This window comes from Hemiscyllium ocellatum, chromosome 10 (assembly GCF_020745735.1).
Source record: "Hemiscyllium ocellatum isolate sHemOce1 chromosome 10, sHemOce1.pat.X.cur, whole genome shotgun sequence".
NCBI lineage: Eukaryota > Metazoa > Chordata > Chondrichthyes > Orectolobiformes > Hemiscylliidae > Hemiscyllium > Hemiscyllium ocellatum.
In genome coordinates this window covers 97,817,757-98,080,518 of record NC_083410.1, presented here as the reverse complement: position 1 = coordinate 98,080,518, position 262,762 = coordinate 97,817,757, and the positions used below count along the sequence as shown (strand labels likewise).

Below are 262,762 nucleotides of genomic sequence, written 5' to 3'. Positions count from 1 at the left end.
GCACTGGTCAGGACAGACACAAGAATAATAAATTTCAGAAGGAAATATAATTGATACCTTTTGAGAAACAGGGTGCTGACTATTTGACAAATTCACTTTGATTAATCAAGATATGGAGATGCTGATGTTGGACTGGGGTGTACAAAGTTAAAAATTACACAACACCAGGTTATAGTCCAACAGGTTTAATTGGAAGCACACTAGCTTTCGGAGCGACACTCCTTCATCACCTGGTGTTGTGTGATTTTTAACTTTGATTAATCAAGGTATGGTGGCTTAGTGGTTAGCACTGCTGCCTCACAGCACTAGGGACCTAGGTTTGATTCCAGCCTCAGGCAGCTGTCTGTGTGGAGTTTGCATATCCTTTCCACATCTGTGTGGGCTTCCCCTCCCCCCCCCACCCAAACCCCCGCCCAAAGATGTACACCTGGATGAATTGGCTAAACTGCCCATAGTGTTCAAGGATGTCTAGGTTAGGTTAGGTGCATTAGTCAGGGGAAATGTAGGGTTAGGAAATAGGTCTTCGAGTAAAAAGTGAGGTCTGCAGATGCTGGAGATCAGAGCTGAAAATGTGTTGCTGGTTAAAGTGCAGGAGGTCAGGCAGCATCCAAGGAACAGGAAATTCGACGTTTCGGGCATAAGCCCTTCATCAGGATTCCTGATGAAGGGCTTATGCCCGAAACGTCGAATTTCCTGTTCCTTGGATGCTGCCTGACCTGCTGCGCTTTAACCAGCAACACATTTTCAGCTAGGAAATAGGTCTGTGTGGGTTACTTCTTGGAAGGTCAGTGTGGACCCGTTGGGCCAAATGACCTGTTTCCATACTGTAGGGATTCTATGAAGGCACATATTCTCTGTAGCAACATGTTAATTAGCATCCATTTTCCATATTGCATAAATTGTTGTTTCTTTTGAAATTGTTTTTTGTTGTGTCATCAGTGTAAGACAAGAAGGTTTTCAGTGGTTATATTGTTCCATTTACTGTTATTCAATAAATAAATGTTTGTGTTGCAAGTTGGAGTAATATTTATTTGGATTAATATCCCTTGGGGAAAACCTTTCAATTTAAGAGTATGCTGAATAGTAATCCTTGCAATGAAAATGAATTATTTCTTCTGATCACACTGAAGTCCATGGTTTATGCTAACTCCCAAGGGAGACTTTGCAATCACAGAGTATGCAGGTGATTAAGGGAGTGACAACATTATTGTCCTCATTTAGTGGCCTATGATCCCTGCTCAATAATGAGGGTTGATGGTTGAGAAATGGTGTTCAGGGAGGGCGGAGGTGTGAGTGGAGCAGAAGCACTGAATCAACCTTTAATACAGTTCAGAAGCCGAGGATAAAATTGCTATATGTACATAGTGCTGTGTTCCCCAAACAGTGAGCAATTCTACGCAGAGTTTAAATGAACCATCTAGTAACCTTGACAGACTTCCTTCCAAACGATTGGCAATTTGAATCTTTTTTCCAGGGCTCCAGCCAATTCCATGTGGGACTCCAGAAGACAAGAACTTAATCTGCAGAAAGTCACCATAATTCCTCAGACAGCACTCTTCCAAACCCATAATCACTCATTTGTAGAAGGACAAGGGCAGCAGATACATGGGAATACATCCCCCATCATCACCATCCTGATTTGAAAATGTATTGCTATTCCTTCACTGTCACCAGATAAAAAAACATCCTGGAGCATCAAACCTTCCTATGGTGGGTGTATCTACAAAAATGAGCTGCAGAGGTTCAGGACTGCATCTCTCTGCCACCCTCTCAGGGGCAATTAGGGATGAGTATAAAATGCTGGCAGATCCAGCAACGCCCATATCCCATGAATAAATTTTAAAATTACAGCCAGGCCAGTCAGCAGTAAAATCAGAAAGCATTTGTTTCACAAATTATATGGACTTCTGAAGTTCCTTTCTTAGATGTCCTAGCTCAACTGGATGTTTCAAGACCGTTTTTCTTTGTTAAGGGATCGAGGGATAGCGATCAAAGGCAGGCAAGTAGAGTTGAGGTACAAATCAGTTATGATCTAATTAAATAGTGAAACAGAGTCAAGAGGCTGAAACAGAGGCAGAAACAAATTTTCTCTTAGAAAGAGAGAAAGAACCACCCAGAAGGTCAGTGAGTGTACAGTACAGGTTTCTTTCAGAGACATACACACAGATATTTCAGAGAAAAAAAAAGACTGGTAAGAACAGTAGTACAATTGTCATCCTCCAAAGCATTTGGGACAGGAAAAAAAGGTCCTGAGTAGCTTAGGAGGTTGAAAGAGAAAGCTCTAGAAACACAACATTTTAAGATGTCAGAGAGGAAGGTATTGTCACAAGGCTGTTGAATTGATAAGTTTAAGGAATTAACTAAAGGAGCTGTGTTGGTAACTTGCTAAAGGGCTCATGAAAAGACACGTAACAAAGATGTTATTACAAATGTAGGTGTTTGCCAGCAGGAAATCTACTGTACTCATTCCCATTGAACAAGGAACTTTAAAATGAAAAAAAGTGACTCTTTACTGATGCTTGAGCATCTTTTACTTTGCTGATGATAAAGGACGGAATGTTTATTTCTGATGTTGATAATAAGATTGTTTCAAATAGTTCTTATGTAGTATAAGACCTTTTTTCCATCTTGTTTGTAATAAATGATGTTCTTTTGTAATAAGCACATTGGCAGCCTCTAATTATTATATTCAGTAACTGACCATCATGGTAAACAAATAATAAAAATAAACTGATTTGTAAAAACCATATCTTTTTATTTTTCAGCATTTTTGTTTGTGGACTGAAAGGGGAAAATAACATTTTTGAAAATCAAAAGATTTTGAAGGATTGCTGTATTTTTTTAAAAAATAAGAAGCCCTTCATCAGGCTCTGGCCTGAAATGTTGATTCTCCTGCTCTTTGGATGCCTGACCTGCTGAGCTTTTCCAGCAACACACTCTCCAATCACCAGCATCTGCAGACCTCACTTTCTCCATGGAGGTATTATAGTTGGACTGAATCCAGAGACCCAGCTAATAATCCAGCCATGGCAAGTGATGGAATTTAGATGTGGAAAGTTGAATGATGAAAATGAAACCATCATTGCTTGTCAGAAAACTCCATCTGGTTCATAAATGCCCTTTAGGAGAAGATACGAGGCCTACATGTGACTCCAGACCCATAGCAAGATCTGGTTGACTCTTAATTACCTTCTAAGCAATTACTGTTGAGCAATAAATAGCTGGACTAGCCAACAATGACCACATCCTATGAATACATTTTTTTGAAAATCTCATTATACGTGCTGTACACCCAAGCAACGGAGATGGGGAGGGTTTGCAGATGAACTGAAACTAAGGGATGTATATGAATTGAGCTTTGTCCACCAACAAGCAACTGATTGGTCTTTGGACTAGTCACCAGTGAAAACATCTGGAATAGGAGAATCAAGAAACAGCACATCCTGATGAGCCCAAAGGACCTTTGCAGTAAACTCCAAAGACAGAGACCATTGATTGCCTTCCCAGTCTTTTCCTCCAGCCACCACAGCTGTTTTTTGTCCTGCGTGTGTGTACAGGAGGCTAGTTATAAAGGGGTTAGAGTTGACAGTTCATAACTGGTCAGCTGTAGCTAGAATCCACATTTTTGTAATAAATAGGAATGCTTGTTAAGTACAAAAACCTTGTTTGTACTTTCTGTCAACCTAAGTCTAAAAGACAGGTAAATTGAAGAGGTTTACATGACTTTGAAAATCATTAAGTTTTGGTGTGACACTAAAATTCCTGGGGCTTGATTTCCAGCACATAACCATGGTGAGGTGTAATAATATCAAGCCAGGTTTCACATTACCATCAGCTGAGATCATAACAAATTGAATGGGACAAACTTCCTTTTATCTATTTCCTGCACTCCACACTTGTCTTTGTGGTAATGCATATCAGAGGTATTGGCCTTGCCAAAATATAAGAAAAAGACAACTTCCATTTAGTTACAGCTCCATCTCTCTGTCAATTTATATAGACAGATTACTTAAGAGGCTTATCCTAAAAGGGAGTGTCCTCACCATTGCGTTAATCCAGAATGTTATCAAGCAGGTTTAAAGATAAACTGTAGTTGCTGTGATCAAATGCTCAAAAGTCAGCACCTGCATTGAGATCTCCAAACCTATTCAACCAATTTTCATTGGTCCTATTCAAAGGTGACTATGGACCGGGGATCTTCTGCTCAGAGGGCATCAGCATCCAAAGGAAAACATTCCTAGAGCTCCTGGAAAATCAATCCACCTCAGGGCTCAGTTCTGACATTGACACATTTTATCCACTTCACAAATGAACTTCCTCACATTACGTTTGCAGCCAATATCCATCTGTCCAAGGGATCAGGACATTAGACACCTAGAGGAAGTTCTGAACACTGATGAGAGAGGTGTCCACTATTGAAGAAGATGGAAGCATCTAAACCAAGGGCCAGGAATAAAGCTCTTGAACACTATGTACTATGATTACATTAGGATCAAGTGTTGACTTTCTCAATGTCAGGAACAATGAGTCACATTTGTTGAGATGAGATTCTCTCTAGTAAGTGGCGAGAGGCCTTTTAATAGAGATTATTAACCTCACGACTAATCTCGCCACATTCATATGCCCTGTACTATTCTTCCATCTGCCGAGTAGAAATCAGATCCCAAGACTTCTGATATGAAAGCCAGAGAGACTCCAGCTCACCCCTTACTCTTCCAGATACCTGGAACAAACGTGTACTGAAGAAGGGAATCCAGAGTGAAAAGGGGGCACGAGATGGCCTTGGCTGAGAAGATTAGGGTGAATTTAGAGAGGTTCTTTAAATATATTAAAGTAAAAAGAATAACTAGAGAGAGATTAGGGCCCCTCAAGGTTCAAAGTTGACATGTGCGTGTAAAACTGCAGGAAACGAAAGAGGTCCTCAATGAATAATTCTCCTCTGTTTGCTGTGGAGAAAGACATGAAGACTTGGGAACTTGGGAAAGTTAGCGATGATATCTTGGGTCCATATCACTGTAGAGGAGGGTGTTGGATGTATTAGAATGTATGAAGGTGGATAAATCTCCTGATGCTGACCAGCTATATCCAAGAACACTGCAAGAGCAGAAATTGCAGGAGACCTAGCTGATATGTTTGCATCATTGTTAGCCACAGGTGTGGTCCTAGAAGACTGGAGGGTAGTGAATATTGTACCCTTATTGAAGAAGGACTGCAAAGAAAAACCTGGGAACTATAGAGCAGTAAGCCTAACATCTGTGTTAGGTAGGTTATTTGAGAAGATTCTGAGTGATAGGATACACATGCATTTGGAAAGACAGGGTTTATTGGGAATAGTCAGCTTGGCTTTGTGCAAGGGAGATCATGCCTCACAAACTTGTTAGAGGTTCTTTAATGAAGTGACCAGGAAGGTTGACAAGGGCAGGGCTGTAGATGTAGTCTACATTGGATTTCAGTAAGGCCTTTGATAAGGTCTCACATGGTAGGCAGCTCTGGAAGGCTGGATCACATGGAATCCAGGGAGAGCTGGCAAATTGGATACAGATTGGAATAGGAAGCAGATGGTAATAATGGAAGGATGTTTGTTCGACTGGAGGTCTGTGACTAGTGGAGTGCCTCAGGGGTCAGTGCTGGGCCGATTGCTGTTTGTTACCTATATCAATAATTTGGATGAGAATGTCAAAGGCATGATTAGTAAGTTTGCAGATGGCACTAAAATATGTGGTATCATGGACAGTGAGGAAGGTTATCAGAAATTGCAACAGGAACTTAATCAGCTGAGGAAGTGGGCTGAAGAATGGCAAATGGAGTATAATATAGATATGTGTGAGGTCTTGCATTTTGGAAAGTCAAATGAAGGCAGGAGTTCCATGGTGAATGATAAGGCCTTAAGGAGTATAGTGGAACAGAGGGATCTTGGAGTTCGGGTGCATGGTTCTCTGAAAGTGGAGTCACAGGTAGATAAGGCAGTCAAGACAGCTTTTGGCACATTGACTTTAGTCAGGGCCCTGAGTATAGAAGTTGGGAGGTTATGTTGCAGTTGTACAAGAGTTGATGAGGCCACACTTGGAGTATTGTGTTCAGTTTTGGTCACTTTGTTATAGGAAAGCTGTTATTAAACTAGAAAGAGTGCAGAAGAAATTTACAAGGATGTTGCCAGGACTCAATGGTCTGAGTTATAGGAAGAGGTTGGACAAATTATGACTTTTTTCTTCAGACTGTAGGAGACTTGGGGGGACCTTATAGAGGGGTATAAGTCCATGACAGGTATGTATAAGGTGAATGTACTCAGTATTTTTCCCACGGTTGGAGAATCAAGGACTAGAGGGCATCAGTTTAAGGTTAGAGGGAAAATAATAAAAGGGAAACTGAGGGGTAACTTTTTTACATAGATGGTGGTACACATATAGAATGAGCTGCCAGCAGAAGTGGTTGAGGCAGGTACATTAACAGCATTTAAAAGGCATTTGGACAAATACATGCATAGGAAATGTTCAGAAGGATATTGGCAAAGTGCTGGGAAATGGGGTTAGTGTTGATGGACACTTTGGTCGGCATGGACCAGTTTGGACATAGGTCCTGTCTCCGTGCTGTAGGGCTCTATGACACTATAGTTCTCTAATGTCTCAGAGCAAACTCTATAGGTAACAGCTGCACACATCCCACTTCCACAAACAGTGGCATCTGACACATGTCAGCCTCTCTGTATCACTATGTCAAGTCTCTGATCCACTTAAAGCTCATTAGTGCTGCACTTTACCAACTGTCAATGGAGTGCTCCTACAAAGACACTTTGAGCAGTGGGACAGGCAGTCAGCTCACAGACTGTCTCAGGCAATCTCTCAGGGGCTGCACTTTTGCTCTCTTAGCATTCATCAACTCAGTACCTACCTGGATGCTCACAATATGTCTGCCTTGCCACTTATCTCTTTGCCCCACAATCAGAGATATCAGGCTGCTAGTACTTCTTGCCTTTTAGTGTGGATACAAAGCCAGGTATCTGGTCACAGTTGTCAGTAGTCATCAGTCAAGTGTGTGAATATGTTGCTGGATGGCACCAGGTTATATCAATCTCATACCTATACCATGTGCCCGCAATGTAGGTGGCAAATGCATTGCATGAGCTTCAAGCAAATGGCCATTGCCAAAGCCTAAGGTGAGTAGTCCTCAGTCAGGTCAAGGGAGATGTTCTTAGTCAAGGGTTTGGGTGCAGAAATCAAAGACAGCCTGCAATACCCATGCAGGTATCTGGGGGCACAGCCCCTCTTTAAAGATTTAAAGATCTTCTGGAGTATCCATGCCCCTCATGATTTTATAAATCTTTATAAGATCACCCCTCAGCCTCCGTCACTCCAGGAAAACAGCCCCAGCCTGTTCAGCCTCTCCCTAAAGCTCAAATCCTCCAACCCTGGCAACATCCCTGTAAATCTTTTCTAAAAGCTTTCAAGTTTCACAACATTGTTCCTATAGGAAGGAGACCAGAATTGCTCGCAATATTCCAAAAGTGGCCTAGCCAACGTCCTGTCCAGCCGCATATGACCTCCCAATTCCTATAATCAATGCTCTGTCCAATGAAGGAAAGCATGCCAAAAGCCTTCTTCACTATCCTATCTACCTGTGACTCTACTGTCAAGGAACTATGAACCTGTCCTCCAAGGTCTCTTTGTTCAGAAACACTCCCCAGGACCATACTATTAAGTGTATAAATCCTGCTCTGATTGACCATTATGTTCTTATGTTTTACTTGTTGAGTCATTAAGAATATTCAAGGCTGAGAAAGACAGATTTTTAAGCAGTAAGGAGAGCAAGGGTTATGGAAAAAATGCAGGAATGATGAGATGAGGATTATCAGATCAGCCATGATCACATTCAATGACAAAGCAGATGTAATGGGCTGAATGGCCTACTTCTGCTCCTATGTCTGTTGGTCTTTTCATAAAGCCCTACTCCACTAGGCTTCTGTATATAGTTTATGTTTCAGCAATGTTTAAAGTACTATGAAATGCTCAGTGGAAATACTTACTTGCAGTAATAACTAAATTGCCAATTCCAGGACATGGAAGACATTGCCTCTTACTCCTCAATGTCTGAAATAAAATTACTTATGAAACAATTTAACTATGCTGGAAACCTAAAGCATGGAAATACCAGTTGTCCAGATTTTTTTTGAGCAGTCCTACTGTCTGGACATTCCTGTAGGAAATTTGGAAGTTATCAGCTCCAATAATATGCAGACAGTGTAGCCCGGGGAAAATACTATGTCAGGTTACAAATGATTATCATTTCTTTCTCTATAATCTTTATCTCCCCACCTGAGAGTCTATTTCTCTGTCCCTCCCACCCCCTCTGCTAGTGTGGTATTTACTTCAATGGCCACTGAAGGCACCATAACCTTCCACCTTTGCCAGTATGTGGCATTACATAAGGGTCGTTTGAGGTAGTTAGCTGCCACTAATTATCGTTTGTCTCTGGAGCCAGTTCATAACCATTGGTAGAGAATACACCAGTGTCCTGATTTTTTACAGAGGAGGCACTTGTCTAAGTTAACAAGCTGCATGATAACTGAAAGGACAAAATGCATTTCTAATCTGACAAAGCAACTAAGGACTCTGAGGAGCTGCACAGAACCCAATTGCTGCCTATGAAGTCGAGTGTAGAAGTCCCATCTCCACCCAAACACTGTGTGACATCATCAGATTAGGTAGAGCTCAGTAATGTGAGGTCACCATAGTCCTAGTCTCTCATTAAAAACATAACTTGCAGAGTCACCACGCTTTGGGTAAAGGAAAAGGTTGAGAAGGAGAATCCTTTATGGTAATCTCAGCTGGTGCAGGAATTGAACTCATGCTGTTGGCATCACTCTGGATTGCTAAACAACCATTGAGACAACTGAGCTAAGCTTAGTACAGCACAATGTTAACCCTTTCAGAACCATTATCTTATTCAACAGTTCCCCACAACCTTGTACCTCCATATTTAATAATTGTACATTTGTACATAAAACTACATTTATATTTTTCACAATCCTAAGCATAGTGGATTAGAGCCATTATGATGTGTTGATAGTATTCAATCAGTAATTAAATTGTAACACAACCGCTCAAATTATCTTTAAATTGAGCCATATTGGTGATGCCACATATTTGTTGTGAAACCAATAATTGTTTGTGCAATTGAATGTTTGTTGGACTAATTAATGGGCCTGAAGAAACAACCATGATATGTCAATTAGAGTTGCATTGTAAGATTTGTTTCCCCTAAAGGATGGATTGAAATTTTGCAAAAACCTGTCAGATTGCATTCTGGTGCCCATGTGCCAATTACCTGATTTGTTACATTCAGTTTCATAATTTACCAAAATAGGATTTGAACTCACTAGGATTGTTAAACCGGGATTTGAACTATTTTAGTACAAAACAATTTCTGAATAAGACTTGGAATGTTAACTCTGCTTTCTTCCCACAGATGCTGCCAGACCTGCTGAGTTTTGCCAGAAATTCCTGTTATCCCAGAAAAATCATACATTCCTTATTCCCCAACAAAGAAATAATGGCTCCTGGATTGCCTGAATATACAACTCTGACCTTCAAGCGTCCAGGAAGCCATTTATGTGATTTATACAGTGAAACAAAACATTTAGACTTGACAGATCTGTGGTCTTTGAATAGGATCCATTCTCTGACAGAATTGTCAAGATGCATGTTTTAATGTGATGAGTCATTTACACACTAAAACCACATCTTCCTGTGTGTTTAAAAGTCAACAAAAAAAAATTCCAAAAATGGACCATTTTCAAATGGATCACTTCCAAAGTCTCAATTGTACAAGCAGTGAAGATCAAAAGTGAAATCTTTTTAAAAACAAAATCAATGGCATTTCAAAGCATGACTATTAAAATATTCCTGACTTCAAAATTTGTTGTTGTTAAGAAAGAAGGTGTTTCGAACCAATGGACAGAAAGCACAATATGGAAACAAGAGACTTGTCTCAGTCTGCCTGTCTCTGTATCTTTTCACCACATCAGTGTTTTCCATCAGCTTTTCTTTTCCTAACCTTAAGCAACTAACTTTTTGTGGGCACTGCTTCAACGATAAATTAAAGCAATATAATTTCATATGGAAAAAAAGATTTTATAAAGGTATCTTTTTTCCCTGCATTCACCTTAAATTTTTACCTCCTCCTCTCAGCTGAATTGGTGATGGGAAACGTTGGAATCAATAGAATCCCTACAGTGTGGATGCAGGCCATTCAGCCCATCGAGTGTACACTGGCCTTCCAAACAGCATCCAATTCAGACCCACACCACTACCCTATCCCTGTAACCCTGCATTTACCATGGCTAACCCACCTAATCTGCACATCCCTGGACACTCCGCCAATTTAGCGTGGCCAATCCACATAACCTGCACATCTTTGGACTTTGGGAATAAACCGGAGCACCCGGAGGAAACTCACGCGGACACGGGGAGAATATGCAAACTCCAGAGCCTAAAACGTGCAACCTTCTATCCAAATCTCATTACATAAAGCCAAAGTGACAGGCAGACATCCCCTGGTCCAGCAAGTTGTACAGAGATTTAAAATCAATTATGTGTTATTATCCACCAAAACATGAAGAGACAAAGAGAAAAAAAACTAAAATGAAGAATGTGAAATAAACACTGAAAAAGGGTTCAAGTGTAATAGGTCTATCATAAAATAGCATATCATAGTGGTAATGTTGCTGCACTGATTTCGTTTTCCAGGCATTTGAACTATGATCCAAAAACATGAGTTCAAACCCCATGACAGCAGCCAAGGAATGTAAATTCAGTTCATTGAATAAATTAGGAATAAAAAGCTACTATCAGATTGTTGCATAAGTTCATCTGGCTCACTGGCACGCCATCGTCAACATCAGTGCGTGCTACCCAAGACCAGGTCCGTGGCTCTTAATAGTCTTTCTATGTTGCTTTTCTCTGTGGCAGTCATTCCATTTGCCAAAAGCTTTCCTCAATTTTTAAGGAATTCTCCTCCTTCCTCTTATTCTTTGAAATCTTCTCCCAATAAGATTTCTTTATGAGTTCTGTTTCCTCTTACACTGTGCCTTTCCCAGTCTCTGTGCCCTTTCTGAATTACGTTCAGCAAGCTACTTTGTTTATTCACTCTCATTTGCCCTGCGTGATTTGTTACTTTTTCTGTCCAGCAGATTCTTTCCGTTCTCCTCCACGCCCATCTTGTAAAGCTATTTAACAGGTTGGATTCCTCCTTAGAGCCATGCAGCCATACAGCACAGAAGCAGCCCCTTCGGTTCATCTCGTCCATGTCAAACAGGTTTCCCAAACTAAACTAACCCCATTTGGCCCATATGCCTCTAAATCTTACCCATCGTACACTTGTCTGAATATCTTTTAAATGTTGTAGCTGTACCTACATCTATCACCTCCTTTGGCAGTTCATTCCATTCTTGCACTTCCTAGTGTATGAAAAAGTTGCTCCTCAGGTCTCTTTTAATTCTTTCCCCTCTCACTTTAAACTATGTCTGCTAGTTTTGAACTGTCCTATATTCAGAATAGATCTTTGCTATTCACCTTACCTATGCCCTTCATGATTATTTTAAATATCTATAAGGTCAGTCCTCAACCTCCGATACTCTAGGTAAAACAAATCCCAGCCTAGTCAGCCTCTCCTTATAACTCAACCCCTCCAATCGCAGCAACATCCTTGAAAATCTTTTCTGCACCCTCCTAATTTAATAATATCTTTCCTATAGCAGGGTGACCAGAACGATATGCAATATTGCAAAAGTGGCTTCATCAATGTCCTGTACTGTTGCAACATGACCTCCCAACTCCTATACTCAATGCTCCATGAAGGCAAGCATTCCAAATGCCTTCATCACTACTCTGTCTACTTGTGGTGTCACTTTCAAGGAACTGTGTACCTAAACACTGTTCAACAACCTCCCCGGGGGCCTACCGTTAACTGTGTAAATCCTGCCCTGGTTTGTCGTACCAAAATGCAACACCTCATATTTATCCAATTTAAACTTCATCTGCCACTTCTTGGCCCACTGGCTCAGCTGATCAAGATCTCATTGAACATTAGATAACTTTGTTCATTGTCCACTATACTTCAATACTGGTGTCAACTGCAAACATAATAACCATGCTTCCGGTATTCTCTTCTAAATCCTTAATGTAAATGTCAAACAACAGTGAACCCAGTACTGATCCCTGCAGAACACCACTGATCACAGGCCTCCTGTCTGAAAAACAACCCTCTACCACAATCCTCTGTCACCTACCGTCAAACCAATTTTGGATCCAATTGGTTAGTTCATCCTGGAGCCCATACAATCTAACTTTACTAAGCATATGGAGCCTTGTTGAGGGCCTTGCTAAAGTCTATGTAGACAATATCAACTGCTCTGCCCTCATCCACCTTCTTGGTCACATCCTCCAAAAAGCTCAATCAAGTTTGTGAGACATGATTTCCCATGACAAAGCCAGGCTGACTATTCCCAAGCAGTCCTTGCCTCTCTGAATGCATGCAAATTCAGTCTATCAATCCTCTCCAACAACTTACACACCACTGACATTAGACTCACCAGTCTTTGATTACCTAGCTCTTCCTTGCAATCTTTCTTAAATTAAGGCACAATATTAGACACCTTCCAGTCTTCTGACACCTCGCCCATGGCTGTGGATGATATAAATACTTTTGTTTTCCTAATTTCATTTCCTAACTTCACCCCTGTATATTTCATACTTCTTTAGGTTTTTACTGTATTAAGGTTTTTGTGACTGTCATAAGGTTTCTTCTGCCTTATCTTACCCTGTATACTTCTGGGTAAGCAGGGGGTTTTCGATTTCGTAGTGCCACCCTTCATCTTTGTGGAGGTATGAAACTCATTTGTAATGCCTCTCACTGAAGTGTCATTGATTTTCTTCAAGTTGCTGTTTCGAGTTCATGATCACCAAAGCACTTCTGAACTTCATAAACATAATCTTCCCTGAATTTAGAACTCCCTAAATTCAGGTCTCATCTTCCTCAGAATCTGTGCTTCACAAATCTGATGCCCAACTCACACCGAGACAAAATATCACTCCAAATGAAGATTTTTACTTTTTGAACTGTGCATTAAATTTTCCATATAGCACCCATAATTTGGGTCTTTCCCATTAATATTCTTGTTCATATGTCTTTGCTACACTTTCCAGTTACAGATATTATGGCCGAAATCCTCTCATTTGCCTTGCCAGGATTTACTGGGACTGACTTCTAATGCAGCATGTATCCCAGCAGATGCAGTCCTGCAAACCTCACCACCAACACTGGAGTGAATCTTCGCAGAATCCATGCTGCCCCTTTTAAAGGTATTCACTGTTGTACTGCAATGAGTGAACACAATTTAAAGGCTCCATAGCCTCTTTGATAGCTTCTGAGAGAAGGTTTGTGTGTAAAGTGAGTGGGTGAGGGTGTAAGGTGGTAGGTGGTAAGTGAGTAAGATGGCAGGTGCAAGAGGGGGTAAGGCTATAGGATGATAGGTAGATAAGGGTCAGGTGAGTGGCTGAGAGAGGAGAGTGGATCAGGTATTGCAGGGTGCTGTCGAGGGGGATGTCTGTTTTTTTAAATTCACTTGTGGGATGTGGGCATCGCTGGCTGGCCAACATTATATTGCTTCTCTTTAGTTACCCTTGAGAAGATGGTGAGCTGTCTTCTTGAACAGCTGCAGTGCAGGTGCAGGTGGTGGTGTCCCCATGTCTCTGCTACTATTGTCCATCTAGATGGAAGTGGTCATGAGTTTGGAAGGTGCTGTCTAAGAATCTTCAGTGAATTATGCCAGTGCATCTTTTAGATGGCATACACTGTTGCTACTGAGCATCAGTGCTGGTGTAAGTGAATGTCTATGGATGTGGTGCCAATCAAGTAGGCTGTTTTGTCCTGAGATGGTGTCAAGCTGCTTGGGTGTTTTTGGAACTGTGCTCATCCAGGCAAGTGGGAGTCGTCCATCACACTCCTGGCTTGTGGCTTGTAGATGATGGGCAGGCTTTGGCAATTCAGGAAATGAGTTACTTGCTACAGTATTCCTAGGGTCTGACCTGCTCTTGTCATCACTGTGATTATGTGGTGAGTCCAACTGAGTTCCTGGTCAATGGTAACTTCAAAGATGTTGATAGTGGGGGATTCAGTGATGGCAACACCATTTAATGTCATGGGATGGTCGTTAGATTGTCTCTTATCGGAGATGTTATTGCCTGGCACTTGTCACTTGTTGGCCCAGGCCTGGATATTGTCCAGATATCAATGATTTGAACATGGACAACTTATGTTTCTGAAGAATCGTGAATGGTGCTGAAAATTGTGCAATCATTGGGAAACATCCCCACTTCTGACCTTATGATGGAAGGAAGGCAGCTGTATATGTTTGAGCCTAGGACTCTACCCTGAGGAACCCCTGCAGAGATGTCCTGGAGTTGAAATGACCGACGCCCAACAATCACAACCATCTTCCTATGTGCCAGATATGACTCCAACCAGTGGTGAGTTTGCCCCCAATACCATTGATTCCAGTTTTGCTCAAGGCCCTTGATGCCACACCCAGGTGATTGTGGCCTTGATGTCAAGGGCTGCCACTTTCCCCTCACCATCATCCTTCCCTCAGCAACCCAGTGTAATGAATGTTGACACCAGGCTTGAGCATCCCATTTTCCACAGAAATGAAGGGACTGCTTCACTTGTGAAACCCTGAACATAGACCCTCTTCACAACTGACCCAATGTGATTTTCAAACATGTCCATTTGATTGAAGTATGCACAGTGTGTCTGCTGCACGAGTTGCTGGCCCATGCTGTAGGTGTGCCGTTGACATTGGACAGTGCAGTATAGCAGCATGTCCATCTCCTTGAATATGCAGTGCTATATATTGCTCCATCTACACTGAGCAGAAATGCAAGCCAGAGAAATTGACAGCCCTTCGGTATGGCTAACAAGCCCATGTACTGAAAAGCAACGAGAGCCACAAGAGGCTAGCATCCTCGCAGTCCATGCAAATTGAGTGAAGACTGAAAAAGCAAGCTAAGAGGCGCCTTGTGAAGATACCCGAGATGTCTGTCTGTCTGCCCCTCCGGCCAAAGTGAACTGGCAGAGGCATGCAAGGTGTATGTGACTATAAGCTCCAAAGTGAATTCCTGAACGACTGCTATAGTGTGTGGGTCAAAGCAGTCTTGACGATGTGGTAAGGCTGGTATTTGGCAATGCCCACTTGCATGGATGAAGGGTAGAAGAGAATGTATCCATGGTGCAGGTAGGGAAATGGTGATGACCAGGTAGTAGGTGAAACCCAAAGAAGAAAACAGTGATCTGTGGTGGCAGAAACCACTTTGACCTCCATATTGGGAATTGGCATCATCTAGCTTCTGAATAAAGGGGTGGAGAATTGGGAGCTGTGTAGAAATGAGGTGAGATGAGCTAATAATGAGATCCAACTGCATGGATATAAGACTGTCTCTGCACCTGAGCAAGATTCAGAACCCGCTGCTAAACCCTTAAAGGAAAACTCAGAAATCTTTTTCTCAACATTGGGAATGTAAATTTTTCTTCCTAGTCGTATTTTTCCACTATCTCATTATTGCCCAGTCCTGGGAAAATCTCACTGTATGAATTTAATGCTTTCCCAAATGGATGTTTTTTTCCAATTTGTGATCATATGATGTGGATATCTGCCCTCTTCAGTTATGCTTTCTAACATTCCCTAAAGCATTGTCATGGAGAGACACCTTTGTGTGATTGATACCTCGAATCTAAGCTCCATCAACTTAAAACGGCATCCCAACTTCACCTGCTATAAGGGTCAGATTTGACGACTCCAAAATGGGGTCGGAATATTGCAGAGACAATCTTCTGTACTTGGCCTGTATTTTTCACCTAGATACACCCTAAAACAAGGGAATTAACTTTACCTGTGAACGGTACCAAATACCTCTCTTTCTCACAGAGGTTTCTCAGCAGGAATTCCCCTCACGGATTAAAGACATGGGCCATTCTTCAGAGAAATGTGCAGTCCATAGGCTTCAACATCCTCCTTCTAACACAAAATTGGTTTGGATATCCTTACTTGAGAACGTTGTTTCTGAGTTTAAAATGAATGCAGTCCCCTTGAGCACAAAGATCTATGATCGCATTTGCTACTGAATAGTGCAGATGGGTCATGGGACCTGACATCACACCAATGTAAGCAGAAAGGAAAGAAATCAACACGGATGCTGAATTGAAAACGACAAAGAAAATTAGGAATGCTGGCCCTTAAAGACTGTACAACTTTAAATTGAAATCATGCAAAGCAAAGTGACTTAAAGTGAGGCCTTACTGCTTTTGGATCTGAGCAGTGTGAGACATAGCCACTCCTACAATTATACAATTATATTGCAGGGTTGGCATGACAACAGGAGATTTGCCCACTGGTCTGGCAGTCTGACCTGGTTAACTTCAGTGGGATCTTACTTTAAATATGAAGATTTAGCCCAATGATTCTACCAGATCCCAACTGGACCCAACTGTAACCAACTGCCACATGCAGGGGCTCTCATGATTTTCCAGCCTGGAAAAATCTGTTGCAAGTTGATCTGGAACCAGAAGGTTATCTTTTCAAAGGCTTGTTTTTACCATTTCATCATGGTCAGGAAAAGCGAGAATCCTCATTGGGAGTCAGACAAAGAAACGTTGGATGAATCCGCCCCAAGCTCCCACGCTGCTCCTCAGAACTGTGAAGGCTTATCCAATTCCCTGACTTCTTGGTGTGTCATCAGGGGCCATTCCCTCAATTCCTGGTGAGGAGAATGAAGGCCTCCTGCCACCCTCTAGTCCCCTACTCCTGTTCTCAGCTGACAATGAGTGTGATTCCTGTTTCAGTCAAGTGACCTTTGATCACAGGAAGACCTGAGGGCAGCATGGTGGCTTAGTGGTTAGTGCTGCTGCCTCACAGCGCCAGGGACCAGATTCCAGAGTTGGGCAACTGTCTGTCTGGAGTTTGCACATTCTCCCCGTGTCTGCGTGGGTTTCCTCCGGGTGCTCTGGTTTCCTCCCATGGTCCAAAGATGCGCAGGTTGGGGTGGATTGGCCACAGTAAGTTGCCTATAGTGTTCAGGGGTGTGTAGGTTAGGTGCATTAGTCAGGGGTAAATGCAGACTAACAGGGTAGGGGAATGGGTCTGAGTGTGATACTCTTCGGAGGGTTGGTGTGGACATGTTGGGTCGAAGGGCCTGTTTCCACAATGTGAGGATTATATGACCCTCATGTTGGTTCGCTCCATATACGCACTGCCCCTGACTCCCATTCTCCAACTGCATAGAGTGGTTTTAACTAATCTCCAGACACCTAAGAAAGACCCAGTGGACCTAAGGAATCTTGTGCCCGACTGAACATGGGATTCATTTTGTGGGTGGAGTCATTGCATCATCATCAGATTCCCATCACATGGAGGCAAGGGAAAGTGGTTACGTTCCCTCTCGCTCCCAATAAAGGATGGGACGGTCCTTGTCTCCCTTTGACTGTCAGGTTTCTTGCAGTCTCGGGAAAACCAGCCTGAGATCTTTTAGATTTAAGGATGAAGTCAAATTGGAGGCAGGCACAGATCAACCTGCCAATCTCAATCCACCTCCTCGAAAAAGCAGAAGAGCTGGGTCACCCCACCCCTGCCACTCCTCTGGCCCATTGCCATAAGATACTCAAGAAAAGTATGATTTGATAATTACATACGCTTAATATAGAGAGCATCAGCTGAGCAATCCCCACACAGGTCCTTGACTAGCGATTATGATAGAGGCCGTAAGAGAAAATATATTTTCAGGTTTACGAAGGGGAAGCAGCTGCAGAAAATGGGGTGGTCCTGATGCACTGTTCCCACTCTTTCAAACCTTTCAAAGAATTGTGTTTCCACAGCATTGCACCCGTGAGTTAGGACTGAAATCCAATAAATCCGCTTGATTGCCCTGAGGCCAGGATTATCTTCCTGTTTACACAAATGAAGAATTCCACCCAGGCTGCAATTGATTTCTCCATCTCCAACAGCCTTCCTACCCCTAAACCATCACCATTAGCCAACACTAATAGAGAGCTGGGCTCCGAGAGCAAAGTCACTTAACCTAATGACAGCAAGCAGTTTTGTTTCTACAGAATGGGGAAAGATTAAATAGTAGACATTCCAAATAATTGAAGCTGAACCCTGTTGTTTGTGGACATATTTTAAAGTTAAAATACTGCGGTTAAGCGTACAAACACACTAAGCCTGCACTCAGTGATGGTGCCTAAAACTGTGACTCATGCAGCAGAACAGCTGTAATTTGAGTCAGCAATGTGTTGATTAAACTCCTGGGGTCCAAAGACTGGCTGTTCTGTATTAACGCACAGGGTTTCTGCACAACAGCACAATGGACTTAAATGTGTTCCCCTATTATGAGCCTAATACCAGTCTATTTTGCCTCTTGCACATCTAACTTGTTTGTCATATGGTAAAACAAAACCCGCAAACAAACCACACTTAACTGGCCTGAAAATAACAACATTCCTGCATTTCTCCAAAATGAAGGAAGAACTTTTCCGGTTCTGTGAAGCATTTGTTTTTAATTAAAGACATTTGAGTTAGCCAGGCTAATCCCAAAACACATGTGGTTTTGTCTCCCTCTTCCTTGTCCCTGGGTTTCAGTGACTGATTTGACAAGCGTACTACTTTGTAAACAATCACTAAAGTGTATCATACTCGGTCTTTGTCAGTTGATGCACTTTCCAGCTTCAAACCTGTAATAATGCTGGGAGATGCAATGGCTACTGAGGTCCTTGTAGCCCTTAACATTTCTGTCATAGGAACCCACATTGCCTTGTAGGTTTCTCATTACCAACCCAATGCCCTTTGGTAGACTCAAACTTGGCTTTGCAACATCCAGCTGTTTGCAGTCACATACAGTGAGGCCATCGCACTGTAAAAGAGCAACAAGCAAGAAATTGAAGCATAAGTGAGTGACTCATGTCAAAAAATGTACATAAGCGATAGAAAGAGCCTCCAATAATTAGCACCTACAGACATAACATTGAAAGCGCTGAGGCAACATCCTGGAATTCCATCCATAATGGCATTGTGGGTCTACCCACTGCACATGGACTGCAGCGGTTCAAGAAGGCAGCTCACCACCACCTTCTCAAGGGCAACTAGGGATGGGCAATAAATGCTGGCCAGCCAACAATGACCACATCCCACAAATGAATGATTAAAAAAGTAGAAACCACAGTTTAAGTAGATTAGATAATCAACTAAAGGGCATGGAGTGCTGACATGATTGAACTAAAAGTCAAATTCAGCATGGTCATAGTGGCAGCTAATAAAATTGAGTTCAAACAGATAGGTGAGTCAAAACAAAGGGAGAGGAAAGTGATTTGATACTTGGAGAGAATTTGGAATTTGTTCTAAGATGTTGGGTTAGGGTTTACCATCTCTGTTGCAAAGTTAAGTTTGTACAGAAAACAATACTTGCAGTTGGTATTTAGAAGCTTAAGGCAAGATTAATAGCTAGGGGGTTCGATCAGATAGTGGGTAATACAGAGTTAGAGTGGACTCTCCCACTGCTAGAAAAGTGATCTTCAATATGTTTTGGCCTACATATTCAGGGGAGTGTAGGCCAATAAGTATGAAGGGGTCTTTATCTGGAAATGAATCATTTAAAGAGGGAAATGTTACTGAAACCACGTACAGAGACAGCAGAAGGAGAAGGAAAGCTGTAGAGATTAAACAGATGTGCCTTGGCCTGAATCCAGGGTGTGGTAATGTTTGGGAAGATCTACTTTACTGAAAATAGTGTCATGCACAACATGGAGAGATGCATTTAATTATTTTATTGCTCTCCTCGTCTGTCTGTAAGCAGAGGTTGTTTTACATTCTCCTTATTTTTATTTATTTTCCTTTGCGAAATAGGCCAAGGTTCACAACCCTCTGGGCTGAATCTCATGTTATTTTTGGCTAATTTCAAGTTGTGTCAAGTTTCTTGGAGGCTGTTTTGCCACGAGACCGAATGACTCTCTCATCATTTCTTACCAAACCAGTCACATTAATCCTCTGCATCTGTCAAGTCCCATCTTACCATGTGTTGCTCCTGGAACAATTTGGCGCTCAACAGAAAGCCGCCGAAAGACCAGCATTCCTTGCAGCTGTGCCATTGTCAAAAGGCCACTGTGCATCTGGACGAGCACCAGAATTTTGAATCTACCTGGCTCACTCATGGGCATTTCCGGAACATGTCGGAAAATGTGAAAATGGTGCCAGTTTTCTGACAGTCTGGAACCTGGTTGGAAAATGCAACTAGTTGTTCTGAACGATGAGAAATGCCTCATGTGATTCTTCCAGATTCCTCACCATAGCCCGCAATGTTCAGGGCTCTATAAAATTCCATCCTGTGTGATTAATGCGATTAGAGTAGAATTTTAAATTGGGAGTGAGTCTTGTGGGGTTTTAACTCCATTGGTTTAGAGATCAAGAGACATTGATTTAGTATAACTTCAAATTAACAGCCCCATTTAGAAGCTACTATCCCCATCTTGGATAATTGTATAGGTCATCACAGAAACATGATGCTCTATTTAAAGAAACATATTACCAAGCTTAATTAGTAAGCCTTGCAAATGCAAGCTAGACTAGATGTTAGTTTGGTTTGCTGAAGTTAAGTATTTTGATAAAACACTCCAAGCTAGAGAATGGTTGAAAGAAAAATAAAACAGAAAATCTACAGCTAAATAATGAACAGTTTGGGTCACTGAAGGACATGAACCTAAGAACATGAAGCTTTAGTGATGCTTCACATGTTAACCTTCCTCTTTGGTGTACGATTCTAGCTGGTCTCACAATATTTCTTACATGTGAAACTGGGGAAATGTTGCCCTTTAGCTTGGGTAATAAAGTCGACTCATACAGCATGGAAACAGATCATTCGGTCCAATCAATCCGTGCCGACCATAATCCCAAATTAAACTTGCCCCACTTGCCTGCACTTGGCCCATATCCCTCCAAACACTTCTTATTCATGAACTTCGCCAAATATCTTTTCAATATTGTAACTGTACCGGCCTCCATCACTTCCTCTGGATGTTCATTCCACACGCGAAACACTCTCTGTGTAAAGAAATTGCCCCTCATGTCTTTTTTACATCTCCTCTCACCTTAAAACTATGCCCCCTAGTCTTGAAATTTCCCACCTGAGGGAAATGACACATGCCATTCACCTTATCTATATCCCTCATGATTTCGCAAATCTCTATAAGGTCACTCCTCAACCTCTCACATCCCTGTGAAAAGAGTCCCAATCTATCCAGCCTCCCCTTATACTTCAGATCTTTCATTCCCAGCAACATCCTGATAAATCTTTTCTGAGCTCTCTCCAGTTTAATAATTTCCTTCCTATAACAGAGAAATCAGAACTGGATACAATACTCCAGGAGTGGCCTTACCAACATCCTGTACAACCTTAACATAATGTCCCAACGCCTACCCTCAAAAATCTATAGACAAAAATGAGTTGTTCAATGTACTTTAGCTGCTGAAAAAGGGCACTTGTGGTGGAAATGGATCTGGAGATTGTATTTGGGAAACAGCTGAAGTTATATCCTGTACAATGTGAGCACTGAAAATATTGAATGTTATTCAGATAGTCATTCTGTAATATCTACATTATTCCACAATGAAAGTGTGAAAGGGAAAAGGTAGTGCTTCGATCTTGTCAGGTTGAACTAAATGTTGGGACAAAAGGAAATCTCAAAAATTAAATGGATTGAATCAAGGAAGAAATTTCCAGATTGTTTGACTAAATGAAATACAGTTAGGAAAGTTTGTTAGGGTCATGGGAGGAGGGCCACCTCTTTGTCCAGAATGTTGGGTTACCAAGTTTTGTAAAAATGTGATACAAATGAAGTTTACGTTTTAGTAGCAAGACAAGGACATCTGTTGATTGCATAGATATCTTTAATAAATCTGTTCAGAAATGTAATAAAATACCTCTGGAACAAGTGGGAATCAAACCTAAACCATGATTATATATCAATTGTGTGTTAATTGAATTCAGGTTTTGGTTGGGGACTCATCTGTACTCAATATACGTAGATGGTAGTGTCCTTACCTCCAAACCAGGAAGCCTAGGTTCAGTCCCACCAGCTTCAGAGGTATTAACATCTCTGAATCGGGCGATCTTAAAAATATCTCAATCAGCAGGCAGTAAAAGGAGTCCTTGTTGGAGGTACCCAACACACAACCTGTAAATGAAGGTTTTTGCAGACAAAATTACATTCCTGACTCCTATCCTTCAATACTATCTGAGTTCTAACAGATACGTGATAAAGAGAGAGCAAGGCATTGGCTATCTGAGGGTCAGTTAAACACTTATTATGTTGCTTTTCAACATTATATCACTAGGATAAATTAGGGACTGGTGCATTTTAGGGACTCTGAGGGAGAGTCAATGAAAGGCAATTCCTGTTGGGCTTTGTGACATTCTCCAAACAACTTCTGAAAATGTACATTGTTAGCTTCTTCTAAGCAGTAATTCTGACTGCTGCACCTCCTCTCTCATTAATCTTCCTAATCAGCACACCAACCGTGGTTCATCTTGATGTCCCACTCCACCTGCCAATCACAGAGACCATCTTTTTCCAACTCTTGATCCGACTCTTGTCTTTTTGTTGCTTAAACACTTTGTCACCTTCCAAATGTGACCATTCCAATGATTTCCTGGTCAAATTTCATTCTCCTCTCTTAAAACCCAAAACATTGTGGCCCATACCCTTAATCAGCAGCAAGGTGAACAGATTTCTACTTCCAAGGTTGATGCATAGAGACAGGAAACATCTCACCTCAGCCTTGGGAGAAATAGCTTCTCACAGCCTCCTCACCATCCAAGGCCCCGAACACTATTTTCAACAGAAAAATATGATTTACATGTACTTCTTTCGATTTATCATCCTGTATTTGCTGCTGACAATGTGGTCATCTCTACACCGGGAAGGCAAAATGCAGATTGGCTGATGCTTTGTGGAATCCCTTCATTATGTTTACAGCTTATGCTTCCAATGGCCTAATATTTTAATTCTCCAATTGGGCTTACCATACACTTTGAGTGCACCTTACCTTTCAAGCTAATGCTTTACAGCATTCTAGACTTGATATTGAGGTCAACAATTTCAGACCATCAACTCCATCACGTATTTTGTTTGCTTCTCTCTGCGTGTTTCAATTTTTTAATTTTTCAGTTAGCAGCTCACTTGTTCAGACACAACTGTTTCTTTTCTTGCTCTATCCCCTCTCTTTTTGGTTCTGTATGATGAACATTTGTGTCATTTCACTGTCTCCAGGCTCTGACCCTACAGTGGACCTTTTCTTCATCCTTGCCTCACACACATCTTGCTCAAAACCTATCGCATCTCAAAAAGTTTCTTACCATTCTGGTGAAAGGCCACAGATATAAAACATTTTAACTGCTTCTCTCTCGGCTAACCTGCTGAGTTTGTTTTGTGATTTTTCCAGTTTTATGTAAGGACACTTAAAGCGTTTGAGTCACTTTTTATGCATATTCGCGTCTCTTAACAATTGAAAATCTCACACAGCAAGCAGCAGAACTTGATCCAGCCAAAAAGAGGACCTTATTTGAAGTGAGCACTCAAATAGCCCTGCTGCATTGGGGTTTCCCATGTGTGTGAATCCTATCCCGAACTCCTAGTGAAATTAAGATCTGTTTGAAGGATCCTGGTGCCACATAGCTAAGGCTCAAAGTTTTTACGGCTTCTTGAAAATCGGAAGTCCCAAGTCCCTCATTCATCATCCAGTCCTTATTGAGACTTTAATTCAAAACTCTGATCCTTATAAACCACCTCCTGGCCTACCCTCTACCTAGCTCAGTAATCTCCCATCGGAACATAGAAGTTAGGAGTAGGCCATTTGAACATTCAAGCAGGTTCCATCATGCAGTGCGATCATGCTGATGCTGTTGTGGTCTCAGCTCAGCTTTCTCTTGCACCCCCTAAGCCCTGGATCCCCTGTCAATCTAAACACCTATCTAACTTGACCTTGAATAATTTCAAAGACTGAGCCTCTACCAACTTCTGGGAAAGGGAATTCCATACTCAAACAACTGTTTGAAAGATAATAAAAATTCTCATCTCTGTTTTATTCTTAAAATACGTCCCCTCATTTTGGACTTCACTTTAAAGAAGAAACATCATCTGGGCATCGGCACTGCCTTATCTCCTCACAATTTTATCTACTTCATTATAAATACCGCTCGTTCTCTTTTTCTAAAAAAAAGCTCCTGTTCAGAGATGTTATTACACGCCTCTGGAGCAGGTGGGACTTGAACCTGGGCCTTCCAATCCAAGGTAGGGACACTACCACTGCAACCCCTCATTCTTCCAAATTCCAATAAATTATGGGTTTCAGCTGTTAAAACTTTTCTGCTTAAAATAAGCCTGACCTCATAAAAGGTATTGAAAAATGTTGAGAGTTAGGTTGCAAAAGCACAGTCATTGTTCTCTGGTTAGAGTACTGCTTTGGATGGTCCTTCATTTATTCATTCATGGGATAAGGGAGTCACTGACTTGGCCAGCATTTATTGCCCATCCAGAAGGCAGTTAAAAGTCAACTACATTGCTGTCTCGAGTCACTTGCAGGTCAGACCAGGTAAGGATGGCAGTTTCCTTCCCTAAAGGGCATCAATGAATCAGATTGGTTTTTCCAAGTGCTTCTTAATTCCAGATTTTTTATTGAATTCAAAGTTCCACTATTTGCCGTGGCAGGATTCCAGCCTGGGTCCTCAGAACATTCCCATGTTCTCTGCATTGGCAGTCCAGCGATAATACCGTTTGGCTGTCACGTTCCCTATCAATACAGTCAAACACATTTGCAGTGTTCGGGTCTGAAGCATGAAACCTTGGGCTATCCTGAAAAATCTCTATGAGCTTTCTAGCTTCAGCTAAGAGCAAAGGCAGAATGGGCAGGCTTCAGGGTTACAGGATTCCTCAGTTAAACAAGAGACTGCGTTTACAACTGCTTCCTTCTTAGTACCATAGAGCAGATGCGATTGTGCCTGCTTTCTTCATTTCCCACCTTTGCATTAGTTTCCATGGTCCACTCTGCTGGAATTTCCACCTCTCATGACTTTGCGTTCTGTGTGGCCCAAATGCCGCTCTGCATGGTCAGCACAGTCATATGACAAGTTTACACAAGTTCAGCTAATCCAGAATCACCAACACAGAACTTCAATTTATTCCAGCCATTGTACAACAGGATTTGTTCTACAGGTCTGAGAATGACTGACAGCTTCCATACAACAGGAGATCAAAGTCATTGAATTTGACACAACACTGTTTCACTGTATTTTGAGCACCCCTTTAAAAGCTCTTTCTTTGATTAAGCTTTATCTGAAAAACTCGTTTGCACTTGGCAATTGTAGCTTTCTTAATAGCACCTCTCTGACATGACTGGCCCATTCTTTAGCTGCATTAAAAAGGTGTCATATAAATGCAAGTTGTTTTTGTATGAATGAATGGGGTGTCTGATTGGCATGGATGAATTGGACCTAAGGGTCTGTTTCTGAGTTGTATGACTCTAAAATAACAATACTCACATTACTGGCACAGTGAAGGGAGCCAATCAGAATGCAAATATTTTTGAGAATGGGAACAATATTATTCAATGATCCTTTGATGTGACACATGAACTGCAAATCTTTGATGCTGATACCAAGAACTGCTGTCACATATTCTCTTCAGTAACTGACAATTATTATCAAGATAGACAGTTAGAAATAACTTGCAAATGGACTTTAACAGTAGGTAAAACAATATCACTGGTTTAATACATTATCTTTAATAAATGTCAGAAAAGGGAACATATATAACTGGGATCAATTTTCAACATGACTTCTTAATATAGGCTGACTCAAACCAAAGAAATGAAGGGAGCAGACACATCTGCTTCAAAGAACCTGGGTGGCATTTCTTAATGAGTCATTAAAAAGCACTTGCTATGAGCTCAACAGGAAGCTATCATTAAGCAAGGATTTTGGGTAAGCCGTTTACACAGAGTCATCGGGAAGGCTGAATTGTACATTCTTTTGGCTAAGTCCAACTTGTGTCAGGTTTCTACGGAGGGCTTCTCATCGTGAGACTGAGTGCATTTTCTCACTGCATTTTAATCCAACCCACCTCATTAATTAGCCACCATGCTGCTGTGGAGATGCTCACATTGATTTCCAATCCTGCCTTACCACAGGCCACTCTGACGCAAACTCCCCAGTCAGTGGGTTGCCACTGATACACTAACATCCCTGCGCCATCTTTAAATGGCTGCCATGTCCCTGGATGAGCACTGGTATTCCAAGACTGTTCTACTCGGTCAAGGATGGACATGTTAGAGAAGGGGGAAGATGGCGCCACAATTCTCTGACAGGGACCTGGAGGACAGGGTAGTCCAGAGGAGTAGAGTTCCCTTTCTTGGAGGGTAGGAGGCTAGCAGACTGGTCTGAGGTTGCCAACCAGGTCAGTGCTGACCCCAGGGGGGCAGAGAAACGGTCACCAGTGCATAAAGAAGGTCAACAACCTTCACCACTTGGTCAGGGCAAGTTCCACGCTCTTCTGTTTGCAGCTTCACTCTTGCTCCGTGCCTGCTAATGTACTCATCTCCCACAAAGACTTATGCTCCACTGTACATCTCACCACCTGTCCCCCACTGTCACCAGCACTGACCGCTGTTCCCACCTGCGGTCACCTCACTCATTCGCTTCCTTTTTCTCACAGCAGGAACAGGCAGCTCCGAACAGGCAAACTGAGCCTGTGCAGCAGGTGGGAGTGGGGGGGAGGTACCTGACACTTCTACAGGAATGCACAGACATGCACATTGCTCGAAATGAGGGTTCCTACAGCCGCTCTCCCATTAACCCCCTCTGCTGGCACTCCTCATCATTGCACACCATGCCTAACCACTGGTTTCCTTTAGCTTTTGTCTTTTGTACATGGTGAAGGAGACAACTCTGCTGTCAGGTGTATTATGGCATGCTATAAAAGCTCAGATGCTGAATCTGTTTCTCCATTTATAGTCATAAAGTCACAGCACTGAAACGGATCCTTCGGTCTAACTAATCTAGTCTAATTTGCCAGCACTAGGCCCATATCCTTCTAAACCCTTTCTATTCATATACCCATCCAGATGTCTTTTAAATGCTGCAATTGTACCAGCCTCCACCACTTCCTCTGGCAGCTCATTCCATACACGTACCATCCTCTGCGTGAAAAAGTTGCCACTCATGTCCCTTTTATATCTTTCCCCTCTCACCCTAAACCTAAGTCCTCTAGTTCTGTACCCCCCCTCCTCCCCCAAAGGAAAATACTTTGTCTATTTATCCTATCTATGCCTCGTGATTTTATAAACCCCTATAATGTCACCCCTCAGCATCAACGCTCCAGGGAAAACAGCCCCACCCTATTCAGCCTCTCTCTGTAGCTCAAATCCTCCAACACTGGCAACATCCTTATAAAGCTTTTCTGAACCCTTTCAAGTTTCACAACATCCTTCCTTCTTGAGCTTCTTGTATCACTTGCCTCAGAAAATTACTTCCGCCTTGGGATTCCCTCAGGGTTTCAGGCCCACTGTCAAGGAAAGGCCACCAGCATTCTCAAAGATCCATCCCACCCTGGCAATGCTTTTCTCCAACTTCTACCACTGGGGAGAAGGTACAGAAGCCTGAACACACCAGCTGGTTTCAAAACAGTTTCTACCCTGCTGTTGTTAGAATACTGAATAGACTCACAAACTCTTACATTCACCTGTACCTGTGTTTCTGTTTTTGCCACTGTTTACCTATTGTTTACTTAATAATAGGTAAACAGTGATCTGCCTGTATTGCTCGCAAGACAAAGCTTTACACTGTGCCTCGGTACACATGACAATAAATTCAATTCAATAATTTAAGTAGACACTTCAGTACAGCACCAAGAGTTTAGTATTTCATTCTACATATAACATTTTACAGATGAGAAAATGCACCGTCGTTGTTTTGATATTTCCTTGGTATTCTAGTCAATCTTGATCCCTCAACTAACATTGTCAAGACAGATTAAATAATCACTTATCTTCTTCCTGTTTAAGGGACAATACTGCAAACAAATTGGCTCCAGTATTTGCCATGGTTAACTATCTTTCAAAATAATTAATTGACTTCAATATTTGGGATGTCAACAGGTTTAAAGGAATTAAGGGATACGGGGAGAGTGCAGGTAAGTGGCGTTGAAAGGCCCATTACCCGTGATTGAGTGGCAGATTGGACAAGATGGGCCGAATGGCCTTACTTCCACTCCTGTGTCTTATGGTCTTATAGGTTGTGAAAAGTGGTGTTCTTTCCTACACAGCCAAAACAGGAGCCTTTTTGATCTTCTGAGCACTTTTTGAACGTATGCAAAGTTGCTTGAAATTTTCAGAGAGTGTACACAACATACAATCACTAAATGGTTTTTGTTTTTATTGCTGGAAGAGTTGCTTTGTTAACATATGTAAATGTGTGGAGCATAATTGATGGCGAATTTTTCCCAGAGTGGAAGTATCACTCTGGATGTCTTATCACCCCCTATCACTAGGGGGTGTGGGTTTAAAGTGAGAAAGGGTATTTTTAAAGGAGACATGTGAGGCAGTGTTTTATTTACATTGTATGTGCCTGGAACACACTGCCAGGGGAGGTTTTAGAAGCAGATACAATAGCAACATTTCAGAGGCATTTAGGCAGACACATGAACAAGCAGAGAATAGAGGCACATGGACCATGTGCAGGCATTTGCAATTAATTTCGAATGGCATCATTGTTGGCACAGACATGGTGGACTGAAAGGTCTGTTCCTGTTCTATACTCTAATAAAATTATGACTTCTTCACAACACGCAGTCGGACTTCAGTAAGCCAGTTGTGTGCATGTGGCTGAATTACTTTCCAGAGAAATACTAGCTAATAATTTCTCAAAATGGCACCAAGAATGAACAGGAAATCAATGCAGCCACATTACCAGATCCACTGAAGGATTTACCAAAGTTTTAGCATCATGTTGCCCATGGCTGAACAAACAAAGGCATCCACTTCCCAGAACGACCGGCTGTTTCTTTAAACATATCCTCCATGGACTTTTATTTTTGTTTAACTGTTTTAGTGTAATACTTGCCTGGAAACTTTCTACTGATTAAGTTATGAAGAAATTTGTTGTGCTAAATGACTCCACGGCCCCAGTCGTCATATCTGGATAAGGGTGCACACAGAGGTGTGAGAAATACCAGTTCCACAAACTCAGCCTTTATAAACAGCCACCGGTGTTTCCTAGTTTCAGTCTAGGGTAATTGGGGGCCGTGGGGGGTGGGGCAGGATTACTGTGGCTGAACCGCCCACAGAACAAAGAGGAGCCTGCAGGTTCCGAAGGTCAGCTGGAAAGTGTGACTCAGGACTCAGCTTTATGTTCAAAGTTTAAAAACAATAAAAATTAAATGATAAGACACTCCTCCTGCTCTCACCCTTTCAATCTCCATGCCAGCCTATCACCCTGTACTGATCTCCCATGGCCCCATATAATCCACACATCAACCTATGCCTCACTATCCATTTTCTGAAGCCCCTAATGTCCCTTTGCCAAGTGGAAGTTCCCACTTCCACTCACCACGCTTTCCCCCATCACCCACCATGCCAACTTGTTGAGAACCTACACGGCAGAAAAAAGTACAGTTCTATTCCTAATGAATTCTGGGGCACAAATCTTCAATGCTGTGGTCTCTTCAGGAGCACTGTGTGGGGATCTGGTTGCCCTGTTATAGGAAGGATATTATTAAACTGGAGAGCGATCAAAAAAACATTACTGGAATGTTGTTGAGAATGGAGGGTTTGAGATATAAAAATAGACTGTTCAGGCTGGGATCTTTTTTTCACGGGAGCATAGGAGGTTGAGGGGTGTCATTGAGGTTTTTAAAGTCATGAGAACCTTAGATAAGGCGTATTTTCCTGAGAATCCCTACAGTGTGGAAACAGGCCATTTGGCCCAACTAGTCCGCACTGATCGAAACAGCATCCCACCCAACCCATCTCCCTACCTTATCCCTGCATTTCCCATGACTAACCTACATATCCCTGAACACTATCCGTAATTTAGCATGGTCAATCCACCTGACCTGCACATCTTTGGACTGTGGGAGGAAACCAGAGCGCCTGGAGGAAACCTGCACGGACATGGGGAGAACGTGCAAACTCTCACACAGAATGTTGCCTGAAAGTGGAGTTGAACCCAGGTTCCTGGCGCTGTGAGGCAGCAGTGCTAACCACTGAGTCACCATCCCATTCTCTAGAGTGGGGGATTTCAAGACTAGGGTTCATAATTTTAAGCTGAGAGGAGTAAGATTTTAAAAGGACAAGAGGGGCAACTATTTTACACTAAGTGATTTTGTGGAATGAACTGCTAGAGAAGAGGTTTAAAAAATCATGAGGGATGTGGATAGGGGAAATAGACAAGGTCTTTTCCCAGGAGTAGTGGAGTTCAGAACTAGAGGGCACAGGTTGACTGTGAGAGGGAAAGATTTAAAAGGGATCTAAGGATCAACTTTTTCACATAGAGGGTGGTGCGTGTATGGAATGACCTGCCAGAGGAAGTGGAGGAGACTGGGACAATTACAATATTTAAAAGGCATCTGGATGGGTATATGAATAGGAAGTGTTTAGAGGGATATGTGTCAAATGCTGACAAATGGGACTAGGTTAGTTTAAGCTATCTGGTCGGCATCGATGAGTTGGACCGAAGGTTTTGTTTCCGTGCCATACATCCCTATAACTCTATAAGTGATGGATTTGAGTACAGTTACAATGTTTAAAAGACATTTGGATAAATTCATGAATAGGAAAGATTTGGAGGGATATGAGCCAAGCGCAGACAGGTGAGACAATGGTCTGCATGGACTGGTCAGACTGAAGTGTCTTTTTCTGTGCTGTATGGCTCTATGACTTAAAAAGAAATCAGCTGTCACTCTATTGAGAAAAGAACTTCCATTCTCTCCAAGATGGTGACAAGGGGGATGGCAGTGTTCAGATCCTAAGCATGGGGCTTGGCTACTCATGGATGGGTCCAGCCACAGCCACACGGCTTCATCATTGCCTTGTCAGTTCAGTAGCTCGGTTAGTTTTTATTTGATTTTGGTTGCCCTGGAGCATCTTCCTGATGTCTTCCTGTGGGAGGCCGCGGCCCTCCGTATCTCCATCCCTGTTCCATCTCCGGTTTTCACACCAGAAGACGAGCCAGGACACCTTCGATCAACTCGGAGCCAGGAGCCGCCAGTCAATGTCCAACATTGGAGAAGGCTGCAGGACCCACGCAGCTCGCAGGCAACGGTTGTGGAAGCAATTGGCACTAGTGGCGGCAGAAAAAGGGCACATTACCAGGACTCTGGGGTTGTCGGATGATGGTGACCATCCGAGAGGGTGAAGTCTACAGAGAGAGAAAGACGAACCTTTGAAGCTGTTTCGGTGTTAGTGATCAATTTAAAATAAATGTATTCAGCGTTTTACCATTCATTCAGTAATCCAAGATGGTGGAAGAACTTGGTGACATTATCCACTTTTCACTGTACCCTGGGTACAAGTCATAATATTAAATAAATCTGATTTAATGTTTTTCAACAAGCTTTTTTTATTCTTGTGTTTGCTGCATATTCCTAACCGTCCTTGAACTGAATATCTCTCCAGGCCATTTCAAACAGTAATTAGAGTCAAAGGGAAACAGACAATAGAGGAACTATGAGAGACTGAAAGGGGGAAATCAAACAGTGTAATCACAAAGTACGTACCAACAGCTTGAGATGTAAACATACAATGATGTGATTGGTTACTACATGCAGTAGCTTGAATATGATTGGGTTATACTCCCCTGTGTCAGTTTGAATATGATTTGATGATACAGTCATGCACTCACAGATTAGGGTGCAGATGGGGTGAATAAACCTTTCGATTATAGGAAATTATTACCTGTCAGAATAGTCCATTGGAAGCTTGTTCTCTGTAAAAATAATATGAAATCTTTATGATTGCAACGACATTTGAACTGCAAGTCTTTTTGGGATATCTCTCCTGCGTACATGCATGAATACATATTTAACACTCATCATCCACTATTGGTTCAGATTTTTGGCCCTGGTCAGTCAGGCACTCAGTGTGACCAGGATCTGGGGAATAGTCCACAGCCAGTCCCACAGCTGGAAAATAGGATTAGAATAGTTAGTTTTGACTGGCATAGACTTGAAGACTTAGGGAACCATTCTCTATGCTTAGTCCTCCAAGACTTTACAACTGCAATTAGTCCTGGCTGTCCCCACCAAGAGGAGTGGGGATGAGCTCTCCAGTCAGTACTGGGGCACTTGAGCAGTAAACGTCCAAGGGGCTCATCAGAAGCAAAAAAGAAATAGCAAGTCTGGCAGCATCTTGGAGAGAAAGTAGAGTTAATGTTTCAAGTCCAATGGCCCTTCTTCAGAACAGTTGCTCAGGAGGCTGTTCGTGCAGTCTAGTAGAAAGTCTGGGGACGGGATTTTGCTATCCTATCAATATTATTGGTGCAAATAATATCCCATTACTACCAATAAGCAGCCACATCACTGTCTGTCTTGCCCCTTTCAGCCCAGGTAAGGGGCACTATCTTCTATAATAAGACAAAAGGAGAATGACATGGAAGTGCAAGAAAGAACTGTTTGTGGTGATATGGAAGCATTAGTGGTGATGAGGTGTCCCAGTTGAGCTAGTAGGGAGCACAGGTAGGGTTAGTGATATAGGAGAATGAGATGGGTGAGAACCATTGAGTTGAGATGCTACATGTCATGATGAGAGCAGTAGACCATGAGCCTTGGTGATGCTACTGCGCAGTGGCAGGGTTAGATTGAGTGTGAGAAAAGAGATGGTGCAACTTACCCTTGTAATAATTTTCTTCCTGCACTCTTGTGCATTTCACTGACCTGGGCTGCTCCAAGGGTCCGGGCTGGCTGTGTCTGGTGCTGTGCAGGAAAAAGGATGGCCCTTCCCTCCATCAGGAGCCTGCTGGACACACTTTCCTCATTCCTGAAGAAGGGCTCATGCCTGAAACGTCGATTCTCCTTCTCCTTGGATGCTGCCTGACCTGCTGCGCTTTTCCAGCAACACATTTTCAGCTCTGATCTCCATCAGCCAGTCCTCAGCACCTCTACATCCTTTTCTCTGAAGTGAGGTGCCACCTTTCTGTAACATTGTTCACAAATTGGCAGAGTAGTAGATTACGGAGGGCAGTTCCTGACCTGCGGCCTTTGAAATTTTGTGTAAATATGGCACCCATGATGTGAAGCCCAGGAGTCAGAGTACATAATTTGAGGGAAATTGTGAGAGAAAATATGCCGTGGACTTTGGCTAGAAATCCTCCACAAAACTCCCTGAAAATGATACTTTAGGTAAGAAATAGAAATATTCACCCCATGGAACTGTACTGACGAAACTGCTCCATACATCAGCGCAAAGAGATGATATATAAAATTTACGACAAGTTTTGAGTTGAATAATTCACAAATATATTACTGAAAAGTTGATTTTTATTACGTGCGACATACAATGTTTCAATTGTACAGAGTACAGGCAGTAAGCTAATAAAGTATAGTGGTATCTTGGAGTGGACCCAAAATATTACTGCCATACCAGTATACAAATTCTTAATACTGTTCTAAACTACATACAAAAATCACAAATGCCATATCATTAAAAAGGCAATCTACTCACATGTAAATTGTATGTAAGCAATTCCCAGGGTACAATTTGTTCCCATTATACGCAGTAGTATAACCTGTTGTTAAGACTGGTAACTGGCAATTTTTTACTCTGCACAAGTTAATGCAGAGAATGTGGTTCACCTGCATCACTACAACAGAGAATTTGGTTTACCAGTGGTCGTGAATATGCTATTGCATCATGTAATACCAGAGGCGTTTTCGAACAAGTACTGGAGCATGAAACCAGGACGTGATTTATGGCTTGGAATTGTGGAATGATACAGTGAAACTCAAAAGGACATCATTTGGAACCTTGACCCCTGCCAAAGGTATTTTGCCACTCCTCAACAGTCAGTTTCTAAAGGAACCCGGAACAATATCAAATGCAGCTCATATGAGAAGAGCACCTAGACTACGGTTTTGTCAACATCACAGCCACCAGCAACATCAGGACGGTCCTCACACTGAGGAATGCAGCATCTTACTGGTCCAGACAGCTGCATCTTCTAAGAGGGATGACTATGTCAACCAAATCAGCAACATCATTTTGAGTAAGCTATTTTCTGGAATTAAGAAAGACCAGGGGATTTAAATTCAAAAATTGAAATCAAGACACCAATGCAGTGGTTCTCAAGAGGCCGGAGAGACAGGAAAAACAAAACCCGAAAGATGTAATTCAGGGCTGGGATTGTTTACGCTGGCACATGCGGTCTCTGTGAAAAGTCTCATAGGTCCCAAGACTTCCCTCAGTTTAGAGTCTGGACTTAAACCATGTTGCATTTGGAGGTTTATCTTTGGTGCAATGACAAATCTACAGTTTAATAGATTAAAAAAAACTAAACACAGATTGCATTGACACTGTTCTTGGGCTGGATGTGGACTGGCCACTTCATGTCAATATAAATGCAATACAACACAGCACAGGAACAGACCCTCTGGTCCACCAAGCTTGCTAAACGTTATTTAGACCCACTAGGTATTGCCCTCTGTTTGCTTCTCGTTCATGTATTTATCAAGTTACGAAGTAAACATTGCTAACTTGCCTGCTTCCACCACCTCCACTGGCAGTGCATTCCAGGCACCCACCACCCTCTGGTGAAACATTTTCCTTGTATTTGTCCCCTCAACTTTCCCCCTCTCACCCTGAATCTGCGCCCTCCTGTAGTTGACTTTCCACCCTGGGGAAAAACTCTAACTGTCTACCTTATTTCTGCCTCCCATAATTTTGTAGACCTCTATCAGTTCGCCCTTCACAGTCTCTGCTTTTCCAGGGAAAATAATCTAAGTTTATCCAACGTCTCCTCATAACTAAAACCCTCCAGATGAGACAACATCCTGGTAAACCTTCTCTGCACCCTCTCCAAGGCATCCACATCCTTCTGGTAGTTGCTGACCAGAATTGCATGCAATATTTGAAATGTGGCCTAACTGAAGTTTTGTACTAAAGCTGAAACATAACTTGCCAACTTTTATATTTGATACCCCAGCTGATGAAGGCAAGTGTGCTCTCTTGACTGCCTTATCCACCTCAAGATATCTCCAGAGAAGATCAGTTTCCACCCCCACCCCATCCCACGTTGTTCAGTGGCTTTCTATTTCCCCTCAGCTTCAATTTGCTTCATTGTCTTTTCTTCAGATCTCCCCATCATTATTATAAATCCAAGATATAGAGACGAGAAACTGGCCAATGGGTGTTCCCTGCATTGTTTATAGCCATTCAGAAGGTTTTAATGCCAGAAATGCTTTCAAAGGGCACTCAGTTCAGGTAGCGTACAAACCTCTCCTAGCACAATAGGCTCCATTTTCTAACCCATGTGCCTGGGGACTGACTATTCTGTGGTCAGGTGAAAAGAACAGTTGGCAAGCTACAAGCCTTTTTATGCTGCCCAGTGACTTTCTGAAGGGGCATAGTCTGCTGGCATGCACAGAAGGGATAAGTCATCCTGACCCACAATTACTGGGTTTGGTGGGGGCACGGCTGACCCGCTGTCTCTCCAAGCAGAGGCTGTGCTTGCTGTGTGTGCCAACGTGCAGGGGCAATCGATCAGAAACGGGTGGCACTGAGGGATGATGGTCCTCAAAAGCACAGTGGCAAAGGATCCTTTGGACTGCAAAGATCTCCAGTGTGGGCCACTTTATTTTAAAGTACGTGTTTCGCTCACTTCCTCCCTGCACATAACCCTGCACTCAAAGGATCTAAACTTCAGGCAAGTCCTCCTACTCATTATTTGATAAAGTCCTGGCATCTCAGTTGTTACAGACTTGCACCCGCTCCTAATTTTCCTGCTGCCACCACTGGTACTAGAATTTACCCCTGGGCTGGTCAGGAACAGGTGCCGCTCAGGCTGGACAATTTACTGAAGAGACTCAGCTGCTGTTGAATGCCCCAGCAGAGAGGGCTTTGAAAAACTGCCCTGCGTTCTGATTCAAAGTGCCAGAACAGTGCCAGTGTCGCGCCAGTGTGAAGACTTCCAATTCCCATTCACCATCCTCAATGCTACTCCAGTGAGACCGTCAGCGTAATTCCAATCTGTTCGCAGTTTCGTGCGATTGAGCCACTGCCTAAAAAAATCATGTGATTGTTGGAGCCGGAGTGTCCAGTGAGGGAGAGCAACCCAATCCTGGACTGGATTCCAACACAAATCTCAGCGGGTTACAAAGCACTGCTCCGACAACAAGGACTTGAAAAACTGAAGTACTTCCGTGGCCTTTCACAAAATATTCCTGCAAAACCATCAAAGGACAGCTTGCCAAAGTGGGCCCTCAAAATTACAGATGCAAAATGCAAGGAGTGACAGAGATGCGATGCTCCACAGGGCATCAAGTGGATTAGTTACAAGGTAATCTCACTGTCATAAAAGCTAGCATGGAATGTTTAAGTGACAATTGAGTGCAGTGAAGATACAGTAATGTAAACACAACACTGTAGCAACTAAACACAAACACAGTTTAAAAAAAAATCAATATTTCTTTCCAAGCCTGCTCACCATCTGACAGCTCAGTTGAGAATGGGTGGTTGGATTTAATTGGTGATGAAATGGTGACTAAACCAAGAATTATACGGTCAGGTTTACCTTCAATATGACCAGGCCACTCCACATTCGCCCTTGCTATAATCCAATGTCTCTTCATTTCCCTTTTCTACTGCTTGCTGTCTCTCCCTCTCTTTCAACTTTCCATTGCCCACTTTTAACTATAACACTACAGCTCTTTCCTGCACTGGGAGGCCAGAACAATAACTTTTATTTAGTCCTCAATAAGGGGAGGGACGGATAATTCTCAGAAGTGCAACACTCACTATGTCGAGTATTCAGCTTCAATGAATAAGCTCTCCCCACTCAGACACCGTGCACGCTGGATACAGAGCACAATTCTAGTTCAACAGCATTCCTTAACCCCCACTACTTCACCATTTCCTACACCACCTGGATCTCTTCAAATTATTTCACAAAATTGTAGAATTACACAGGAGGGATGAGGTCATTCAGCCTGCACTAGCCCTTTGAAAGAGCTACCCAATTGGTCCCATTCCTCTCCTATTTGTCCTGTAAAATCTTTCCAGTTTCCTTGTCATCCAGTTTCTGCTGGATCTCTTTGCTTGACTCGATTAAACAGTCGATTCCAGATCAGAACAACTTGCTGAGTAATTTGTTGTGCCTTCATCTTGCCTCGGTGTCCTCTCACCAAGTTTAACTGTGGGGCCTGTTTACCAAACCGCTCTGCCTCTCGAACGTACTCTCTTCTCGTCAGCCCTTTGCATTCTCGAGCACCTCCCATCAATTTCCCCCTTTAACCTTTCCTACTCAAAAAAGAATGATTGCAGTGTCTCCAGCCCCTTCACAAAGTCAAACTCCCACATCCCTCGTAACCTTCCAGCAAATGTCTTCCACGCTCTCTTGGAGGCCTGGCCATCTTTATTAATGGGTGGTGCCTAGAACTGGCCGCATTATTTGCATTTGAAAAGATTGTGTGGGTTTGGACACTGATGAATATGCCTATGCAGTCCACATCACTGAATATTTGACTCGGAGGTGTTGCATCTCATTTGGAGCTGACTAAAAGGGCACAGATGGTGCTGCTGACCAGGAAACATTGCAGCAGTATATTACACAACAGTACAACAGCGGTGTTGTAAATGATTCGGACAAACAATTTCATTTATCAAGCAAATACCTGATGCTCAAAATAAAAAATAATTGATCAACATAGTGTGTGAATAATTAAAAAAAAACCTAAAAAAAAACCAACACTTGTTTCAATTACATGCCCAGATGTTTACAAGAATAATCATTTCTGGCTTAAAAAAATAACTTTAAAAAAAAATTTCAGTTAACCAGCAACTGCTACCAAATTAATGTCTCTGGGATCCACAGAAACACAGTCTTCCTATAAACATAAAACCATTTACGCAGCCTGTGCCCAAACTGATTTTATTCCCACTGTTTTAGTCTTTTAAGAGTAGGATGCAAATCATCCAGCTACTGTGACAGTTCTCACTGATGCATTGCATCTGACTGGACTTTGTCACGCACAGAGTGAATATCTGTTGCAATACAATGCAAAACCCCAATAACCAGCTGTGCCTTGGGCAAGGTGTTTTACACACACACACACACATACATACCCAGCTCCAAGAACATCAGCAATGGTTTACCTATGAAGGTTTACTGGGTTGTAAGAATACACATCCCTGGCATGCTACAAAAGTTAATTAAAATAAAGCTGAAACAACGTCCGAGATAGCAAAGGAGGGAATAGGCCTCATCATTTAAGATGTGACGCTGCATTCTTCCGAAGCCGCGTTGCTGTGCTCAAGGGCATTGCTGGGAAGGTCATTGTGAAGGCGCTTGTAGACAAAGTAAAACATCTGGGACTGAGGCCTACTATGCAACTCTGCCTTGATTTTCTGCGGGAAGGTATCAGGAGCCAACTGCTGCCAGGTGTCATTAATAAGGAGGAAGAGGCTGTAGTTCTCAGTGTCCTGAACTTGGAATTTGGCAGCACAGAGGTCACACAGCTCCTCTGTTGTCGTAAATGGTCTTACCAGTAAGGTCTTGGCTGTGCAGCCACTTGTCGTGTTGTTGAAGGCCACGCGCAGGTAGTTCTGTACAGATTGGGATAAAGGAGAAAAGAAAGGGAGTCGTTATTGAATGGCACTTTGTAGGTATAAGGCTGCAGCTTATCGAAAACTACATTTGATTACTTATAAACCACTTTGGATTTGATTGTAGCTACAAACTTCACAAGTGAAACACTATTAGCAAATGCCTTGAAGCATGAAAAGGCTGCTGTACAGGTTACCTGGTAGTCATCCGTATTGAGAATTGTCCCACTTCCACATCCAAATCCTTTGTGTCCAGTTAAACTATTTGATAACAAGTAGGTGGACTGTAGTAATCCAAGTTCCATTGGATCATTGAATCCACAAGGACTGTTCCATAAGGTCTATGTTTTCAGCTTCTTTAAATAGTATAGCTAGGAGATCTATTAACATGCTCAATCTATACCATAGCATTCCATTTAACATTTATGAATTCACTAAATGTTAAAGGCTGCTCTTCCCAAATATCAATACATGGAGTTGGGTGTGCAGTGTTGGAAAAGACTGGAGAACATCAATGTGTGATAAAACAATGTAAACTGGAATAAATCACATGAGACATACACTTGGTAAGTCATATCAGTAAAATGACAGGGTGTTATGGAGTACTTGGAGAAAGTGAGGGCTGCAGATGCTGGATCAGAGTTGAGTGTGTGGTACCGGAAAAGCACAGCCGGTCAGGCAGCATCCGAGGAGCAGGAAAACCGACATTTTAGGCATAAGCCCTTGCTCAGGAAGGGTTTCCAGATAAAGGGTTTATGCCTAAAATGTCGATTCTCCTGCTCCTCAGATGCTGCCTGACCAGCTGTGCTTTTCCAGCGCCACTCTCTGTTCTGGAATACTTTCAAAACTAAAAGAACTTTGTGCTATGGATTTAATTTGTAAAATGCACTACATTCAATATCCACCATGCATTTTGCCCAAAGTGACGTACTTGGAAGTCTTCAACTGAAGGGGCTGTTCTGCTGTCTGCAGTCCTTCTCTTGTGCCACTGGTTTAGAGTATTCCTGGTTTGTGAGCTCAATAGCTTGGCCGCCTGGTCCTCTTGGAAATTCTTTATTAGTGAGAGGGCTCCATAGACACTGGTCAGATAATAGCCACCTAGACAGAGCAAAGCAACAGGAGGGTTTATAGGAACAGGATCTAGGCGATGGCCAGGGTTTAGGTATGGCAAGCAGCCAATATACAACCAACCACAACTTGCATCACAATACCCCAAAGAGCACTGTCAAACAAAGCTGGTCATTGAGTCAATTAATGCAATACTATGACAGACGACCGAGTTTGGTCAAAGCTTTTAGATGCTAAGCATAGATATAAATTTCATATCTTGTTGAATTTCCTTTTGAGTATAACGGCACATTTGGCATACAGGAATCTCTGCTTAAAAATGACCAGCTATCATCATTTTCACCTCAGCCATGCTAAAGGTTTTGGGGATGGGCTGGGTGGGTCTGAGTAGGGATGAGGGGCAGTGGAGTGCACTGGAACAAAGGTTCGAAAGCAGCTTTCCTTCTTCAGTAACTGTCACCTTACAGCTGCAGATGATTTTTTTTATTCCTGGGATGTAGGCACCACTGGCAAAGTGGCTATTCCTTGCCCTTGGGATGTTGGTGGAGAATTATCTTCTTGAACCAACACATTGCATGTGGTTGAGAGAGACTGGACAGTGCTGTTGGGATTTGGGTTTGACCCTGCAGTGTATAAGCACTGGTATAGTTCCAAGTCAGGATGCTACGTGAGTTGAAGGAGGACATACTGGCTGTGGGCAGTCAACCATCTGTTATCCCTGTTTTTCTAAGCAATGAAAATCATGGGTGTGGAAAGTGCTTTTGAAAAATCCTGGCAAGCTGCTGCAGTGCATCATGTATGTCACGGTGCAACCACTGTGGCATTGTACAGTAGCAGTGGAAGGAGTAGATGCTTAAGGTCATAAGATAGGGTTTCAAAAAAAGTACGTTGCTTTTCCTTAGTTAGTGACAAACTGCTTGAGTGTTGACAGAGTTGCACAGAACCTGGTAAGTGGGGAGTACTCTGTCAAACTCCTACATTGTGTCCTGTAGATGGTGTGGTCTCCTCTACATCGGGGAGACAGGACATTGCTTGCAGATCGTTTCAGAGAACATCGCTGGGACACCCACACCCACCAACCCCACCGGCCTGTGGCTGAACACTTCAACTCCCCCTCCAGCTCCATCAAGGCTATGCAGGACCTGGGCCTCCTTCACCGCCAAACTGTTACCACCTGACGCCTGGAGGAGGAACGCCTCATATTCTGCCGTGGGACCCTGCAACCACGTGGGATAAATGTGGATTTCAACCGCTTCCTCATTTCCCCTCCCCCACCTTATCCCAGCCCAAGCCTCCAACTTGGCCCCGCCCTCCAGACCCATCCATCACTGCCTCCACTGACCTATCACCTTCTCCCTCACCTTCATCCACCTATCGCTTTCCCAGCTACCTCCCCCCAACCCTATCCATTTACCTCTCAGCACCCCCTTGGCCCACAAGCCTCATTCCTGATGAAGGGTTTATGGCCGAAACGTTGATTCTCCTGCTCCTCGGATGCTGCCTGATTTGATGGGTTTTTCCAGCCCCACAATCTCGACCCTTGTAGGTGGTGGACAGATTGTGGGGAATCGAGAAGCAAACTACTTCCTACGGGATTCCCGACCTCCGAGCTGTCCTTGTCGCCTCAGTATTTAGCTGGCTAGTCCAGTTAAGCTTCAGGTCCATGGTGACTCCACAGGATATTGGTGGTGAGGGACTCAATGAGAGTAATGCTGGCAAATGTCAAGGGAAAGTTGTTAGATTATTTGACGCTGGGGTTTGTTAAGAAATGGTTCTTGGATTGATCAATTAAAACAAACTAACTAAAAACAGGCAAAGCTAGCAACTGACAACAAAATAGTCAGCATCCAAAAAGAGAAAAGCCAGGTTGTTTTGGGAAGAAACCAGTCAGAACCGGAGACTCCTGATGTGACTTGTTAACTTGCATCCTCCCTCTTTTCAAAGGCTGCTACATTTTCTTGAATTTCTAGGGATCTGATTGGTCGTTCTGCAATTTGGCTGCTTGACACTTCTATTAATGTCAATGATCTAATAATCAATATTCAAACTGTTTCAAAGTGCAATGCATCGTTTCAACTACAATTTAGTCCGTTATATACAGAGTTATTTCTCTGACCTACTTCATCCACTGATTGGACGTGCTGGAAATACCTTGACAGAGTTTAATGGTTCAGATCATTTCCCAGGTTTCATACACGGGGCTGGATTTAGACCTTACTTCTTTTTTTGGATAACCCATCAGATTTTCAAGTGGAATCCATTTACCGACAAGTTAGAACCAAAGCTTGTAATCTGACAAACAGGCTTAGGCTTCTGTAGAGCTAGGTAGCATTTTATAGTCAGGCTAACACCATCAAATCCATGATTTGGAGATGCCAGTGTTGGACTGGGGTGTACAAAGTTAAAAATCACACAACACCAGGTTATAGTCCAACAGGTTTAATTGGAAGCACACTAGCTTTCGGAGCGACGCTCCTTCATCACGTGACAATCACCTGATGAAGGGGCGTCGATCCGAAAGCTAGTGTGCTTCCAATTAAACCTGTTGGACTATAACCTGGTGTTGTGTGATTTTTAACACCATCAGATCCAAATCATCTCACTTCTCAAGTCAGGAAGAGTCACGATTTTATACCTGCAAACTGCATGTACATGAACTTGTCCACAAATTATTTCAAAATTAATTACTTTGTTTGGAACTTGGCACTAATTTTCATTTACATGAATTTAACTGGGAAGTAAGATAACTGACAACGTACTGGCGTACAGACAAGAAAGGGAAGGAAGGAGAACTCCCTGTATCTAAACAATAAAAATTCCAGTAACCAGACGTATTAAACATAGTGTTCCAGTACAAAATCATTCCTAGCAAAATACCAGTTAAGAGCCAAGGATGTATACCAAATATTTCATTGTATTAATTTACACATTTTGATGTTAATTGTGTTAGTTAATTCATACGCAAAATAAAATTAGTTTTTCATTTCAACATTTATTCTCGTCAAACCTATTATTATTTTCAAGTAAATAATAAAACAAGTTTAATGAGATATAAACTGATTTAGCTTGTTTTGGTTTATACAGGACAATGTATTCCTGACTCCACTAAAATATGTCTACAATAATAATTTCTTCCTACTTTTGTAATTGTGTGCAATTCTGGTCTCCTTCCGATCGGCAGCATATTGCGAAACTTGAAAGGGTTCAGAAAACATTGACAAGGATGTTGCCAGGGTTGGAGGGTTTGAGCTTTGAGGAGAGGCTGAATAGGCTGGGGCTGTTTTCCCTGGAACATCAAAGGCTGAGGGGTGACCTTATAGAGATTTATAAAATCATGAGGAGCATGATGTTGTTTTTGTAGACTTGTTTTTTTTGCCCTTGGGTGGGGGAGTCCAGAACGTGAAGGCACAGGTTTAGGATGAGAGGAGAAAAGTTTTACAAAGAACCTAAGGGCAACTTTTTCACGCAGAGGGTGGTGAATGCATGGAATAAACTGCCAGAGGAAGCGGTGGAGGCTGGTACAATTACAACATTTAAAAGACATCTTTATGAGTACATGAATAGGAAGAGTTTAGAAGGAAAATGGGCCAAGTGCTGGCAAATAGAACTAGATTTGTTTAGGATATCTGGTCGGCATGCACAAGTTGGACCGAAGGGTTTGTTTCCGTGCTGTACATCTCTAAGACTCTAATAAACTTCCTTCTCTGAACTTTCCATTCCTGATGACCCCCCCTGTCATGGCCACCCCTGCTCTGCACAGTTTAAAAGTGACGACAGGAGGAAACCTGTAACGATGGCATCCACTTCTAGTAAATAATTAAACAAAAAAGCTGATCTGCTTCCATTTTCCCCCACCCCCTCGAGAAAGCAGAACAGCTCATTCCAACAGCACCAGAATGTGTCATTCAGGTAACTGCGGAAGCAAACTCTGTCCTACTCCTGGCACAGCGTAGTTGTGCCAATCCACTGTGAGACCCGGGGAGTGGAATAATTCAACCAGTCACCATCAAAATAAACCTTTGTACAGGATTTGCTGCCACTTCATTGAAAGAGGTAAAGTCAAATGAATGAGTCATTGTGAACCATTCAGTTAGCAGTGTTCCAAAAACATGAATAATAACGCTGCTTTGTACCTTCTCCATGCAGTAGTGATGGGTCCAACAATTCCATCATGTATTCAATCTCAATCTCCAACTCTGGCATGTCACACTGGGCTACTATATAGGTCAGCATAGGCAGGAAGTCATCAGCCCCATATAACCTTCCTGTGGGTACAATTCAATAGATTCATTAGAGCCAAGATTTTCATCTGCTTCTTGTGATAGCATGCACTGTACTTTCAGGATGAAATCGCGATTCCTGCTTGTTATGGGAATTTGTTTCTGTTTGTCACCTCAGTCATATCGGGGGTGCTTAAAGGTGTGTCAGTGGCACACCAGAGTATTGCTTCAAACTGGGCAACGCTTCTTCACAAAAAGGGACAGCTAGTTCAGATGGTCAAGCCTTAGTAACAGTTCCTTGTTTGATGTAAAAATGAATTCTCTCCTTTTATGAGCAACATCCAACAGTGATTAAAAACAAAATGCTAGAGAAACTCAGCAGGTTTGGCAGCATCTGTGGAGAGAGAAACAGAGTTACTGTGAAGTCTAATAAGACTTCTTCTTCCTCTTCATCGATGGGTTCCGAAGATGAATCACTGGACTCGATGTTAACACTGTTTCTCCCTCCACAAATTCTCTCCACTGCTTGGTCTTTATTTCAGATCTCCAGCATCTGCAGTATTTTGATTTTACCTGACTGTAATTGACTCCTGTGCAAATATCAGCAAATGGCCCCACTTCAGACCTTGTGAAGGAACTCAAGGTCATGGTGAGATAGCCGAAGAAGCAGTTAGGCTTGGGAAACAATGCTGAGGAATTCCTGCAGCAATGCTCTGGGGCTGAGATGTCTGACCTCCAACACCACAGTCTTGTGCTAGGTAGGACTTGATCCAGTGGAGATTTCCCCCCTCCCCCAATTCCCACTGACTTCAGTTTTGATCGTGCAAATGGAATAGCCAACCATAATAGTTTACATTTGGTGCTAACAGCCTTTACTCAAATCTCCATGTCCTCCATGCCAGGAAAACCCAGGGACAGAATTTTACATGAAACTATACAATTTGATTGCTAGAACTTAATTATATAAACACCAGTAATTTATTGATATAGGAGGTGGTTTCTTACTGAGAGAACTATTCCATCCCATGGTATATATTACAGGTATTTATCCACTTGCTTGATAGAACCATTTATGAAACCTTCCTCTACCAGCTTCTCAAACCTTAACAACCTGCCATGCAGAAAATAAATGCTCCCTGACTTTTCTTTTCATACTTTGGATTAGAATCTATCATGGGATTGTGTTATATTTAACCATTATATTTAGTTTAGACTCTGGGGGCTTGTCCTCAAGGATGAACAAGGGACCTGATTGAAACTGACAGAATACTGAGAGGCTTGGATAGAATGGTCATGGAACAGATGGTTTCACTAGTAGGAGAGACTAGGACATGAGGGCATAGTGAAAGGATGACCCTTTTGAGAAACATCAGCCATGATTGAATGGCAGAGCAGACTCGATGGGCTGAATGGCCTAATTCTGCACTTTTGTCTTATGACCATAAACTTGAGCAGATTTGCAATGAAATTGACAGATAGCAATCGAATGAGGATTTGACAAAAAAGATGTGCTAGAAACACTCAACAGGTCAGGGAGCACTGTATAGAGAAAGAGCGTTAGCAGGTGGAATTTAATGTCTCCACCACTTTTTCAATGGAAGGGACTTCCTGCCATTGTTCTGATTAAGTCCACGGTGGGGAACATGAATGGCCTTGCTGCCCGGTCTACTAGTGGAAGCCTTTAAGCGTCCACTGCATCCAGGAGGTGGGCCCCTTGGCCCAAGGCCCTCAGGAAGAAGATGCACACTGAGATCCAAACCCTGTCCTTACATAAACCCCTGATCTGAGGGAAGGCATGCTGCTGCCCAGTTAGGTGCCTGGTTAGCTCCTGTCACCTCCTGTACAGGTGACCCAGTGTTTCAGGTCATGGTGGCCTCTGATGAAAGGCCATTCCAACGTGAAACCTGAAACTTTGATTCAGTTTCCCTCTGCACAACTGCTGCCAGGGCTGCTCAGCATTTCCAGCGTGTTTTTTCATGATCACTTCATATTTCCATCATTCATGATAGTCTGCTTTTGTTTCATTGCCACTGGAAACATAGGAAAGTCTGACTGCTGCTATAATAATGATCAATGCTCTAATCCCAGGCCCATCAGCCAGCGTACAGTTTGCTAATTCTCCTTCAAGTTTTCCCTGAGGAAAGCAAGAACTACTAATAAACGCTTGCTTTGCTTTGTGTCATTCAGCTCACTTACAGTTTGGGAAATAAAAACAATTCTCCATTCACCCCACCAAAGAAAACATTGGAGCTGTGCACGCGAGGGAAATTGAGAGAAGCGCGATGTCCCATTATTAGGGCACATCCCTAATCAGACCCAATAAGATGGACTAGTAATGCTCTCACCCCCCGGAAATACAAAGCTGACCCTGAATTTGTAAGAACTTCATTGTACTGTCCTTCTCATATTTGTCTACCTCAACTTGAAGGTCTCTTTACTCTTTGATTTACTTAGCATTTGGCCAACATGCCCCCTTCTCATTCTCTCTTCCCAAATGGTATTATATCATTGCTGTTCCTGTCAACTTCTATCTGGCATCAAAATGTCCAGAATTGACTGCAGCTCTTTGAATAGGAAGTGACATTCGCTATTTTTGTGCGACCTGATGTTGCACTCCTATAACAATGTCCTGTGCCTCCCTTGCAACAATTTACTTGGACACCACTCTTGGAAAGTCAACATGCAATATAATTTCCTTCAGAACTCTAGAGAAGTCCTGATAAAGCATCATACTGGGACTCGAAACGTTAATGCTGTTTCTCTCTCCGCAGATGCTGACAGACCTGCTGAGTTTCTAGAGCATTCTCTGAGTTTTCATCATGCTTCCCAGCGTCCCTTGCAGTATCTTAAGTAAAAGCCGAAAGAACTGTGGATGCTGGAAACCGCAAACAGGTCTGGCAGCAACTGTGGAGAGGAATCAGAATTAACATATTGGGTTCAATGACCCTTCCTCAGAATCTGCAATATTTTCCCTTTATTGCAGAGTCAAGCTTATTCATTTGGTTAGGCATTACCTGTCTTTCACAATTCAGTGCCACTTGTCCTTAATTGATCCAGGCCTAGCATGTTAAAGGCACACATTAACTGATGTTTTAATGCACAGTTTAGTAAAATAATACTGTACCTGAGTTGTTTTCCATAACACTATAGATAACTTTGCAGACCCTTAGCAATAGGCACACCTTCTTCTCAGGAGAGTACGCCTTGTGCATGTTATGAAACTTGTGCCTTATTTTATCCAAGGTGATAGTATCGGGGACAGAGGCATCCACTCCTAGTTCCTGAGGCACTTTTTGTTTAACAGAGAGCAGATTCTCTTTCAGCTGCTTCCAGGAGCCGTCGGAGATATGGAATTGTTTCAAAGTTGCGTAAATGTAAGACTTCAGGGGCTTCAGAATGCATTTGTGCATTGCTTTCTCCAAAACAACATCTGGAAAAGATAATGAAAGGAAAGATTTTTTAAAAAAGTTTCAAAATCAAATGAAGTTCAAGTTTGGGTTGAGAAAGAATAGACCACAAAATGCTTCACAGCAAAGGGATCACGTTAACGCATGTCACACATCTGTCCACGTTTAAAAACAAAAACAATATTATAAAGAGAAAAAGCAACTGCTATTCATTGTAAACTTTCTACCCTGCAAAATTTTAGGAAAACTTTTCTCCTGTGATAACATGATGTGAGGACACGAATACTTGCCTTTCATTAACAACCAGGACGTGGGTGCAGAATATTGTCAGAGTTTGAAATTTTATAACATGAACATGTAAACATTATTAAAGCCTTAGCTATTGGGTATGAAGTGATTCTAAATGGGGACCTCAGTTCAGTATCACAGTCAACTTGGTGGCTCTGAGTCACAAGGTCAGGTCAAGTCCAATATCCAGACTGACGTTCAGTAAGTACTGAAGGAGCTCTGAACTATCAGAGATGGTGACTTTAAGATCAGGAGTTAAATGACCTGCTTCCTCAGTTACCTGTAAAAGATCCAATGCTACTGCTTAACTCCTGGTTTCACGGAATCATGGAATCACTACAGTGTGGAAGCAGGTCATTCGGCCCAGAGTCCACACAGCCCCTCTGAACAGCATCCAATCCAATCCATTCTATCCTTGTAACCCTGCATTTCCCATGGCTAACCCACCTAGCCTGCACAATCCTTGACACTAGGGGATGATGTAGCATGGGGTCAATCCACCTAACCTGCATGCCTTTGGACTGTAGTAGGAAGCCCATGCAGACATAGGGAGAATGTGTAAACTCCACACAGACAGTTGCCCAAGGGTGGAAGCAAACCCTGGCCCTTGGTGCTGTGAGGCAGCAGTGTTAATCACTGAGCCACCAGGCCAATGCTTATCCCTCAAACAGTACTTAAATTAGACGATCTGGTCATTTTCCTACTGCTGTTTGGGTTTCCCAGTGTTTAGATTGCTTGATATTTACAGCAGTGATTACTACCATGAAGGATTCTTAGCTGAGGCATGGCAACACTCAATTTATACTATCACCAGTCCTCTCTCTCTAATGATAGTCCTCAGAGTCTTGTAGGATTATAGTGATTTTACCTTTCTTTTCCCTCTAGGCCACAAAGACTTCATTTGTTGCAGAGGAAGACAGCAGGCTGAGAAGATGTGGCATCACTTTTATTCATGCAAGAGATGTGGACATCACTGGCGAGGTCAATATTTATTGCGAGACCCTGGCCTCTGTTTTCTCTGAACCCCATTTGTTGAGAGGTGGGGTGGTGGTCAGGGCTGGTGGTGGGTAGTTCGGCAGCATATTCGAGTGTGTGTTGATGGAAAAGCACAGCAGATCAGCCAGTATCCAAGGAGCAAGAGAATTGACGTTTCATCCTGATGTAGGGCTCCAGCCCAAAACGTCGATTCTCCTGCTCCTCGGATGCTGCCTGACCTGAGGTGCTTTTCCAGCAACAACTCTCGACTCAGATCTCCAGCATCTGCAGTCCTCACTTTCTCCTAGTTGGACAGCACAGCTCACTTCAGTCTCACCCCCATCCCCACCCTGCCACATCCCAGGACAGCTCAGGAGATGAGCCATTGAACCATGAGGGTCGAGCATTGGATGTGGTGTATATGGACTTCAGCAAGGCATTTGATAAGGTTCCCCATGGTAGGCTCATTCAAAAGGTCAGGAGGAATGGGATACAGGGAAATTTAGCTGTCTGGATACAGAATTGGCTGGTTGACAGAAGAGAGCGAGTGATAATGGAAGGAAAGTATTCTGCCTGGAAGTTAGTGCTGAGTGATGTTCCACAGGGTTCTGTTCTTGGGCCTCTACTCTTTGTAATTTTTGTTAATGACTTGGATGAGGAGATTGAAGGATGGGTTAGCAAGGTGGAGGTGTCGTTGACAATATAGAGGACTGTTGTAGGCTGCGTGACATTGACAGGATGCAGAGATGGGCTGAGAGGTGGCAGATGGAGTTCAACCTGGATAAATGCGAAGTGATGCATTTTGGAAGGTCAAACTTGAAAGTTGAGTACAGATTAAAGAAAGGATTCTTGGCAGTGTGGAGGAACAGCAGGATCTTGGTGTGCAGATACATAGATCCCTTAAAACTGCCATCCAAGTGGATAGGGTTGTTAAGAAAGCGTATGGTGCTTTGGCTTTCATTAACAGGGGGATTGAGTTTAAGAGCCGTAAGATCTTGTTGCAGCTCTATAAAACTTTGGTTAGACCGCACTTGGAATACTGTACCCAGTTCTGGTCGCCCTACTATAGGAAAGATGTGGATGCTTTGGAGAGGGTTCGGAGGAGGTTTACCAGGATGCTGCCTGCAATGGAGGACTTATCTTACGAAGAGAGGTTGACTGAGCTCGGACATTTTTCACTGGAAAAAAGAAGGAAGAGAGGGGACCTAATTGAGGTGTACAAGATAATGAGAGGCATAGGTAGTGTTGATAGCCAGAGACTTTTTCCCAGGGCAGAAATTGTTAACACGAGGGATCATAGTTTTAAGCTGTTTGGCGGAAAGTATAGAGGGGATGTTAGAGGCGGGTTCTTTACGCAGAGTTGAGAGCGCATGGAATGTGTTGCTAGCAGCAGTTGTGGAAGCGAGTCATTGGGGATATTTAAGAGACTGCTGGAAATGCATAAGGTCACAGAAATTTGAGGGTTTGTACATTAGGTTTACCATACGTGAGGATCAATGGTTGGCACAACATCGTGGGCTGAAGGGCTGTACTGTTCTATATTCTATACCCACCTCCTGTCCGCACAGAGTGGTCACTGAGACAAGAAACAAATCCAGGGCAAATGCATGCGGAAAGGCACAGTTACAGGACGGCCTTGGAGAATCTGAGTTGGTCAGTCCCTGAGCTAAACGACAGCTACCAAACGGAGAGTCTGAAAGATTTAACAGGGGGCTGAGGGGTATCCTTTCCACGCAGAGAGTAGCTCATGAATGGATGAATGGAACAAGCTGCAAGAAGAAGTGGTAGAGGCAAATACAATTACGACATTTCAAGGGCATTTGAACAGGAAAGGTTTAGAGGGATATGGGCCAAGCAGAGGCAAGTGGAACTAATTCAGTTCAGGAAATCTGGTCAGCACGGATGAGTTGGGCCGAAGGGTCTGTTTCTGTGCTGGATTACTCTACTGAGCCTGCATCCTTACAGCACTGAGAGACAGCAGTGAGACCTAGATGCCATACCAGCTGCCCAAAGGAAAAGACTGAACAGTTTCCACCTTTGCTATCCTCAGACACCTTGCTATCCGTGACAGCTCAGCTTACTAACTCAAAGCAACCCTGAACAGCGCCAATCTTGTTGCCATACAGAGAGCTGACATTTCAGCTTTACTGAAATGATGTTGCAGAGTCGTGACCGGAATGCCATGTGTGTGGACCATGATAGAGACTATTAATAAATGTCAGCAGTTTAAACTAAACAATTGTGATTGTTTTATCAAATTATTGATATACGATGTAACTTAGACTGAAAATAAATAGCTTGAAATTCATCACATGCTCTTCACAACACAGACACAAATGTATTTAACTCAACTAAATCAATCTATAAAAACTTCAATTCAGAAGTTTTCCTACTTTGCGGTGACAAATAACTTTTAAAAAAGAGCCGGTGCTGTTTGGAACTGAGTGCCATGCATGCAACAACAACTTGCACTTTTATAGCACTTGTAATGTAAAGTAACTGCAACCAAAGTGCTTCAGGGAAGAGTCAGACTAAAATCGACAGAGGCCAGAAGGGAGAAGTCAGCACCCGTGGGTTTTAAAGAGCTGTCCTAAAGGAGAAGAGTAAGTGAAAAAGTTTAAGAGGGAATCTGGAGCTTGGGGCCTAGACTGCTAAAGGTGCAGTCACAACATGGAGAGGAGACGGATGAGAGGGATGGGCAACAAGTCAGTACTGAAAAAACACAGACTACCACAGGACTGTTGAAATAACTTCACAGAGGCCAGCATCCCTTCACCAAGTAACCCTTTGTTTTAATGTGTGTAGTACATGACACTGACCCAGCTAGCTCAGAGCCGGCTCTTAGAGTGAGGACCTCTGATGCTCCTGTTTATATCTGTCAGGCGGGGCCCCCAGATTGGACTAGCTAACAGCCCCAATCAAGGAATTCAATCTATGAGGTCTATCTGTCTGACCTCATTACAACCACTACAATTGTACAGCAAGAAGCAGTCACAGTGATAAAGAGGATGAGGCCATAAGTAGGATTTAAATACAGGAATAGGAATTTTAAAATGAAAGTATTTAGGAACCATAGCAGGCTAAGTACAGTACTTGTGGGAGAATGACACTTGGTGAGATTTAGGATACAGGCAACAGAGATTAGGATAAGTTACAATTTTTACAATGTAAATCATATCACTGCAGTGAATGTTTATAAACATTTGATTTGCCACTGATTTTCTTCAACTACAAAGCTGCCTGAAAAACAATTTCTATGGTAGGAAACGTAACATATACAGGTACAGACACACACATCACAGAATTGGGTACAGTAAAAAACAATTTAGTGCCACATCCCAGGACAGCTCAGAAGATGAGCCATCAAACCATCATACCCACCTCCTGGGCACAGGGAAGGGCCACTGAGACAATAAATAAATCCAGGGCGAATGCTTTGTAATAGCAAGGTAAAATTAAAAACTAGATTAAATTTGAAAGCTGTGTTATGGATCAGCATCAATCAGAGCATCAATATTGTCAGCTGCCCCTCAAAAAAATTCTACAAAAAGATATTTCAAGCAAACCGCTTCTTCCAGAGACCGAGTTAACAGCAGTTTTGGAAACATGCAGCTTGGATAACTGTTCAGGCCCACAGTGCCATGGACTCAGAGACTGACTGACCGGAAGGTGAGGAAATGTTCTTACATTCATCTGAGTCTCATGTTGGCAGTGACCAAGATTCATCTTTCTCCCTAGTAACTAAAACAGTTCTAAAACTAAGGCAAATGAAACTTTGCATGAAGACCCTTCTATCAATCTTCAGTGGACGACAAACTAATCTACCCTGACTAGCTGATGTCAGAATTACAGCTCCCTAACCCGAGGTTTAGCAGAGCAGTAAAGTTGCCCAGCAGCTTAAAGGTTAACTAGCTTTATTTACTAGGCAAAAGTGAGGATTGCAGATGCTGGAGATTAGAGTCGAGAGCGTGGTGCTGTGCTTTTCCAGCACCACACTCTCGACTCTAGCTTTATTTACTTGCTAGTTCTGGCAGTTCTCGAAGATTATTGAGTAATTCAGTTTTTTAAGTTTCTGCAAAACATCAGAGGAGCCAAAACCAAATGACATCATCACTTGGCTGAAGATCATCTTTCCCTGGTTATTTTTAGAAAGTGAAAACTGCAGTTTGGAATTCATTTCCACTTTTGCTGACTCTTTTTGTTTAACTTTATCCATATTCTCTCTCGATTCTGCAATGATAACAGAAGGTGCTGAAAGTGCACGGCCAGTCCAAACATCATTATGCTAAGGACGTTAATTAACAATAAATTTTAAAAGGCTAGAAAAGTTAAGAGCAAATGTTTTAGGCGTGGACCTTTCATCAGAACTAGTTCAGCCAGCTTTAGCTCAGTTGTGTTTAAGAGTTACTCCTTGAAACATTAAACTGGTTCAACTCATGGGTCAGCTTTTCTTGTTTTCTTTTCAGACTCCTGATTCTTTTCTTCCCCCATGGAACTCTGGGATCTTTCAAAGTTACCTTAGCATCTTAAACGGCGCCATCCTGCAACTTGACACCCAAATGCGAAATAAATTACCGTTCTGATCGGACTGCTTAGTTTCCTGTTCGAAAGATGGCTAAATCTGTCCAGCATATGACAAACCTGCTCAGTCAGCCATTTAGTTTCGTCCAAATCCTTGTGGCTGATTCAAAGTTATTAAAGCAGAGTGGAGTCAAGAGCCAAGAGTGGGCGGATAAAACAAAGCCTTAAAATGGGAGATTTTAGCAGCTGAATAAAATAAAACAAACTACAGTCAACGTCTGCCTTTCTCCAAACATAAAGAATGCAGATTAGTGCTCGATAAACAATATGAGCCGAGCCATAGATGTTGACAATTTTCCTTCCGCTAGGCCTTTAAGCTTTAATTTCTACCTTTGACTGAGGCATTCATTAAGGCTATGATGATTTGTCATAAGGAGCAACATAAATGCATAATTCTTGCAAACAATTCTTCTTTCATTCTTTCCTCCCTCCATGCAGGTAGAGAGAGGTGCCTTTGGCACTTGCCTGCAATATATTTGAAACAACTCACGAGCTGAGATCTGAATTTATGCCCAGTAACTGCAGACCACTCTGTGTAGACCATCCATCACACTGTTCCATTAACATTATCAGTGTGTCTGCACTGGAAGGACTTGGCTCAGTTTGGCAATTTATCGAAACAAAGTGTTATTTACACTTTTGACTGAATAATTTCCTGTTCAGAGAGCTCACTGCATAAGATGTTGGTACTTCAAGGGTTGACTGACCATCTATTCATGGCTGATTTTTGTTTTTTAAAAATGAAATCCTATAAAAACATTTATTTCACTTGAACTAATCCTGACTGATGACAAATTATATGAATATTGACTATTTTCCCCACAATGGTGACTGATCTTTGGTTTAAACACAAAAGCCCCCTTTCATTCACATCCTAAGGACTAAAAAAAACACTGCATAACCGCACTCAAAGAAAAATGTTGTAATTGTACCAGCATCCACCACTTCCTCTGATAGGTCATTCCATACACGCACCATCCTCTGGGCGAAAAAGTTGTCCCTTAGATCCCTTTTATATCTTTCCCCTCACCCTAAATCTATGCCTTCTTGTTCTGGACTCCCCAACCCCAGGGGGTGGCATGGTGGCTCAGTAGTTAGCACTGCTGCCTCACAGCACCAGGGAGCTGGGTTAAATTCTGAACGTTCCTTTATAGTTCTAGAGGCTATTTACACAAAGCTTTCAAATGAGAACGAAATGAACATGAAATGAGAATACAGGTATGATACTAAAAAATCCCTTTAACTGTGAAACTTGAAAGGGTTCAGAAAAGATTTACAAGGATGTTGCCAGGGTTAGAAGGTTTGAGCTGTAGGGAGAGGCTGAACAGGCTGGGGCTGTTTTCCCTGGAGTATCAGAAGCAGAGGGTTGACTTTATAGAGGTTTATAAAATCATGAGGGGCATGGATAGGGTAAATAGAGATGGTTTTAGATTAGATTAGATTTGCTACATTGCAGAAACAGGCCCTTCGGCCCAACAAGTCCACACTGACCTTCCGAAGAGTAACCCACCCAGACCCATTCCCCTACTCCCTACTAATATACCTAACACAATGGGCAGTTTAGCATGGCCAATTCACCTGAACTGCACATCTTTGGACTGTGGGAGGAAACCGGAGCACCTAGAGGAAACCCGCGTAGACATAGGGAGAATGTGCAAACTCCACACAGACAGTCATCCAAGGCTGGAATCGAACCTGGGTCCCTGGTGCTGTGAGGCAGCAGTGCTAACCACTGAGCCACCATGCCACCCCCTGGGGTTGGGGAGTCCAGAACTAGAGGGCATAGGTTTACGGTGAGAGGAGAAAGGTATAAAAGAGACCTAAGGGACAACTTTTACACCCAGAGGGTGGTGCGTGTATGGAATGACCTATCAGAGGAAGTGGTGGATGCTGGTACAATTACAACATTTAAAAGGCATTTGGATGGGTATATGAAAAGGAAGGGTTTAGCGTGATATGGGCCAAGTTCTGGCAAATGGGACTAGATGAGGATACAATATCTGGTCGGCATGGACAAGCTGAACTGAAGGGTCTGTTTCTGAGCTGTACATCTCTATGACTTTATAAACATAACTCAGAACATAAATATTGCAGAAACAACAGTAGACTAACTAATTCTACACGTCTGCCTAATAAGTCTTCCGTTCAAGAATAAATATTTGAGAAATTTTGTTCACAAAGAGGGAAAGACCAGCAATAATTGCATGCCATATTCGCAGCATTAGGAACACAGGAAATTGAAGTAGGCCATTCAGCCCACCAAGTCCTCTCCACTATTTATTGCAACCAAGGCTGTTTGAACATTTCAATGCTACTTGCTCACCACAACCCTCTCCACCATCAGAAATCCAGCAGCCTCTATCTTAAATATAGAAAACTGAGCTCCCACAGCCCTGTGGGTGAAAGATTCACCATCCTCTGACTAAAAATATTTAATCTCCCTAGTGTCACACATAAGTGGTTTATGTGAAAATGTTTTACGACACCGTACTTGTGAATTCACCATGCCATTGAGCTTGGCTTTCTGAAGCTGAGAGAACTGACTTCCCACTGAGCTGTGACAGACTAAAGTTATGCAGTGCCATATTTTCCCCCCTCAGCAAATGCCTCTTAAAAACCGCCTGCAGCACCTCAAACTCTCCACACACCAACCAGTATTAATACAGAACACACATATCAATACCTTTCCCCATCTCCTTAAAAGCCAGACTCTGAGACATTCGCAAGTGGCACAAAACTGGCGTTGCCCCTTCACCAACTAAAACCTCAGTTTAAAAAGAAAATCACACAACATCAGGTCAATTCGTGAAACGAAACTCCCAAATGACTCCTCTAGTCGAAGCAACGCAGGCACGGAGGGTGGGGGGAGGAAGAGGGCAATTTTTCGAGATGATAAGGGAGGGCAGCTCACCTATTTCGTCTTCTGGGATGAGGGATTCTATTGGCGGGTCCAGCTCCGAGCTCTGGAGCAAGTAGCTTTTGACCTGGGTCATGAACTGGCGGACGGTGAGGAGCATGTCGGTGCTGGAGACGTGGCAGTCTTTGTTCTCCTTGAAGAAGCTGATGTAGTCCTGGATCAGGCAGCCGAAGTAGGTGCGCTTGTCCCGGGACATCTCGGCGATCCTCTTGACCATCCTCTTCTCGGGGGTCATGAACGAGCTGAAGACGCCGCTCACCTTCTGGATGTGGGTCTTGACGATCCTGGGGAAGACGAAGGAAGGGTGCCTCTTCTTCCTGGGGGTGCAGGGGGGCGGCAGCACCTCCTGGTCGCTGTCCGCCTCGGAGTCCTCCTCCTCCTCCAGGCTGCTGTTGGTGTCCCCCTCCAGGCTGGAAGGGCAGTCCCGTTTCACCTCCATGCTGCTGGAGTCGGACTCGGTGGAGGTGGTGGACATGCTGAGGTCGCTGAGCCGCTGCCTGCCCTGGCCCGCAGCCTCCTGGGCTGCACCCTTGTCCACTGCCTCCCCGCCAGCGCCGCCGCCGCCGGCTTGTTTCTTGACGCGGGGCGGCGGGATGGGAGCCGCTCTGGCCCCGGGCTGTTGGCAAGGAGCCGGGCTCTGGTCCATGCTCGCGGGCGGCCGAGGAGGGGGAGGCCGGGCCGGGGCGGAGTAGGGTCGGCCCGTCTCTCCGGCTTTGAGAGGCTGCCCTTGCAGGCTGCCGTTAAGGTCTTTGCTGTGCACCTCCAGGAACAGCGGGTTTATAAAGCACAGAGCACCATTGGTCTGGCTGCACTCCAGCTCTGAAGGCGTCCGTGTTTGAATGGAATGCACTCCATTTAAATGCTTCGTTTCTGTGCTCGGGCTGCCCGCGTTGAGAGGGCTCGTAGGAGGTGCAGAACGCTTGTCTGCTCTCTTGTACACAGGAGAACTCCAGAACTCTGAAACAAAAGAATGCCATAAAGTTGAAAACAGATGGACTTTAGTTTCCATCTCGCGTGCATCATAACAGAGCAGAAGTTAACCCTATAAAGGGCAGGCAGATGACTACTTCATTTAAAAGACTGGGTTTTAGGAACTAAATTCCAGGGACAAATTGGATCAGAGTTGTGATGTGGAGGTGCTGGTGTGGGGTGATTTTTGACTTGGATCAAAGACCTTATACAAATCACCAGCAGCAAATGCAAGCCAAGCCGATTTGATTCAGAGTAGGAAACAGGCAAAGTCCAAAAAGTGTGACAAAAGACAGTTTGATCACTAATGGGCGAGTGCTTTAGATGAAAACATGGTCCTGTGCTTCAAGGTGAATCCAGTAGACCTGAAGTGTACTCACCTAGACCCAGGAATGCAATTGCTTCCAGCTCAGTCTCAGTTTTGGCAGCTGTGATTCCATGAGGCAACTTTAAAGGGAAAGGCAGCACATCCCTTTTGAGAGAGGGGGAAAGAAAGATAGAATTTAATGAAACAATATTGAATCTATGAGTAAGCCAGTCAAGGAGAAGGGAATATTTTGGGTGCAGAAAACTTGGAAAGTCCCCAAGAAAGATTTGTGATGTAATGATTAGGTAGAGCGACAAAAGAAATTCTCTCATAATAATACTTCTGCATTCCTTTATACTCCAGCATAGAGTTACGAGGCAGAGTCCACCTCAACAAAGTCTAAAATATTGACTTGCCAACTTGAATTAAACTGGTGAGTGAATGGGGGTTGAAAGAATTATTGCAATTGGCCATTCATACCACATACCACTGAATTAATAATGTTGCCATCCTGGATTTACCTAATGACCAGGCTGTTAGGAAGGGTAAGTCCCAAATGCCTGTGGCAGACTGGCCAATGTGCCAACACGCGACTCAACAGCAAAATGAAGTTATTGACAAGTCACACTACACGTTGTAAACTGTGCAGGGAATGGAGACAGAGAATGTAAGAAATAGGAGGACATGCAAGCCATGCAGCTTCTCAAGTCTGCCTTACTCATTCAACAAGACCATGGCTCATTAACTCCTCATGTGTGCCAGCTCAGCATTGCTGTCAAATCCCCGATATTTCCAACCTACTCTAAGTACTTTCAGTGATCTAGCTTCCAGAACTCCCTGGGACAAAAATTGAAGTGTTGATGTCACGCCATCAGTGGTGCTTTTGATTGGCAGACCCAGTTCTCAGCAAGACCAGACTCTCATAGATCTAGTAAAATTCATATTTATTCACTTCACCTGACAGTACGTGACCTGGGTAATGGCATCCCACAGCTGACAAACAGTATGTCAACAGATACATATCTGTGTCAATATTTTCAAAACCCCTTTCTGCTGTGAAGATGTTGTAAGTGAAGTCACCAATTACCAATAAGCTAGATAGTAATACAGTTCCTTCCCTTGCATGCTATGTGGCTTTATTCTTTTGTAGACAGATATGTGGATGACCAGCCAAGTCCGAGCTGAAAGACAGTCCTTCATCTGGCTGAACAGTAGCATGTTTCAGTAAGTGAATGGTTCAGTTGCCTTCTGTTCCTACAGTTTCATTGCAATACAAGGGCCTCAGTATTAATACCCTGATGACACATGGGAAGGGGTTAAAACACAAAACAGAGCAGGAAGCTATCTCAATCCTCCTGCGTGTGCCTGCTGCAGTTTTTATAGTGGTATGTTTCCAAGGGTCAAGAAGATTGCCCTGCAATGAAGGAGAGAGTCTCTTCATCAGCAGTTCCACGGTGGGCCCGCAATTGCAATTGGAAATACTGATTGCATTTCCCAGGGATTGGGAAACCTGACCGCGAAAGGGTGGTGTGGGCTGTCAAGTCTTCAAGGCCTTTAGTACCTCTCCACTGAGGGGCAGGACTCCTCACCACCACCAGTCCAAAGTTTTGACTGGCAATCCTCCCTCCTCACCTTGACTGCCAGGATGGACTCCAAATGCTCCTCACTACAGCCTCCCACTGCTGGTTTCCAACAGTTGACCCAGATGTTCACTTAGCCAGTTGCAAGGCAGGAAATAAGAGAGAGAGAAAAAAGAAGTTCTGCCATTAAATTCAGCAGAACCTCGGTGTCTCTGATCTCACTGGGTACCTTGGCAAAACAAAAAAAATTGATAAACCTAGGAGTTCAGAACTTAAGTTTGCTGTTGAGAAAATCAATTGCAATTTTGACTTCAGTACAAGATATATTTCTGCCTATCTCCCTCCTCAAAGACATTGGATTGAAAGTCTGCCCTTTCTGCATACCTTAGAGTAATGAGTACTGTCTTTAATAAGTACCGTCTCCCAGATTGATGCTTGACTGTAGCAAAACAGGATTTGCAACAACGAAAGTCTAACCTCTACTGGGCAATTGTCACCTGAAGTACAGGCCCAGCATTTCAGCACTGGCTAACCTGCTGTGGATTGAGGTTTTTTTTTATTTTCATGTTTTGGATCAATAGCAGCCTTGCTGAATAACAAGCAGCTTTTTGTGAAGCAGCAGCAAGGACGTTGTTTCAAGTTGAGTCACGACCAGAATCATTAGCATAGCTGCAGGATCTAATTATACACCAGGTGTTCAGTGAAAAAGAAACAGCGTGCTTTATGAGAATTAGTATTCCCGACACCGTCCGCTCCTCCCTCCACAAACTCGAACTCACGCTGGGGAATGTGATTGAAAAATATTCTCTATGCAGAATCACCCAACTAGTAAATCAAGTGTTTCCTGTATTGACTCAACAGGAAATGGTCTAGGATAACAGAAAAAAGGTGCATGGGTGTGAGTCCTCAAGTGGATGTGGGAGCAAACACACTAAAAGAAACCTCTAACAATAGGGCATGCCTGCAGATTGGCATTCAGATTTGTTCACTCCTCTCACCTGCTGATACAGTAGAAAGCGATGAGCCTGAACAAATCTGCGAAACTCAAGCAGGATCCTTCAAGTGAGAAAGCTGCGCAAGAAACAGAAAATTAGTAAGCAGGTAACTTATTACAAAGGAGAAACAGCATTATGAGAAAAGCTATCAAATAGTATATGGGATTCTGTTAAAGCTGTGCAGTAAATTAACCAAAGTATCATGACAGTCTCCCTATTAATAAAATAAATGCAATATGTCTGTTCCGAGACAGCATACAGCAGACATGATTCCTCTCTCTAAACTGAAACAGCTGTGCTGATCTGCAAAGCATGCCAAAATGAACTCGGCCTACACTTGCTGCAACCAAGAGGGTTGTGAATCTATGGAATTCCCTGCCCAGGGAAGTAGTTGATGCTACTTCAGTAAACATTTTTAAAGCTAAGATAGATTTTTTTTGAACAATAAAGGAATTAAGGGATATGGTGAGAGGGCAGGTAAGTGGAGCTGAGGCCGTGGAAAGATCAGCCATGATCTTACTGAATGGCGGAGCAGGCTTACTCCTAGTTCTTATGTTCTTGCCAGAGTTTGTGAGAATGTCTACCTTTCTGAATAGCACTGAACCAAGAAAACAAGTTATTTAAGGCAGCATTTACAGGCTTTATAGGAACACAAGCCATTTTTATTACAGTTCCTGGGTTTAATTGCTCAGCCATCTTGAAAATCTAACATGATTTCCTTCATCATGAGCAATTGAGCCACCCACTTGGTAAATATAAGGTTAGTCTTTTAGCAAACCACACACATGTTGCCAATATTGACATTTTTTTTTGGTGAGTGTCATTACTTGAAAGTTACACAAAGCTGTGTTCCAACATCAGCAAACAAACTGGGAACAGCCATCCATGCAGTGAAATTTAAGGTTTGTAGCCACCTCGTTTTGGAAAAGACTTTAGGGGAAACGAGAATTTTCCTGATCACTGTTGCGAACAATTCAGACAGACAATTCTTGTTTGCATTGTTCCTGCAAATACAACATTCCTGCTGATGCGGTGGCAACCAAGCCCTGCTGGCTCTCCTCTTTATCAGGATGTGCTGCTTCATTGTCACGTACTAACGTTGTAGCTTCAGGGGCCAACAAAAATTGCCTGGAAATTCTTGGGTCCTCAGAGAGCAAGTCAGGAAAAGAAAGAGAAAAATACAAACTGATGGCGGCAGGGATGAAGGGAAGGCAATCCAAACTGAGGGAGGGAGAGAATCTCAAACTGGAGAGGGAACGTCAGTGATAAACAGAAAATTACAAAATTGGGGGAATGACAGAATTAAAAAAAAACAGACTGGAACAAAGAAAGGGTGAGCAAGCAAACTGCAAGGATGGAAGGAAACAAATTGCAGGGAGGGGTAGTTCCTGTAAGCCTGAGAAAGACCTGGAGATTAATTTCAGTACTTAATTCTTTGAGAATAAGCTCTCACCTCCATGAAGCTGACATGAGATGGTGTGACCTACTGGATATGCCACTATCAGACTGTGATAGTTCTGGTAGCTCCCATAGCAAGGGCAAGATGTGGGTCATGTAAGACTGAACAGTTCAATGAGCTTTAGATGCAGCACCCAATATTTCCATATACGCATTATAATTTTGGACTTGTATAGGATCAAGCTAAGCAAGATAGGATGAGCATAAGTCCCTCAGTATGTCTTGCTGCAAGAGAATGAAGCTCAAAAGGTGGAGACTGAGAGTTATACAAACCCTTGAGTCACGTGTCACGTAGCCATGATGACATCATGAGCATGTCTCTTAATGGTATATCACACTTCTGCTATGAGATATAACGCAACAATCTCCTTTTTCCAAGGAGTATGGACTATCGACTGGTGAGTCTGACATCAATGGCAGGCAAGTTATTGGAGGGGATCCTGAGAGACAAGATTTTTGTGCATTTGAAGCAGCAAGGACTGATTAGGGATACATTGTTTTGAGGATGTAACCAAAAGAAATTGATGAAGGCAGAGCAGTAGACATTGTTGACATGGGCATTAGTAAAGTTTTTGATAAGGTTCTGCATGGTAGACTGATCAGTAAGGTTAGATCACATGGAATTCCAAGAGCTTGCTAATTAGATTCAAAATTGGCTTCATGGTAGGAGACAGAGAGTGATGACGGAGGGTTGTTTTTTGGACCAGAGGCCTGTGACCGGTGGTGTTCCGCAAGGATCGGTGCTGGGTCCATTGTTGTTGGTCTTTAAATAAATTATTTGGATGAGAATTTAGAAGGCATGTTACTAAGTTTGTGGATGACACAAAAATTGATGGTATAGTGGACAGAGAAGATTACCTAAGATTACAAAGAGCTCTTGACCAATTGGGCCAATGGGCTGATGAGTGGCAATGGAGTTTAAACTGGGTAAATGCAAGGTATTGCATTTTAGTAAAATGAACAAGGGTGGGATTTATACATTCAACGTAGGGCTCTGGGTAGTCTTGTGGAACAGACACACCTAGGAGTTCAGGTATATAGTTCTTTGAAATTTGCTTCACAGATAGACAATGTGCTTAAGAGGTGTTTAACACGCTTGGCGTCATTTCTTAGACCATTGAGTATAGGAGTTGAGACTTCATGTTGAAGCTGTATAGGACATTGGTGAGGCCACTTTTGGAGTACTGTGTACAGGTCTCCTTGCTATAGAAAGAATATTATTAGGTTGGAGAAGATTCAGAAAAGATTTACCAGATGTTCCTGTAACTGGGATTTATAAGGAGAAACTGTGACATTTTTCACTGGAGCATAGGACGTTGAGAGGTGATCTTACAGAGGTTTATAAAATCATGAGGGGCATGGATAAGGTGAATACAGAAGGTCTTTTCTGTCGAGTGGGGGAGTTCAAAACTTGGGCCATATTTTTAATGTGAAAGGAAAAAGATTTAAAATGGACCTGAGGGGCAACTTCTTCCACACAGAGGGTGGTTTGTACATGGAATAAACTACGAAAGGAAGGGTGCAGGTAGTGTTCAAGCATTTAAAAGCCATTTGATCTTGAAAGGTTTAGGGGGATATGGGGCAAATGCGGGCAAGTTGGACTAGCTGAGACTGGGGAAATTGGTCAGGGATGAGTCAGACTGAAGGGTCTTTTTCCGTGCTGTGACTCAATGACCCTATGTGAAATCCCAAAGAGCTATACATCACAGTGCATAGGCAATAAGTGGCAATTTCATCATTCTTCGGACATATAAAAACATAAGATTAATTCATTCAAATTTCAATATTACATTTTGGAGGTTCGATGCCATGTCTCAATCTAGTGAATATATGCCCAGATGGAGAAATGTGTATGTAGTTCTCAGTTATTCTTCCTGAAAATGTCTGGCTGTCACTCATAAAATCATCATTGTTGGGTTCTTAAAGAGGTTTTATTAAGTGCAAGACTGTTTCTTTAAAGGAAGTAATGGCAGATTATGGCCACTAGGGGTATGTTTTCACCAAATAAGGGGTACTGGCATCACACTACCTCTGGCACTGAATTAAAGGACCCAAAATGGTAGAGCCAACCGACCACTGCCCAAAGGTAAGGAGCTCTAGGTTGGAAAATCAATTTTTAGTTTGAACAGGAAGGCACTGTAGTTAAGCCAACAGTCACTGTCAATGTTAGTTTTAAGACTGTAAGAAGCTGTATAGCCAACAATTTTACTCCCAAACCCACAAAAAGCCTTTTGACTGCAGCATCTTATCTTTTATGTTGGAGCAGGCTGAAACATTGTTTCTTTATGTGAAAGCAATACGGGTTTTACAGATTGGAAGCTCTTGAACTTGAAGTTGACAGAGAGCAGGTCTGCCTTTTGCTCATTTGGGTGATGTTCCATAATCATGTAGATTTATTGTGGGGTAGGCATCTTATGATCCAGGGATGTCTAACCTTCAAATGAGACTCTCTTCTAAGCATTTACTGGTGTTTTATATCGTGCTGTAGCCACGATGTGAGGTGGCATGAAATACTGATTGCGCAGCCACTGTCACACTGGTCAGTAGCTCCTGTAACTTAAGGATGAGATGTGGGTCACATAGTACTGAACGGTTCAATTAGCTTTTGTTAGAGTGCCTGGTATCTACACATGTACATTACAATCACAGGCATCTGTGTGTCTGGGCTCAAGTCAAGCAACTTGTGTGTTCTGGAGCACAATTCCTTTAGTAAGTCATGCAAGATGGGGGCTGTAAGCCTAAAATCATTAGGTCACCTTCCATGAAATTAACCATGATATGGTTAAGATGCTTAAAGGCACATATCGGCTGTGAGTCTTAAAGTCTCCTCCTTTTTCTGAAGAAATGAAATCCTAAACAGGTATACATCATTGTACATAGGCACACAATGTCAATTGAACTGTTATTCAGACGTGTAAAACACTAAAGCAGCTGAGCATCAGTACTGGGATGTGGGAACCAATGTATTAAATTAGGTATGATTTAGAATATTTTTATTACACATGAGCTGAATTGTCATCATAAAATGGTGCAAAGAGATGTACAGCATGGAAACAGACCCTTTGGTTAAATTTGTCCATGCCGACCAGATATCCCAACCCAATCTTGTCCCGCCTGCTAGCACCCGGTCCATATCCCTCTAAGTTCTTGCTATTCTTATATCCATCCAGATGCCTTTTAAATGTTGCAATTGTACCAGCCTCCACGACATTCTCCGGCGGCTTATTCCATACATATAGCATCCTCTGCATGAAAAAGTTGCCCCTTAGGTCTCTTTCATATCTTTCCCCTCTCCCCTAGCCTATGCCCTCTAGATCTGGACTCTCCTCTCCTCCTACACCCCACCCCGACCCCAGTGAAGAGACTTTAGCTATTTATCATATCCTTGCTCCTCATGATTTTATAATCCTCTATAAAGGTCAGCCCTCAGCCTCTGATGCTCCAGGGAAAACAGCCCCAGCCTGTTCAGCCTCTCCCTACAGCTCAAATCCTCCAACCTGGCAACAGCCTTTTAAATTTTTTCTGAATCCTTTCAAGTTTCACAACATCCTTCTGATAGGAAGGAGATCAGAATTGCACACAGTATTCCAAACGTGGTCTAATCAATGTCCTGTACAGCCGCAACATGACCTCCCAACTCCTGTACTCAATACTCTGGCCAATAAAGGAAAGCATGCCATCACTATCCCATTTACCAGCGACTCCACTTTCAAGGAGCTATGAAGCTGCACTCCAAGGTCTCTTTGTTCAGCAACACTCCCTAGGACCTTACCATTAAGTGTATAAGTCCTGCTAAGATTTGCTTTCCCAAAATGCAGCACCTCACATTTATCTAAATTAAACTCCACCTGCCATGTCTTAGCCCATTGGCCCATCTGGTCAAGATCCCATTGTAATCTGAGGTAACCTTCTTCACTATCCACAACACCTCCAATTTTGGTGTCATCTGCAAACTTATTAACTTACTAACTATACTTCTTTTACTCACATCCAAATCACTTACAGAGGAACCTCGATTATCCGAAAATCGGATTATCGAAGGAGATCTAGAGGTCTCGATCGAAACATTAAATCAAAGAAGTGTGTCCAACACTGATCGCATCTTTTGTTTACAGTGATTAGAAGTGCTGCTGAAAACAGTCCTGGAGTGATGGGACAGCAGGCACCATCTATAAATGACTGACTACCCACACTCTCTCCCTCGCTTTCCAAACTTTCTCTGGAGTTCTATACAGGTGTGTGTCCTAAACCCCCTCCTTCCCCAGATAATCTCTCCAATGTTGTCCTGTACAGGGTAAAGGTGGAACCTGTCAAAAAGTTGCGTGTGCGCGCTATTTGGAGACTCACCCCCCAAAAGGCAGTAGCAGCAGCAACAGTCTTGTTGTTGGTGTCCAGTCTGGCTGCCCCGGAGAGGGGGCGGGTCACACTGGGGGCCACATTGGGGGGGGCGGGGGTTGGTGGGGTGGATGAGATGCGGGGGCTTGCGCGCTGTGATGCTGCCTTATCTCCTGAATAGGGAGCAGACATTACAGAAAACTCCGAGCCCCAGAGGAAAGGCACTGAATCAATTAACGGAATATTCAATAATCTGAACGAAATAGTGCCCACCCATCTCGCTCAGATAATCGAGGCTCCTCTGTATATAAATGACGAAAAGTAATGGACCCTGCACTGATCCTTGTGGCACTCCACTGGTCACAGGCCTCCAGTCTGAAAAACAGCCCTCCACCACCACCCTCTGTCTTCTACCTTTCAGCCAGTTCTGTATCCACACGGTTACTTCTCCCTGTATTCCATGAGATCTAACCTTGCTAATCAGTCTCCCATAGGGAACCTTGTCAAACGCCTTACTGAAGTCCATATAGATCACATCTACTGCTCTGCCCTCATCAATCCTCTTTGTTACTTCTTCAAAGAACTCAATCAAGTTTGTGAGACATCATTTCCCACGCACAAAGCCATATTGACTATCCCTGATCAGTCCTTGCCTTTCCTGTACATCCTGCCCCTCAGGATTCCCTCCAACAACTTGCCAACCACCGACGTCAGGCTCACTGGTCTATAGTTCCCTGGCTTGTTCTTACCACCCTTCTTAAACAGTGGCACATCAGCCAACCTCCAGTCTTTCGGCACCTCACCTGTGACTATCGATGATACAAATCTCTCAACAAGGGGCGCAGAAACCACTTCCCTAGCTTCCCACAGAGTTCTCAGGTACACCTGATCATTATCCACTTTTTTTGTGTTTCAAGACATTCAGCACTTCCTCCTCTGTAATTTGGACATTTTTCTAGGTATCACTATTTCCCTACATTCTATATCTTCCGTGTCCTTTTCCACAGTAAATACTGATGCAAAATACTCATTTAGAATCTCCCATCTGCTGAGGCTCCACACAAAGGCCACCTTGCTGATCTTTGAGGGGCCCCATTCTCTTTCTCGTTATCCTTTTGTCCTTAATGTATTTGTAAAAACCCTTTGGATTCTCCTTTGCTCTATTTTCCAAAGCTATCTCATGTCTCTTTTTTGCCCTCCTGATTTCCCTCTTAAATATACTCCTACTGCCTTTATACTCTTCTAAGGATTCATATGATCTATCTTGTCTATACCTGACATGTGCTTCCTTCTTTTTCTTAACCAAACCCTCAATTTCTTTAGTCATCCAGCATTCCCTATACCTACCAGCCTTTCCTTTCACCCTGACAGAAATATACTTTCTCTGGATTCTTGTTATCTCATTTCTGAAGATTTCCCATTTTCCAGCCGTCCCTTTACCTGCGAACATCTGCCACCAATCAGCTTTCGAAAGTTCTTGCATAATACCGTCAAAGTTAGCCTTCCTCCAATTTAGAACTTCAACTTTTAGATCTGGTCTATCCTTTTCCATCATGATTTTAAAACTAATAGAATTATGGTCGCTGGTCCCAAAATACTCCCCCACTGATACTTCAGTCACTGACCCTGCCTTATTTCCCAAGAGTAGGTCAAGTTTTGCACCTTCTCTAATAGGTACATCCACATACTGAATCAGAAAATTTTCCTGTACACACACACAACAAATTCCTTTCCACCTAAGCCCTGAACACTATGGCAGTCTATGTTTGGAAAGTTAAAATCCCCTACCATGACCACTCTATTATTCTTAAGGATAACTGAGATCTCCTTACAAATTTGTTCCTCAATTTCCATCTGACTATTATGGAGTCTATAATACAATCCCAATAAGGTGATCATTCCTTTCTTAGTTCTCAGTTCAAGCCAAGTAATTTCCCTGGACGTATTTCTGGGAATATCCTCCCACAATACAGCTATAATGCTAATCCTTATCAAAAACACAAGACTCCCCTCCTCTCTTGCCTCCTTTTCTGCCCTTCCTGGAACATTAAGCTGCCAATTCTGTCCATCCCTGAACCATGTTTCTGTAATTGCCATGAGATCCCAGTCCCATGTTCCTAACCATGTCCTGAGTTCATCTGCCTTCCCGGTTAGGCCTCTTGCATTGAAATAAATGCAGTTTAATTCATCAATCTTACCTTGTTCTCTGCTTTGTCCCTGCCAGCCTGACTGTTTGATTCGCTTCTTTTCTCAACTGTCTCAGATTGGTCTCTTTCCTCACCATCTCCCTGGATCCCACCCACCCACCTTAATAGTTTAAATCCCCCCAAGCAGTTCTAGCAAATCTCCCTGCCTGTATATTAGTCCCCTTCCAATTCAGGTGCAATCCGTCCTTCTTGTACAGGTCACTTCTACCTCAAAAGAGATTCCAATGATCCAAAAATGTGAATTCTTCTCCCATACACCAGCTCCTCAGCCATGCATTCATCTACTCTATCCTCCTATTCTTTCCCTCACTAGCTCATAGCACTGGGAGTAATCCAGATATGACTACTCTTGAGGATCTCTCTTTTTAATTCCTGCCTAACTCTATATTCTCCCTTCAGAATGACATCCTTTTCCCTTCCTATGTCATTGGTTCCAATGTGGACAATGACCTCCTGCTGGGCCCTCTCCCCCTTGAGAACATTCTGCACCCTCTCTAAGACATCCCTGATCCTGGCATCAGGGAGGCAACACACTATTCTGATTTTTCATTGTTGGCCACAGAAATGTCTGTCTGTCCTTGGATTAGACAGTCTCCTAACACAGTTGATGTTTTGGAACCCGACATACCCCTCATTGCATTAGACCCAGTCTCAATACCAGAAACTTGGCTGTTTGTGCTATGTCCCGCTGAGAATCCATCACCCCTTACATTTTCCAGAACAGCATACTTGTTGAAATGGGGATAGCCACAGAAGACTCCTGCCAATACTCTTACCTTTCCTGGAGCTAACCCATCTACGTGACTGTATCTGCAACTTTTTTCCCTTCCTATAACTGCCATCCATCACATCCCCTTGCTCTTGTAAATTCCTCATTGCCTCTAACTGTCTCTCCAACCAATCCATTCAATCTGATAGGATTTGCAACCAATGGCATTTATTGCAGATATAATCCTCAGTAACCCGTAATCTTTCCCTAAACTCCCACATCCAACAAGAGCATATCACTCTACTAAAGGCCATTTTTGCTTCTTTCAATCTACAGACCCAGCAAAACACTGCTCCAGGCTAACTTAATACTTATGGCTTATATAAGTAATTTTAATCAAGAGACATATCTCAATAAAACATATAATCAAGAAAGAATCCACTCTACTCATTAGTGCAGGCTGACTGTAAGGCCACACTTAAAAATATTCACTTATCTGTTTCTGTGCTGTGACAGTTGTAAGTTACTGAAATTAATAATGTGTTTGTTTAATTGCTGGAGATTCATTGCGATTGATAATGGGAGAAGCATCACAGATGTATTTTTTATTTACATTGCTTGTCCATACAGCTGTCTGTTCTACTAATTGCGTCTATTCATCATACTATTGAACAGACAAATGGTTTGTTCAGGGTTTGTGATTTGGAAACACCCACATCTGGTAAGTGTAATAACATTTGCAAACAGTGGACAAATAAAATGCAAGCAATTGTCTGATAAACTTGAGCAGTGATAGATGATTGGATGCCACATGACTAAGTTTCCTGGACATTGGCAATAAACACAAATTGCTTGATAAAATTCACTCTCGAGATGATGTGTAGCTTTACTGATAAAGGCAGCATTATGGTTGCCCTGAGTGGTGATTGTAGTGAGCTTTCTTCAGGAGTTGCTGCAATCCCTGTGTGGAAAACACCCTTATAATCCTATTGGAAAGGGACTTCTTGAATTCTGACCCAGCAATCAAGAAGGAACTGTGGTATATTTCTATGTCAGCAGGGTATGTTACTTGGAAGACCACAAACTGAAAGATCATCTTCATATGTCACATGGCATTATCCTTTTGAACGATAGGAGGAGATATCATAAAAAAAAACTTTGGTATATGGCCAAGTGCCTTTCCAGCTTGTGTTACACTTCACTGGGATAGTCTGTTGGAAATAAGGCCCCACTGTTCTCAGAGTCAACCCAAAAGCTAAAGATTTTAAAAAGTACACAAAATTCCTCAATTTACATATATTTCAGACCCAGAAAGCATAGATCATGTTTCTGAGCTGAACAAGAATTACAATTAGCAAGAATTACTGTCTATTACAAGGAAACAATTATGACCCATCAGCATTTAACTCTAATAACTAAAACTCTAATGCCTTTCTGCACTTCATGTTAGATAAAATTCAGGCATGAAATAAAAAGGGTGTTAAGGGTGGAATAAAAGCAGGGACAGCAGTTCTTTTGTCTCTGACTAAGTTCAGCTGAGAAGGATCCTGTGCTGATCGTGTTCTTCCTTCTCCAGGGTCTGATTTTCAAGATGCATCGAGAGGCTGGTTCGCTTATAAAAAGGTCTCTGACTCAAAGTGAAAGTCACAGCTTACAGCATTTACTGGAGGAAAGATAAACTGGTTTTCTTCAGGCTTAGAGATAATTTTACTGCAGAGAACAGAGAGATAGAGAGAGAGCTCCTGAACTGGGTGGTAGTCAATCTTGTACAAAGCCACAAGCTGTTAACTGAGAACCAGATTGTTGTTGGTGAACAGAAGATCCTGAGATGCTGCCTAACCTGCTGTGCTTTAACCAGCAACACATTTTCAGCTGTGATCTCCAGCATCTGCAGACCTCATTTTTTACTCGGTGAACAGAAGACCATTGCCACCAATAATTGTTCACTAGTCCATAGACCAATCTGCTAATTGTACCAACCAAAGCTCCATCTGTACACAACACTTCAGACCAACTACACTTTAACCAGCTTTCGAACAAGAAGCTGTGTAAATCCTGTTTACAATGAGTGTCAGGTTACTTTCTTTCAAAAGATGCTGCAATCCCCCAGCCACTCCTTAGTCATTAAAACAGCACTTTTCTCCTTCCAGTCCCCTGATAAAAGTATGGAAGAATGAAAAGGCACTGGGAACATGTAGGAGCTTAGCCTGATTGAGCAAGCCACCAACCCATCCACAGACAGGAAACTAAAATGGCATTTTCCAGATATACTGATCTTTCTTCACCTGTTGCTCTTAATTCTGTACTGCAGTATTAGACAGATAGATTGTGAAGCATCTGGTTGCCTGGGGCAATGTGGAGCCACTTCAGGGATGAGATAGTATGGGATAGATAAGCCTCCGTTTAGGAAACTGATAACAAAATGATGAGTTTACACCAAACAGGAGAGGACATATCGGATGATTTCTTGAAGGGAGAAGGCTGAGCAATAATCTAATGGAAATCTTAAAAATTATGAAAGAATTTGATAAAACAGACACAGAGTTCATCTGTGAGAAACAGCTGCATCGGAAGCCATAAACAGAATAGTCACCAAGAAAGCCAAAAGGGAATTGGACTCTTCAGTTCTATGTGACCCATGTTACAGGAGCAGATCCATCAGTATGTCATGCCACTTCACAGCATCATATAAAGCACCAGTAAATGTTGCTGAAAATGTGTTGCTGGTTAAAGCACAGCAGGTTAGGCAGCATCCAAGGAACAGGAAATTCGACGTTTCGTTCCTGTTCCTTAGATGCTGCCTAACCTGCTGTGCTTTAACCAGCAACACATTTTCAGCTCTGATCTCCAGCATCTGCAGACCTCACTTTTTACCAGTAAATGTTGTCCCTGCTTTCCTTCCATTCTTAACACCCCTTTTTTGCCCCAATGCCTGTGTTTTGTGTAAAGAGAAGTGTATAAGGGGACTGGGTTTTAATTAGTACAGTCATATGCTGATGGCTCATGATTGTAGCAATTTACCTGTAATAGCTAGCAATTCTTGATAATAAGACCATGGTGATAGTGTGGAATTCACTATATCAAGGACTAACTCAGAAAAATAGTAAAGATACATTTAAGTGGGATTTAGATTAAACATATCAGGGACGCTGATTATGCTGATGGAATTAGATGAGGAAAGACTAAAAGAGGTTGGAGTGGAGCATTATAAGCCGATATCAATTGGTTGGAGTAATGTCCTGTTTCTGTGTTGCACATTCTTGATAGAAAATCAAATATTTTTAACAATGAAAGATGATTACATTTCCAAAAAGCCCCAATGTAGACAAAGAACATTTTCACAGTACTTCACGTGCATCTTTTGATGACAATGTCTTACATTTTGACCATACTTTCAAAGATATTAGAATAAATTGGAGTGTACTTACTATACTGGCTCTCCTTTATTGGAAAATCTTGAACAAAATGAGACCCTGACTCAGGCAAACGCATCGATATAATTTTCTTCTGTGTCCTGCATGATCTCCGGACGAGGAAGATCTGTTATTATAAAAAGGCACTGTGTGAGGTTGAACATAATACAATGTGAGAAATAGGATTAGGAATAGACCATTCAGCCCTTCATACCTGCTCCTTCATTTACTTCTAGCTACCCCGACAAGAGAAAACACTTTGTTGACCTTATCAAGCCCTTTCAAAGTTATTTATGTTTCAATGTTTCACCCTCATTCTTCAAAATTCCAGATAATGTTGGCCCAATTAACAGTCTCTCATCAGTACGTCAGCCTGGGAATCAATATGACAAACCATTATTCTACCTCCTTCAATGCAATTAAATAATGAGAACAAACTGCATTCAGTACTCCAGGGGTGTAATCTCACCAACACTCTGTAAAATTGTAGCAAGGTTCTTTTATTCTTGTTCTTCTTTCCTTTGCAACAAAGGTTAGTATCCCTGTACTTTTATTATTGTCTGTTACACCAGAGTGCTATTTTCATGTTGCTTGATAAGTACAGTGAGGTACCGCTGCACATCAACAATTACACATTCACACCTCAAAAATAATCTCCTTCACAAAAATAACAGAAGTGACTTAAAATTGTAAGTCCTGACCCAAAACACAGCTATTTCCTGGGGGTGGGGGTGAAGTCAGACTGTGGTTTATGCATGTGCCTTTTAAAGAGGCAGCTATCCATTCAAATACAGGTATCCCCCGCTTTTCAAAAGTTCACTTTAGGCCACAACTTTTATGAGAGACCTACATTGGTACCTGTTTTCGCTAACCGAAAGAAATCCGAAGAGGATGTTCGCTTTTACGAGAAAAGGTGAAATTTTTCCCATATAAATTAATGCTTCTTCACTTTATGCCATTTCGGCTTGTGAAAGGTTTCATCAGAACGCTCTACTTTCGGATGGGGGTTGGGGAGGGTGATACCTGTAGTTAGCTTCCTCCAATGAAGTGTGATATACATTCTGGTACAGCGGAATCTACAGTGTGTACATTAGATGTGTTAAGAGCAGGTCTGAACTTTGTGGATTCATTTGGATCGACAAGGTAACCCTTTGAAAGAGGTAAGATACCCCTGTGAGTGTGATCCTGGGAGACCACGTTTTGGGGACGCAGAGGTGGGGGGTGTCAGGTGTCCCTGGTGTGGGGTGGGGAAGGTACCACTTTGAAAAAGTGGTCAGATACCCTTGATAGGCATGGGAGAGGGGTATTTGTATGGGTGAGGAATTAGGAGGGAGACTGCATGGATGGGGAGGACGGGGGAGATGTCAGGTTTCAGGCATCTTTTGGATTTGTGACTTGTGGAGAAGACTGTGCACAAAACCTTTGGAACCGTAAAGATGTCAGAGTCAAGATCACAAGAAGTGTCAAACTTGTCAAGGAGTGTCAAACCATGTTTTATTTTAATGAATGAAAGTGCTTTTCTCCATGGAGAGAGAGTGTTGTTTCTAATACAGACCCTTATTTCCTTTGTGCTTAGGTACTAAGTGAGTTGGCATAATAGGCAAAGGAAGGGTAGGAAGGGTAAAGCTATGGATTTTTAATAGATGGGTTAAGAGAGGGTTTGTGGGGTAAGGGATAAGAACTGAGGAATGTTTTATATTTTATTCTTTTATGCCAGATTTTGGACACAGCACTAGGGACTGATGGTAGACTTCTCAGCGCACCTTGGCATTTGGTAGCTTGCTCCAATTGGTATTCCTGGGTGGCCTATCCCATCTCCAATCCATCCCACAACACCTGGAGTGAAAATGAGCAAAGCAGCTGGCCACTTTTAAAGGTCAAGTTCACAGAGCTGGGAATCCTCCTGCCTCTGCATGCACCAAAACTGGGAACAAAAGTCAGGACCTTTAGTATTTCTTACTCCAAAAGTGAATTAGTTCATAGCTCCCTATTATACTACATTTATCATCATGTAGCCCAAGCAATTAACTTGTCCGTACAAACACGTTGCATTCTCCGCATTCCAAAGCTAGCTTTGCATCGTCAGCAAACATAGATTCAATATTGTCTATCACTGTGTTCAAGTCATGAGTATAGATTCCAAGTATCCAATATGCAAGCACTGATCATTCCAGTAATGCATTAGTCATGGAAAATGTCCCGTGTATTCCTACTGTTTTCTTCCTGTTAAATATCCAATCACTATGAATATCAGTGCATTACCCTGAACTCAATGAGCACCCATTGTACATATTAACCTTTTGTGTGGCACCTTATCAAATGTCTTTCAGAAATAACAGTATATCTTTTATCCTTTTATCTACTCAACAGTTGCATCCTCAAAAGCCCTAACAAGATTTGTCAAACATGATCTCTCGTTCATAGAACCACACTTTGTTCAGATTATGATTGTCTAAGTCTATTGCTTTTCTTTTATAATAGATTCCAATATTTTCCCCAAAACTGTTGTCAGACTAACTGGCCTGTAATTGCTAGCTTCCTCACAATTCCTCTTCAGATTAGCACGATGACATTTCAGTCATATTCTAGTCTGCTGTGACCATTCTAGAACTGAGGACACTTGGGGAAATCATAGCCAGGACAACCACTCTCTCTATAGCCATCTCTTTTTGAACGGTAGGATGTTGGCCATCGAGTCCTGGTGATTTGTCAGAGTTCAGTTCCTTATGTATTTGCAAAATTTTTTCTCTACAAATATCAATTACCTTGATTTCTTTACTATGATTAGCCCCTAGAGTTATCCTTTATTTCTGGTATGTAGAACTGCTTTCATAGGTTCAAAAACAACTAAACAACTCACTTTAGATCTGTCAGCCTAACATTGGTAATAGCTAGGCTTCTGACAGCTGTAAAACACGACATAATTTAACCACCTACAAAAGCAAAGTTTAATTTTGGACAACCAGCAAAACTTTATAAAAGGCCAAAACTTGTACAATCTTAACAGTCCTCTGAGGGGATAATAAACTTTCTTCGTGTCACGTGTTTGGATTTTTAAAAAGCACCAGGCAGGTTGGAGAACAAGGAGCTCATAACATTAAGGTGCATGATTTTGACAGGTATGTGAGAGTGTGGATAGAAAACAGATGAGCAGGCAATGGATGCTTGACAGCGCTATAAACAAGGCTAGCCTCAGGGGTCAATGTTCACATTACCTCTCTTCTCAATATATAGGCATAAAAGTGACCTACATTCTGATATACAAGACACAGCATCATTACTGTTAATATATAACAGGCAGTGAGATCATTCATTGAAGGGTTGGGCAAATAGTTATTGGATGAAATTTAATGCAGCTAGTTATAAGACAAACTAACAACAACAAATAGGAGAAAGTGAGATCTGCAGATGCTGGAGATCAGAGCTGAAAAATGTGTTGCTGGAAAAGCGCAGCAGGTCAGGCAGCATCCAAGGAACAGGAGAATCGATGTTTCGGGCATAAGCCCTTCTTCAGGAAGAAGGGCTTATGCCCGAAACGTCGATTCTCCTTGGATGCTGCCCGACCTGCTGTGCTTTTCCAGCAACACATTTTTCAGCTAAAAATAACAAATGCTGGTGATCACAGTGGGTTAGACAGCATGCTAACGTTTGAAGTCTAGATGACTCTTCCTCAGAGATCCTACTGTGTACAAGATGGCGGGGGGAGGGAAATCACCAAATTGCTAAAGTTTCAAAAGATCAGGCAGACTTGAGGATTCATATATCGATATATCCATTTGTCTTCTTATTTCTAAAAAGAGGCTGGATTAAAACCTGTTTTTTTTTGGCAGGGATCTGAGAAACTGAGACTCTTCACTAGAACAGAGAGGTCATTTGCTCGAAACTACGAGTAGCTTTTATAAGATAAACATTAAGGAAAAAAACTTACAGTGGTTGGTGATGTAGTACTTGGAAGGCAAAAATTAAGATCAGCATCAAATGAACAAATATAAATAGTTTTAAGTTGACCATACTCGAGATATTTAAAGGCCTGCTAGAAACAATAATCACTTTTAAAAATGAAGTTTGAGGAAGGATTAGATAAGGCTGACTGGACAGCTTGTGAAGGAAAGGCAGAGTGGATTCAAGGGAACAAATGCACCACTTAGTGAGCTAAATTGGGTTCATTAATACTTTAAAATTTCATGATTCCATAAATCAAAAGATGTAACAATATTTATATTGCTATCCAAGTTCTGGCTCTTAGAGTCTTCTCACCTTTTACTTGACTCCTGGAATAATGATCCCATGTTATATGCACTCCAAGTTAACTGAGCAATAATGACTGATGACCCTTTGTTGCCATGCATTGTATGGGGTGTTTGGATCCAGATGATGTTTACCAACAAACATGGGCAGAAAAACATGAGTAACAAGATGATGGCAGTCCATCATGGTCTTGGGACAGTTGACATATTCAGTTTGGTGGAAAGCTCCAGGTTAACTATTAATAGTGTTAAGTGTTGAAATTGGATCCATTTAATAAAGAATTTAGAAATGACAAGACTATGAAGTATAATGATTCCAATTAAAAAATTGTGTGTGCTGCCCGTACGTTTTCCAAAACAAAGTGCCTCTCATTCATGTCCGCAGCAAGCTATATTGACCCATGGTCTTCCATCCCCCTGCCACTGAAAATTCTTATTCTCTTCTTTAAATTTCTTAATGGTTTTGCCCTTCCTTATTTCTCTAACTTCTACCAGTTCTGAAATTCTTCTTGAACTCAAAGTTCCTCTGTCCTCCATTTCCAAGGCCACAAACACACCTTCCGGGTGAAGCATCAATTTTCTTGTACTCCCTTAAATTTAGTCTAGTATACCTAGTGCTCACAATGTGGTCTCTTCTTCAGTGGCAAGATAGAATGTAGGGTGGGTGATCACTCAGTGGTACAATGTCAAAAATCACACAACACTGGGTTATAGTCCAACAAGTTTATTTGAAAGCACAAACTTATGGAGCCCCTGCTATTTCCTCAGGCACCCCCCTGCCTGTAAGAATGACCCTGATCTTACAGTCGCTTTCCATCCCAATACACCATCTTGCTCTCGTGCTAACATTTCTGATCAAGGTTTGCTGAATGGCTCCAGTGAAACCCAATGAAAGCAGGAGGAAAAGCATACAATTTTCTGCTTAGGTACTTTATAGCCTTCATGACTCAACATTGCATTCAAACAACTTCAGACCATAAACAAAGTCCTCGATTTTGGTTACCCCCAACTCAAGTGTCATGTTTTTTCTCATCAGGGACCTATTTTCTGCTACTAACATCTATTCTGCATCTAGATTTCTCCTCAACTACTATCAGTACTCCTTTTCCCTTTTCCTCTGGCACCCCTTGCTAGCTGTTCCATTTGCTCTTCCTCCCCCTTTGTCAACATCATTAAAAAACACCTTTCATAGCCCCCCCTTCAATTTTGAAGAAGTGACGTTTTGAAATGAAATGTTGACTTTGTTTCTCATTTCACTGACACCGCCAGATGACTCGGTTTCTAAAGCACTTTCTTTTTATTTCAGGTCTCCAGCATCTCCAGAACTGTGTGTTTTTTCCCAAGTTCTAAACTTCCTTGATTTGTGAACTTGGTACTCACATTCTTTTTTAGATTAGATTACTTACAGTGTGGAAACAGGCCCTTCGGCCCAACAAGTCCACACCGACCTGCCGAAGCGCAACCAACCCAGACCCATTCCCCTACATTTATCCCTTCACCTAACACTACGGGCACTGTGAGGCAGCAGTGCTAACCACTGTGCCACCGTGCCACCCGTGTCTTTCACTGAATGGTTAATATAAACAGGTTGCACACTCTGCTTTATCTGTTTAGCATGGGTGGCATGGTGGCACAGTGGTTAGCACTGATGCCTCACAGCGCCAGAGATGCGGGTTCAATTCCCGCCTCAGCTGACACTCTGTGTGGAGTTTGCACATTCTCCCTGTGTCTGCGTGGGTTTCTTCAGGGTGCTCCGGTTTCCTCCCACAGTCCAAAAATGTGCAGGTTAGGTGAATTGGCCATGCTAAATTGCCCGTAGTGTTAGGCGAAGGGGTAAATGTCGGGAAATGGGTATGGGTGGGTTGCGCTTCGGCGGGGCGGTGTGGACTTGTTGGGCCGAAGGGCCTGTTTCCACACTGTAAGTAATCTAATCTAATCTAATCTAAAGAATAGACCAGATTTATCACTCTCCAGTCATATTTCTTGAAGAAAACAATTAGATTGGACGACTTCCAATTGTATTGATTTTTGCCACCTTTCAGAGGGAAGAATATCCTACATTTATTTTCCTCAATTTCTTTCCAGATTATCATCATCTATTTATCTGTTGTCATCCTTTATGACATTGTACTATCTTTAGTCATTGACTTGAACTCCTGTGGTTATCATCTGAGGTTATCATAATTTTATTGATGCTCTTCTTTATGGTTATATCACTGTCCCCTCTTTGTTTTGTTGACACCAAATTTCAAGCAGTTAAAGTGAATACATTTTAAATAAACAAAAGAAAGTTTGGAAAAAACCTTACTTCTTAAAAAAGTAACTTCATAAAGAAGTCCAGGAACAAGTGACTTGCAAATATTACACCATAGTTAAATACCAATTTGCCACAATGAAAAAGCAGACACAACTCTTTCTTTCTTTTAATTGCAGGTGTGAAATTTCAGATTAACCACAAGAACTTGATGACACATTTCTGCAACATTTGAACAAAGAGATTTGACATTCCACGGCCAGATTTTGCAAGGAAATACCAAAGGTAATTTCTATGAGCTAAACATGTAACAGCACTCTCGAGTATTTATCTGAAAAGTGATTCAGCAATTTCTAAAAAATAATTTTACGAAGCGAGGTGGCTCATCTCCTGATCCTCATTCCCCAGCTATGCTCGCACCTCATCTCAAAACTGCAACAAAGTCAACTAACATATTTAACATGGTTTCAAAAAAACACAAGGCACTATACAAATGTAAAAGTGTACAGTGACCTCAGTAGAAATAGGTTAAAAGCTATGGTTATGAGAGGTACTCTTCAGATGTTTTCCAAAGCAGAGAGGAGGAGAGGGGCTTCAGGAAGACAACAGAAGACAGCAACTGCAGGTGCACCAGGGAATACAGACGGTCAAAATTTAAGAAGAAATGTGAACATGCAGGATTTGTCAATAAGGACAAAGAATACAATGGAATTATTTGAAGGATGGAGAGTTCATAAAAGCTGCCAAGGACAGAGTGAATGATGACTAATCTTCACTTGTATTTTACAGTGAATAATACAGTAAAACACAATGGAAAACTTCACCTGTCGCCACAATCCAGTCCCATTTTGAATAGTTTAAAGGATGAAAAGATAGAACTGAAAGAGAGTCTATCTTCATTTCACCACCTCTGCCATGAGCCTATGGCCTGAGCCAGCTCACAACAACAATAGAATGTAGATGCACTAAAGTCAGAAAGACAGGACACTATCAGGGATACAGTACTGCAATTATATTTGCCAAAGGGATGTCCATAACAGTTCTGACCAGGAATGTATTAGCACAGTAGCATAGGCAGAAACCAGTGACCAGAGCGGTAAACACAACGTTGTACAGCAATGGGAATATGAGGGGAAACGGAGATTACATGGTGGAGATTGTGGGAGCCAATGGAGTTTACAGTTGGGCACCCCTGGGAAAGAACAGTAATATTTTTATTGGCTTCTAGGGAGATGGTGGCCAATTTCGAATAGATGAATTTAACATGAGCAAAAGTTGGCCACTGGGAATGCCAACCTGCATTAGACTAAAGAGAATAGTTATGTGGATGTATAAGAGGTTGGGTCTTGTTGAATGTTGATGTTTTTTTGACTTGAAATGAATTTCTATTCACTACCACAGCTACAAGACAGAAGTTAAGCTTACAGAGATTAAGCAAACAAATCAATTCTCAGCATCTTATTTTAACACTATGTTCCCAACTAAACTCAAAGATGAAGGTCAGTCACACTTCCGAAATAACTCCACAGAGGCCAGTATCCCATCACCTACTTTCCCTTTATTTACACATGGAGTGTTCTCGACACTGATCCAGCTCCCTCTGAGCCAGCTCTCAGAGTGAACAGGATATCTGACACTCCTATTCTTAATCTGTCAGCCAGGGCTCCCTGATTGGACCCGATTAACAGCCCCAATCGGGGAACTCATATTCTTCGAGATCTCAGAGTTGACCACATTACAATTATTACAACTTCAAAGATCCTTTTTTTTTTAAATATACTGGTGACATATATTTTCAATTGGAAGTTGGATATTTGAGCAGCAGTACTTTCTCCCCCCCGAGGAAATCTTTGAACTAAACAAACATTCAGGTGTATTAGGAACAAATTACTGCAGATACTGGAATCTGTACTGAAGACAACAAATGCTGGACGAGCTCGTAGCAGGTCAGACAGCATCCATGGAGAGTGGGGAAGCTAACGTTTCGAGCCTAGATGACTTTTCATCAGAGCTGAAGTAAAGTGTGGAGGGGACAGCATTTATACTATAGTGTTGGGCGCAGTGGGTGTAGGGTTCCGGTGGAGAAAGGATATTGATAGTTCAGTTTAAGTGATCAGAATGAGAGAATGGCAGAACAATCGTGTGTCTCCTGCCAGACTTCAAAGGATTGTAAGTGGGATGGGGGTGTGGGGAGGACATAATAACAAGCTGAAAGTAAGGGAAGAAGTGTTCATAATCTCAGCACAAACTGGAGGAACAACATCTCATCTTCAGACTAGGCACTTTACAGCCTCCTGGATATAATATGTGGTTCAACACCTTTAAACTGCGAACATGTTGCCCTTTCTTTCAGCTTGTTATCATTTCCTTTCTCCCCTCCCCCCACCCCCCCCCAACCCACTGACTGTCCTTTCAGAACTGGCAGGAGACACCTCATTGTTCTGCCATTCTCACATACCGATCACTATCAACATCTTTTCTCCACCAGCACCCGACACCCAGCGCCTTCCCCCCCCAAACGATAGCATAAATGCTGTCCCCCACCCCTTACACTTTACTTTAGCTCTGATGAAGAGTCACCCATACTGGAAAAGCTGGCCTGCCTCCTCTCCATGGATCTTACCCTCTGTGATCTCCAGCATTTGTCATCTTCATTCAGGTGTAGGATAATGCATGTCATTTCACAATTGTAATAGATATTGTTGAAAAAAAAGAGTCAGGTTAACGACTTACCCCAGCATCCTCAGGCTGCAGAATACGCAGAGCATCCTCATCACTCAGACTGAGATGTAGCCAGACTGGATGGGTGTGTAGAAGCCGATCGAAGATGCTGAGGTTACATAAGAAGCTTTCATAGCCAGAATCCCTCATCCAGCACCTAGCAGCTTCTTCTTTCTGATAGTCATAATCCATATCCCCATGTGCTCTGCTCAACAAGATGCAAATAATGAGTAACCTTTAGGCAAGTAGAGCACTTTATCTTCACCATCATTTTATAAATATCTTCCATCAGCAGACCACCTTCAGAGGATGCAGCCACACAACCTGATTGTACATGGTGGAGGATGAGACAACCTGAAACAGAAGAAGAGTTGTTTCTCCATAACCTTACAAATTGGCATAAAAGCCAATATCCCCAGTGAACTTCATAAATATTTATGTTCAAAATAACCCTCATACATTGTACTTGGTAGTAGCGAAACCTATACCTGATTTAACACAATGCATTTTTAGATCCAGTGAAACCAAGGCTAAACTCTAGGACATGGTGGGAGTTAACGGTGAATAATTTTTAAATACCGTAATTATTAATAATCTATTCATAAATGTTCAGCATATTTTTAGACTGTGGGAAAATGAGGGAGGAGATTAGTGTATTAAATCTTGACCCACAGGATTGCCAGCAAGTCAACTTGTTGGATCAAGGTTGAATATTCAATTTTATTTAAATGAATTCCTGGTGAACACTGTTCATAAGCAGCCTAAGGACTGAAAATTAGAAATGACCAGGTACCACAGTTTTGAGGGACAAGGAGTCTGCTGACTGCTCTTTCTTGCTTTTAAATTGCAATTAGATTTTCTAATCTACCAGATCACAGGTTCCTGATGCAGGTCTGTATGCAGCACATATGGAAAACATACTGAACATCTTGATCAGCAGGAGAATTGAGAACTATTCCTAGTTAAGTTGGCATGCAGCCTGCCATATACAATGAAGGAGCAACAAATTCCCACTGCTGTCAATTAACTGGTGTCTATACAGGATGGTGACAAAGATCCATAATTGAGTTCATGTGTCCCTGAACTAAAGACAGGGGAAAAAAATCAATTCGAACTTATACTCCTAACTGCTGTTGTTGAAACAAAAATAACAAAAAGAAATTAAACCCGTAACTATCAAGACTAGCTTGAATGTGAAAGACCTGGAGGCCTAATAAATTCCCAAGTACCGTTTCCCTGGTGATTGTAATTTTCTTGAGTTCCACCTTACTTTCTCTTTCTGAGATGTAATTTGTATCCTCTGTAGTTAAGAATGATGCAAAATATGAGTCGATTCATCTGCTACCTCCATTACTAATTGCCCAGACACATTTTCTACATGACCAATGCTTACTTTGTTAACTCTCTAAGTATGAGTAGGAACTTTTCTTGTCTGTCTTTATAACTTTCACTTGTACACGAATTTTTCCCCTTTTTATAAGTCATTCCTTCCTGATTTTCAAATACAATTCAATTTTAATGACATTTTTTATTCATTTGTGAGACTTGGGCATAACTGGCTGGCCACCTATAGTTGCCCCTTGAGAAGGTGGTGGTGAGCTGCCTTCTTCAATCGATGCAGCCCACTTGCTGTGGGTTGACCCACGAAGCCGGTAAGGAGGGAATTCCAGGATTTTGACCCAACGACTGTGAAGGAACAGCGGAATACTTTCACGTCAGGATGTTGAGTGGCTTGGAGGGGAACTTGCAGGTGGTGGTGTTCCCAAGTACCTGCTGTATCCCAAGTACCTGCTGCTCTTGTCCTTCAAGATAGAAGTGGTCGTGGGTTTGGAAAGTGCTGTCTAAGGATCTTTGGTGAATTTCTGCAGTGCATCTTGTAGATGTACACACTGCTGCCACTGAGTGCCAGTGGTGGAGGGATTGAATGTTTGTGGATGTGGTGCCAATCAAGTGGGTTGCTTTGTCCCAGGATGTTGTCAAGCTTCTTGAGTGTTGTTGGAGCTGCACCCATCCAAGCAAATGGGACGTTTTCCACCACACTCCTGACTTGTGCCTGGTAGATGGCGGACAGGCTTTGGGGTATAAGGAGGTGAGTTACTCATTGCAGTATCCCTAGTCTCTGACCTGCTCTTGTAACTATTTTTGTGGTGAGTCCAGTTGAGTTTCTGGTCAATGGCAACACCAAGGATGTTGATAGTGGGGGATTCGATGATGGTAACACCATTGAATGTCTAGGGGTGGTGGTTACAGTGCCTCTCTTTGGTGATGGTCATTGTCTGGCATTTGTGTGGTGCAAATGTTACTTGCCACTTATCAGCCCACGTCTAGATATTGTCCAGATTTTGTTGCATTTGAGCACGGACTGCTTCAGTATCTGAGGAATCACGAGTGATGCTGAACACTGTGCAATCATTGGCAAACGTCCCCACTTCTGACCTTATGCCAGAGGGAAGGTCATTAATGAAGCAGCTGAAGATTCCTGGGCCTAGAACACTACCCTGAGGGACTCCTGCAGAGATGTCCTGGAGCTGAGATGACTGACCCTCCACAACTATAACCATCTGCCTTTGTGCCAAGTATCACTCTAACCAGCAGAGTGTTTGCCCCTGATACCCACTGAATCCAGTTTTGCCAGGGCTCCTTGATGCCACACTCAGTCAAATGCAGCCTTGATGTCAAGGGCTGTCACTGTCACCTCACATGGAATTCAGCTGTTTTGTCAATGTTTGAATCAAGGCTGTAATGAGATCAGGAGCTGAGTGACTCTGGTGAAATCCAAACTGGGTGTCATTGAGCAGTTGCTGCTCGATAACACTGTTGATGACACCTTCCATCACTTTACTGATGGTCGGGAGTAGACTGATTGGGTGCTTAGTGGCTAGGTTGCATTTGTCCTGCTATGTGTGTACAGGACAAACCTGGGCAATTTTCCACATTGCTGGATAGATGCCAGTGTTGTAACTGTACTGGAAGAGCTTGGCGAGGGGAGCGGCAAGTTCTGGAGCACAAGTTTCAGTACTATTGCTGGAATGTTATCAAGGTTCATCACCTTTGCAGTATCCAGTGCCTCCAGCTGTTTCTTGATATCACGTGGAGTGAACCGAATTGGCTGGAGACTGGTATCTGTAATACCACTGGAAGAGCCCGAGACAGATCATCTACAAGACACTTCTGACTGAAGATTGTTGCGAATGCATCAGCCTTATCTTTTGCACTGATGTGCTGGGCTCCTTCATTATTGAGGATGGGGATATTGTGGAGCCTCCTCCTCCAGTGAGTTGTTTAATTGTCTGCCAACATTCACGACCGCAGAGCTTAGATCTGATCCGTTAGTTGTGGGATTGCTTAGATCTGTCTATCACTTGCTGTTTATGCCATTTGGTATGCAAGTAGTCCTGTTTGGTAACTTCACCAGCTTGGCACCTCATTTTTAGTTATGCTTGATGCTGCTCCTGGCATGCCCTCCTGCACTCTCCATTGAACCTGGGTTGATTCCCTGACTTGGTGGTAATGGTTGCATGGGGGATATGCTGGGCCATGAGGTTGCAGATTGTGCAGGAGTACAGTTTTGTTGCCACTGATGGCCCACAGCACCTCACGGATGCCCAGTCTTGAGCTGCTGGATTAGTTCATTTAGCACGGTGGTAGTGCCACTCAACAAGATGGAGGTTATCCCCAATGTGAAGGCAGGACTTAGTCTCCACATTGGTCACATTTACCGATACAGTCATGGACAGATGCCAGCAGGTTCAGAAGGATGAGTTAAAGTATGTTTTTTCCTCTTGTTGGTTCCTTCATCACTTACTGCAGACCAGTCAAGCCGTTATCTCCTTTAGGACCCGACCAGCTCGATCAGTAATGCTGCTGCTTAGTCACTCTTGGAGGTGGACATTGAAATACCCCACCCAGAGTACATTTTTCACCCTCAGTGCTTCCTGCAAGGAGGATACTGATTCGTCATGGAGGAATACTGATTCATCAGCCGAAGGTGGACAGTATGTGATAACCAGTAAGATGTTTCCTTACCCATGTTTAACCTGAAGCCATGAGACTTCCTGGGGTCCGGAATCAATGTCAAGGACTCCCAGGGCAACTCCTTCCCGATCATATACCACTGTGTTGCCACCTCTGCTGGATTTGTCCTATCAGTGGGATGATAGTGGTGGTGTCTGGGGTGTTATCTGTAAAGTATGATTCTGTAAGAATGACTATGTCAGGCTGTTGCTTGACTAGTCTGTGAGACAGCTCTTCCAATTTCGGCACTAGACCCCAGATGTTGGTAAGGAGGATTTTGCCTGGTCAACAGGGCTGTTCTGTGTTTTTGCCATTGTCTTTTCTTGATCCAAGTTCGATGCCAGGTGGTCCGTTCGGATTCATTTCTTTGTTGTGGCTTTCTAGTGATTGATACAACTGAGTGGCCTGCTAGGCCATTTCAGAGGGCAGCTGAGAGGCAACCATATTGCTGTGGGTCTGGAGACACATGTAGGCCAGACCAGGTAAGGATGGCAGATTTCCTTCCTATAAGGACATTAGCGAACCAGATTGGTTTTTCTGACAATTGACAATGGTTTCATGGTCATCAGTCGACTCTCAATTCCAGATTTTTTTTTATTGAATTCAAAATTCCACCATCTGCCATAACAGGATTCGAACCCCAGTCCCAGAACATTATTCTGTGTTTCTGGATTAATAGTCGAGTGATAATACCACCAGGCCACTGCCTCCCCACATCTTTACATAATTAAATTGTTTTTCTTAATACTATTTTTGTTAACTATAATAGTTCCCTAGGAAATGTTCTCTCTCATTGAAATGCATTTATTCCATGCAGTCTGAAATATCTCTTAAATCTCTACCATCATGTCCCTATTGCCTTGTTTCTTATTCTAAATTATCAGTTTACTTTTGCTGGTTTTGCTTTCATACCAAAATATTTACCCTTATCTTGGTTCATGATATTGGTTTCAAACCCATTCTTTTCACTCTCAAACTGTATATGAGATCAAGCAAATGATGATCACTGCTTCCCAGGGCATCTTCACTATGTGGTCATTAATTAATCCTATCAAGACCATGTCTACAGTGGAACCTCGATTATCCGAATATCAAATATCGGAATTTCGGATTATCCAAATAAGGTCTCAAGATCCCATAAAAACATCACATCAAAGAGGTAAGTGGATTTGGATTACCTGTACTGAAGAACATGTGAAAACACTGGCAAAGACAAAGAATCCCAAACACCTCAAGCAACACCAATTCTGGATATTTTTAACGTAAGGGTTAGTTACACAGCCCTTTGTAAAAGTGAGTGCTTTATTCCCGTCACTTTACCAGGCCATTCATGGAAAAAATGGCAAAGAAAGTAAACACATGCGGGAGACAGTGCTTCTGTCTTTCTACCGCGACATTGAGTTCATTGGAAACTGGCAAACGCTCTTGTGATTGTAGAAGCAGTCTGTGACCTTGTTTAATGCTGGGATTTCATATATTTATGTGATGGTCTTTCTCAGTTTAACTTGGAGTGCAAAGATTAGTTTGTTTAAATAGCAGACTCATCAAAATTATAGATTTAAGCAAACTCTCTGGTAGAGCAGTGTTAGATCAGTATGGCTTCATTTATTTAAAGTCACATCGATTATCCAAATAATCAATTATCCAAATGAAACACTGCCTGCCCATCTCATTCGGATAATCGAGGTTCTTCTGTATAGCTTGTTCTCTAGTTGTTGCTAAAACATATGTTCTAAGGAAATAAATCAGTCTATGTGATTAAAGTCCCATATGATAATCACCACAACCTTCTGTCTAGCTCCCATCATTTCTTCCTTTAAGCTTCACTGTACCTTATGGTTATTGTTAGGCAGCATGTACACCACTCCTGCAAGTTACTTCTTGCCTTTATCATTTGTAATCTCTAGTCAAACTGTTTCTACATCCTGCTGTCCTGAATTTAAACCATTCTTCTCTGTGTGATAATTTTAATCAACAGGGCCACTATTCCACATTTGCCTTCCTAATTGTCCTGTATCCATCAATATTCAAATCTGGTCCATGTCACGCTGCAGCCATGACCCTGTAAGTTGGTGGTAGCTTGATGGCAACAAATACCAGGTGGTTTATTAACTTCCATCGCAGGACAAGTTGTTTGTTTCTTTGGCGAGTGAAATTTTTCTTTAATCAATAAGGCTAGAATGAGTGCATATCCTGTATTACTGATTGTGCCAATTAATACGAAGCTATTTAGTCATACTGTTTTTACCCATGTCATAAAAGGTCTCAATCAACAACTGGTTAAACGTGCCCAAGTAATGCCTCGCGGTGAGAGGCCACTCTACGTGGCTGCATCACTTACACATTTCGATTTCATATGAAGAGGTGGTGAAGCATTCACGTTCATTGTAACTAGGAATTTCCCTTGAAGAGATTTTGGGTAAAATTCACTGGGGTGAATATTTTCATACAAATGGTACAAAAATGTTCTTCCTTGTTTGTTTGCATTTCTGTTTAAGAGTAGGGAAAACATTTGAACTTAATAGCTTCATTGCAATGGCTTTCAATTGGTTGTGAGCTGTCCACATGTTGCAACTGATAAAAGGTTTCAACTTCATGGAAGTAAAGGCCATTGAAATATAGCACCAAGGCTTTTACCATTTAAACCATTTAATGCCTTATTTCAAGACATTAAATATTCAATGACTGAATTTGTTATACAAGTTTCTTCTATTACTCAATTACTTTTGAGGTGCATTGACTTGTAAGTGCAACAGCAATACTATGGCAGGAATGTCCCAGAAACAGCATTGAGATGAATGACTTGTTTTTTCTGGGGTTTGTTAAATGAAGAAGCAATGTTAGCTGACAGACCTTAGGAGATGTTTATTTCATCACTCATCCAAAATTCAAGTACAATCAGGCAGAAGTGAAAATTACAAGGAACCGCATTTTCTAAAAAGCAATCCTCTGTATTGCATCATTTCAATTATGTCTGGTATTTTAATTGACTATTCACCTTGTCCATGACCCTCATGATTTTATAAATCTCTATAAAGACACAGCTCAGCCTATGCCTTTCCAGGGAAAACAGCCCCAGTCTATTCAGCCTCTCCCTATAACTCAAACCCTCCAACCCTGGCAACACCCTTGTAACTCTTTTCTGAAGCTTTCCAAGTTTCACAACATTCTTACTATAGCAGGGAGACCAGAATTGAATGCAATATTCCAAAAGTGGTCTAACCAATGTCCTGTACAGGCACAACATGACCTGCCAACTCCTATACTCAATGTACTGACCAATAAAGGCAAGCATACCAAATGCCTTCTTCACTAACCTGTCTACCTGCGACTTCATTTTCAAGGTGCTACGAACTTCCACTTTAACAATTCTTTGTTCAGCAACACTCCCCAGGATCTGTTAACTGTGTATAAGTACCACCCTGATTTGCCCTACAAAAATGTAGTGCCCCACACTTATCTAGATTAAACTCCATCTGCACTCCTCAGCCAATCAGCCCATCTGATCAAGCTTCTGGTGTACTCTAAGGTAACCTTCTTCACCATCCACTACACCACCAATTTTGGTGTCATCTGCAAGCTTACATGTATGTCCTAAGTTCACATCCAAATCATTTATGTAAAGGGACAAAAAGTAGTGGACGCAGTACTAATCCTTGCAGCACATCACTGGTCACAGGTTTCCAGTTCAAAAAGCAACCCTCCACCACTACCTTCTATCTTCAAGCCAATGGCAATATTCTACTACGTCATATTCCTGCTGAATGGGATATCATTTTGAGAAAACAATTGATCCATTCCTAAAGTTCTTGCAATTCAAATCCCTCTGTAATCACTACTTTCAATCCATAGCTCTTTGGTCCCTTTTGATCACTGAAAGCAAGAATCTTCGATGAATTTTGAATCCAGCAAGTTATCATTTTTAAATGAAGCTGCTCTCTGACTTCCATTGTTGTTGCTTTCGACGTTTTGTTTTAATACATGTAACAAGTTATGGTCTGGGAGTAAGAGTAATTGGATTGCTTATTCTAAGCAGAATCTTTTGTCTGTGTGCTATGGGCTCGTGTCAGAACTATTTCTGGTCTCAGCCCTGCTCCAGCTGTTGGGGTTCCTGTCTGTGAGCTCTACCCCACGATGAGCAACTAAGAGGCTGCTTTTTGGGTTTGCAGTCCACTGAAAGAGATTGCAGACCTTATCAGAGCTCTCAAACACCAGGCACTGTCCCTGTTAGAGGCAGAGAAGGAGGGCAGCTTCATAGAAGCCAGAGGAAGTGATGGAGGTTGGTACAATTACATTTAAAAGGCATCTGGAATGGGTATATAAAATAGAAAGGATTAGAGGGATATGAGCCAAGTGCAGGCAAATGGGACTAGATTAGGTTAGGATATCTGGTTGGCATGGACGAGTTGGATTGAAGGGTCTGTTTCCGTGCTGTACATCTCTATGACTCTAAATGACGCCTCCAAATAAAAAGCTTTCAATTGAATGAAATAAATGGTGGATCCCCCTTCCCGGCATAGCCAGTGGCAGCAGTCACTCATGGCTGCAGCTCCCCCTGGGTGGAGGTAGTGCAGGAGACCGAGGAAGTCCAAGGGTCTGTCTGCCAGCAGCGCTTTTTCCAGTCAGCTCACAAACAGGCCTTTAATTATCCAGACTGTGTGGATAGCCTCTGTCAGGGATGATTGCCCAGAGGTACAACTACATCGGCTCAGTGGCCTGATGTCAACTTCTGTGGAATCCTTCAAGTTTCTACCTTTAAGTGCACCCCTGCAGGACTAGAAAAAGGCAGCCCTTAAAAAGCCAGCATGGGAACAAAGGGACTAATGGTCTCTTCTGTGCAATCATACCACTGAATGATCCTATGATTTATTAAAACATAAGCCAGCCTTAAATTGAGCGAGATGGCTGAGAAACACAGACAAAAACAAGAGCCAACATGTTACACTTTATTATGAAGATATCGGTGTCAATTGGCCATTAAAACAGTACAATAAAGCAATCCAAAGCTTCTATGATTGAGAAATACCTGATAAAGATCCCAGTCAGAGATAATGACGCATGCAACGTTAGTAATGGAAAAAAAATTTTACATGCAGTTCATGACCACTTGTTTTTATTTTTCCAGACAGCGAGAAACTTGACCAACTTGAACAGGATGCTATTCAAGAAAAACAAACTGAGAAGTTCTAACTGTGTAAGAAGCCTCTTGAAAGGAGGAATGCCAGCACAGACAGGCATCTGGAGACTCAGCAGAAAAAGGGTCTCTGAATATGCAGCCCACTTGAAAGGCTGAGTTGCCTACATCTGCAGAAAGAACCATGTGGTCACGAAAGAAAAGATTTACAGTAATAAAAACAGAAAAAAAAACTTACCTCAACCACTGGGCATACTGAGAATCTTCATCCAAGTCAGGAATTGAATGACCCATCTTCAGTTCTCCAATCTCTAAGGCAAGTGTGTCAATTAACTGTGATGAGCAGACCAAGTGTAGTGTTAGACAGTGGAAAAGACAAGCTAACTAGGCTGCAAGAACTTGAAATCATTAAGAACACAAAGTATTTAAGTTATGTTTTATCCTATACTACTGCAGCCATGAGTACTCCCATTAAAGGCAAATACTTTGGAATATGCACTGTTCTTATTTCAAGCTGTAGAATGACAGATACCCACATGTTACGCGGCTTCTGAATAATATTTGACTGCAGTAAAAATCAAAAAACAAATAGAAAGTGCACAGCTTAACTTTGTACTCACTTTCAAACTTCACCTGTGTCTACATTAAAAACCAAGTATCCTGCCAATTCCTGCTACAATAAAAACATTCAGTATGTCCCTTTGAAGGCATTCCTATTTCATGAGTATTACTGCAGGTTTTGGTAAAAAGAACCAGTTGTATAAACAGTAAAGTTTCCACTCTTCAGGTGCAATTTTCTTCAGTTGGCAAAAATAGATTCTAGAAACACAAATCCAACTCTACCCAAAAACAGGCAGGACCTTAAGTTTTGGCATACCCCCAATGACCCATTAAGTAATGGGTTTGTCTCGAGTTCTCTGGTCAAAGACAGGTCTGACTCACAGCACTACGATCTCCACAATGGGTAATGTAAAGAGACAATTCCCAAATCCAGCTCAGCCGGGATGGGGACAGAATGCTGCCTTGTTAACACCAATCTGACCCACAATGGTCACCCAGGCAACTGGATTTAGCAACCTGGACAGATCTGGCACAGGTGCCAATGGAACGGTAGTATCATGTCAGAAGTGTTGGGACAGATCTTCTGTCCCCGTGTTCGTTTGGAGGAGAGAGACACCGGGTCTGATTAAAAGTATAAACAGGTTTAATGAGAGAGAATCGTACACAGTACAGTGAGGTGTCTAGCTCACTGGAGAAGGCGCGTTCTGACTATTTTTTAAATTTGTCTATCCTTTTGTTCTCTCACATTCCAGAGTTACATCCTTATTTGGTAAAATGCAGAATTAGTATGTCATTGGTTCTCACCTGATAACATTCTATTACCTCAGTTTGAGCTACATGCATTTAGACACGGCTCCAATGTCCTGTTATCTCTCACCCTCCCTGGGGCCTCTTCAGGCTATGCCATCAGCTTTTCAGTCTGTTCTTAGTGTAACATAATGGCTTACTGTTGTCTAGTGAAGCTAACAAGTTCCAGACTTGCTAATACTACCTTACGTGAGCACTACCTAACAATAAAGTTTCTTACACTACCTAACCTTAATAATGGATCCCAACAGAAGGCATCCTCAATGTGGACTTCACACTCCATAAAGTCTCATGGCAGCAGCTCAAACAAGTAAACCTGCGAGTAATTCCCATACACTACATCGCTCTGCAACCACTAATAAAAGTCTTAGATAACAAACCTGTACTCCTCCAGGCTGAACACCACTTGGAGGTAGCACTGAGGCAACAAGGGGCAGAATGCACTTTGGGTGAGGACCAGCTGCTAGACTGAATACGGGGCAGGTGATGGATGAGGGAATCAAGAGGGAAAAGCATTGACCTTACCCATCACCTTACCAATGAACCTGCCTCAGAAGTATCTATCCAGGACAGTATCAGTAGGAGTGACCATCACACAGTGGAGATGGAATTCCCATCTTCTCTTTGAGGATACACCCCAAGATGCTGTGTGGCATTATCACTTTGCGAAATGGGATAGACTCAGAAAAGATCTAGCAACTCAAGACTGGGTATCCATGCGGCACTGAGGGGGCATCGACAGCAGAAGTGGACTTCAACGCAAACAGTACCTTCATGGTCTACCATATCCCAGAATGCACCATTACTGTCAATCCAGGGGATGAGTGTCAATCCAATGGAGAGTGCAGAAGGGCATGCCAGGAGCAGCATCAGGCACACCTGAATATCAGGGTCAACCTGATAAAGCTTTCACACAGGATTTCTTGTATTTTGTAAGGACTCCTTACTCTATACTATTTTTAGATATACTTCAGCAAGTTCGCCTCATGTCACCTTCTATCAAAGTTGAGAAGCTAAGTTTTCTCCAGAATATTCTCATTGCTAGTGTCAGTCCTTGCTCAGTTGGCAGGTTGTGGCTTCAAGTCTCACTTCAGGACTTGAACACAAAATCTAGGCTGATATTTTGGTGTGGAATGAAGGGAGTGCAGAAATGTGAGAGGTGCCACTTTTCAAATGAAACATTAACCAGGAACCCAGTCTGCCTTCTAAGGCAGACGTAAAGATTACATGGCAATATGTCAAAGAGGAGCAGTGGAGATATCCCAGTGTTCTGGCTTATATTTATCCTTCAAACTCTATCTGGTCATCGTCACATGTCTACTACAACATTGCACCAGCAACTAAACTTCAAATCCTCTGCATTGTCTCTAAAGTGCCTTGGGATATCCTCTGAGGTCATGGAAGTGTTAAATAAATGAAAAGTTTTTGATACTAAAACTTACTTCAACACTAAACAGTCTTATGTGGACTACTGGATTAGATTATTCCCTCATGCTTTGATGAACATGGGATACGAACTGCAAGGTGCATTCTAAATCAGAACACAATACTGTTTAACATAAGTCTTTTGACCCATGCTTACAGCTTGACTACACTGTTCAGCATTTGATTGCTTTATTGATTGTTGCTTCATAGCGATTTTGGTTGTACCAGCTCACAAGGAGTTTACACGCATTGACCACGTGCAGACTAATGATAAGCTCCACCAATATTATGACTGCAGTAATGGTACTTTCTGTAAAAAAAAGAATGTTCCACTTTGCTCTAGTATCAAGTCAGGTCCTGAACTCCAAACTTATATTTCAACTTTAGCATTGATTCAAAGCCGCTTTTCACGAAAAACAACATTTTTGTGATGGCCTAAAGATTTGAATCGTTTCTGTATTCACACATGGAAATTATTTTATAAATGGACCGCACTGTTGTTTGTGGGAGAGTTCCTTTTTGTTCTGTGGTTCTATGCCCACAATCATGGGATTGGATTCAAAAGAAACTTGTTGAGAAGAAAAGTCAAGAATAATCTTGAGGCTTGGACTCCTTTATAGCATTTTTATTACATGCAGACCCAGATATTCCGATGGCCAGATAGACTTTGGAGCAGTGTTGACTGGACTTGCATATTAGGACCATGTAGATCTAGCAGAGTTTATAGAAATGGCATTGGAAATTGAAGATTTCAATGGCCAAGTCCCCTGTGTCAGCAACCCTCTGAAATAATTATTTAAAAGGTGCAGAATTTGGAGGGTTTCTCTTCAGTTTATGGTATAGTGATTGGAATGAGGGCCAGGTGGATCTCATTGACTATGAGATCTTTGATTGGCCCAGGTTAACCCAATCAGGGAGCCCAGGCTAACAGACATAAATAGGAGATTCAAGACAATGTCCTCATTCTCGGGAAGGACTCGAAACTGGCTGGTCAGAGCATGTGTACTAGGGCACATGTAAATAAAGGGTGACTTAGTGACAGGATACTGGCCGCTGTGTAATTATTTCAGAGGCGACATGAGTGGGATGGATGCTGCCTCAACACTGACATCACCTAAACAAGGGGAGGAAAATCTCCCTAGATGGTCTGGGCAGATGGTATGGTCCAGTACACGCTGCCCGTGACTATGGCAGAGTCGGAGGAACCAGGCCTGAGGTGAAAATGTCTCAGGATAGGCTAGCAGAGAAAGAGCAGGCCTACATCCAGGAATATTGGGGGGGGGGCATGGTTAGTGGGAGGAAGAGGTTTGAGATGTAGCCATTGGAACAAGGGCCAGATGGATCTTATTGACTATGAGATCCTTGACTGGGGCTGTTAACCTGGGCCAATCAGGGAGCCCTGGCTGAAATATATAAACAGGAGATTTAGAGAGTGTCCTCACTCAAGGGACTAGCTCTGAGCTAATTTGTCAGAGCCAATGTACTGGGCACATGTAGATAAAGAGTGACTTGGTGATGTGATACACACCTCTGTGAAGTTATTTCCATAGTTCCCCAGGAAACCTTAGACAATTAAAAACTTATTCCAACTCCTGGATTAATATGTATTAAACTAACCCTATGACTCAACAGACCCTCTCTCCCAAGTAGACTTCCCCTGAACCCTTATATCCCTTGGATCCTGACAACCACTCCATCTCCCCCATCCCAACCAGAGCAACATTTCCCTGGTGTCTGGCCCTACAGGTAGCTTACTAACTTATCCTTTCGCAGTAGCTGCACAGTTTAATGTCACAACACAGTGCACTGACTGTCAAAAAGATGACATGGTTCGACGTCTCCTTGTTATTCTGCACTATGAGAGAAATATTTGGGGTCAGGTACAATCTTCCTGCCTCAAGGAACCAGGATTGAAATTCCTGGCTATGAACATAGACATCAGTGTTCGTGGGGAAATGAAATAGGAGCAAACTGGTAATCTGATTATGCCCGTCACTGCTTGCAAGACCTGGGCCATAAAGACTAAATACGGGATTCAATTCAGGAGAAAACTGCTTCTAAGCTTACAGTTACATTACTGAATATCTATCTCATAAAATCTACCAGGTATTGCTAGTCAGTCTACTCCATGTGCTTCTCTGTATGTTTGCCTCTCTAACATTTACATAGTTACATTTCAAGCCACTCACCATCTTTCTATCTCCAACCACACTGTGCTCTTGATAGCATCCTGGAGCATCATAATGAGGTTGCTCCAGACACCTAAAAGCCTTTTCAGAACAGTTTCTAGCACAGAATAATAGTTCTTATTTGCCTACGAACCCCAATGTATTTGTATCCAATTAAATCGCATTTGCAACATTTCCATTGATAAGGTATCACATAAATGCAATTTGTTTTGCTTTTTTATAATTGTTAATGGTGCACAAAAAGAATCAAAATAATTGATAGGTAGTGGGAATAATGGCGAATACTCCTTACTGTTTTGAGCAGTAAATCAGATTGCAAGTTTCAGCATTGGTACCTGCACAGTTGAACACACAAATCTGTAATGTCTGGCATACTCCACACCTCTAGAGGATAATAATTCTCTTAGTGTAATAATTCTTGCTGATAAGACAGACTGAAATCCATGCAATGTGAAAAATGGAATCTTTGTCCACAAAATCCACTCTAAAAACAGCAGAGTTGGTACAATCAGCAGAGAATTACATTTTTTTATATAAACGCAACAGCTTGTCATTAATTAGCACCTTTAATGGTGAGAAAAAAATCTTAGTGTGTTTCACATGTGCATTATGGAACAAAATTCAACTCTGAACCAAAGCCACCAGTCAATGAATATTGCAGGTAAGCAATTCATGCAATACTGAAGGTTCACAAATCATATTTTTCATAATTTAATTTGTGATACGTATAATAAAAAAAAGTTCAGCTATTTTTGAAAAAAGATTTTCTATTTTCTTTAATTAGTTCTCTTAACCTCATCGGTTTCTTTTCTCCCCAATGTTTATTTGACTTTTCACGCACAATTCCAATCTAATTTATACTTCCTGCTTTCTGTTTTCAAGATTAAACACAGCACGTGGATTTTTCCAGATATTTCCAGCAGGAAAATGTTTTTGCTGTAGACAAGATGTGGTTCCTGATCCTCAGACGCTGCCTGAACTACTGTGCTTTTTCAGCACCACTCTAATCTAGACTCTGGTTTCCAACATCTGCAGTCGTTGTTTTTACCTTTTATACAACAATGTCTATAACAGAAGAAACCATCTTAGCCAAGGAACTGAACTGTTTTCTAGGAACAGTTGCTGGAAAGTTGTGTAAGCATCTGACTTATAGGTAAATTGCCTGCTGCTGATCATTAAAGATGATACATGGTACTTAAGTTGGTAGCATTTCAATAGCACATGAGTTTATGCCTGAAACATCAACTCTCCTGCTCCTTGGATGCTGCCTGACCTGCTGTGCGTTTCCAGTGCCACACTTTCAACTCTGCAAAGTTGGTACAAGCTCAGAGCTAAGCAAGTCACGGTTTAAAATGTGATGTTTGCAACCCTGAGCAAGGATTCAGCTTTCACTGTTTGCCAGGAGGTTTGAAGTGAATTCTTAAAGATGTTGGGAGATATTTTGGAACATTTTGACAACATTCCACCAACAGATATTCTGAAAATTCTCTGAGGACATCATCTTACAAGACACATTATAGAAGATACCAGGAGAAATGGTGACCTTGGTCATGGGTGACCTGTCAGGGGCTCTGTCCACCTTTGGCCTTCACAAGGAATGGGAGGAAGACATGGAGCAGGAGCAACAGTTGCGGGAATGACTCCCTTAGAGGGCACCATACAGGAATCAGATGCCAGGTGAGAGCAAGTTTCTGATCAAAACAAATATTTGTGGGCAGAGGAAAAGACCGTGTTTACTAGTTCCATCCAGCACTAAATGCCTCTGAACCAGGTGAATCCTAATATCCCAGTGAAATGTCACCCTGCTACTATTCAGAGACTTCCAACCTCTTGGTGTGACAGAACTCGGAAAGATACTTGGGGAGCAAATCAGATAACCACTTGCACTGAATGATTAACAAAAGGTATTTTTAATATAAACTCTATCAACATTAAATTAAAACACACAGAACTGGATGAGAGTAAAATTACTTTATTCGGTCTGAATCACATAAGAACAGCAAATGATATATCTGCCCTTTTCCTTCTGAGATTCAGAATCACTTGGGAAATTTTAAGAGCGAGGTTTCATGTTGAAAAGATCACAATTCCATATAAACCTATGGGGATAGATCCTTGATGGCTGCAGGATAGGTAGCTGAGATGGTTAAGGAGGCGCCTGGGATACTTCGCTTGATTAGGCAAGGCACTGAATACAACAGTAAGGAGGTTGTGATGGAGCTGGATATATAGTGTTAGTTAGCCCACACCTGGAGTACTGTCTGCAGTTCTGTTGTTAGACTATAGGAAAGGTAGTGACTGGACAAGGGAGTGTGCAGAGGAGATTCACTAGGGTGTTGACTTGCCTGGAGTGATTCAACAATGAAAAGAGACTAAATAGGCTGGCTCAAATGTAGAGAATGCTGGAGAAACTCAGTCGTTCTGACAGCAACTTTGGAGAGAGAGAGAGAGAGAGAGAGAGAGAGAGAGAAACAGAGCTACTGGTGCGAGTCCAGTATGATTTCTTCAGAATGGGATAGGCTGAGGTCGTTGCCCTTAGAGCAGAGTAGTATGACAGGGGAAGCTGTTGTAGGTGTAACAAAGTTCTGAAGGGCATCTACAGGATAGAAAGGGAAAATCTATCCCTCTAATAGATAGAGGGCTCAACAACCAGGTGTACAGTTTCAAGGCAAGGAGCAGGGGTTCAGAGGAATTTTGAGAAAGGATTGTTTTTCCAGATGGTTATGGGTATCTGGAACTCTCTACCTGAAAAATGGGCAGAGGAGGCTTAAAAACCTCAGCACATTGAAGAACTATATTGTATACAGTAACACTTGAAATGTCACAGCACACCAGGCTCTGGGCCACATTCAGGAAAATGGGGATTAGAATAGATAGATGTTTTGATGACTAGTTATAGACATGATGGGCCAAAGGGCTTCCTTCTGTGTTGCAAAAACTCTGACTCTCTCTGACACTATGAGATAACTTTACTTAAAAAAAACAACAGAGATGTGTCAAATACAGGTCATTATTTTTAAACCTCGAGTCTCCTATAAATAGAAAAAAAACTACTCAGCAAGCCTGGCTTCTGTGACACTGCCCAGACTCTAAGCAGTACTCCTACAATCATTAAAGTAGCAACATGTTGTCCCAATGTAAGGAGATAAAGACAGATGTTCCAATTTGCATCGGCTAGGCTTCCCACAGACTTCCTAAAACACTAAACTTCAGTAACCACCGAATGACATTCCACAGAATTTAGATACTGAAAATGTGGTCTTATGCAGCATCAGCACTCTGTTATCTTTGTTTATGTTCTATACAACAGAACAGATTTACCAAATACAATTTGCACTATGTGCCGCTTTTTAAACAAAAATCAGCGACAGCCCACACCAGGATCTCAAGCTTCTTTACCAGTACGTCTTATATATAGCATCACGCATGCCCTCAGGATGTACTGCAGTATGTGCGTCAATGAAATGTCTGACTTCCCGAAGCAAATCCGGAGATGCTACATGTCTAGCACTTTAACTCTCAGAATGATAAACTCCCTTGAAATGCAGGAGAACAACATTCTTTTGTTGGTCACATTGAAGGTCTATCCCTTTCACCTCATTCAAAGTTAAATTTGACAAGGCAAAATTGACCTGTACCTTAACTCCATCCAACCAGAATCCTTAATTCATTATCTAACAGAAATCTGCCAGTTTTTCCAAGTGACCCAGCCAGAAGCCATCTCTTTTGAGGGGATACGGTCACAGAGAATTCCAGATTTCTGCTTTCCTTTGTGAACAGAAGTGCTTTCCGACATCAATGCTGAGTGATCAAGCTCTAATTTTAACTTTATGCCCTTTACTCGGGACTTTACCACCACAGGAAATAGCTTCTCCCCATCTTTGATTCCACACCTTTAATCATCTACAACACCCCTTAAATCTTCTATACTGAAAAGGATATAACCCAGTCATGTAAGCTGCCCTTATAAGTTAACCATTCCACCATTCTGATGAATATGCGTTACACCACCTCTAAGGTCAATATATCTTGCCTGTGGCACAGTGTCCAGAAATAAATGCAATATTATGGGGGCTAATCATAGATCTGTACAACTGTAAAGTACCTTCAATCCCTTTGGATTGCAGGCTTCTTGAGATAAGAGCCAAATCTTCCATTGGCCTTTTTATTTCTAGAACACTCCACTAACTGCAGTAATTTCTGTACTTCGGGGTCCCAAAGTGCTTCAACTCAATCGCAGTCCTAGCTTCTCACCGTTTACAAAATGATCTGCTCTCCCTTCCTCAGGGGTTTCCCCCACAACAAAGTCTATCTGTCACAGTGTCTCTCACTGAACGTAATCAATCGCTGTGCATTTCCAACTTCATAAGCTATTTACTGTGCTGCCCGTGTCGGTTTCTTCATCCAGGTCAATTCTAAATGCTGTGAAAAGCCATGGAGCTCACACCAATCCCTAGTTACTAGGCACATCCTGCTAATTTGAGGAAGAACCAATTCCCTATCCATGTCAATAGGCGACCGCAAAGCTGCAAGTTCTCATTTTGGTTTAGTCACATATAGAGCCTTATAAAATATATTCTGTCAGTTTGCATGATTTACAACCTTCTGTACTAAATTGGTTTCTTCCTCAAAAAAAATCACACTAGCTTTATGGTTGCTGACCTTTTACAAATTCATGCTGGCTTACCAGATCAGCTCATATTTGTATGCCAAGTCACTGTCATTAACAGCAGGTTAGTTGAAACAAGACATCGAGATAGCTATAACAGAAGGCTGCTTGTTAATTGTTCAAATTTTTCTTATCCCAGCAACTTTTACATCGGAGTTTTTGACTGCCTCGACCGAGCTGTCCATAGGAAAAAGGAAACATACCCAGGGCGGGATCATTTCCTCATCTCTCAAGCATGTTTCCTGGCAAAGGACTAAAAAATACTGTTGAAGTGAAGTGTCTGAGTTCACACATCCAAGTAAGAAGGGGAGGGTTCAGAGTGGAGACAAGGGGTGCAGTAAAGAAAGAGAATGGGCTTAAAGCAACTAAATAAAAAGAGGATACCTTTAAAAACATTGCCTTTATGAAAGGTTGCCCCCCTCAAAATTGCAATACCTTAAAAAAACTCCCTCGTTGCAGCTCAACTGGGCCTGACATTCTCAGCAGATATCTGGGATGGCTTCAGTGTTCAGCCAGACGGACCTAAAACCAAAAAAAAAAATTTAATGGTTATTCCATGTGAAAGGAAATTCTGATGCTCACATACAAAAAAAAGAAACGCACTAGGAACTGATATTTTGCCAAAATCTATGACAGCAACAACACCTTCTTATTAATTCCATATCGGCAAAGTGATCCCAAAACAGAGTTGATCACGCAACACCGGAGTTCAGGAATACTTTATCTTCAAATATCGTCTTCACTTTCAACAAATACAAGCAGTATAAAACTCATTAAAAAGACTCAATTGTGCTGTAACTTAAGTCCTCCATGTGCACATTATGGGACTGAAGGTAATTTGAGGTCAAGAGAGACAAGCAGCTGCTAGCGTTTAATTTTTGATTTGGAATACAAGCTTGTTAATTCTCTTTTCTTTCCAGTAGAGTCATAGAGATGTACAGCATGGAAACAGACCCATCGGTCCAACCCGTCCATCCAACCAGATATCCCAACCCAATCTAGTCCCATCTGCCAGCACCCGGCCCATATCCCTCCAAACCCTTCCTATTCATATACCCATCCATATGCCTCTTAAATGTTGCAATTGTACCAGCCTCCACCACTTCCTCTGGCAGCTCAATCCATACCCGTACCACCCTCTGTGTGAAAAAGCTGCCCCTTAGGTCTCTTTTATATATTTCCCCCTCACCCTAAACCTATGCCCTCTAGTTCTGCACTCCCCGACCCCAGGGAAAAGACTTTGCCTATTTACCCTATCCATGCCCCTCATAATTTTGTAAGCCTCTATAAGCCTCAGCCTCACAGCCTCAGCCTGTTCAGCCTCTCCCTATAGCACAAATCCTCCAACCCTGGCAACATCCTTGTAAATCTTTTCTGAACCCTTTCAAGTTTCACAACATCTTTCCGATAGGAAGGAGACCAGAATTGCACGCAATATTCCAACAGTGGCCTAACCAATGTCCTGTGCAGCCGCAACATGACCTCCCAACTCCTGTCCGCAATACTCAAGTAACATATCCCCCTCCTTTTTTTTTGCTCTAGCACAGAACCTTGATGATGCAAAAGCAAAGGAAGATGTCTTTAAGTTGCTAGCTGCTCTAACAAAATACAAACTGTTCAGCTGCAAATTGAACTTTACAACCCATTTGCCAGCTTTGAAATCCAAGTAACTTATTTGTAAGGGAAGCCATGACCAAAAGTTTCTAACAGAGGATGTTGTTTCAATAAGGTATCATCTTGAGAAAAAAAAACTGCACTGGAAGCTACAAGTCGCTAAACCTTAATTTGCCACAAATTGAAGAATAGACAGACCACTATCATCCACATGCACCTTTTTTTAAAAAGTGAGTCAGAGATAGTTTCAGTTAACCATAAGCCCTTAATATGTAGGATCAAGTATCGGCCATTCAGCTCATTGAATCTGCTCCACCATTCAATGAGATTATGGCTGATCTGATAAATGCAAACTCCACTTTCCTGCCTTTTCACCACAATCTTGGATTCCCTTACTGATTAAAAACCTGTTGATCTCAGCTTTGAATAACATAAAATGACCCAGCCTCTCTACACCTCTGTAGTAAAGAATTTGATAGATTCACAACTAGAGGGCATAGCTTTAGGGTCAGAGGAGAGAGATATAAAAGAGAACTAAGGGGCAACTTTTTCACACAGAGGGTGGTACGTGTATGAAATGAACTGCCAGAGGAAGTGGTGGAAGCTGATACAATTGCAACATTTAAGAGGCATTTGGATGGTTATATGAATAAGAAGGGTTTGGAGGGATATGGGCCGGGTGCTGGCAGATGGGACTAGATTGGGTTGGGATATCTGATCGGCATGAACAGGTTGGACCGAAGGGTCTATTTCCGTGCTTTACATCTCTATGACTCTATGAGAAAAGAAATCCCTCCTCATTTCTGTCCCATTGATGCCAATCTTTAAATGTTTGCAATTTACAAGAGTCCTGCTTTCAGAGGTGAGAAAATATAACTGTACTTTGAAATAACAAGGGCATTTCCACAAATCAAAGAGAAGTCCATTCACCATCCGGAAAAGAGACAGCTTGAAATGCTCTCCACAGTTCCCAGTATGCTGTCCAAGAGCATTTTTCATTTACATCTGACCACTGACGTGATTTGTGGTTTTCTATATGGCATCCTATGCAACATGTAGTAAAAAGAGTTGGGTTTAGATTGATATAGATATCTGGAAGTTTATTAGTACCTAACAATGTTCACTGGCATGACACCTCAGACTTATACATGTAACTTTAGTTATGAACTTACTTTAATTAATATTAAATTATACACACAGTTGACTGACTAATTGCTAACTGAATGAATAAAGACCTCTTAAACTACAGCATATTATGAGGCCATCTAGCTGTCTTAAAGCTATAGTGCATTTCTGAAATGCGTGCAATAATATATCAGTCCCTCGATACCAAGGACATCTTGCTTCCACTCTGATTTGATGGGTTCAGAGATGGCTCAGAAGTCTAATGGATTGTCTTCAGATGCGGCTACACATGGCATAGGTCCTGTTTGAAGGAGCAGGAAGATAAAGGAACTTGGAGATTTGTGACCCCTTTTCATTGCCTCAAATTCACCTCTGGATGATCGTGATCTGGTGTGCTTTGTGCCTTCCTGAATTAACATTCTCCATTTTGGTCAATCACAAATCAGGGACTCCCTCAAGCTGACGAAAATATATGATCACTTCAAGGATGCTTTGAGGACATATCAAAGTCATTTCTGCTGTCCCCTGGGGAACAGTTGAGCTGGGGCAGCGACCTCATCAAAGCAGTCAGTACTCATTGGAGACAACAATGAGTGAATTGTTGAATTCACTTGTGAATTTCTTATCTAGGACTCTGTCTTCAACTTGATGTCCCTCAACTCTATTACCCAGATCAGTTTCACAATTAAGCCTCTAGGTCTGCAAAGTTGAAAAAGCCATTTGACAGTTATTCAAAAAAAAACACCAAGATCTCTGGAGCAGGTGGAATCCCTGCTGAAATCTGAAAAATGGCAAAGATACAATCCTGACACAGCTGCACAACTTCATCTCCCTCACCCAGGAAAAGGAGTGCCAGTGGGAGGTGTTGCTGATATTGTGATCACATCTACATTAAGAAGGGAGATAAGTCTGATCCCAGTTACTTCAGAAAAATCCCTGTTGTTTGCCAGAGGGAAGTTCTTTGCAAGGAAATATCCACATTGACTCCCCCCAGCAGCTGCAGAGTGCCTTCTAGAGTTGCAGTGCGATATTGCTCAATGAGACACACCCGCAAGCATGATCTTTTCTGTATAGCTAATTCAAGAAAACTGTAAGGAATGGCACCAATGCCAGCATATGACATATAACAACCTCAAAAAAGCCTCCAATTCCGTAGCACGACATTTTATATCACCATGCCCAGTATCTGTTCCAGATAAGATCCAAGAGTACCTCACTTTGATGTATTGTGCATTACATAGCCTCTCCAAAACAATTTCGTGATCCATTTCTGCGACTGCAGAATGTAATGGCAGCCAGTGTCTGACGCTTAATAACTATGTAGCTCCTCTGCATATCTGCAGCTTGCACAAACATGCAGACTGGAAACATTTGCAACAAAGTCAGAAGAGGAATCAGACAGTGCATTTGCCACTGATTTAGATTAGCTAATACTGACATATCTTTGCAAAGTATCATTCCAAGTACTCTTTCCAAGTATTGTTCCTACATTCATTAAGCTCAAACTGTCATCCAGCATCTCACACAATGTTATTTTTTATTTGAAGTGACAGGACTGTAGTTAAGGACTCAGGATTACAAAGAAAAACAAGTATGGAATTCTACAAAACTTGAGTTGCCAATCATGGCATTTAAACATATATACCCCAATTAGTATATTCTATCAATCTTTGCAGATACAAAGATAAAAATCAGTGCTTACAGACATATGGCAATTCTTTTATGTTTTTTTCCGTACATAATCACACAGCTCCTACAAAAAAGAATCACTGGCTCAGTGGGCTGTTTTGGCCTCGTTGATTTGCTGTCAGTGCAGAAACTGACTGTCCTGAGAACTTGGCTGAAGCAGCAACCCTGCTGGTACGCGCAGAAATCTCGGCACTGCAGAAAGGTGTGACAGTTTTTAACATGTGGTCACTCACTTGGTTTACAGCAACTGGCTTTCCTGAATGTTGTTTCGGCAGCACATGCAACAAGTTGATTACGGGTGTCAGGCTATGACAAAACACTGGAGAAATGTGGGCTTTCTCACTGGGAAATGTGATGCCGTTTGGGAAGTGATCTCGTTGACTGGTGGAGTAGACTCTCAATGGATTGAATAGTCATCTTCTGCTGCTTTGTTCTTATGGTGGCTTCAAGGTGGTGTGAGATACAGTAAACGCCATGGGATACATTATTCTGGAATACCCCTTTAAAATAATTAGTGGGAGTAGAACAAAGGGTAATAGGTTGAATCTTCAGGTATACCGCCATGAGATATAGGCACAGAAATAGACCGTGTGGCCCAGTGAGATCACACCACCGCTAAATGAGATCATGGCTGATCTGATGATTCTCATCTGCAATTTCCTGTCTAATCCTTGTAATCTTGATTCCCTTCTCATTAAAAATCTGTCCATGTCAGCATTGAACATACCTAACAGGCTTTATGTCTAGATTAATTCATGATGGATGATCTAAATGGGGATAAATGGCCTTCCTCATCCATTGCAAAATGGTATGATTATATACTTATGCTGTGACCATGTCTTTATAATACTGAACAATGATTTTGCAAGATAATGTACGAACTAAATAATGACACTAGAACCATGAGGCAAAGACGATAAACATTACATCCCTTGGGGTTAACTAATTACTTCATAGATTTTTGGCAAAAGACCTTTGTTTACATCATACACATGGTAGGAAAAACATTTAATTTGCAAAACATTTAGGTCAGAGATCTTTACTAGTAATGACGGTGATTGATACTGGAATATATAAACAGATATATCACAGCTGTTATGGCTCAGTAGGAATTTTACATTCCGCTAGTAATTCCATCAGTGATAGAAATAACTTGGAATTTTTAAACTTACAAAGTTTCCCAAGAAGTTTGAAACTTGGTCTGTGCTAGGAAATAAATTTGACATCTGTCCTTTAAACTTAATTTTAGGCAAGTTCAGATTTGGAACAAAATAAATTGCCCAATGAAGTTATTTAAAGTACACGTAGTTCTTGCCAAGAGTTGGAGAGAAGAAATAAGGGGCTATATCAAGAGCAGACCAAACAGGCAAGCCATCCTGTGGAACAACCACCAGCAACATTCCTGCCGTTTTATCGCCCCATATGCCAACAGTCAACCAAACAAAGTAACAATTATGTATGAAACACAGATTTTCCTTCATAGAAGTCTGCAATATCATCTCAATGGAGCTAAAACTTGGATGCCTTTGCTGAACTCCATCCAACTCCTTTTTTCTCATTAAGTGAGCAGTTAGGGTAGTCATGCTACCTGATATACCAAACTAAATGGAGACAGAGACTTAGAAATTAGACCTTGCTATGCCTGTGTTATAGGTATAAAGTGTACATTTAAGGCTCCAATTTCTTGAGCACCAAGTACTCATTTTACACTGAACGTACACTGCCCACACTCTTGGGCATTTTGTAGGGCAGACATGGCACATGCCTTAAGCATGTTTCAAGGTTCGTAATACAAGTGGGTGTTCTAAGTGCATGTCAATGGAGTCCCTGTGCTGTGTGTTAAAGTCACCCCATTATTTCCCTTTCCGTTCACCTGCCAATGTTTGTTCACGGAGATGTGGGATCATTGTTTAGGCCACCATTTATTTTCCATCCGTAACTGTTCAGATATCAACAATGAATTAACCACATTGTTACGACTCCAGCATCACATGCAGACCAGGTAAGGATTGCGGATTTCATTCCCTAAAGGACATCAGTGAAGCAGCTGGGTTTTTTACAAAGATCAACAGTGGCTACATGATCATCATTAGGCTAGCACTTTATTCCAGATTTTTATTGAAGTAAAATTTCACCACCTGCCACAGTGGGATTTGAACCCATGTTACAGAATGCTAGCCAGGGGTTCTGAATTACTGGTCCTGTGGCATTACCAGTACGACCACCATCTCCAATTCTTGGGAGTGGAAGATTCTTTTCACTGTATCAGTAAATTTGCTTCAAAATTGCTTTTTACATCCAAGATTCCTGGGTCTATGTAATTGGTGTGTGCACTAGAACTGATAGCATCTTGCAAACTGCCTCCCTGTGGGCAGGTTCAGGCTGCGGTTCTGGCTGGAGTACATGGCCCTTCTGGGGAGACACGGGGTGGGGGGACAGCTACCTTCTCCAAAAGCTCGGGGATCCACTGTGGATCCAGCCAGGGCTTGTTCAGGATGTGGATCATGGACCCAGCTTGAATCCTGTGGAAACCCAGCTTTCACCTTCTGCCCGCGGCAGTTCTAACCCGGTCTCGGATTTGCAATCTCAAACACAGCTCATGCTGGATATGGTATTTCTCTGTACATGTCACACGCAGACCCTAGATCAGAATTAGTGGCGATACCTCCTTCTGGTTGAAAAGTCTACTGAGACCCATGGCATAGCTCCTCTGTGTTCCCTCTTCAAATCCCACTTGGAATCAGGATGATCCGAGCCTTTTAGGAGAGGAGGGATTTAAGCAACAGCCATAAGACATCCAAATGCATCAGAAAAAGTGACTCATATTGAAAACTGTGTGGCTGCAATAGACATCAGAAATTCAAAATCCTAAAATAAATGATATAAGTGAAATTAAACAGACAAGTCCTTGTAGGATTCAATGTAGCTTGCATATTTACAGCAGGTTACTTTCTGAATGACCCATTGGACTATTCAAAACATGGGAACGGGTCATAGCTGGGCATGTTTCCAATATTGGTTTATTGGTTCAAAATGCTTGTGCTCAGATCGAGTTATTGCCAATCTAGCTGGTGTAAGAATCTCACCAACTTTATGCTCGGCATTTCTCAGAGAAACACATGACATGAATTTTACAGTTTCCCACAGGAACATCCGGATACAAATGGGCGATGGTTTTCCGAATTTCAACGTTTCACTGCATGTCAACAGGAAATGGAACCAAATGGCTGGCCAGGACATTGAAAAACTGGGCTTGTGCCCATTAAGACACCCAGAACAAACACCCATCAAAGGGGCTGGACTAAATCGGCACACTTTTAAAAAAAGGCATGACACACTCTGTACATTCCAATCTAAACAGTTTTGGATTGCAATTAAAAGCCTTAATTCACATCAAAATGCCAGTCTTCAGCAGACCAACCTTACTGGTTCTTATGAAGCTTAATCATGTTGCTCAATTGCCTGGTTCCACCCTAAAAACTTGCATTTTCTTGGGCTTGAGCTCTGCAAAGAAATGGCCGTCGTTATGCAGGACTCTGACAAAGTTTATGACAATGGATCAAACAAAATGCTTCTAATCTAACCAGGAAGGATAAAGAAACAAGGTGTGTCCAACCAATCTGGATCAGCAAAGAATAATTATGTCTAAGTAAATACCTTCAGAATGAACAATTGACCTTTCACTTAGCAAATTTAAGGATATTTACAACAATTTTTTCCCTGCTGAAGGAATTTAAACGTTAGCATTGTAAATTAAACACATTCTATTTCAGACAGTGAAACCAATTACAAACCACAATCTTAACTATAAAACAGAGAACTAAGGATACTGTGCATTACCTGTGGAAAGAAAACAGTGTTAACATTTCCTCGGAATGGCATATCTGGTAGAGATGTAGCATGAATTGAACGCTAAAATAAAATTAAACTGTGGATGCTGGAGATCTGAAACAAACAAAAACCAGGGGAAGGGTCAGAGAACTCGACATGCTAACTCTGCTTTATCTACCAAGGTGCTGCCAGACCTGCTGAGTTTCTCCAGCAATTTCTGTTCTTGCTTGTTTCACAATTTTAACTTTTGCCTGGCCAACACTGAAAGCAGCTGGAATTATCCTTTGACTTCCGCAGTACACCGTTGTTTAATTATTCATGGGATGTGAGTGTTGCTGACTAGGCCACCATTTATTACCAATCCCTAATTGTTCAGAGGGTAATTAAGAATCAAACTGCATTGCTTTGGGTTGAAACTTGCATGTAACTCAGATTATCCTCGACACAAAACATTCTGGAACAAGTTGGGTTTTACAACAATTGATAATGGTTTGGCGGTTATCATTAGACTTTTAAAGGGAATTTTTTTTTAGTGGATTGAACTTTTACCCTCTGCCATTTACCCGGAATATTAGTGTGGGCTACTGGGTTACTAATCCAGTGATATTACCACTACACCACCACTTCCTCCAGTCTGCAACAATTTATCTGACTTAGGCTGTTCTTGAATAAAAACCCAAAATCAGAACCAAAAACAGAAATTCCTGGAAAAGCTCAGGAGAGCTGGCAGCATCCATGGAGAGAATTCAGAGTTAACAGAAAGGGTCACTCGAACTGAAATGTTGTCTCTAATTTCTCTCCAATGATGCTGCCAGATCCGCTGAGCTTTTCCAGCCATTTCTGTTCCGTTTCTGATTTACTGCACCCACAGTTCTTTTGATTTTTGCTTAAATATCCATACCTGTTGCACTCGGATTAACTGTGAATCAGTGCACAGTTTGCATTGAAGGTAACCATTTTATCTGTAAAGGTTTCTCACTTGTGCTTTCAAGCTCAAACGCAGCTCTGACCTTGTCCTGTCTAAGTGTCTAGTACTTGACCACCCAGATAACAATTCAAAGCTCAGCAACTGCTTTGCGTCTCAGCATGCAATTGCCATGACGTTTCTTCAGAGGGACAAATATGGTTATAAGAAACAATCTATGCAAAATATAAGGTACAACTGGTGCAGAAATACACAACAATACAAAGATTGATGGAAAATACGTGCTAAGTACACAACAATTATTTCCTGGAACTGCGAATCAACAAATCATCACTGAGCCCTGACAAGTATTGTTGGCGTAAGACACTGTGCTCACAGTCATTTCTGGGAACCCATTGTTTGTTCAAAAAGGTTACATGCTGAACAAAACATCTGCTAATTAATAAGCAGGGAAGCAGATTATATAGGTGCATCATAAAAAAAGTTGCCAGGTGAGTTGCATTTATAAAGAGAGATCAATTATCGCCACCTGATCCAAGTATTGCCTGCAAGGTCAAAGCGAATTATGAGCTTCACACGAACCCATGTCTTTTTGTGAAATATTAAGTCGAGAATTTGTCATTTTTCAATTACAACTGTTTCATTACAAAGTAAAGATCACCATTATCATTCTGTTGCTTTACATACTGCACGTAAACAATAAAGGTTTTAGAGAAACAAAATCACAAACTTAGAAAACGGTCGTCATGACTTGACGGTGCCGGAGTTGGACTGGGGCGTACAAAGTTAAAAATCACACAACGTCCATGTTATAGCCCAACAGGCTTACTTGGAAGCATTAGCTTTCAGAGCGCTGCTGCTTCATCAGGTGGCGCAGCGTTCCGAAAGTTAGTGCTTCCAAATAAACCTGCTGGACCATAACCTAGTGTTGTGAGATTTTTAAACTTAGAAAATGGCTTAATTCTACATTTGCCTCTGGAGTGCTGACTTAATATATAAAAGTTTTCTGCAAATTAGTTCTGCTTTTTTCCCCTAATGTTTTCTCTTTCATTCATGATCAGACTGCCATATTCATTACTTGAATTTTTATTTCAATCTCATATTTCATATTACATACTCCTTTTCTGTTAGGAGACATTAAATTCCATTACATTTCATGAAACATTTGTGCAATAGGTAGGAATGGCAACCATTATTAAAGTGGTCTCTGATCAGCTGCAGTTCAGCTTCACAATGGTGTGTTTTCAGTAAATGTTTAGAACTCCTAAAACTGACATTGTTAGCAGAAGTATTTGACAATTTTCCAAGAACAAGCGCCTTGCTAGATAGTCATCTATCCCCTTGTTGGAAACTGCTAGGGTATACCATCAGTCAGGATCATCGTGTTTCAGTGTGAAATATTACAGGAGATTTGCAAATGAACTGAGATGTTAGCAGTGTCTGAGAGGCTCAGTCCTTTGGCAAGCACTATTAATTACTAGCTGTACAGGAAGTTTTCTCAAAGTTAAAGGAAAACACTCTAAAACAGCCCCCGAGAGCACTTCCAGACTGTGTCAGGGTAGACAGTTAGAAGTTCTAACAGTAAATCAAACTCCCAACAAAAAAAGATACAATTAATCATGGTGCATAGCAAGCCAATTTTCACTCATTCTCAACTCTTTGGGGTAATAGGTTAGCAAAGCTATAAAAGTATTTCTCAAATCAAGGGAAATAAGCACATTTTAGATTGCTGTTACAAAGTTGTTTTTACAGTATGAAAGGCAGCCTGATCTAGAGACTGACAATGTGACATTACTGGAATTTATCCCAAGCTTCTCTTCAGTCTCAAGTTCATTAACTTTAAGACACATTGGATTATCAGTGCTCGTGTTTGTTTCAATTCTAATTTAATTAAAAGATTGACATTGCTTAATATTTCCAGGATGAAATGTAATGGAACGTAACAGGATGTCATTAATTCTTTTAACAAGTTTGAAGATCTTAAAGTTTGAATGAGCTTTTCGTATCTCACTCCTGGACCTTCGGTTGAAGAGGAATGAGAAGTAAGCTCAGTTAAATAAGCCAGATTGTAAGGAGATCTGACAAAGTTGACACTGAGTGGAGGTTGCTCGCCCTGATTGGGAAATATAAAACATCAGGAGACGATCTTAATCATTTAGGCCAGGTATGAGGAGAAATTTCTTTCCTCAAAATGTTGTGGAACTCCCTATTTTAGAAATTATGATGCTCCATTATTGAGTACCTTTAGAGATGGACACTTTTATTTTGATCTTTAGGGAATCAATGGAAGTGAAGCATTGAAGGCAGGCAGATGATCAGCTTGGTTCGATCTTCATGTGGTCTGCTGCAGCTTGCATTTCCTATTGTTTTTTGTCATATCTTTTTCAGTTTCATCTTCAGAATCAGGTTCGAAGGTTCCTGTTTTGTCCAGTAGGAATTTTAGGGACTTTATCCTGTTGAGCACATCACTCAGACTCTTACAATGACATCTGATGCCACACTGAAATCATTCCTACTAAGGTCACTTCAGAACAACTTAAATGGAGTGCTGGGCCAGTGGCTCCATGACATTCATTCATGTCACACAGGTAAGAAATATCAATATAATGGCTCTTTATCCATTTCTTTCTCTTCATTCTCCTTGTATCTAGGAAATTAGGTAAAACAATCTATTAAACTAGCTGAAAATGTGTTGCATGAAAAGCGCAACAGGTCAGGCAGCATCCAAGGAGCAGGAGATTCGACGTTTCGGGCATAAGCCCTTCTTCAGGAATCGCTTATTCCTGAAGAAGGGCTTATGCCCAAAACGTCGAATCTCCTGCTCCTTGGATGCTGCCTGACCTGCTGCACTTTTCCAGCAACACATTTTCAGTTCTGATCTCCAGCATCTGCAGACCTCACTTTCTCCTCAATCTATTAAACTACCTTGCTACCTAGTAAATAGCCACTGTAATACAAGCTGTTGATAAGGTCACCTTTGGGGTACTGCGTACAATTCTGGTCACCCTACTACAAGTATGTTATTAAACTGGAAAGGGTGCAAAAATGATTTACAAGAACATTATTGAGACTGGAAGGTTTGAGTTTTAAGGAGAGGTTTAACGTGACACAACCAGAGTCACAAGACCATTAAATTAGATCTTGATCAATTGGGTCAATGGGTTGAGGAGTGGCAGATCGAGTTTTAGATAAATGAGAGGCATTGCATTTTGAGAATACAAACAAGGACAGGACTCACAATTAGGTAATGTTGCAGAACAGAGACACCTTGGGGTTCAAGTACATAGTTCTTTGAAGGCAGCATGGTTAAGAAAGCATTGCCTTTATTTCTCAGATCTTTGAATAAAAGAGTTGGAACATCATGCTGAGGTTGTACTGGATATTGATGAGGCCTGTTATGGAATACTGTGTCCAGTTCTAGTTGCACTGTTATAGGAAGGATATCACTGGACTTAGAAAAGATTTACCAGGACGTTGCCAAAAGTAGAATTTAAGATATAAAAATAGACTGGAAAGACTGGGACCTTTTTCACTGGAGTGGAGGAGGTTAAGGTGTGACCTTATTGTGGTTTATAAAATCATGAGGAGCATAGGTAGGGTGAATGACAAGGGTCTTTTCCCTCGGGTGGGGGAGCTCAAAACTAGGGGGCATATTTTTAAGGTGAGAGGAGAAAGATTTTAAAATTACATAAAGGACGACGTTTTCTTTACAAAATGATTCGTGGGTGGAATGAACTGCCAGAGAAAGTGGTGGATACAGGTACATTGCAAAGTTGAAAAGGTATTTCGCTAAGTTCATGAAAAGGAAAGGCTTGGTGGGATATGGCTGGCAGGTGGGTCTACTTTGGTTTGCAATTCTGGTTGGTGGGGACTGGTTGAATTGAAGTGTCTGTTTCCGCGCTGTATGACTCTATAATTGACCAAAGCAAACTTCTTCAGTTTGTTGCTACTAGCAGGGAAAATAATATTGAACTAGATATTCATTTACTTCCTTTTTACTAATGAAATCAGTTGTTACATATAGAGTCAGATTCACCGTTGTATCTGATACAAATGTAGCAGCAACCAGTTCAAAATAACAAGCATTCAATAACTTTATTCCTTATTGAGAAAGTTAATCCTGTGCTCAATTAAAAAGAAATTGTGACATTTAAACAGTATACTTTTCCCTGAGAAAGTTGGCAATAGTTTTTGTGCATCTTTATCATCCACTGTCTATTTTTACATGTACCAGAAGCCTTGCCACGTTGAGATTTGCCCTAACATTCATAAAGCTAAAGTTTTGTATAAGATGCCAAAAGGAACCATAACAAATTTCTAGGATAGTAATTTATACATATCTTATATCTTTTTGGTCGTACTTATCTGGTATTAAAGTCGAGAGATTGAGTTATTTGTTTATAACTAAGAAACTGGCATGGGAATAAAAGGAGACCAAACTTGAGAAGATGTAATTTTCAACTCACATCCAATAGCTCAATTTAAGTGCACACCCATAACACTTGGAGTGGTTTAAATGTGTCACGGATTTTGCAGACTCACGTACCAGGCAGCATCACACAGAATGTATGAATCAAAATTCACTTATTACAAAATATAGCAATGTTTCCAGCTGACAGTCAAAACAGCTGGATATTGAGCCAGACATGATGGTTAACTTTTGCTATTTGCAACTACACCCATGTTTTTCAAAAGCCATGCACTAAACTGAAAAGAATTATGCAAGCTGTGTATTAACCTATGACGAAAAGCAACCAGTTCTCTGCACCACATTCGTTCTACCGAGAAAAATAATGTTTCAACTAGTCTCCTACAAGGGTTCTCACACCAAGACCTATAGCCTAGAAATTACTTGGGACACCAAACATCAAAATACTTAATTTGCTCATGCCACAACTGTTTTAATGAAGGCATTAACTTGTTTAAAAAGGGTCAAGAAAAGTGTGGTGCTGGAAAAGCATAGCAGGTCAGACAGCATCCAAGGAGCAGGAGGACTGACATTTTGGGCAGAGGCCCTTCGTCAGCAATAAGCCCACATTCCTGATAAAGGGCTTATGCCCGAAATGTCGACTCTCCTGCTCCTCAGATGATGCCTGACTGGCTGTGCTTTTCCAGCGCCATACTTTTTGACTCTGATCTCCAGCATCTGCAATCCTCACTTTCTTCTAGTTTTTTTAAAAAGGATCTTGTCATATTCTTAAATTAACCGACAGTATTAAGTGCCTCCTTTACCACTGTCAAATCTAGGCTTATACACTAAATGCTGAAGCAGCAATATCATATAAACTAATAATGCTTTAATGCAAATGACTACATAATAAAGCTGATTTATCTGCAGGTGCTATATTCATTGGCCAGTGCAGATGCACTACATAGGTCTGTGTGTTTCTCGTACCTGATCAACATTTGTGCTATTCCAGTCCAATGGTGCCAGTGTTGGGCTGGGGTGGACAAAGTCAGAAGTCACATGGCCCAAAAGGTTCATTTTAATTCATGTGCTTTCGGAGCGTTGCTCCCTCGTCAGGTCACCTCAGCAGTGCTCTGAAAGCTTGCGATTTCAATTAAACCTGTTGGACTATAACCTGGTGACACATGACTTCTGAGCTAGTCCAATCCTAATGCAAGTTAACAGCTCAATCTTCTTTTTTACATTTTATTTACAGCATTGAAACAGGCCATTTTATCTAATAGGTCTCTGCTGGTGTTTATGCTCTACATGAGCCTGCTTTCATCTTTCTCTGCATGTATTCAACAATTAGGAAGTTGTTATTTTAACTTTGAGGGGCTCTGAATGTGCAGCAGCTTGTGTGTTCATGTTGTAGGACTTCAATAAGATGTAAACCAGCAGAAAATTGCACTTACCCGTATTTACGTTTCATCCACTACAGACAGCTACACCATTAGGAGTCACAGTGTCACTAAAATTTTAAAAAATAAGAATATGATTAGAAATGAACAAAAATTAAAAAGAAAACCTCAAGACAGATTAGCTAATAGTCAAAGCATTCACTAGAACTCATTTTGACATTTTTCATAAGATATTAAATTTTTCATGGAGAAATTAAATTGTAGTTCACTGTTTGCCATATGAGAACAGGCAGGAGAAAGGGAGGTCTGCAGAGGCTGGAGATCGGAGTTGAAAATGTGTTGCTGGAAAAGCGCAGCAGGTCAGGCAGCATCCAAGGAACAGGAGAATCGATGTTTTGGGCAGATTCTGCTTTTCCAGCAACACATTTTCAACTCAATATGAGAACAGACAGTCAAATTCAAAATGCAGATGGCATTTTACCTTTCGGTCCTGGGTGACACTGAAATGCTGGACAAAACTTAAAAAGTAGTCCCATTCAGTACTTTGAATATATCTAGCAAAATCTTACTCAATTAGTGCTTTACTAAGCTTGCAAAGTACTCCAATGCTAAAATAACTTATTCCTTACACAATGTCGCATTCACTTTAACCTCTAACTCCATATCTCAATAAATGCCCAATTGAATCTCAGCCTTAATCCATCGAGTACAATAAGTATTGATGATACTGAAGGTATTCCTGATGAAGGGCTTTTGCCCGAAATGTCAATTTTACTGCTCCTCGGATGCTGCCTGACCTGCTGTGCTTTTCCAGCACCACTCTAATCTAAACTCTGGTTTCCAGCACCTGCAGTCATTGTTTTTACCACGATACTGAAGCTATTAATTACATCAATGGTTACTCCACTCTACAACCATTGGTGTGGCACTTTTGAAAACAATGTGAATGTGCCAGTTAATTTCACACATTACAAGGTTTATAATAATCAGAGGAATTAGAACAGGTAACACCAGCTTAAGTATCATCAGACTCTAGGAATAACTCTACAGTGAAAATACTAACTTCCATTTAATGACTTTTACATCATAAAACATTACAAGACATATGACAAACCGTTAAAAGGGGTTCAACAGCCACAACTTACTTTGGTTTACATTATTACAACCATAGTTCCAGCAAGTTCAATGTAATCCTTCGGATACTTGTGTCTACTTGCAGTACCACATCATGATCAAGCCAAACTCAAAACTAATTTGTATAATAATATATAAAGTATTTCATTACTGACCATTATAGTAAATATGAAAGAATTTTTAAAAAGTTACTACAACATTTCTGGTAAAGCCTGGCCAAAAAAGGAGGAAACATTGCATATGCAATTAATAAACTACTTTGACTGTTTAGTTAGCCTTCCGTTGATCAGAGTTAATGTAAATCAACTTCTTATGAATAACAGCGAAACAAAATACTAACAGTGGACTGATTAGCAGAGCCAACGGTCTAAACACACCTACCTAAAGAAGCCCTGGATAATGTTTTAAACACGATACAAGGAGTGCAACAGAAACAGCATTCTGCACCACTGTTGCAGAAACAGAGTCAAGGGCGTCCTTTTTCCTGTGGGCTGTTGTCCAGGTTCTCACAGCAAGCCTCTCAGCTGGGCCAGCCAATAGGATGAAAATTACTTCTGCAGGAATCACTAGTAATGAGGTAATTTAAAAGGAAAGTTGGGTCCCCTATCAAACAACTTTCCTTTGCCAATGCACTTCTGTTTGGGATCCAAGTGTTATTTATTTCCAGGCTACTGGTTAATAGCTCACTTGAGAATTCTAGCACTACAGAAATAGGTTCCACAACATGCTTATCCAGTCCCTTCCAGATGTATATATTTAACCATGCTTACTATCCTATTTGACAAAATTGTCAAGGTGACCCAGTGCTCTAGGCTGTAATTGCCAGAAAGCAGTTGAGCAGGTTCAAGTCGTCCATCTGATTTACTTATACTCCTACCTTTACACCTGCTTTTACAATAGCCATGGTGGGATCAGAGGCATGTTGGTGCAGACTACCGAGTCACAGAGAAGATGATGGAGCCTCAGCTTCATCTCAATGGTCGAACAGGTTCAGAATTTCAGTAATGGCTCTTGGTTCAGTACAGGAAAGAAACCGGAGATGTAAGAAGCAAAAGAAGCACTTGGCCTTTTATTCTCACAGTGGTACCTCTTGGAAACTCTGGTAAACCTCTGGGAACCAGACATTCTCATTTCTTGTCTAAAGCCACCAAGTGGTCATGGCAGAATGTCAAAAAATTAATGCAAAAGCCCAAAAGGAACAATTTTCACTTTATAGTCTTTGCACTTTCAAGTGGCAGAAGCAGTTTAATTTAGATAAATGCAAGGTGCTGCATTTTGGGAAAGCAAATCTATACAATTTATACACTTAACGGTATGATCAAAGAGACCTTGGAGTGCAGGTTCATAGCTCTTGAAAGTAGAGTTTCAGGAAGATAAAATAGCGAAGGTGGTGTTTGGTATGCTCTCCTTTATTGGTCAGAGTATTGAGTACAGGAATTGGGAGGTCATGTTGCAGATGTGCAGGACATTGGATAGGCCACTTTTGGAATGCTGTGTGCAATTCTGGTCTCCCTCCTATCAGAAGGATGTTGTGAAATTTGAAAGGGTTCAGAAAAGATTTACAAAGGTTGGAGGGTTTGAGCAAAAGGGAGAGGCTGAACAGGCTGGGGCTGTTTCTCCAAAGCTTCAGAGGCTGAGGGGTGCCCTTACAGAGGTTTATAAAATCATGAGGGGCATGGATAGGATAAATAGACAAAGTCTTTTCCTGGGGTGGGGTAGTCCAAAACTAGAGGACATAGGTTTAGGGTGAGAGGGGCAATGTTTTCATGCAGAGGGTGGTGCATGTGTGGAATAGGCTGCCAGAGGAAGTGATGGAGGCTGGTACAATTTCAACATTTAAAAGGCGTTTTGATGGGTATATGAAGAGGAAGACTTTGGAGGGATAAGGGCTGGGTGCTGGCAGTGGGACTAGATTGGGTTGGGATATCTGGTCGAGTTGGACCGAAGGGTCTGTTTCGATGCTGACTCTGAAGAGAGGTTCAACAATCTACTGGAATTAATGACGTTACCTCACCCTAACTAGTGTTATCTGTGGACATAATATAAGATGAGATGAATGTCAAATACAAACGTTAAATGGACCTACAATAACTCTAAAAAGGATGTGGATTTGACATTTATTTTCCCAAGTCACCTTTGAGTGACAATCCATTTTTAAAATGATAAACACACCTTGTCTGAAGGAAACCTCCATTCCCACATATAGGATGCTGCCTGGATTACAATTGAGCTACAATAAGTGGCTAGAAAAATTCGGATTGTTTTCTCGAGTGATGGAGGCTGAGGGGAAACCTAATAGAAGTCTATAAAGTTATGAGATGCACAGGTTGGGTTGATGGTCAGAATCTTTTTCCCAGCCTTGAAACGTCTAATAGTAGGGGGCATGCATTTAAGGTGAGGGGGCAAAGTTCAAAGGAGACATGAAGGACAAGTCTTTTTTTAATGCAGAGTGTAATAGGAGTCTGGAATGCACTGCCAGGGGTGGTGGTGGAGGCAGATACAATAAGAGACTTTTAGATAAGTACATGAATATGCAAGCGATGGAGGGTTATGGACCTGGGGCGGTTAGAAGGGATTAGTTTAATTTTGCATCATGGCTAGCACAACATCGTGGGCCGAATGGCCTGTTCCTGTACTTTACTGTTCTATTTTCTATATGGTCCTGGGCAGACCAGTGGTTGAGAAAATTGCCCACTTATCATTGCTCTCTCACCTCTGTATCAGAGGGTTATGGATTCAGGTTTCACTCCAAGACTTGGGCAAAAGTCAAGGCTGACGCTCCAGTCAGACTGTCATAGGCTTTTCAGGTAAGACATTCAAAGTGGCTGCCTGCTCACGGAGATGGAAGAGATGCTAAGATAACACTTAAAAGAGGGAATGAACCCTAGATGTCCTGAACAATATTTATCCCTCAAATCCACACCCCACTTTACTGTTTGCAGGAAGTTGTTGAGCTCTCACTGGTTGCTATAACAGTGACCACATTCAGAAAGTACTTACTTGGCTGTATAATGGGTTCTGTGATGTCTGATGGTTGAGAAAAGCATGATATAAAAATGCAAATTTCTTAGATAGGCTGAAAGTTCTCTCTCTTCCCAACTCTTTCATGCAGTAGGAAATCCAAACTGGAAATAATTTTCCCAGTACGTAGGAGTGGAAAGTTGGATCTGACACTTCTTCAGAGGCATAGCAATTATACATGAAATTGGAAAGGGGAATGGCAAACTGAAAGAAAAAAGTCACGCAAACCAAGGCCCAGCTTTGATGTTGAGTCTGTGTAAAGTGATTTCTGCAAAAGCAGTGGGTGGGACACTGCGATTGGCCTCAGTGTCCCTATACAAGGGTAGGTTGTGTGGTGGGGGTGCGGCAGGTGCTGCACAATTCAAAAACACTCCAGATCAGGGCTTTGAATACATCCAGTGAGATCTAGTTAAAATACTTTACTCAGCTTGCAAAATACTATATTAATTCATTACATACACAAAGTCATACTCACCCTAACTTCTAATATCACATCTCAATAAATGACCTGTTGGATCTCTGCTTCAGTTTATCATAGAATCCATACAGTTTGCAAACTGGCCATTCAGCTTATCGAGTCCAAACTGCTCCCCTAACAGCTTGTGCCAAAAACATTGACTCTCCTGCTCCTCGGATGCTGCCTGATCTGCTGTGCTTTTCCAGCAACACACTTTTCAACTCTGATCTCCAGCTTCTGCAGTCCTCACTTTCCCCTCCAAATAGCCTCCCATCCAGACCCAACCCCCACCCTATCCCTGTAGCCATTCATTTCCCATGGTTAATCCACCTAGTCTGGACATCGCTGGAGACTGTGGGCAATTTAGCATGGCCAATACATGTAACCTGCTCAACCTTTGGACTGAGAGAGGAAGCCAGAGCACCCAGAGGAAACCCATGCAGGCATGAGGAGACTGCACATAGTTGCTTGAGGCTGGAATCGAACCAGGGTCCCTGGTGCTATGAGACAGCAGTGCTAATCACTAAGCCACCATACCGGCTCACAAAGAGGCCATTCAGCCCATTGAGTCTACACTGGGGATCCGGGGGGGGGGGGGGCGCGGTGTTGGGGGGGTCCGGGGAGGGGCGGGGTGCGGTGTTGGGGGGGGTCCGGGAGGGGGCGTGGCAGTGTTGGATGGAGTTCTGGTGTAGGCAGGGCACAGGGTTAGGTGGGCAGAGGGCAGTGTCTCGCACGGTGTGTGCTGCTGCTATTCTCCTGAATGGGGAGTAGACTTTTAAAGGCTCCGAGCCCCAGAGGAAAGGCATTTAATCGATTAACCAAATAATCGATTATCTGGACGAAATAATGCCTTGCCCAGCTCGTTCGGATAATCAAGGTTCCCCTGTATAAACAATACTATGATACTAAAACTATTAATTATGTGAATGGTTCCTCCAACTTTCATTCATTGGTGTGGCATTTAACGAACACAATGAGTAGCATGCCAATTAATTTTAGGATTTAATGAGGTTTACGGTAATCGAAGGAATTAAAACAGGTAATACTAGTTTAATCAACAATGGCTCTGTCTAACTCTATAACGAGAACACCAATTTTGCATTTGTCTTTTGCATGGTAAAATGTCACAAGATATTTCAGAAGACATGACAAGCCATTAGAGGGGATCAAAAGATACAACTTAAAATTGCTTTACATCATCGTAACCATAGCAAGTTCAACCTACTCCTCAGGATACTTGTATCTCCTTGCAGTACCAAATCTTATTCAAATCAAACTTCTGGACAAATAGTGAGCAGGGTTCTGATTCCCAACTACTATCCAGCACTCCCTGCTGGCAATGAAAGCTTGGGCATCACGTGGCACTGAATTGTGATGTTTCCAAATAAACCACCTACAGTATTCATTGTCATAGGTTAATATGAATGAATAATTGTCATTTTCATTAAAGGTACAAGCTGGCACCTAACATCCATAGAATCATAACCTATTGAAAGAACGGACACTTTCAAACAAGGGAGCAGAGAAAGCTAACAACAAAAATAGTCATTTATACAGGACCTCTCTCTTTAATATTCCTTTCACCAAATGTTAAAGCCATGCTTGGAAAAGCAATAATTGAGAACCCCAAAAAAAAGTCCAAGTCATCAAAAACACTCAGATGACACGCTCTTCAATATTGTAGAGAGGCCCCTCGATTGTCCAGCATTTGATTATCCAAATATTGGATTATCCGTTAAGATTGCAAGGTCCTGATGCTCGGCTAAACTATGTTATCCGACATTCGATTATCCGGAATTGGATTCTTCGAACAAAATACTGCCTGCCCATGTCTTTTGGATAATCAAGGTTCCTCTGTATTAAAGTGGGTAATTTGAATACCTTTGTAATTTGTGAAAGGATATGCCCCCAAGTTATCTGAATAATAAATTACTTGATGTCTTAACAGTTCCACATTTCTTTGATTGAGATGTTACTTGCTATTGAATATATACTACCCATCTCAAAGGATTAAAAAGCACAAGTGTGCAAGGAGAAGCAGACACTTCTGGATCTCTCTACTTCGAGATCTTGGTGCTTTTTGCTTTAACTAATTTGTCAATTAATTACAGCTGTCTGAGATAAGTGAGTAGTAAGATCATGAATGCTATAGTAACTTTTCAGATAGTGTACTACATCAACTTTGAACATTCCTTCCCTTCACTTTTACTATGTTAGGAGATAACATATAGGCTGGCCATAAGCTGGCTTTTGAACATCTGGGCATTTGTGTGCAAGGGAATCTCAAGTCAATCTTTTGAGCACTGAGTATTCCTTCCCATATTCAGGGTAAGGAAATTCCTCCACTTAAATATTCAAAGAAGCCTACTTCAACCTCAGAAACATTACCCATCTTAGCTTATCTGCTACTGAAACCCTTATTCATGCCATTGTTACCTAGGAGTTTGACTATTACCGTGCACTCCAGGAATGTCCCATACCCTATATAAACTAGTGATCTTTCAAAATTCTGCTCACAACTCACACCAAGTCCCAGTTACCCAGACTCCTGTGCTCCTAGACCTACATTCACTCTCAGTTAAGCAATGCCTTAAAATTCTCATCAATATTTGCAAATCCCACCATGGCCTTGCCCGTTCCCTTTTCTAGTGTCTTCTGTAGTACAAGGTCTGAAAGGGTTAATATTGAGAAATGCCTTCACAGCTCCTACAATGATGTCATGTGGGGTACTGGGCAGAACAGCCTGGGGTTTTGAAAGAGTAAGGTCTAATATTCAGGTCCTTCAACAATGTCTATTATATCAATTCTCATCATCACGGATCATAACCCCAGATCACCTTTGGACATATTGAATATTTTAATGCCAACATGTTTTTTAAAAGGACGCATGGCCAAGGTGACTGTGGATGTAAATTCAGTGACTATCAGGACAGTCATACCCTGGAATGTCACACCTGATGAGGTGCTAAGAAATCTTCAAAGGCATGGGCTTAAAGGGAGAAAAGTACTAAAAAGCAAACGGTAATTTTCTGGGTGTTATCTCAGACTGGGGACATGATGAGAGAAAAAAGACAGCAGTCTGAGTGAGACATTTTATGTTCTCCTCTTTCAAGAGTATACTAGAACATGGGTTAAAAGCCAGTTCAATCTTGTCTACGTTCTCTAGTGGAAGAAGGCACGCTAGTGAGCTAAGAGGCTCATGTGTGGCATTAGGTTGAAGTACTCATGCGTAGCAAGTCTAGTTTTGTGCAAGTTACAGAAGACAAACTAGTCAGTCCTGCATTGCAGTCAAAGAACTATCTTGCTCTGAATCCTAGAAGGCAGCTAGCCAATTAAATGAAAACAGGACAAAAGCATTTCAAGTAACTGCAAAGACAAGGATCTCAACACCAACTGTTTAACCAGCATTGTTCTTTTATCTACTTTTTTAGATTAGACTTACAGTGTGGAAACAGGCCCTTCGGCCCAACAAGTCCACACCGACCCGCCGAAGCGCAACCCACCTATACCCCTACATTTACCCCTTACCTAACACTACGGGCAATTTAGCATGGCCAATTCACCTGACCCGCACATCTTTGGACTGTGGGAGGAAACCGGAGCACCCGGAGGAAACCCACGCAGACACGGGGAGAACATGCAAACTCCACACAGTCAGTCGCCTGAGGCGGGAATTGAACCCAGGTCTCTGGCGCTGTGAGGCAGCAGTGCTAACCACTGTGCCACCGTGCCGCCCTACACTTCAAGAATAACCCAGAGACTGACTCAATTTTTACCCCATTTTTTTGGAATCACACCTCATTTCTAACCTGTGCGGATGTGTTGCATCATTACTTTCTCTCATGTTTAGCAACTAATAAACTCACTCGAAATACAACTGAAAACAGGTCCTTCACACCCGCCCTAACAAATCCATTGTAGAATTTTACTTTCTTCTTTCAGAATTGTCTTACTCCTTTCCAAGAGAAAAGATCCCAGTCTGCTGAAGCTTTGCCGATTGTTGGTTCCTTTTAACACTGGCAACTGTGAATCTTTTCCACACTTGCTCTCAGCTTCCACTGTATAATTTTTCCAGAGCTTTGGACAGTCTTTCACAAAATCTGGCGTGGGCTCGAGAGGAGCCACACAGCCTCTTCATTCGGCCTGTTCAGGAGTTGATTTATGGCTTGGGACAAAATATGATTCCTGATGAAGGGCTTTTGCCCGAAATGTCGATTTTCTTGCTCCTCAGATGCTGCCTGTCTTGCTGTGCTTTTCCAGCACCACTCTAATCTTGATTCTAATCTGTAGTACCCACTTCTGCCTTCAAAACATGAGAAATCATTCCTTAGATCACTTTTAAAAGCTTCCAATGAAGACCCAGCACACTCCTTACAACAAAGTCACCTTCACTGTTTTATAGAAGGGAAACTGCATTTGCCTAAAACTCAGTCCATTACATATTGTCCTCAACTCAGATTGAAAGGAGAAGTTAATAACCAACTGCAGATAATTGATCTGGACTTCAAATACAGTAGTGCATAAAAAGTACTGAAGCTGATTACCAAGAGAGGTAATCATGTTTAGCAACTCACTCGAAATACAACTGAAAACAGGTCCTTCACACCCGCCCTAACAAATCCATTGTTGAATTTTACTTTCCTAAATGTGAATAATCCAATCAAGGTATCCAAAATTATGAGGAGCTTCAATAGGACAAATAGAAAGAGAGGTTTCCTCTTAGTAGAGGGATTGATAAGTAGATTTAAGGTAAAGGGGCAGGCATTTTAGAGGCAATTTAAGGAAGAACTTCTTTCACCCGGAGAGTGGTGAGTATCTGGAATTTACTGTCTGAAAGAAGGGCAGAGGTGGGAACCCTCAAGATATTTAAGAACTAGCGAGATGAACACTTGAAATGTCACAGCATAAAAGGTTACAGGTCAAGTGCAGGAAAATATGATTAGAATGATTGGGTGTTTGGTGACTGGTGCAGACATGGTGGTCCAAAGACTGTAATTCTCTACAATTAAATGTCTTTCAATTAAAACCGACCATCTTTTACACAAAATGAGCAGATACAGTGACTATTACGCAAGACAGATGTGTCACCCTTTTCCAAGGACCTCTGCAAAGATGACGACAACACTCCATTATTCTGTAATTGAATGAAGAGAGACTGGGTGTGGTTTTTTGTTGCCTTTCAACTTCATCTTTGATGTCTCAGATGTTTAAAAGGCTGTTGTGTTGTTTCTTGATAATTTGAGTTGATGTTGCTATCATGGTTACTTCCTTTTTAATGACTTTAACTGAGCTCCATCTTTCCATTCATGTCACACAGAACAAAGAACATAACAGCACAGGAACAGGCCCTCCAGCCCTCTAAGCCTGTGCCAATCCATACCCTCTATCTAAACCTGCTGCCTATTTTCTAAGGATCAGTATCTTTTTGCTCCCCAGCCATTCATGTATCTGTCTAGATACACCTTAAATGACGCTATTGTTCCTGCCCCTACCAGTTCTGCTGGCAACACGTTCTAGCCACCCACCACCCTCTGCGTGAAGAACTTTCCATGCATATCTCCTCTAAACTTTTCCCCTCTCACTTTAAACTTGTGACCCCTAGTAATCGAGTCCTCCACTCTGGGGAAAAAAAAAGTTTCTTGCTATCCACCCTGTCTATACCTCATGAATTTTGTAGGCCTCAGTCAGATCCCCTTTCTACCTCTCCTTTCCAATGAAAATAATGCTAAACTTCTCAATGTCTCCTCATAGCTAGCACCCTCCATACCAGGCAACATCTTGGTGAACCTCCTCTGCACCCTCTTCAAAGCATCCACATCCTTTTAGTAATGTAGCGACCAGAACTATACGCAGTCTTCCAAATGTGGCCGAACCAAAGTCTTATACAACTGTAACACGACCTGCCAACTCTTGTACTCAATACCCCATCCGATGAAGGAAAGCATGCCATACGCCTTCTTGACCACTTTATTGAGCTGCATTGCCACCTTCAGGGAACAATGGACCTTAACACCCAGATCTCTCTCTACATCCGTTTTCCCCAGGACTTTTCCATTTACTGTATAGTTTGCTCTTGAATTGCATCTTCCAAAATGCATCACCTCGCATTTGTCGGATTGAACTCCATCTGCCATTTCTCTGCCCGAATCTCCGACCTATCTATATTCTGCTGTATTCTCTGGCAGTCCCCTTCACTATCTGCTACTCCATCCATCTTAGTGTCGTCTGCAAACTTACTAATGTGGCAACCTACACCTTCCCCCAAATCATTTATGTATATCACAAACAACAGTGGTCCCAGCGTGGATCCCTGTAGAACACCACTGGTCACAGGTCTCCATTTTGAGCAGCTCCCTTCCACTACCACACATTTATTGATTTGTAACAGCAACTCTACAGTAACATGTTATTGTTGTTTTATGTGACTCTATTTCTCTCCCTTGTTGTGTAATTCAGATCCAAAATGTCCTGCGAGCGAGGATGGTCCTAATTAAAAATTTTACACAAAATGCAAAGTTCCTTTAAATTTTCTCTTCCTTTGAGAAATCTGAATGTTAACAGTTGCCCTATAACATATTAATGCAGTACCACTCCCAGTATTGTTTGTGACATCTTTACTCACTTGCCATCACTATCCGAAATCCCTAACACCAGTATCCTGAATGCCCTCGGTGTTGCCTACTCACTCGCTTGGGCACCTTCTCACCTACACCAAGATCAGCATCTGTTCCACTTTCATCTCCCTTAGTACCTGCATCTCTTTCAAACCAGCAGCAAAGCAGCCTACAACTGAAAGAAAAACTAGGGAAGAAAGAGTCTTGACCATTGGAGGGTTTCATGACATTCAGATCCTCATCCTTTATGCTTTGGGCACCTGACTGCCCATGCCCAAGGTCCTGGACTGGCGTCAGAGGTTGCTTTTGACTTACTGTGCCAGGACCCCTGAGAGAAGGCCAGCTCCCTTGACTGGACGCTGACAACTATGATGAACTTCCTGACTTTGTGTCTCTGCTAAACAGCGGGGAAAGACATAAGTAATAGGAGACTGGTATCGCTGGCTGAGGGAGCAAAGTACACAAGAGGGAAGGCAGGGATGTTGTGAGATTCAAGGTGGACCCAGGGTGAGTGAGTGCTGCAGCAGTGAGCCAATAGCCTGCAGATGAAGCTCTGGTCCAGTCATGTTGTGTGTGTGTGTGTGTGTGTGTGTGTGTGTGTGTGTGTCCCTGAGCACACGGTATCCTTGCTGCAGTATTGCAATAAGAACTGCCAGTGCGACCAGAGGTGCAGCACTGATGTGCGGAACCATCCTGTAATCACAACAGAAATGTGCCACATTGGTTCAGAGAGGCTGACACGTGTTGGATGCCAGTGTCCAAGGAGGCCGAATGCCTGGGATGTTGCTGCTTGATCTCCACCATGGAGATCCTTTGGAGCAAGCAGCGAGCGGAGGTATCCCGGCGGTTGAAGGAGCAGTGCTCTGAAAACGCGTCCTTCCAAATAAACCTGTTGGACTATAACCTGGTGCTGTGTGATTTTTTAACTTTGTCTGCACCAGTCCAACACCAGCACCTCCACATCATGGTATCCAACATGAAGTTCTTTGGGACAAGCAGCAAGTGGAGCTCACCAGGTACTCCCTCTGACTTCCACGTTGAGAATCCTTGACACCTAGATAGGTCGGTGCATTTGGCAAAATGGGAAGCTGAATATTAATGAGCTGCCTTAATAAGGAATGCAACCAGCAATAATCTCCTTAATTTGCAACTCGCCACTGCTTAGCAAGAAACTTGCTTCACTGCTCGGCAAATGCATATTTTTTCTTTGGCCAGTTAGCTCAGAGTCAGTTCCCTGAACTGAGGAAATTCTAAATTCCCTTGTTATTTTATTCCCCCCCCCCGCACACTACCGCCTAACTCCAGTAGTGCTTGTATTTTAGCAGATGCATAATAGATGCAGTGAGGTGTTCTGGGCATTGAGACAGGCCTCATTGGATTTCTCACCTGATTCGGCTACAAATCTCACCACTGACCACATCACTCAGGTCCCTATTGACATTCTGCCAGTCCTCAATCCATTCTAATGTACCATCCTCAATAACACTGGCCTTTCTAATACTAAATCACCTTAAACCTTATCGAACACCATTTGGACCAAATACATTACATCCACTGGTTCCTCCTTATCTATCCTGCTTATTATGACCTCAAAAGAATTCTAATAAATGTATCAGGGATGATTTCTCCTTCATGAAGCCATGCTGATTCAACTGGTTATACTATGCAGTTCCAAATGTTTTCTATTACATCCTTTATACGAGACTCTAACATTTCAAAGGAAAATCAGAAATATAAATAGGCTGACGGAATTTTTTAAAAAGATACACTTTCTGAAAAAAGACAGTAGAGAATTTGTGGAACAGCAGTAAGTGAACGTCACGGAGCTGAGTGGGACAGTTAACCTCGAGCAGCTCATGACTCACTGTGCATCATTGAATGATTGATTCACCACAAGGAAGGAGATGAACAATAGCTGACCATTTCCTGAACTATTTATACAGCTAGCTCACTGCTCACAAAACCAAACATACCTCGAATTGAGGGATTGTGAACTTGTTGAAAAGTATTTGCACCCGAGAGAAAAAAAGACAAAGACAGTGGAGCTTACTGCATTGTTATTAATCACAAGCAGCAGTACATCAAGGATGTGAAATACATAACAGATCTCCAAAGAGCTGTTCATTGTGAGTGACAGAATATGTTCTAACATACATTGTATATTATTGGAGATATTGATTAACATACGAGGTAGCACAATTGCATATTTTAGAGTCTGTTTGGTTCAAATTATTTGCTTATGTCCACATAGATGGAAAAAAGTGCTCCAATGGTGTCTCAGTTACACGGTTAACTATTTACTGAACTTGATGTGCTCTACAAACAATAATGAGCTGAATAATCAGATATCTAGATTCTAAAGTGCAGGTGGAGGAGAACAGGCCAAATTTGTACTCTTAGCTTGTATCATGGAATTACTAACACACCGCTAAGCCACTGCAAGAGGCCAACAGGTTTCTCTAAGATTTTCTCTGCAGGTGACATAGATCCAAAAACAAATTTACAACAGTCCATTGGCAGACCATCAAAGTGTCAAGCAATTTCAGGTGTTCGAAGTCCAGGGTAGGACCGCAAGATCAGAATAGTGGAGACCTCATGTTAGGGTGTAGGTCATACTGATATTGCACCATGCCTTGTCCATTCCTAGAGTCAATTATATAATATGGGACCAAAGTTTCAAGGTAATGTGGGGTTGAAGTCATGTAAGCCAGATTAGGGAGGGGTGGTAGGTCACTCTCTGAAGGGCACTGGTGAACCAGCTAATGATAAGTAGCAAACATGGTTAATTTTCAAATGCCAGTCTACAATCTGTCAGACTAATTGGATTCCATTTCCCAACATGCCATAGTACATTCTGTGGGTCATCAGACAAATGGAAGTGACCAGTATGAAAAAGGTTGGGGTGAAAGCAAGATAGAGTTATAGAGATGTCACAGCATGGAAACACACTCGTCAGTCCAACCTGTCCATGCTGACCAGATATCCCAACCCAATCTAGTCCCACCTGCCAGCACCCGGCCCATATCCCTCCAAACCCTTCCTATTCATATACCCATCCAGATGGCTTTTAAATATTGCAATTGTACTAGCCTCCACCACTTCCTCTGGCAACTCATTCCATACACGTACCTCTGCGTGAAAAAGTTGCCCTTAGGTCCCTTTTATATCTTTCCCCTCTCACCCTAAACCTATGCCCTCTAGTTCTGGACTTGCCTACCCCAGGGAAAACATTTTGTCTATTTATCCTATCCATGCCCCTCATAATTTTGTAAACCTCTATAAGGTCATCCCTCAGCCTCCTACGCTCCAGGGAAAACAGCCCCAGCCTGTTCAGCTTCTCCCTATAGCTCAAATTCTCCAAGCCTGACAACATCCTTATAAATCTTTTATGAACCCTTTCAAGTTTTACAACATCTTTCCAATAGGAAGGAGATCAGAATTGCACACAATATTCCAACATTGTCCTGACCAATGTCCTATACAGCCATAACATGACCTCCCAACTCCTGTACTTAATACTCTGACCAATAAAGGAAAGCATACCAAATACCTTCTTCACTATCCTATCTACCTGCAACTCCACTTTCAAGGAGTTATGAACCAGCACTCCAAGGTCTCTTTGTTCAGCAAAATTCCCTAGATTTGCTTTCCCAAAATGCAGCATCTCACATTTATCTGAATTAAACTCCATCTGCCACTTGTCAGCACATTGGCCCATCTGGTCCAGATCCTGTTGTAATCTGAGGTAACTCTCTTCACTGTCCACTACACCTCCAATTTTGGTGTCATCTGCAAACTTACTAACTATACCTTTTATGCTCACATCCAAATCATTTATATAAATGAGAAAAAGTAGTGGACCCAGCACCGATCCTGGTGGCACTCCACTGGTCACAGGCCTCCAGTCTGAAAAACAACCCTCCACTACAACCCTCTGTCTTCTACCTTTGAGCCAGTTTTGTATCCAAATAGTTAATTCTCTCTGTATTCCATTAGATTTAACCTTGCTCACCAGTCTCCCATGGGGAACCTTGTCGAGCGCCTTACTGAAGTCCATATAGATCACACCTATTGCTCTGTCTTCATCAATCCTCTTTGTTACTTCTTCAAATAACTCAGTCAAGTTCATGAAACAAGATTTCCCACGCACAAAGATGGGAGAAATGGTTGCATCATGGGATTTGGCTGGACAGCTGGGCACACAAGTGCGGATTGTCCTGGTCGGGCTGCAATGGTGAAGGACAGAGGCAGGCAAGTGGATGGTCTTAATTTTCAACACAGTTGAGTTAGACTTAAATATATTTGCATCAAATTCACTTTTACCGGTAGTGGATGGAAATGTTTCTTTACATGACAAATTTTCTAAAATTAAACACTGAAGTTTACGTGTGAAGCAATTTACCAATAAAATGCAGCATGTACACGCTTTGTATTTTTATGATCATACCTGACATTGAACCCCAGATTTAATCCAGTTTGTGTTAAAACTGATAAAGCATGAATCACACATTTCCACATTCTGCTCTTGTGATGTGGGTTACGGCACACTTTCCTAGCATGGCATTTCATTTCAACAGTGACAATGTTCCTCTATGTTGTGAAACTAACCAAACAGGAGTTGGTATTTATTTCTGATCTGAAGTTTATTTAGCAGGTAAAAAAAAATCCAAGTTTTCTGATAACCAACGTGTAGTTTTATTGCATGGGCAGTGGAACATAATAGTTTGTGGATCACTTCATTAATTTTTTCACCCAAAACCAAAACACAGTATTCAGAAAAGTGACCTTTAAAGTAGCATTGTGTATTGTTTATGTCTTCTTCATTAGTCTTTTCCAGGCTTAAACCACAGGAAATAAACTAGTGTTCTGCTGGGAATTGTTCTCTATTCTACCACGTTCCACATTTCTCGTGTAAGTGTTTTTAATTGAATGATTTAGGCAGATTATTACATATAGGTAGGAGAGACTAAAACCTGAGGGAAGACCTTTTAGAAGGGAGGTAAGGAGAAATGTCTTCAGCCAGAGTGTGGTGAATCTATGGAATTCATTGTCACAGAAGGCTGTGGAGGCCAGGTCATTGTGGATATTTAAGACGGAGATAGATAGGTTTTTGAGTATCAAGGGTTACAGGGAGAAAGTGGGAGAATGGGTTTGAGAAACTTATCAGCCATGATTGAATGGTGCAGTAGATGCGATAGGCTGAATGGCCTAATTTCAGCTTCTATGTTTTATGGTCGAGGTTGAACTTGAACCTGGACCTTTCAGCCCAGAGATCGGTTCGCTACCACGGAGCCTTTAATAGGTTATGACACGCTGATAGGACAGGTAGGACATGAACCCTGATCTTCTGTCAAAAAGTAGGGACATTATCATTGCACCACAAGACCCTTCTCATCACCATTGCTAGTATAGTTGAAACAACATCCTCTGTCATCTCTGCACAGCTCTTATTTTCGATCAGGTCTGCTACATCCAAACATCATGTAATTACCAATAAAAGGCAGACATTGAGGCACAAGGAGAGACTGATTCATCAGGTGAGACAAAACATGAGAACAGAAAGAAATAGGAGCTGGAATATACTGTACAAACTCTCGAGCCGGTCTCCTCTCTCCTCCTCCTCCCCCACCTACCCCCCTCATCAATAAAATCCTGGATTACCTGGTCTTGATTGAAAATGTGTTGCTGGTTAAAGCACAGCAGGTCAGGCAGCATCCAAGGAATAGGAAATTCGACGTTTCGTCGAATTTCCTATTCCTTGGATGCTGCCTGACCTGCTGTGCTTTAACCAGCAACACATTTTCAACTGTGATCTCCAGCATCTGCAGACCTCATTTTTTACCTTTTTGACCTGGTCTTGATCTCAACTCTACTGTCCTGCCATTTCCCATAATCCTTCACAACAGTTCAGGTTTATAAAACCATGAGAGGTATTGATAAGGTGAATCGCAGGTGCCTTTTCCCTAGGGTTTGGAATTTCAAGGCCACAGGGCATATTTTTTAAGATGAGAGGAGAAAGTTTGAAAAAAAGGACGTGAGGGGCAACTTCTTTTTTTTTAAACACAGAGAATGGTTCGTGTGTGAAATGAACTTCCAGAGGAAGTGATGGATGCAGGTACAGTTACAATGTTTAAAAGACATTTGGATACATAGATGAACAGGAAAGGTTCAGAGGGATTTGGCCAAGCAGAGGCAGGTGGGGCTAGTTGACTCTGGGAACATGGTCAGTATGGACTGGGTGGTCTGGAGGGTCTGTTTCCATGATGTCTGACTCTCAGTGCCATTCTCGGACTCGAGTGTGTATCCTACCACTGGATTCTCCACATAGCTTTTGTTTTGTAGTCATGTTCAATATTCCTTTACCAATGCACACTGCTCTGCACTTTCTCACATAGAAATTAATCTTCCAATCCTTAGCCAAACAACTTATTTCACTCAAGCTCTCTCTCGTGACCTCTCTGACTACTATCAATCAACATTAAATTATTTTGTTACTATTTTCTCAGGATTATGGTTTCTTTAATTGATTATGCTATCCCTTAATGTAGTCTTAAATCTGTCGTTTTCAGGGGCAGCAGTTTTGGTGAGCATTCCTTTCTCTCTCTCTCATACTCTCCCCTCAAACCACCATCAACTCCCGAGAGAGAGAGAGAGAGAGAGAGAGAGAGTGAGAGAGAGTGAGAGAGAGTGAGAGAGAGTGAGAGAGAGTGAGAGAGAGTGAGAGAGAGTGAGAGAGAGTGAGAGAGAGAGAGAGAGAGACTACTAGTGGTGGTTTAACCTGAGGGACACTGTGCCTCAGATAAGGTGAGAGGTTGAGAAGGAAAGTCCTTCATGATAACCTCAGGATTGAACTCATTCTGTTGGCACCACACTGCATCACAAACCAGCCGTCCAACCAACTGAGCTAACTAACCCCTGCGCTCATGTAAATAATGACTATTTACCCGAGAGAGAGATACCTATGGTCCTTTGTGGAGTATGATAAATTATCTACTGGATGGAAGGAGGTTAAAGTTCAACATAAGCAGAAAATATCTTCACTGTCCTCTCTGACCTAATGAAGGAGAGATGAAGCAGATATCCAGATGTAACACAATCAGTTAACTCCTCCACTTTAAACTGGAGGGCTTATGGATAAATAACATTTCATCAAACAAGGCAAATGGAATATAATTATAGCAGCTAAGGCCTGCTATCTGCTTGGGTAGTGACTGAACTTTCCCAGCCAAGATCCCTCCTGATTGGCAGCTAGGAAAGAAATGAGTCGGGTTAGGAATCTATAAAACTTCAATTCAAGACTTCTTAAATTATAGAATGGACTGGGCCAAACAAAACACAGCAAATTGGACTGATTTTTTTTTCAGATTGAGAGCCCTAAAAAAGCATGAGAAGTTATCAATTTTGACAGAAATACTTGTTTTTGTTGGAACTGTTCACTTTTAACAAAAATGACACTCCTGAAAACCAGCAACCTAAAACTAAACAATGCATCCCAAATGACTCAGTTACCACGGTTACCAACATTCCCCAGCGTTTGCACCGAGCTTGTTTATTTTAAGGCAGAATATCAGATTTCAATGAAATTCTCATAAATAAGAAGCATCTTAGAAATATTTAAAACTTGTTGGACTTATTTTAGATTTAAACCAGCTCAGTGCATTTACACATTAAAATATATTTGTAGATGGCACCAAGGCATTAAGTAAGAAAAAAATCAACTTTTGGCAGAGATAAAATCTCAACCCATTCTCTTTTGATTTGAGAATTTGTAAATAAAAATGAACAAGCCAGAGTTAGGACAGCAAACAGGAAGTATTTTGCTAGGTCAAGGCTCTTTATGGCATTATAATTCAATACAACTCTTGCCAGTAAAAGGTCACTTTTCACATTGACTAAATATTCTTCGTTCCAGTCCCTTTATTCACATGGAAAGGAAACTATTCTTTCCATTTGAAGACTGCAAACCAGTGCAAGTTCATAAGTATTGTAGATGTAGACTCCTAAAGTATTAATTTCAGTGCTGTGGAAGTGATCTAAAATTAGCGCCATCCAGTGTACAACACAAGCAATGTGTGAGTTTTTAATACCATGACATATACTCCCTACAATTGAATCTGACGCAATTGTCAAAGTTCAATATATTTCTGAATTACACCAGACCCTACAGGAAGAGAAACAGACTCTCTCACCTGGTGGCATTGGCTAAGAGTTTAATACTGGCTCTTCAATCATTTCCTCCTGAAAGCTCACAGTTCTTTGAAAGTGGAGTTGCAGGAAGACAGGATAGTGAGGAAAGCATCTAGTACATGTGCTGTCATTGGTCAGTACATGGAGTATAGGAGTTGGGAGAAAGTGAGGACAGCAGATGTTGGAGATCAGCGTGGAGGAGTGTGGCGTTAGAACAGCACAGCTAATCAGGCGGCTTCTGAGGAGCAGGAGAATCGACATTTTGAATGTAAGTACTTCATCAGTTGGGAGGTCATGCTGCAGCTGTACAGGTCATTGGTTAGACCACTTTTGGAACACTGCATTGAATCCTGTACACCCAGCTATTGGACAGATGCTGTAAAAGGGTTGAGTAAAGATTTGCAAAGGAGGTTGCTCAGGGTTGGAGGGTTTGAGCTATAGGGAGAGGCTGAATATACTGGAGCTGTTTTCTCTGGAGCTTCAGAGTATGAGGGGTGACCTTATAGAGATTTATAAAATCATAAGGGGCATACATAGGGTGAATAGCCAAGGTATTTGTCCCAGGTACGGGAGTCGAGAGCACAGATTTAAGGGGAGAGGGGAAAGATTTAAAAGGGACCTAAGGGGCAACTTTTTCAAACAGTGTGTATGGAATGAGCTGCCAGAGGAAGTGGTGGTGGCTGGTACAATTACAACATTTAAAAGGCACCTGGATGGGTACATGAATAGGAAGGGTTTAGTGGGCAAATGCTGGCAAATAAGGTTAGATTAGTTTGGAATATCTGGTCAGCATGGACGAGTTGGACTGGAGGGGTCTGTTTCTGTGCTGTATGACTCTTTGACAGGAAGATGGCCCATCACTCTAACACTTTACCTGAAAGATAGGATTTCCAACAGTGCTGCATTCCCTCAGTATCGCACTCATGCTTCATCTAAGGCTGAACTAGAGCCTAAATATAACACTAGTGTGCTACTATTGGGACACGTCACATTATGGAAAGAATACAGGAAAGATTCACCATAATGATGCAAGGATGAGAATACAGTTATACAGAAAGGTGTGGAAATCTGGGCTATATTTCCACTAGAACACAAGAGATTAAGGCAGTGATTGAAATGAGCTTTTCAAAGCTATGAAACTGTTTTGACTAGAAAAATACTGGAAGATTATTTCCACTAATGAAAAAAAATCAATAAAAAAGGAAACATGGACAAATAATTATAAATGCAGGAGCAAAAGTTCAAAGTTATGATATAAATTAAACTGGACCAGCAGATCAGCAGACAGTAACTAAGTAAGATCAGAAGAACTGGTCCATCTTAGTCACTGTTGATCCTAAAAAAGGTCAAAGAACATTTCTGCAAAAGCAAAAATGACGACTGGAACACCACTGCAGTACACGTCCATACCATGTATTTATGACGAGGCATGGCAATCATGCCAATCCACATAGCTGAACTACAGTCCTCTGTCCACTATGCAGAGAAGTGTTCAAACTGCAAAACTGTGCAGATACATTACAATATAGTACTATATAATAATTTGCATTTACGTGGCATCTTTAACAAAGTAACATTTTTCTCAAGGTCCTACACAGAGGTACTAAGCTCGTTGCTAAGCCAAAAAAGACATCAAGAGGGCTAACTGACAGCTTGACTAAAGAGAAAGAACTGTCTTCAAGGAGAAATATGCAGATGCAGAGGAGTTAAAGGAGGGCACAGATGGAAGGGAGGAACTCAAAACAGCTGTAATTATGAAAGAAAAAATACTGGGAAACCTACAAGGGGAAAAATTTGACAATTCTGTAAGACCCAGTGGCCTGCATCTTAGGGTCTTAAAAAAATTTACAACAAAGGTACAGGTTCAGTAAGCTTTGCAGTGTCAGGAAGGAGAGATCACATCCAAAGTGAGACCCAGCCCGAGTGGGTATGTAGCTCAAGGAATTTGAAGCCAGCGTGGGAATTCAGTGCAGAGGGGAAGAGCTGCTTTGTTTTGGCTCATAGTTTATGAAGTGTTTTTTTTTAGAAAACAGGATTAAAGCCCAGGATCAGGGGCTCAGTGCAAGTATACTGTAAGTTCATTGGTTGGTGATACCTATGTTACAGGTTTCTTTCAGATTGAAGGTAAATAGGAGAAATATTTACACAGATTACAAACTAAAAGACTGACAGGAATTTTTAAAAAATCAAATTAAGAACTAAGCTATTAAAAGAGAGATGCCAGGCCAGTAGGCGTGTTGTAACAATGGGCTGTGGGAGCTGGTAGACCCAATCATGGTTCAATGTGACCACATCCATAACAAGTGTTGGATGTTGAGGAACTCTGACTCAGAGTTGATGAGCTGGACTCCGAGGTTTGAACACTGCGACACATCAGGGAGTAGGTGCTGTGTTTCAGGAGGCAGTCATACTCCTTACATTACCTCCAATTCGGTCAGTTGTCAGGGACAGGAAGGTGGGACTATGAGTGAGGCAGGTAGAGCTGAAGGAGTCTCAGCCCTGGCGCTTGTCAAACAGGTTTGAGATTCTCACTCTCTGTGTGGATGAGTGCAGGGCTCTAGGGACGATGACCAAACTGACCATAGCACTATGGTACAAAGACCCATTCAAGGGATGGAGGGGGAAAAAAAATGAGAAATGTAATTGTCATCAGGGATAGCATAGTCAGGGAATACACATGATCCTGGCCATAGAGAACAAAGAATCTCAAATGCGGTGTTGCCTACCAGGTTCAGAAAATCTCATCTGGGCTGCAGAGGAACTTGGAATGAGAGAGGAAGATTCAGTTGCTGAGGTCCATGCAGGTATCAATGGTCTAGGTAGAAACAGGTTCTGCTGAAGGAATATGAGCTGCTAGGGTTTAAATTAAAAAGCAGAATCAAATGGATTATCACGTGAACCAAGAGCAAATTGGCAAAGGGTCAACAAGATTAAGACCATGAGACCATAAGACATAGGAGCAGAAATTAAGGCCATTCACCTCACCGAGTCTGTTCCACCCTTCAGTCATGGCTAAGTTTCTCAACCCAATTCTCCTCATAGCCCTTGATACTCAAGAACATAAATCTGTCTTAAGTGTACTCAGTGACCTGACCTCCATAGCCTTCTGTGGTAATGAATTCGAAAGGTTCACCACTCTCTTGCCGAAGGTGAGGTAAACTTTGGCTCAAAGATTGGTGTGGGAGAAACAGGTTTGAAATCATACAACACTGGCATCAGTGCTGCAGAAGGAGGGAGCTGTTCTGATGGGATGTGCTCCACCTGAATCACAACAGAGTATGATAAGTGTCAGGAATGTAACTGATAGAATTATAGTGTCAGATTTATACAGCATGGAAACAGACCCTTCTGTTGAACTCATGCTGACCAGATCTCCTGAACTAATCCAGAGCCATTTGCCAGCTTTTGGCCCATATCCCTCTACATCCTTCCTATTCATATACCCACCTCCATCATTTCCAACAGCAACTCATCCATACATGGGTCACCCTCTACATGAAAAACGTTAGCCCTCAGATCCCTTTTCAATCTTTCCCCTCTCACCTTAAACCTAAGCCCTCTAGTTTTGGACTCCCCTACCCTGGGACAAAGACCTTGACTATTTACCCTGTCCATGCTCGTCACGATTTTAGAAATCTCTAGAAGGTCACCCCTCAGCTTCTGATGCACAAGGTGGGGAGAAACAGCCCAGCCTATTCAGCCTCCCTGTAGCTCAAACCCTCCAATCCTGGCAACATCCTTGTAAATCTTTCTTACACCCTTTCAAATTTAACAACATCCTTTCTGTAGTAGGGTGACCAGAATTGAACCCAGTATTCTAAAAGTGACCTAACCAATGTCCTGTGCAGCCCCATCATGATCTCCCAACTCCTACACTCAATGCAGTAACCAATAAAGGCAAGTGTACCAAACACCTTCTTCATCACCCTGTCTACCTGCGACTCAACTTTCAACAAACACTAACTGTACAAGTCCTGCCCTGACTTATCTTATCAAAATGTAACAATCATATTTATCTAAGGTAAACTCCATCTGTACTCCTCAGCCTATTTGCCTATGTGGTCAAGGTCTTGGTATATTTAGATAATCATCTTCATTGTCCACTATACCATCACTTTTGGTGTCATCTGCACACTTAGTAATCATATCTTCAGGTACAGATTGTACTAGAGTCATAGAGATGTACAGCCCAAAACAGACCTCTCAGTCCAACTCGTCCATGCCGACCAGATATCCCAACCCAATCTAATCCTACCTGCCAGCACCTAGCCCATATCCCTACAAACCCTTCCTATTCATATACCCATCCAGGTGCCTTTTAAATGTTGCATTTGTACTAGCCTCCACCACTTCCTCTGACAGCTCATTCCACACACGTACTACCATCTGCGTGAAAACGTTGCCCCTTGTCTATTTATCCAATCCATGCCGCTCATGATTTTATAAACCTCTATAAGGTCACCCCTCAACCTCCGACGCTCCAGGGAAAACAGCCCCAGCCTGTTCAACCTCTCCCTATAGCTCAAATCCTCCAACCCTGGCAATATCCTTGTAAATCTTTTCTGAAACCTTGCAAGTTTCACAATGTCTTTTCGATAGGAAGGAGACCAGAACTGCATGCAATATTCCAACAGTGGCCTAACTAATGTCCTGTACAGCCACAACATGGCCTCCCAACTCCTATACTCAATACTCTTGACCAATAAAGGAAAGCATACCAAATGCCTTCTTCACTGCAACTCCACTTTCAAGGAGCTATGAACCTCCACTCCTAGGTGTCTTTGTTCAGCAACAATCCCAAGGATCTTACCATTAGGTGTATAAGTCCTGCTAAGATTTGCTTTCCCAAAATGCAATTTGAAAGTATCTGATCTTTAAGACTAAGTAGGATCTTGTAGATCAGTGATAATGTCATCAACTCTGGGCTGAATGGTCCGGGTTCAAGTCCTACCTTTCCTGGAGAGAGAGGGCAAGAACGGGCAAAAATATAAATAAGTTTACTTTTGAATGCCATGTGTCAGACAATGATCATCTCCAACAAGAAAGGATCCTTTTACCTGTCAATGGCATTCAGCAGTATCCATGGTTTATAAATTTTCAAATTAATAAACCACAACAAGCAGAGTCCTAAAGGGACTGGCACTAAACATCAATTGTTTATGATCTATCTTCAATTTTGTCAAACTTGATGATGACACAGAGATACGTGAAAATACTAATTGTGAGGACAATACAAAGACAGTTCTCTGGACAAATTCCTAGGATGAAAGAGTTGTGTTAAGAAAGGAGAAGCAATTTGGGGTCATACTCATTGGCATTTAGAAAATAAAAAGGTTATCTCATTGACTTACATTTAAACTTGTGAGGGATCTCAAAAGGATATAAGCTTGAGAAGGTTTCTTTCCATATGGGGGAACCTCGAAACAGGAGGAAGAATAAACTTCAAAATTATGGGTCTCTCTTTTAAGATAGAGATGATGCAAAGACTGCACCTTTATAATTTGCTGTTTTTTTTTGTGTGGACCGAAAGGGTGGAAGGAATGTTTTGAAACAAGGATGGAAGTGATTGCTGCACTTCTTAAAATTAAGTTACCTGACACTCACTGCGAGTACGGTTTACACAGCTGTTGGTTCAAGCAGTGGGGAAAGTCTAGTTACTGACCAGCTAGAGCCTGGGGGTGTATACGATGGGAGATTTGGCCAGCAGCAAGTAGCTGATTGGTCTGTGAAATGGTGACCAGTTATGCCTACCAAAGGCAGCCGCCACCACCACCATCACCACCACCAACACCCACCCCCCCCCAACCCCCACCTACTAACAACTGCAATCTGCTCCCAGATAGCTGAACAGCTTGTGCATGTGAACGTTTGAGGTAGAAGCCATCAGACCTCTCATAAGGAAAGAACTGTTGCTCCCCTGCAATAGAAAGTATCTCAAACTTTAAAGAGTTTATTTCCCCATATCAGTTTCTGTAGGCTGTAATGTTTAACTCATAAGCCAAAAGACTTTTATAAGTGTGAACCAGTCACTCTGTGCCTCTTGCAAACAAATACAAAGTACCTGGAGAAGGAAGACTGAGAAGCAGTGTTCTCATCAGCTAAATGGTCATCTCATCAACAGAAAAGGCACATCAGAGGTGGTGTATCAAATACCTGCCAAGGGTTCAGCCAAAATACAAAAGCTCTTCAAGAACAGCCAACTTGGGGAATTCCCATGCTCCATCCTCATTCATCTTTATATAAGTATGCATTCTTTTGTCCACTGATGGGGTCTGTCCAGGCAGGTGTGATTCATCTTTGTTTTGCCTTTGCTTTGATTATACAAAGCAGCTGAATGTCATGCCCACAAACCACAGATAAGCAATTATGTTTGAACAGCTGTGGCAGACAAAAGAGAGAAAAAACAAAAAGGTGTAAATCCCAAGACAGCATAAATAGATAAGGGAAATCAGACAGACAATCAGATGAGCCTCCCAGAGCAACAGCACTCCACTGATCCATTGAAAAGTGGGAACACATCAAAATGTCAGCATGTGCACCTGCAGCCATTCCAAAGTGCGTATTCTTTTGTACATAAGATATGGGCACTCAGTGTTTACTGACCATCTCAACAACCCTGACAGAAGATATTTGTGCAGTATCTGTGGTGAAAGAGCTCCCAGAAATAAGGAATTCCAGGATTTTGTCTCAGTGATGTAGGAGGAGGAGTGGCAGGGTATTTCTGGTGTTTGAGTTGAAGGGAAACTTGCATGTGGTGCTAAAGCCTTTGTCCTTGGTGATAGGTGTTGTGAGATGGGAAGTGCAGTCAAAGGGGCCTTGAAAAGCTGTTGCCTGTACACGTTACGCTAGTGGAGGAGTGAATAAACAGAGGTATAGTTGAAGCAAGATGCTTTGTGTTGGACAATGTCAAGCTCCCAGCGTTTTCTCGGAGTTACACTCCTCCAGGCAAGAAGAAGGATTCCGTCACCTGGCTGACATGTGCCTGGTCTCTAGGCAGTGAGCAGGCAAGTTACCTTCTGCACAATTCCCAGCTTCTGTAGCCACATTATTTCATCAGCAGGTTCAATGCAGTTACTGGTTAAAAATCCATTCAACAATGGATACAGCTGGCTGCCACTGACCAGTTAAACAGATTCTTTCTTGTTGGCGACGATCATTGTCTGACACATGGCATTCAAAAGTATACCATTTAATGGTTTGATTTTCTTTTGTTGGAGATGCCCATTGCTTGCCAGTTGTGTGGAGTGATCGTGTTACTTGCTACTTATTATCCCACGCCTGAATGTTGCCTAGGTTTTGCAGGACATAGTGCATAGCTTGGTTCAATATCCAAGGGGTCTGCAGCAAACATCACCACTTCTGATGTTCTGATTAACAGAAGGTCACTGATGAGACAGCTAAGAGAGCTAGCCACAGATCCTGACCTTTAACCTCCACCCCCAGCTGACAATTATCCCAAGAGTGGGAATAGGAAGAAAAAGAAACTGACTTCCAGCCTTAAATTGGAATAGAACCTCTGTTGTTGGGCTTGGCACATTCTCCAGTGGTTTTCTCTCTCCCCTGTACCCTTTCTGCCCTCCCTATAAATACTGGGGCATTGGTGGGCTTAATCATCATCAATGCCATGGATTACGCTATATTTTCATGCACAGGTTCGAACAAGACCTCTTTGCTGCACAGAACCTCCAACCTGCACTATACTGATGACATTTTCTTCTTCTGAACTCATGACGAGGAGTCACTGAAACATCCACACAGTGATATCAATGAGTTTCATCCCACCAAGTTCACCACGGACTACTGTTTAGTACTGGTCTCATTCTTGGGCACATGCATCTCCATCAGGTTCAGGCACCTCAGTACTTCACTGTAACTTAAACCCATGGAGAACCTTACAATGCTACACTTCTCTAGCTTCCACCCTAAACACATTATACCAGCCATCCCCTACGGACAACGCGTACACAGGATCACGTGACGGACACCTGAAGGTGCAGAAGGACACCCTCATAAGAACAGGATACGATGCTCAACTCAGCGATCGCCAGTTCTAACATGCCACAGCGAGAAACCGTAATGACCTCCTCAGGAGACAGACTACCAATAGGGATACTACCAATAGGGTACCCTTCGTTGTCCATTACTTCCTCAGAGCGGAGAATGCCATGTTTTTTGTGGCCCATAACACATTGTCGATGAGGATGAGCTTCTCGCCAAGACCTTCCCTACACCTCCACTTCTCACCTTTAAACAACTGCCAAATCTTAAACAGACCTATGTTCGCGGCAAACAGCCCAGCCTCCAGGACAACATCTACCACAACATCATACAACCCTGCCATAACAAACAAACGTGTCAGAGCATCGACATGGATACCACCATTACACATGGGGACACCTCCCACCATGTACACAGCAGGTACTCAAGTGACTTGGTCAACAGTGTCTATCTCATACACTGCAGGCAAGGATGCCCCGGGGCATGGTACACACACATACACTCCTCACACTCACACCCACGCAAACACCCTCTCACAGGCTTATATTCAGTCACACTCACATGCACATGCGCATACACTCTCTCTCTCTCTCCCTCACATGCACGCACACACACATAAGTCTATGGGGTGAATTTGCAGAGACATTCTATTTTGCTCAAAACACACACAATCTGCAGGCAGTCGATCCATGTGACATTTTATAAACTCCTACTTTGGAAATAAAATCAGTCTGATGCAAGGTTGGAACACATACAGACTCCCTCACACCTTTAATGCATTGACTGAGCTGAGAGGTCATTTTTAAAAATATAAAACCTTAAGTTATCTCAGGATGTGACTTGAAAGAAGTTCTGGGATTTTAAAATAAATGAATCAAAACTTGCAACCCATTCTAAAAGATGGGAGACTTGATAGCAATCTAGGTTGGTTCAATATATCATGTCAGTTGTATGACACTATGATCTTGTGCTACAAATTCTGTGTCCTATGATCCTGCCTCACTAGCTACCTGATGAAGGAGCAGCGCTCCAAAAGATAGTGCTTCCAAATAAAACTGTTGGATTTTTGTTGGTGTTGTGTGATTTTTAAACTTTGTCCACTCCAGTCCAACACCGACACCTCCTCATCATGGATTATACTGGACAGAGTCTGCAAACACAAGTGCAAAAGTATCATTCCAATTGGTAGCTCTTTCACTTTGGAGTCACACAATTCTGGGTTCAAGCTCCATTCTGCAATGCATGCCCAGAAGTCAAGGCTGATAGTTCAGCACAGTACTGAGGGAGTGCCACATTGCTAGGGGTTGCTGTTTTTCCCAAATGAGAGGACAAATGAGATCATGTCAAACGGATGTCAAAGTTCCCCTATTTTGTGGAACAGCAAGAGAGTTATGTCAGTGTCCAGATCAATATCTATCATTACAGAATTGTAGCTAAAGGGCACATGCTTTGAGTAAATTGGCTGTAACTTTCTGGATATTACAACAGTGGCTGAAAAGTGCTTGAAGCCATTTTCTTTTAATTAAGCAATTCAGTCTTAACATGAAATTGTGGAAAAGTAAATATTTAAGATATCAATGTCGACATCAAAAAATGTGCAGTTTGTATCGAGTGAAAAACCTGGTTTCTAAAATCTACCTCTGGCTCCAATACCTCAGATAGAACGACAATACAGTGGAACCTCTATTATCTGGTATTCCATTATCTGAATTTTGGATTATCAGGCACGATCGCAAGATCCCGATGTTGGGTTGAACTATGTTATCCGGCATTCGGTTAACCGAACAAAATACTCCCTGCCTATGAGCTTCACATAATCGAGGTTCCTTCAAAGAACCTCAAAGATTTAGACAGAAGGCCATTTGGTCCACACCGGTCAACAAAGACCTGACCACACGAATCCCATTCTCCAGCTTCTGGCCTGGAATCTTGGAGACTACAGCAATACAAGTGAACATTTAATTACCGTTTAAATGTTACAAGAGTTTCTCACTCATCCACCCCTTTAAGCAGTCAGTTCCAGACTCTCGTCACTCTCTGAGTAAATAAATTCTCAACTCACCTGCACCTCTTACCTGTACTGTCTGGTCATTGACCCTTCTATTAGTGGAAAACATACCTCTGTATGCCACTCACCATCTTATGCATCTCTATTAGGTCCCTTTTCAACTCCTGCTGTTCCGAGGAAAGCAACTCCATCCTATCCAATCTTTCCTCATAGTGGAGACCCTTCAGCTGGAAAATGTCTTCCTCACCCCTCTCTAGTGCAATCACTGATATCTGGTATCTTTTGAATCCAAGATGATGTACTTTTCACTGTACTCCTGTACTTGAGTGTACATGACAATAAATTCTAAATCTTAAGTCTTATAATGTGGTGACCACAATTACATGTAGTACCCCAGCATTACAGGCCTAACCAGCATGCTACACAGTTACAGCATAACCTCCCCACTCTTGTATTCTAACCCCTGCATAATAATAACTGTCCCATTTGTCTTCTCAACCACCTTATTCTCCTCTCAGCTACCCTGAGGAATCTATGAATACGTACATCAGGCTCCCTCTGATCTTCAGTACTTTCCAGGGTTCAGGTCACACAGAGTGTAATTTCTTGGCTTGTTACCCCTCCCCAAGTTCCTTACCTTGCACCTTTCCGGACTGAATTCCATTTGCCGCTGCTCAGCCCACTTGATCCTCCTACAGTTTACAGTTACCGTCATCATTAATCACCCAATTGAGTTTTGTCATGAACCTCTTGATCACCTCCCCAACCTGATTTCATACAAATTGGTCATCCAGGGAGACAGAGATACAGTACATGCACTTGATTTAATAATATCCTTTTATTCTTAGCAGAGGCCAGTCTTGATTCTGTGTCTTAACATCAAGTCAGAAGATCATGTGTTCAGACCTCTATTCTAAGACTTGCATATATAATCCACACTTTATATATAACATATAAAACTTTAGTAGAGACTGAAGTAGGAGCACAGTCTTTTGAATGATTTGTCAATTAATTCAGGCCTCATTTGCCTTCCTAAGGTAGTATAAAAGATCCGATATCATTACTTAAAGAAGAACACTGGAGTTTTTAAAAACGGTATCCTGGTTAATATTTATCCTTCAATCCGGTGATGGTTGCTGTTTTTATGGGACTTTACTGTAACAAATCTGATGCTGCTTTCCCAAACGAGACTCGAGGTAGTACTTAACGATCCCTCAGTCAGTCTGGGACAGCATAAAAAAGGTAATTTATCAACACAGGTTGTTTCCTTATCCCTGACAAACTACAGACTGACACCCAAACACAGTATCACCGAGAGACGTTACAATACAATTCATGTTTGTAACATGTAATAATGTTATACTTCAACATGAACAATGTCAACGGACTAGGTCCAGTATGTTAAAATGAGTTTTCTTGATTTAAAACAAAACCTCTCTTTCCATGAAAATAAAAAAGGGCTGAAGTTCTGTAAAATGCTGTTTCAAATGTGCCTGTTGTAACAGTATATACACTTGCAGAGTCAGTTAGTTTGGATGGCTGATTTGCAATACAGAATGATGCCAACATTCAATTCCCACACTCGTTAAGATCACCATTAAGGGCTCTCCTTCTCAACCTCTCTCCTCACCTGAGGTGTGATGACCTTCAGATTAAATCACTACCGGTTGTCTCCCTAATGAGGGGGCAGTCTGGTCTGGCAAGACTATGGCAATTTTATAATCTAAGCTTATACACTCATATTATAAAAAACCAGTAGGTTTAAAAAAAGTTTTTAACTCATTTAGATTATAGAGACAGAGACATACACAAACATGTCCTGCATTACTGCATATGGACTTTGAAGTTATAACATGCATCTCATGATGGCAGGACATTGCAAAGAGATTTATAACCATCAAAGCTAATTTTGAAGTGTAGTCACTGTGTATTCTATGTAGCAATTGCAGCAGCCAATTAGCATAGACTTGAAGCCACGATGAGATAATGAGGTATAGATACTGGCCAAAACAAGGATTCCTCAGTTCTTATGTGTGGTGCCACAGAATCTTTTACATGCATGAGAAAGGACAGATGGCTTAACTGATTATCTGAAAAATAACTCCTTCAACAATACAGTGCTCCCTCAAAGACTTGCACAACAGTCAGCCTGTAGATTGAGATCAGGTCTATCCTGCAAGACTTGAACTCAACCTTTTGATTCAGTGATGAATGTAAAACAAGACATCTCGAAATAGCATCAAGTGATTATTCCTTCTCAAACTGGAAGGAAACTCAAATAGGTGGTGCACAGCAATGAAAGCTGGGCATATTCCTCTTAAACAAAAATGTAGCAGGTGAGGCAGGCAGGGGGACCCGGGGATAAATTTCAAGGAGTCTTGATTCCTGCAATTTAGGTTAGATTAGATTAGATGCCCTACAGTGTGGAAACAGGCCCTTCGGCCCAATAAGTCCACACCGACTATTTGAATAGTAACCCACCCAGACCCATTCCCGTACCCCCTATATTTATTCCTGACTAACCCACCTAATGTTATGGGCAATTTAACATGGCCAATTCATCTGACCAGCACATCTTTGGACTGTGGGAGGAAACCCATGCAGACACGGGGAGAATGTGCAAACTCCACACAGACAGTCACCCAAGGTGGGAATTGAACCTGGGTCCCTGGTGCTAACCACTGAGCCACCGTGCCACCCAGCTATGAGGTTCTTGCAAGCTGTGTGAAGGAGAATGGGGACTACGGAGCAGATGAGTGGACTCACCACAGTACTGTGGTACAGGGGAGGAACTAAAAACATAGTTGTGACACAGAACAGTATAATTAGGGGTTGGATGCTGTCCTCTGCAGCCGTGAGTGCAAGTTCTAAAGGCTGTGTTTTGTGCCTGGAGCAGGGGTTCAGGACATCTCCTCAGGGCTGGAGAGGAAGCGGAGGGATCCAGTTGTCATCATCCATCTTGGTACCAACGACACTGATGAGCCTGGAAAGGGGGCCCTGCTGAAAGATGGTGAACAGTTGGAAGCTCAATTACAAATCAAGTCCTCCAAGACAATAACTGCAGGATTACTACCTGAGCCATCGGCAAACTGACTCAGGGTAAAGAAATATGTGGCTCAGAGATTGGTGAGGGTGGAATGGATTTCAGTTCGTGAGGCATTGGCAGCAGAACTTGGAGTAGCTGGGACCTGTTTCAGTGGGAGGGACTTTGTTTGTACTGTGCAGGGACCAGTGTCCTGGCAAATCAAATAACAAGGGCCATGGGGAAGGCTTCAGATTGCATTGAAAGATGGCAAGGTTTGGGAGAGGGGACATATACTCTGAAAAAGCAAAAAAACAGGTTACGACAGCATTACGGGGCAGCTGTTTGGTTAGATACACAGAGTGAGATAGCAAGTGAGAGAAGTCTCTCCAAATTGTCCACATGTAGAAGAAAAACAGTAACATTTAAAGGTCAAAGGGGGTTAAATTGGTTTCAACAACACACAATTAACGGCTTTCAGTTCAATGCACACAATATTTGTAACAAAATAAAATAAATGACCTCGATCTGCTGCAAAATGCATTGTCGTAAGAAGTTGTACGTTTCAAATCCACAATTTCAGAGTGGTACAAGCATTTCTGCCATTTTCCCAGATCTGTAATTTCAGATTTACAACATCTGCAAGAAGCATTTGGGCTCTTGGTTTTCTTCCTTATAATACAAATGTCATTCATTAAAGATGTTTTTTTTTTCTTTTTCAGCAAGAGGAGGTTCCCCTGCAGAAATATCAGTTGCCTCCAAACCGATCGCTGGTTCGTGTAGTGTCCTGGCATGGGAGATTTGAAAGCAGGCTGTTCAAAGAATAGAAGCCAGCCAAGAACTCCCCTGTGAGACGCTAGCTCTATTTTAGCCTGAGAAAGTTTCGTTTTCTGGAGAGGCTTTTGGACACCATACAAACTGTAATCCAAAACCAACACAGGCAACCGGGAACACTGCTGTAAGACGCGAAACAATGACCTCACAGAGGAATGCTGGCCACTGTTAAAAAGACTTACTAAACAAAAGGAGAGAAAACCAAAGTAACAACAAGAGTTTAATTTATGAGCGAGACTTCCTTGTATTTTGCCCTTGTTCTGCAGGTTACTTAACACTGCACGCTATCTCTCACTGAAAAGGGACAGATGGGTGGGTCATTGGAATGCAGCACCAGTATCTAGATTGTGGCTTCTCAGTTCTGTGGAGGCATGTTCGAACAGCTATCAGTGGCACTGCCTGTATCAAAGATAGAACTCCCAGTCCCAAAATAAGAACTCCTCTCCCTCGTGCTGGCTTTTGCAACCCTTTGCATCAGCACTCTGAATTTCCTGTCACAGACCCATGGGAATCTTCAGGGGGAGGAAAAAAAAACTTAGCGTGCGGCCCAAGTTTATATCCTCAGATAAAGATGCAACTTTGAAATTGCTCAGAACAAAGTACAGGCATTGTCACAAATAAAGCGCATTGCCGAACACCAAAGCGTTTACTGTTATTTTGACAAAGAAGATAATTAGACCCCAAACTCGATTATTTCAGATGCTTCACTGCTTTTGGAGATGTACCTCAGTGATGTCTTGCAGGTTGTTAGTGGAATTGGTCACAGTCAGGATCTGAAATTCTTTGGATTCACTGGAGTGGAGGCAGGGAGGAGGAGGAGGTGGTGGGAATAAGACTGCAGGTTAGGGTGAATTGACTATGCTAAATTGCTCATAGTGACTAGGGATGTGCAGGTTAGGGTGGATTGACTACGCTAAATTGCTCATAGTGACTAGGGATGTGCAGGTTAGGGTGGATTAGCCATGGGAAATGCAGGGGATACCGGGATAGGGTAGGGGGGTGAGTCTGGGTGGGATACTCTACAGAGGGGTGGTGTGGTCCCGATGGGCCTAATGGCCTACTTTCATAATGTAGGGAATCTACGTTTCTATTCTTCTTAGGAGTGGGGATGGAGAGGAGGTTGGAGTATTGACTTGCATCAGTAATATCAGCAAATTCTGGACAGAAGTCAGCTGGACCAGTAGAAAACAGGGAATTTCAAATAATCAGTGAGATACACCTAAAATTCATTTATAATGGAGTATTCCACCATCCTTTATGTTGCTTCAAGATTCAATGTGCCCAGGTCAAGCCTTGTGCAAAAAATGGCCATGCTCCCAGGTCAAAAGTCAGTCCAGGAACGGAACATTCAAGTGCATTTCACATTTTGAAAAGGTAAGAGGGAAAGCAAAAGAGGGGAAGTAACTAATAAAGACTGAGATCATTAAAGTAGTGAGAAAGGATCTGCACTCAGAAGATCAAAATGTAGAATTAGTTTGATTTAGGAGGTCGTGTTGTGGCTGTACAGGACATTGGTTAGGCCACTGTTGGAATATTGCGTGCAATTCTGATCTCCTTCCTATCATAAAGATGTTGTGCAACTTGAAAGGGTTCAGAAAAGATTTGCAAGGACGTTGCCCAGGTTGGAGGATTTGAGCTAGAGGGAGAGGCTGAATAGGCTGGGGCTGTTTTCCCTGGAGCATCAGAAGCTGAGGGGTGACCTCACAGAGGTTTATAAAATCATGTGGGGCATGGATAGAATAAAAAGACAAAGTCTTTTCCCTGGGGTGGGGGAGTCCAGAACTAGAGGGCATAGGTTTAGGGTGAGGGGGAACAAGATATGAAAGAGACCTAAAGGGCAACTTTTTCATGCAGAGGGTGGTACATAACTCTATAAGAAACAGTGAGAGAAATAATTTGCTGGTGGGCGTAGTTTATCAGCTGTCAAACTGCCAGGCAGGGTATAAATCAAGAAATAACAGTAACTTGTATGTAAAATTACTGCAATTTTAAATCTTCATGGACAAACCGGAAAAAGCAACCTTGAGTTTTAAGTGCATACAGTGCACTTGGGGCTATTTCACAGAAAAATGCACTGTGGAACAAATGAGAGAACAGGCTATTCTGGATCTCCTAATGAGATGTGATTAATAAATGATGTCAGGGTGAAGGGCACTCTGAGGAAGATTGATCAGAACAGATTGAATGTTACACGCAATTTGTGAGCAAGAAAACTGTCACGTAAACATTCATAATAGGAATTACCAAAGGTACAAAGATAGAGTTGGCTAAAGTCAACTGAGAAATAGGTGTCTGTGCTCCCATGTATCTGCTGCTTTTGTCCTGAGTGGGTAAACATCATGTGCTGTTGAAGGAGACAGTTGCTCCAATATTTCTTTCATATGGTACACACTGTAGTGCATCAGTGGTGGAGGCAGTGATTACTAACAATTGGACTCTTTTGTCCTGGATGGTGTCTGGACTTGTCAAGGAAAAGAGTCAGTGCTCCATCATAGTTCTGACTTGTGCCATGTAGATGTGGGGAGTCAGGACTGGTTTATTGATGTCCCACATTTGTGATAACATGAATGAAGTTTTAAAGGAAACTTGAATTGAAACCTAACCAGCTTAATTTCAAGTGTGTAATTTCCTGTCTGTGGTCAGCGTCAAACCCCACAATTTATGGGCTCCACTATATGTTTGTTCTGAACTTTTAGCATTTGCAGCTTCCTTTTGAGAAAGAAAATTGACAATACATTGACAATGGGCTCACTGCAGCTCAGTCCACATTCAACAAAAGCAGTCTTAAACACACACCTTAATGCACATAACTCATTCCAAGAAGACATTCTGATCTACCCTTGACCTTTCATAAAATAAGAAAAAACATATAATGCTGAATTACACAACCTGCAGGGTTAAAATTAATCTTTCAATAACGGAGGTCCTCTCTCATAAAAACAATGCTCTGACGAATTGAAAATCCAACCAATACCTTCACATCTTCAGGAGATGCTACTCATCTGACAGTTATGTTTGCTCACTTACAAAGTGACCTCTTGGGGAAGTTTTGTTGATTTGATTGAAGATTTCCTTAAATCAGGAGTGAGGAAAAGGAACATACACCCTCAGCACAATCATTCCTTATTCTGATTGTGCATCATTTTGACTCATTGAATGTTGCACAAAGTAAAAAGCCGCAATTATCAGAATTTATTTTGCCTAAGGGAAGTTGTCAGCACGCACACCTCCCTTGCTGACTAAGCTCAGCTGTGCCTCTGGCAGAGACCAACAGCACAGGACTCAAGTAACAAACCTTTGTTGTGCTCATGATCCAAATGAAGAGGCGATGATCTTCTGCGCTGTAAACAGAGAGCCGGCAGCAAAATCCGAGGAAATTTCTGAGGAGCAGTCAGTGGACCTGAAGCATTAACTCTGATTTTTTTAGAGCTGAGCTTTTCAAGCCATTTCTGTTTTCGTCGCTTCCTTTATGGTAGGACTTCCTCAACTGCCGGTTGCAAGCCAGCCAAAGATTTGAGGGTCGCAACCTCGGAAGGTCAGATCCAAGACAGCTGTTTGGCTTCTTCAAAACGCTCGCTTGGTTTGAATCGGGAGGATGTGGGACCAATCAATTGCCGACTGAGACCTGACTCCTGCCTCGTGTTTATCCTGCCCTTTCTTTAACCAGCTGCACCAAGAGCATAGTGGAGGAAGGAAGGAAGGAGATGGGGCTGATGGTGAACAGAGGGAGGCAGAGAGGAGGATGAGTGGAAAGGTGGCATATAAATCGGCTATTGGAGTTGAGATAGGACTAGTTGGTGAACAGAAGGGGAGGGGAGTTTATGCTCTTCCCTGCTGATATGGCCTTCTCTCTCACACATACACAGGTAGACACACACAAACATACATTTCAATGGGACTCATTCTAAATCTGAGGCATGAAAAATGGGTCACAACGGAAATGGTTTGGGAAACACTGCATTATCACATTCCAAACTATTCACCGAAGATCTGCGGACAGCACCTTCCAAACCCACGACCACTTCCATCTAGAAGGAGAAGGATACATGGGAATATTCCCCTCCAAGCCACTCACTATCTTGAGTTGGAAATATATCACCATTCTTTCGCTGTAGCTGGATCAAAATGGAAGAATTCCCTCCATAATGGCGCTGTGGGTCAACCCACAGCAGGTGGACTGCACGGTTCAAGGAGACAGCTCACCACCACCGTCTCTAAGGATGGGCAATAAATGCTGGGCGGCCAGTGACACACACATCTGAGAAACGAATAATTTCTTATTAAAACTAAAAGGTTTTTCAGTCACACAGCAAGCTTTTGAGTTTGGAGATCATCCTCACTTAGCTGTGGTCTGCCATGAGTGGGAGAGGTTTGAAGATTCTGAGCACAAAACCATATATCCACAGGCTCGTTGTGACTAACGCCAAGGGAGTTCCATCTATTATGGAGGAAAAAGCGAGGTCTGCAGATGCTGGAGATCAGAGCTGAAAATGTGTTGCTGGAAAAGCACAGCAGGTCAGGCAGCATCTAAGGAACAGGAAATTCAACGTTTCGGGCATAAGCCCTTCCTGATGAAGGGCTTATGCCCGAAACGTCGAATTTCCTGTTCCTTAGATGCTGCCTGACCTGCTGTGCTTTTCCAGCAACACATTTCCAGTTCCATCTATTATGTCAATAATGCATTATTGAAACCACCTTGCTGAAAAATGAAGAGCATAATCCAATGCATTCAGCACGTGGATATGAAACATTTGTGCTTTGAACATGTGGAGATTTCCACAAGTAGATTAGTGATAATACTTTAACACAATACCCAGCATCTACCATATACATTTTGCTGACACAGCATCTGCAGGGTGCCTGAAATAGTATCTGAAATTTTACCAAGTGAGTTGAAGGAGTGTAATCACTAGAAGAAAAATCTGTTCAGAGAGGTTTGTAAGACACCTTCTTTCTATGACTACTGAACAGTTGTTAATTATCTGTAAGACCATCATAGGCAATTGAATGGCAGAACAAGCTCAAAGGGCCAGATGGCCTATTCCTGCTCCTAGTTGTTACATTCTAAAAGGGAAATACACAAAATAAAATACAAAGGAAAAGCTAATAAAAATAACTATAACTGCAAGGGAACTGAAATGACTTGAAAACATGACTCTGCTGAAAAAAGGAGAAGTTGAGAAGGAAAGACCAAATGTGAACCTAACGGAACTCCCGAAATAACAGGAGTGGAAATTATGATTGAAACAAAATTTTGCTGAGTCCAAATGCTTGTGTTCCTTGCATCTTTTTAAAATTAGTTTAGTAAAACGCTTGCATATTTTAACACAATAATGAAACAAAGCAGCACGGGCCCACCAGTCTGCTCCTTTCTTCATCATTCTTCATTATTAGAGTCCCTGCAGTGTGGAAGCAGGCCATTCAACCCATTGAGTCCACATTGACCCTCCAAAGAGCATCCCACCCCCACACCCTATGACCCCACATTTATAATGGCTAATCCACCTAACTTGCACATCTTTTGATTGTGGGAGGAAACTGGAACACCACAAGGCACCCACAGAGACATGGGGGTGGGTGTGTACACAGACATGGGGGCGAGGGTGTGTGTGTGAGTATGTGTGCAAATTCCATACAGTTAGTCGCCCAAGGCTGAAATCGAACCTAGGTCCCTGGCGTTGTCAGCAACAGTGCTAACCATTAAGCCACCATGCTGCTGTCAGGTCTAAGGAAGGTTCACATCCAAGAATAGTCAAATTTGAAAGCTCCAGCAGAAAATCTACTCTGATCCATGAGATTACATTCCCTAAAGTGCGGAAACAGGCCCTTTGACCAACCAATCCTCCAAAGAGTAACCCACCCAGACCCATTCCCCTACTCCCTACTAATGCACATATCACTACAAGCAATTTAGCATGGCCAATTCACCTGAATTGCACATCTTTGGACTGTGGGAGGAAGCCAGAGCACCCAGGGGAAACCCACGCAGACATGTGCAAACTCCTCACTGACAGTCACCCGAGGCTGCAATTGAACCCAGGTCCCTGGCGTTGCAAGGCAGCAGTGCTAACCACTGAGCTGTCCCATGAATAATATCACAGTGTGATGCTATCAGGACTTGAAGCACTGACGGTGATCGTCAACTGTCAGCTCTTCAGCATTTTTTGTTAAAATAGGTAGGCCACTTAAGAAATGGGTGAGGGTATTTTCAAGTTTTAATTTTATGGGGCTCAGTGTGGGAATGAATAAAACTAACCCCCCCCCCCAACCCAAATGCGCTGACTATCCAAAAGCTGCAGGATCCCCATTTTGCAGACAAACAAGACCTCAGTCAAAGATCAATCAGGCCTTCCTGGCACAATCAATCAATCAGTGAAGATTGCAGCCACTTCACTCTGCAGACAGTACAATCAAAGATTACTCATAATCAAAGAACATGTGTTCTTCAATATCCACAATTAACCCAAGAAAATTCAATTTTGTTCATAGCCAGACATTTGCTGATTTTAAGAAGATTACCCATTTTGATTAACTACTTTTAACGCAAAGCTGGCTGATCTCCCACATTCCATCCTTCATAAATCTGAAGTCATCTAAAAATCTGAAGCGTGGTTCTTAACTTGCACCAAGTCACATTCCTCTGTATGCCTATATTCACTGGCCTATTGGCTCCCTGTCAAATAATGTCGAGTTTAAAATTCATACGTTTGTTTTCAAACTCTGTATGAACACACCCATCCCCTATCTCAGTAATCTTCAGCTCCACAACACTCTGAGATCAATGCAGCCAACTAATTCTGGCCTCTCTTGAGCATCTGCAGGTTTAGTCACCTCACCACTTGGCCTTCAGTTGCCTTGGACCCAACTCTGGAATACCCTCTTTATGCCTTCCCACTTCCAGGGCACTCCTGAAGACCTAACTCTTTAATTGAGCCTTTGGTCATCTTCCCTATTATTTCACTAAAATATCATTTTTTGCTCAGAATGATCCAATGAAAAATCTCAATATTTCATTATGAGAAAGGTATTGTGTTATTTGTAATTAAATCGCTTCACGATGTGTTGGACTTGCTGCTACCACCATCTTTAGATATAGGGACCTACTTGCTCTCATGAGGTAGCAGAAACCCACCTGGTGTTCCAACTAGAAGAGGCTTTTCTCATGGACAAGACATAGTTTATTTCACATTATGGACCAGTTAAAGGTTAAAGTAAAATCACCCATAGCCTTACCAGACCATAGGGCTGCTCTCTCAGAGAGAGACAACTTGTGGTGGCTTAACCTGAGAGCCACCACATCTTAGGAAGGAGGGACAGATTGAGAAAGCGAGTCCTTCATGGTGACTTGAGCTGGTGAACCCATGCTGCTGGCATCTCTGCATCACAAATCAGCTGTCCAGCCAACTGGGCTCACCGATCCCCTATAACATTGTCGGGGAGACTATGAGGGGGACCAGAGGTTAGGTTTCACTCCTTCAAGATCCTCCACTGTTCTCCCTACATGTGTATAACACCATCACAGAGGTGGAGCTTATGGAACTTCTCAGTACTAATCCCATTTGACTCTTACATTTGTACAGCACCTATTGCACATGACCGAACGTTCCTGTTGTTGATGCCAGAATCCCTATTATTATTTCTATAGGCTCACTAGTTAGAAGTATCAGCATGAAGTTCTCCAAAGACTCCATTTTGCATGGTCAAAACTATACCCAGTACTAGAAAAGAACCTTGATTAGTGTGGTATTTCAACTGACACTAGATACTCAAGGGATACATTAGGTAATTAGCTTGTTCAAACAGTCACATATTGACTTAATCTGTGTTTGATTCCATTCCTGTCATTTTTGCTTTTCCAGATTTCCCAAAAGACATCAACAGTCAGATTAGAAATCTTTTTGTAAAAAACACACAGACAAATGAAACCTATTCATTTTTCATGAAGGTTGTTGTTTTAAGCTTTAGGATTTTGGAAAGAATAGGTTTTGTATGGCAGTTGCTAAAAGTTTTGCATTCCACAAGTGTCCAAATTTGATCCCTGCCTTTAGCTGGTTTCAGTTGCCACAGTAGTGTGGTTGGGGCTAGGGTTAAAATGGAGGATACAATGAGTTAAAGGCCCTGATCCAATCAAGAAATTCTTGGTCCCAATTCACTGCTCCAAACCTTACTCAGCAGCCCCTGTTCAAGATGAAACTATGTGGTGATCTGGTGAGGTGATGAAAATTGCTGGACCAGCTCTCGAGACACTTGCTGAGAGAACAGCCGCAACAGGAGTCCAGAAAGTAAACAGCATCTGCCATCCTTCCAGCTGAGAAAGAGGATAGAAATGTAAACAATTCATTCCAGATGAGGCCACGTTCATGTGGGACACCTGCACCAATAGCTGAAGAGGGCAGTCTTTGAGAAGCTATAAGTGTCATTGTGGGTGCTTGTTTGTCAGCACTGACATTTACTTCCAGCCACTGTAGACACTAATATTGAAGGTGATGGGTGACAGCTCACAGGAGGTGCTGCCATTTCTCTCTGTTGTTTGCTAGTGACTCCCTACTGCAACAAAGTCTATGGCCTTTGAGGCACTCCTGTAAGCATCCTTGAAGCAAAGCTTGAGGCACCCTTCAAATTGTCTGGTTACACCTCCGTTATCACACAGCTATACCATGGGCATGTGATGGCCTTCCCTCTTGCAGATCAGATGACAAACTTCAGCCTTTCAGAGGGCAGCCGAGTCCCTGATTGACCTCCCAAGTTACATCCACAATGAGCCGCAGACAGTGAGAATGAAATTTTTGAGCTTCTTGATAGCAGTAATTTGTCTATATTTCACAGCCATAGAAAGAACACGAGTCCCAAATACCATCAGCGTGGTCCCAAGGATCAGTCCGATGCTGTCCCTCATGTTGATCGTGAGTTGGCCAAAAAGATGATCACTGCCTTCCCTGCAAGGGCATTATGTTCAGCAACAAGACACAAGCTTGTCACCTGAGGTAGCAGAATTTTCTGAGCACTCATCCCAGGCTTACGACATTCGAAGGCCGAAAGAAAGACTGGCAGGAAAAGGGAATGGGGTGGAAGAGATTATAGTTGAGGCTGAAAAAGTTAAAAAAAACTACAGGAAATATGTTGCAATTACAATATTCACTGATGGAAGGGTTTTGTCAGTTTTTTTTTCCTCCCTTGCCCATTTCGTCTGGATTGTTGAGAGGACAAGTCACCACAAACACTGTTCTATGGTCACCAAAAACCAACTTCTTTGTCTTCTTTGATCTTTATAGTTTACAAAAGGCACAGCTGAAGCTCCACTTTGAAAATCCCAATGCTACATTCTGAGCAATCAAACAGACTGCTAAATTTTAGCAGCCTGCAGTTCAATGAGAAACATCAAAAGAAAAAGCAATGAATGCCGAGGAAAAAAGTAGAGCAGAAATCCAAGCTGTGCTCGACTGAACAGAGCGCAAACTGTCCAAACACACATTTCATTTAGGACTTTTACTCCCAGCGAAGACTTTGATCCTATTTGTCAGAAAAGAAAAGTAACTTGTGTCCTCCTGTTATAATGGATGGACACGTGAAGGCAAGACAGGCAAGGCACTGTCATATCCAGAACTGATCTCCAGGTGAGGCCGTATTCTACATTATGATAGTGGAACAGCTCAAATCGCGAGCATGGTGAGCAAATAGACTGAGTGAAAATCTAATCTGCAAATTCAAGGGGCAAATGGACATTTGAGGAAGGGCTCATGCTCGAAACTATTCCTGATGAAGGGCTTATGCTCGAAACGTCGAATTCTCTATTCCTGAGATGCTGCCTGGCCTGCTGTGCTTTGACCAGCAACACATTTGCAGCTGTGATCTCCAGCATCTGCAGACCTCATTTTTTATTTGAGGTATAAAGTCATAGAGTATTAGAGGTGTATAGCATCGGTCCAATTCATCCATGTCTACCAGATATCCTTAAGTAATCTAGTCCCACTTGCCAGCTTTTGGTCCGTATCTCTCGAAACCCTTCCTGTTCTTATATCCATCCAGATACCTTTTAATTGTAATCGTAGCAGCCTTCACCACTTCCTCTGGCAGCTCATTCCACACACGCAGCACCTTCTACATCAAAAAAGCATTAATAAAACCAAAGAAAAACATGTGCATGAAGGCTTCAGAAAGGTTACAGCACCAACTCCTTGGACGACCATGAAACCTCTGGGGCATCTTTATTATTTTCGTTTGGTACAATTTGAGCTGGTCATCAAACATATTGCATGATTTACAAGCCAGAGTATACCTTTTGAGCCAAAGTGTGTGGAATGGTCAGAGGATATTGGTTCCCCAGACATCACGCTGTTTCCAGTATTCATCTTCAGTCCTTTTTCTGGAATAGCTGCCTGTTTGAAATGTGACTCGTGATTACCTGTATTTTTTGAGTGTGTGGAGTCGTGGATAGATTATGACACAATACACAGAAAATAAGAGTATGTGTAGGCTTTTCAGCCCATCGTGTCTGCCATTCAACATGATCATAGATGACCCTCTATCTCAATGCCATACTCCTCTCTCCTTATTGTCTTTGCCTCTTGGAACCTATTTCTTTCTTAAACATACTCAGGGACTCAGCCCCCAATATCCGTCTGGGATTGAAATTCCAAATGTTCACCACCCTCTGAATGGCAAAAAAAAATCTCTTCATCTCAGTCTGAAGTGGCCTACTCTGCATCCAGAGACTGTGACTCCTTGGTTCAAAAGTGTGGTGGCAGAGTTGGGGAGGAATGGGGTAAGTGTCCAGAGAAAATTTCACCCCTGAATCCGATCTGTCTGGCTCTGTCAGAATTTTTATACATTTCAATGAGATCCCCTCATTCTTTGCAACTCTGATGAATACAGGTCCACTTGACCAACTCTCTCATCATACAGATAATCCTACCATCACAGAAATTAGTCTGGTGAACCTTAACAAATACATAAGACATAGCTGTTATTACATTAGCTATTCGAGGGAAGTAGGAGGGGCTGGTGTTGGCCCACTCAAAGCAGAGAAAGTTTATCGGAATTTTTAATAGAGGTTTTTGAATCATGAATGGCTTTGACAGAGGGAATAAGAAGAAACAGCTCAGTGTCAGAGTAGTCATTAGTCAGAAGAGACACATTTAAGTTGGTTGTTACAAGAACCAAAGGCAAATTCAGGAATTTTCTTTTGCTACAAGCTCTGATGGTCTGGGATATATTCCCTGAGAAAGTAGAGGAAGTAAATTTAAAACAAAAACTTGAAAGGAAAATAATTACAAAATTACAGGAAAAGAGCAGAGGAGTGGGAATAATTGGAGTGTTCTACCAAAGAGCTGACATTGATGCATGATGGACCATGTGTGAGGTTTTAGTCTAGGACTCTTTGGGTAGAGATTTTTTTTTAACCATTTTCTCAAAATACCAGAACATCATTCTGTAGAAACAACAACTTTTACTTTGAGTAGAATGAAACAGCTGAAGGCCCGGAATTAGGTAGGACCTTGAGCTATGCAATGAGATGGATTTTACATGGATTTTAGTAAGGCATTTGATAAGGTTCCCCATGGTAGGCTTATGCGGAAAGTCAGGAGGCATGGGATAGAGGGAAACTTGGCTAATTGGATTGAAAACTGGCTAACCGGTCGAAGTCAGAGAGTGGTGGTAGATGGTAAATATTCAGCCTGGAGCCCAGTTACAAGTGGAGTTCCGCAGGGATCAGTTCTGGGTCCTCTGCTGTTTGTAATTTTTATTAATGACTTGGATGAGGGAGTCGAAGGGTGGGTCAGTAAATTTGCAGATGATACGAAGATTGGTGGAGTTGTGGACAGTGAGGAGGGCTGTTGTTGGCTGCAAAGGGACTTAGATATGATGCAGAGCTGGGCTGAGGAGTGGCAGATGGAGTTCAACCCTGCCAAGTGTGAGGTTGTCCATTTTGGAAGAACAAATAAGAATGCGGAATACAGGGTTAACGGTAGAGTTCTTAGTCAGGTGGAGGAACAGAGGGATCTTGGGATCTATGTACATAGATCTTTGAAAGTTGCCACTCAGGTGGATAGAGCTTGTAAGAAGGCCTATGGTGTATTAGCGTTCATTAGCAGAGGGATTGAATTCAAGAGTCGTGAAGTGATGTTGCAGCTGTACAGGACTTTGGTTAGGCCACATTTGGAGTACTGTGTGCAGTTCTGGTCGCCTCACTTTAGGAAAGATGTGGAAGCTTTGGAGAGGGTGCAGAGAAGATTTACCAGGATGTTGCCTGGAATGGAGAATAGGTCGTATGAGGACAGGTTGAGAGTTCTCGGCCTTTTCTCGTTGGAACGGCGAAGGATGAGGGGTGACTTGATAGAGGTTTATAAGATGATCACAGGAATAGATAGAGTAGACAGTCAGAAACGTTTTCCCCGGGTATAACAGAGTATTACTAGGGGACATAAATTTAAGGTGAAGGGTGGGAGGTATAGGGGGGATGTCAGGGGTGGGTTCTTTACCCAGAGAGTGGTGGGGGCATGGAATGCGCTGCCCATGGCAGTGGTAGAGTCAGAATCATTGACGACCTTTAAGCGGCAATTGGATAGGTACATGGATGGGTGCTTAATCTAGGATAGATGTTCGGCACAACATCGTGGGCCGAAGGGCCTGTTCTGTGCTGTATTGTTCTATGTTCTATGAGATATTATAGATGAAGGGGTTTTGCTTGAAACGTCGATTCTCCTGCTCCTCGGATGCTGCCTGACCTGCTGTACTTTTCCAGCACCACACTCTCGACTCTGATCTCCAGCATCTGCAGTCCTCACATTCTCCCAACGAGATATTATGTCAAATGACCAAAGGTTTGGTCAAAGACGCAGGGTTCAAGGTTTTAGAGGTAGAGAGGCAGAGTGACATAGGGAGGGAATTCCAGAGCTTATGGGTCAAGGGGTGGAGCAATTATCCCTGGGAACACGCAAGAGGGCCAGGATTGTAGGAGTGCAGATAAGCTGTGGGGCTGATCGAGATGAGAGACACAGGGATAGGCAAGGCAGTAGAGGAGTTTGAAAACAATTCTTTAAAATAATTGGTCAACCAGAGGTAAAGCCGATTAGCAAGCAGAGGGCGAATGTGTGAATGGGTCTTGCTACAAGACGCAGGCAGCAGAGTTTTGGACGATCTCAGATTTGAAGGGGATAGATTGTGGGGTATCAGCTGTGAGTGTGTTGGAATAGCAGAGTCCACAGGCAGCAAAGAAATGATTGAGGGATTTAGCACTCGACAAGTCGAGGCAGCATCAAAATTCAGGGCAATGTCGTGGAGATCAGCGACCTTAGTGATGCTCTGAATAGGAGACTGGAATGTCTTCTTGGGGTCAAGTGTGACATCAAACGTTCAATCAAACTGGCTTAACCTGACTGCTGCCAGAGCTACAGATAATAGGGAGTGGCTAGGATATTTTGCATTCATGACAGCTGTTTCTCAGAAACCAACGCACAGTTCTATTCTAGTGGTCTGATAGCACCTGTGAGATCAATGCTGAATTTTTGTCAATGACACTGCGCCGAATTCTATTGTGATTTGAGCTCAATAACACAAAAGCACAGTCATATGGTTCCTCTCTTTGGCTCAATAGGGTAATCAATATGGGCAATAAAAGCTCAAATTTGAAAGAAAGAATACAGATGATATTAAAAATGCAAGACATTCGATGATAAAATGAGTCTTATTTGCATCTACACCCCAGCTTAGGAGAGACCTTGATGCTCCAGAGAGACATTCAGGGTGTATGCACCAAGGTGAAGGATGAATCACATTGAACACTATATAGGTACTGCCAATCATTGACTGCTGGAAGTATGCAGAACAGTCAGACAGTGACATTAATCAGGATATCTTGCTTTGGCAGTTGAGATTTGGAGCTCAGCTGACAAGGAAGTGAAGGAATGAGTGCAAACAGAAAAAGTGAAGATTGCAACCAGATCAGCCTCAACATTATGAAATGATTATATTAGATTCCCTGAGATTTGATTAGATTCCCTACAGTGTGGAAACAGGCCCTTCGGCCCAACAAGTCACACCGACCCGCCGAAGCGTGACCCACTTCTACATTTACTCCTTCACCTAACACTACGGGCAATTTAGCATGGCCAATTCACCTGACCCGCACATCTTTGGACAGACAGTCGCCTGAGGTGGGAATTGAACCCGGGTCTCTGGCGCTGCGAGGCAGCAGTGTTAACCACTGTGCCACCGTGCCGCCCACATGGGGAGGCAGAGTGGAATGGCTTGCTCCTAATTTATACATGTGCATGTACCTCTTAAGTGTAGGAAAGATCCTGAGCCAGCATGTATTTAATTTGATTATCAAGTACTTACAGGTTAATTGGTGATTGATTACCTTGCTGGTTGATTCCACAAGTGTTTGCTGCTTTTGGTAGTGTAATTGCTTCAAGGGAAAGGGTGGTGCGGTAGCTGCTGAAAGGTTTTTCTTTGCTGAATTCAAGATTTCAGAGAGTAGAAATGGTGTTCTCATTGAAATGTGCATGCTGCAGTTGTGATAGTAACCTCAGCATGGGACAAAGGTAACCTGGCTCCTCCCAGACTGGGGCTGGCATGTTCTCTGTAGCTCTCTATCCAAAGGACATTAACTGATTCACATTCTCTCGTGTCAGACCAGCAAACAGACATACTCACTATCAGTATAACGCTCTAGTGAGGCTGTAACGAGAGCATCCTGACCAGAATGATTCCATAAATGAATTAGTTTCGCTGCAAGGTTTGGTTACAGACGTTGCAGTGATTCTTATAGCAACTGAGCTCTGACAGAAGTATTAGATTAATGACAGGTTTAGTAAGATAGACAAAGAAACATTGATTTCATTACCTGATGGAACAATGACTGCAGGACACAGACTTGAGGCTCTGGGAAAAAGTTAGAGGCGGTTGCTATGAAGAGGTTTCCTCACATAGCAAGTGGGAGTGACCTGGGACTGGTTACTTTGGAGGGAATTGGGACACAAAATAACAATTTCAAAAGAAAAACCTTGGTGGCCACTTGGGGAAAATAAACTTGCAGGGCTCCAGGGATAAAGCAGGGAAATGGATTGCTCTACAGAGAGCTGGCATGAAGTCAATGCCCCAAATGGCCTCCTATTGGGCTGGAATAACTCAATATTGGTGTACAGTGCTGTCAGTCATGATCCAATTTCTGCCATTCAGTAAGATCAAGGCTGATCTGATTTCAACCTTAACTCTATACTCCTTCAAATCCCCGATAATCTTTCACCCCTTTAGTAATCCAGAAAGTATTTCCACCTTAAAAATGTTTAAAGGTTCAGCTTCCACTTCCTTTTGGAGAAGGAAATGCCAAAGACTCTCAACCTTCACAGAAAAAAGCTTCATCTCAGTTTAAAAATAAGGGTCTGCACATTTAAAACAATCACCACTAGTTCTAGATTCCCCCAAAAGAAACATCCTTTCAACATCCACTCGGTCAACTCCCCTCAGGAAATTAATTCACATTTGACTCTTTGAGGAGATATGCCTAGCCTTTCCTCATAAGGCAATCTGCTCATTTAGATTTTAGCTCAATAAACCTCTGAACTGCCTCTAACGCATTAACATTTTCCTGTAATTGTGGTGACCAGTGCTGTACACAGTACTCTTGATATGATCTCAATGACTTGTATAACAGAAGCATAACATTCCTACTTGCACACTTAATTCCCGTCACAATAAAACAACATTCTAATGGCTTTACTGATTACTTGCTGTACTTGCACATTTACCTTCTGAGATGCATGCACGAGAACAACGCAGATCTCTCTGCATCTCAGAGCTTTTGGTCGAAACTAGTTTCAGACAGGTATAGAGGAACAAATTACTGCAAATGCTGGAGTCTGTACTGAAATCAAAAAAATGTCAGAGCTCACAGCGGGTCAGGCAGCATCTGTGGAGAGAGAGCAAGCTAACGGTTCAAGTCCAGATGACTCTTCAGAGATGACATCACTCCATGTCAGCTATGATGCAGAGTCATCTAGACTCGAAATGTTAGCTTGCTCTCTCCCCACGGATGCTGCCTGACCAGCTGTGATCTCCAGCAGTTTTCTTTTGGTTCAGACTGGCATTCTCTGTAGTTCTGTGACCAGCTAGCTCGAGCTTGGCACGATCTATATGGGTGCCTACCACATTCTCATCGTCACCGGCTTCTCACCAGAAGCACCAGTGATCCAATTTCAAGGTCCGAGAAAGATTTCTAAGGATATGAGGTGAATGGAGGAAGGGATGTAGTAGAAACAGGAATTGTCAAGCATGCGCAGACGCACGCAAAGGCTGTTTTATCTTTAGTGTTAAAGACAGTTGTGTATGAAAGATATTTGACTGCAGTTACTTAGGGAAGAGCAACAAAGAAATTCACCCTATTTTTCTAGGTGTTGTTAGGTAAAAATAGAATGATAAATGGGAAATCTTTCCCAAACCCAAATAGAGGGCAATATTTGGGTTGGGGGCATGACTTCTGGAAGTGAGAGGCTAGGACTGTTTAAAAAAAAATGACATTCAAAGTTGAATCAAGCTTTATCAGTGAAACAGCTTCAATATGAAAGTAGTGTCACAGGTAGGCAGGGTGGTGAAGAATACATTTGGTATGCTTTCCTTTATTGGTCAGAGCACTGAGTACAGGAGTTGGGAGGTACAGGACATCAATTAGGCCATTTTTGGAATAGTGCATGCAATTCTGGTCTCCTTCCTAACGGAAGGATGTTATGAAACTTGAAAGGGTTCAGAAAAAATTTACAAGGTTGTTGCCAGGGTTGGAAGATTTGAGCTATAGGGAGAGGCTGAATAGGCTGAGGCTGTTTTCCCTGGAGCGTCGGAAGCTGAGGGGTGACATTATAGAGGTTTATAAAATCATGAGGGGAATGTATAGACTAAATAGACAAGGTCTTTTCCCTGGGGTCGGGGAGTCCAGAACTAAAGAGCACAGGTTTAGGGTGAGAGGGAAAAGATATAAAAGGGACCTAAGGGGCAACTTTTTCCACACAGAGGGTGGTGCATGTATGGAATGAACTGCCAGAGGAAGTGGTTGAGGTTGGTACAATTACAGCATTCAAAAGGCATCTGGAGGAGTGTATGAATAGGAAGGGTTGAGAAGGATGTGGGCCAAGTGCTGACAAATGGGACTAGATTAGGTTAGGATATCTGGTTCGCATGGACGAGTTGGACCGAAGGGTCTGTTTCCGTGTCTGTCTACGACCCTATTTAATGGTGAGCACAATTCAAGAAAAAGAATCATACCACTCACGGCTGCCTGAAATCAATACTTATCACAAGTTAGAGTTTCAAATCCGACCTACTGACATTACTAGAGCTGAGTGAGGTCTCCATGTATACGAGACAGTTTCAAGTATTGGGGCTAGGTAGGCTGGGTCAAACTGCCCTGGAGCTCCCAGTTAAGGCAGCGCATTCAGATCAGTAACAATGATTATTGCTAAAAGAAAAATTAACAATATCATGTGCAGGGAACTTCCCCGTAGCACAAATGAAATTATTTCATTACTTCCTCCATGTACTAAAGCATTAACTGTTTTCATACAGTTTTGATTTTTCTAGACCATCAGTATTAAATTATTCAGAGAGGGGCAAGAGGGAAGGGAGACTTTTGGAGCATGATTGGCAAGGGAAAGGAGGAGATGGACATCATATATCTGTGAGCCAGTAAACTGTGCCATTACAAACTGCATGCATGATAGCTCTTTTGTATCTTAGCAAGAAATTTCGATAGCAACTGCAGTGTGAGGATTTGGGTACACCATTTAGGACAGAGATGAGGAGACATTTCGCGTAGTGAGGCTATGGAAATTATTACAACAGCAAGTAGTTGATGCCCAAATATTGGATGTATTCAAGAGGCAGCTACATATAGCATTTGGGACAAATGGAATCAAAGGTTATGGGGAGAAAGCAGGATTAGGCTACTGAGTTGGACAATCAGCCATGACAGTGATGAATGGCTAAAAGGGCTGAACGGCCTCCTCCTGCTCCTATCTTCTACGTTTCTATGTCTGCTGTATTTTTTAAAAAGTTAAAAAATTCCTTTGGAGTGGTTGTTATATTGGGAATGGCTCTTATATTGGGTTGCCCCAAGAAAATCCAAACTTTTTCAACAAGAAAATGCATTAAACTAAAAACACAGTGATAACACACATGGCAACTGCAAAAAATCTTTTTGTAAATCTTAATTCCAGTGATAAAGCGAGCAACAATTTTCAAATTGCCTCGAAGACTACTTTTAGTCATTGTTTCCCAGAGTTTAACTGAACAAATTTGGGTAAATAACTGAGGGCAGAACAACTGGAAAATAATATAAGTGCAACATAACGTCACCTAAAGAACAATGAGGGGTCAAAGGCAAGGGTGCTTAACTGGAGAACAGGTAAGATCAGGTAAGAATGCTGATCACTCAAGATGGCTAGGCAGTAAAGCTAGCAATAGTTTGACAGAGATCTTTAATTGCGATAATGTTAATTCAAAATAAATATACTCTTGAAGGTGCAAAGTGAACAAAGAATAGTTTGTGAATAGTTAAGTGATTAAAAATAAACAGAAACTTGAAAAGAATGTGCAGGATTATGAAATAAGTTGTGCGATTTTTAACTTTGTCCACCCCAGTCCAAATTGTGTAATAAGGTAACATTAAAGAGCCTCTAAGAGTCCACAAATGAGGAGGAATTCAGAGAGTAGAAATGTGGAGACAGAGATTACATGGCCAAACAAATTACAGATACTTAGAAACTAGAAGAATAATTAAAAGAATTACATTATTATGGGTGAAGAAAAAAGCCCAACGACGGAACTGAATTAATCATAGAATTCCTGCAGTGTGGAAGCAATCCATTTGGCCCATCAAGTCCACACCGACCCTCTGAAGAGCAGCCCACCCAGGGCCATGTCCGCACCCTATCCCTGTAACTCTACCTTTCCACATAGCCTTCCATGGCTAATCCACCTAGCCTGCACATCTGTGAACACTTTGGGCAATTTAATATGGCCAATCCACCTCACCTGCACTTCTTTAGACTGTGGGAGGAAACTGGAGCACCCAGAGGAAACGCACGCAGACAAGGGGAGAACATGCAAACTCCACACAGACAGTTGCCAGAGGGTGGAATCAAACCCAGGTCCCTGGCACTTTGAGGCAGTAGTGCTAACCACTAAGCCACCATGCCACCCTAAAAGATTGTTATTTATATGAAAGTACAAATGTGGAGCAGAAGTAGACCATTCAGCCCATCGAGCGTGTTCCAACATTTGATGTGATTATGACCAATCCAATTGTGGCTTCAATTCTTCTTTCTTGTCGATCCCCATTTCCTTGGGCTCCCTTTTCAATCAAGAACCCAACTAAACAGTCCAATAAATATCCAACAACTCTGCCTTCACTGCTCTCTGGGGAAGTCAATTCCATAGACTAAAAACTCTGATAAAAAAAACCTCATCTCTGTGATAAATGGAAAATGCCTATTAATGGACTGAGCCCCAATTTCAGTCACTCCCACAAGGGACAAATTCCTCTCAGAATCCACTGTGTCAAGTCCCCTCAGAATCTAATATATTTCAATAAAATCACCATCATCCTTCTAAACTTCAATAGAGAGAGGTCCAGTCTTTTCTCATAAGATAATATCATGAAACCAAGTTGAGTGAACCTTATTTGAATTGCTTTTAATGCTATTCTATGCCTTCTTAAATAAGGAGATCACAGTTTACAAATGTGGTCTCACCCTCTATACTCTCTACTTTCATAATCCACTTTCCTAGCAACATCACATTTGCCTTATATGCTAAGATCTACCTGTCCCCCAGAGCTTTGCATTCTTGCTACATTTTAATAATACATCACTTTCCAATTCTTCCTGCCAAGGTGGACAAGTTCACATTTTCCCACATTATGCTCCATTTTAGCCCAATCACTCAAAACCATTCATAAACTGTCAGTGGTCACAACTTACTTTCCAACCTCTCTGGGCACCTTTTCACAACCATACACTCAGTCCCTTCTTTCAAGTCATTTATACAGATTGTAAGTAGTTATAGCTCCAGCACCGATCCCTACACAGTCCTCCTCTGGTTATAGATTGCCAATCCAAAAATGACCTATTTGTTTCTTCTCTCTACTGGCCAATCTATCCCCTATCCATGCTAATATATTATCCCTACACCATCTGCTTTCACGAATAATGCTGTAAGTGAGAAGGAGAGTGTAATTTGAGAAACAGAAGAAACAATGTGGAAATGTAGCTGTAAAATTTAAAGAGAACAAATCACTGAAACTGGATGTTATACATCGGAGGGTGTTAAAATAAATCAGAGATCCCATCCAAAATGGGAAATCACACTGAAGGAAAGAAAGACAAATACGTTAAACATCAATCAAATGCAATGGGTTGATTTAAGATAGCCAGAACAGGTTTGTTAAAGGCAGATTTTGTTTGAAACATCCAAAAATGTTTTTAAGAGGGATGACTGTGTAAACTGAATATTATAGATAAAAGATTTTCAGGAAATGTTACACACAAAAAGGTCACTCCTAAAGACTTGCGAGAGCTATTGAGGTAGTTAATTGCATGTGTGGAAAGTTTGGTAATTGGGGGTAGGGAAGGGAATTGGAGTTAAGTGTAACCAGGCATTAACAGTGAATTTATTTTTGGTTTTGGTATGTTATATAAATGATTTGAATGTGAATATACGAGGTATAGTTACCAAGTTTGCAGATGACACCAAAACAGGTGGTGTAGTTGACAATGAAGAAAGTTCTCTCAGAGTACAAGAGACTTTGATCAGATGAGTCAATGGGCCAAGGAATGACAGATGAAGTCTTACTTAGGTAAATGTCATGTGTTGCATTTTGGGAAGGAAAACCAGGGCAGGACTTAAACACTTAACTAGGTCCTGGGGAGTGTTCATTCGAGAGTGTGGTGCTGGAAAAGCACAGCAGGTCAGGCAGCGTCCGAGAAGCAGGAGAATCAATATTTCGGGCAAAACCTCTTCAACAGGAATTTTGGGGGTGTCTGGGGAGTGTTGCCAAACAGAGACATTGGGTGCAGGTGCACAGTTCCTTGCAGGTGGTGTCACAGGAAGACAGAGTGGTGAAGGCAGCATTTGGCATGCTTGCCTTCATTGATCACAACATTGGTGTAGGAATTGGGATGTCATGATGCAACTATACAAGACATTGATAAGGCAACTTTTAGAATATTGCATACGATTCTGGTTGCCTTTCTGTAGAGAGATGTTGTTAAACTTGAGAGGGTGCAGGAAAGTGTTACAAGGATGTTGCCAGGACTGGAGGTTTGAGCTGTAGGGAGAGGCTGATTAGGCTGGGGCTTTGTGTCCCTGGAGTGTCCGAGACTGAGGGGTGACCTAATAGAGTTTTATAAAATCATAGACATGGATAGAGTGAATTACCATGGTCTGTTTTCTAATCTGGAGGAGTCCAGGTTTAAGGTGAGAGAGGAAAGATGTAAAAAGGTCCTGAGAAGTACATTTTTCAGACAGAGGGTAGTGCATGTATAGAATGAGCTACCAAAGGAAATGATACAATTATAACATTTTAAAAGGCATCTGGGTGGGCACATGAATGGAAAAGGCTTAAGAGTGATATGGGCCAAATGCTGGCAAATGGGACTAGGTCAGATTGGGAGGTTTGGTCAGCGTGCATGAGTTGGACAGAGGGGGTCAGTTTCTATGCTATATGATTCTTTTAATCTTCTATTAGGGGGTACATTCTCAAAATTTACTAATCACCCCAAAACAGGACATTTAATAAGCTGGAAGCATTACAAAAGACCTCAAGATAACAGATAGATAGAAGAAGCAATGCAAGATGCTAGACAATGCGTTTTAGAAGATAAATAAGGTACTAGAGTGAACATTCAAATGGAAAGGCAAAAAGGTATGGACAAACATATTTATATTCATATATATAGTTCGCTGAAAATGAAAGCAAAAATATTAAACTATAAACGTTGCAAAATAAACAATGGAATTGAGTACAGTGTGCCAGTAGGTGAATGAATGAGCATAGAGTGTGAATGAGTTGGAGAGAACGGGAACTATTGGGACTATTTCCACAGAAGAGGAGAAAGTTATATCGATGGAATTATATCGATGTTAACAAATTATCAAGACTTTGGAAGAAAGTGAGAAAGGGCACATTATTTCCAATGGTTAGGTACTCAGTGATGTGTGTGAGTCTGTGTGTGGTGCAATCAATGTTGAGAGAATGGTGCTGGAAAAGCACAGCAGGTCAGGCAGCATCTGAGGAGCAGAAGAATCGACGTTTCGGGCATAAGCCCTTCATCAGGAATGAAATCCCAATTCCTATACCAGAGGTTGTGACCAATGAAGGCAAGCATGCCAAACGCTGCCTTCATCACCTTGTATATCTGTGACTCCACTTGCAAGAAACTGTGCTGCTGGACCCCAGGTCTCTTTCTGGACCAGTGGTGCTGGAAGAGCACAGCAGTTCAGGCAACATCCAAAGTGCAGCGAAATCGACGTTTCAGGCAAAAGCCTGATTCCTGATGAAGGGCTTTTGCCCGAAACATCGATTTCGCTGCACTTTGGATGCTGCCTGAACTGCTGTGCTCTTCCAGCACCACTGATCCAGAATCTGGTTTCCAGCATCTGCAGTCATTGTTTTTACCCAGGTCTCTGTTTGGCAACACTCCCCAGACACTCCCAAAATTCCTGATGATGGGCTTGTGCCCAAAATGTTGATTCTCCTGCTCCTCGGATGCTGCCTGACCTGCTGTGCTTTTCCAGCACCACACTCTCGACTCTCATCTCCAGCATCTACAGTCCTCATTTTCTACGATGGTGCAATCAATATCAAATTGCCAAAGATGAGAAGAGAGATTAGGTGAAACTTTTTTGTGCAGTTCATTGTTGGGAAATATATTTTGTCTAGGGGAATGGTTGAGGGCAGAGACAGAGACAATCACATCTTGGGAAGACTAAATAAATATTTCAAGCAGAGAAAGTCTCAAGCCCACTGATAAATGGTCTCAAGGCAGTGAAATTAGCTTTGTTGCGTCCTGTATCTCCGCCAAATTTTCTCCAATGAATTAAATTATCATCTTTTTGCTTGAAACATCTCTTAAGCTTATGACAAACACTTTGGGAATTATCGATCAGGAAATTCAATTTCAGCTTAACACTTGCAACAAGGGCATAATGACATTTCTAAGAGGCTACAAAGTGCGGCTGTCATTGCTTTACGTAATTAACAACGTGTGAAATTGTAATGGATGGAAGAAATAAAACACTGTATACCTGTAAAAGTAACTAGCTGTAATTTGAGAAGTCCAAACTGCCCGCAAGTATTATTAATTAATTGACAGAAATTACAGAGTTCTTTAGTATCAGGGCAAAGTCCGAGGTAGTCTGTCGCACTTCACTCTTTTCTGTCACTAAATACATATATAACTGAAGTACCGATGCACCCTGCATCAGTATGTAGCACTCCCACTATCAGAAGCTCCAGAATCCATGAGATTCAAGCTCACTTAGGTTTTTTTTGGATTAGATTAGATTACCTACAGTGTGGAAACAGGCCTTTTGGCCCAACCAGTCTACACCGACCCTCCGAAGAATAACCCACCCAGACCCATTTCCCTCTGACTGGTGCACCTAACACTACGGGTAATTTAGCATGGCCAATTCACCCGACCCTCACATCTTTGGACTGTGGGAGGAAACCGGAGCACCCGGAGGAAACCCATGCAGACACCGGGAGAATGTGCAAACTCCACACAGACAGTTTCCCCAAGGCTGGAATCGAACCTGGGACCCTGGTGCTGTGAGCAGTAGTACTAATCACTGAGCAACCGTGCCACCCTTCTCTCATAATACCACCTATCTGACATTTCTGGATTACCTTGTAGTCAGCTACTTGAGATATTCTGGCTGCATATAAAACCTTGGGTCACTCGACCCAAAATGTTAACTCTGATCTTTCTCCACAGATGCCACCAGATGGGTTGAGCTTTTCCAGCAATTTCTATTTTTGTTTCTAAAACCTAACCATCCCCAGGTATAACTGTTATTAATTGCTTCTGGGCGAACAAAGTACCAGAATTGTTGGGAGTCGACCAGTGTTAAGAATACACTTCTCTCAATTTAAAATTATTGTGGTTAGAAAATAATACATTCTAACTCTATAAAAATGTTCATTCTATGAATTAATTAATTGAAAGGCAGCAAATTGTTTTTAAACTTGCATGCATTTTATGCTCAAAGTGAAGAGGAGTGGTAGGGAACCGAACACTTATTTTAGGATTTAAAATGATGACTTGCAAATTATAGGATTAGCAAACAAAGTGTGGTTGTTAATAACAGAAAGTCTCAGCTCTGTACTTTGACTCAGGATTTCATCTATCAGATCATAACTGATCGATCCATGGCCTCAAATCCACTTTGCTGTCAGTTCCTCATACTCCTCAATATTCCAAAAACAATATTCTCATAGAATCCCTAAAATATGGAAACAGGTCCTTCAGCCCAACGAATCTCCACTGACTCTCCGAAGAGTATCCCACCCAAATGCAGACCCTATTACTCTACATTTACCACTGACTAACACACCTAACCTACATATCCCTGAACACTATGGGCAATTTAGCCTGGCCAACTCACCTAACCTGCACATCTTTGGATTGTAGCGGGGAAACCGGAGCACCCAGAGGAAACCCACACAGACACGGGGAGAATGTGCAAACTACACACAGACAGTTTCCCCAAAGCTGGAATCGAACCTGGGATCCTGGCGCTGTACAGCAGCAGTGTTAACCACTGAGCCACTGTGCCATTCGTTAAGTACTTTCTGTAATCCAGCCACAACTCTCTGGTGTCGCAAATTCCAGATATGCACTGATCTCTGGGAAAAGAAGTTCCTTCACATCTCAGTTTTAAATGAGCGTTCCCTCAATCTGTGACTATGTCCCCTATTTTGAGACAGCCAACTACTGCAAAGTTAAAAATCACACAACCCTTGGTCATAGTCCAAAGATTTATTTGGAAGTGTTAGCTTTCAGAGCACTGCTCCTTCGTCAGGTAGTTGGTATCATGTGATTTTTAACTTTGTCCACCCCAGTCCAATAACAGCACCTCCACATCGTAACTACAGCAAACATCTCCTCAACATCTAACCTGTCAAGCCCCTCAGAACTTTGTACGTTTCATCAGATCACCACTTGTTCTTCTAAACTCGAACGAACCTATTTAGTAGTTTGTGATGAGACAATCCTTTCATCCCTGGGATCACCCTCCAATGCAATATACTTTTTTCTAAAATACAGTGACTGAAACTATACACAGTTCTCCAGGTATGGCCTCACTAACACTCTGTACTGTTGTAACAAGACTTCTCTGTCTTTCAACTCCAATTTGAGGTGGCTCAGTGGTAAAGCACTGCTGCCTCACAGCACCATGGTCCCAGATTCGATTCCAGCCTTGGGTGACTGTCTGTATGGAGTTTGCACATTCTCCCCGTATCTGCGTGGGTTTCCTCCAGGTGCTCTGGTTTCCTCCCACAGTCCAAAGGTTAAGTGAATTAGCCATAGTAAATTGCCCATAGTGTTAGGTGCATTAGTCAGGGGTAAATGTAGGGAAATGGGTCTGAGTGGGTTGACCTTCAGAGGGTCGGTGTGGACTTGTTAGGCCGAAGGGCCTGTTTCCACACTGTAGGGAATCTAATCAATCCCCTGGCAATAAAGACCAAGATTCTACTTGCTGGACCTTAGTACTAGAACAAAGACCAAAGAACAAAGAACGATACAGCACAGGATCAGGCCCTTCGGCCCTCCAAGCCTGCATTGCCACATTTTGCTCTTCCATGCTAAACATTCACTTACAGGGTCTGCACCCCTCTATTCCCTTCCCATTCATGTATTCATCTTGGTGCTTCCGGAATGCTGCTATTATGTCTACTTCCACCACCTCCTCTGGCAGCACATTTCAGGCACTCACCACCATTTGTGTGAAAAACCTGCCTTGCACATCTCTTTTAAAACTTGCTCCATGCACCTTGAACCTGTGTCCCCTAGTAATTGACCCCCTCCAGTCTGGTAAAAAGGCTCATATTTCTACTCTATCCATGCCATTCACAATCCTTATAAACCTCTATTAGGTCACCCCTCAACCTCCTGCGCTTCAGTTTAAACAAATCCAGTTTATCCAACCTTTCTTCATAGCTAATATCCCCCGTACCAGGCAACATCCTGGTAAACCTTTTCTGTACCCTCTCCATAGTATCCACATCATCCTGCTGGTAGTGTGGTGACCAGAACTGTATTCCAAATGTGGTCTAACTAAAGTTCTATAAAGCTGCAGCCTAACTTGTCTATTCTTATACTCAATGCCCTTTCCAATGAAGGTAAGTACTCCATAGGTCTTTTTTTTTTTACAAACTACCTGAGTACACCTGCACACCCAGATCCCTCTGCACATCAGGGTTCTGCCATTCACTGTTTAATTTCCAGCTGTACCTGACCTTCCATTGAGCATCACCTCACATTTGTCCAAATTAAACTCCACTTGCCATTTTTCTCCCCATGCCTCCAACCGATCTATATCCTGCTATATCCCCTTGACAATCCTCCTCACTATCTGCAACCCCACCAATCTTTGTATCACCTGTAAACTTACTAATTAGACCAGCTACATTTTCCTCCAGATCATAAACAGCAGAGGTCCCAGCATCAATCCCAGCAGAACACTACTAGTCAGAACCCTCCATTCTGAAAAACATCCCTCCACGGCTACCCTCTGTCTCCAATAACTAAGCCAGTTCTGTATCCACCTTGTCAGCTCACCCCTGGTACTATGTGACGTCACTTTTTGTACCAGTCTGCCATAAGAGTTCACTGAAGTCCACGTAGACATCATCAAATGCTTCTCCCTCATTCATCTTTATTACCTTCTCAAAACTCTCGATCAAGTTAGTAAGACACTACCTCACCTGTACAAAACCATGCTGTCTATCACTAATAAGTCCATTTATTTCTAAATGCCAACTTTGTTTATCATGCACAAAAACACCCAGATTTCTGAGTGCTGCACTTTTTAGGAGTCTCTCTCCACTTAAGTAACAGTCTATCTTTTGATTCTTCCTTCCAAAGTGCATGACCTCACATTTTCCTATATTAAACTCCATCTGTGTAGATTTTTTTGCCACTCACTCAAGCTGTGTCCCTTTGCAGATTCCTTATGTCCTCTTACAAGATGTGCTTTCATCTCTTTTTGTATCAGTAAATTTTGATACATTACAATCTTCACCAACAACCCACCCCCAACTCTAAGTCATGAATATCGTGGGTAAACAATAGGATTGATCCTTGTGATACTCTGTTAGTTATACCTTTCCAACTTGGAAAAGATTCATTAATCCCAACTATTAACCAAGCCTCAATCCACGCTGGCCCAATATTGTAAGCTCCTATTTTGTGCATTAAATTTTTGTTTTTCTTTTAAATGGAGCACCTTATTGAATGTGCTCTCGAAATTCAAATAGATACACCTACCGGTTTCTATTATCAATTCTACTTATTATATCCTCAAAAGGATTGCGAGCAAATTCATTAAACAATGATTTCCCTTTCACCAAACCATGTTGATGCTTTTTGATTAGATTTATGCTTTCCTTTTTTAAATAATGGACTTGCGCATTTTTCTCATCAGCAGATGTCAAGCTAACTGGCCTACTGCATCTTACTTTGAGTCTCCTTCCCTTCTTGGCCAGGGGCATCACGTGAACATTTTTCTGATCCACTGGAACGCTCTCAAAAGTTCTGGAATTTGTTGGCCGAAGCTTCTGCTATCTCTGCAGCCTCTTCCTTTAAAATCCTGCGATGCAGGCCTTTAGATGCTGGCGGCCTATCTGCCTTCAATTCCATTCATTTGTCCAGCACTTTGTCCCTTGTGATAGAGACTGTTATGAGACTTGTCCTCCCATTAGCACCTTGCTTAGCTGATATCTTTGTGATGTTTACAGTTTTCTCCTATGTGATGTCCAATGCAAAATACTGGTTTAAATTATCTGCCATTACCTTGCTCCCCATTATCAAATGCCCAGACGCATCCTCCAATGGTCTGCACTCACTTTAGCAATCCTCTTTCTTTTTATATAGACTTGTAGAAGCTCCTGTGCTTGTTTTATATTTCTTACCAATTTACATCCATCATCAATGTTCTTCCTTTTCAGACAGAGCCTGCCAAATTCTAAAGGGTTCTTAAATATTGAACGAAAGATTCATTTTCTCATTGGTCTCAGTTAACACAGATAGACAATTATATCTGCAGAATAGAACAGGATGATAATATGGTTAGATTACTTACAGTGTCGAAACAGGCCCTTCGGCCCAACAAGTCCACACTGACCCTCCGAACAGCAACTCACCCAGACCCATTCCCCTACATTTACCCCTTCACCTAACACTACAGGCAATTTAGCATGGCCAATTCACCTAACTTGCACATTTTTTGGGCTGTGGGAGGAAACCGGAGCACCCGGAGGAAACCCACGCAGACACGGGGAGAATGTGCAAACTCCACACAGACAGTTACCTGAGGCTGGAAGTGAACCCAGGTCTCTGGCGCTGTGAGGCAGCAGTGCTAACCACTGTGCCACCCACAAGATTTTGCAAAAGTGTTAACTTCCACAAGGAAAACACAATCTAATCCATCAGATGGATGAACTAAAAATGCTTTGAAAATGGGTAACTGATTCAGAAGCCACAAAATTAGAAAATTATATACAATGAATTTTGATGGCACAGATTCATGTGAACAAATATGACAAGTGTAATATCCTAAGCTCCAGGCTCAGGTCTTTGGCCATTTTCAGTGCGTCAGCCATGGTTCGGTTGATAGTAATGGGGGTTTTGCCTTTGGCAGGTTATTTTACCCTATGCAGGAATACTTATGCCATCCTAGGTGTGAAACAGCAACAGGGTGCAGATAATGTGGTATTGAAGAGCCCAACGGATAGTTATTACAGCTGGCTATTGTATACAATTTTTGCATTCACAGACGCATGTACCTGGGCTAGTATAAGGTTATTCAGTTCCAGCTAAAAAGCATGCTTGGGCTTGTTTATCTTGCTTCAAGTGATCTGGAGCCTGAGACCTTTATACTCTCAGATTACATGCTGTGATGGTGGTGATGTCATGAACTTGTTTCTTAAAAGGCGTAATGAATACTGACTGAGGTACATAACCCAACAGGTAGTATTGTTAACTCGCTCACAAAGAGTTCAAATCCCACTTTGGAATCCAAAGCTGATATGCCAATGAAGTACCAATGGAAATGTTGCACTTTTGGAGGAGCAGTTGCTAAAGGTGAGACGTTGAATCCCAGCTCCCTCAGCAGGTGAATGCCTAAGATCCCATTTTACTATTTCTAAAAAACACAGCAAGAAGATATTCCCACAGACCTGACTAATGTTCATCCTTCGTGCAGCATCACCAGACCACTTTTAAAAGTACTTACACCAGCTGTCAAAATGTCCAATGGTCTCAAAAGTGACATACATCTGCATGTCTTTTTTCTTTATTAATTGATGGTCTTGCTGTGGGAGTAAAATAAAGCAGCTCAGATTACAGAGCATGGTGACACTTTGGAACAAACACTGGCAAGTACCACTACAGTTTATGGCAGCAATATCAAGTGCAATTGGTGTAGCTGGTTGTAAAGTAGCAGTTGGGAGAAACTGATCCTAATTCTGTCAGGAGGATTACAAACTGAGTATTTCAATCAGCTTTCAACAACATAACAGACTATTCAATAGATTTAATGACAGTAACAAGATGTTTTAAACTCAGATCAGTGAATCAAGAACAACATGAATATGATTAAAATTATATACCATGCATAGATTTTACCCAAAATCAATAGTTGGAAGTCTTGATAAAGCAAACCTCCCACAACCTGTGTCTGTACCTACAATAATTTTATTTCAGATCAGTAGTAAATCAATCATGTCTAAGTGTTTGCTACAGTCCTTTTACGGAGGTGATAACACATCTTAACATCATTAATATGTAATCAGAACGTCATAGCCATCATTCATTAGCGAATGAGACGTTCTAATCTTGATGAACACAGGTTCTATAACTGAAAGTACTGACTATCAAAGTAAAACTAAAGGTCACTTCTGTGAAAGACAGTGACTTTAACAAAGAGAGAAGGAAAGAAGAAATAGGGGGAAAAGAAACAAACCAATCAGTCCAACCTACCCATGTAACACAATCCATCCATTCCAGGTGTCAATCCAGTAAATGTGCTCTGACTGCGCCCAATGCTTATCCTTAAAAATACACACCAAAGCTGCCTAACGGATCAAAGTTAAATGAACATAGCTGGTGGTGGGATTTATTGATAGGATGAACAAGTCATTGGAAGGAACTGCAGATAATTGAACTGTTGAGGAGAGTTAGGTGGAAGACTGATAATGGAAGCTCGGAGTTTAGAGGTTAGAGTTGTTTGATGCAATAATATCCATGGAACACAAGGCTACCTAAAAACAGGGAGAAGACAGAAACAGTATGACATTACAAATCAGTTGCATTTAAAGCTTAAAGCATTTCTAACGTACAAATAATCATTTTCAAATGCTTTTGCTTGTAATGAATCCTTATAAATGAGTGAAAATGACAATATTTTCTTACCTTGTGTCATGTGAAACTTTGCAAAGTAATTTCCGCAGGCAATCCTGTATTATTTTGTTGTGTGTTTTTTTCCCTGCAGCCATTTCCTTAAGCAAGCCATTCCTCATCCTCTCTTTTACTCAGCCATTACAATCGTGTGATTATATTCTTTATCCCCAAGGGAATTACAGGAATATTATAGCATGTGCAAGTATTATCTTTTATGCAATACAAAACAGTGAGTAGGCAGACATTAGCAATATTCAATAACGCTGACAAGAAGAGATTATGACAGGCTCAAAGTCCGTGTGCACACCCTAGTTATCCATCTCTACCATCCACAATGCCAACAGCAACACTTCACAGCCAAGTTCACACTGTAATCTCCTCCTGTAGAGCTTAAACATCAAAAGTCAATTCTCAAGGCCTGTGAGATGCTGTCTGTACATAGTTCACATTTCAGAGCCTTACAGAGGAGCATTTTTAAACTAGCACTTAATCCATTGAAAAGCTGAGTAAATTAGTGGACGGAAATCAAACTAAGCCCTTGCTCTCAATTTACCATATTAGAATACACACAGCTCACTGTATTAAAAAATATTAAAATCAATCAAAGTTGCATATTGCTTACTTCATTACCAATTTAAAAACGAAATTGTTACAGGTTTTGTTCTTTGAGTGAACAAAAGGACAGAAGCCAAATGAGAAAAAAAAATTGGGAACACTCTGGATCATTTTAGTGCTTGGCGCATAATGTCTTGTTTAGCACCATGCATAAGCACACCACGATAACTAACACATCACACTGTAAAAATGGAACCATATAAACAAATAAGAAAAATAAGTTGGAGCAAAAAAAAAAGTATGAACAGAAACACAGTACATGGAATTTTATGGTAAACAAAAGAAGCAGGAGAGATAATAGCCTCAAAACGAGAAAAACACACATCATCATTAAGCATTTCGAAATTGAAAATCTCCTTCTGGTATTCTAAAATATCTCCCAACAACGAAAAGCATCATTTTGCGCAGCCATACCTTCTGTCCCCAGAAGTTGTATATTTTGGGCCATAAGAATCAGATTGCACAATATCAAGCCTCTGATTGCGTGGGTGGTGAGAACTTTCAAAGGCAGGGATAAGACTGAGAGGTTTTCTTTAATATCGACCAACATATTTACAACATTATGGATGAAACATCATAGAGATCTCAAAGCTTCAAGGCAAAGTCCCAAAGTTCACACGAACAAAACGGCCAGAACATTTGCAGCAGGAGGAGATTAAGATCAGATTGGCATAAAGAGAGGTGAAGCAAGAGATGAAAGTCTGCTGCCAGAATAACTAGAGAGGGGTCACACAAGTGCTTGAAGCACTGTGTAATCAAACAAGACCTTAAAGATTTAGGAGTAAGGTCCTACTGTAGCTTTTCATCATTAGAAAGTGGTTGCAGTCCACAAAATGGCATAATATATCCTGTTATTCCTAGACTGATAAAAGTAGTTCTGGGATAACGCATGTTTTGGCAGTGCGATTTGGATACGACGTTGCTGAAGAATTAGGGCACGGGATTTTGGAGAATATTTACCTCAATTGGCAATAGTGCAATTCCAGTGGGGATCGGTTCATGCGCTTCGTTCTGCGCACGTCGAAATTTCCACGCTGCTCTGGGGGCATGTGTCGATGTTCTTGCCGCTCTGCGCACACTCCAGTGTCAGCACACGCACAATGTTTGTTCCAGTTTTTGTGCCATTCTGCGTACGCGCCAATGTCAACTGCCAATATAGCAGCTTTCTGTGAGAGGTGCTGCAGCAAACAGCTTTTTTATATCTTTTTAAATGCAATGTGTTAAATTTACTTTTGTTTTGTTAATCAGTATGATTTCAACTTTTATTCAGGATGTGCGATACTTTACATTAGACTTTTGGGTGATTTTTGAGTGATCCTGAGTGATGTTTGTTGCTGGTATGCCCCAACTTCACTTTTCCCATGGACACCATTATTTCTATTAAGCGATTTTTTGCTGGAACGCAACTACGGCATTATTGGAGAACCACCTGTATTCCAGGAGCTTCCAATTTCCAACAGTGTTGGAAAGAGATGTGCGGGAGGCTCTCTTGTTGCTTGTATTCAACAGTACATAAAATTCATAAAGGATCCCCCAACAAAACGTTCTAAACTCATGATCACTGTCAACTAGAAAGATAAAGTCAACAGATACATGGGAACACCAACCCCCCGTAAATTCCTCTTCAAGCTACTCATCATCCGGACTTTAGAAACATCACCGTTCCTTCAGCCTCACTGGGTCAAAAATCCTGAAACTCCCTTCCCTTACACTATTGTGGGCGTACCCATGACAAACAGACTGCAGCGATTCAAGAAGGCAGCTCACCACCACATTCTCTAGGGAAGTCAGGGATCGGCAGTAAATGCTGGCTCAGCCCACAGCCCTTCAATGAATTAAAACAAAACCATTGTAGTGCACTCTGAAGCAAGGGTAAAATGCATTGTGTTTTGGTCTTACTAACATTCTGCTCACAGGTTTTAATTCAGGAAAGGATTGGCAAGGGGATTTTCACTTTCTACATTAATCAAAAGGTCCATCACTGCTTATGATTAGATTGCACTCATTGGATAAGTACAAAAATATTTTGTGATTTCTTGTCACAGCTGTGCTACAGCTGTGAATGTTAATTTCCGATAATTTATTTTTGCTCTATTGGATCAGGTAGTTAAGAGTCCTGATGAAAGGCTTGTGCCTGAAATGTTGATTCTCCTGCTCCGTGAATACTGCTTGACTTGCTGTGCTTTTCCAGCACCACACTCTCGACTCTGATCTCCAGCATCTGCAGTCCTCACCTGTTCCCAGTTAGAGATCGCACCCAAAAGTCATTTTCTTCATCGGACCCACTCTCCTCATTACTCTGAGTGGGTCACAGATATTAGGTTATTTTCTTACACATTGGTCTTCGTCATCAGGTAATAAAGATCGCCAACCACCGTGCAAGGTAGTCTTTAGTTTGCAAGTGTTGGTTCCCTTATAGCAGGGTGTGTATTACAATCACCCTTGGGTCCTATCAAGCTCTGATGGCTTCCCCTAACTTGATAAAAGGTACCATTTCTTAATCTCCCCCTACACGGTCTCAAATGTCTTGATGGTTCTTGAACATTCCTTACTATTATTTCCTTTATCTTGTCTGTCAAATGTCGCCCATCTCTATTTTCAGTATGAAGCTAAAGCCGCACCTAATTGCTTGATCTCGATGTTAATCTATCCCATTGAATAAGATTTTAAACACTTGATAAATATCATTTAGTGCTCCAAGCCTCAGAAACAACTGATCACTTAACTTTCTTTCAACGGCACTATCACACATAACCATTTGTTTCAGGTTCAAAAACAACTGAGTAACTTGTGGGTGAAGCAAGACCTACTCCAATACCTGCAGCTTCCACCAGATCTTTACTCCAGGACATTAAATAATCCTCAAAATTAGACTTTTCTTGTGATATTTTGTGCTCATCAACATGAGCAATTTTAATGCTGGGAACTCAGTAAAGGTACAACACTTTTGCACTGTTTTGGAGACATCAAGTTGTACAGGACAGAAACAGACCCTTCGATCCAACTTGTCCAGGCCGACTAAATATCCTAAATTAATACCTTCCCATTTGCCAGCATTTGGCCCATATCCCTCTAAACTCTTCCTATTCATGTGTCCATCCAGATGCCTTTAAATGTTGCAATTCGACTAGCCTCCATCACTTCCATTGGCAGCTCATTCAATCCATGCACCACCCTCTGGGTGAAAAATTTTCATCTTTGGTCAATTTTAAATCTTTCCCCTCTCACCCTAAATCCTCTATATTTGGAATCTCCTACCCTGAGGAAAAGAGACCTTGCCTGTTCACCTTACCCATGCCCCTCATAATCTTATAAACCTCTATTAGATCACCCCTCAACAATCCAGGGAAAATAGCCCCAGCCTATTCTGCGTCTCCCAATTGCTAAAACCCTCCAACCCCGGCAACATCCTTGTAAATCTTACCTGCATGCTTTCAAGTTTAGCAAAATCTTTCCCATAACAAGGAGACCACAATTGAGCGGGTCTGGTTAATCAGAAATCCAGAAAGTTCTCCCCTCAAGTCAGTATCATGACACATTTGCAATTCTGAAACCAACCAAACTGCAGCTCCACTGAATGAGATGCTCAGTCCCCAGAACAACTGGATTGTTATTGTAGAAAGTCACTTCATGTGCAACCATCCCAACTCACCACAGACAAACAGCTCAAGCCTCTAAATCAAAAGTTGAACAATGAATAAAGGCAATTCTGATACACTTAGATGGTAAGATGAATTCAACACTGAGAACCTACAGTTGAAGGTTACATCGACCTCGACAAATAATGCAATTTTTCAGGGTATTTGTGGTATTAAAGTTTTGGAAGCCAGACTTGCAGGTAATATTCTCTCAATTGTTCATTTGCACTGAGCCATGATATACTTCAAGTCATTCCTAATATTAATAAAATAGTCGGCCTGGAGCCACAAAACGTCCCCTAGATTGAGGACTAGCAGGATTTGTATTACCTGTAGTAAGAATGGATGAGTCATACATTTGATTGGCTTCCAACTATCCTTTTAAGGTGACCAAAGTTTTAAAGAAAGTCTTAAGTCAGCAGGAAAGAGAGTCTTGCCCATGGGTATGCTTAAAATGCAGGATGATGGATTGCTGTTCCTTCTCTGGATTTATTACAAAACGTGTACTCAGCCAGGATCAAACAAGAACCACACACACCTAAAAAATCCATCCATGATCTTTTAATGTTTGAGAAGTGGGTGGCACGGTGGCACAGTGGTTAGCACTGCTGCCTCACAGCGCCTGAGACCCGGGTTCAATTCCCGACTCAGGCGACTGACTGTGTGGAGTTTGCACGTTCTCCCCGTGTCTGCGTGGGTTTCCTCTGGGTGCTCTGGTTTCCTCCCACAGTCACAAAGATGTGCGGGTCAGGTGAATTGGCCATGCTAAATTCTAAATTGCCCGTAGTGTTAGGTAAGGGGTAAATGTAGGGGTGGGTGGCGGGTCGGTGTGGACTTGTTGGGCCGAGGGGCCTGTTTCCACACTGTAAGTAATCTAATCTAATCAAAAAAAAAGTGTATGGTTTTCCACAGCTGTTTCTACAACAGTCCAGCGACAATCGACACACAACTCTAAGGTATAGCAATAAGGTGGATGAACCTACCTGGCTCACTTTGCATGCTTACTACCTGTTACCTGACATCAAGGTTCCTGCTTGCTGAAACAAGAGCCTATTTTTTTGTACTGAGTAGCAGAGTAGGCTCAACAGGATTCCATGCTCTACTGCTGCTCCAACCTTGTGTTCCTGCATTGAAACCATTCAGACTGTATGCAACAGACACTGTTTGATATGAACTGTGAATATTTATTGTAATTGTAACTGTAGTAAGCACTGTTTTGAAAGAAACTAATGACAAATTTGAAATGTTACATAAATCTTAGAAATGTGATGAACTAAGTATTTAAAAACAAAGTTGGCAGTTTATATGCGATGTGGCAAAGGATGAAAAAAAAACACTAGAAAAACCGCTAGAGATGGTGGCGTAGTGTTAATGTCACTGAACCAGAAGCACATTCTTCTGGGGATTTAGGTTCAAATGCCACCACGACAGATTATGAAATTTACATTCAACAATAATCTGAAGTAAAAGGTTAGCCTAATGGTAATAAAACATCAATCTTGCTCACTAATTCTCTTTAGGGAAGGAAATCTCCTGGCCTCCGGCACCGTGGTTAACTCTGGTCATTTAGGGACGGGCAATAAATGCTGGCCTAGCCAGTGACATTGTCATGCCATGAATAAACATTGGGAGGGGGTCCAGAGTCAACAGTAAAAAAAACTGAAATGAACTACTACAGTGAATCGAAAGGAATGAAGATTTTTAAAAGATGAATTTGAACATCCGGTACTGAAATAGATACTTAGAAATAGGGAAATTCTCTAAGATGAAACCACCAAATTTTGCACAATGCTGGACCTCAGACGTCATGCCAAAATATTTAAGGGAAATATTTTTGCTAGAAACTACTACCTGCATTTCCATTCCATTGTCCAAAGATGTCGCATACTGTTAATTAGCAGGCAAATTCTCAGATTTCAGCCATAGCAATCACTATAATCTAAGGCTGAAAATTTAGACTATGAAGAAATGCAAAACATACAGCTGCAGACATTTATTACATAGTAAATCCTAACCTTTGCAATCCAGAAAGTCATAGAACATTACACCACAGGCCATTCAGCCCTCCATGTTGCGCCAACTTGGGAAACCAATCTAAAACCCATTTTACCTACACTATTCCATTATGACTCTTTATTATTTTGGGCTGCACGGTGGTACAGTGGTTAGCACTACTGCCTCACAGCACCAGGGACCCGGGTTCAATTCCCGCCTCGGGCAACTGTCTGTGTGGAGTTTGCACATTCTCCCCAGGTCTGCATGGGTTTCGTTCGGGTGCTCTGGTTTCCTCCCACAGCCCAAAGATGTGCAGGTCAGGTGAATTGGCCAAGCTAAATTGCCCGGAGTGTTAGGTGAAGCGGTAAATGTAGGGGAATGGGTCTGGGTGGATTGCTCTTTGGAGGGTCGGTGTGGACTCGTTGGGCCGAAGGGCCTGTTTCCACATAGTAAATAATCTAATCTAATTATCAGCCATGTTTATCCACCATTTAAATGGGCATCATGATGTGTACAGACTGAACACAATAGACTCCTCAGGAATCTGAGCTATTATATGTTAGTTCTTTTGGTTTCATCCATTTCTCATTAAATTATCCCTGACAGTTATGCTTATATTCCACAACAGAAGTGCAAAAGTCATTTTAAGAAGTCAGCAATGGCATATTTAAGAGTTAATAAGGTGCCTTCAACTCCAGGAATCTGTCTAGTTCCTGCTGTCTGAGAGCTGATAGCTCTCTGCCTTTGTCTGTATTGCCAGTTAAATCCAAGTCTTTGTGTCTTTATCAGAGACAAAGCTTTAACTCTTTCCGGAAAGTTTAATCTTTGTAAAACAGCACTGAAGAGCCCAACAGAAACAAAGCAACAAATGCAGAAGGAATTAAAGATATATCAGCCTCAGTAACACAAGATAACAAAGGCACCACAGTGGCATTGAGGGCAGTCGTAATACATTGCACCCTTGCAGTTATAAACAAGTGGTCAAATATATGTAGGAAGAAGTACGCATGAAATAAGCTTAGAAGTGAGAAATGAATGAACAGCAACAAGCAGATTGCTGTTGGATTATTAGATAATATCAGCATTCTACACAGGTTCCTATGTTTAATCCAGGTTACTTTTTCATAAGAATTAATTTCAGCTGTACTGCATACACCAGAAGGCTTTAAAAAGGCATCCCATGAGAAATCAGTACTGTCAACACCATCCTTCGATCGAAGCCTTTCAAACAAAACGCATAGCTCTTCCCCCTCACCCCAACAACACAGGCTGAAGCAGTGAGCCTGTGAACACAGGACCACCCTCCCCCAGTACACTCAGAGTTCCTTGCCTGACAAGCTTACGGGGTTCTGACCATCCATGAAGGCTGGTCACCAGGACAAACACGTTGAGGCAGAGAGAATAACACAAGGAAATAAAACACTTCCGTGAGAGAGTGGGGGCCGAAGGCAGACCAGAACTCGGTCAAACAGCTGCTCACTCACATCAGGGGATCAAAAACAAAAGACAGCCGCAGCAAGCCAAAACAACAACAACAAAAAAGAGAACCTTCTCCCTTTTCGACCGAATAGACGGGCAGCTCTGCTTTCAGCTCCCCTCCAGCACCTCGGTCAGTCAGCACTCACCTGCGTCCCCAGAGGGAAGGGGCTTCACTACTTCCCAGCTCCCAGCACAAAGTGACAACTGCCCTGAGAGAGAGAGACAGAGAGCAATAAGGTTCCAGCTTCGCTCACTCCGCTCTCTGACCAGCTCATCCCACTGCGCAAGCGCTCCGGCACCCACAACAACTCAAAGAGACAGAGAAAGCAAAACAAAAGTTGAAAGAAAAACAGAGGACTGCTGGAGAAACTCTTCAGACTCACAGTGGAGACGAAACTTTATCTCTCTCTCTCTCTCTTTGCACAGATTTCTATTTGCTTTTGTTTCAGATTTTCCAGCAGTACTTTACCTTCTTTAAGTAAAAACAAAGTTAAACTTTTGCCCAAACTTTGGGAGACCACGTGGGCCCCTATATTGAGTGTGTGTGAGTTGGGGTGGTGGGACGGAAAGATTATCCTGGCGCCGACTGTTTGTAAACATTGGGATTCCAGAAAAAACTATGGGCAGTATTTGTTTCTGACTCCCTGGTGAAATAATCAACTCTCTGCACAACTTTTCTTTGCCTCAGCCTGGTGAATACATTGTTCACCCCTATCATAAATAAAACAGCAGTATGCCCATTCAGAAAAAATCCGGGAAATGTTTCACCTGAAGAAAGGAAGTGTTTGAACAAAATTTGAATATTTGAGTCGATGGCGAAAAGCTAATAAGACTTTTGTTATTTAGCCCCTTTGTGATAGTTGACATTTGTTGGAGGAATGTATGACATTCTTGAGCTTCTTGGGTTTTAGTTTGGAGGAGGATGTGCCTTAGTAGTAGTAAAACTGAAATCTACCTGACAATAAGGCCATAGAGTCATAGAAATGCACAGCTTGGAAACAGACCCTTCAGTCCAACTTGTGTGCACTGACTAGATTTTCTGAATTAATCTAATCCCCTTTGGCAGCACTTGGCTCATATCCCTCTATACACTTCCTATTCATATACCCATCCAGATGCCTTTTAAATGTTTTAATTCTACCAGCCTTCAATACGCCCTCTAGCAGTTCATTCCATGCACGCACCACCCTCTGCATGAAAAAGCTGCCCCTATGTCCCTTTCAAATCTTTTCCCTCTCATTTTAAACCTATTCCCTCTAGTTCTGGACTCCCCCCCACCGAGAAAGACTTTTTTTGTTTACCCTGTCCATGCCCCTCATGATTTTATAATTTGGGGTGGCAGGTGTTGGACTGGGGTGTACAAAGTTAAAAATCACACAACACCAGGTTATAGTCCAAGAGATTTAATTGGAAGCACTAGCTTTCAGAGTGCTGCTCCTCCACAACCACCTGATGTCGTATGATTTTTAACCATGATTTTATAAACCTCTATAAAGTCACCACTCAGCCTCTGATGCTCCGCAAATGCAGAACCAGGTACATTAATTTTGTTTGTTCACACTTTGGTGTGTAGATCAGGGTGGGGAATTGATTTTGTTTTAGAAAAGTCTTTCTGCTTATTTTTCATATTTACTTTCCCTAAAATTTGCTCAACATGCATCACAGAATTCTAAGTTGACATTACGTGAAATGTGATACAGTTCTATTTTGGTGCATTATTTTATGTCAGAGGTTCAATATAATGGCAAGTCTTTTGTGTTCTAATGCACTAAAGCATCTTTAAGTGAGTACTATGTGCATGAGAGAAGTGTTTGGCAAACACTTTATGCATAAAAAGAAGTTTATTTTTGTTAAGGTTGACATCTCAGTCTAATGAGGAGATACCCCGTGGATAAGTGTACCATGTGGTGTAGTAATAGAGTTGTGCAGATTCCATTTTAACCCCTTACAGCCCTGCTAAGTATCACTCATCATTGGCGTAACTCACTTAGAGAGGGAATGAAGGCATAATAAGCAGGTCATTTCCAATCCAATATGTCACTATCAAAATTGCACACAAGTTAATATACTGATCACAAGTGTCGAATATTTATTTTATTAAATTACAAGGAAAGTGGTGTAAATACAGATTGTCCCTTTCTGTAGGACATATCTGCAGCCTTACAGAATGATAAGCAAGCTCAGGCAGGAGAAAGGACATTGACAAATTACCAGACAGCCTCTGAGTTGATAGTACAATTTGAATTACTGCGTTAGTACAGGAGATTTTTTATATATAAAAGAGACATCTGGAGGGAACATTGAGGAGAAAGGCCATAATTTCTGTCATTAATTAAGTAAATATGAAACAGAATATTTTAGAAGTGAAAATGTAGTGTCAATGCAATTTGTATCATCATATTGTTGTTTATTAACCTCTGGCAAAAGGATGACCAAATACTCCTTAATATGGAGGCTGTAGCATTTTTCCTGGTCTTTAAGATGATTCATGTGGTTTTATTGCATGTGTGACTGAATGTTTTCCCGGGATATGCCCACGCATCTGGGCAGTCACAGGAACACAGACATTGAAAGCACGTACACCCACTCAATCCATAGAAATGAACTGGGAATTTACCTGCATGCCTTTGTGTTTCATAAACACCACAAAATAATTGATCAAATGGTCTTTTGGAGGATGTGCTTGATCATAATGTGGAGTAATTACTTCCACGATTTTCCCTGTGCTTTAACATTAGACAATTTCTTATCTAACAAAGAATGGAAACATGAATATTCCTGGAAAGAAGGGCATGTTGTCATAGTTTTTCGCGTGTACTCATCAGGACCAATGCAAGAATGCCAGATTTCAAATGGTGCAACTGACATCACTGGAGAAAAAGGGTGCTGATTGGTTGGCAAGTCAACTCTTATTGGCCAAGGCTTTGCCATGGAGAAAGTAGCAGGGAATTAAAGGCTCCCCAGGCTTCTGGGTAATTCAAAAAAAACGTTCAAAGCTTGAACACCTTTTGGTTTGTAGAGAACAGAACCTTGCAGGAGAAGGTAAGTGGACCACAAAGTCATTAGATAACTATAATTTCACTTCACTGAGAAGAATTGTGGAGATTGAATAACCAATTAGAAAACACTGTGAAATGGAGTGGAAGGCCACATATCTATGTCCACAGTTGCTCAAACCATTCTTGCCATCATTTTTTACTTTATTCTTTCACAGTATTACTCATAGTTCGTGAGTTACTAACTCCATGCCTTTGTATGTGCAAACCATAAGCTAGGGGGTCAAACAATATAATTTGAAAGATCTAGAAGTTGTCACACTTGACCTGAGCTGTATTTCCCAAACACAATAAGCATGCTACTGTAGAAGATCTTACGTTTTGGATGTAAAAGTTAAATGAAAGCCCACAGCTGTAAATCACTGTTACTAGTCCCAAGCTGTGCAGCTAGCAAATAAATACTGAATTAAATATTTACACTTAGTTATTGACTGTTTCAGTAAGTTTGCACACTTTCATTTCTGGGATCTTTCATCTGAGCATACAAAAATGTCAGCTAGGGGAAAGAAAACAAACAAGTTCATCTGTAATACTCCAGCCACAATGAACAGCCATTTCTATATAAACACGAAAGAGCTGTCGATGCTGTAAATGAGAAACAGAAACAGCACAGTGGCTCAGTGGCTAGCACTGCTGCCTCACAGTGCCAGTGTTTTATTCCAGCCTTGGGCCACTGTCTGTGTGGAGTTTGCACATTCTCCCTGTGTCGTGTGGGTTTCCTCCAAGTGCTCTGGTTTCCTCCCACAGTCCAAAGATGTGCGGATCAGGTGAATTGGCCGTGCTAAATTGACCATAGTGTTTAGGGATGTGTAGGTTAGGTGCATTAGTCAGGAGAAATGTAAAGTAATAGGGGAGGGGAATGGGTCTCAGAGGGTTACTCTTCGGAGGGGCGGTGTGGACTTGCTGGGCCTAATGGCCTGTTTCCACACTGCAGTGATTTTAATAAATTGCTGGAAAAGCTCAGCAGGTCTGGCAGCATCTATAAAGAGAAATCAGAGTTAACATTTTGGATCGGGTCACCCTTCCTCAGACACATCAACTCTGGTTTCTCTTCACAGATGCTGCTAGACCTGCTGAGCTTTTCTAGAAATTTCTACTATATAGACACTCTCTGTCCACTCAGAACCATGTCATCTCTTAGGAGAGAAGAGAAAATAAATTAAAATCCAGGATAATTAAGGGGGAAATGTTACTACCTCGAAACAATTTAAACCAGTCCGGAAAACCACGTTAACTTATGCCACAAGATACCAGCTTCTTAAATTAATTAATCATTCACAGCCCATTCTCCAATGAAGGAATTCTGTAATTCAGCACTCAACACAACAGTTAGCAATTTGTTCCACAGGCAGAATAATCTCATAGAAAAGAAGAGCCTTCTACATTCAGCCATTATCAATCTGTCCCTAACTCATAACCCCTGACAACATTTCTTTCTTCTGTCAGTATCCAATGATACTTTTAGAAATGGGTTTTAATTAAATGTGATGTTATAGCAAAAGAAAAACTGTAACATTTCAGCTTTGGTACTCTGTGTTTGGAGAAATGCAATTGTACCCTGAATGTATTGGCTGGCTTGCTGTAGTTATCCAATCCCCCCATCGCCATAATATGTGTTTGTGTGTGTCATAAGCACAGAGCCATAGAGTCATGCAGCACAGAAACAGACCCTTCGGCCCAACTAGTCAATGCCGAACATAATCCCAAACTAAACTAGTCCCACCTGCCTGCTTCTGACCCATATCCCTGCAAACCTTTGCTATGCAAGTACTGAAGAAGGGCTTATGCCCAAAACATCGATTCTCCTGCTCTTCGAATGCTGCCTGGCCTGCTGTGTTTTTCCAGCACCACATTTTTCAACTATGCATGTACTTATCCAAATGTCTTTTAAATGTTGTAATTTAAACATCCACCACTTCCTCAGGAAGTTCATTCCGCATGAAGACAATCCTCAGTGTAAAAAAAATTGCGCCTCATGTCTTTTTTAAATCTCTCTCTGTCATCTTAAAAATGTGTCCGCTTCCCCCCCTCCAAATCTTCAAGTCCCACATCCTAGGGAAAAGACACCTATCATTAACCCTATCTATACCCCTCATGATTTTATAAACCCCCATAAGGTCACCTCTCAACCACTTGCACTCCAGTGAAAAAAGTTCCAACCTATCCAGCCTTTCTTTATAATTCAAACTTTTCATACTTGCCAACTGTGGTCTGTGCCAAACATGAAGCACACAACATCTGTAGCATGGAGTTACAGTGGTGCAGTTTAACGTGTGTGAATTCTCTGAGCTACATGAGAGCCAGCTGAAAGAAGTATTAAAAATCCACTAGTCTACAGCTTTGAATCATTGGCTGAATTAAAGTAACTTAACACCATTGTGCTATGGAAATTACAGTAGATGTGAGGCAGAATTTAATCTATTTCCCACTCTCAGAGCGCGAGTGAGAGTCATAACCCTATTATCAGTAGTGGGAATAGAATGTGACAATCTATAGTTCCAGCTGAGTTGCTAATAGGGAGAAGACTCAGCAACAGGTTAAATCTGATCTTCCCGGACCTGCGAGGGAGGGTGGAATGGTATCAGGAATGCCAAAGCTGGACGCAATACTCTGCTAAGTGAGAGGGGCAGTTTACTTCAGGGGATGAAATTTGAAATGGGCCAAATGCAGGCAAGTAGGACTAGCTTAGTTTGGAAAACATGGTCAGCATGGATGAGTTGGACTGAATGAGTCTGTTTCCATGCTGTATGACTTTATGACTCTATATTGCAGCCTATTTTCACTTAGAATCAGAATAGCAGAATAGTTGGAGAGATTTTGAAAACGTTGAGGACACACTTTGAATCCAGTATTTATGTTAGTTCGGAATAGAATGAGTAGATTTTCAGAGCTAAAGGAAAAAGGAAGATTAGTGATCAGGATGTGACTGCACTGGTACATCTGCAGTTTGGACAACTGAAAGATAATCTCATTAGGGTTGGATTGTCTTAATCTTGCAAGAGATCTTGCAGTGAGCCCACATTTGCTGAGCATCAAGAAACCATCTCTCAAGAAAGCTATTGATGTGTGCGAAAGCTGTAGGATTGACAATCATCATTCGAGATTATTAATGGTAGACCAGACAAGTCATAGTCAAGAGACTTTCCAAGCTTAATGAGAATAATATATTACAAAAAGGGGAAAAGGATATTTGGAGAAGAGCCAACAGAAAGATCAAGACCGGGGGGACAGAAAAAGAAAGCATGTCCAGCTGAGGACAAATAATTCTCTAATTGTAAGAAGCTGAATCACCATGCATTTAAATGTTTAGCTAGAAAGAAGCAAGTCAAGGGATAAAGATGGCTGCCGGAGAGATGATGCCATATTAAAGCAACAGGTTGGCATCATCAGGTCCAAAGGAGGCTTGTGATTGTTAGAATGTTGACAGCAGAAGGAGAACATCAAGCGAATTGCTAGACCAACATTGATGCTCTAAGCAACCCCATGAGTTTCATGGATCTGTGTAAAATGGCTCAAGATGGTGGCCAAAAGCTGAAGCCCTCTAAAGTAAGGTTGAGACTAAATGACAGAGCAACACCCATCACACAGGAAAAACTAAACTGATCCCAACCCTCACCCCTGGAGGTACATTTGCTGGGGGGTGAGCCATAGTGCAGAAGGTGATCATCATTGTTCACCATTACTCTTCACTTTCCATCCCTTAGCCAGTCTCAAATTCACCCAGCTACTGCCCCTTTACAATCTTGTGAACAAATCTAATATGTTGCACTTTATGAAATGTCATTTGGAATCCCAGATACATGATATCAATCATAATAAGATCATGAGAAATTAGGAATAGGTATGGTCCAGGACCTGTCCCACTATTCATTGCTGAACATGGTCTCAGAGCTACTTTCTTGACTGTTGCCAATAACCCATGACTCCTTTGTCAAACAAAACTCTGTCTACCTCAGCCTTCACTCGATTCAATAATGCCCACTTTGACTGCTCTCTGTAGAAGAGAATTCAAAGACTAATGACCCTCCCAAGAGAAGACATTTCTCCTCCCCTCCATCTTAGAGGAAGTAACCCCCACGTCTAGATTTCCTGAACAGAAAACATACTTTCAGTATCCACATTGTCAACCATGATTTGTGCTTGATAAATCCGGGTTTGGAGGGATATGAGCCGGGTGCTGGCAGATGGAACTAGATCGGGTTGGGATATCTGGTCGGCATGGACGGGTTAGACCGAAGGGTCTGTTTCCATGCTGTACATCTCTATGACTCTATGACTATGTTTCTTTCATTAACCAAAAGAGCAATTCAATTTGACCCAGGTTATACACAGTTTTCCCACCATGAGCATTTAACTAACTGGCCTATAGTTCTTGGATCACCCCTGACTATTTTTTGGGGCAGCACAGTGGCTCGGTGGTTAGCACTGCTGTCTCACATCGCCAGGTACCCTGGTTTGATTCCAGCCTCTGGCGACTGTCTGTGTGGAGTTTGCACATTCTCTCCATGTCTGTGTGGGTTTCCTCCGTGTGCTCTGGTTTCCTTCCACAATCTAAAGATGTGCAGGTCAGATGAATTGACCATGCTAAATTGTGTATAGTGTTCAGGGATGTGTAGTGTTTCTCTAATTGGTAGGTGCATTAGTCAAAGGTAAATGTAGGAAAATAGGGAGTGTGTTACTCTTCGGAGGGTTGGTGTGTACTTGTTGGGCCAGACGGCCTGTTTCCACACGGTAGGGATTCTATGATTCTATGAAAGTTAAATTTAATGGATCAAGAATCTATCTGTCTCAATCTTAAATATGCACAAGGACTCTGCCTCTGTCGCAACACACTCTAAAGACTGACAACCCTCTGAGGGAAGAATTCCTTCTTATTAGAGTCATAAATTGGTGCCCCTTTATTCTGAGACTGTGTGCTCTAGACTCTCCCATGAGGGGAAACATCTTCTCGGCATTTACTCCTTTAAGAATCCTATATGTTTCAATAACATCACTTCTTATTCTTCTAAACTTCAATGAGTGGCATCCTAACCTGTTTAGTCTTTGCTCATAAGACAATCACTCCATACCATGGAGCATCCTCGTTAACGTTCTCGGAAATGCGCAATGGTGGCACAGTGGTTAGCAGCCAGGGACCCAGGTTCAATTCCCGCCTCGGGCAACTGTCTGTATGGAGTTTTAACATTCTTCCCGTGTTTACGTGGGTTTCCTCTGCGTGCACCGGTTTCCTCCCACAGTCCAAAGATGTGCAGGTTAGGTGAATTGGCCAGGCTAAATTGCCTGTAGTGTTAGGTGTAGGGGAATGAGGCTGGGTGGGTTGCTCTTCGGATGGTTGGTGTGGACTTGTTGGGCCAAAGGGCCTGTTTCCACACTGTAGGGAATCTAATCAAATCTAAAAAAAATGCCTCCAGTAATATAATATCCTTTCCTAAATAAGGGAACCAAAACTACTCCCAGCACTACAGATGTGGTCTCACCAGCACTTTGTACAGTTGCAGTAAGACCTCCCTTCTTCTTTACTCCAACCCCCTTGAAATAAGAGGCAATTTTCCATTAGCCTTCCTAATTGCCTGCTGGGTAGTGGGTGTCAAGGAGAATCCACTTATCCCAGCAACTGCTTCTTCAGCTGAAGTAAGTGTAAAGCTTAGACTATTCAGCCAAGACATATGCTGTGCTTTGTAGGTCATTACAACATTGACTGCTGAACAAATTCAAGAAGATTATAAAGATGTTTTTCTAGGTCTTGAATGTCCTCCTAGTGGATGGGACTGTAAGACCAATGCAGCATCTACTGAGGAGAGTTCCAGCTGCCCTCAACTCCAGACTAGGAGCTAAGATGGAAGATCTGGAAAATAAGGGAGTAATCAAGAAAGTGACTTCCTCCACAAACTGGGTTAGCAGCATGGTAGCAGTGAAAATAACACTGGATAATCAAGTGCACATCCAGATCCAAAGGATCTCAATGAAGCTTTGAAGTGATCTCACTACTCCATGTCAATATTGAAGATATTTTGCTGCAACATGGAAGGGTCTGTGCTAGTGAAGGATGGTTCCTAGCATATGAAGTGGGATAAAGCAACAGTTTTCTAACTACATTCTGAAAGTCATGTGGAGATACAGATGATTGTGCATGCCATTTGATATTTCCACTGCTCCAAGAAGTGAATCAATATGGAGAACACAAGATAATTTGAGATCTTCCCAAAATGGAAGCTAATCTTTTAGTCTAGGGATATAGAACCCTCCCCCTCAATACCAAACGTTTCAAACTTTCTGAGGTTTCCTATATAAATCTGCGTCGGCCCTCTTCACTGCCCACACCACAGCCTGCACCAGGTGTATCAGGTAGGCATGCCAGGTGTGGTAGTTTGATGCCCCTCCATCCCCCAGAAACCTGGTTGATGCTTGCTGTCAACTCCCACATTCTTCCATGCCACCTCTTTCTCTACAACACTCTGCCATATCCCCCCTTCACTATTGTAAACTGAAATCAACACAGTTCCATTCTATCAGTAGACAGAGACAACTGGTGGTGCATTTGGACATAGAGTCACTATCCCTCATGTGAGGGGTGAAGTTGAGAATGCAGGGCCTTCACAGTAACCTCAGAAATTGATCCTGTGTTGTCAGAATCACACCCCTCCCCCAACACCCTCCCCCTGGTCTAATGGCTGCTGACAGGATTCTCAGGTTTCTGTCCTCACTGTGTGAAGCAAGACAATGAACCTTTAAGCTCTTGCTGAGGGGTCGATATGCAAAAAGGCAAAGCAGGGACTCAGCGAGCAGCCCTGAGCTGCAGCACGGCCTAATCCATGGCCCTTCCCTGTATCCAAAGTGTCAAAGTGTCCTCACAACAGCATTCCAGAGACGGTTGCCGGTACATGCCCAATTGCATCACTAAAGGGCAGAAGCGTGCTGTAAGAGAATCAGAGGTGGGCCGTGATGTTGCAAAAAGGCTGGCGTGTGTCTGGTGCCTCATCCACAGATGTGTAGTGCATGTTGCCAATGCTCTGGATTGTGGCCCATGATGTTGGTGCTGGGCGTTCAAGATGGCGGTTTGGAGGAGCAAGCAGAGAGCTGGAGTCACCAAGGTGCCAGCTTGAGTTTCCCATCAGGAATTCTCAGCATCTACTCTCTCTGCGGTGGATGGTGAAGTAGGAACTTGCACTTTAATTAGGTTCTAATGAGCAATAATCACCTTTAATAGGCTTCACACCACACACTAATGAGAACCTTGCCTTGACATCCAGATGATAATTGGAAAATGCAACTTGCTGCTCCCAACTTTGACAAAAGTCTGGCTGAATGTCTCAGGCGAGATGATGGGGGTGAGGGGGGGATTTTATAGAAACGCGTAAAATTATGAAGGGAGTAGATAAGATTGAAGTAGGGAGCTTGTTTCCACTGGCGGGTGAAACGAGAACGAGGGTGCTTAGCCTGAAAATAAGGGGGAGCAGATTTCGGACTGAGTTGAAGAGGAACTTCTTCACTGAGGTTGTGAATCTGTGGAATTCCCTGCCCAGAGAAGCAGTTGAGGCCACCTTATGGAATGTTTTTAAGCTAAATCTAGGTAGATGTTTGAACAACAAAAGAATTAAGGATCATGGTGTGCGAGTGGGTAAAGTGGAGCTGAGTCCACAAAAAGATCAGCCATGATCTTATTGAATGGTGGAGCAGGTTCGATGGGCCAGATGGCCTCCTCCTGCTCCTAGTCCTTAGTCATTGCCATCGCCTGTGTAGTTCATGGCCCTATAAGATCTTGACCATTGTTTAGTTACAGAATGATCATTTTCTTTGTGACCGTGTATATTGTGTTACTAGCATAATTCGTAATTGCAAATTATAGTGCAGGCATTTTGTTTATACATATGCAAGGGGTATGTTTGGAGAAATGTGATTGTACCTTCACTGTGCTGGCCAGAATGCAAAGGCCACATAGAATCTACTCCTGTGATCAGTGCCTTTTGTGTGTAGCCATTACATACACATCATTTGTAACATTTTTTACTTAGAAGGACCATAAGGATAGCTGCTGTGAGAGATGGAAATACTACACTTCTGAGGTTAAAGAGAACACATGTTTTTGGGGCAGTGTTGCACTCACTTCATTCTGCATCTTGCCAATTATGCAATCCCTGTGGAATCAATAAAGCATAACAAGGAAATTTGAACATTCAGTTAATATCTAACCCGATGACCTGTTGAGATTGCATATTTTAAATTGTTTGTTGTAAGAAACTGACTAAAACCAGAATTGACAAAACGCTGTTTTGTATAGGCATTTCATATTTCACTTGCAAACAGGGACATTTAAAAGAAACCACTAACAGATATATATCACCCAGTCAGAGTCATAGAGATGTACAGCACAGAGTGTACTTTGGTCCAACTCACCCATGCCAAACAGATATCCCAACCAAATCTAATCCCATTTGCCAGCACACGGCCCATATCCCTCTAAGCCCTTCCTATTCATACACTCATCCAGATGCCTTTTAAATGCTGTAATTGTACCAGCCTCCACCACTTCCTTTGGTAGCTCATTCCATACAAGCACCACCCTCTGCGTGAAAAGGTTGCCCCTTAAGTCTCTTTCATATCTTTCCCCTCTCACCCTAAACCTATGTCCTCTAGTTCTGGACTCCCCCAACCCAGGGAAAAGACCTTGTCTATTTATCCTATCCATGCCCCACATGATTTTATAAACCTCTATAAGGTCACCCCCTCAACCTCCGATGCTCCAGGAAAAACAACCCCAGCCTATTCAGCCTCTCCCTATAGTTCAAATCCTCCAACCCTGGCAACATCCTCGTAAATCTTTTCTGAACTCTTTTAAGTTTCACAACATCTTTCAGATAGGAAAGAGACCAGAATTGCACGCAGTATTCCAATAGTGGCCTAACCAATGTCCTGTACAGCTGCAACATGACCTCCCAATTCCTGTACTCAATACTCTGACCAATAAAGGAAAGCATATCAAACGCCTTCTTCACTATCCCATCTACCTGCGACTCCACTTTCAAGGGACAATGAACCTGCAGTCCAAGGCCTATTTGTTCAGCAACACACCCCAGGACTTTACCATTAATCGTATAAGCCCTGCTAAGATTTGCTTTCCAAAATGCAGCACCTCACCTTTTCTAAATTAAACATCATCTGCCAATCCTCAGCCCATTGGCCAACCTGGTCAAGATCCTGTTGTACTCTGAGATAACCTTCTTCGCTGTCCACTACACCTCCAACTTTGGTGTCATCTGCAAACTTACTAACTATACCTCTTATGCTCGCATCCAAATCATTTATATAAATGACAATAAGTAGTGGACCCAGCATCGATCCTTGTGGCACACCACTGGTCACAGGCCTCCAGTCTGAAAAACAACCCTCCACCACCACCCTCTGTCTTCTACATTTGAGCCAATTCTGTATCCAAATGGCTAGTTGTCCCTGTATTCCATGAGATCTAACCTTGCTAACCAGTGTCCCATGGGGAACCTTGTCGAATGCCTTACTCAGATCCATATAGATCACATCTGCACTCAACAATCCTCCTTGTTACGTCTTCAAAAGATTTAATCAAGTTGGTGAGATATGATTTCCCACGCACAAAGCCATGCTGACTATCCTAATCAGTCCGTGCTTTTCCAAACACATGTACATCCTATCCCTCAGGATTCCCTCCAATAACTTGCCCACCATTGAGGTCATGCTCACTGGTCTATAGTTCCCTGATTTTCCTTACCTCCCTTCTTAAACAGTGACACCACGTTAGCAAACCTCCAGTCTTCCAACAACTCACCTCATCTGTGACTATCGATGATATAAATATCTCAGCAAGTGGCCCAGCAATCACTTCTCTAGCTTCCCACACCTGATGAGGTCCTGGGGATTTACCTACTTTTATGCATTTCAAGACATCCAGCACTTCCTCCTCTGTAATATGGACATTGTCAAGATGTCATCACCTATTTCCCCACATTCTATATCTTCCAAGTCCTCTTCCACAGTAAATACTGATGCAAAATATTTGTTTAGTATCTCCCTCACCTCCTGTGGCTCCACACAAAGGCCGCCTTGCTGATCTCTGAGGAGCCCTATTCTCTTCCTGGTCACCCTTTTGTCCTTACTGTATTTGTAGAATCCCTTTGGATTCTCCTTAACCTTATTTGCCAAAGCTATCTCCTGTCCCCTTTTTGCCCTCCTGATTTCCCTCTTAAGTATACTCCTACTGCCTTTATACTCTTCTGAGGATTCATTTGATCCCTCCTGTCTATACCTGACATATGCTTCCTTCTTTTTCTGCACCAAAACCTCAGTTTCTCAAGTCATCCAGCATCCCCTACACCTGCCAACCTTTCCTCTCATCCTAACAGGAATATATTGTCTCTGGACTCTGTCCTTTTAGGGAAACATTCAATTCTTCCCAACATGGTCCAAAATTATTCTTAGCTGTTGAAGGTTAAACATCTATATTTCTGTTTCTAGCCCAGAAAATTTAACTCCTGAATTGCCTTTCACAGTACAAGGTTTTCTTGAGATTTCTCTCAGCAGTTAAAGCTAGGCAAATCTCCCAGTCTCATTTTTTTCTCCTCATGAATTTATCCTTTCTAATGTCCCATCTGCACTCCGGCACAGTGAACCTTAGAAATGTTTAGCCTTGAGCTGCTCTCTCTCTTTCCCTCTGGGACCCAGTCAGACCAAAATGTCTGTGATGTTTCAGAAAAGCCTGTAACCTGATAACATAATGGCTGCTTCTTTGCCCTTCCTATCTCAAAACACTAACCATGGAAATGTGAATTAAATGGGTCTTGCATCCAGGTAGAGATGTTAGTTTGCTATATTCAAGAGCCCAACTCTCCTTCATCTTGGATATTTGAAAGCATAACTGATTCTAACATGATATTTTCAACACTTTTTTCTGGGACTTTGGAGACTCTCAGTCAATCCCTAGGCCACTGCTTTTATCTCTCATGAAAACACCATTCACCTTCTTCCCAGTGAAACAATCTGGGCCTCTTTAATCTCCAAGAATCAAACCAGGTAGGCTTTTTCTCAGATAGACTTCAGAACAGATCACCTGAACCCCGCATTTTACCTTAAATTAAGGACACAGGCCCAAAACATAACAATCTTAAACCTCACAACTGGGCGGCATGGTTGCTCAGTGGTTAGCACTGCTGCCTCACAGCACCTGAGCTCCAAGTTTGATTCCAGCTTTGGGTGACTTCTGTGTGGACTTTGCACATTCTCTCCGTGTCTGTGTGCGTTTACTCCAGGTGCTCCAGTTTCTTCCCACAATCCAAAGATGTGCAGGTCATTGGACTGGCCATCCCAAATTGCCCATAGTGTCCAGGGATGTGCAGGTGAGGTGGGTTAGCCATGGAAAATGCAGGGGTCAGGTAGGGTAGGGAAATGGGTCTGGGTGGGATGCTCTTCAGGGGGTTGGTGTGGACGCACTGGGTTGAATAGCATTCTTCCACACTGGAGGAATTTTACAAATTACGCCACTGCACGCAGCAGGATTTCACCTGAGGGTACAATATCCATTGGTATTGGAGGGATGCTGCTAAAAGCCTTATTTTTATTTTGGCAGTCATTGAAGAGGTGTGTGTCCCTATTCCTGAACCGAGAGACCTGGATTAAAGTCCCATCTGCTGAAGAGGTATGTACCAACATCTCTGAAGAGGTTGATTAGGAAAATGGGTTAAATAAAAATATAAAAATTAGAGGCAGTCCCACCTTGGAGAGGTGACATAAAGTCTAATTCAATGCAAATATATTCAACGTTCTGTTCCTCAGACTATTATAAATCAAATACAGAAACTGTAACATGTTTAATCATCTGACCTGTCTGTCAAACATGAGCAGAGAAGAAAAGAAAGACTTCAATCTCAACTTTGGTGGTCACAGTTTACTCCCAAAACATTTTACAGCCAACAAGTTACTTCCCATTTTTATTCATTAAAACTATCTATAAGTACATGCAAAGTTTCTAAATCACATCTGTACTGAAATAAAAAAACAAAGAAAACATCAGAACTCTGATACTTCTCAGAGCTTCTCCACAGTTGCAAAAGGAAGCATTCCTACAGGAAAAAAAATTATACAGGAAACAATTTATCTTCGTTTTGAAGCACTGAGAGAGCCTGTCAATTGAACAAACCCTTGTTATAGTTTGGCAGAAAGACCTCTTTCCCCACTGCGCCTTGGCAGCAGCTAGCCCAAGCTTTAGTGTGTCCTTCAGCACCTAGTCCTGAACCTTGGAATGCGCCTGTCTGTAACACCAGGTCGAGGTCAAATCTTTACACTGGAATACCAGCATGTTTCGGGCAGACCAAAGGGTGTCTTTCACCAAGTTGACGGTTCTCCGTGCTGATGGTGAGAAGAGAGCTGCCCGTCAGGTCCTTTGTGCACAACGTCCTTGTAGCAGGACTGTACTGGTGAAGAGACTATCCTTCTGGAATGCACCTTCGCAAAGAATATCAGATAACTCTTGTATCTGAAGAGAGATACAATAGTTTTTATCGAGGTTTGTAACACAGGTTCTCTATAGCTACTCCCTAGGACTCACACCAAGCCATTGAATTCCCACGCAGCATCATGTAGAAAGCCAATTGCACTCTATAAGACCCTACAAATAGTAATGTGATAATGACAAGGTAACCTGCCTTGGTGAGGTAGGCTGAAGCATAAATAATGATCAGGTCATTGGAAAAAACGTCCCTGTCCTTCTTTGAAGTAGGCCTGTCGAGTATTTTGTAATAAGTAACAGCTAAGTAAGTTGAACTGTTGAAACTAAAACCTGAAGATACAGAGTTATGAAAATCAGGAATTATTTGCAAGTCTGCATTACCATGCATTACATCTGAGGGAAATTCGAATGTTGTATTCAAAAGATCTGCAAATGAAGAAGCTGAAAACAAGGTTTTATGTTTTACAGTTGTGAGGTTTTGATTCTGTTGATAAATAAAATCATCCCTGTCTTTCTGTTTTAAGTTATTTGTAAAATCAAACCAAAAATCAATGGAAAAAATTAAGTCTTTGGGTATTAAGCTATCACACAAACTGGTTTTTGTCTCCAACAATTGCCTGACACAGGAATGCTTATATTATCTCTCTTAACATAACAAATTGAACATGGATATCATGGTTGGAGAAAGTGAGGACTGTAGATGCTAGAGATCAGAGTCGAGAGTGTGGTGTTGGAAAAGCACAGCCAGTCAGGCAGCATCCGAGGAGCAGGAGAGTCGATGTTTCGAGCATAAGTTCTTCACTAGGAATGAGGCATTCCTAATGAAAATCTTATGCTCAAAACGTCGACTCTCCTGTTCCTCGGATGCTGCCTGACTGGCTGTGCTTTTCCAGCACCACACTTTCCAACACGGATATCATGGTATTTAAGGGACCGACAGATATTTATTGCAGTTAACTATTAAAGACAGAAATTACATTTCTCAGATGCATATTGTCTGGCTTGTATTAAGAAATTCAGTTGCATTAGAGCTGCATGTTTTCAGTCATGTGTCAGGCATGAAGTGATCCTTCCAGTTAAGATGGAGCATGTGACTTTTATAGTCATGTGTCATTTGCTATGATATGATATGATGTCATGAGCATGTCTTTTAAAAGTATACTGACCATGAGATGTAACACCACATATATAGTTCCTCATGGATTTGCATAATAAAATAACATGACAACAATAGATATTTTCTAACCAACCTGTTGAGACATGTTATTACACACCTCCAGAGTGGGTGGGATTTGTACTCAGGTCTCCAGGCTTAAAGGTGGGACACTACCACTGCAACACAAGAGCCCTAGAATGTAATAAACTCACTGCTGAAACCCAGGATTGAATCAGGGACCTTTAGTCTAATGCTATCCCAATCCACTATTTCAATCCCTGTGATAGCCATACACCTTATACTCATAGAATTCCTATGTTGTGGACACAGGCCATTTGGCGCAACAAGTCCACACTGACTCTCTGTAGAGCATCCAACCCAGACCCACTCCCTATCCCTGTAACCTCACATCCACCTTGGACAACCCTACCCATCACTGGGGACTATTGGCAATTTAGCATGATCAATCAATCATTAGGCAGCGGGTGGAAACTGGAGCACCTGGAGGAAACCCATGCAGACAGTTGCCCGAGAGTGGAATCGAACCTGGGTCTCTGGTGCTGTGAGGCAGCAGTGCTAACCACTGAGCTATTCCACCAACTCACAGAGAAATAATTTTATGTTAGCTGTAGCCCTGCTGGTAACATTTAGTTTCTAATTTATTAGGTTGTAGATTGTAATCAGACTCCAGATAATTGATCACAAATGTCTAGGCTGATAGTCCAGTTCAATACAGAAGGAACAATGCACTGTTGGAGATAACATCTTTTGAATGAGACATTAAATTGATGTTCTGCCATCACTGTCAGGCAGATGTAAAAGATCCCGAAGAAGTGGATGGAGGTCCTGATCGCCTGAGCCATATTTATTTCCCCCAACCCTCATTAGGTTAAATTGATATCCTCATCCTACTGTTTGTCAGTGCTTGATACATCACGCCTAACAATACAGCATGGTTGCATTGTAGCTGTAATGGTGCTTCAAAAATAATTAATTTGCTGTAAACATCCCAAGATTTTGCAAAATGTTATATAAATGCATTATTTTTTTTAAATGCAAGAACATCACCATCACAGACAAAAGTTGGCAATATCTCCATCATGTGAGAATATTTGTTGAGTCGCCAAAAAATCTTGTTACTGGCATGTGAAGGCAATCGTCCATTTGAGGGTTATCTGGCTCCAATTGTGAGAAAATGAAGAGTGTGCATCGTGATTTGTAAGTGACCTAGCATCAACAATGTAAATGCAGGAAGCAACAGAAGAAACTTCATTGCCCACCGATAATTTGAGCTTCATGATGACCAAGTTTTAAAAAAGGTTTAACTAGTCTCTCCTCACCAGCCAGCCTGAATCTAGCTGTTATTATGAGTACTCAGTATGTGTTTCCAGAAAAATAAAATCTGCGTTTGATTAGAAATCAATCTGTGCGCTTGTGTTCTTTCGAGGATTGGTTTAGGACAAGGTATCAGGATATTCACTGCACATCTGGTGCAACTATATCTAACCAGGGAGTTGTTTTCTTGTACTTATGCTGCCCTCTTGCATTGCTGCAAGAAAGTCTTTTGCATCGCACTGATATCACACTGATGTACTAGGTCACTTCAAAACGCTGTCAAGTTTACATTAGTTCAGTATTTGCAAACTGACGCTCTAATAAAGATGGCACCTTTCCCAGTTTTTCTGCTGGATCTCTCGAAATTCTGAATGAATGAAAGCAACTAACTACTACAACAATTTGTATTTAATCAATGCATTTATTGTGATAAATATCTGTTTCACAGATGTATTACAGAGTTTGACAAGGCAGCACCTAGGGAGATGCTAGAGCAGTTGACTAAAGGTTTGGCCAAACAAATAGCTTTCAAGGTGCAACTTAAGTACTCAAGTGAAGTGAAAAGATAAGAGAGTTTTATGGAGGAAATAATAGATGTTGGAGTCTCAACAGCTAAAGAAAGCTCCACGAATAGTGGAACGATGAAAGTTGCTCAAGGGGCCAGAATTAGATGAGCTCAGACATCTTTGAGGAACTGTGTTTTGTAACTATCAGTTTCACTGTTAGTTGCAGACTATTACATAGAACTACTACTCAGTTAGGACTGATTGAGCTGGTCGGGTCCTAAAGGACATAACTGCTACAAAGGGACTGTGGCATGTGGTGAAGGAGGCAACAAGAGAAAATAAAAACACCCCTGACCCCCTCAACCTTACCAATTTGGTTGCACAGATGCATATGTCTATGACAGTATCGGTAAGATTGACCTCAGCACAGTCCTTGGGGAGAGGAAGTCCTGCCTTCACATTGAGAATAACCTCCATTGTGCTGTGTGGCACTATCACCGTGCTAAATGCGACAGACTTCGAACAGGTCTACCAACTCAAGTCTGGACATCCATGAAGCACTGTGAGCCATCAGCAACATCAGAATCCTGCTCTGACATGATCTGCAATCCCATTGCCTGGTCAATCCCCCATTCTATAATTACCCTCAAGCTAAGGGATCAACCCTAGTTCAATGAAGAATGCAGGTGGGCAAGTGGGCCAAGTTGGCAAGTGGCAAACTTGGTCATCATGAAGCACCAGGCACACTGAAAAATGAGGTGCTAACCTGGTGAAGCTACTAAATAAGACTACTTGCTTGCTGAACATCATAAGCAGGAAGTGACACACACAGCTAAGCAATTCCACAATTAATGTATCAGATCTAGGCTCTTTAGCCTTACTCTAGCCTACCAAATTGCCTTGATCCTTTGCAATTCGCCTACCAGTGCAACAGGTCTACAGCAGATGCCATCTCCCTGGCCTCACACTCATCCCTGGAACATCTGGATAACAAGGGTACCTACATCAGGCTCCTACTTATTGATTACAACTCTGCCTTCAATACCATAATTCCAAACAAACTCATCCCTAAACTCCGAGACCTAGGTGCCGGCTCCCTCCTCTGTAACTGGATGCTCGACTTCCTGACCCATAGACTGCAATCAGTAAGAATAGGTGACAGCCTCTCCTCTACAATAATCCTGAACACTAATGCCCCACAAGGCTGCGTACTTAGTGCCCTACAATACTCCTTATGCACTCACGACTGTGTGGCCAAATTCCAACCCAACCACATTCACAAGTTTGCTGATGACACCACCATTGTAGGTCGGATCTCAAATAATGATGGGACAGAATACAGGAAAGAGATTGAGCTCTTAGTGGCATGATGTAAAGACAACAGTCTCTCCATCAACATCAGGAGCTGGTCATTGACTTCAAGAAGTGATGTGGAGGGCACACCCTTGTCTACATCAACGGTGCTGAGGTGGAGATGGACAAAAGTGTCAAGTTCCTGGGAGTGATAGTCACCAACAATCTGTCCTGGTCTACCCGCATTGATGTCATGATCAAGAAAGCACAACAATTTTTTTTACTTTCTCAGGAGGCTAAGGAACTTCAGCATGTCTATAAAGACTCTTACCAATTTTTATAGCTGCACCATAGAAAGCATCCTATCTGGTTGTATCACAGCGTGATTTGGCAACTGCTCTACCCAATACTACAAGAGACTACAGAGAGTCATGAACGTAGCCCAATCCATTACACAAACTAGCCTTCCATCTATCGACACCGTCAATATTTCCCGCTGCCTTGGGAAGGCATCCAACATAATCAAGAATGCCTCCTGAAGTAACCCCACAGAGGACATATCCTGTCACCATGTCACCCTTTATTTATATGTGGAGAGTCCTTGACACTGATCCAGTTCCTTCAGAGCCAGTTCTGAGAGTGAACAGGATGTCTGACTCCTCCTGTTCTTAACTGTCAGGCAAGGCTTCCTGATTGAACCAGATTAACAGCCCCGATCAGGGAATGCACATTCTATGAGGTCTATCAGGCTGACCTCGTTATCATCATGACATCCCTTCCCCTCTGAGTCCAAGGACATCAGCTAGTTCTCTTTTCTGTAGCTGTTCCAGGCATGTTTTAGTACAGGGTTAGGTTTGTCCAACTCTGCTTCTGATATGGGATGGTATGTTGTACAGTCATAAAATCATAGAGATGTACAGCACAGAAACGGATCCTTCGGTCCAACTCATCTATGCCAAACAGATATCCCAACCCTATTCAATCCCATTTGCCAGCACTTGGACCATATCCCTCTAACCCTTCCTATTCATACACTCATACAGATGTCTTTTAAATGTTATAGTTGTATCAGCCTCTACCACTTCCTCTTGCAGCTCATTCCATACATCTCCCTCTGCGTGGAAAAATCTGCCCCTTCCTTTTTAAATATTTCCCCTCTCAACTTCAACCTATGCCCTCTAGTTCTGGACTCCCCCAGCCCAGGAAAAAAACTTTGTCCATTTATCTTATCCATGTCCCTCATGATTTCAAAAACCTCTATAAGGTCACCTCTCAGCCTCTAATGCTCCAGGGAAAACAGCCCCAGCCTATTCAGCCTCTCCTCAAAGATCAAACCCTCCAACCCTGGCAACATCCTTGTAAATCTTTTCTGAACCCTTTCAAGTTTCACAACATCCTTCCAATAGGAGGGAGATCAGAATTGCATGCAATATTCCAACGGTGGCCTAACCAATGTCCTGTACAGCCGCAACATGACCTCCCAACCCCTGTACTCAATACTCTGACCAATAAAGGAAAGCATACCAAATACCTTCTTCACTATCCTATCTACCTGCAACTCCACTTTCAAGGAGCTATGAACCTGCACTCCAAGGTCTCTTTGTTCAGCAACACTCCCTAAGACATTACCATTAAGTGTATAAATCCTGCTTTGATTTGCTTTTCCAAAATGCAGCACCTCACATTTATCTAAACTAAACTCCATCTGCCACTCCTCGGCCCATGGCCCATCTGATCAAGGTCCTGTTATATTCAGAGGTAATCTTCTTTGCTGTCCACTACACCTCCAATTTTCCTGTCATTTGCAAACTATACTTCTTATGTTCACATCCAAATCATTTATATAAATGACAAAAAGCTGTAGATCCAGCACCGATCCTCATGGCACTCCACTGGTCACAGGCCTCCAGTCTGAAAAACAACCCTCTACTAACACCCTCTGTCTTCTACCCACAAGCCATTTCTGTGTCCAAATGATTAGTTCTCCCTGTATTCCATGAGATCTAACCTTGCTAACCAGTCTCCCATGGGGAACCTTGTTGAATGCCTTACTGAAGTCCATATAGATCATGTCCATCACTCTGCCCTCACCAATCCTCTTTGTTACTTCTTCAAAAAACTCAATCAAGTTCATGAGACATGATTTCCTGTGCACAAAGCCATGCTGACCAGCCCTAACCAGTCCTTGCCTTTCCAAATACATATACATCCTGTCTCTCAGGATTCCCTCCAACAACTTGCCCACCACAGATGTCAGGCTCACTGATCTGTAGTTCCCCGACTTTTCCTTACCTTCTTTTTTAAACAGTGGCACCACGTTAGGCAACCTCCAGTCTTCCAGCACCTCACCTGTGACTATCGATGATACAAATATCTCATCAAGAGGAGAATGTGAGGTCTGCAGATGCTGGAAATCAGAGCTGAAAATGTGTTGCTGGAAAAGCGCAGCAGGTCAGGCAGCATCCAAGGAACAGGGGAATTGACGTTTTGGGCATAAGCCTGAAGAAGGTCTTATGCCCGTAATGTCGATTCTCCTGATCTTTGAGGGGCCCTATTCTCTCCCTAGTTACCTTTTGTCCTTAATGTAGTCATAGAATCTCTTTGGATTCTCCTTAACCCTATTTTCCAATGCTATCTCATGCCCCCTTTTGCCCTCCTGATTTCCCTTTTAAGTATGCTCCTATTGTCTTTGGTTTCCTCTAATGATTCAATTGTTCTATCTTGTCTATACCTGACATATGCTTCCTTCTTTTTCTTAATCAAAAGCTCAATTTCTCAAGTCATCCAGCATTTCCTATACCTATCAGCCTTGTCTTTCCCCCTAAGAGGAACATACTGTCTCTGGACCCTGGTGATCTCATTTTTGAAGGTTTCCCATATTCCAGCCGTCCCTTTACCTGCGAACATCTGCCCACAATCAACTTTTGAAAGTTCTTGCCTAATCCTGTCAAAATTGGTCTTCCTCCAATTTAGAACTTTAACTTTTAGATCCGGTCTATTGTTTTCATCATTATTTTAAAATTAATAGAATTATGGTTGCTGGCCCCAAAGTGCTCCCCCATGACACCTCAGTTATCTGCCCTGCACCTTCTCTGGTAGATACATCCACATGCTGAATCAGAAAGCTTTCTTGTAAACACTTAACAAATTCCTCTCCATCTAAACCCTTAACACTATCTTAGTCCCAGTCTATGTTTTGGAAAGTTAAAATCCCCCGTTATACCAACCCTACTATTCTTACAGATAACTGAAATCTCCTTACAAATTTGTTTCTTAATTTCCCGCTGACTATTGGGGGGGTTCTACAAGACAATTCCAATAAGATGATCATCCCTTTCTTATTTCTCAGTTCCACGCAGATAACTTCCCAGAAATATCCTCTCTAATTAGAGCCATAATGCTATCCCTTATCAAAAACGCCACTCCCCCTCCTCTTTTGCCTCCTCATCTATCCTTCCTGTAGCATTTATAATCTGGAACATAAAGTTGCTAGTCCTGTCCAGCCCTGAGCCACGTTTCTGGAATTGCTATGATATTCCAGTCCCATGTACCTACCCATGCCCTGAGTTCATCTGCCTCCCCTGTTAGGCCTCTAGTTTATCAGTCCTACCTGTTCTCTGCTTTGTTCCTGCCTGCCCTGAGTGTTTGACTCCTTTTTTCCAACTGTACCAGTCTCAGATTGATCTCTTTCCTCACTATCTCCCTGGGTCCCATCCACACCGCCCATCCCACCTTAATAGTTTAAATCTTCCTGAGCAGCTCTAGCATATCTCCCTGCTAGTATATTAGTGCTCTTCCAATTCAGGTGCAATGCGTTCTTCTTGTACAGGTCACTTCTACCCCAGAAGAGATTTCAATGATCCAAAAATGTGACACCTTGTCTCCTGCACCAGCTCCTCAGCCACACATTCATCTGCTCTGTGCTATATTCCGTAACACACATTAGCTCGCCTCTTTCACCTGAAGTGCCTCAGAAGAAATTCATTCTCTTCTTCAGGCAGGAAAGGTGAGGTGATGACCTCCACCCATGTCCATCTCAGATTCTGATGGGTTCCGGAACAATCTGAAAAGCTGTGGAGGATCCGGATACTTCATTCTCCCACACCGTTTGTTCCCAATCATAGCACCAACCCAAACTTTATATGTCACTGGACCTGACCTTGCATTGACCATGTCTCTTAAATCAAACTCTGTCCCCTGAAGTAAACTGTCTCTCACTTAGTGGAGTATTGTGTCTGACATTGGTGTTTCAGATGCCATTTCATTCCCCACCCCAGGCCCGGAAAGATCAGATTTAACCCAGTGTGGAGCTTTCTCCCCATTAACAACTCTGCTGGAGCTATCCCTGTAGTTGCACAAGGGATGGTCTTATACTCACATAGGACCGGCACAGTTTGGTCTCGAATGAAGCCTTGGGCTGTTTTGTAAGCCTGTCTTCAATGTTTGGACTGCTCTTTCTGCCAGACCATTGGATGAGGGATGGTATACAGTTGTTTTGAAATGTTGAATACCATCGAATTTTCTGCTGGTAAACAATGGCCTGTTATCTGTGACCAATGCTTTGGGAGTCTGTCTTTTGCAAAAGTTGTGCTGTTTTCCTATCACCATTTAGCAAATGAGCTCTATGCATACTTTAAGTTGGCATCCATATTGACCAGGAACATGACCCCATGAAAGGACCTGCAAAGTTGACAGGTAACTGAGTCCAGAGTTTACCCGGCCATTCCCAGGAAGGTGAGGGAGCTGCGGATGGTATTTTCAGTTCTCATTGGCACTCTGGGCACTGCTTCACCAATTCAGCTATGTCTGCATCTAATCCTGGCCACCAGACATAACTTCTCACCAATATCTTCATCTTGGAAACCCCTGGTGCCGACCTTTGCTCAGAACAATTGCTCATTACAGGAAGGACGGTGGATGCTTTAGAGACGGTGCAGAGGAGATTTACCAGGATGCTGCGCGGATTGGAGGGCTTGTCTTATGAAGAGAGGTTGAATGAGCTAGGGCTTTTCACACTGGAGAGAAGGAGGAAGAGAGGTGACTTGATTGAGGTGTACAAGGTAACGAGAGGCATTGATAGAGTAGAGCCAGAGACTTTTCCCCAGGGCACAAATGGCTGTCACTAGGAGTCATAATTTTAAAGTGATTGGAGAAAGGTATAGGGGAGATGTCAGTGGTAGGTTCTTTATGCAGAGAGTGGTGGGTGAATGGAGTGCACAGCCAGCGGTGGTAATGGAGTCAGAGACTCGTCAGTAAATTGAGAGGTGTGTAGGTTAGGTTAATTTTAGATTAAGATAAATGCTCGGCACAACGTTGTGGGCCAAAGGGCCTGTACCGTGCTGTACTGTACTATGTTCTAACTGCATGGCTTGTGTCCAGTTCCATGAAGGGAAGCCTCCTTGCCAGCTTTGCATATCAATCCTTTATGTGATGGAATTGGTACTTACCCAGCTGCGAAAAGCAGTTTATCATTTGTTTAAAATCCCCACAAAGGTGGTCTGACCCATTGGGCCTGCACAATCAGTACGACCGGTGCTGCCCATTCTGCAAACTGGACTGGTTTGGTGACTCCTTCCCTTTCCAGCCTCCTGATTTTCACCTCAGCTTTTACCCATGAGTCAAATAGCATTGGACGGGCCTCGAAGAATCATGGAATTGTTTCCTGGTCGACTTGCAAGATGGCCTTGACTCCTTTGATTGTCCCTGGACCTTCCTGAAAATCTTCCCTGGTATTTGTTCAGGACTTCTCTCAGTCAGCCATTTTCTAATTGATAAATAGTGAGCCAATCAAGGTGAATCTTTTTTTTAACCCAATTTTGCCTTTTACTACAACCAGTGGGAACTGAACCAGTTGCTTCTCATAAGAGACCAGACCCCTTAATCTGTAAAAGTTTCCCAGTATAGGTTCTAAGTCTAGTTCAGTTGTTCTCACACAAACTTAAGGGTTAGAATCCAGAGTGAATTTTGTTAAAGACTGGTTTTGCAATCACTGAAACAGTCGTGCCGGTTTCAACCTCCATTAGAACCGGGAGACCATTTAACCAGAGGTTTGCTTTGATTGATTCTGTTTTGGATGTTGCTAAGCAACTTAACTGTTCCAGATGGAGGTGGTGTTTTCAGAGTGTGCACTCTCCTGGATACCGGCCTATGAGTTATCACTCAATTTAGTTGCAGTGCGACTCTTTTGATTAGATTAGACTTACAGTGTGGAAACAGGCCCTTCGGCCCAACAAGTCCACACCGACCCGCCGAAGCGCAACCCACCCATACCCCTACATTTACCCCTTACCTAACACTACGGGCAATTTAGCTTGGCCAATTCACCTGACCCGCACATCTTTGTGACTGTGGGAGGAAACCGGAGCACCCAGAGGAAACCCACGCAGACACGGGGAGAACGTGCAAACTCCACACAGTCAGTCGCCTGAGTCGGGAACTGAACCCGGGTCTACAGGCGCTGTGAGGCAGCAGTGCTAACCACTGTGCCACCGTGCCGCCCATGAGTGCTGTCATGAGTCTGCATTCTGGCAGTAACTACAATGACTTGTCAGCTTAGATCCTGAAGAAACTTTTAACTGTTTGGCTCAGGCTTGGCTTTGTTTTGGGGATTTGCTGTGGGCTGACCTAGAGTCCCTCAGTTCAGGATATGGCCTGAATGAGGCTATGCAATTGCCTTTGCTCAAGTGGTGTCTGCCAACCTCAGTCAGACTGGTGAGGTTGTCCATTTCCATCAGAACACTCTGCAATTCATCTGCTCCACTTCCTGTATTTTCCAATGATAAAGCCAGTTGTAGTGTCTGTTTGAAGTTCGTTTGGGCTTCAGCGAGTAGATGCTTTTGCATGGATACATCATTAATCCCACATACCAACCGGTCTCTCAGCATCTCATTAAGGGTTAAGCCTAAGTCACATGCCTCTGTCTGTTGTCTTAACTGAGTCAAAATCTCGATACAGATTGCCCTAATTCTCAAGTAAAACCGATAAGGTCTCAGAATTAGAGGAAGCTTGAGTTTGTCGTACTCCTGAACCAAGTTCGCCAACTCTTGAAAGGTTTTAGTATTTGGTGCCTCAGGGAACATTAGGTCAGGGAATGAAAAAGCTCTGGGTCCACAGGCTGTCAGGAGAATTACTCGCTGCTTTTCATCTGCCCCAATGTTATTTAACCAGAAATAATAATGCACACTTTCCACATACAGGGCTCAGTCTTTGATGGCAGGATCGAACTAGTCAAGCTTCCCAAATAATGGCATGATGTCTGAAATGCTTACCCCAACTCAAAGGCTACTGTTGCAGGGGTATTTCTTCAGGAGCCTGCTATTCTCTCGTTGCCACTGAAATAAATCCTGGTATCCCATCACCAAGCCACCCTTTATTTACATCTAGAGAGTCCTTGACACTGATCCAGTTCCCTCAGAGCCATCTCCTGGAGTGTCAGAATGTCTGACCCTCCTGTTTTTATCTGTCAACCAAGGCTCCCTGACCGGACCTGGTTAACAGCCCTAATCAGGGAACACATCCACCTGACTAACCTTGTTACATTCACTACATCTCCCACCCCCATTATTCTCTCTCCCACCCTCTTCTGTTAGGCAGAAGATATAAAAGCTTGAATACATATACAGATTCAAGAACAGCTTCTTCCTCATTGTCATCAGAATTTCCAAGAGGCCTCTCAAATATTAATGTTGATCTCTCTCTCTCTCTGCACCTTCTCTGTAGCTATAACAATGTATTCTGTACTCTGTTCTGCTACCCTGATGCACTTTGTATGGTAAGATCTGCCAGTGTAGCACACAAAACATTTTTTCATTACAGGTCACAACAATAAATCAAACTCAAACTCAGTCCTGTCACGGTCAGTCATGAATGGTGGTGGGCACTTAAACAACTCACTGGTGGAGCAGGCTATCATCAATGATGGAAGAGCCTAACATATCAGTGCAAAAGGTAAGGCTAAGCATTTGCAATAATCTTCAGCCGGAATTGTCAAATGAATGATCCACCTTGCCTTGCACCAGTTGTCCTGAGCATTACAAAAACTAGTCTTCAGCTAATCTGGTTCACTCCACCTGCTAACAAGAAATGGTTGGCAACACTGGTCACTAGGCTGTGGACGCCAATGATATTTCAGAATTAATACTGGAGACTTGTGCTCCAGAACTTGTTTCTGCCTTAGCTGTGCTGATCTAGTACAGCTACAACACTGGCATCTACCCGACAATTTGGAAAATTACCCAGTATGTCCTGTACCCAAAAGCAGGACAAATCCAACCCAGCCAATTACTGCCCCATCAGTATACCCTTGGTCATTAGTGATGAAAGGTGCCATCAGCACCTGCTCAGCAATAACCTGCTCAGTGATGCCCAGTTTGGGTTCCACCCAGGCCGTTCAGTTCCTGACCTGTTTCAAACATGAGCAAAAGAGCTGAAATCCAGATGGGAGTGAGAGTAACAGCCATGAACATCAAAGCTGCATCTGACCGAGTGTGGCATCAAGGAGCCCGATCAGAATTGGAGTCAATGGGAATGGGGAGAAAGCTCTCCATTGGGTAGAGCTATATCTGGGACATAGGAAGATGGTTGTGGTTGTTGGAGGTCAGTCATTTCAGCTCCAGGACATCTCTGCAGGAATTCCTCAGAGTAGTGTCCTCAGTGACCTTCCTTCCATCATGAAGTCTGAAATAGTGATGTTAGAAGATGATTGCACAATGTTCAGCACCATTCACAGCTCCTCAGACACTGAAGCAGCCCATGTCCACATGCAGCAAGATCAGGACAATATCCAGGCTTGGGCTGAAAAATGACAAGTAATACTCATGCCACAAAATGCCAAGATATGACCATCTCCAATAAGGTACAATCCACGTACCATCCCTTGACAGTCAATGGCGTTATCATCACTGAATCCTCCGCTATCAGTATCCTGGGGGTTCCTATTGTTCAGAAACTCAACTGGACTTGCCATATAAATACAATGGTTACAAGAGCAGGCCAGAGGCTGGAATACTGCAGTGAATAACTCATCTCCTGAGTTTCCAAAGTCTGTCCAGCATCCACAAATCAGGAGTGTGATGGAATACTCCCCACTTGCCTGGATGGGTGGAGCTCCAACAACACTCAAGAAACTTGACACTATCCAGGATGAAGCAGCTGCTTGATTGACACCACATGCACAAACATCCACTCGCTCCATTACCTATGGTCAGCAGCAGCAGTGTGTACTATCTCCAAGATGCACTGCAGAAATTCACCAAAGGTCCATAGACAGCAACTTCCAAACCCATGAACCCTTCCATTGAGAAGAAAAAGAAAGTGTATACATTACCCTCAAGTTCCCCTCCAACCGCTCACCTTCCTGATTTGGAAATATATCACTGTTCCTTGACTGATGTTGGGTCCAAATCCTGGCCTTCTTGCCCAACACCATTGTGGGTCTAATTACAGCACAAGGACTGCAGCAGTTCAAGAAGGCATTGACATTCACCCCCACCTTCTCAAGATCAACCAGCGACAGGCAATAAATGCTGGCCTAGCCAGTAATGCCCACATCCCATGAGTGAATTTGTAAACATTTGGTTAGCTTCTCTATCTGTGACTCAAAGCTGACATGAACAAACAATATAGATCTATGCTTTTGACTTACCATTCCCAAAAAGGTGTATCCGTGTCATTCTGTCCCCAACATTTTGCCAAGGTATCGTCCCTCCACTGTGTAACATGACTTTATCTTTGCTTCATCTCATGCCCTTTTAATATTGGAATGTGCCCCTCTGTGCTTTAATTATGTCAAGGCTGAACTTCCTGAACATGCTTTCTCCGGGTCTCTCGATTCATCCCGATGCCAATTTGTCCACAACGCTACAGCCTGGATCTTATCGCTCACTGGGCCTTGCTCACCCAACGCTGACAGTTAATGATCCCCCGTTTCTCAATGCACTCATTCAAAATCCATCTATCTCACTGAATTGTTATGGCACATTAGGAGGCTATTCGGCCCATAGTGCCTGTGCCTGTTTATATATCCCTCGAAACACCACCGCAATGTATTTTTTTCTTGCTGTAAGTCTCCGCTTGTATTGCAAGGTTTTCTGACCCTTGACTCCTTGCCCACCCGTCTCCCCCTGCCACCACCAAACTGTGCCACCCAAACAGCTTTCCTAAGACATAGTGGCAGTCCATGTCTCTACCCTCTGGAACATCCTCTTGAAACCTCTTAACCAATGCAATCCCCTCCCCATCAAAACTGGGTACAAGCTCAATTCCCAACATTGACCTTCCTAACCAAGAATATGCACAGTGGCCTAGGTTGTCTAAGCATAATGCTCACGGAAGTCCATGAAAATGAATCAGTTTCAAACTACATCAAACCCTAGGTATTTGTAAATCCATTAACTTAAACCTTTTTCCACCTAATATTCCACCTATCAATACCAGATCATTGAAGGAAGCAGGACAGGTAGAGAGAGCAGCTAATGTAAGACTCAGTGTCCTTGACTTTATTAATAGGGGCATAGCCAACAAGAGCAAGGAGGTGATATTAAACTTGTACTGAACACTTGCCAGACCTCAGCTGGAGTCTTGCCTGCAGTTTGTGGAAGCCATATTGTAGGAAAGATGCAAACATATTGGAGAGAGCGCAGAAGTAATTTAAGAGAATGGCTCAAGGTAAGAGAATCTTCAGCTGTGAGGACAGATTTTAAACTGTTTCCTTGGATAGAAGGATCCAGAGAGAAGATTTGATTGAAATTTCAAATATCGTGAGTGGGCTGGACTGAGTAGGTAGGGAGACGTTGCTCCTGCTTGCTAAAGTTTCAAGAATAAGGGAACTTAGGTTTAAAAGTGATGTGAGAGAAGCCTTTTTCACAAGGGAAGTAGTTCCATTATGGAATGCATTGCCTGGAAAATGTGATGGAGGTGGGTTCAACTGCGGCAGTTGGTTTTGTTTTCGACAGTAATTGTCTGCAGGGATACACGGAACAGGCAGCAAATTGGTGCCAGATAATAGAGACAGTATAGGCACAATGGGCACCTTCAACACTGTAATAATTCCGTGACTCTGTAGATGTTTTCAACCAACCAGTTCAGAGATGCTATCACACAGCCCTGGAGCAGGTAGGGACTTGTACCTGGGCCCTCTAGCTCAGAGACGGGGACATTACAACTGAATCACACAAGACTCCTTGTGTACACAGCTGCATACCGAACCACATGAAAGTCAACTTACAGAATGACCACAACCTGTAGTTATTCGAACACTCGATTATTCTTCATTGTTCGCAATATCAAATATTTACCATAAAGATGATTTTTCACTTAATGTTGGGCAAATGAATCATTTTTAGACTGTGCCAGCCTAACAGCTGGATATAAAACTGACCATTTAGCATGTTTATGTTATAGATTAGAACAAAAAGCTTTGAAGTTGGCTCTCTGTGTTGTTTCATCAGCTGTCCGTGGTAAGTAGAAACAGATGTTAGTCCTGGGACCATAACCCACTGACATAGAAATGTTATTTATTTTTCACAATCGTCAGTCGAAGGGCCAATTCATGTCAGCAATCATCCTGCCACCCCTAACACAGAGGTCACATTCAGTTCAAAGCACCAGAAATGGAATTTGATCAATAATACTTTTTTTTTGACCTATGCTTCCCATTGTGCCTGATTAACAGTAACTCATAAACTTGACAGGGCTTATTGTTCCTGCAGAAAAATAATGGAAGGTGCAGGAAAAAACATTGAAAATGAATATAAGGAAAATCAACTGTGCTGCTAGATACATGCTGCATCTCACTGGCACCTCACTGGCTGGAATTTAGTACTGCCAAATGGGCATCTTACCTAGAGAGCTGGCAAGAGGTCTACATTGCCTCCCTCAGGAAAGATGTGCTATACACAGCTGATTGGGACTAAATGCATTGGCCTTCCTCAGGATCAAGGTACCTGAGGACAGAGGTCCCGCCTGCTGAGAGCTGCCAATCAATCAAGAGGGTGGAAGTTCTTGTTTCCTTGGCAGTGCCATGCCAGTTCCTTTGAACAAAGACTCAGGGTTTTTGAACAAGGCTTTAAACCCATCTCCCCAGCTCTGACAGGACTTTGGACCTCCTGCTTGGTGAGTCCACTGCCCAACACTCAGTCAATACCAGTGGTGCTGGGATGGGCCCCTTAAGTGGGCATTAATCATGATCGTCAATTGGCAGCCAGTCATCCATGAGCCATTCTTGAGGGGGACGTTAGTATGACAAATGCATAAAGGTAGAAGAGTCCATACCAGCCCCTCCTGCTTGATGTAATGCATCTCTAGTCACTAAACTTATCATATCCCACCTGTATGTTGGGTGTCACAGTTCCATCTAACCATCGCATCTTCAACTCCGGTTTTTCACACTGTTTGCCCGACTTTCAGTACTGGATGAAGCGAAAATGTCCACATTTATCCCAATCCCTCAACTTATATACTGACACAACTCTCATGTATGTCATTATAACCTCCAGGTACCTTTTAAACCTTCTAGATGTTACTATTCCAAATCACTCCTAGCTGCTTTTCCATTTTCTAACTTGCATATAGTTGGTTCCCTCAACTTATACACTGACAAAACTCTCATGTTTGTCATTATAACCTCCAGGTACCTTTTAAACCTTCTAGATATTACTATTCCAAATCACTTCTAGCTGCTTTTCCATCTTCTTTCATATAGTTGGCTCATTCAAAATTCTACTGCCCATGTCCTACACACACCGAGACCTGTTCACCACTATCAAGAGCTCCTCCGTTACATTGGGAACCAGTCCAACAATATTCTGATCCTTGTTTACAAAACTCCTATGTGACCTTGACAGTTGACATTGACTCATGAAGTCTCATGGCATCAGATCAAACATGGTCAAGGAAACCTTCAGCTGATTACCATCTTCAACCTGCCATGGCTCAAAAGAGCTGACCTTGCAGAGGTGAAGTGACAATGATATCTAGACAGCGTTTGACTGACAACAACATCAAGGAGGCCTAGCAAAACAGGAGCTAATGGGAATCAGGGAGAAAACTCTTTGCTGGTTGGAATAATACTTGGCACACATAGAGATGGTTAGTTATGTTTGTTGGATGTTGTGGTTCTGTTCGCCGAACTGGGAATTTGCGTTGCAGACGTTTTGTCCCCTGTCTAGGTGACATCCTCAGTGCTTGGGAGCCTCCTGTGAAGCGCTTCTGTGATGTTTCCTCCGGCATTTATAGTGGCTTGTCTCTGCCGCTTCCGGTTGTCAGAAACGTCTGCAACACAAATTCCCAGCTCGGCGAACAGAACCACAACAACGAGCATCCGAGCTACAAATCTTCACACAACCCTTGAATATGTTTGTTGGAGACCAATCATTTCAGTCCCAGTTCATCATTGCAAGCATTCCTCAGAGTTGTGTCCTCAGCCCAATTATCTTCAGTTGCTCCATCAATGACCCTCCCTCTATGAAGAGGTCAGAGAGGGGGGTGTTCTCTGAAGATGGTACAATGTTCAGCATCATGCATATCTCCTCAGCTACTGAAGCAGCTTGTGTTCATATGCGCAAAACCCAGAAATGATCAGACTTAAGCTGATGTAAGGTGTGAATGGTACTTACCACTCAAACAAAGGAGAATCTGATTATCACCGCATGTCACTGAGCCCCTGGCAGAACCAGCACTGAATCTCCCACTATCAACAATCTGGCGAGATTACCGTTGATCAGAAATTGAACTGAGTGTGTCATGTAAATACTGTGGCTAAGGGAGCATGTCAAATGCTAAGAACTCTTTTGCAAATAACTCACTTCTTGACTGTCCATTATCTGTCCAACATCTGCAAGGCACAAGTCAGGAGCATAATGGAATACTCTTCACTTGCCTACATGGGCAGCCCCAACAATACTCGATCTCAGCACCATTCAAAATAAAGCTCATCCATCACATTCCATATGCACACCCCTCACTACAGATACACAGTGACAGTAGTACCACTTCCAAGGTACACTGCAGCATCTCACTGAGGCTCCTCCAATGGCCACTTCTCAACCCATGACTGCTAGCACATATAAGGACAAGGGCAGATGATACATGGGAACACCACCATTTTCAAGTTCATCTCCAAGCCACCCACCATCTCGACTCAGAAGTATATCACTGTTCCTTTAGTGTCACTGGGTCAAAATGCTGGAACCCCCTCCCTAACAGCACTGTGGATGTACCTACACCTCACGGACCATGGCAGGGCAGGAAGGCAGCTTATCACTGCCTCCTCAAGGGCAATTAAGGATGAACAATAAATGTGTGCTTAGCCACCAACACCAAATCCCATGTGTGAATAATCTAAATAAAACTCCCCATCTCTGTAACCTCTTCCAGTCATTAAACTCAGAGAGCTTTGCACTCCTCCATCTCTGGCCTCTTGTACATCTGGTAAAATGTGTTCCAACACAGCCAAGGCTTTAAGCCTCCAAATTCCCTCCCTAAATACATTTATTTCTCCCTCCTCCTTTAAGACAATCCTATTATCCAGCTGTGTCTACTACCATAACATCACATGACTTTGTTCCTGCCTCACCTCACCATATCTCACCTGAGTTGAAACCCTCAGCCATCCTTTTGTCACCTCTGTTCTAAGGCCGTACTCTCATTTTCCACCCTCCACAAATGTAGCAACATCCTCTCTTGCACTGAGTCCCATTCATCTATCATTTCTGTGTTCAGTTAATCAATATCTCAATCCCAAAGTTCTCAACCACGTTTCAGAATCCCTCCATGGTCTTGTCCTTACCTCCCTCTGTAACCTCCTTACAATGCTTGGAGTTATCTGTATTCTTCCAATTCCTGATCCCCCTGAGCTATTGCCCTATCATTGACAGCTACATGTCCACCTGTTTATGTCCTAAGGTCTGGAATTCCCTCTTTAAATCCTAGAATTCCCCAACTAAACTCTGGAATTCCCTGATTGAATCACTTTGTCTCCCTCTTCCCCTCTTTCCTCCTTGAAATTATTCCTTAAAAATCTAACTCTTTCCTGTCTTCTATTTCCTCACGTGACTCAGTATCAAATTTAGTCTGACTGCCCACCCGTGAAGCACTGGGAGCATTTTCCCACATTAAATGGCTGAATCAACTCATAGAGTTGTTGTCACAGAAGATGTGGAATTCTATCACTAAAGTCCTGTACTTGAACTGTTGGGGGGGATAGAAAAGGCAGAAAAAACATCCCTTTTCCTAACACTGATATTATTCATTGAGGTGAGATTTTTGCTTTCACTAAGCATAGTAAATCTATTTTTTCTTTGACTTGAAGCACTTCTGTTCTGTGAGAGGATAAACACTTTCACACATGCGCAACCAAATGGAATTAAGATTGTGGAAAAATTGACACCAGTATGAAAAGTTGCTATGTCAATACGTGGGTCTCCAACCAGCTGGCTTGTCAGAAATGATCAGTAATGAAATCGTGCAGTGAATTCCTGCAGGGCTTCTGGCTATCAAATGATCTTCAGAACAAATCATGCTTGGATGCTTAAAGTTGCTAAATTCACAGCTCAAATGTAACATTTTCAATCCCCCTTTAACTCTACCAAGGGCCAAAATATCATTGTCTCATCCAGGCTGGGCTGAGATCAAATTTGAAATAAAAACAGAAAACGCTTCTAAGTATTTGGCAACAGCTGGGCAGTGAGAAGCAGTTAACGTTTCAGGTCAATGACAGAGAGTTGGTCCTCCAGGGCTAAAGGGGGGCAAGCAAAAAATGGACAAGGCTTTCCATTCTTATTTTACGTACAACAAATATTTCTGAAAGAAGACTAGGGATAAGGTGTCGGGTATGTAGGTTACTGGGTGGGTAGGGTACCAGGCTGAGGGTGGGTGGCATGGTGGTGCTGTGGTTAGCACTGCTACCTCACAGTGCCAGGGTTCCAGGTTCAATTTCCACTTTGGGCGACTGACTGTGTAGAGTTTGCATGTTCTCCCTCTATCTGCCTGAGCTCCAGTTTCCTCCCACAGTCCAATGACGTGCAGGTTGGGGTGAATTGGCCATGGGGAATGCTGCACTGCAGGGATAGAGGAGTGGCTGGGGAGGGATGCTCTTAGGAGGGTCAGTGCTGACCTGATGGGCTGAATGGCCTTTTTCTGTACTGTAGGGATTTTATGACTCTGAGCAGGACTCTTTCAGATGTGCAGAGCTGTAAATCCATTCCGACAGGTTCATAGTGGTATTGAATGATGGGAGAAGGTAAGGCAGATCCCTTTCTCGCAGCTATACTAGAAAAGACAAGCATCAAAGGCAGCTGCTGTCAAAGGATAGGAACTTAGGTGTGAGGCTACAGTGCTGAGGAGGTTGGCAATAGGATGCTAGATGGGTAGGGAATAAGATGCCAAGTCGGTCATGTACCATTTGGGTATGGTGCCAAGTAGGTGCACATGAGGTGTTAGGTATGTAGGTTTCTGGGTCGGTCAGGTGCCAGGGTGAAGGGGCTTGAGAAGCGATGGAGTGCTTAGGTTAGGTCAGGGTGGGAGGGAGATATCGGAGGCTGGGGGAGACTTAGGGGTCAGGTTGCAGGGGGAGTGGGATTGGCTGATTTCATGGCAGGGCAAGAGAGGTCACATCCAGGGTTGTGTCCCAGCTGAGGGAGTGGAGACATTGAGCACTGTGTCAGTGCTGTGAGTAAGCTGGGGCTCAGTTGAATAGCTAGTCGGAACTAGACTAGGAATTTAATAGTCTCACTTTTTCTGAGTAAATATTTGCTTTGCTTTAGTGGCACCCTCTGATTTAAATGGATAACTCTAAAGAGTTACAGGTGAAAGGGAATGGTTTCAATTTCCTGGGTAATTCCCATAGCGTCTGTTACCATGGGGATTGCATCTAGTCCCCATACATGACCCCATCTACTGTACATTGACTGTGACTATCTGGTCACTGGAAAACCTGAGCTAATGAAACCGATGATGACCCCTTCTATCCTTCCATCTCTCCAGATTTCCACCTACCACAGACCTTCCTTTGCCCAAATCTACCTCCATCTCATGCTCAAATCCTGTCCTGTCTCTAACTTATCCCCATTCTCAGGAAAGATTGTGAAGCGTGCTTTCTCTCTCTCTCTCTCTCCCTCCACTGATGCTGCCTGACCTGCTGAGTATTCCCAGCAGCTTTCTGTTTTTTTAATATTCCCAGCACCTGCAGTGTTCGGCTTCTCAGACAGCGGTTTGTGGTTCGCAAACAACCAAGAATTTCCGGTGTGTCAAAACAATCCCACAGCAAAGGGTGTGGGTGGCTCAGTGGTTAGCACTGCTACCTCATAGTACCAGGGACCTGGGTTTGGTTCCACCCTTGGGTGACTGTTCTGTGTGGAGTTTGCACATTCTGCCCATGTCTGTGTGCCCACTGTCCAAAATTGTGCAGGTTAGGTTAGGTAGCCTGGGGAAATGCAGGAATGGAATGGGTCTGGTCGGGATGCCCTTCAGAGGGTCAGAGTGGGCTCAAAGGGCTGAATGGTCTGCTTCCACACTGTAGGGATTCTATGATTGCTGTGACCACCCCCTTCTCCTCCTCCCACCGTGGCAGCAGCTGGTAAAGGCATCATGGTGTCTCTGTGTTACTAGGATGTGACTGTGTGCTGGTGGTTTTGTTGCTTTCTGAATGGATTTGGCCTTTATGAGGGCCAGCTGCAGTTAGGATTAATTAATGCTCAGACTTTGTGCTGAAATGGTTGAAAAACTCATGTGTCGCTATTAATAACAACACCGCCCCCTCAAGCAAAATGCTGATTGAATAGAATAAAGCTGGAAAGGGCACTTGTGGTGCCCTGATAGAGTCCCAACCTGGAGACGCAGGTTCAAGTCTTACCTGGTCCAGGAATGTGTCGTATCTGAACAGGTGAATTTAAACAAATTCTGAGAGCCATGCTGTAGGTATGAATGAATTCAGAATCAAAATGTTAAAGGGGATTTCATGCCAACATTCAGGATAGTAACTTGCACTGTGAAGGCAATTGCTTCTGGGAATATTTCATTCAATGTCTCTTCTGAACGGGTCCCTTGCACACAAAAGTAATTTATTTCACATAGATCCTGGAATGAAAGGCTGCAGATGGTGAGGAAACTTCCTTCTCTGAAAACAAAGCCTGTGCTGAGAACTTTGATTCCTCATATGAAGTTATCATTATCAGTTCACAGGCACAATGTTCCCGTCTGACGTGCTGCGGTGTTGTATACACGGGGCCTTCTGAATCCTACTGATGAATGCTGTGGTCTGAGCCACAGAGAACAAAGAATCCTCAGTGATGATTCATCTCGCTACTTAACATCGCTGTGGATAATATCCAGACGACTGTGAATCTTCCTGGCACAGCCTGACACCAGGGTAATAGATCACATCAAGAAAATATCCTGAAGACTACTAACAATAATCCAGGGATTACTGCATTTTTATCCCTTTGCTTTCAAAGGAATTAAGAATAAAAACCGCTATGCAGTGAATTGTGCTGTCACTGATAAAAAAAGAGGTGACTAAAAATGGAATTAATAGTTGGTTAATACTGAGGTAGCCTATTATTATTACTGAAACCACATGCTCAAGTTATCTCAGGTATGTGTCTCATTCTTAAGCTTTGTCCACAGAATGACTTTCACAGACATCTGTATTCCTTTCTTTTCAGTACTTCCTCTGTCTTAGTTTTAGATTAGATTACTTACAGTGTGGAAACAGGCCCTTTGGCCCAACAAGTCCACACCGACCCGCCGAAGTGCAACCCACCCATACCCCCACATCCACCCCTTTACCTAACTACATGGTCAATTCACCTAACCTGCACTGTGGCAGGAAACCGGAACACCCAGAGAAAATCCACGCAGGCACGGGGAGAATGTGCAAACTCCACACAGCCAGTCGCCTGAGTCGGGAATTGAACCCGGGTCTCTGGCGCTTGTGAGGCAGCAGTACTAACCACTGTGCCACCGTGCCGCCCATCTGCTTTCCTCAAGACATTGCTGGGAGACCTGAATAGGTCATTGACCAGCAGGCTATTTGACTGCAGCAGCATCACAGCCCAGTTAAGGCCCTGCCCTGGTCTTGCTTTGGGATTTCAGAAAGGCTGACAAGACAGACCTCTTCCAGGGTTGTCCTGCTTGGCATCCAGTGGAGTAATTGAATGCCAATCTGTAGGTGGAATCCTGACTGAGCTGCTCTCTCTAATCCAGGGCAATATGGCAATGGCTTGTGGGTTCTCCATGCTGTGACCAGCTGGGAATGGGCATGTTGGCGTACTGGGATCTTTCTGTGCTTTTCCTGTGTGTGCAGGTACACGTACTACATGAATCTGCAAAAATAATTAAACCAAGACAAAGCTCTTTTCAATGTGCGAAAGGTAATTAGTTAAAGTAAGACATGATACCCTTCCTCCTTGGCATGGCTGGCCAGGGGTGGGCGCCACATTTAATCAAACAGGAGGAAGATGGGTAACATCCTGCTGCTTTCTTGCCATTGTCCCAATTCAGTGGGAGGGCTTATGGACCTCCTACCTCAGCCTCAACAACTGGGATTCTCAAATGGGCAATTAATGATGCAATAAGATCCCTTATTCTCCTACTGTTGGTGATTACCCAGTGATGGGTACCTGCAATGAGGCAATTGGTTGAACTCAGTTGGCTGGATTGTTGGTTTGCAGAGTTAGTGTGGGTTCAATTCCCATCACCGGTTTGAGGTTACCACAAAGGATTCTCCTTCTCACCCTCTTCCAGCCCTGAAGGTCTGGTGGCCCTCAGGTGAAATCACTACCAGTCACTTCTCCCTGATGAGAGGGCAGCCCTTGTGGTCTGGTCAGACTATGACAACACAATAACGACTTGCAATGCAGGTTAGTGAAGTAAAGGTAAATGAGGGCATGTTTGCTGGTGAGTTTTTTTAGGAGTGAGGGGGCACCCTTTGTTCCGAGGGGCTCAGTGCCAGTTTGAAGGATGTGGTGTGAGGAAAGTGGGAGGGGCAAGGGGGTGGGAGTAGGGTCACTGTGAACCGCTTCCCCATCTGGAGCCCGCTGGTGACCTTTCCGCAGCCCTCACCCTGACATCCGTCCCACAATCCCTCAATTGTGCTCGAATCCATGGTAATGATAGGTCTCAGGTGGGTGTGCCATGGGTGGCTGCCCTAAACAGTGAGGATCTGTCAGCATCCTGATGGGCAGAACATCCACCTTCAGAGTCCGTAATCCCAGGCAAGACCTGCCACTGCTCTTTTTAGTCCTGATTGCCACTCTAGTGGTTGGTGGGCACCATCCCTGTCCCCTCCACTAAATACAGTCAATGTTTTCTTCCACCACACCCTTATTGATATCCTTCCACTGAAAACAAAGGAGCAATGAGAGGACGGCTGTGAACACGCACATTACTTTGTATATATTGCCCTCTCGCACTTCCATTGTTCTCAATGGGCAGACTGTCTTGGCACATCTCTCACACTCGCTGATTCACGAAGGGAGACTGCTTTCATAAAAAATAAACGCTGTTGTCAAACCGTGACTCATCCACACAGAGTTTCTTTCTTTAAATATTGGTCAGCGGGACATTGAGCAAATGAAAGAATAGTCAAGCCATTGTGTATAACAGGAGGCAAAAGTTCCACAGGCTGCCATTGTAACTTAACTCTGTCTTAAAACCATACAAGACAGGAGCAGAATTAGGCCGTTTGGCCCATCAAGTGCTCCACCATTCGGTCATGATTGATCTGTTTCTCAACCTCTTTCTTCTGCCTTTGTCCTGTAACCTTTGAATCACCTTACCAAACAAGAGTCTGTCAAACTCTGTCTTAAATAGACCCAGTGACTTGGCCTCTACAGCCCTCTGTGGCAATGAGTTCCACAGATGAACCACCTTCTGGCTGAAGAAATTCCTCCTCATCTCAGTTCTAAAGGGTCATTCCTTCACTCTGAGGCTGTATCCTAGGGTCCTAGTTTCCCCTACTAGTGGAAACTTCTTCTCTGTGTCTGCTTTATCCAGGACTCTCAACATTCTGTAAGTTTCAATCAGATCCCCCCCATCTTTCTAAACTCCATCGAGAATAGATCCAGAATCCTCAACTCTTCCTGATATGACAAACCCTTCATCCCTGGGATAGAACATAGAACATAGAATAAGACAGTGCAGAACAGGCCCTTCGGCCCTTGATGTTGCGTTGGCTTGTGAACTAATCTAAGGCCATCCTCCTACACTATCCTATCATTCTTGTAAACCTCTTCTCATCCCCCTCCAAGGCCAGCACATGCTTCCTTAAAAATGGAGTCAAAAACTGCCCACCATGTTCCTAACGCAATCTGACCAGAGCTTTGTAAAGCCTCAGCAGTACATCTCTGCTCTTGTATTCTAGCCTTCATTTACATTGCATTTGTCTTCCTAACTGCCAACCGAACCTGCATGTTAACATTAAGAGAATCCTAAACTAGAACTTCTTTTGTGCTTTAGATTTCCAAAGCCTTTCCCTGTTTAGAAAATAAGCTATGCCTCTATTCTTCTCATCAAAGTGCAGAACCCCACACTTTCCCACTTTGTATTCCATCTGCCACTTCTTTGCCCACTCTCCCAGCCTGTCCAGATCCTTCTGCAACCTCCCCACTTTCTCAACACTACCGGCCCTTCCAACTATCTTTTTGTGTCATCTGAAAACTTAGCAACAATGCCTTCAGTTCCTTTGTCCAAATCATTAATGTATAACTAAGTAGTTGTCCCAATACACATCCGTTCTGATCTCCACTATTCACCAGCTGCCATCCTGAAAAAAACTTGTTAATCGTTACTCTCGACCTTCTGCCAGTCAGCCAATCCATGCCAGTACCTTGTCCTTAACACCATGGGCTTTCATTTAGCAGCCTCCTGTGCAGCACCTTGATAAAGGCTTACTGGATATCCAAGTAGATCACATCCACTGGATCTCCTTTAACTAACCTACTCATTAACTCCTCAAAGAATTCCAGTGGATTTGTCAGGCATGGTCTCCCCTTAATGAGCCGTGCTGACCAAGCACTACCAAGTACTCTGCAATCTCACCTTTAATAATGGACTTTAAAATCTTAGTAATGACCGAGGTCAGGCTAACCAGCTTATAATTTCCTGCCTTCTGCCTCTTTCCCTTCTTAAACTGAAATGTTACATTAGCCATTTTCCGAGCCTCTGGAAACCTCCCTAACTCTAGTAATTCCTTAAAGATCACCACTAGTACCTCTACAATCCCCTCAGCTATCTGCTTCTGGGGTGTAGTCCATCTGCTCCAGGTGGTTTATCCATCTTCAAATCTTCAGCTTCCCTAGCACCTTCTCCTTAGTGATGGCCTTGACACTCACCTCTGGCCCCTGACTCTCTTGAAGTTCTGGTGCGTTGCTGGTGTGTTCTACAGTGAAGACTGATGCAAAGTACTTCTTCAATTCTTCCACCATTTCTTTGTTCCCCATTACTGCTTCTTAAAACAATCATCCAATTCTTTTCTTAAAAAAAAAGATTGTATAAGATTTTCAGATAAAGGGATCATCAGGACAATTGGGCATCTCTCAAATACCTTGTGACCTCAACCATCTAGAAACTGAGAGCACCAGCACCTCCTAGTTCCCCTGCAAGTCATGTACCACCCTGGGTTGGACATGTATTGCTAATGCCATGCAAATGCTGGGTCAAAATCCTGGGTCACCTTCTCTAATATGGATTTCTCTTTTACCACATGAACGGGAGTAGTTTAAGAAAGTGGCTCACAACCATTATAGACCACTGATGGGTTATGGCTTTGCCAGTATCAGCCACATATTCCAGGAATCAAGAAAGATTTTCCTACCTTTCTCAGTTGGACTCATGATTTGGGTTAATTTTGGCTTGTTTCCTCAAGCCAGACATTAGGTTGCAATAAATAGCAATTTATCTCCTATTAGAGAGATAAGACTTAACAGGCTTAGTAAACATCGATCATCATCTTAAATCCAAGATTACAATCAAAAGCTTAAAAGCCTTATGCAACCCGGCATGAATTTCAACACACTAAATTTACCGAATCAGACTGGCAGATGTATCTTCTATTAGTTTTTTCTTCATTAAACCATTGTGTTTTTTTCACTTGGTTGTGACATTTAAATGACACCTCTCTCTCCTGACACATTTTTATTGCTGATTTGAAATATCCTCACCCTGTATCTTTTCTTCTGGAGTTCTTTTCAATGAGTTGGAACTTTGAAATCACATTCCTGATTATGCATAAGACAAGGAGCTATTCCATGATGAGTCAAAGTGATCTGACAGAGTTTAATGTTATATGAACATAGAGAAGAACAGGAACAGACCATTCAGCCCCTCGAGTCAGTTCTATCACTCATTGAGATTGTGGCTGATCTGTGGCCTAACTCCATATACTTGCCTTTGACCATATCTCTTCAGACCTTTGCTTACCAAACGAAATCTGTCTCAGATTTAAAACTAACAACTGATCTAGGAAGGAATGCACTGCCAGCAGTGGTAGTAAAATCAGATACATTAGGGATATTTAAGAGACTCTTGGATAGGCACATGAAAGTTAGTACAATGAAAGGTACATAGATTAATCTGATCTTAGAGTAGGATAGAAGGCCGGCACAACATCGAGGGCCGAATGGTCTGTACTGTGTTGGACTGGTTAACTGTTGTTTGTGGAAGAGAGTTTGAAACATATCTCACCCTTTGTATGTAGAAGTACTTCCTTATATATCTCCCCTGAATGGTCTGTCCTTAATTCTCAGACTATGCCCTCTCGTACTACAATCCCCAACTAGTGGAAATAGTTTATTTTATCTGCCCCACCTTTTTCTGTTAAAATGTTGATGACTTCAACCAGATTACCCCTTAACTGTAAATTTTGGAGAAAACAGTCCTAATTTGTATAATCTCTCCTCATAACTTAACTCCTGAAGTCCAGGTATCATTCTTGTAAACTAACGTTGTACACCCTCCAAGGCCAATATATCCTTCTTAAAGTATGGTGCCCAGATATGCTCAAAATACTGTACTCCAAGTGTGGTCTAGCCAGAGGTTTGTATCACTGAAGCATAACTTCTGTATCCTTAAACTCCAGTCTTCTGGACATAAAGGTCAGCATTCTATTGGCTTTGCTGATTACTTTCTGCACCTGTATGTGGCATTTTAAAGATCTATGCACCTGAACTCCCAAATTAGATTAGATTAGACTTACAGTGTGGAAACAGGCCCTTCGGCCCAACAAGTCCACACCGACCCGCCGAAGCGCAACCCACCCATACCCCTACATTTACCCCTTACCAAACACTACAGGCAATTTAGCATGGCCAATTCACCTGACCCGCACATCTTTGGACTGTGGGAGGAAACCGGAGCACCCGGAGGAAACCCACGCAGACACGGGGAGAACGTGCAAACTCCACACAGTCAGTCGCCTGAGTCGGGAATTGAACCCGGGTCTACAGGCGCTGTGAGGCAGCAGTGCTAACCACTGTGCCACCGTGCCGCCCACAAAATCTTCTTGAACATCCACTGTATTTAACTGCATACCATCTAGAAAGTATCCTGATCCATGCTTTATTGGTCCAAAGTGGATACCTCACCCTTGCTTACATTGAACTCCATCTGCCGCAGTTTTGCCCATTCACCAAGTATATCCACATCCCTTTGTAATTTTATGCTATTATCTACACTGTCTACAATGACACTGAATTTCGTATCATCAGCAAAATTGGATATGTGATTCTCTATGCCAATATTCAAGTCATTAATAAATAATATAAGTGAAAGAGGTGCTAACACAGATCCTTGTGGGACACCAATGGTCACATCCGACCCAATATCCCCACTTTCTGTTGCCCGCCTCTCAACCAATTTCCCAGCCATGTCAATAATTTGTCCTCAATTCCATGTTGAGAAGATTCAGATAAATGTAGGGAGCTTATCCCACCCTGTCATCTATTACTCTCCACACTTCAAATTTAAGGAAAGAGATTGAGAGTGTCTCACCTGTTGTAAGAGAATTCCTGATGAAGGGCTTTTGCCCGAAACGTCGATTTCACTGCTCCTTGGATGCTGCCTGAACTGCTGTGCTCTTCCAGCACCACTAATCCAGAACATAGGAGGACTGTGTTAACCAATTCATCCAATGACACAGAATGTGAGATAACATTTTGTTCTTGATGAATTTGGTGGCTTACTGAATTGAATGAAAAGGCATGCAGGACTGAGCGTGGAACTTCATCAGATCATTCTGACTATGCTCCGTGGCACCGATGTTACACCGAGTATTAGTTCAATAAGGTTCACCGTTTTCTTACGCATTTTCAGAAGTGAATCAAATTTGACACAAATAAAAGCCAACCTCACCTGGAGAGACCACAGGAAGGAAACTATGAGATGCAATGTTTGGTGTGGCAGAGTATTTCCAGAGTGTTGGCAAGACTGAGAATACAATTTGATCCAACAAAGTAGAAAGATACAGGTTTGTGCATTCAAGGGTTTATATATCGGTAAATCAAAAACATGCTGTTTGATATGCTTTGTAGTTTCTTATACATTCGCCCATATAACATATACTACAGAGTTCATCTGGTGAAGGAGCAGCACTCCAAAAGCTTCTCATTTCAAATAAACCTATTGGATTATAACCTGGTGACGTGTGACTTCTGACTTCATATACCACAGAGAGTTGGGTTTTTCTTGAAACATATATCTGGAAGTTTATTTACAACACTAACAATATGCTGGGCTACAATATCACAGACTTACACACGTGGGTTATTTTCTTCTTAATCATTCACAGGATTAGGATATCACGATGGACTTATTGCCCTTCCCAGAGGGCAGTTAAGAGTCAACCACATTGCTGTGGGTCTGGAGTCACATGTAGGCCCGACTAGGTAAGGATGGCAGTTTCCTTTCCTAAAGGACATTAGTGAACCAGATGGGTTTTTCCAACAATCAATTCATGATCATCATTGGACTCTTGATCCCAGATTTTTATTTGAATTCAAATTCCATCATTTGCCATGGTGGGTTTTGAACCCAGGTCATCACTTAGGTCTCTGGGTTAACAATCCAGCAATAATACCATTAGATCATTACCTCTCAACTGTTGTCACTGTACATTACATACACACAGGTGACTGAAGACTCTATATTGATTCTAATACACAGAGAAGGAAACGACTGAAGGCAGGTACTTTCATATTGGAACATCACATTATGTGGTCAAGTAACTATCTTAAAGGTATCTGTTTAGTCTAGAACCTAAACAATAGGACAATACTCCCTATGATTTTTGTTCTTAGTTTTAATTGATAAAGCATAATGGGAGGTTGATGCTCATTACCCCAATCTCAGTTTCTGTCAGGTAAGTCTGGAGTGTGGGATACTGAAGCTGCTCAACAGTCTGTCACTACTTGAGGCACACTGATCTGAGATTATTTCCCACTCTACTGGGTACCTGAAAGAGGAATGATCCACTCATTGGCACTTTGACAAGTGCAAAATTCATTTTCAGCTTGGCAGATGGTGCCAGTGGATGGTGGGCAAACGAGTCACCATGTGAATCTTACGATTTGAATTTCCAACCTCCTCACAAAATAAAATACAACACCTCGGGCAAGATAAAGTTCAAATCTTGAAATCATGTGGTTTAGTGGTGGGTTCTGTCTGCACGCGAGCTCAAATCCATCAGTCGCATGACTGCAGGTCAGCTGTGACAGCTGCATCTTGGATCCCTACCGTCTGACTGGGATAGTGGTTACAAAACAACACGGGAGCAAGTTTCTGTGCGTTTTGCCCATGTCAGGTTTTAGCTGATTTTCAGCCTTAGGCCGAGTCAGCAGTGGGTCCCTTCACTAAAACTGTGGCTGGTTCATTACACAACTTCCTCCTTGACATCTGGCTTTCCTACATTGTTTCCTCTATCTGTGAACTAGACAGCTAGTTTTAGAACCCTCTGTAATTGGCCATGATTTCCCCTTTTACATCATTGGGGCCACGAGGTTGTTTGGCCATTGTACTGTAATCTCTGCAGGTTAGAGTTAACTCTAACTCCTTCTCTTCCAGGATGGTATGGTGTGAAAATACTTAACTCCCCTCAGTTTTAACCAATGAAGTATTTAAGTATCAGATTTGATTCAAGAATCCATGTGCGTAGGTTTATCTTCGTAGAATAAAAGCCCTACAATATGGAAGCAGGCCATTTGGCCCAACACACCCACCCAGACCCACTCCCCTACCCTATTACTCTACATATACCCCTGACTAATGCGCCTAACCTACACACCGCTGAACACTACGGGTAATTTAGCATGGTCCATTCACCTAACCTGCACATCTTTGGATTGTGGGAGGAAACTGGAACACCCAGTGGAAGCCCACATAGACACGGGGAGAGTGTGCAAACTCCACACAGACAGTCACCCGAGGCTGGAATTAAAACCAGCTACCTGGTGCTGTGAGGTAGCAGTGCTAACCACCGAGCCACCATGCTGCCCTTACACTTCTAAATCTTGTTGGTGTCTAACTCTGCAAATCTTATTCTTTCAATGTTGATCTGAAATTAAAATAAACACAGGTCTGAATTTTCAGCCAGATGGAACGCCTGTCTGTCTGGGGTGTGGGGTGAGTGTGGAAGTAGATTTTAATGTGAAAATCTATAGTTGTAAAAGTGATGCTGGCTTCAAGTTTTGTGATTTGCTTCAAGTAGGATGTCTGAATCACAAGATGCATATTATAGACTTGGGAGGAAAAAATTTAAGATTCCTGTTCTTTTAAGATGTATATTACCCTTTTGGAAAAACAAGGTATCCTTTTGGATGTGACCTTTGGGAGTGGACAAGTGTTTGTTGGGATTGTTACGAGTAAACATGAATGTGCGTACAAAGTTCACAAACTCATTAGGACTGTCAAGCTCATTAGAATTGTCGAGACAACTGTCAAGGTAGCTATCAAGGGAGAAGAAATATCAAGAAAGCGGTCAAAGAGAGCATTTAAAACTCCTACCCTTTAAATATTTGGAGAAAAAAGGTCTGCAGTGCGTAATTATTCAATATGGTCTATTTTCTCTCTGTCTGTTGACACAAGCCTGAGGGCATTATGGGATTAGTACTGTGTGTCTGATTTCATAATCTTTCAATATCACAGCAGGTGCCTGTCAGTTCACAATCTGATTGACAGGTCCAAATGGCCATGAGGTCAGACTATGAATTTCAATGCTTATTCTTATAAGGGGGTTAAAAGAAATTAAATATAATGAATTCTTTTTTTAAATCAATGCGAGTTTTGTTCTAAGTTAGTGAATTCACCAATAGATGCTTAAGGACATGATTTAACCTTAGCATAGAATTGAGGTCTGCCCATAATCGAGATTAGGTGAGTTGGCAAAGTGGGTGCCAGGATAAAAGATGGTGTGTTTGGGTATGGGTTGGTATTAATTGGCTCTTAGCTGGCATGAGGCTATGCAGGGCTATGGGAAGTAACATGTTAAGATTGGAATCATAGAGTCATAGAGATGTACAGCATGGAATCAGACCTTTAGGTCCAACCTGTCCATGCCGACCAGATATCCCAACCCAATCTAGTCCCACCTGCCAGCACCCGGCCCATATCCCGCCAAACCCTTCCTATTCATATACCCATCCAGATGCCTTTTAAATGTTGCAATTGTACCAGCCTCCACCACGTCCTCTGGCAGCTCATTCCATACACGTACCACCCTATGCGTGAAAACGTTGCCCCTTAGATCTCTTTTAAATCTTTCCCCTCTCACCCTAAACCTATGCCCTCTAGTTCTGAACTCCCCCAACCAGGGAAGAGACTTTGTTTATTTATCTTATCCATGCTCTTCATGATTTTATAAACCTCTATAAGAATAGGGACCACAAAAAGGCCATAGAGGTGGGCAGTAGAATAATAGGAGTTATATTATTATTACAAGGGGACATAAATTTAAGGTGAAGGGTGGAAGGTATAGGGGAGATGTCAGGGGTGGGTTCTTTACCCAGAGAGTGGTGGGGGCATGGAATGCGCTGCCCGTGGGAGTGGTTGAGTCAGAATCATTGGCGACCTTTAAGCGGCAATTGGATAGGTACATGGATGGGTGCTTAATCTAGGATAGATGTTCGGCACAACATCGTGGGCCTGTTCTGTGCTGTATTGTTCTATGTTCTATGTTCTATATAGGGTCATGGGGGTAGGTAGAGATGCATGGGCTGGCATGGGGAGCATGGGCAGTATGAGCAGCCTTAGGGCTGGGTGGGGACCTGAGAAGACAGAGGTTAAAATGGATGGGACTTAAACACAGTGTAGATCTCTGCAGGGGATTGTGTGTGCGTGTGTGTGTGTGTGTGGGGGGGGGGGGGAGAGGGGAGGGAGGGGGGAGAATTTGAGGAACAGAGAGGATTAATCCAGTTTTATCCCCTTAATAAAGTTGCTTTCCAAGTTCTGTTGTAATTCACTGAAATTGTGGTTTACTCTGGTTGTCACATCGTTAACTCGTTTCGCTGGCTCCACAATTGTGTTTCAGAGTTCACGCTAACAGCTGGCCTTGCATGGTGGCTCAGTGGTTAGCACTGCTGTCTCAAAGTACAAAGGGTCCAGGTTCAATTCCACCATCAGACGACTGTCTGTGTGGAGTTTGCACATTCTCCCCGTGTCTGCGTGGGGCTCCTCCCACAGTCCAAAGATGTGCAGGTTAGGTGAACTGGCTGGGCTAAATTGCCCATAGTGTCCAGGGATGTGTAGGCTAGAGGGGATTATCCATGGGAACTGCAGGATCCCAGGGATAGGGTAAGGAGAACGGGTCTGGTTGGGATGTTCTTCAGAGTGTTGATGTGGACTCGATGGGGCGAATGGCCTGCCTCCAAGCTCTTGGGATTCTATGATTCACTGTCTGACACAAATGCTGGCCTGACCATTGGAAGTCTGGGCATGTGAACTGTCCAGGTCCCACTGTTCAGTCCAGGAATTGAAAATGGTCGAATTGTTAGTGAACAGCTACGTGCCTGATGAAGTAGAAAGTGGCCATTTCCCTGCAGAACAGTGACAGTAACGTCCTGCGGTGGGAGCAATTGACATCGGAGACCACAAATATCTTCTTTCGCAGCAGCTATGACTCCAGCCACTGGAATGGTTACCGAGTAGTTATTTAGTCACCTGAGCAATCTGGAGACTTGAGCCAAGGATCTGAGGCTAGAGGTTCAAATCTTTTCCTGGCCGCTGGGAATCTGAAGTCTAGATTAGAGTGGTGCTGGAAAAGCACAGCAGGTCAGGCAGCATCCAAGGAGCAGGAAAATCCATGTTTCGGGCAAAAGCCCTTTGTCAGGGAAATTGAAGTTCACTTTCATGGAGTAAAGTTCTAGACTGCAAAGTTAATATCAGCAATGGTGGGAGAGGTGGGCATTGCAGGGCCTGGCTGCATCATCTCCCTCTCTCTGACTCCACTTTATCTCCCTCTTCACTTTTCCTTTCCTCACTATATGTGTTGCACTGCTCCTGGTGGGTGGTTCTTTCAATCTTTTGATCAGTAAAATTGACGATTTGGTCGTGGTAAAATGAATGATTAGAAATGGTGACCTCTGTAGTGACTGGCTGCTGTCACAGCTCCTCTGATTCACTAATGTCCTTCAGGAGAATTCATCTACAATTAAGCATCAGGCATTTATGTGCTTCCTGATCTATGGATATATTGTAACCACTGGATAGGAGCAAGCCACTGAGTTACGACCAGTTAAGGATGAAAAATGAATGCTGCTGTTTAATGCCCATTTCCTACGAATTACTTAAATAAACTTGAGTGATTTCTCATTAATCACCTCGTTATCCTTCACTTTATTCAATCAACCGACCTTTGATAGTTAAGAAACTTATTCTAATCTAGCATTCAGTGCTGACATCTACTGCTGAATAAGATTTTGAGTCAAAGTCATTGAGATGCACAGCACGGAAACAGACCCTTCGGTCCAACCTGTCCATGCCAACAAGATATCCCAACCCAATCTAGACCCATTTACCATCACTTGGCCCTTATCCCTCTAAACCCTTCCTGTTCATATACCCATCCAGATGCCTTTTAAATGTTGCAATCGTACCAGCCTCCACTTCTTCTGACAGCTCATTCCATACACATACCGTCCTCTGAGTGAAAAAGTTGCCTCTTAGGTCTGTTTTATATCTTTTCCCTCTCACACTAAACCTATGCCCTCTAGTTCTGGACTCCTCCACCCAAGAGAAAAGACCTTGTCTACTTACCCTAACCATGCCCCTCATGATTTTATAAATCTTGATGAGGTCACCCCTCAGCCTCTGACACTCCAGGGGTAATAGCCCCAGCCGATTCAGCCTTTCCCGGCCACTCAAACTCTCTGATTATGTTTGAAGCAAATGGCTAGGAGCATGTTTAGCTGGGACCGAGAGCTGAATTTTCCCAGGAGCTAGTATTGGTGAGGCATTTTGGAAAGGTGCATTTTAGGCAGGGCAAGCTCACTGCCTCCCAAGTACCATTCCCAGAGACAATTAATGGGTTTAATGGCAATACTCTTTCCAATCAATAGTGACAGTTTGCACTTATCAATGACAAAAGGCGCTGTTAAATTGACAGAAATACACACCGAAAGTGAACCATATAGATGGAAAGGGCAAATGTCTTGCTATCACACTTCAAGGAGAACCTAACCATTTTGATCATGCTGGCCTTGCTGATGATGCTGGAGTTCTGGGGCCTCCGCCACTGCCAATTAATAGCCATCTGATGCTTGGAGGAAGAACACTTCATCTTCCGCCTTGGGACCCTCCAACTACAAGGGATCAACTTGTCGACTTCACCAGTTTCCTCATCTCCCCTTCTCCTACCTTCTTCCAATCCAACTCTCCAACTTGGCACTGCCCTCTTGAATTGACCTAGTTGTCCATCTTCTGTCCCACCTATCTGCTCCACCCTCCACTCCGACCTATCACCATCACCCTCCCCATCTTCATCTATCTATCGCATTCCCAGCTACCTTCCCCCCAGTCCCACCCCCTCCCATTTATCTGTCAGCCCCTTGTCCCCCCCCCACATTTCTAATGAAGGGCTTATGCTTGAAATGCCAATTCCCCTGCTCCTTGGATGCTGCCTGACCGGCTGTGTTTTTCCAGCACCATACCTTTTGTCTCTGAACTCCAGCATCTGCAGTCCTCACTTTCTCCTCCCAGATAATCATGTCCCATGGAAGAAGGAGATAAAGGGTGGGGGGGTTGTTCAAACCAGTTCTGTGGGTGTAGAATGAGCCATGACCAAATTTCGACCGCATTTCATCTATCGCCAGGATTCCTGCCCTCCCCCAACTCCGAGCCCCGGGCAAAAAAGGTCAGCAGTGAACCCAACCCTCCTCCGTCAAGCTGCCATCCCTGCTCTGAGAGATACCAGCTGCTCTCTGTTCTTAGTAACGCCATCGGGAATGGTGGCCATTGTCGAGACTGCAACCAGTTGCCAGTGAAGATTGTCACTGGAGCTGGATGAAGAAGTACATTGAGGTGGGACCAGGATTGGTTGGTCCTGGTAAGTGGCGGGGGAGTGGGGGATGGGTGGGGGTGGGGGTATGGAGTAGGGAGGTGGGGTGGGGAACGAGACTTGGGAGCTAAAGAATACAAGCTCAGAAATGGTGAAGGGAATTCCAGGTGGAGCTAAACCATTTGTTTTGGTGCAGGCAGGAGGAAGGGGGGAATGCTCCTCTGTTGCATCTAAGGGACTCCCTTTTCCACCAACTCAGGCATGGGACCTCGCAGGACCTCCTCTGATCTCTTCATTCAAAAAACAATTCCCTGGCCCTTAAGTGGAGATAAAATCGCAATGGGGCTGGTGCAGTTTGGTAGGCATCGGGAGAGACATCCATGGCATTGTGCCCATTTTCATGCCTCCCTACCATCCTTGTGTGGAACATAAAATTCTGCTCCTTAGGTCAATCAGTGATGATCATGTCTTCCTGATCAAAGCTGAAAACATGCAGAATTCTAGTAACTGCAGCTCACAAAATGACTGACTGTCAAACCTAGACTTTATCGCATCTGATGACCTCACAGATAGCTTGACCATCTGCTGTAAAACCAGTCAGGTTTTCATTTTCACATGTTGCAGAATATGATCAGATTAGATTCCCTACAGCGTGGAAACAGGCTCTTTGGCCCAACAAGTCCACATTCTCTCTCTGAAGAGTAACCCACCCAGACCCATTTCCCTCTGACTAATGCAGCTAACACTGTGGGCAATTTAGCGTGGCCAATTCACCTGGCCTGCACATCTTTGTGACTGTGGGAGGAAACCAGAGCAAACCCACGCAGACACGGGGAGAATATGCAAATTCCACACAGACAGTCGCCCGAGGCTGGAATCGAACCTGGCACCCTGGCGCTGTGAGGCAGCGGTGTTAACCACTGAGCAGCCGTGCCACCCCAAACATGTGAAAAACTTATAAGGAACATCATCCTTTACCAGTCATTCCCAAATGGGGGCCATATGGCCCCCTTAGGGGCCCTGGCACATTTGAAGGGGGTCACAGGGTATTCAATAATAAATGATTTTCTGTCTATCTGTTTGTGTTGTATCCCTTTTTGAAAGGGGGGGCCCTGGAATCTGAGAAGCGCTCCTCAGGTGACCAAAAAAAAAGTTGAGAATTACTGCCACCACCCAGATCATGTTAAACCCAAAGTTCAGTGGCTATTATCTCCAGAGGAGTTACGACCTCCATTTCCTAAGTGATATCTGAATCATTAGCAGAAATCAGATTGAAAAGAGTATCTGCATCTCATGACTTATTTGCCACACTGGATGGCAGAGGAGTCATGAATTGCCTTTACCAATTCTAACTCACTACTTTTGGCAGTTCAATTTTAGTTGCTTGAAGAATCCCACTGGAAAAACTCCTCCATTTTCAATCTTCTTCCTCAGCTTAACACTGAGCACATTCTTGTCTTGTCCTGTAGGTCTGTAGTAGCAGCATTGACTATTTTCTTCTTGAGATATCGAACCAGTTTCTTTTATCTTGTAACAGGCACTTGCTCAGAAACATCACCAATTAACTCCCAGATGTCTGTCACATTGGTCTTAAAATGCATTACTTCCTGTCACTCTCTTTTCTGAACACACTGTACTCTTGAATGTTAAAATTCCTTTCCATCATTGTGGTTTTTGTGTTCCTATCAATCTGTAGTTCTGTTCTGTTGCTAAGCCTAGCATTTTAGTCCTACCATAACTAGGATACTTCATGTAGAATCACCTCCTCTGTTTACTATTATCTTTTCATTCCAGATCTCCATTTCTTGCACGTCACTCTGGGTATTGGCACACTTCCCTACCTATTGACCATGTTCGATTCTGTCCTTAGTCTGAGATCTGCTTTTGCTCTGTTTTCCCTACTTGCCTGCTGCCTGAACGTGAAACCCCCAAACCGAAAATGACGGGGAAAGCAACCATATCAGTGACCACAACTACATAAAAAAACTTAATAAGGAGGCAAGTCAAACGTTTGCTGACGTTGAAGAACCACAAGCCTTCTAAACTATTACAAGAGATCCTTTTCTTTGACGAGTAGAACATTTTAGCTTCGCTAACCATGGAGTTAAATGGCCACCGAAGTGCTTTGATAGCGACGTAGTTGTACAGAACTGGTTTTGAGTCAAAGTGTGTCAGATTGTGCATTTTTGAAACTTTATTCATAAGAGACTAGCAGACAGTAAAGCAACTGTTCCTACTTTCCCTTGAAAGAAGGTAGAGTATAGTTAAATCACATGCATCAGTACAGTAGGTATTTCACAAAAGCTTTCGGGACTTGAGTGAGAACAGTGCAAAACATTGCTCTTTGTATTTGGTTAAAAATATAAATGGAACTGATTTGGCATCACGATGCACTGAAGACCCGAAAGTCTGGCATGAAGCTGAAAGGGACCAGCTTATCCATGCTGTTACTCAGATGTTGTATCCAATATTAGCCAATCTGTCACGGGAATATGCCAACGATGGTCAAACAAGGAGCAGGGTAAATGGGGAGTCAACTTTCACTAAAGACTAGTATAGAGAGATATTGGCTGCAGGTACCTTCAACCTTTCTTAACTGCGCAAACTATAAGGGGTACAGAATAAAAGCCATGGATGGGGACAGTTCTGTAGCACTGCTTCAGTGCAGTGATTCAGGAGCTTTTAAATAGCAGGCTACTTTTGATTGAATTCACTGCGAGGAACTGCACAGCATGGAAAACAAGAGTTAATTTATTCTGATAGTTGGCCAAGAAAAATAATAAGAGTTAAATATCTACAAAAGTAACCGTTGTCTTCAAAGTTCAACATTCCTCACACGAAGAACTGGTTTCTTTCTTCAGTGATTTTAAAACCAAGTGCATGAAGCAACCAGTTTCGACATTTTCGGCATAAGCAGAAACTATTACAAGGTGTTAAGAGATTACAAATACATACAGTGCAATAAATTAACAAGAGGCTTTATAGAAGCAGCGCATATAGAGCCAAGTAGAAAAGTACTTGCCAACTTGTAAAACAACTTTGATTCTAAATAATACAATACTGAATCACTAGGGAAAAAAAAACTTTATGAAGTTTTTTCTATGTTCACCTGAAATGCACAATGTCACTAGTTCCAAAACAGGGGATAACATAATTCATTTTGTACAAACTCCACTTTATCCAAACGGCTGCCTTTTACAGAGCTGATGGGAAAGCTCTCTCTCCTACCCCACTCCATTAGAACGTATTCATTGTGATTGAAGTGTCTGTTCAGTGCAGTGAGAGGGAGATACAGAGATGCAATGTGCTGTTGTAAACATTCAACAGCAAATATCCAATGATTAAACCAAAAGAGAAGGAATTGAAAAGGGCTGAACAAAATTCATTTGGGTTCAGTCTGGAGTAAGGGGTTCATGACTAAACTTTTGATGGTGCACAGCGTTTGAAGGCAACAGGACTGGATCTTGACTTTGTACAGAGATAAAAGCAGTGGACAGCAAAATCACTGCTTTGTTTTACATCCATACGATTTTTATTTCCAAAGTCCGCAAAGAAATCTAAAATGGATTGCACACTTGCTATCACACAAGATCAAGGGCTACCTGAGAAACTCTTGGCAACCTCTCACTTAGTTACAATTTTATTACAATATAATCGAAGCACTGAGTGACCATTTGATTCCTCAGTGAAGTACTGAAAAAATACTTTCATCAATAACAATGCGCCACTACTGCTGAGGCTATCTGGGCTGTGCAAGTGAAAAATAGCTTCCAAACTCCCAGTAAAGGCTTCAGAAGTCATAACTAAAGCATTGGATCTGGGCCTGCTATTTTTGTTTACCACTAAGTCTAGAAACAGATCAGTGTCAATTGGAGACAGTTGACATTACTCATTGAGATCAAATCCTTCAATGATAATGTTATTGCAGACTCATTTGTTAAAAATTGTATAGAGGTGGGGAGTATGGGATACAATACAGGGTCAGTCACAACACTTTTTATAAATCGTCATTTTTTGTGAGCTGCAAATTAACGGTGAAAGTTAAATGAATTTTTTTTATTTTTACCTTCTTCCAATGTTCCTTTTAAATAAGATGTGAATTTCAAGCATTTTCAGAACGGGTGAGCTGTGTTTAGACCAGTCCGAACTAATTTCCTTCTGAGTCTGTACAGAGGACATTGATTTCTTTGCTATGAACCTGGTTATTATCTGATCTTTCACAATGTTTTCAACAAGCTAAATTACCCATAGTATTCAGGCATGTGTAGGTTGGTGGCAGTATTCATGCGAAATGTAGAGTGGTAGGATAGGGGAATGGATTATTCTATGGAGGGTCAGTGTGGATTTGTTGGGCCAAATGTCCTGTTTCCATACCAAAGGGGTTCTATGATTCTATGAAGATGATTACCTTCTTCCTGCTGTACAGGTCGTCATTCATCATTATGAAGTAAAACAACATACATAAAGCTTTCTTACAAACCATTTTAAAAGATAAATCTGCTCAGACATCCCTGGTATATGACCACACATGACCTTGGTGTGCATGGTTTGTGTTGCTTGCTCTCCAGGATTGTCCTGGAGATTTTGTGGTTTAAAGATTAATCTCCTGTTAAAATAAATCTTTTTTATGTTATTTGCGATTAAAGTAAGGGAGACCTGGGAAAAATAAGCTAATTGCAAGGCTGAAGCTCTTGGAGGTGGGAAGTCATGTAATGACGCTGCCTTGAGTTGAAAGACCTGGCTGAGACCTTAAACGTTCAAATGCAATCGCAAAGATAAAACCTCTTGTGATTTATAAAGAAATTGACCTTGGAAGTTTCACCTCAGGGTGAATCAACAATCCCCATTCCTAGTGGTTGAAAGACACTCAGGGAAACCCAGAAGAATTTGATGCATGTGTTGCACTTTGGGGTGGCACGGTGGCTCAGTGGTTAGCACTGCTGCCTCACGGCCCCTGGTTCAATTCCAGCCTTGGGTGACTGTTTGTGTGGAGTTTGCACATTCTCCCCATGTCTGCGTGGGTTTCCTCCCACAGTCCAAAGACGTGCAGGTCAGGTGAATTGGTGATGTTAAATGGCCCAGAGTGTTAGGTCAATTAGTCAGAGGGAAATGGGTCTGGGTGGGTTACTCTTTGGAAGGTCGGTGTGGACTGGTTGGGCCAGAGGGCCTGTTTCCACACTGTAGGGAATCTAATTTAATCGAAGAAAGCCCCTAATGTTCTGGGATCAGCCTCAATCATAAAAGAAGGGCAAGGTTCTAACTATCTGTAATCCATAAGTACAATGTTGATGACTTATGCTGTTTCCTTCAAGCTCATATAAAACAGATGGAGGTGTCAGGCAATTCCCCAGTGAGGAGGGCAGATTCACCCACTTCCAAGGCAACTTCAGTGGGTGCCTGCTGCAATGGCTTTTCACTCTGTTTCTCTGGGGCTTCTCTTCAATCTTTCACTGCTGTTGTGATGGGAAATTGGGACTGAGCGTCCTGTCTGTGTGCAAAGGCATTAGCCAGCAGGAGAAATAAAAGCGGCTAATGGATATCTGTAGGTGAATCACAAAACAGGTGGACAACGGCATATGCTATGGGGGTAAAGATTGAGCCATACTGATAGTCAGCTGTCCTAACCTCCTGCCTGAGATACACTAACATGCAGCAGTTATAAATAATGGACAGAACATTTCACAAAATTGCAGCTGCACATTTCTTTTATTCAACCTTTTGATCTCTAAATAGAAAAACAACACTGTCTCAGATAAAGCAGAATATTTCCTATACTATGGTGAAAAGGCTTGGTGATATAGTGGATCATATGTTTCCATTATGGTATGATTCAGTTCAAACAGGATTCATTATTACTCTGGAAGTAGACTCTGTAATTAACTTTAAATGGGTATGAAGAAAACCAACCAATTTGACAGGTCCCTTTAAAAATTATTTTATTATTGGCATGATAAATGGAAAAGTATCTGGTTGACAAAAATTTGAACCAGATTTATTGGGATATGTCAAATGCAAGAACACACAGTGTAATGCAGTCAACTCCAGCTCAACACAAACCTGACCCTCTGTTCTACTGCTAAATCTCATATCACAATCCCTGTGTATTACTATTGTACAAACTTCTCATCTGAGCAGAAAATGTTTCATTGTTGTCTGCATTTTTGTTTTACATCCTTTATTCTCATCAAACTGAGGAATGCTAACTCGAGAGAGTGGAACACAGACTGTAGCATCGAATTACTCCCAGGGCTGAATAGTCCGTGGTCAAGTGCAATGTAAAGCTCCCTTTGCCGGGCTTTGAGACGGTGGCTCAACCCACCACCCGCTCCTCTCAAGGGCAAGGGAGCCAGAGGGGAATGTGAAATGTCTAGATCCCAATATTGAAGACAAGCCTAACCTACTAGAGGGGTTTTCAAATCCATTTCATTTAGGATCACTTTTCTCCTGACAGTCTGGGCTGGAGGATAAGACCAGTATTCCTACACATTGCACCACCCAGTCCACTAATTCTACGTTTCTACTTTTAAGAACACTCCACATTTTGAAAACATAAATCACTGCTAAATGTCAAGACGAAACAGCGCATCCTCAATATATAATCATGTTAACTTATAATAACAGTGTTCGGCCAGTCTTCCACTTTTGTTTGCAGTCCAATTAGTGAATAGAGGATTAACTTAGCTGCATCGACTGGAATGTTTAAATTCCCAATGTGATTTGCACAATTCCTGATCCAGATAAAATTCTGACTGAAGCAGACAATTTCTTGGCAAACTAGTGACATTTTTGAAGTATTTAACTGCATGGGAACTTGGGGGGAAAAGTGCAGGGAAAATTCCTTGTGAAAATCAACACAACATAAATTTTGATCACAATTCACTCCAACAATGGAAGGAAATAACTAGAGCCGTGATTAAAACAGAACTCATCAACTGTCCTGAAAGGTCCATATTGACACTGTGGTCCCTGAAGTGGGATGCATTCCTGTATGACTTTCAAAACATTGTACAGGGATGTTCATACTAAGAACATGAACACATGGTGTACTCTGCTGATATACGTGAAACAGGGTTACTCCTTCCAAAAGACCCATTTCTATTGTTATTAATAAGAATTAAGTTGACATTTTGACAAGTGTGGATGTAAGGGAGATACTATTTGGCAACCTAATTATTGATCATCAGGATGATGTTAGCTGGCATTGTTCTAATTATGGAAAAATGCCAGGGCATTCAAAAGGAAGAAATAAAATTGACAATTGCTGGAGAAACTCAGCAGGTCTAGCAGCAGCTGTGGACAGAGAAACAGAGTTAATGAATCAAGTCTCTTTTCAAAACTCATATTTTGCATTTACTTACAAAGGAAGAACTTGATTGCAAAAATAAATTGCATTAAATTTAAGCTATTTAACCTGTCATTTCACAGTGATGAATTAATCAAAACAGGGCTATGATTTGATAACAATTTGCTTAATTAACCTTGGGGGAACAATCCATAAATTAAAACCAGCTTCTTTGTAGGTGAAGTTAAGAGAACTTCCCCAGGCAAAGAGTGGTAGACATTTGGAATCCTCTTATGGGAATGGCATTCAATGAATTGTTAATTTTCAATCCAACATTGAAGATTAGAGGAATATGGGACAAGGCTGATATGAGTTAGGTCACAGCTCATTCATGATCTCTATGAATGCTGCAGCAAACATGAGGAACCTTTAACAGCTTACTCCTGCTCTGTCAAATATTAGAACATTTGTAGAGGTTTACAAAATTATGAGGGGCATGGATAGGATAAATAGAAAAAGTCTTTTCCCTGGGGTCGGGGAGTCCAGAACTAGAAGGCATAGGTTTAGGGTGAGCGGGGAAAGATATAAAAGAGACCTAAGGGGCAACTTTTTCACACAGAGGGTGGAATGAGCTGCCAGAGGGTGTGATGGAGGCTGGTACAATTGCAACATTTAAAAGGCATTTGGATGGGTATATGAATAGGAAGGGTTTGGAGGGATATGGGTGCTGGCAGGTGGGACTAGATTGGGTTGGGATATCTGGTCGGCACGGATGGGTTGGACCAAAGGGTCTGTTTCCATGCTGTACATCTCTATGACTCTATGAATTAGTAGAAGTAGGCCATTTGGCCCTCAAGACTGCTTGACTATCCCAAATGGCAGACTTCCTCCCAGCTTGAGTTCCCTCCACTTATTCAAGAGAAATTTGATCAGTTAGCTCTATGTTTACTGACGTTTAGAAGAATTGAGGTTGGGGGAGAGGTGGAATCTCATAGAAATGTATTAAATGTAACAGATCTAGACAGGGTAAACCCAGGAAGGATGTTCCTTGTGACCAAGGAATCCAGAACTACGGTTCACAGTTTAAGGCTGTTTAGAACCAAGATGAGGAGAATTTTTCTCCCAGAGAGTGGTGAGCCTGGGGAATTCACTACCATAGTGGTGGAGGCCAAAACGTTGAATGCTTTCAAGAAGGAGTTGTTAGCAGTTAGGGGATCAAGGGAAGGGAGAGAACAGGGATAATGAATTGAACAATCAGCCATCATGATATTGAATGGCAGAGCAGGCTAGTTTCTGCATTTCTATGTCAACTAACAACAATTCACATCTCCAAATGCAAAGATTGGTCAATCATATCTGCTGCCCTCCAGCACAAAGCTTTGGAGCCAGGAGATCACATTAGGAACACTCTGAGGCATCCCAAAGCGTTCCGCTCCTCAGGGTCCTGGTTTTCTAATGTATGCTCCCACAGGTAAAAAAGATACCATTGGAGGAGGCATTCAGAAAGATTGGCCAAACTGCCGAAATATTAGCTGGGTCTGACAGGGTTTAACTAGGAAACATTGCATCGCTCACACATGCTGTCAGAACAATGCAAATAATACCTAACAGATAAACACCCAGTCTCCCCAAAACACCGACTCCCTAACGAAGCAGAGTAGCTGTTCATATAATGTGAGCTTGCTTGCCAAGCATTACTGAGGATAGTGTTGAGGGACACCCATCTCAAGCAGCAGATTCTGCTATTGCTTGGCTAAGCAGCCATTGTGATTCCAGTGTTGGAAACAGCAGCCTCAGCTTGTACTGCTGCAAGTTGTTTCAATAATTGATCGCAAACATAAAAAGACATTGATGCAGAGGTTTTTAGTCCCTTTGAGAGCAGGGAATTCCATTGGGGGAGAATAACCATAAACATAATAGTACATCTTTTTTCTGCATTCTTGGAATGTGGACAGCACTGGGACTTGTTTCTCATTGTATTTGTCCTTGAACCAGGGCTGGTTCAGGGGGCAGTAGTCACCTTGTTGGGATTTGGAGTCACATCTAAGTCAGAGATGACAGATTTTCTCTCCTTAAGAACAGAGGTGCGTTTTATTTTTAATAATGATCACGCCATGGTCACCATTACTGAGGCACGCCTTCAATGCCCAACTTCACTAATTGAACTTAAACTTTACAGGCTGCCAAGGCGTGGTTTGGGAACCCTCGTAGTGCAGTGGTAGTGAACCTGGACTATGACCCCCAGGTTCAAGTCCCACCTGCGTCGAAGGTGTGCAATAGCACCTCTGAACAGGTTGATTTAGCGAAACGGGTTAAATAATGTCTGTGGCGTTATCACTACACCGCCATCTTCCCCACCCTAAATGCTAATACCAGATTATCAGATCACCCATTATCTCATTGAATGGCAGAACGGACTGGAGGGGCTGAGTGGCCTACTGCTCTTCCTACATCTTATAGGTTGCCTTACTTTCTACCTAACCCCTTCTGTTGTACTGAGTCTAGGAACAGAGAACAAAAGTGTTTTCTACTCAAACACGATTCCAACAACAACGAATACCGGAATAAAGGATTATAACAATATTACCCTTTCCACATAAATCTAGACCTACATCCGAAATGGCTGCAAGTTGCTGCAGGATAGCAAAGTCTCCGACTTGAGGGAAGTTAGTAAAAAGCAAAAAGCATTTGAAGTCAGCCAAGAACTGCTTGTATTGAAATAACTGGTCCATAATTTCCGACTGCTAAGTTGAGCTGGGAAGTAAGTGCTGTATGAGTTTACCCACTGGGGTGCCACACTTTACTGCTGCACTGGAGATAGGGGCTGAGAAACAGTGTAGCAGTCTCTTAGTCCAGCAGCAACATGGGAAGCAGAAAGTTACACTCTGAATCAAAGTTGTGTTTTTAGTCATTTCATAATTACTTCTCACAGGAAGCAGAAAACGCAATGCTGAAGATACTGGATTCTCAAGTCGGTTTTCATTTCAAGGCATCTCCAGAGTCCTTTCACATTCATTTACCGTCTTTGATCCTCATGTGTTTCTGCAGAAAGTACAACTAAACGTCGACCTCATCCTTGACGAAACTGAAGAAACCGGAACTGCACATTTAGCACAGTTGCGGTAATTCTTCTTTCAATGGGTTATGAGAGGTCTCAATGAGTATTCTATTCAAACATTTTGTGTTAGGTTCTTAAGACCATAAGACATAGGAGTAGAAGTAGGCCATTCAGCCCATCAATCCGCTCTGCCAATGAGACTGATCTGATCATCCTCAACTCCACTTGTCTGCCCTTTTCGCCACAATCCTTCAATCCCTTCCTGATTAAAAAATCTGTTGATCTCAACCTTGAATACACTTAGTTAAAAATCATACACCATCAAGTTTAGACTATAGTAGATCCCCTACAGTGTGGAAACAGGCCCTTCAGCCCAACAAGTCCACACTGACCCTCTGAAGAGTAACCCACTTTCCTCTGACTAATGCATTTAACACTACAGGCAATTTAGCATGGATTGTGGGAGGAAACCAGAGCACGCGGAGGAAACCCACGCAGACACTGGGAGTACGTGCAAATATCCATACAGACAGTCACCCGAGGCTGGAATTGAACCTGGGTCCCGGGTGCTGTGAGGCAGCAGTGCTAACCACTGAGCCACCGTGCCGCCCCAAAGAAAGTTGCTCAAGGAGACATTCCAATATGTTTATTTGGAAGTACTGCTCTGAAGGCTTGTGCTTCCAAATAAACCTGCTGGTCTATAACCTGGTGCTGTATGATTTCTAACTTTACCCACCCCAATCCAACACCAGCACCTCCACATCTCGAACACACTTCACAACCCAGCCTTGACGGCCTTCTGATGTAAAGCTTTCCATCGATTCGCTCCCCTCTGAGAGAAGACATTTCTTCTCATCACCGTCTAAAACATGTGACGCCTTATTCTGAGATGGGTCTAAGACTCTCCAACAGGGGGAAACAGCCTCTCCCCATCTCCACTGTCAAGGCCTCGAAGTATGTTGCTCATTTTTCTCATTCTTCTGATTTCCAATGAGTATTGTCCTAATCCAACCAACCTCTCCTCAGAAGACAGTCCCTCCATACCCTGGATCAGCCGAGTGTGCTTTCACTAGACTGCCTCCAAGGCCAGTGTATCTTTCCTTAAACAAGGGGATCTAAACTGTTCATAGTATTCTAGCTGTGGTCTGCTGAATGCCTTACAACTTCTTACAAGCCACTGGAAGCAATGTTGTACCTTCCTGCAAGCTGACAGCTTCCCACTGAATATTTTGAATTGCAATAAGTGATTTTAATAGGGTTCTTTCATCAGGTCAACTTTGAAATCTGACACATTTGTACTAATGAGATATCTGAAAGCAACACTCCTCTTATTAATTTTCACAGCCTGATAAATGCAATTCTAGCAACTGTTAGCACTGCTCCCTCACAGCGCCAGGAACCCAGGTTCAATCCCACCCTCGGGGGACTATCTGTGTGGAGTTTGCACATTCTCCCCGTGTCTGTGTGGCTTTCCTACGGTTGCTCCGGTTCCCTCCCACAGTTCAAAGGTATGCAGGCTAGGCGGATTAGCCATGGGAAATGCAGGGTTACAGGGGTAGGGTAGCTGGGTGGATCTGGGTGGGATCCTCTTTGGAGGGTCAGTGTGGACTCAATGGGCCGAATGGCCTGCTTTCACACTGTAGGGATTCTATGATATCAATACTGACTATCTAGATTTAGTAATGCTGTGGATAATACAATATTCAATCAAACATCAATTCATTCAGTCCATTCTCCTTCATGACAGACAGATGCAGAAATTGAATTTATTGTGAAGCAATTTCTGTAACAACTATGGTTGGAAGAGATGCATTTACAATGAGGACTCTCCTTCTCAACCTCTCCCTTGCCTGGGCTGTGGTGACCCTTAAGGTTAAACCACCACCAGTTGTCTGACTGATATGGTAGCAGTCCTATGGTCTGGCAAGGGCTATGGTGACTCTAGCTTTTTAACGGCCATTATCACACCCTTTGGCTTTTCCCCTGAGCACCCTCATCTAGTCCACTCATTATTTCTCCTTCTTTGTCAACAGCATAAAAACCATCGTTTTCCAACCTAAAGAAGAGTCATAGAGTTATGCAGTATGGAAACAGACCCTTCGGTTCAACTCATCCATGCTGACCTGTTTTTCAAAACTAGTCCCACTCGCTATTGAACTCAAAATGTTTCATCTGTTTCTCTCTTCAGCGATGCTGCCAGAGCTGCTGACTTCCTCCAGAACGTTACTTTATTAAAATTTCATATCCAGCATCCATCGTATTTTGCTTTCACTATAATCTGCTGCAATTGAACAGACAGGGACATGATGTTGGAGCCATACAGAAAGCAGAAATACTTCCCAAATAAATAGCATCAGTTCGGTGATCCAGAATTCCCCACACCAGTGAAATGCCACTGGGTTTTAAAGCAAAGGCTTTGAAATAAGGGAAACACACCACTCCCGAAGAAGGGTTGCACCCGAAATGTCGACTTCTCCATCTCCCGATGCTGCCTGGCAGTCAGGCAGCCAGACTGATTCACCAGTGCTGCTCAGGTCTACCTCCAGAAGGGCAGTTACAAAATGACACACAGGTTCCCAGTAAGTTTTACAAACCTTCTCAACACTAAATGTAAATCGATGTGCAGAATCTGACTCTTCACTTTACAATCACAGTTGGTAATGTTATGAAAACGCTAATAGCACAGTAGTCACACAGTGATAGCACAAAATTGCTTTGGTATTGCAGGGGAATTGGTATAGTTCTGTTCATAGTTGAAGCCCACAGCTAATTCCACAGAGGCTGGTATCCTGTCACTGAGTCGCCCTTTATTACATGTGCACTATACATGGACTCTGACCAGCTGGCTCCCAGCCAGTCCCTAGAGGGAGGAGAATCCCTGAGACCCTTGTTTATATCTGTCAGCCAAGGTTCCCTGATTGGCCCAGGTTAACAATCAGGTTGATTCCAGAATTGCTAATAGTATATTTTATGGCATAGGCTAAATTTCTTTTTAAAAACATTTTGATGACTTTGGTTTGGTAGTGTTTGGAATGAGATTGGCCAGGTGGATCGCATTGATTATGAGTTAGAACATGAGAACTGGGAGCAGGAGTAGGCCATCTGACCCCTTGAGCCTGCTCCGCCATCCAATAACATCAGTGGACTCAGCTCCACTTACCCGCCCGCATGACCCTTAACACCTTGACGGTTCAAAAATCTTCCTTTGCCTTAAAAACATTTGAGGTAGCCTCAACTGCTTCACTGGGCAGGGAATTCCACAGATTCATAACCCTTTGGTTGAAGAAGTTCCTCCTCAACTCAATCCTAAATCTGATTCCCCTTATTTTGAGGCTATGCCCCCAGTTCTAGTTTCGCCCACCAGGGGAAACAATGTCCCTGCTTCTATCTTATCTATTCCCTTCATCATCTCATGTTTCTATAATATACCCCCTCATTCTTCTAAATTCCAGTGGATATTGTCCCAGTCTCCTCATGAGCCAATCCTCTCAATTCTGGAATCAATCTAATTGGGGTTTTTAAACTGGGCCTATCAGGGAGCCCTGGCTGACAGACATAAACAAGGGTCTCCCTGCACACACACAACATGGGTGCTGGGGAAAAAAAAAGCACTACCGCAGTTAGGCGGGAGTGTGGGGGTAATAAAAGGAAAAAAAGAAAAAAGAAAAAAGAAAAAAAAATAAGTAGGAGTGTTCTGCCCTCCCCTTCACTGTAAAAGATAAACAGGAGTGTTACTGCAATTAGGCGGTAGTGTGGGGGTTAATTATTTTTTTAAAAAATGAAGAGAAAAAGTGACGAAAAAAAAGAAAAAAGAAAAAAGAGAAAAAAATAAATAGGAGTGTTACTGCAGTTAGGTGGTAGTGTGGGGGCTAAAAAAGAAAATAAAATAAAAAAAGAAGAAAAAATAAATAAGCAAAAAAAAATAAACAAGGGTCTCCCTGCACACACACAACATGGGTGCTGGGGGAAAAAAAAAACACTACCGCAGTTAGTGTGGGAAAGGAAACTAAAAGAGAAAAAAAATGAACAAGGGTCTCAGGGATTCTCCTCCCTCCCAGGACTGGTCCTGAGCCAACTGGTCAGAGTCCATGTACTGTGCACATATAATAAAGGGCAACTCAGTGACGGGATACCAGTCTCTGTGGACTTATTTCAACTTCAACTCTAAACAGAGCTGCACCATTTCCCTTACAACACCAAAGCAGTCGTTGCCACTATGGTGTGAATACCGGGCTATCACAATCAGCCAGCCATTCACAGTAAGCCAATAGTTTTTCCAACAGCTCCACATCCAGCCACGTCCTTTTCACACAATGGGATCGTCTCGTTAAACGACTTTCCTCATCGAATCGAACCTTCGGTCGACTCAATGCCAGATGGCCGTAATTCCGAACAACGTCTGAGATGAAAATGCTGCAGTTTACACGCCACAGGCACTCTCCAAACACATCCCATCACAACTCAAAAGGCAATCACACTGTGTTGAGTTATTTTGCAGAAGACTGCCACTGAATATTTACCCTGGCCAGGCATTCGGGGGTGAAATTCTGGTTGAGGTTTCCTGACTGAAGTTGACACACATACATGAAGTCGGGCAGCACGGTGGCACAGTGGTTAGCACTGCTGCCTCACAGCACCAGAGATCCGGGTTCAATTCCCGACTCAGGCGACTGACTGTGTGGAGTTTGCACATTCTCCTTGTGTCTGTGTGGGTTTGCTCCGGTTTCCTCCCACAGTCCAAAGATGTGCAGGTTAGGTGAATTGGCCAGGCTAAATTACTCGTAGTGTTAGGTAAAGGGGTTAATTCTGGGGTATAGGTGGGTTGCGCTTCGGCGGGTTGGTGTGGACTTGTTGGGCTGAAGGGCCTGGTTCCACACTGTAAGTAATCTACATAAAACAGGAGATGCTATTCTCCAGATGAGTGAAGCTCCATGGAACTAGAAAGCAAACTATTGCAGCAATTAGCAGGTGAATATCATTGATAGTTGAAAATAATTACACAAATTGATAGATATGTGGTGTATCCAGCCGTTCATTTGCCAACCAAGTCCCCATGTTCAATAGATCGGTCGTTTTAATTTCCTGGCATGCTAGCAACACAGTTTCATTTTAAAGCTTTCCTTTTTTGTACAGAGATCCTACTTTGGGAGCAGATTGCAGTGGAGTGAGGGTAAAGGGGGAGGTGGGGTGGGGAAGGGGGGTGGTCAAGTGCAGGGAGGGTCAAGAACGGCTTTTTAAAAAAAAATCAACTTATTCTTCAAATTCTGATTTTGAGGACTGATGATGGAGTGTGAAGGAAAGACATGAAAACACACAAGTGCTGTAAAGATATTTACTGAAAGCCAGCACAAGGAGAATAGGACTGAGTAATAATGATAACGCAGTCCATGTAGCTGGTGAGTAAATCCACATACATTACTCATGGCAATCTCTGTAGCTTAATGGCAAGGAAAAGTCTGAAGTGCTTTAAATTTCTTATGCATTGTATCTCCAGAGCAAAAAGAAAGTCATGGTCTTAATGAAAATAGGATTTAACACTGTTCTGTAGCAGTAGGAGTTCGCTTGTAAACTTTGGTGAGGTTAGACACATTATACAACAATTCACCCCTTTCAGATCATGACTTGGGGATTCAGTAATCATTTTAAAAACAAAGGAACCAGTTATATTCAGACCGAGACAACTAACTGTAAGCAGTTTGGTTGAGCCATTTTGTAGCAAATTCATCGACAAATTTATTAACTACAGCAATAGTTAAAGACAACAGCCTTCCTCAGCACGGTCATTCCTCTCTGTGTAAGAAGTGGAAAATAAGTGGAATAAGACAGTACACTTAGACTGGGCGGGGGGGTGGGGAGGGGAGGGGAGGGGAGGTCAAGCATGCAGGCGTGCACAGAGCTGTCAAGTATCCCTGTAAAAATGTGCCGTGAAACTGCAAAGTGGCCTCCTGTGCTGTTTTATAAATATATAAATTAAACATGCTTTATTCTTAAAACTACCTGTACAGACAAAAACTAGAGTATCTTTGCTTCTTCAGCTGCACCATTTGTACCTTAATCAATATTTCCAAATCTAAAACCGTGCAGCAGGATAAAACTGTGATAATAATTATAATTTCTCATATACTCTACTTTTTCGAAAAGAAAAAAAAATTCCCAATATATACATTTTTATACCATCAATATACACACATGTACCATTGACTATGCAACTGTTCCAACTACAAAATAAAATAGTTTCGTGCAAATATACCTCCTGGAAAAATCAGTCTCGTCAGGAGGGAGTAGTCTCTGGATACAAACTGCAGTGACTGTCGAGATTTCAAACTTCACATCTCAGACTTTGCATGAAGGCCATGGCTCAGAGCTAAAATCCCACTTTCCTTTCAGCAGAAGGAATAGCTGGTGAGCAGAAAGATAAGGTGACTCTCGTCGATTCTTGGCATTCAAGCTCTCTGTGGGAAGGGCGAAAGCGGGACGGTGGTGGCAGGATGGAGATTGAGGATGTGGAGGGAAGAAAGTGAGAGGTAAAATCACAGGGCAATATGACCCCTTGCTTCTGGGTACCTGTACACCTTACTCGCTTCAGTAGCAAAATTACCACTAAATCTCTTTCAGTCCCACTCAACCATCTCAGGACAAAATATCTTTTTTCTGATACAAGTGAGAATATGCCAACGTGGCAGGTAAGTCATCCAGCCTTACGTTGATTAGCAGCCAATGAATTCAGATAGTGTGTGTGTGTGTGTGTGTGTGTGTGTGTGTGTGTGTGTGTGTGTGTGTGTGTGTATGACTCCACATAAATACATTAAAAATATGTTCACATCAATGCAGGTGTCTTTTTTTCTCTCAAAAATAAGTCGTGTACCAAGTTCTCAGTAAGAGCGGTCGCAGGCAGCCAACAATAAGCCACGGGCCTTCAGCTCTTTGTATTGCACTGATACCAAGGTGCTTGCTCCCAGGTCATCTTCATTGTCCATCAGTGTTCCCGGCACATGGGGAGATTCACAAACGTGAAAACGTTAAACTCTGTCATGATGGAGAAGCACAGAAACACGGCGTACAGGAACAGGGACACACACCCAAGCTTCTTATCGAGTTTCCATTTGTTCAAATGAACGCCAATTACCTGCACAGGAAACAACAAAACACGTTTTAGAGGTTCTTTTAAAGTGGCACGGCGACTCTGTGGTTAGCACTGCTGCCTCACAGGGTTAGGGACCCAGGCTCGATTCCACCTTCGGGTGACTTTCTGTGTGGAGTCTGCACAGTCTCCCCGTGTCTGCATGGATTTCCTCTGGGTGCTCTAGTTTCCGCCCACAGTCCAAGGATGTTGCAGGTTAGGTGAATTGGCTGTGCTAAATTGCCTGTAGTGTCCAGGGATGTGTAGGTTAGGTGCATTAGTCAGGGGTAAAGGAAGAATAATAGGGTAGGGGAATGAGTCTGGGTGGATCACTTTTTGGCGGGTCAGTGTGGACTTTGAGTCAAAGAGATGCACAGCACAGAAACAGACCCTTTGGTCCAACTCATCCATACTGATCCAACCTAATCTAGTCCCATTTGCGAGCACTTGGCCCATACTCTGTAAACCCTTCTTATTCATATTCCCATCTGTTGGGCTAAATGGCCCGTTTCCCCACTGTAGGGATTCAATGAACACAGTCTTCAGTATTTGACATTCCTCTGATCATTTAGTGATTGTACAATTGAAGGCTCAACTAATTGGGGCAGATGATGGCCTAGTGGCATCATCACTAGTTTGCTAATCTAGAAGCTCAGATGAAGTGCCAGGGAACTGGGTTCAAATCCTGCTACGGCAGATGGGGGAATTTGAATTCAGTAAAAAATTGGGAATGATGACTATGAGTTTGTTGGAAAAAAAATCCATCTGATTCACTAGTGCCCTTTAGGGAAGGAAACTGCCACCCTCACCTGGTTTAGCCTATATGTGACTCTAAGTCCACAGCACTGTGGTTGACTCCTAACCACCCTCTGGGATAGGCAATAAATGCTGACCCAGCCAGTAACATGTGAATGAATAATAACGGAACATTAGGAAGAGATTTCACACTTTGATCCTCCTCCATATTCCTTTAGACCATGGCTGATCTACACCCCAACTTTATTTTCCTGCCTATTCTCTGGCACTCTAACTTAAATCTTAATTGAGAGGTTAGCAGGATGCTACACTTGCTGTGGATTAATGAGGCACCTTGTTTTCTGGTTGTTCTGCTCCCCACCTGAAGGTGTGGGGTCCCAATTAATGGAAGGACAATGCTGCAGTCTAGCTTCGTATCATGCTGCCTGTTCATCCTCCACAAGCAGCTTCAGTGGGGGCAAAGGACAAAGAATATCACAGCTGAACCTAACTGTAAACCCTCAATATGCACATGTTTATGGTCAAGCTTGTGAACACCGATCAGGACCACAGTGCGGATAGACTTCTCCCGAGCAGCACTGTACAGACTGAAAGAAATTCGTGGATTTGCATATTAATCAGTTGAAACCTGGACCTCCACCCTCATTGATTAAACATTTAAGGGCTATCTTGCACATGTTCAACTCGTCCGTATAACCCTTTGACCTTTTCCTTATAAATTCTGTATATAATCCTTATATATTCCTGAAGAAGGGCTCATACTCGAAACATTGATTCTCCTGCTCCTTGGATGCTGCCTGACCTGTTGCGCTTTTCCAGCAACACATTTTTCAGCTCTGAACTCCAGCATCTGCAGTCGTCACTTTCTCTTATAAATTCTGTGTCTAGGACCTTGCTCTCTCACTAGCACCTGATGAGGGAGCAGCGCTCCGAAAGCAAGTGCTTTTAAATAAACCCCGTTGGACTATAATCTGGGTGTCATGTGATTTTTGACCCAGACTGGATTGGCTGTGAAGAGCTGCAGTAGCATGTGCTGATGATCAGTAACTTGGTAAGCTAGAAGTGTAAATATATTAACAATACACAAATAATTGTTGGTTGGTGAGAGGTCCTAATTAACCTAAAATCAGATGAGCAAACTTTTTAACAAAAAGTATGAAGGAAAATGCTTGCAATCCTTTAATTTTAGAATGGCAGATTTTAAAATGAGGGACCAAAGAATAAATTTGACCCCAGATGATTTTTTTCCTATTCATCCATGGGATGTGGGTGCCTCTAGCTAGGCCAGTATTTATTGCCCAGAGACCAGTTAAGAGTCAACCACATTGCTGTGGGTCTGGAGTCACATGTAGGCCAGACCAGGTAAGGATGGCAATTGTCCTTCCCTGAAGGACATTACTGAACCAGATGGGTTTTTCCCCTAACTATGGTTTCATGGTCAGCCTTAGACACTCAATTCCAGATTCTTCATTCATTTTAAATTCCACCATCTGCTGTAGGCAGGATTTGAACTTGGGTCCCTGAAACATTAGCTGAGTTTCTGGATTAGATTCCCTATAGTATGGAAACAGGCCCTTCAGCCCAACAAGTCCACGCCGACCCTCCAGAGAGTAACCCGCCCAGACCCATTCCCCTAACTAATGCACCTAACACTATGGGCAATTTAACACAGCCAATTCACCCAGGCCTGCAGGGTACCCAGAGGAAACCCACACAGACACAGGGAGAACGTGCAAACTCCACACAGACAGCTGCCCAATGCTGGAATTGAACCCAGGTTCCCAGCATTGTGAGGCAGCAGGGCTAACCACTGAGCCACCGTGCCACCCCAAGTCTATTGATAATCTATTGATGGTATCATTAGTCCTTTGGCTGCCCGTTGAATTAATTCCCTCCCCCATGAATTAATGATTTTCCGAAACAGCACTTTTGGTAACATGTGATTGCTCAGCTGAAGAATGGTTACAGATTTAAGGACAGCAATATTCATTGAAATAAAAATTAATGCCTGTTAAGTTTTTCACATTATGGCTGAAAAACCATCTAATTTTAGTTTCAAAAGTTCAAGCATGAAGACAATGAGTTCATAATATTTAATAGCTTTCTAGGTCACTAAATGACCAGGTTTTGGTGGCAGTGAAACATTAGTAGTGTTCTTCCCAAGGATTTATGTGGACGTTCAAACAGTTAGACATGATAAGAGGCCCCGCTGTGTAATTTCCATCCATTTAAAATTCACAATCACACTTACACGCTGCAGGAAGCAACCAAACTTTTGCAGCATAACATTATCAAACTCCTTCACATCATCATGGCGCCACGAGGCAAACTGGTACTGGAGTTTTTGTAACAGGCAGATAAACTGCTAGGACACTCAGTACAAGTAAAGAATGGGATTTCTTTTCCTGGTCTTTCTGGTGAGATAACATGCTGTTTTCAAGTCCTTGAGACAGTCTTATCTGGAATAAAATGCTTGCAGACAGAACCAGGCTAGAAGGCTAATGATGAAGATTGTATCAAGTTAGACCGTTAATTTGAATATCTGTGTGGGTGGACTGAATTTAACTCATGTTGGTCATGATTTCAACTCATTGGTTGAGACAGAATCTCCATTTAGTTGAAAGCACTTTAAGCTGACTAGAAAGAAGGGAGGAAAGCAGACATTGTCTGAAGAGCCAATAGTGAAACTGATGTTCCTCTAAGAAATAGGGGAAGCTGTAAGTTTATATAGTGCACAAAAGGGTATGTGGAAAAATAATGCAGGTTTGAGGAAAGAATGTTCAGGCAGACTCAGAATGCACCCCTTGCCTCTTACAGAAAATCAACAAAGCCAGATGTTGTGAGGTTTGTAACATAAAGCCATGGACTGAGTTATGGTAACAACATTGGTTAACCCTAAGGATAATTCATCACTGACTCAGTGATGGCATCAGAATGGCAGTATATAATGGCAACGAATGAGTCCATTACTTACTGTTACGAAAACAGAAGCTAGCAGCAATCCCACCGAATACACAAGGCCCCGGCTGTTCAACGCTAACTGCAGAAAGGAAAAGAGAATATTTTATGTCCTTGTTAGAAAAATGCACAGTGTTCGTGTTAGACTACTTTCAAGCAAGATGTAAATGTTACGGTTAAAGGTCCAGCTCATCAACTAATCTGTCGCTTTCTTTGTTTTCACACTGTCACCTTCTATCGACTCTCATAGACAACGGAACAGCTATTCCAATTCTGGATGTAGGTTTGCCCAACCTGACCTGCAAATCTTCTCAAACCTTGCGAGTTATTCCAATATCTCAAAGCAATAGATCAGAGAACCAATTGCCCATGATTTTGTGATATGTGCTCTTTATATTCAAAATATCTTCCAATATGTGGCCATCTTGGAAATCTGTGGCAATGACTCATAGTTGCACAGGACCTGGCTTTCCCTGGTTATTGGTACATTCTTCATGTATGAGCTTGGACAGCAAGTATTGGCATGCTACTTCATGTGGGTGTGGGGAGTAATCTCAATGATGCTTGATGTCATTCTGTCCTAAATCCATTGCTAAGGAATATTGCAGTATCAGAAGGATCGCTATCCTTAGAAACCAATACCTACAATTAAGGGCAATCCCAGCCTTGACATTATATAAACCCATTTTTGCTTTATTGTTTCTGACTCTGATAATTAAGGAATGGATATCTCTTTGTTGTGGACACAATGGAATTGCTGGACATCCCATTCTTACAGGGGCCACCTCAATATCGTAACATTCACAGTTATCAGTCTGCATTATATACCACGTCCCTGTAGCAATCCAGATAGATATAATGGGCTAATTTTCCAAAGAGTGCTGACCTACTTTGTTTTTAATGTTGAGAAAGAGCTCCCCATTTCTGACAGGAGATTCCAATCAGGGTTCCTTCAGAAATGCGGAGACCTGACAGATCCTGTGAAGTGCAGGATTGTCAAGGAAAGTCAAACCAAATCCCCTTTTTGACGGCATCAATTGATGGATTCTGTGCTTTACATGCCCATCATCACAGATAGCCACTTTGACAGCTCTGGATGTAGGTTTGCTCGCTGAGCTGGAAGGATTGTTTTCAGACGTTTCATCACCATACTTGGTAACACCATCAGTAAGTCTCCGGCAAAGCACTGGTGTTATGTTCTGCATTCTATTTATGTGTTTAGGGAAGTGGGACATAACACCGGTGCTTCACCGGAGACGCTCACTGATGATATAACCTAGTACGGTGACGAAACATCTGAAAACGAACCTTCCAGCTCAGCGAGCAAACTTATATCCAGAGCCTTACCAGAGCTACAAATCTTCTCAAAATTCATTAACTTTGACAGCTCCTGGGAAAGGTTAACTGCACAACTGTGAGGTTCGGGTGCCAGTCATATCAGGTGCCAGGACTGTGGGGTGCTGGATGGGTAAGGTAAAAGGTAAGTATGGTGCAAGTTGTCAGGTCTGGTGGCAAGAGGAATTAGGTCCAGAGGTGAGAGTGGGTGTAGGGTCCATGGTTGTGGGGCAGGGCTGTATCAGGGTCTGGAGTTTGTAGGGGGTTAGTGTGACAGATTCAGGGTCAGTTTAATAGTTACTTCAGGGTTAAGCTGGGTTTTAAATGGTCCAACATTTCCAGGGTGAAAATTTATTTAACTGCAGGGGAATCCTCAGATTGAAATGGATGGTTTTGGAAGGTCCTAGGTGCAGGAGAACTGGCCAGAGGATTCTTCGATGTTCTGGACTCTTCCCTCGGCGTCTGCTATGTTGGGTTTTCCTCCATCTAAGCTTCAGAAATGGCCAGTGCGTTATGAGGAAGGGTTACAGGACCCGAAATGTTAACCCGAATTTCACTCCACAGATGCTGAGATTTTCCAGCAATTTCTGGTTTTGCCTCAGATTTCCAGGCACCCGCAGTTCTTCGGGTTTTCTTTCTGCCATGTGCTCAAGCCTGTGTTTGTCTGACGTATCCCTCAATGAGTCTGAAATTCCGGCTATGCGGCAGCTCTTTGAGAGTTTGGTTCACAGCGTTACCGATCTGGCCAAAGACATTCTCAGATGTCTGGGCAGGTGAATTGTTGGTTAGTATCCCAGGTGACCTGACAAATGAACTGGGGCTAAAGTTAGTTTCAGTGACCAGCTGGGGTGTCCACACATCTGCGAAATGATGATATTCTGTGTCTCGGGCTTGGGAGCAGGCAGCAAGGAAAGGAGGAGATGGGAGACTGGGATGGGCCCATTCGCT

The 262,762-nt window shown here is 42.5% G+C and overlaps 2 protein-coding genes and 1 long non-coding RNA gene across 11 annotated transcripts in view; 1 reads left to right on the top strand and 2 right to left on the bottom strand.

Moving 5' to 3' along the window:
- Nucleotides 1–33,630: 33,630 nt before the first annotated feature.
- LOC132819871 (ras and Rab interactor 2-like) lies at nucleotides 33,631–187,414 on the bottom strand. 7 transcript variants are annotated; one of them, XM_060831788.1, is made up of 13 exons: nucleotides 187,395–187,414; nucleotides 115,390–115,445; nucleotides 100,779–100,865; nucleotides 90,931–91,025; nucleotides 81,557–81,749; nucleotides 72,338–72,449; nucleotides 60,204–60,276; nucleotides 57,699–57,790; nucleotides 56,344–57,306; nucleotides 47,306–47,611; nucleotides 44,095–44,226; nucleotides 39,825–39,991; nucleotides 33,631–38,893 (listed from the first exon to the last, which is right to left on the bottom strand). In XM_060831788.1, exons 3-13 carry the CDS (start codon nucleotides 100,818–100,820, stop codon nucleotides 38,558–38,560), a joined length of 2,511 nt encoding a protein of 836 aa, XP_060687771.1. In that variant the 5' UTR covers nucleotides 100,821–100,865; nucleotides 115,390–115,445; nucleotides 187,395–187,414; the 3' UTR covers nucleotides 33,631–38,557. The 7 variants fall into 7 exon arrangements, with proteins under 7 accessions (XP_060687771.1, XP_060687770.1, XP_060687772.1 ...); XM_060831787.1 differs by lacking the exon at nucleotides 187,395–187,414 and adding an exon at nucleotides 187,158–187,278; XM_060831789.1 differs by lacking the exon at nucleotides 187,395–187,414 and adding an exon at nucleotides 178,865–178,913.
- LOC132819872 (uncharacterized) lies at nucleotides 79,009–91,027 on the top strand. Its single transcript, XR_009645130.1, has 2 exons — nucleotides 79,009–79,108; nucleotides 90,684–91,027. It is a non-coding gene; the product is annotated as an uncharacterized LOC132819872 (long non-coding RNA).
- Nucleotides 187,415–255,010: 67,596 nt separating the features above from the next.
- slc24a3 (solute carrier family 24 member 3) overlaps nucleotides 255,011–262,762 on the bottom strand; it is a 379,752-nt gene continuing 372,000 nt past the window's right edge. For 2 of the 3 annotated variants that reach the window (XM_060831785.1, XM_060831786.1), the window contains 2 exons: nucleotides 260,496–260,561; nucleotides 255,011–256,771 (listed from right to left, as the gene is read on the bottom strand). In XM_060831785.1, the coding sequence (XP_060687768.1) occupies nucleotides 256,622–256,771; nucleotides 260,496–260,561 (216 nt within the window). In that variant the 3' untranslated portion in view covers nucleotides 255,011–256,621. The remainder of the gene's footprint in view (nucleotides 256,772–260,495; nucleotides 260,562–262,762) is intronic. The other variant, XM_060831784.1, reaches the window with a different exon arrangement.

Bases quoted from the DNA above. Each gene is read 5' to 3' on its own strand.
- LOC132819871 (XM_060831788.1), bottom strand. From the start codon at position 100,820: ATGTCAGGCCCAGTTGAGCTGCAACGAGGGAGTTTTTTTAAG. The intron at 60,277-72,337 runs GTAAGTACACTC...TTTCTTGCGCAG, and splicing joins AATAAAGGAGAGCCAGTATA to CTTTCTCACTTGAAGGATCC. The intron at 57,791-60,203 runs GTGAGAGGAGTG...CTCTCTCAAAAG, and splicing joins GCTTTCTACTGTATCAGCAG to GGATGTGCTGCCTTTCCCTT.